This window comes from Equus caballus, chromosome 24, assembly GCF_041296265.1.
Source record: "Equus caballus isolate H_3958 breed thoroughbred chromosome 24, TB-T2T, whole genome shotgun sequence".
NCBI lineage: Eukaryota > Metazoa > Chordata > Mammalia > Perissodactyla > Equidae > Equus > Equus caballus.
In genome coordinates, this window is record NC_091707.1 from 20,261,633 (window position 1) to 20,549,990 (window position 288,358).

Here is a 288,358-nt window from a genome sequence, read left to right on the forward strand (position 1 = left end):
ACTCGTGGTAACTGTTAGTTTCACTAAAAGACTGTAACCCTGAATGTAATATAGATCCCTCATTTTCCTATAGGTCTCAGAATTTGTAGTCTGCCTCAGAGCTGGCATTTTGCTCCTCTAACAAAGTCTGTGGTTTTCCTGGACTCTGTCCAGAAACCAGCAGCCAAGCAAAGCCTTCCTGAGATATTCTGGAAGTATCAAGATTACCAGTATCCTTGTAGTACCATGGAAGCTACCATCTTGGGGTACTAGGAGCCCCTATTATGATGGGGTATGTTCACTCTCCCAGAATATAGATCCAGGTGCTCTGAAATTTCTTGCCAACCAGATTGTGACAGTGCCCCAAGTGAGCAATACCATCTTTTGGTACATGTTGGATTGGGGCACAATCAAATTCTGGATGACTGTCTCACAACTCCAGGGACCTGGCCCACTCTCTCATACAACTCGGAATTGCTGCTAGCAATACTGGCTCTTTGCTGAGCTGAACCAATCCAAATATGACACTGTAAAGGTCAATTCTCTGGAATCATCTCCCCTCAAGACATTCAATGATACGCATGATTGGGGCAAGCCACCAAGCTCCAACCGTCTCTAGTAAATTTGGGGTTTGTGGAATATTATGGGATAGATATGGGATATATTTATATTATATGTAGTTCCTGCCATATTTCTCCATCCTAACTTCCAAGCTTATCAAACTGCTTAAGGAAACAAGCCAAGCATCATAAGAGACCCAAAAGCCATTTGAAAATCACAAAATGATCCACCCTGCATCTACTCTAGTACACACACTATCAGGGTCTTTTCTCCCCCAAGCATATGTTCCGAACAGACCTGAGGAATATTTCTCAAAGTATGGTCTAGAAACCAACTACATCAGAGTGACTTGACATTCTTGTTTAACATGCTTAATCTTAGGCTCTTCCCCAGACCTACTGAGTCAGATGCACTGGAAATAGGCTCAGGAATAGGCAATTTAAACAAGTAACTCAAGTTATTCTTATATCCCTAAAACTTGAAAACTGTCACTGTAGCAGCATCTTTCCCAACTCAGCCCTGACTCAGCATTTTCACAAACCTATTCTTCAGATTTACCACTCCGCATCCCCTGCCCCACGCAGCCACCCTGCCAAAGTGATATGACACGGGACAGGAAGTTCATGACCACAAAAGCAGCATAAAACTTGAAAGCGTTATTTGGAAGAGGGCCATGTTTCCAACAATGACAAAAACAGGCTGTTGCAATGGAGAAGAGCATCCAGTTGTCCAAAGATTAAGCCAAAAGCCCAGTCGTGGGTTCACAGGCCCTCCTAGTGCCAAGGCCTGGGCAGGCGAGGCTGAGCAGGAACAGCTGAGAGCAGCTAGCCACAGGCAAGTTGTAGTCAGGCAGGTCAGGGAGCCACGTTTGTAGCTGGGAACCCAGAAAGACTGGCAGAGTGGGAGCATTGAGTACTAGCAGGCAGCTGGAGAAAATGTGGTTGGGTATTTAAAGCAAGGTATGGTGCTAGAAGAGCTCAGACAGAGTGGGGGAGGAGACACTGAGAACAGTCAGGGCAGGAAGAGGGCAACGACAACACCCAGCAGAGGAATTCAGGGAACAGGCGAATCTAGTAAAGGCCATGTTGACATACACATCAAGACAATGTAAGACAGGCAGTCACATGACATAGGGGAAAGCAGAGCAGTTTATGGTTTAGGCAGTACAATATTATAGCTTTTAACCCAGTCAGCTCTAATTTCTCACAAAGTGAGGAAGGCTTCTGGCAGCTAAGTATATGCCATGGTTTATAGATGCTTTCTATTCAAGGTACCCACTATATGAAGCCAGGCCAAAAGCCAAACCCAAATTTAGGCAGAAGAGAGAATTTGGAAGTTCATGTCACAGAAAGGACCCTGGGAAGTCTTGCTTCTGGCTCAGCTGGATGGAGATGATCACCAGGGATCGGGATTTACCTTTCTCTCTCGGACAGAAGTTCTCCCTGTGCTGTGTGAAATGACCACTGGCTGATCGTGATATCCATCCCACCAACTCAGTCCAGCTGGAAGCAATAGGACTGTCTGCAGATAGGTCTGAGAAGAATGTCCTGGGGAGGATTGCCATCAGCCCGACTGGGGGTGATGTGCATTGCTTTAGAGTGGAGGATGTTTATAGTGGGGGGCAGGGTGACTAACCTGTCCCCCAGTTGGGGGGGATTCTTTCAGTTTTAAAACTGAAAGTCTATGTCCTGGGGAATCCTCTTTCTTCCAGGCAAACTGGGAAGATTGGTCACCCTGGGTGGAGTCAGCCTTATGTTTTCTATACGGAATAAGTTCTCCACAGGAAACAGCACTTCTGTTACAAGACGAAAAGAGAAGAGGGGCTGAAGCAGGGGGAATAGTCATCTCACCCAGGCCAGATACATCCAGTGCCTGGTAGAAACACAATAAAAGCCCCCTCCCCGCCCCCTTCTCTCGGGCCACACCAGGGCAACCTGTATCACTGGCCCAGGCCACCACCTCGAAGGGTTTCATCCCTCAGTAAGCTCAACCAGGGCCTGAAGTTTCTTTCTCAAGATTCTTTGCATGCTCTCCAGGTCCTTAACTGTTCCTCCTTCCTGACCTTGAAGTGATTCTCCTCTCTGGTGACCTGGCACCTTGCTCTTTGGCTTTCATTGCTGGGTTCACCCTGGTTTATGGCTTTTGCATCTCTGTACCTCATAGTAACTCTGCCCACATTCCTCTGATGCCATTATTGCATCTTGCTTGGATGCGGCCTGACGTTCTTTCAGCAGAGTCTGCGCAGCCCACTGCCCCTAAGGTTTGCCAAAGCCTCTGCACTGGTGCAGGTCACCACTGCCCCCACCTGGTTCCAGGTGGAATTAACAGGGCTGTCCATCCAAATCGTGTTAACTGTGAGGTGGGGGCTTAATCCTTGTAGTCACAGCTCTTAGCTCTCTGACCTTACACACGCATGCACACACACCCCCACCCCCTAATCCTTACAATTCTACAGTGCAGGCACGTTTGTTCGAATTTCACAATTGAGGACACTGAGGCTTAGAGGAGTGAAGTAACTTCCCAAATTCACAAAGCCAGTCAATTCTGAAGTCAGAATTCACAACCGTGAGCTATTTCTACTGTACCCTGCTGACTCTATCAGGCAACATGATGGTGGCAACTAGTTAAAAAAGTAAGGTCACAAATGACAACCTGTGAAGACTGTTTTTTTTAAGTTCTGCTCAGTGTGTATATATATCCTTATATAATTGACGCTCAATAATGTCAAACACATTATGTGGAATTTTTCAGAATTTTAAAAGTAGAATCTACCTCTCCCACTTAAATAGTGAAGAAATTATTTTAAAATGTATTTTAAAATTATGTCCCAATAACTAATGCAGTAGCTTCTAGATCTAGAATTCTAAATTTATTTACTCTCAATTATGAATACTCCACCTTTTTTCTTCATGAAGCAAATATTGTTCGAAACCAGTGGTTCTCAATGTGGCCAGTACAGTTTGTGAGGTCAAACTGATTTCAAAACTGATTTCAAGTATTGAGGTGTTATTTGCCTTTCGCGCTCAATCTTCCCGTAAGTCAGACACTGAAGAATTCTTAAAACACGTAAAGCAATGCTGTATTTCTCACTAAAGTTTTTCTTTCAGAAAATACAGTTATTTTTCATAAACATATGTTATTCATGTTAAAATGTAATGACGTTTTTATATTTAAAAATAAATTAATAAACATATTTTAAATTTCTTAGTTTTAATTTCTAATACTCAAGTATCAATTTGTACAACTCACATAAACAAATGTTCTTTGGGGTCCTCAACAATTTCTAAGAGTATAAAGGAGACCAAAAGCTTTGAGAACAGCTTTTCTAATCAAGAGATTTTTGCGGTGAAATTCTAAATTAAAAGTTCTCTCTAGTAAGTATGCTTTGATATTCCTGAAAACTGGAAAAGATAGGGACATTCCATGAATTAGGAGAGTGTGCTATTATTACAAAAGAAAAAGAAACCCAATAAACTTGCAATTTGAAATTCCTGTCAGTTACTCATTGTGTCTGTTTGTCAACGTGTAGGGTAGCTCTCATCTGAGTCCCTGTATTTGTGGCTCAAATAACACTCCTAATGCTCAGCAACTCATTTAAATTGACCTTAGAAATAAAGTCAAAGGGCAGAAAATTCGTGACAAAATCTAAGAATATTTTTAAAGCCATTTTTTCCCTTTAAATGGTATATCCAGTTGGAAAACTCTTAATGGAGATCTAAACAATTGAGACATTCAAAACAAGGATTGCAGAGAATTAAATAATCACTTCAACTGAATTAGAAAGAAGAAAAAGTGGTAAGTGCAGAATTAGAGATATAAAGTGCATCCTGGGGAAGGAGAAACAGCCACAACTGAGCAACATGAAGACCTCGTCCGCGCTTATCCCATTTGTTCTCTTTTCTTCATTCTCTGACTTACAACCTTAGAAGGTGCTTAAACCTTTTCTCATTTATTTTCCTCTTTGGATCCAATCGAGGGGCTGCTGAAATAGTTCTAAATGAGGATCACAATGATTAAACTTATTAAGAAGAGTTTGGTGTGGGAAGGGCAACAATGATTTCTTTAAAATAATTTTTATTCAAGTATCTTTTTAACTTAACCAACTTTGGCTAGTAAAAGGATATTGGCAGTATTTCAGGAGTTATCTCCTAGGGTCACTACAATGAGGAGGAGTCTTAATTGTTCCGTCATTTCACAACACACCACACACCTGTTGAGTAACCACCAAGTGGCAAGTGCACTCCTGAGACCTGATGACAGGAGAAGACCGAGAGAGCCCCTGTCTTCTGAGAGTTGCCCAGTCTGGTAGAGAAAGCAACAGTGAGGCTAACCTGACATGGTGAATCTTCTCCGTTTATTTGATTGTATGACATTTTACCTCCCCTTGTTGGTTCCTTTCTCCTTCCCTTTCTCAAACAAACACAACTGCCTAGCAACGCATTCATTTACTAAATTAAATAAAAATGAATTCATTTTGAGAATTTGGCTGTACTTGTTTAGATCACTGAAGTCACGCCAAGATGCCATGAAACATGAGCTGGAAACCCAATCACTTCTCACCAGGCTTCAAGTCTCCACACAATTTAAATAATTTTCTGGAGACAGTGATGCTTTGTGTTGGATCAGAAGTTAAGAATATTGATTGAGGAGGGAGAATGAGAGAATTTTTATTTCAACTGTTAGGATGTATCTGAGAAAGTAGGGAAAGAGTCTTTGAAGAAAAGCAGGAAGAGTACGGCTTTGAATTTTTTGTACTATCTGTAAACTTGGTCCTTGTATATTTGCCCTAGATTTCAGAGCTTTAAAGTAGCAATGCATTTAATTAGAAATATCAAATATCTTGTTTATTCAAAAACTCTACTTGTGTCTTGGAAACATAAAATCAATAGAATATAGGCCCTTGCCTTCTGGGTATTTACAGATATTTAGGAAGAAAAAGAGATGCATAACAAAATGATTAAATGGTAACTAAGCAACCAGCCAAAAGGGGGCAAATGGAGTCTATCCTCTATTGAGCCCATTTTCTCTCTAGAAAATAGCTTCACATTTAGAGAAACGCTTGACTTAGTACATTTCTTGAATACATGACAACCAAAATTGAATAACTACGCACTTAAACATGTACATGTATGAACACAAGACTGAGAAGCCAGAATAAGAAAAGCCATGTCAGATGATCCAGTTACAAGCCAAGATGGAGGGGACCCTTGTCCTGTGGCAGAAACCTCTCTGAACGTTCCACAAGCACAGCCCCAGTTTTCCACACAGCTCTATGCCGTACTTCTAAGTCAGACAACCCGTTGGAATCTCTACCTCCTGGAACGTTAAATGTCAGTACATTGGCCAGTAAACTAACAAATCCATGAGTTAATTTTATTAAAGTAGATATAGCCCTGAAGATGCCTCATTTCACTTCTAAACAGTGATGAATATATTTAAGACAATCTCCTCAAAAACCTATTGAGTTTTCAAAGACCTTCTTCAAATAAACACTACTAGTTGCTCCTCATGCATTTCCTTTTCTTCTATAGCAATAAAATTTTACTGTAGAAGAAATTTAAATTTAAAATTTAAATGTCCAGCTTAAAATTTTACCCAATTTTAAGCTGGACGTAGTACTATCTTAAATTAACATTAAATTTTCCAGCCTCTCATGCAGATTGTGTGGACTCATGACTAAGTTCTGGCTGATAGCATGTGATTATTATGTGAAACTTCCTTCTTCTCTTTCCTCCTCTCTGCTGGCTGGAATGTAGATGTGATGACTGGAGAAGGAGCAAGCACCTTAGATCATGAGGTGACATTGATAACAGAAGCCGTAAATAGAAGAGCAACAAGATAAAAAGGCTAGTTTCCCAACACGTTACCAACCCTGGGCCACGATCTCCCAACTTTGCATAAGAGAGAAATAAACTTTATATTATCTTTATCTTTATATTATCTTTATAAAGCCATGATATTTTGTGTCTTCTTTCACTGAAGCTAAACCTAAGTCTAATATTCATCTAAATTCCAAATAAAAAAATTAAAAACAATCATTTAGAACTGCACAATTGAATATAGCAGCCACTATTCACAGGTGTCTACTAGCACTTGAAATGTGGCTGGTCTGAATTTAGATGGGCTGTAAGGATAAAATATACATTGGATTTAGAAAACTTCAAATGAAAGAAAGAATGTAAAATAGTTCATTAATGACTTTTTATATTGATTACATTTTGAAATAAAAATATTTTAATATATTGGGTTAAACAATATTATTAAAATTAATTTCACCTGACAGCAGAGCAAACCATCAACAAAATGAAAAGGCAGTCTATTGAATGGGAGAAAATATTTGCAAATCACATATCTGATAAGAGGTTAATATCCAAAATATATAAAGAACTCATACAACTTCGTAGTAAAAAAAAAAAAAACAATTAAAAAATGGGGAGAAGATATGAATAGACATTTTTCCAAAGAAGACATACAGATGACCAACAGATATGTGAAAAGATGCTCAACATCACTAATCATCAAAGAAATGCAAATCAAAACCACAATGAGATATTACCTCATACCTGTTACGATGGCAATTATCAAAAAGAAAAGACGTAAGTGTTGGCGAAGATATGGAGAAAAGGGAACCCTTGTGCACCACTGGTAGAAATGCAAATTGGTTCAGCCACTGTGGAAAACAATATGGAGGTTCCTCAAAAAACTAAAAGTAGATATACCACATGATCCAGCAATTCCACTTCTGGGTGTCTATCCAAAGAAAACCAAAATGCTAACTTGAAAAGATACATGCAACCCCCAGGTTCATTGCAGCATTGTTTACGACAGTCAAGATATGGAAACAACCTAAGCGTCCATCGACAGAAGAACAGATAAAGAAAATGTGGTGTGTATATACATGATGGAATATTATTCAGCCATGAAAAAGAATGAAATTTTTGCCATTTGTAACAACATGGATAGACCTTGAGGGCATTATGCCGAGTGAAATAAGTCAGAGAAAAATGAGTACTGTATGATCTCACTTATATATGGAACCTAAAAAAAGAAGAGCCAAGTTGATAGACACAGAGAAGAGATTGGTAGTTGCCACAGGCGGGGTTGGGAGATGGGCAAAATGGGTGAAGGGAGTCAAAAGGTACAAACCTCCAGTTATAAAATAAATAAGGCCTGGGTATGTAATGAACAGCTTGCTGACTACAGTTAATAATACTGTATTGCATATCTGAAAGTTGCTAGGAAAGTACATCTTAAAAGTTCTCAATACAAGAAAAAAATTCTGTAACTAGGTATGGTGATGGATGTCACCTAGAGTTATTGTGATCATTTCACAATACATACAAATGTTGACTCTTTATGTTGTATATCTGAAACCAATATAATGTCATATGCCAATTGTCCTCAGTAAAAAAAAGACTTCTCTGATGATAATGTGATTTTTAAAATATCATAAAAAATAATTTCACTTGTTTCTTTTTACTTTTTTAATACTGCTAACAGAATGTTTAAAACTACATATACCATCCAAGTTTTATTTCTATTGAACAGGCTTGATGTAGAATATGGACTTTTTAGTATGGATCAGTAGCTATCTTCACTGAAGATCAAAAAAGACAAAGAAGGAAGAATATATAGGATTTCAGATTTAGGTCAAGCATGGGGCAAATGTCCTGCCAATAGGGATTTTTCAAAATGAGAATGGAAGATTGCTAATTTATCTTTCAAAGAAAGATTATCTGGGATAATTTTATATAAGATTCTGTTTTAGGACAAAAGGTGAATTAAACGCTCAAGGTCTCTGAAGCACAATAATTTTAAAGCTCTGATACAAAACTCAATATCTTAGGTAAAATTCTTCTGTGTTTGTGGAAATACATATATACAAATGACAATACACATGAGACATATTATTTATATATACTAGCTTTTATTGTATGTTACTAATGTTTTCAAGGACATGAATGGCTTTCTTATTTTTGATGTCCTGTATCTGATTTAAGAGGGTTATTTAAAGTTAATTACAATCTAATGTTCTGCTCTGTAGAGTTTTTCTTGCATTCGCACAATTAAAATTCTGCTTCTATTGAGGCGTTGGATTTGCAGGTCGGCTCACCTAATGAGCATTCTGGTGTAGCTGGCAAAATGGGGCTGGCCACAGCTAGTAACTGTCTCTGAGTTCTCTGTATTTAATAACAGTGCTACATCTCTTTCCCAAGACCTCTTGCCAAGTACATAGATATGCCCATTAGCCACGGTTTGTATAGTAAACAAAGTGCTTCTGTGTAGGCTGGCTCTAATTTCTACAGATATTGTCATCTTCGTGTACATGTGGCTAAGAGGTAGGTCTGTAGTAACAGTATAGCAAACTTTCACTTTCTGAAAATGGAAAGAGTTCCTTATTCTGACTAAGGGAATATTCTGGGCTTTTTTCAGTGTCAACATGGATTTTAAGTTTCAAGCATTTGGATTATACAAAAATACACTTAACCCAAACTACAGAATCAGGTTTTAGAAAGCGAATAAATAATACTCCTTTCTTTCCCTCCCAAGCTTGGAACCAACTGGGAAATAGACATAAGGCAGATAAACGGAGATCAAAATATCAGCTTTAATACTGGGAAAGCCATTGGGAAAATGGCAGTACGTCTGTATAGAAAAGGGCTCACTAACGTTCCCTATTCCCACTGGATCTTGCAACAGCCCATCTGGGGGAAAGTTTGGGTCTAGTGGTCAAGCGGTCAAGTGCTCTGACTCACTTCCTGTATGTAGAATTTTGGATGAGATACCTTCCCTTCCAAGCAGTTTGTTGTTAGCGCCGTGGAGTCAATTTGGACTCCTAGTGACCCTGTGTACAGCAGAGTGGAGCCCACCTGGTCTTTTTGTACCATCTCCTCGCCTTCCAGTGCTACATCAGACTATGCTCTGCTACTATTCATAGGGTTTTCATGGCCAGTTCTTTTGGAAGTGGGTGGCCAGATCCTTCTTCTTAGTCTGTCTTAGTCTGGAAGCTCCACTGAAACCTGTCCACCTTGGGTGACTCTGCTGGTATTTGAAATATCAGTGGCATAGCTTTCTGCATCACAACAACACGCAGCCACCACAGTATGACAATCCACAGACAGACCAATAGGTGCTATGGTTGCCTGACTGGGAAACAAACCTGGGCCATGGGTAGTGAGAGTGCCAAATCTTAACCACTAGACCACCTGAGCTGGTTCTTCTAGCAAGACTTGTAATAATTTCCTAAGGCTGCTATGACAAATTACCAAAACTTGGTAGCTTAAAACAGAAATTTATTCTCTCACCATTCTGGAGGCTCAAAGTCTGAAATCAAGTGTCGGCAAGGACACACTCCCTCTTGAGTACTTGTTGTGTGACAGCCACTAAGCTAGATGCTAGGAAGACAACGGAGAATGAGAGAGATGTGATTCCTGCCCTCATACAGCTCAAAGTCTAGTGGTGGAGGCAGACATTAAGCAAACATTTTGCAAAGATATGGATGTACGGATAAATGCAATTTGAAAAAGAAAAAAAATTAATTTTCCCTGGTACAAAAAGGAAAAGAGACTCTCCCTCCCTCCTTTCTTTTCAGAACATTTTCTTTAGAAAACTTGAATTGTAAATTTTTTCTTTGTCCCTTTTTAAAACCTAAACCTCTTGCCAGCTTTATAACCCGGAAATGTCTTTCTCAAGGACCTAGGAACTGTCAACAAAAATATCTGGAGTACAAGAATTTAGTTAGGAAAGCTGTATTGCTCATACAGTTTGCAAACCAGGGAGACGTGGCCTTCAGCAGCAAAGTGAAAGCATGCTCTGGGAGAACAAAGAAAAGGGGACTGCCTTTATAGAAAAAAGTTCTTGGCCAGGTTCCCACTCAGATCAGCTTATGCAAATGAGGGATACAAACCAGCTTAGTCTTGATTGGTTGGCACAGGTCACAGTTTTATTGATTAGGTCTCCGTGGCTGTTAAGGGCTTTTGAAAAATCAAGAACTTTGGCAGAATCAAAGCTTAAAAGAGCATTCTGTGGCTTTTCTGAGAACAGAAAATGTGACTGCATTCTGGTCTGTCAGGACCACCTGGTTCCATTTTGTTTTGAGGTCTTGGTTAGCCACACAGAGTCCATTGTATCCTGAAGGGATCTTTTTGATCTCATTTTATTCCACAGAGCCATCTTTTTGAAATGTAATCATCAAGGAAGATAGTGTCAAAGAAAATCAGAGTTGGACAGAAGTAAAAGTGGTGAAGGCAAATTTTATTTAGGAACTATTGCAATAGGGGAAGAAAGACCTCAATATAGAGCTGAGTTCCATTCTGAATACAAGGACAAGTGGGGACCTACAGCCAAGGAGCAGGGTTGGGGGGCAGTGGATGGAAAATTACAAAGAGGAAACATCTAGGATAACGGCTAAATGGACTTGAAAAGTTATTGAGGAAGGCAGGCCAGAGTGGTGAGCTACAGAGGGCAGGGAGGAGGAATCTGATCAGATATCAAGGGTGGGAGGCTTCTTGCTAGGCTGACCCAGCAGCATTCTTGCTAAAACTGGTCTAACAGGGCCAAGAACGGAGTTCAAGGGTGAGGCCTAGTCAAAAATGACTCAGGGAATCCTGAATAAAGTTTGATTAGAGAGAGAGTCTTTGTCATAGCACCCCTATCTCCCAGTTTCTGTGGGAGGGTAGAAGCTAACTTCAGTGGGTGCCTTGCTCCAAAACTACCTTCTGTCATAAAGACATGAGTTTATTTTTCCTTTAAATAAAGCCAATTAGCTAACACAGATGGTCACCCCAATTACCACGTGAATTTAGGATGAACTCAATGTTCACTCTAAAAGTAAGACAAATGGTACTGTCAAGTCCTCTTATTTGAGGACTAGTTATCATTTGAGAACATGCATGGGATAGGCTGTGTCTGCTTGGCTATATAAAAGAGTGAGGTTCTTTCTGTCTGCACTCTCTTTAGAGGGTTGCCTGTGATACACATCATATTCTGGTTTAATGCTTATTCAGTAATAAAACTGTTTTCCTTTCCTTCTACTTTTGCGGAGGTTTTCTCGGCTGTCAGGAGATTTGGGTTTTAATCATATTTCCCCAACAAAGAGAATGAGAATTCTCAAGCACTATTGGTGGGAGGAAAATCTGGGAGAGCCATTCTGGAAAGTCATCAGGTGATATTTAGTTAACTATGTAAGTATGTTTGCCTTTTGCCCAATAGTTCTATTCCTGGCCTATAACCCAGAGAAATTGTCCTTAAGACAACAATTACATGGCTGTTCAATACAGTATTGTTTATTGGAGTCAACCCAGGAGCCCATCACTAGCAGAACAAACAGAAGAGAAAACATGGCAGATATATGTAGTAGAATACTGTGCAGAATATAGAAACAATGAACTACATGAACACACACAAACAAGGGTAGATTTTTTTGTGAAGATTGGCACCTGAGCTAACATCTGTTGCCAATCTTTTTTTTTCTTCTTCTTCTCCCCAAAGCCCCCTCAGTATACAGTTGTATATTCTAACTGTAGGTCCTTCTGGTTGTGCTATATGGGATGCTGCCTCAGTATGGCCTGAGGAGCGGTGTCTCGTCCGTGCCCAAGATCTGAACCGGTGGAACTCTGGGCTGCCGAAGTGGAGTGCGCAAACTTAGACACTCAGCCATGGGACTGGCCCCAAGGATAGATTTTAAAATAGCACCAAATAAAAAAGAATCAGAATAAATTTTATAGCACAGCAGCATTTATATAAATCAAAAATCCAGCCACACAAAACAATGTTGCCTGTTTATCAAAGAAACATGCACAACTCAAGGTTTATAAGAAACATTAGATTTGTACCTGCAATTGGGATGAGAGTGGGACTGGAGAAAAAATTGGAGATAAAATAAAACAAGGGCCTTATGGACAAATGACGAAAATGTGCTGTGACCTGAGGAATACAGTCAACTTTCTGAGCGTAGGACATAAATAAAAGACAAAAGAAAAGAGGTAAAGAGGAAAGAATTCTCCCACACAAAGAACTGGTCAGCTCTCTAGTGAATTAAGACTACCATCCCTGCTTAAATTCACTGTCCCTCAACTTGCTACCTTAGAGCTAAACACAAATATAAGCGGGATGGTAAAACGAGGAGGTTATGCTGTCTGAAACAGCGTAAGTGCCTCTTTACAATTCCAATCTGGCTGCCTTCTAAGAAAAGCTTGTCCATTAATTATACATCACGAAATCATGGACAAAAATTATTTAAATTTTTAAGAAAGATTCACAAGAAACAGTATTCTGTTGCCCTAATTAAAACGTTATTTCAGAGCAACTCCTAACTTTTTTTTTTAAAGATTTTATTTTTTCCTTTTTCTCCCCAAAGCCCCCCAGTACATAGTTATATATTCTTCGCTGTGGGTCCTTCTAGATGTGGCATGTGGGATGCTGCCCCAGCGTGGTCCGACGAGCAGTGGCATGTCTGTGCCCAGGATTCAAACCAACGAAACACTGGGTCACCTGCAGTGGAGCAAGCAAACTTAACCACTCGGCCATGGGGCCAGCCCCCCTAACTTTTAATAATACATATTCATTGCCAGACATTAATAACAAGAGGGCCTCTGCTGATGACTTTATAAGTGCCACAAAATTATCTCTTCCACTGTCAAAGTAAACCCTAAGTTGTGCTGCATTCATTTTTCAGGATATATCAAATTCAAATGTGGGATGGTGAATTTTCACAGATATCTAATAAAATCATTAACTGGAAAGTACTCATTTGCATAAGGATCAAATGTCAACAAGAAGATAAAAATTAAATTACCACTTGAAATCTCCAGACTTTTGGTTCTCTGGAATTAAACTTAAAAGACATTACAAAGCCAACTTGTAATTAGCTGTCTCCACAGTCCTCTACCAATAAGAATAGGGCTTTTTGGGAAATAAATTTCACAACCAATTCAGAAGGTTTTAATTCACAAATTATTACGCAACTCAGGATTGTCTTATTTATGTCTGTCAAGTCACCTCTATTTTGTTTAAATGATTCTTCCTTAAGTCAGGCAGTGACACAGTACATTTGCTATAAGCAGTAGTAATACTATCTTCCCGGTTGTTTTCAGATTCAAGATACATTTACCCGTAAATAAATAGATTTAAATTTATATGTTTTGGCCTTTGTCTAGCAGTATGAACAGAGAGATGAATGAAATGAAGTCTTATTTCACTTAGAATGTTTAATTTACTTGACTTTTAGTAGTTTCAATTTCTTATGTGTCTTGTATAGACACATAAAGCCATATCATAAAGAAACTTTAAAGGGAGAAAAAGAGAGGAACAAGAATGGTCACTTTATTGTATTCTCCCTACGGCTTTTAACTGTAATCACCTTTGGCTCCAAACATCATCTGGACTATATTAACAGGCAATTCCTAACTTTTAAGAATTATTCAGGACAAAGGCTTTAGTTTGGCAAGTCACCAGTGGTTATTAGTCTACAGCTTTACGGGAACCTTGACTCAATTCTTGACTGGCCAAATCCTTGAGCTTCTCCTAGAAATAACATTCTTAAAATTACTTGCTTATATAATATAAAGAAAACCGTGTGTTAGCTCTCTCCCGGTCTTTCCTGCTTAGGAAAGTCACAACAGATTTCTAACAACATACTTTGATAATCTCTATGCCTTTATCCAAAAAAGTTGCATCCCCCCAAATGAGAAGTTTGATGCAGATAATTCACCTAATTGTTTTCTGATCCAATTTCTTAATATAAAGATTTAGTTTTATAAATTATTGTTCTCTCAGTCTTTAGACTCTAAGATGAAAATTTGCCGAGACAGGTCTTGTTCAACTAGATTTTCAGAGAATACTAAAAGTACAAATATGATTCAGATTTGTTTGATATTTGTTTTAAGTTCCTAACCTACAGATATGTTAATTTATTTTTAATTACTCAATTAATGACAGATGGAAACTGAATTTCCTGTGAAATAAAAAATGTAGAGGGAAAATTAGTTTTAGCTTTTTCTATATGGTTATGTATATTTACAAACAGTCAATATTACAGATAAAATTGAATCATGATAAATATGTTGAATTGTTGACAGTTCTTAGATAAATATTTTAAAAGTCTGCACCCTACTTTTCTTGAGAAAGCAGTTTAAAACACAGTCTATTGAATGAGGCGGCCATCTGGTGAGGGAAAAGAGCACTACAGACACTATGTGGCAAGAACTGAATGTCATAAATATTCTACACAAACCAACTGAACCACAAAGAATATAGTAGCGCTGTCCAACAGAAACGAAATAGAAGTCACATATGTAAGTTAAATTTTTTTAATCTCCTCTTTTAAAGAGTAGAAAGAAACGATTTTAATAATGCATTTTTATTTAACCCAATATATCAAAAAATTTTCTAACATTCAATCAATACAAAAATAGTTTTTTTTTTCATATTAAGTCTTCAAAGTACCATGTACATTTTACATCACAGCTCAGTTAGAACTAGCTACATGTCCAGTATTCAACATCCACACGCGGCGGCGGCTAAGGGCTACCACATTGCACAGCGCAGACCTCGAGAACGAATCGAGAGCTGCAGTTACTGCGATTTGCCTTCTACGAAGTTCATACATTTCTCAGCCTCTCTGGCCACTCTTAAATTTTACTTTACTTTACTCCCTTTCCCTCTTTAAATTTTACTTTATTTTGTAAATATCCTTTGCCTCCTGAACATTTTGGAATACTTAAACGGCCCTCATAAGCCTGTCCGAGAACAAGAAGACCCTCGGAGGGTCCCTCTCTCCTCCGGGGTGCCCAGGGCGTTCGCTTGCCTGCGCTCGCTCGGCGCTCCGCGGCTTCGGGCGGCAGCCAGCCCGTTTCTAGCAGGCGGCGGTCGCGGGCCGCGGGCGGGAGGCCACGCTGGGGACCGGGGCCTGTCGCCGGCATCTGGCCGCCTTGTGACATCACAGCGCCGTGCCTTTGGAGTTCCAGTCCTGGGAAGCTCCGGGCTGCCAGGCCCCGAAGGTCAAAGATTTTCATGGGAGAGAGCGGAGGCAAGGGCGAGGCCCCCGCCACCATGCCCACAACTCGTTGCTTCCAGTCGCGTCCTCCGATCCACCGAGAGCAGATGAAAAGATGCGCTCAGGTACCAAGCGACCCGAGAGCGGGGAGGTCCCCAGAATTTCCCAGGAGCACCAGCGGGGTCTTCCGGGTGGACCCCTACCTCTGCTGATTGGTTGGAGGCTGCCACCACGTGATCCAGAAACGGGTCGGCCGCTGCTTTCCCCGCCCCTTTCACTCCGCTGCCCACCCAGAGGTCTCCGGAGGCGGAGTGCGGGTTTCCTAGGCAACCGCAGAGGGCTGTGCGTACACACCAGGCCCGGGGCTAGAGAGGGTGTCGTACCTGCTGCTGCAAGACGAGCATTGAGAGGTCCGAGTGGACTCCGCTCTGTCTCGGATTGCCCCGGAATCCATCCTCTCTCTGGGATAAGGTGAGTGTCTGTCACCTCGTGGCATTCGGGCGTACATCACCGGTAGCAGGCTCCGGGAGCCTTTGCTCCCCTCTCCTCCCTCTCCGCCCGGAGGAAGACAGGAGAGAAGCAGCGTTGAGGTCAGAGGAGCCCTGTAAGGGTGCAATGGAGATGATAATAATAATGAGAGACGTGACGCGGCTTTATCTGAGGCATCAGGGTGATGGGAGCAAAGCTTAAGAGGAGGAGGAAACGGAGGGTGGCCCATAGCCACCTGTGCAGCCTTTACCGCACAGGTTAAGATAGTGGGCTGAGAGAAGCAAGTGCTCCTTGGCCAGACTTGATACTGCCTGCTTCGAGCCGGAAGAGCATTTGTTTGGCCCATCAGTGATAATGGCTGGATCCCTTTATACCCAAGCGAGGGAACAATTTGACCATAGAAGTCTTCTAGTTTTAGAAAAATTTAATTTTCTCAGAATGACACCCTACCCAGCTGTCATGGCAGACAGAAACGTGGTCCTTTCTACTCTATTATTACACTCTGATTGGTCATATACAGTAAATATTTCTTTGAGTTACATCATATAGGACCCTGTGGCATGGACAGTTGATTCAAACTGTTCTACAAACTTTTATTGGACACCAAGTACGTGCCAGGCACTGTGATAGGTGCATCGTCCCTGCTTTCAGTGAACGTGGGAGCTAGTAGGGAGGAACGACCTGTAAGGGTGACAATACAGTGCAACAGGTGCTATATATAAGGACATGTGTGGGCCTTAATCATTCTCTCAAGGAAGAGAATGATTATAATACTACCAGAGAGAATTAAAGTCTTCACTCAGAAGATCCTTGATTTAAATCTTTGAGGATGTATGGACTATGTCATAAAGTCAAGGGAAAAAGGTATTTTAGGGAAGGTAGACAGCATATGCCAAAGTACAGAAATAGCCCAGCCTGTGCAGAGAATTATAGTTGTGGCCGGAGCCTGGGGTACTCTGGGGAGTTTGTGGTCGAGGACAGGAGTCAGCATGGAGACCATGAAGACCTTCGAAGGCGAGCAGCGTGAGCAGATTTACCTTCCCCGAGGCTGGCTGTCACAGTAGCGTAGAGTGCGGATTGGAGGGAAGTGGGACTCTACGGAGGGCATCCAGTTAAGGTGAAGTGATGAGAACCTCGGCCAAGGCAGAGGACATTGGAATGGAGAGGAGGAAAGAAATTTGATAGACATTTAAGAGGTATATGCAGAAGGATTTAATGAGTGAGTGAATGTGGAGGAAAGAGTGGTTGAGGATAAGTCTCGTTTCTATGATTAGAAGGATGTGTCATTTACCAAGAGAAGGCATGCGTTAGGAGAAGCAAGCTGGCTGGAAAATGTAATGAGTTCAGTTTTGAACATACTGATTTTGAGATGCCTGTGACGCATTCAGATGGACCTTTTCATGTGGGTAGTTGTATTTGTTGCACAGGAAAGAGGAAAATAAAGATTAGTAATTTTTCACCAGGAAGGAGACAATCAGAAAAGTAGGTTTGAAATAACCAGCAGAGAGAAGCCAAGGAGAAAAATCAAACCAAAGAAGGAAACTTCAAGAAGAGAGTCATCAGCATTGTCAAATGCCATGCCAAGGTCAAGTTGACAGCTGAAACATGTCCAGTGTCTTTGGCAGTTAGAGGATTATTGTTGACCTTGGTAAAAGAAGCTGTAGTGGTCTGAGCTGTCCCCAGTCAGATTGCAGTGAGTTAAGAACTGAATGGAGATTTTTCCTAAATGAGGGCATTGATGAAGGGAAAATAAGGTGAAGTGAGAGGTCAGGTTCATCTCCCAAATATGCATATTTCTGTATCAAGAAAAAGTAGTTTCCTTGAATAAATGGAGAGCTATCCCTTGTTCTCGAGGGAGACTCAGTACTATAAAGATGGAAGTTCTCCCTAAATCACTCTTTACAACGGAATCTCAGAACCCCAAGTGAATTTTTAAAAACTAAATGCAAAATAATCATAAATCTTATTTGGAAAAATAAATATGAAAGAGTAGCCAGGAAATTTGCAAAAAAGGATACGAGGTGAGAATTTACAAATAAATCACAGTAATTAGAACAGGACAGTACTACAGGAATAGACAGAGCTAAGGGAGAGCAAGATTAGAAGGTCAAAATTAGGCTCAAGTATATGTGATAGTTTAGTGACTAACAAAGGGAGCTGTTAATTTCTTCTGGAAGAGACCTCTTGGACATAGACTGGATAACTGGGATCACCATTTGGTGACTTAGAGGGTACTGAGGGCAGGCTTTGTCCCTTGTGTGGTGGTGGGCAGGCAGGCTTTCCTTTGGAGAAGGGGCATCTCTTCTGAGGAGAAGAGCCCTCCTTTACTTGGTGTGCCATCTGAGGAAGTCTAGGGAGGGTAAGTAAGCCTACTGGCCTGCACCTGTGAGTAGGCCTCTGATGGAGTCTCTAAATGCTTTCAAGTTGTTCCTTGCTAAGTGCTCCCTTACCTGGCCACTCCTGCAGCCTATGCTGTAATATCTGGGGGTCATCCAAGAATGGGGTAAAGAGACAGTTGCCAGTGGGAAGCAGGGACGGAATGATCAATATTGCCTTCACCGTAGATCCAGCATCTAACAGCTTCTTGCCCTCCCCACTGCCACCACCCTACTCCAGCCACCATCCTCTCTCAGGTGCATTATTACAACTGTTGCTTAACTGGTCTCCTTGCCTCTGCCCTTGACCCCTACAGTCTGTTCTCAACAGAGCAGCTAGAGTGATCCTTTTCAAAACAAGACAGTTCTTGTTACTCTTCCACTCAAAATCCTCATATAGCTTTCCATCTTACTCATAATAAAATCCAGAATCCTCACAAGGGCCTCCAGGTCACAAGATAGCGCGTGATCTGGCCCTGCAGTGCCTCTCCCACCTCACATCCTACCAGTCTCCATTTCTGTCGCTGTGCTCCAGCCACTGCATTCTCCTTGCTGTTCTGCAGACATGCCCAGTATACTCTCACCCCACTTTTTTGCATTTCCTCTTCCCTCTGCCTGGATGCATTTCCCCCAGATTTCCTCATGGCTCACATGCCCTCATTTCCTTCAGCCCTTTGCCCAGTTGCTGCCTTTTCAGAGAAGTCTTCTCTTTCCTCCCACCCCTATCATTATCTGGTAGATATTAGGCCCTCAAAACATACATTAATGAATGAGTGAATGAATGAACAGAGAATCCAGCGTATTAGGATAATTTTCTGGCTGTATTTTTCTTTGTGATGCTAGCTGGAGTCCCTCCCCTCCTCGACTCAGCGTGGTGGGACAATGTCCCCAGTTTACAAAGCCTGAGTACAGACTGTATACACTACTCTGATACAGATCTCAAAGTCCTTTGATTTGGTCCCTTTGGATGGCCCACAGCCACCCTCTTCCCCATCACTGCTGCTCTGAGTTTGGGGAATTGTTTGGGATAGTTTTGTAAAACCTCTTTCTCTGGTACCTTTAATTTAGGGCTGGGTTGTACTGATGGGCTTCTCTCTCATTCTGATGCCATCTGCTTCACTTTCACTCAAAAGACCTTTCTAAAGCTCTCTGGCAATCAGAGCTCTTTTCCTCGCACTGCTACACGTCCCTTTCTTACTTTCCTATTCCCCTAGTTATTCCAGCGGGATTTGGGGAGAGACGGTAGGTAAATCCATGGACTCAATGGTTTTTTCTTAAAATTTTGGTTTCTGTATACATCTGCACATGTACATTATTTTGCATAAATGAGTAAAAGGGAGCATATAAATGTTTTTTAAATAAACATTTAAGTAAAATTTCATTTAAGTATAACGTATGTATAGAAATCACACAAATCTTAGGAGTCTAGCTTTATTTTCTCAAAGTGAACATATCCCTTTAACAAGTTCCCGGATCAAGGAATATATCTTCATCAGCACTCCAGAAGCCCCTCTTGTACCTCCTCCTAGTCACTCACCCCTGAAAGCTGACTACCATCCTGACTTCTAATACCATAGGTTAGTTTGTTTTCAAATTTCATATGAATGGAGGCACACAATATGTACTCATTGTGTGTCTTCCTTTGCTCAATGTTATGTTTGTGAGAATGATCTATGTTGGAAGAAACAGCAGTTTCTCATTCCACTCCTAGGTATAAACCCATAAGAAATGTGTATCTATGTCCTGTATGACAAAATGTTCAGAGAAGCACTATTTAGCTCTAAACTAGAAACAGTCCATATGTCTACCAACAGTAGAATGAATAAGTAATGGTTATATATTCATACTACAATAGTAAACGTGCTTTTAAAAAAGTGTAGGTTTTTTTCATTTCTATTTCTGCCTAGATCCATCCTCATCCAACTTCTCATGCCTATTATAACCACATCAGCTTTCACCTGCATCTAAGGTAACTCACGTTAACAACTTAGTATATATCTTTCCATATTTTTCTTTACATAATCACATACACATGTGGTTATACATATATATTCATGTACACACGCATATATCTGTGTGGGACTTATTATTATAAAAAATGGGATCATAATATACACTGTTTCTACATCTTGCTTTGTCATGTCATCATATTAAAACCAGGATTCCTTTATTTTAAAATAGCTTAAGTCTGAAATATTATAATGAAAATATTAAAAATTGTGAAAAACTAGGTTAAATTTTATTGAAACTATTTAGGTATTAATCAGTTCATATCATCTAAAATGAGGAAGTTGGTTAATTTGTTTTAATGAGCACTTATTACCATGCCAGATATGTCACTAAGCCCTGAGGATTCTTTTCTTGGCTCTCTGAGTACACTTAGAGAACTAAAAGACATGAACTGGGGGTGAGGTAAGGATGCAGATGAAAGATGACTGTTTTCTTCAAGTATTAATGGCTCATGGTGTGGAAGAAAATTATACTTGTTTTATTTGAACCCAGGAGGTAGAATAACAACAAATGGGAAGGAGTTATGGAAAGACAGAATTAAATTCAGAATAAAAAATAATTTTCTAACAGAAAACTTCAGAGATGGAATGGACTGTCTTGGGGTCCAGAGAGATACTTGGTAATATACTACGTGAAGATTTTAAGCCACAGATGGGAGTTCCACCTTAGCAGCTTTAAGGTTCCTTTCAACTTGGAATAACATGACTCTAGTATTTATTTCAATTTTTCATTTTCCTTAACAGATAATGTTATTATGACCTTTATTTTTAATAGAAGATGATTGAATGTGAAAACCTAAACCAAGAAGAAATAATTAAAGAACTGGTGAGTGAAAGCCCAATTTCTTTTCAACTACATTTGCAAGAATATTAAAAGGAACATTTGTACACTCTCTTCTGAATCTTATGTAGAGATTTCTTCTACCTCATGACTTTTGGAAGCAGAAAAAAATCATATCTATGGAAGAACTTTCCCTCTTGTGAGAGTCAAAAATGGCATCAGTGCAATTGACAGTTTATAATTTCTAATGGCAAGAAAAATTTTTGATTATTATAAATAGGTAATAACCCAGTTTCTTTTTTTAAAACAGTGTTTATGCAATGGTTTATCTTATGAGATGGTTGGAGAAGGAGGATCAGATACTTCCAAACTGGAGATGTTTTTCTCAGGGTATCCCTGTATTGTTGGATTATCATTATTTCCTAATTTAACAAGTCTCACAATTGTTGCTCAAGATATAAAAGAAATTTCAGGGTTAGAGACTTGTTTACAACTCAAAGAACTTTGGATTGCCGAATGCTGCCTAGAGGTAAGTCTAAACATACAGGCTTACATGAAATATTTTATGCTGAATTCTTTGGCTTTGGAAAAATAATTCATTAAAATATATGTATGAGGCATGGATCAAAACAGATAAATGGGGGAAAAAAGAGACCATACATAATGAATTACAATAAAACCCTTTGCCCAGTAAAACAAAACAGAAAACAGATAAATGGGCTAAAGATAGAAATAGATTTATACAAAGGGAAAAATAGAAATAAAGAATCCAAACATAGACATATTCTACTTTTTAGTGATCGAATCAGGTCAAATACCCAGTATTGCTTAGTAGTGAAATTGGTTCACTTAGACACTATTGGTTGTGTGAAAATTATAACATTTATATTGTAAAGCAATATTACAAAATGTATCCAGTGCCAAAGAAAAGTACATACCTTTTGACTCAGAAATCTCTGTTCTCAGATTTTATCCTAGAGAAGTAATTCAACAGCAGAAGACAGCTGTGTGCATGAAGTTATTTGCTGCAGTATCATTTATAATAGCTAAAAATTTGAAACATAAATATGCCACACATAGGGTTATTTTTAAGAAAATGATTATAAACTTCATGAAATATTTTGTAATTATTAAATACTATTTGAAAGATTATTAAGACATTTTAATGGTCTTAAGTAAAAAAATCTACAAAATTGTGTAGGTATTATGATTATAGGTATAGAGTTTATTAAAATTTAAAAAGAATATTAAAATTGAAAATAGTTTTATTTAATTAGAGGGATTTTTTCTTTAAAAAATTTAGTTAATTTTGCTGGATATTGATTTTTCAATAAAATGTGATTTTTAAAAGAAAATATTCTTAAAATCCACTTTATTAAAAGCATTAATGGCAAAACATAAGCTAATACTATTCAGTCTGCTCTTTTTTTTTTTTTACAGAAAATTGGAGGTCTTCAAGAATGTAGAAATTTAGAAAAACTGTATTTATATTATAATAAAATTTCCAAAATAGAAAATTTAGAGAAATTATTTAGATTGGAAGTTCTTTGGCTGAACCACAATACAATTAAAAATATTGAGGTAAGATAATTTCAAAGATTAATATGTAAAGTCACTTATTACTGTGGAGTTTAAACCAAAATGTCCAAGATCATATTATGCTCAAGGACCAAAATATTCATGACTACTTTAATTATTGTTGTTGGAAAGCATTAATATATATAGAGAACTTCATATACATAATTTTCTTTACTCCTCACACCAAGCCTGAGAGGTAAGATGTTATTTCTTCTTTGGAGATTAAAAAAAAAAAAAGAGGTTTAGAAAAGTTTTATATATAACTTGCCCAAGATTATAAACACAGTCCATGTGATGTGTTCTTTCTCCTACTCCTCCTCCCGTTTTCCTCTCCACTCCCCTCCCTGTCCCCTCTGCCTCCAGTAATTCTCTCCAGCTTCCAGAGAAAGAAAGATGGCTTCACTGAGGCAGCCACTTAGTTCTGTGCTTGTGAAGTTAGCACTCGGTGCTCAGACCACCTGGAAAACCAACCATATTGATCAAATGATTTGTAAATATAGATTTTAATGATTTCTCCTAAATTATGTTGTCTAAATTTTTAGGGCTTGCAAACTTTGAAGAATTTAAATGATCTCAACCTTGCTGGGAATCTAATAAGCAGCATTGGTATGTACTGTTTCATTTGGAATATGAGATAATGCTGCAATAATTTTTTCAGTATGAAAAGTACGCTCTTACATTTCTTTCTTTTAGAATTTTTTGTATGATATCTTTGCAAAGCATTTCTGAATCTATGATTACAGATATGAAAATATTATCCATTAATCAGTGGTTACTAATTATACAATGGTACTGTTAGCCTTATTTATATGCAAGAAATGATGGCCATATGCAACTCAGAAATATGACTGGATATGAATAGAAGGTACAACAAGAAATTTAATTTTTCTTTCATCTTATTTCTTAAAGGTCGTTCTCTTGATCCCAATGAACAACTGGAAAGATTAAACCTTTCTGGTAACCAAATATGTTCTTTCAAGGTATGTTTAAGTGGAATAATTCATTTTTACTAATCAGCCTGGATCATGAACTATCTTAATGCAGAAAATGGACTAAATATCCCCCTTTTAAGGGATAATTTAATTGTTTTGGACTACTCACTACTCCCAGAAATTTTAGAGTTAGCCGACCAAATTGGCCCTAGTGATCTGACTCTATTAAAACCAAACAAATCACTGTCTGCTTGGCTGTTAGGATACTACTTTCTCTGTTTTCCTCCGAGCTTTCTGGCTACACCTCTTCAGTTTCCTGGTTTTTCATCCTCTCCTAGCATCTGAAAAACAGACTGCCCCAGGTCAGTCCCAGGATCTTTCTCATTTCCGTCTGCGTTCATTCTCTAAATAATCTCATCATACCTTATGACTTTAAATGCTTTTTATCAGCTATTACTCCTAAACTGCTACCTGTACTTTCCCTAACAACTCCCAGAACTATAGACATCGCCTATCCTAATTCAGACTGGTCTACCCTTCCTCCAAACCTGTTTCTCCTGCAGCCTTCTCCACCTCTCCAAATGGCATCTCCATTCTTCTGGTAACTTAAGCAAAATCCTTAGAGTCATTTCTGACTCCACTTATTCTTTTATACTCCGTACCTAATCCATCAGCAAATTCTATTGGCTCTACCTTCAGAATTTGTCCAGATTCTGACCATTTCTTACCACCTGCATCACTACCAACCTGGTTCAACACTGAGATAAATTTAGAATACTGTGAGAGGTAATGTTTAAGCTAACATGAGACGTGAGTAAGAGTTGCCTAGGGGAAGAGCATTCCAGGCGAAGGTGTGAGGGACTTATAAGGTAGAAAGGGTATGGCAAATTCCAGAAACTAGCAATTCTGCGTGGCTGGAACAGATCCAGTGAGAGAATCGGTAGTTGAGGCTGAAGGAGATAAATGCAGAAGGCTGGGAGGATAAGGGCTTGCCCTTCCAGGAAGGCATCTGGATGTTTATCTCACCCAGGCTAGACATGGCAGCCTTATGGTGGTGAAGAGCATAAGCAGAAAGATCTGTAGTTCTGACCTGTTACAAACCAGAGGCGGCATAATACAGTGGGAACATGAAATTTAAGTGAAATAATAATGTCAAGCTTTTAGAATAATGACTAGCACACAGTAAGCACTCAAAAGATGTGCTATTTTGTTATTATTACTATCGCTTTAATTACATTAACCTATTCTATTTCAATCTCATTAAAAAAATGGGGATGAAATAGGATTACTATGAAAATTCACTATATGGCATAATTTTAAAAAGGCTCTCTATAATAATGATGACTATGTGTCATCTCATTGAACATGATTCACAATGGCTTCTACAATTCTCATATTAAGAATGTTCATGAAACACTATTATCCTGAATTTTTATCTCTAACCTTTCCACCCACCCTAAAAAGATTTTATCTTGGTGGTCAGAGGGAGTAACTTCCGTGCCACTATCCATCCAAACCAGGTACCACACGCTAATTTTCAGTGAGATTTTGTACCCTTTTAGACTCCAGTGTCATCTCACTTTTGAGTGTAGGTGGGGCTTCCTATGTAAGACTTCAAAGTTCACACCCACCATCTCCTAGCCCAGACTGATGGTCAAGTGCAAATAGCCACCCAGAATCAAAGAATGTCTTTACTCCTCAGAACAGTCCAATGGTTCACCTTCCTTGCCCTTGCAGAATTTGACCAAATAATTCTCTGCACAGCTCTGCCCAGATATCCCTTTCAGAACAACTCTGCTTAGTCCTACTCCTGCCATGGCCCCAGCCCACAGCCTCAGGTCCAGCCAGTGAATCAAGTTCAGCTTGTCCAGAGAGAGTTTGGACACACATTGGCCACCTGACCCTGTCTTACTCTTGACTCTAGCAGCCTGGCTTCACTACTTGCTTCCCTGTTCCATTTGTACTTTATCTTCAGAACTACTGCCTCTTGGTTCTTGCTCTGGATTTCCCTTAACTCTGATTCTGACTCTCTTGGCCAGCATTGCATCCTTTCAAGTCCAACCCACCATAGCCTCCTACCCCAGGCACTGCCCTAGTAATGCTGTTATTGGGGAAGATGTGAGGGTGTCTTAGAGGTTCATAGAAAGTAATAATCATTCAATTCAATTCACATTGTTTATTTATTGCCTGCTATGTTCTAAGTGCTGAATGCTGATAATGCAGTGTTTAACAGGACACAAACCCTGCTCTCAAAAACTTTATCTCAGGAATTGGAAATCTTTTTCTATAAGAGGCCAGTTAGAAAATTTTTTAGGCTTTATGGGCCACCCATGGCCTCTGTTGTGTATTCTTCTTTATTTTTTTTCCAACACTTTAAAAAAGCCATAAAAAAGGACAAAATCGTACCATTCGCATCAACATGGATGGACCTTGAGGGTATTATGTTAAGCGAAATAAGCCAGACAGAGAAAGACGAACTCTATATGACTCCACTCATAGGTGGAAGTTAACATATAGACAAGGAGAACTGATCGGTGGTTACCAGGGAAAAGGGGGGGGTGGGGGGAGCGCACAAAGGGTGAAGTGGTGTACCCACAACATTACTAACAATAATGTACAACTGAAATCTCACAAGGTTGTAATCTATCATAATCTTAATAAAAAAAATGTAATCACTATTCTTAGCTTTAGATCAAGGGCCAATGCCCATATAGACCCTTGGCTCAAAGGCTTGTGGATGCACAAGCAATAGGCAGTAGAGTGTGATGGATTCTATAACAAAGATAATCCCAGGGGCTAAGAGAGTTCATAAGAGGAGCATTTACCCCAAGCTTGGGGGATGAAATAAAGCTCCAAGAGAAGATGATTCTTAGGTTGAATCTTGACAAATTAAGAGGTAAAATTGGGGTGAAGTTCAGTTCACTCAAATACAGCAGCAAGGTCTAAAGATAAGATAGGGTCTGGCACATTCTGAAACATCAAGTTGTGCAGTATGGCCAAAACTTAAAATGTTAGGGTTTAAATATGGAGAGACAAGACTGAAGAGCTAAGCAAGGGCCATATGCCAAATAAAGAAGATGTAAACTGACTTAAACTTCAAGATAAAAGATATTAAGGAGAAATGGTCTGGGAGTGGATTATCAACCCCTCCCCCTCCATAGGTTGTGAGAAAAAGGAGACCCTCAGGAAAAAGCTAGGTTTCAGTTGCTCTCAATAGGTAGAAAAGGCATTTACAGGAAAAAAACAAAAATATTTTAAGAACAACTAAAAATCAGGGATTCAATGGTGATTGTACTAAAGCAGGGGTCCCATGAGTAGAGTGGATCCGGAGGCCAAGGAAAATGGCCAGCAGTATTCCTACGTGTAAGTGTGGGGAGTGGTGGTGAAGGAAGCCGGAGACCAACAGGTGCCCCGGGGGCGATTGTTAGCAAATGGGCTGTGCAGAGGGGCAACAGTGTCTTAATGAATGACATGTGCAAGTGACCGGCTCCAAGGTTCCAGGTGGAATGCATGATTCAGCAGACATCCTTTGGCCTTTTATATTTAAAATGCATAGTTATATAGAATCTGCTGTTTAAGTATTGTTGATCTATTTGTGTATTTAGCGTGTTTTTCACTAGAGAAAAACATTTTATCCATCTAAATCACTTTAACATATTTAAGCACATAATTAGAATGCATTACATTAAATTATGGTGATATTAAGTGTTCAAATGCCTTCTTTAGAAATGGATAGTCACAATTAATTAATCGAACATTATTATTGCTGCTGTTTTAGGACCTCACTAACTTAACCAGACTTCATCACTTAAAGGATTTATGTCTGAATGATCCTCAATATAAAACCAATCCAGTTTGTATGCTGTGTAATTATTCCACACACGTGTTGTATCACTTACCTTGCCTTCAAAGACTTGACACGCTTGATGTGTCAGCAAAGCAAATCAAGGAACTGGCAGATGTAAGTGCATCCCCAATTAGGTATCTGGGACTTATTTAATTAACTGCTTCTTTCTGGCTGTGTCCACATAAGGTAGGTAGTATTATCTTGTCAATTCTTGTCACTGGTTCTACTTTTGCCCCAATGAGCTGGATATTTCACATAAACATCTACTAATAATAACATTAGTACCAGGATCTCAATTTTGATGACAGTACTGGAAGCTGAAATAGAAAAATATTGTAATTTATATAAAACTAAAAGAAGGAAATCTGAAAAATTATCAATGTTAAACATAATTGAATTAGTGCTATATATATATATATAAATTAATAAAGCCTAAATAAAGTAGATATGAAACAAGTAACCTCTCATTTGTAATATCATATGTCATTGTTAGAAAATATCCATGGTTGATGGTAGTATGCCAGGATTAGGTAGATTTTAATCTAATTAAAGATGATTTAGGGTTCCATAGAAGTATCAGTACATCTACCCACACTGCTGAACTCTTGAAGAGAGCTACTCCTGGGCTGCCACTGATGGTGAACCTCCCAGTAAAGTGGCTGCTTTGACCTGCCACCAATAATAATAATAATTTCAGAGTGGAGTGCATAGGAAGTCACCATGTTTATTAATAGTCTTTCCACATTATATTTCTGTCTCTTCTTCCAGTCCAGTGAACCACTCCCCCTGCCTCATTTGTTCACTTAACTAACCATCCAAAAAATAGTTTTTGAGTATTTAGGATGTGCCGAGGATGTGATGTCCCCACATGAGACCCTCCCATTCTTTCTTTGTGGCTCATCCGTCATCTCAGCGTAGATAAAGAATGTCTTTATCCACTAATCTTAACTTTTTTCTCTTCTTTTGCTAGCCTGAGGATTTATTCTCAAATTCTGTTCTCTCCCTCTTTTTTTCCAAGTCTGAAATTGTCCTCTCTCCCACCCCAATCTCAGAAGTGAACTGTCTTGCAATATTGAGCAAAGGGCTAGAGGTCTTTTCTACTAGCAGGTGTTCGGAGTCATTGGAGGGCCGGGGGTGGGGTGTCTTCTCTAACAATGTTGTCAAAAATAACAGCAAAACTTTGTGGTGACAACCGTATTTTTGAAATTTCCATTATCATCTCTAGTTTTACATCAAGAAGTTCCTGCAAAGGTGAGCAGAGTGACTATGATTCACATAATTAGTGGCTGACTAATTTATCTAACAAGTATTTAATGCCTATTACCTTCCAGGTACAGTTCAAGGCACTAGAGATACAGAGTGACCAAAACAGACAAAACCCGTGCTTTCTTGGAGCTTATGTTCTAGTGAAGACAGATAATGAACAACTAAATGAGCAAACAACTAGCATGTCAGATGGTAGTAATTGCTATGGAGAAAAATAAAACAAGGGTGAAGGGAACAGGATTGTTGGTAGGGGCAGAGGAAGGGGTGTTGGCTATTGTATAGAATTGCTGGGAAAGGCTTTGCTAAGGCAACTTTTGAGCAGAGACCTGAAGGAAGTAAGGGAGGAAGCTTTTCAGGGATCAGCAAGTGCAAACACCTTGAGGTAGGAGCATGCCTCTCATATTTGAAGAACAACAAGGAGGCCACTGTGGCTGGAGCTGAGTAAGTGAGGGCAAGAGAATAAGAGATGAAGACAGGAGTCGGGGCAGTGGGGGGAACAGATCATATCAGGCTCTGTAGAATGTTGTAAGAATTTTGGCCTTTGCGTGAGATGGGAGCTGCTGGAAAATTCTGAGCAGAGGAGGGACAAGATGACTTATGTTTTAAAGGGATCCTTTCGGACAATGGATTAAAAATAGAGGATTAGAGGGAAAAAGTAAAAGCAGAGAGACTAGATAGATTCCAGTAAGTTGGATGAGAGATGTTGATGGTTTGATACAGGGTCTTAGTAAAGGAAGTGGTGAAAAGTAATCAGATTCTGGTAGTAGGTAAAAGGTGGAACCCATTTGGATTTTTTTTTAATTGAGGTCATATTCGTTTATAACATTATATAAATTTCAGGTGTACATCATTATATTTCAACTTCTGTGTACACTACGTCATGTTCACCACCCAAAGTCTAGTTTCCATCTGTCACTATAGAGATGTCCCCCTTTCCCCCTTTTGCCCTCCCCCATCCTCTTCCCCTCTGGTAACCACCAGTCTGTTCTCAGTATCTATGTGTTTACTGTTGTTGTTTTATCTTCCACACGTGAGTGAAATCATACACTATTTGTGTTTCTCCATCTGGATTATTTCACTTAGCATAATACCCTCAAGGTTCATCCATGTTGTTGCACGTGGCAAGATTTCATCTTTTTTATGGTTGAGTAGTGTTCTATTGTATATATATACCACATCTTCTTTATCTATTCGTCCATCGATGGGCACTTAGGTTGTTTCCATAACTTGTCTATTGTACGTAATGCTGCAGTGAACATAGGGATGCATATATCTTTTCAAATTAGTGTTTGCATATTGTTTGGATAAATGCCCAGAAGTAGAGTAGCTGGGTCATATGGTAGTTAATATGGTAGATCGCACTACAAAGCTACTACTGTTTTTAATTTTTTGAGGAATCTCCATACTGTGTTCCGTATCACCTTCCATATCAATTTAAATTCCCACCAGCAGTGTATAAGGTTCCCTTTTCTCCACATCCTCTCTGAAACTTGTTATTTCTTCTTTTTTTAAAAATAGCCATTCTGACAGGTGTGAGGTGATATCTTATTGAGGTTTTGATTTGCATTTCCCTGATAATTAGTGATGTTGAACATCTTTTCATGTGCTTATTGGCCATCTGTATATCTTCTTTGGAAAAATATCTGTTCAGATCCGCTGCTCTTTTTTTTTTTAGGAAGATCAGCCCTGAGCTAACATCCGCCACCAATCCTCCTCTTTTTGCTGAAGAAGATTGGCCCTGAGCTAACATCCGTGCCGATCTTCCTCTATTTTATATGTGGGATGCCTGCCACAGCATGGCTTGATGAGCAGTGTGTAAGTCTGTGCCAGGGATCTGAACCGATGAACCCTGGGCCACCAAAGCGGAACACGTGAACTTAACCGCTATGCCACTGGGCTGGCCCCCTCTACCCATTTTTTAATGGAGTTGTTAGATTTTTTTGTTGTTGAGATGTGTGAGTTCTTTATATATTTTGGAATATTAGTCCCTTGTTGAATGTATGATTTGCAAATATCATCTCCCAATTGGTATGCTGTCTTTTCATTTGTTATGTGCAGAAGCTTTTTAGTTTGAGGTAGTCCTATTTGTTTATTTTTGCTTTTGTTTCCCTTGCCTGAGGAGACATGGTATTTGAAAAGATGCTGCTAAGACCGATGTCAAAGAGTGTACTGCCTGTGTTTTATTCTAGGAGTTTTATGTTTTCGAGTCTTACATTCAAGTCTTTAATCCATTTTGAATTAATTTTTGTGTATGGTGTAAGATAGTGGTCTACTTTCATTCTTTTGCGTGTGGCTGTCCAGTTTTCCCAGCACCATTTATTGAAGAGACTGCCTTTTCTCCATTGTATGTTCTTGGCTCCTTTGTGAAAAATTAGTTGTCCACATATGCCTGGGTTTATTTCTGGGCTCTCAATTCTGTTCCGTGATCTGTCTCTTTCTTTTTCTGCCAGTAACATGTTGTTTTGATTACTATAGCTTTGCAGTATACTTTGAAATCAGGGAGTATGATGCCTCCAGCTTTGTTCTTTTTTCTCAGGGGCGCTTTGGCTATTTGGAATCTTTTGTTGTTCCATATGAATTTTAGGATTCTTTGTTCTATTTCCATGAAAAATGTCATTGGGATTCTGATAGGGACTGCATTCAATGTGTAGATTGCTTTAGGTAATATGAACATTTTAACTAGTTACTTCTTCCCATCCATGAGCACGAAATATCTTTTCATTTCTTTGTGTCTTCTTCAATTTCTTTCAACAATGTCTTATAGTTTTCAGTGTATAAGTCTTGTACCTCCTTGGTTAAATTTATTCCTAGGTATTTTATTCTTTTTCTTGGGATTGTAAATGGATTGTTTTCTTGATTTCTCTTTCTGCTGGGTCACTGTTAGTATATATAAATGTAACTAATTTTTGAACATTGATTTTGTACCCTTACTGTATTCATTGATTATTTCTAATAGTTTTTTGATGGGTTCTTTAGGCTCCTCTATATGTAAACTCATGTCATCCTAAAATAGTGACACTTTTACTTCTTCCTTTCCAGTTTGTGTCCCTTTTAGTTATTTTTCTTGCCTAATTGCTCTGGCTAGTACTTCCAAAACTATGTTGAATAAGAGTGGTGAGAGTGGGCATCCTTGTCTTGTTCCTGTTCTTAGAGAGATAACTTTCAGTTTTCCACCATTGAGTATAATGTTAGCTGTGGGTTTGTCCTATATGGCCTTTATTATGTTGAGGTACCTTCCTTTTATACCCATCTTATTGAGAGTTTTTGTCATAAAAGGATGTTGAATCTTGTCAAATGCTTTCTCTGCATCTATTGAGGTGATCTTGTGATTTTTATTCCTCATTTTCTCGATGTGGTATATCACATTGATTTATTTGAGGATGTTAATTTCAATCTTCTTATTAGTGATCAGTCTATTCAGATTTTCTGTTTCTTCTTGATTCAGTTTTGGGAGGTTGTTTGATTCTAAGAATTTATCCATTTCTTCTAGGTTAGCCAATTTGTTGGTGTATAGCTTTTCATAGTATTCTCTTAAACTCCTTTGTATTTCTGTGGTATCCATTGTCATTTCTCCTCATTAGTTTCTGATTTTATTTGAAACTTCTTTCTTTTTCTTTAGTGAGTCAAGCTAAAGGTTTGTCAATTTTCTTTATCTTTTCAAAGAACCAGATCTTAGTTTCATTAACTTTTGCTATTGTCTTTTTAGTCTCTATTTCTTTTATTTCTGCTCTGGTTTTTAATATTTCCTTCCTTCTACTGACTTTAGGCTTCATTTGTTCTTCTATTTTCTAGTTCCTTTAGGAGTAATGGTAGATTGTTTATTTGAGATTTTTCTTGTTCTTGAGGTAGGCCTGTATTGCTACAAACTTCCTTCTTAGTACCACTTTTGCTGCATTCCATAGATTTTGGTATGTCATGTTTTCATTTTCATTTGTCTCCAGGTATTTTTTTTTATTTCTCCTTTTATTTCTTAGTTGATCCAATAGTTTTTCAGTAGCATGTTAGTCTCCACATATCTGTGACTTTTCCAGCTTTCTTCTTGTAGCCAATTTCTGGTTTCATATCATTGTGGTCAGAAAAGATGCTTGATATGATTTCAAATCTTATTAAACTTATTGAGACTTGTTTTGTTTCCCAACATATGGTCTATCCTTGAAATTTTTCTATACACACTTGAGAAGAATGTGTATTCTGCTGATTTTTGATGGAATGTTCTCTATATGATTGTTAAGTCCGTCTGGTCTAATGTTTCATTTAAGGCCAGTGTTTCCTTGTTGACTTTCTGTCTGGATGATCCATTCATTGATTTAAATAGGATATAAAGTCCCCTACTGTTATTGTGTTGCTGTCAATTTCTCCCTTTAGGTTTGTTAATAGTTGCTTTATGTACTTCAGTGTTCCTATGTTAGGTGCATACATATTAATAAATGTTATGTCTTCTTGATGGATTGTCCCCTTTAAAATTACATAATGTCTTGGGGCTGGCCCGATGGCACAGCAGTTAAGTGTGCACCATCCACTTCGGCGGCCCAGGGTTTGCCACTTTGGATCCTGGGTGCGGATACGACCCCACTTGGCAAGCCATGCTGTGGTAGGTGTCCCACATATAAAGTGGAGGAAGATGGGCATGGATGTTAGCTCAGATCCAGTCTTCCTCAGCAAAAAGAGGAGGATTGGCAGCAGATGTTAGCTCAGGGCTAATCTTCCTCCAAAACAAAGAAAAAGGAAAATTTTAAAAATTATATAATGTCCATCTTTGTCTCTTGTTATCTTTTCCAGCTTGAAGTCTGTTTTGTCTCATATAAGTATGGCTATACCTACTTTCTTTTTGTTGCCATTTGCTTGGACTATCATCTTCCATCCTTTCACTCTGAACTCATGTTTGTATTTAGAGCTGAAATGGGTCTCCTGGAGGCCGCATATTGTGGGGTCTTGTTTTTCAATCCATCCAACCACTCTGTGTCTTTTGATTGGTAAATTCAATTCATTTACATTCAGACTGATTATTGATATGTGAGGACTTAATATTGCCATTTTATCTTGTTTTCTGTTAGCTGTATAATTTTATTGTTTCTTTTTCCTTGTGTTTCTGTCTGTTATTTCAGTTTGGTGGTCTTCTGTGATGTGTTTCTCAGTTTCCTCTTTTTTTATGTTTTGTGACTCTGCTGAGTTTCTGTTTTGTGGTTACTGTGAGGTTTGTATAAAAGGTCTCATAGAAAAGATAGTCCTTTTTCTGCTGATAGCATCTTATCTTCATTTACCTATGCAAGTTCTATCTTTTTCCTCTTCCCTTTCTATGTTTTTGTTCTCACAAATTGTTCCTTTTTGTATTGTGAATTCATTACCAAATTGAAGTGGTTATAGTTATTTTTAATGTTTCCTTTCCCTTTAACTCTTATGTTATAATTAAGTGTTTACTAACTTATTCTGATATAGAGTTGCAGCTTTCTGCTCAAGGTTTTGTATACCTTTGCCTTTTTGTCTCAGGTAGGAGAGCTTCTTTTAACATTTCTTGTAAGGCAGGTCTAGTGGCGTTGAACTCTCTCAGCTTTTGTTTGTTTGGGAAAACCTTTATTTCTTGTTCATATCTGAAAGATAACTTTGCTGGATAGAGTATTCTTGGCTGACAGTTTTTATCTTTCAATATTTTGAATGTATCATTCCACTCTCTCTTGGCCTGTAGAGCTTTTGCTGAGCAGTCTGCTAATGGCCTAATGGGGGTTCCCTTGTAGGTTATTGTTTTTTCCCCTGACTGCCTTTAATAGTCTATCTTTGTCATTGACTTTTGACAGTTTTATTATCATGTGTCTTAGAGAAGGTCTTTTTGCATTGAGATAATTGAGTGTTCTATTAGCTTCGTGGATTTGTATATCCAGTTCCTTCCCCGGGTTTGGGGAGCTCTCAGCTATAATTTCTTTAACTAAGCTCTCTGCTCCCTTCTGTCTCTCTTCTCCTTTTGGGATTCCCATTATCCTTATGTATCCTCCCTTTCTAATGGAATCACGTAATTCTCATAGAATTTCAACATTTTTAAAAAATATTAATTTTCTCTCCTCTTCTGCCTGCATCATTTCTAGGTTTCTATCTTTGAGCTCACTAATTATCTCTTCCATATGTTCTGCTCTATTTCCAGTGCTTTTTATTCATTCTTCATCTCATTTCTTGTGCTCTTCAGCTCCAGAATTTCTGTTTGATTCTTTTTTAGAGTCTCTTTGATAAAGTGTTCCTTCTGTTCCTTGGTTTTATCCCTGAGCTCATTGATCTGCCTTTGAGTTTTGCTGTAGCTCATTCAGTTTCTTCATGACAGCTATTTGAATTTTACCAGTTAGACCACATTCTTCCATGACTTTATGTTTGGTGTCTGGAGAATTGTTTTCTTGTGTGTGTGTGATGCCATGTTAGTGTGGCTTTTCATGGTACTTGCTGAGTTATTCCTCTGCCAATGCATTTGTTGTAGCAAACACTTTTCTTATTTAGGTATAGCTTTGTTTGTTTTTATTCTAACTAAGCAATTGGAGACTAGAGGCCTTTCTTTTGTTTTCAGTAAGTGGCACTATAGCACTAGTTTTTGCTTTCTCTTACCTGAGCTTCCTCTGGCTATATTTGAGAATTGCACATTCTGTTCTCCACTGCCTCTGTTAGGGGTGTTGTTGATACTCTCATTGTTGCTGCCTGCACTTCTGGGGGTCACTGATGCCTTGCTGTTGCCGGTGTCACCATGGTTGCCATGAGAGTACAGGAATGGCTGATGCCTCTGTCATGTCCAAGATCACCTGAGTCAGAAGCTCCACCACAATGGCAGAAGGTGGGGGAGATTATGGAAGGAGCCAGGTTCATGGGCACTGCTTCTGCTGATGCCTGTTTCCTTGTGGCCATAGGCACCACTGTAGTTGGGAGGTCAGAATTGTGTACATGTCTCTGCTGCTGCTACCAGGCTCTGAGCTGCAGCTGGGGGCCTGGGATCACGGGGCTCCACCTCCCCTACCACTCCACTCCCCATGGCTGCAGGTGTTGCCATGGCTGAGAAGCTGGAGTTGCACACACACCTCTGCTGCTGCCCACCAGGTTCTCTGGAGCTGGGGGCAGCTGACTCAGCCACCATGGCCAGGGGGGCCAAGATCCTGGGCACTGCTTCAGCTCTTCCCCTGGTTCACCTCCTCTGTGTGCTCCAATCCACTCACCATTGTATGTACCAGTGTGTGGATCTCTCCAGCATCCTGGTATGTTGGGCAATATAGCGTTTGTTGAGTTGTGGATGTTTTACTCTCTGTAGAGTTATCATTCTCTTTCTGTGCTGCCATGTTACTGTAGTTCCTCATGGTACTTGATGAATTGATCCTCTTCTGGTGCATTTGTGATAGTAACCACCTTTCTTATTTGGGTAGGACTTTGGTTACTTTAGTTCTGAGCTATTTCTGGTTGTATTTGAGAGCCTGCACTTTCCACTCTCTACTGCCTTTGCTAGAGGCATCGTCAGTGCCCTCCTCGTGCTGCTTGTGCCTCTGAGATTGCTGGTGCCTTGTTGCTTAGAATGTCACTGTAGTCTCAGGTGTTGCCACTAGGGTCACCAGGCTGTGAGCACTTCTGCTGCTTCTGGTGTTATCTGGGTCTTGTGTTCCCCCACTGGCTCTCCATGGGCTCTCCACAGCCTTGTTGTATTGCTGCCCCATTCACCACCTGTGCTGCTGCTCCTGGGTTATCAGGGGGTGCTGGCAGCACCACTGCCAGGGCTTCTGGGTTCACAGGTGTCACTGTTGCTGCCAGGGGTTGGGTTCTTGTATGCAGCCCCCACTGCTGGTAGAGCCAGTGCCAGGGGTGCAGTCACTGGGGGATGGGTAATGAGTTCTGCCATGGTTCCTGAAGACTCAGGTCACAGTTCACACCTGCCACTACTGGGGAAGGGGCAGGGGCTAAACCACAAGTATTGTTGCTGGTCTTACAGCCTCTGGTCATTGGCGCACACCAGTGTTCTTTGAAACCTCCAGTCAGGGCACTCTGCCCCCACCAGGGAAATTCACACCTCAGATGTTATCCCCATTGCTGGAAAGACCAGCACCACTGTAGAGGGAGCGGGCAGGGACTGGCTCTGCTCTGTGTCCTGAATCTTCAGGACATGTGCACCACCTGTCATTGCTGGGGGGTAGGGGGACAGGTAGAGGCCAAGCTGTGAGTGCCTTGTTTGCCCCTACAGCTTGTGGTCACTGGCATGTACTGGTGTTTCCACCAGCATTCCGCGTTTTAGATTGCCACCAGCAGGGGAGGAGGAGGGAGCTGCTCCCCTAGTTCCCCTGCCCCTAGGAGGTCCAGTCCACCCACCTTCAGATGTATAGATGCGTGGATCACTCAGGCATTCTGGTGTGCTGCGCAGGGACTCCTTTGTTGGTCAATGGATGTCTGATGGGTTGTAACTTAGAGGGGGAAAACAAAGGGAACAACTCTGCCCTGGTGCTGGCGTCACTCCCTTATTCACTGTAGATTGAAGGGGAGAGATAAAGGGGTCCTCTCAAGCTGCCATGATGATGACGTCTTGGAGCCCATCTGGACTTGCTGATAGATTGCATGCAAGGTGCAGAGGAAGAAGTGGAGAATAATTCCAAGCTATTGGCCCAAGCAGCTGAAGGAGGGATGGGGTTGCTATTTGATGAGATGAGAAAGAGTTATAGAGGAGTAGATTTAGAAGAATCACAGTTTAATTTTAAGCATATAGAGTTTCAACAACCTTTTCAACATCCAAAGGGAGATGTTCAATAAGTAATTGGATATATCAGCCTGCTATTTAAAAGAGTAGCCTAATTTGGAGATATAATTATGAAAATTGAAAGTAGAAAGATGGTACCAAGCTGAGGACTGGATGAATCACCAAGGGGATAGTGTGGATGGGGAAGTGTGTTACTTGGGCATTAGAGACTGGAGAGAGGGAAGGAGCCTGCAGAGGAGAATGAGAAGAACTGAGAAAGGCAGGTTCTTGTGACATTCTGACTGAGTTTCTCATACATTATATGTCAGAGGTATTTTAGTTTAAAAAACGAAATAAGGAATTGTTATGCAGTTCCTAAAATCTTGTCTTAAATTATGTCATTATATTTCAGTTTTCCCACTGTAAGATATTTCTCCTTTCTTTACCTTTTAAGGCACAAACAGGATATATAATATAGCTCAACTTTTGATTCAGACCAAAATGATTTTTCAAATTCAAAGTATTTTTAATTTAATGATTGCATATAGATTTCCAAGATGCTTTCTTCATTACCATTCATTAAGAAGACAGGTTATACTAGGTTGTGGCAATTCTCTAAGGTGATAAACTCCTGAATAGTACTATTGATTCTTTAAATTTCCACCCATGCCTGTGGAGTAGTTTGTGTAAACTACAAGTGGCAAGTGAAGTCAGGACCTACTAGCAGGACCAGCACAGGGTCATCATGGGACAGAGCAAAGAATATGGGAGTTCAAATCAGAAGACTTGGGTTTAAGCCCTGGTTGCATCCGTTACTATCTGTCACTTAGGCAAGGCCTTTCCCCTCTCAAAGCTTCAGTTTTCTGAACTATTAAAATAGTGATGATGAAAATAGTACCTGCCCTTCACAGGGTTGTTGTGGGGATCCCATGAGTTAATGGGCATAAAAGTCTATTTTAATTACTAAGTACTATAAACATAATTACTATGAAACTGTCATTGAGCATATTTCTGCTTACAACTTTTAAATTTTTTTTGGCCATCAAAGAAGCAAATGGATCAAATTTTGTCTTAACTGAATAGACACATGCAACTTAATTTAGCATTGTATTCTAATTTTCAAAAAACTTTTTTACTGTAACAAGTAATTCCACCAAAGGTATTGACAATGACTGTGACATTAATTCTTAAAAGTCCAAACACAAAAAGCAAACTGAATATAGTCAGCCTACAAAGTTGTAGGCTGGGAGGCCTGGGGGCAGCTCAGACAGCAAGGATGAAAAACTCTGATTGATAACGAGGGTAAACAACAACAAGGGGAAAAGAAGCCTGATTGATAACTCATATTTATTGTTATGACACACTAAGTGGTTTTAGAAGAGTTTGGGAATAGTCAAATGTCACAATTTTTGTTCCTATCTCTAGATATAGGTATATTCTTAATAGAGTAGAAGAAACTGGAGGGATCCGCTAGAAACAAGTCGGTGGTTATCTGCGGAAGATGGGGCAGCTGGGCAGATGGGAACAAGTATGGAAGGCAGACTTTTCGTTGTACATCCTACAATTTTTTGGTTTTTGAAAAATAAAATTTACAAACAAAGTAAAAGCGGAATTTTTAAATCTTTTTTTGGTCCCCCACCTAGGGGACTCCAGGTTAAATATGAATTTCAGATAAACAATAAAAAAAGTTTTAGTATAAGTAAATAAGTATAAGTAAGTTTATTAAGTATTATATTAAAACATTTGTTGTTTATCTGAAATTCAACTTGACTTGGCATCTTCTATTTTATCTAGCAGCCCTGCCTCCACCCTATATTCTCTTGTTGTCTTAGATTTAAGAATTCATTAGAAATTTTTTTAGCTGCCACTGATCCAAAGCACTTTTTATTGGATTTTCTATTTTCTCCAAATAGGCAAAAAATTAAGAAATACCATTTGCCATTTCCTTAGTACAGTTTTTCCTTCTAACTCAGTTGCACCTCAGAAATAAGCTCTTCTTTATCAGGAATTTTTATTTGTTAATCATCATCCTAAAACGGATTTTTTTTTCTTCATTGTTCTATGCTATGAATCCCTTATTTTTTGCAGAGAACTTTAGTGATTTCAACTTCAGGACTTCATAATATGCATAGGAAAGGAAATTCCTTTGGCCTGTTCAGCATGCCATATATTTGTTTCTGTTCCATTTTTTATGCCAAATAATTCCGGTGGGGTCTTGACTATCCACTCTCTACTAAATAAATCACGTAACAAGAGACTGCATCCATAGAAAATATATGTCAAGAACAGTATGCAAGCCTTCCAACTTACTTGAGGTACAGATTTCTTGATAAAAAAAATACCTTCATTATTTCAAGTAAGCAGTTTAAACTAGGTCGCATTGTAATAGTACACCTGATTTCTTTATTTTCTCCTCAGCTATTTATTTTTGACTAATATAACTCATAAACACCATTTACCTGGTGTATTCTAATCAGTGTATCATGGTAAACTTTTTAATAATTGCATGATCCATTGGTATTAAGGAATTCAAGATAATTGAATTAGATTGACAATTTAGTAATTTGCTCAATATAGAAACAAGTTCATTTAGAGCATCCTTTTATATATTTGGGGGAAAAAACATGAAATCTTGTTTATTAGCCATGCTTTTGAAAAATGAATTGAATAATGTTACATTTCTTTTAATTCTTTTTAATTTCTTTATTTTTTTCCCTAAATTAATCAAATGGGAATAATGTGTATATTTTCTTTAGCAGTACTGACTCATTGGCTAAACAATACTATTTTGTACCCTGCATTCTGTCTGTAGTCTGTTTATGTTGTCATCCTGGAAATAAAGGTGAATATGCCTCATTTAAAATCTTATCCACAAAGAAAATCTTTGGAATTTTACATTTTGCTTATAAATATAAATATAGAACTCTGTATAGCTATTATCATTTCAACTATCATCATTAGCAGTACTCGAGCACGCAAAACTTTCAGAGTGTTACATAGAACATATTGCACTCGTGTAATACCACTAATCATTACCTATAATGTTTTGTGTTTCAGCTAATCTTTTGTTTTTTTCTCACTCTTAGACAACAGCAATGAAAAAAATAACGTATTACAATATGCGTGTAAAAACTGTTCAGAGGCGTCTTAATGAAGACCTTGAAAAACTGAAAGATCGAAAATGTAAATTACAGAAGCTGCCAGAAGAACGAATAAAATTATTCAGCTTTGTGAGGAAAAATGTAAGATTAATACTGTAAAATTTCAATGGCCACATCTTAAGAAAGCTGGCAGATAAAATAGCATTATCTTTTAAATTTTATATATAGGTATACATATATGGATAATTTTTTTATTAATACTGAGTTTCAAGTCAAGTTTACCCCAAAAAAGTTTTGATCTCAGGTGCTTAACTAAGCTTCATTCTGTGCTTAGAAATCTACAATTCAAAAAAGGTATAGGCTTATTAATTTATAAGATTTTCCAAAAGCTGTATAATTCACTGTGATTCAGAGAATTATAAAGATCTGTTAGACTTATTTCAGCTGCATTTTTATTGGATACCAGCAGGCTGTGCTCCAAATTCATTTTCTTGTCTAAAGTGCTAAAATATCCCTTCGCTAATACTATTAAGGTATACTACAAGGTGGGAACTTTATATCAAGCTCCACTTTTTCAAAGATTGGCACCTGAGCTAACAATGGTTGCCAATCTTCTTTTTTATTTTTTTACTTTTTCTCCCCAAATACCCCCAGTACATAGTTATATATTTTAATTGTGGGTCCTTCTAGTTGTGGTATGTGGGACGCCACTTCAACATGGCCTGATGAGCAGCGCCATGTCCACACCCAGGATCCGAACCAGTGAAACCCTGGGCTGCTGAAGCGGAGCACGCGAACTTAACCACTAGGCCGTGGGGCCAGACTCAAGCTGCACTTTAGTAGTTACATTATGTGTGCTTTTTAAATTTAGAAGAAATTGGATTTCCTTTACTAAAAGTAGACCCTGAAAAATTAAGGATTATTTACCTCAGAACACAACTTTGTATATTTTAGAACAACTTGTATTTTTTTAAAAGTATGAAAAAATAATGAGTTATTTAACAAACGGTGTTAATAAAGATAGTCCAACTACTTGGGAGTAAGGGAACTGGATCCTTAGATTACACTTTACTTAAAAGTAAATACCAATGGGGAAAAAAGAGTTAAATGTTGAAAGGAAAACCTGGCAAAACTGAAGAATATATAGATTAATATATTTAACTGACCTCAGCCTGCCAAATAAAAGAATACTAGAAATCACAAAGGAACAGATGTAGATCTGATTAAAAGAAAGTAAAGTCCTTTTTTACTAAAAAGCATCATTAATGAAAATAAACAAATGACAATCTGAAAAAATTGTTTTCAACAAACATGAGGGACAAACATAATATCTTTAGCATAAACATACTCATAAATAAAACAAGACAAAAAGTAAATATCCAAATAGAAAAACTGAGCAAAATACATCTACCATTTTACAAAAGAAGAAATAAAAAATGACTAATAAACATTTGAAAGAAGAGCTGAACTTGATTATTAATTTTCAAGTGTGAATTAAGATAATCATTTTCACCTATAAAGTTGTCAAAGCATAACACATGCTTTGATAGCACTCAGGCTGGTGAAGATGGGTGTGACACTATTACACCACTGATGGGGTTGTAATTTGGGTCATATACACCATTATGCGGCGCATAATGACATTTCGGTCAACGACGGACTGCATTTATGATGGTGGTCCCATAAGCTAGTACCAAATAGCCTAGGTGTGTAGTGGGCTATACCATCTAGGTTTGTGTAAGTACACTCTGTGATGTTCCCACAATGACAAAATCGCCTAATGATGCATTTCTCAGAACTATCCCCATTGTTAGCAACAAATAACTGTATTAACAGCCTAAAAATGCTCATAGCCTTTGACCCCGTGGAATCTACTTCTAGCACTCTCTTCTAAAGATATTTGGATAAATATTTATATATAAGGGTATTCATCACTGCACTGTTAATAACAAAAAATTGGAAACTACTAAATGTTTAACAAGAGAAGAAGAATCATTCATTCTTAAGATAGAATATTATGGGGGTCAGCCCAGTGGCGCAGCAGTTAAGTTCCTCTTTCCACTTCAGCGGCCCTGGGTTCACCGGTTCGGATCCCAGGTGCTGACCTATGCACCACTTGTCAAGCCATGCTGTGGCAGGCATCCCACATAAAACAGAGGAAGATAGGCACGGATGTTAGCGCAGGGCCAGTCTTCCTGAGCAAAAAGAGGAGGATTCATGGCAGATGTTAGCTCAGGGCTCATCTTCCTCAAAAAAAAAAAAGAAAAGATAAGATAGAATATTATGTAGGCATTAAAAGCTAAGTCTTAAATATATTTAATATGGTTTCTAAAATGAACAGGTTTAAATTCATATTATAATCAGAAAGATATTCTTAACATAAAACATTAACAAAATTTAAATGATTTATTTGAATAAAAATCACAGAAGAGCCAGTATATGGAAATCATTTTACATTTGCCATTTTCATGTGTAAATGAATGTATTAAGTAATATCTGAAAACATGAAAAATAATAGCTATAGATTATATAAGCTACAGACATGTTTATAAATAAGCTTAATTTGTTTTTTAATAGCTGGATATAGCCATTCTCGAGGGACCACAGATAATTAGTACATTTCTGTTTGTATACACTTCTCTGTGGACAGTACAGTTTATCTTGAAATCCTACAAGTCTGGGATTTGGGCAAGTGAGGCACTAGCCCTGGGCCCAAAATTTGAGGGAGGGCCCAAAACCTCAGTAATCAAGATAAATCCTATTTAATGTATATTTTAAAAAATACAAATGAATGCAAAAGTCTGCTATGAACCAAAAAAACCCAAGTGTCAAAATTTTAAATAAAGATATTGCTGTGCTGAGCCATATAGGAGACGGAGGCATAAGGAAAAATGTGCACCCCTTTATACATGCTTTTGTGTATTTTTTATGGTTTTTCCCCCAAATACCAAGGTTATTGAAAAATTGAAAAGTATGTGTGATAAAAGTCACATTAGTTTATTTGTAACGAAACAAGCATTTATTATAATTTTATTTTGGCTTTGATAGAGCAAACTCATCAGTAATATGTAAAAATCTATTTCTTTTCGTTTCTCATTTTCAATTGAGAGAACTGCTATGTTTGAAGTATTTAAGATTGTCTTTCACTTGGTCAAGAGAAATTGGCTGACTGAACTTGTACCAAGGTTATAATCACAAGGTTGCCATGTTTTTATGGAGTTTGGCCTATTTATTATCTAGATTTTACTTTGTTAATTTAAATTAACTATATATTTAATAGATTCCACTAAAAGCTTTTGCTCTCTGGTACATTGATTTCAACAGTTGGAACGGGAACTGGCTGAACTCAAGGGATCTGGCAAAGGGCACAATGATAGATCCAATAGCAGTAAAGTAACTGAGCTTGAAAAATCAAAGAACTGTGAAAGTGTCACAGAAGAACCAAGTCTTCAACAGAAGCTATTGACCAAACTAAATGCCTTGAATGAAAGGGTAACATTCTGGAACAAAAAATTAGATGAGTATGTTTAATGAATTATCTAGTTGTTCAAATTTGAAACATGAGAGAATAGAATGTTCTGGGCCATCAGTTGAGCTCAGTTCCCTTCTTCAGGAGTGAAAAGAATTATAGCATGGAGTAAAATATGAAATGTGTTTCTAGTCCAGTTCCTAGTAGAGATAGGCATCATGGATTCAAAGCTGGCATATAGTTTAACAGAGACAATACTTGAAAAGAAATAGTAACTTCCCCTGAATGGCTTCCTGTCACACCACTAGTTTCTGCAAACTGAAAACAGTAGTTTTTTTTTTTAACATTAACTACTAATGGTGCAGAAACTCATGACATTAGATGAGACCAGGCAAAGCACATACACAGTTGTCTGGAATCATGTAGAAACAAACTTAGGTTGAGTATAACTAGAAATATCAAGCAAGAAGACTTAGTAAGTACTGTGAATTTTTTTATTTACTAGGGTACTAAGTGGATGAGTTAGTTTGCCCTGTAATAATACTAACAAAATAATAACCAACATTTACTGAGTTCTTGCTCTGTGCCAAACTCTTTGCTAAGAGCTTTTGCCTGTATTTTGCATATAACCCTCAAAAAATCCTATTCGGGTGTGGATATTATTAGTATTGCCATTTTACTGAGAAACGGCAGCATACAAATGTTGTGACTTGTCTAAGATCTGAGAGCCATGAGTGGTGAAGCCAGGAGAGTCTTCTAACCTTCACTTAATTCTGAGTTTGACAAAATTTAGGCTGATTTTAATTGCCAAGAATAGAATGTCTTTCTTGGTTTAACTGTTAACACCAAGGTTTCTTTATCTATTGACAAAAGCCTTGTATTTTAACATCAGTTTTTAAAAACTCTATCATGAATTTTAATGCTGTGTTTTTAATAGCTTTATATATATTTTTCTTGAACAGAATTGAAGCAATTTATCGTGTTGAAGTAAAGCAAAAGAAGAAAAGTCATGGTTTACTGATACCATTTTTGTTAATTGAGTTGGAGACTGTAGGAAATATCCACTTTGAAGAAGGCACTCGATCTGATGACTGGTAAATCTGTTTGAAATTTAGTTATAGCTTTAAAAATAATTTTAAGTGCTTAGGATCATCAACCAAAATATCAACTTATAAAAATCTTAAAATGTCCCATTTTCAAAACATTTTTCATATAAAATATTCATCCACTGAAAATTGGCAGACACCTACTTTACCACCTATACATTTCTCTTTTTACACTACTGCCATGAGATACATGGCAGTATCTTGAGACATCCTAATGGTATTTCATTGCTCTTTACCCAATTTCCCTTAGCCCAAGAGCAGAATATAATTTAGAAGTTACGGTCAAGTATTAATTTTATGTATGTTTATACTGTTTATTTCCGGACTGGCTATAGCCCTGGATTCTGAATATTGGGTGAGAAGCTAGAACAGAGAAGGAATGGCAAAGCAGGATTGGCAACAGCAGGTTGTAAACACCGGAGGAGGCTGCTAGTAAATGTCCTGGGGGTCCGTGGTCAGTCAAACCAGTTGTCTAGCGCTAGCTAGAGTCAGGGTGCACACAGACTCTACAAGCTAGAATAAGGCATACACTTAATAAACCAGGAATTCAGGTAAAAAGTCCATTTAGACAAAAATGGAAATAGCCACCAGAAACAGAAGCAGGAAGTAGCACCCACACTTCAGAATCAAGGCCTGCTGGTAGAAACAAGGAAGTGGTTGTGTTGCCTCAACTAGATGGTACAACCAAAAAAAAAGATCCTGGCCGGGTGGTGTAGTGGTTAAGTTTGCACACTCCGCTTCAGCGGCCTGGGCTTTGCAGGTTCGGATCCCGGGTGCACACCTACATACTGCTTATCAAGCCATGCTGTGGCAGCATCCCACATACAAAATAGAGGAAGATGGACACAAATGTTAGCTCAGGGACAATCTTCCCCACACACACAAAATCCATAAAAAGAAAAAAAAGGGGGGCCTGGCCCTGTGGCACAGTGGTTAAGTTTTGCAAGTTATGCTTCGGCAGCCAGGGTTTCACCGGGTCAGATCCCAGGTGCAGACCCACACACTGCTTGGCACGTCATGCTGTGGCAGGTGTGCCACATATAAAGTAGAGGAAGATGGGCATGGATGTTAGCTCAGGGCCAGTCTTCCTCAGCAAAAAGAGGAGGATTGGCAGCAGATATTAGCTCAGGGCTAACCTTCCTCAAAAAAAAAAAGAAAGAAAACCTTTGCAGAAAAATATCACTAATTATAACTTTCACATTTCTACAATCATTTCCTTAAAATTGAGAAGCCCATGAACAAGCCAAAGATCACCCTGGAACCTTAGAAGCAACTGCAAACATGGACGTGTGGCGAGAGCAGGAAACACGTAAAGCTATGCAATGGACCTGATGTGTCACCCGAGGATGATTTTACTCAGTCCGTGTTGAAACAAACACAGATTTTTATGGAATACAATGCAAAATTTGCATTAACTTTTTAGAAAGAAAAATGTGTGGCTGTTATGGGTGACGTTAAACCAAGCCCCCGTTCCTGTTATATGTGGCTTTTACTCACCTCTGTGAGTAAAAGCTTCTCAAGGACCTTGGGGTTACTTGGAGGAAAAGTGTGAGAAGCTTTGCCCAAGGCAGAAAGAGACCTTTTAAAATACTTTCTTTTGTATCAATACATCCATTTGCCCAGCGGTCACCTACTGTTTGCTTAACCACAATAGTTGATGTTTATGCACAAAGATAGAAAAGATGTTCATCCCAGTTCCCATGTAAACAAGCAGAGACCTTGATCTTTCAAGTGCAGAAATTGAAAGGTATCTCTCTGTAGGATGCGTGGATAAATTTTTTAGTCTTTCATTTATATTCACTCAACCTAAACAGAATTGTTTTTTATTATTTCTGTTTCTTTTTTACTTATTGCAAAGTAAGCTCTGTATAAAGCAGGTAGATTAATGAAAAAATCGTAAAAGCAAAATGACTAAAAAGCCATTTAGGTAACTATGCCAGCCTAATAGTAAATTAGATAGCTTTGATGGATTTTGATAAGCATTAACAATTGTTTACTTAGTTTTCATAAGAATAACCTTGATCCATTTTAAGGAGAAAATCATATATATGTTAGCAGAATTTCAAGGACTGTTTTTTACTTTTAACGAACTACAAGTTTGGCCACCTTAGCTCTAATCTTATGCAAATGTTAAGAAAAAAACTGCCAAATTGCTTTAAACTGGTCCGTGTGCTACATATATGGTTATGTAAACACTGACTTCTCTTTTATTAATATTTTTAAAGCCAATGGTTTAGTATTTAAAAAGTACTGGAGTAGAGCTAGAACTCAACTATAAAGGTTTTCTATCAAAATAACCTTTGTTCATTTCTTTTTTTTTTCAGTTATTTTATTGAGGTCATAATGGTTTATAACATTATGTAATTTCAGCTGTACATTATTATATATCAGTTTCTGTATAGACTACATTGTGCTCACACCAATAGTCTAATTTTTATCCATCACCATATATATGTGCCCCTTTACGCCTTTCACCCATCCCCTGACCCCTTACCTTTCTGGTAACAACTAATCTGTTGTCTTTATCCATGTGTTTATCTTCCACATGTGAGTGAAATCATGCCATGTTTATCTTTCTCTGTCTAGCTTATTTCGCTTAACATCATACCCTTAAGGTCCGTCCATGTTGTTGCAAATGGGATGATTTTGTCCTTTTTTAATGGCTGAGTAGTATTCCATTGTATATATACACCACATCTTTATCCATTCATCAGTTGAGGGCACTTGGGTTGCTTCCTCGTCTTGGCTATTGTGAATAATGCTGCAGTGAACGTTGTGGTGCATGAATCTCTTTGAATTGTTCATTTCAAGTTCTTTGCATAAATACCCAGTACTGGGATAGCTGGATTGTATAGTATTTCTATTTTTAATTTTTTGAGAAATCTTCATGCTGTTTTCCATAGTGGCTGCACCAGTTTGCCTTCCCACAAGCACCGCCCTTTTTCTCCACATCCTCTCCAACATTTATTATTTTTTGTCTTGTTAGTTATAGCCATTCTGACTGGTGTAAGGCGATATCTCATTGTAGTTTTGATTTGCATTTCCCTAATAATTAATGATGTTGAACATATTTTCATGTGCCTGTTGGCCATCTGTGTATCTTCTTTGGAAAAATGTCTGTTCATAGCCCATAGCCCATTTTTTGGCTAGGTGTTTGGTTTTTTGTTGTTGAGTTGTATCGTTCTTTATATATTTTGGAAATTAACCCCTTGTCAGATATATGATTTGCAAGTGTCTTCTCTCAGTTGGAGAGTTGTCTTTTCGTTTTGTTTATGGTTTCCTTTGCCTTGCAGAAACTTTTTAGTTTGATGTAGTCCCATTTGTTTATTTTTTTGTTTCCCTTGCCTGAGTAGACATGGTATTTGAAAAGATGCTGCTAAGACTGATGTCAAAGAGTGTACTGCCTGTGTTTTATTCTAGGAGTTTTATGTTTTCGAGTCTTACATTCAAGTCTTTCATCCATTTTGAATTAATTTTTGTGTATGGTGTAAGATAATGGTCTACTTTCATTCTTTTGCATGTGGCTGTCCAGTTTTCCCAGCACCATTTATTGAAGAGACTTTCCTTTCTCCGTTGTTATGTTCTTGGCTCATTTGTCAAAGATTCATTGTCCATAGATATGTGGTTTTATTTCTGGGCTTTCAGTTCTGTTCCATTGATCTGTGTGTCTGTTTTTGTGCCAGTAGCATGCTGTTTTGATTACTGTCACTTTGTAGTATATCTTGAAATCAGGGAGTGTGATAACTCCAGCTTTGTTCTTTTTTCTCAGGATTGCTTTGGCTATTCAGGGTCTTTTGTTGTTCTGTATAAATTCTAGGATTCTTTGTACTATTTCCGTGAAGAATGCCATTGAGATTCTGATTGGTATTGCATTGAATTTGTAGATTTTAACTATGTTTATTCTTCCAATCCATGAGCATGGAATATCTTTCCACTTCTTCATGTCTTCTTCAATTTCTTTCAATAATGTCTTACAGTTTTCGGTGCATAGGTCTTTCACCTCTTTGGTTATTCTTTTTGTTGCGATTATAAATAGGATTGTATTCTTGACTTCTCACTCTGCTAGTTCATTATTAGTGTATAGAAATGCAACTGATTTTTGTAAGTTGATTTTGTGCCCTGCAACTTTGCTGTAGTTGTTGATTATTTCTAATAGTTTTCTGATAGATTCTTTAGGGTTTTCTATATATAGAGTCATGTCATGCACAAACAGTCAGAGTTTCACTTCTTCCTTTCCAATTTGGATACCTTTTATTTCTTTTTCTTGCCTGATTGCTTTGGCCAAAACCTCCAGTACTATGTTGAATAGGAGTGGTGAAGTGGGCACCCTTGTCTTGTTCCTGTTCTCAGAGGGATGGCTTTCAGTTTGTCACCCTTAAGTATGACGTTTGCTGCGGGTTTGTCATATATGGTCTTTATTATGTTGAGTTACTTTCCTTCTAGACCCATTTTATTGAGAGTTTTTATCAGAAATGAATGTTGGATCTTGTCAAATTCTTTCTCTGCATCTATTGAGATGATCCTGTGATTTTTATTTCTCATTTTGTTAGTGTGGTATATCACATTGATTGATTTGCAGATGTTGAACCTTCCTTGAATCCCTGGTATAAATCCCATTTGATCATGGTGTATGATCCTTTTAACATATTGCTGTGTTCAGTTTGCCAATATTTTGTTGAGGATTTTTGCATCTGTGTTCATCAGCGATATTGGCCTGTAATTTTCCTTCTTTGTGATGTCCTTGCCTGGTTTTGGTATCAGGGTAATGGTGGCCTCATAGAGTGAATAAGGAACCATTCCACCTTCTTCATTTTTTTGGAGTAGTTTTAGAAGGATAGGTATTAAATCTTCTTTGAATGTTTGGTAGAATTCTCCAGAGAAGCCATTTGGTCCTGGGCTTTTGTCTTGGGGGAGGTTTTTGATTACTGTTTGAATCGCTTTACTTGTGATTGGTCTATTCAGATCCTCTATTTCTTCTTCATTCATTTTTGGAGGTTTTATGAGTCTAAGAATTTATCCTTTTCTTTTAGCTTATCCCATTTTTTGGCATATAGTTTTTCATAGTATTCTCTTATAATCCTTTGTATTTCTGTGGTAGCTATTGTAATTTCTCCTCTTTCATTTAAAATTTTATTTATTTGAGCCTTCTCTTTTTTTCTTGGTGAATCTGGCTAAGGGTTTGTTTGTCAATTTTGTTTATCTTCTCAGAGAACCAGCTCTTAGTTTCATTGATCCCTTCTATTGTTTTTTCAGTCTCTATTTCATTTAATTCTGCTCTAATTTTTATTATTTCCCTCCTTCTGCTGACTTTGGGCTTTGTTCCTTTTCTAGTTCTGTTAGGTGTAGTTTAAGATTGCTTATTTGAGATTTTTCTTGTTTGTTGAGGTGGGCCTGTAATGCCATAAATTTCCCTCTTAGAAGCACTTTTCCTGCATCCCATAAGAGTTGGTATGTTGTATTTTCATTTTCATTTGTCTCCAGGTACTTTTTAATTTCTCCTTTGATTTCTTCATCGATCCAATGGTTGTTCAGTAGCATGTTGGTAGTCTCCACATATTTGTGACTTTTTCAGCTTTCATCTTGTAGCCAATTTCTGGTTTCATACCATTGTGGTCAGAAAAGATGCTTGATATGATTTCAATCTTCTTAAATTTATTGAGGCTTGCCTTGTTTCCCAACGTATGGTCTATCTTTGAGAATGTTCCATGTGCACTTGAGAAGAATGTGTGTTCTGCTGTTTTGGATGGAATGTTCTACATACATCTACTAAGTCCATCTGGTCAAGTGTTTCATTTAAATCCACTATTTCCCTGTTGACTTTTTGTCTGGATCCATTGATTTAAGTGGGGTGTTGAGGTCGCCTACTATTATTGTGTTACTGTTAGTTTCTCCCTTTAGGTCTGTTAATACTTGCTTTGTATACTTTGGTGCCCCTGTGTTAGGTACATATATTCATAAATGTTATGTCCTCTTAGTGGAAAGTAATTTTTATCATTACATACTGCCCTTCTTCGTCTCACACTGTCTTTTTTATCTTGAAGTCTGCTTAGTCTGATATAAGTATGGCAACACCTGCTTTCTTTTGTTTACCAATTACTTGGAGTATCATGTTGCATCCTTTCACTCTGAGCCTGTTTGTCTTTAGAGCTGAGAAGTGTTTCCTGGAGGCAGCATATTGTTGGGTCTTGTTTTCTAATCCATCCAGCTACTCTGTGTATTTTATTGGAGAATTCAATCCATTTACATTTAGAGTGATTATTGATATATGAGGGCTTAATACTGCCGTTTTGTCTCTTGTTTTCTGGTTGTTCTATATTTCCATTGTTTTTCTTGCCTTGTATTTCTGACTGCCATTTCAGTTTGGTGGTTTTCTGAGGTGGTTTCCTCAGTTTTCTCTTTATTTATGAATTGTGGCTCTGTTCTGATTTTTCATTTAGTGGTTACCATGAGGTTTGTATAAAAGTTCTTGTAGATGAGGTAGTCGATTTTCTCATAGCCTGTTATCTCCATTAGCCTAAGTAGATTCCATCCCTTTCCTTGTCCCCTTCTGAGTTATTGTGCTCACAAATTATTCTGTTTTGTGTTGTGAATCTGTGCCAAATTGAAGTGTTTATAGTTATTTTTGATGCTTTCCTTCCCTTTATCTTTTTATGTTATAATTCAGAGTTTTCTAACCTGTTCTGATAGAGAACTGCAGTTTTCTGATTTTGTCTGTTTATCTCCTTGCTCAAAGCTTTGTACACCTTTGCCTTTTCATTTCAGGTATGAGGGCTTCCTTTATCTTTTCTTGTAAAGGAGGTCTAATGGCAACGAACTCCCTCAGCTTTTGTTTATCTAGGAAAGTTTTTATTTCTCCATCATATCTGAAGGATAGTTTCACTGGATAGAGTGTTCTTGGCTGAAAGTTTTTGTCTTTCACGATTTTGAATATATCTTTCCACTCTCTCCTAGACTGTAAGGTTTCTACTGAGAAATCTGCAGAAAGCCTGATAAGGGTTCCTTTGTAGATTATTTTCTCCTGCCTTACTGCCCTTAAGAGTTTTGCTTTGTCACTGACTTTTGCCAGTTTTACTATTATATGCTTTGGAGAAGATTTTTTTGCATTGATGTAATTAGGAGTTCTATCAGTCTCATGTATTTGTAAGTCCAGTTCCTACCCTAGGTTTAAGAAGTTCTCAGCTAAAATTTCTTTGAACAAGCTCTCTGCTCCTTTCTTCCCCTCTTCTCCCTCTGGAATACCTATAATTCTTATATTGCTTTTCCTAATTGATTTGGATATTTCTCAAAGAATTCCTTCATTTTTAAAAAATTTTAGTTCTCTCTCCTCCTCCACCTGAAGCATTTCTATATTTCTATCCTTTAAATCACTAATTCTGTCCTTCATAATGTCAGCTCTATTTTTCGAGGAGTCTAGATTAATTTTTATCGCATTAATTGTGTTCTTCATATCCAGAATTTCTGTTTGGGTTTTTTTTTTTTAATATAGTTTCAATCTCTTTGGTGAAGTATTCCTTCTGCTCGTTAATTTTATTCCTGAGCTCACTGAACTCTTTTTGAGTTTTCTTGTAACTCACTGAGTTTCTTTATGACAGCTATTTTGAATTCTATGTTATTTAGACTGTAAATTTCTGTAACTTCAGGGTTGGTTTCTGGAGACTTGTCATTTTCCTTCTGCTCTAAATTGTTACTGTAGTTTTTCATGGTGTTTGATGAACTAATCCTTTGCTGGCACGTTTGTGGTAGTATCAGGTTGCAGATACCACCTGCTGCCACTGGGGGGAAGCAGGAGCTGTGTTTCTTATCCCTCCCCATCTGCTAGAAGTGTGTGGATACAATGGGTGCTCCCACAGGCCAGGATGGTGTTCGCATGTGTGCTGGGCTGCCACCACCTTGACTGACAGTCACATGGGCCGCTGTGTTCGGTGGATGGGGCTTCTTCTCCGCGTCTGAGCTGGGGCCATCCTTTGGGGCTGCAGGAGCACAGTGGGTGCTCCCGCAGGTTGGGGTAGCTTTTATGCGCACATACACGGCTGCTGCTGCCTCCGCTTACAGTTGCGCTCAGGCTTGTTCCTACTGGTGCTGCTGCAGCAGCATAGTGTGCACTCCCGTGGGCCAGGATAGCATTCGCCCACAGTCTGGGCTGTCCCCGCCTCCTCTTAGAGTAGCACCGGCCACCGTAAAAGGACCTGTGACCCGGCTTGCTGCTGCTGGGGGAGGAGGACAGGAGCACTCACCTACCTCCACTGCTTCCCAGAAACCCAGTCCATCCATCTTCAGATGTATAGCTGCATGGGTCTCTCAGGTATCCTGTTGTGCTGTGTGGGTCAGTGGATGTCTGTTTAGTTGTAATTCAGAGGGGGAGAGACAAAGGGAACAGCTCATCTGCCACGTTGCTGACATCACTCCTGTTTATTTCTTTAGCAATAGAGCATTGCAGATTTCTAATTGTATATCGTTCAATATTCCTTAGCTTCATTTCTTTCGTTAAATAAAAGGGCTGTATTTTTCAGTCTTAAAAAAGTCCCTCTTTTACAGAGATTTGCTTGTTGAGTAGATTGTTGCCACTATAGCATTGTCATTATAGATTCCTATTATTTACCTACGTATTCCCAATTGTGTTATCCATTGATATCAGACAACATTTATCAAGTGGGGGCTCCACAGCCTCAAAGATGCTGCCCTTGTGCTTGAGAAGCTTTCAACCTGGTTATAGATACAGGGCATTTACAATTTAAAGAAATAACTTTAAAGCACCACAAAATAATGTATAAATGCCTCTGTAAGCTCCTTGGAGACAAATATAATGTTTCATTTGCCTTATAAATCGTAACATCTAGCACAGGGCTGGCTGGATTGATAGCTCAATAGATTACTAATTGACATTTCCACATCACTTTACTGATACTCATTTAACAGTTTCACTTTTGTATATATAATGATTTTCAGTAATTAACTATATATAACGATTTCATGCTGTACTATTTCATGGAGCTACAGCAGATAAACTTTTTATTTTATACTGATATTGGTGTAAGTTAGCAAGTCAGTTAGCAGTATTTATTAAACCCTTGTTTAGGATTTTGAAGTACATTTGAATAGACTTTATTAAGCTCCAGCCATTTAAAAATATATCCATTCTACATTTGCTAAATGAGTGCATCATTTCTATATTAGAAACATTTGTAGGCAGCTCTCTGTGTCACTGAATATCTTAGTGAATGATGTATATCACCGCTGTGGATGCTCACAAATTCAGGTCCCACTGAATAGAGTGAGGTACCCAGTGCAATGAGGGGTCCTCACTCTCCTAACCTCTACAGTACTTAATGCTGTTAACCATTCCTTCCTTGTAACTTCACCTCTCTTGTTTCTGTACTCAGACAATTTCTATTTTCTTTTTACACTCTCCCTTGCCAGTTTCTTCTATTCCTGCACTTTCAAAAATTACTTATAGTTATAATCTCTCTCCTTTACTCCAGCCCTGAATTTCTACTTGTTAGACATTTCTAGCTGGATGTTTAACTGGCAAAGCAAACTCAACATATTCAAAAAGGAACATGAAGTAATGAAATATACAGTAGGGTTAGAGTCAGAAAAACTAGGTTCAAACTCTATCTGAATCTATCATTTAACCCATCTGAACTTCATCTGTAAAAATGAGAAAAATTTAAATCTACCACTAAAGATTACTGCTAGCATTAGACAAGGTAATGTGAAAATACTTAGTTCTTAAGTTTTATGTTTTTGTTTTCCTCTTCCTGCCCACAAGCAACCTCTTCCTTCTGACTCCCCCATCCTGTTCGTGGCACTACCATCCTCTCAGTCATGGAGGCTCAGCAAACATCAAAGCCATCCTTGACTCCATTTTTCCTTCAATCTCCACATCCAATGAGGCCAAGACCACAGGTTCTCCTCCATGTCTCTTGCATTTATTCTCTCCTCCATTGTGACCAAAATCACCTGCACACAGGGCATGATAACCCTTCTTTTAGGCTACTGCTGCATCTAGCACAGTGTTTGTATGCAGTAGGCACTATTCCTAATTAATCAGTAAAGATACCTAAATGGTTTTGCATATGGTCCCTGCTGACATGCTTCCTACACAGACAGCTCTCTGTTAAAAACGAAACAAAAGCCTCTTATAGCTACCTGTTACCTTTCAAATTACATTCAGACTCTTCACCATGACTGTCAGTGTCCTTCACTGTGTGGTCTCCAAACTGTCCTAACTCCTTGTCAGACCCCTTCGGAGTCAGACAAACTGTGTGTGCCTCATTGCTCTTAGAACATACCGAGTCCGTAAGTGGTTTTGTTTGTTCTGCTTCCTTCACCCAGGATGTCTTGCTTCCCTTACCCTCACTCCATCACTGCCTGTCAAAACTTACTTTATCTGCAAGCCAACATCTAGAACCATTCTTTTGTGAGAGATCTTCTTGTATCTCCATCACATATAATCATTATTATTATTATTATTTTTGAATCTTCATGGCACTGAGTTGTATCTCTCCTATCTTATTCTCTATTGCAGTTTTGCTTGTACTGGTCCCTTTCTTGAAGAGACAGACTGCGTCATATTAATCTTTGAATCTTTTCTACTTTGTTCACTTACTCAGCATCCATCCACTGAGCTTCTGCCATGGGCTGGACTCTATGCTAGGTGCTAGGGGTAAAAGTCAAATAAGACATAGTGCCTGCTCTCATCAAGCCTGCAGTCTGGTATGGAAGACGATGGTAATGAAACAGTAATAAGTTCTGGGATAATTGCAAGTGTGGACAAGGTAGGAGGGGCCAGCTCTGTGAATATCAAAGCAGAGTGGGGGTTTAGAGAAAGTTTTCTGGAAATGGGGACACTTGAGGGAGATGCTTTGATCTGAATTTTGAAGGACAGATAAAAGTTAAGTATGCAAAGAATTAGAGGAAGGACTTTCCAGGCAGAGGAAACAGCGTGTGAAAGGGTGTGGAAACAGTACAGACATTTGGAGAACTACCTGTAGTTGCACATGACAAGGCCTGATCATTAAGGGTCTCGCAGGCTGGGCTAGTAGTTTGAACTTTGCCTTTATATCTATGGGACTCGTTGAAGGAGAGGTGTAGCAGATTGAGATGTTATTTTATATGAAGTGCTAGAGAGTCATTATTTTAGGTTCAGACTAAAACGCATATACCTCAGTAGTCACGCTCCCCAGTGCATGCGGCACATTTTCAGCAGTGCTGTGAGTTGTCATCCCCTCTGAGGTATTGCTAATACTGACAGTCGCGGTACTTCTCCATTCTCCCTCCTGCAGCAGTACTCCAGCACTCTGTGGTGTTTTCTCATCCCCACATGGTCAGGTGAGTGGATTGCTTTACTTCTAGGGCCCCAGGTGGCAGAGAGCCCATGTCTTCTTAGCACCAGGGTTCCCTATCTCCAGGGCCCTAAGAATTCCATATAAGGAAGGGCTCAGCTGCTGAGTTCTCAAAGAAAAGCTCTTTGAAAGGATGACACATCATGAGTTTCCTTTGCCATTCCTGGGTCTTGCGTTCCGGGGGATCAGACGAGAAGCTAGGTATCGTCCATTTATCACTTCCATTTATTCTTGATTACCCTCAAGGGTACTTTTTGATTACCTTTTTGTTACTATATAACAACAACTTTATTTACATAAAATGCCAGTTTCTGTCAGAGTGCAAGAATAATAACAACAATAATGAGAGTGCAAGTAATAATGAGCTTCTGTGGTTCTAGCACATGTTATTTAGGGGTGACTTGGACTGATTTAGGCCCAGAAAGTGATCCCTCTGTATGAGACTGTAGGTTTCCCGCTGCACATGACGATGTGGGTGTGTAGGCAGACCTCTGAACCGATTGTAGCATCGTGCTGGCTTGTAACTCTGCTTGTATCTGTCTCCTCTACCAGACTGTGAGCTCCTCTGGGATGAGTTTGGTTTGGGCAGCTCACTTTTCAGCTCTGAGGGAGCTCTGAGCTCCTAGCTGCACTGGCTCAATCTTTGCTAGTGAGAAAGGCAAATGCTCTAAATTAGGAGCTCAGATGTTAGTTTTAGGGAGAGACCACCCATCAGGAAGCTCACCTCTGTGAGCTTAGTCCGCCCATGCTCAGGCCCTGGTTGATTATGCCAGTGGGGACCACACATCTCATCAAAGGCCAATGTATCCCATATAGGGTCACTTAACTTCCTTTTCAGATTGATCCATTTTTCAATCTCGTCTTAATCTATATTGTGCTAAGACAGGGCCAGAGTTATTGTGCACATGGCCAGGTGAGGGCAGCAGAGAGTAAATGAGCACTTCAGTCATCTTGAGATCTTCACATAGCTGGCCCCTCCGAGTCTTTCAGTTCTTAGCTCAAACGTCCTTTCTGAAAGTTCTTACTGAAGATCTATGTTAAGTAACCCCCACTGCACTCCATACTACAGCCTCTCTCTCTTCAAATCAGTCATCAGTTTAGGAATGACTTCATTTATGTTTCGGTTTTTTGTCCAACTTCCTTGGAATATAGGCTCCATGAGAGAGGGACCCTGCCTCTTTCACTTCCATATCCCTAGTTATGAAGTTATTGCGATAGTCCAGCTGAGAGATGGTGATGTTTTGAACTAAGGTAATAACGTTGGTGATGATGAAATAGGGTCATATTCAGAATGTATTTTTTATTTGATAAATTTGACATGTTACAATTTCTAAACTTTATATATTGTGTTACTTTGACATATTTATATATTGTATTATGATTGCCATTGAAGCAATATTTATCACATTACATCATTATAGTACAGTATTATTGACTATATTCATTATACTGTGCATTAGATCTTTGTGGCTTTTTTACTACTCGGTACAGGTTTGTACCCTTAAACACCATCAATCTTATCTCCCCACCCACCATGTATTTTAGATGTAGAGCCAAACAGACTTAGCAAAGAATTGGATATTGGTGAGGAAGAGAGGAGGCCAAGTTTATTCCTGGGTTTTTAACCTAAGCTGCCTGTTAGATGTGGTGCTGTATGCTGAGGTGGAAAACCCTCAGAGGAGCAGGTTTAGGGGTAGGTATTGGATGAGTTAAGTTTGAGAGGCCTATTACATGTGCGAGTGAACATATCAAGTAGGCAGTTGGATGTCCACATCTGGGTATATCCGGCTAAGTTGGGTAGAGATAAAGTCTGGAAACAAAATGTTGGAATTTATTGTGTGTATATGTGTGTGTGTATGTGTATGTGTGTGTGTGTATACATATAAATATATTTTTATATGTTGCCAAAGGACCAGATGAAATCACCTAGGGATAGTGTTCATGGAAACAAGAGGAGAACAAAAGACCGATTTCTGGGGCAATCCAACATTTAGAAGTCTGTCAGGGGAAAAAGAAGCAACAAAGAAAACCATGAAGGACCAGCCAATAAAAAGAAAGCCAGAAACATATCGTTTCACTGAAGCCAAAAAAGAAAGTGTTTCAGTAATGGAGGATTGTCAACCAGCGTATCTTTTAGTCAGAACAAATATATAATAATTAACAAAAGAACCATTATTTTTAAGTTTCAAAGTTTAGTGTCTCTTTTATTGATTTAATGTGTGCCCAGTTTGAACCAAAACAGAGCTACTATATGATGTATCTTTAGCAAAAAGCATAAGGCATGAGCTATAATTTTTATCATGTGTAACTTTGTGTTCTTCAATATTTTAAGAAAAATCTGTTATTTTCTTTGTATGTATTCTGTATTCCCATATAGGTTTAATTCCTGCTATGAGTTAATTATATCACGTTTTTGTACCTGGGACTTCAGAACATATGGTATTACAGGTGTGACAGTAAAACGTGTCATCAAAGTTAACAACCGTATTCTGAGACTAAAATTTGAAGAGAAATTCCAGAAGTTTTTGGACAATGAAGATATGCATGATTCAGAGTAAGAAGTCAAATTCCATAAGGAATATTTTTACAAAAGTCTGATTTTATTTTGTGAAAAAGTCTTTCTGTTTTCCAATATTGAAAATACGCATTGTTAGTAAATATTCCCTTTTATGCATCTCCCTTGACTAGAATGACGTCGTAGTGTATCCACATTGGGGGTCTTTTAGAGCCTGAGGGTGTTGGAGGTTTAACAATGACACTGGAGCATGCAGTGTAAATGGGAAATATCCTAGCAGGACATACGGTCATCTTATCTATGGCTAAGGTTTTTTGAAATCAATTCTCAAACTTTTTTTGTCTCAATTACTCTTAAGGAGCTATCGAAAGATGCTGGAATGCCTTTTTTATGTTTTTGATCCTGAAGTTACAGTGAAGAAAAAACATCTGCTACAAATACTTGAAAAAGGATTCAAAGACAGTGCAACAAACAAGGTAGCAGAAAATGTCATTCAGAATGATGCTTTCTTCCTAGTGAATAAAGCCCCACCACTGGTTAGGCGTGGTTGGCTTCTCACTCCTTTTGTCCATGTTTATAGCAGACGTGCTGTGTCACAAAAAGCTTAGTGCTGTCACAGGAAGTACAGCATCTTCCTTCTTTGGATTATACCAGAGTGAGTCCATTAATTACTTTATCTGCCTGACCATCTCTTTAATCTTTCAAGGCATCTGACTTTAGTGTTGTGATTCTTTTGTTGATGATCTTAAAATCTACTTCTTTAATCTGTCAGGGTTTTCTCCATCATGAAAAAAATCCACTCACTGAACACTGCTGTGCTTTCTAGCTATGATCTTGTTTCCCTTTTTCTCTTTTATTGCAGCCGTCCCCACCTAATTCACTGTCCCCACCTTGCTGCTGATATTGCTTTATTCTTGGTCACTCCTGAGCTCCAAAATATCCAGTCAACCTCTCTCAGCTCTCTGCCCTGTTGATGAGGCAGCTGTAACACACTGGTACACAGCAGTGCTTTCACATCATGGCACACATAAAATGATAATATTGCTGCATTTAAATCCTGGCTATCCTACTCACCAGCTATATGACTTCACCTCTCTGGGCCTGTTTCTTCCCATCTGTAAAATGAAGATAGTATCTACTTCACAGAATTGTTGTTAGGATTTAGTGAGGTATGCATTAGAAAGTTCTTGGATACTTGTATATCAATGTTCATAGCACCATTATTCACAGCAGCCAAAAAGTAGAAACACCTCAAATGTCCAACGGATAAATGGATAAAAAAAATGTGGTATATACACCAAAATATTATTCAGCCATAAAAAGGAATGAAATTCTAATGCATGCTACAAAATGGAGGAAGCTTGAAAACATTATGCTAAATGAAAGAAGCCAGACACATAAGGACAAATATTGTACAATATCCCTTATATGAGGCACCTAGAATAGGCAAATTGGAAGAGAGAGAAAGGAGAATAGAGGTTACCAGGGGATGGGGAGGATGGAGGGATGGGGAGTTATTGTTTAATGAGTACAGAGCTTCTTTTGGGGATTAAGAAAAGTTCTGGAAATGGATAGTGGTGACGGTTGCACACCACTGTGAATGTACTAAACGCTAATGAATTTTACACATTAAAATGGGAGCTTTTACCTTATGTATTTTTAATCACAATAAAAATATCACCAAAAAAGCATTTCAGCTGCTCAGTCGAGAATGGATTGGAGGGAGTAGGAGCAGATGATAGGGGCACTTCTGGGGGAGGTACCACAACAGCTGAGGCCCGTGGTGACGGCGGCATCAGCAGGTGGTGTGATGAGAGTGCCCCCATTGTACTTGCTCGAGGAGAAGTCAGAAGGAGGTGAGGAAGTGAAGGCTTTAGAAGGCGGAGTGAAGGGCTCAGGGTCATTCCAGAGAACTGTGAACCGTCATGGGCACAGAGGGTGGGCGAAGGATGGAGCTAACATTTCTGCGTGTTTTCTGCCTGCCAGACGCTGTGCCTTATCCCCTGCAGCTCCTAGAGGAGGTGCCCTACCTCCAGCCCTCCCAAGGGCCTTCTGCACGGGTCTGTCCAGGACAGCAGCCACCACCCACATGGGCTGCTGAGCATTTGAAATGTGACTAGCCAGGATTGAGACGTGCTGAAAGTTTAAAATAAACACCAGTTGTTAAAGGCATAATACAGAAAAAAGACTATAATTTCTTTGATTAGATGTTGAAATGATAATATTTTGGATATGTTAGATAAATAAAATGTAGTGTTAAAATTTACCAAAACACTTCTTGGACCAGTTTCTGGCACATGGAAAGTGTTTGGTCAAATTTACCATTATTGTCTGAAACATTTGATACTATCGACTGCCTTTCTTTTTTGAAACGCTCCTTTAGCATCCATGATATTATACTATTGTTATCCTCCTATTTTTCTGATTGTCCTGTCTGTCCTTTTTGTCCCTCCTCTTGCCTCTAAATACACCACAAGACTAAAATTTACTAGTCTGCCCTTCTCTCTCCACATACCATCAATTACTCTCATTGTTGAGATCTTAAAAATGGGAGAATAGAATTGACTAGAAAAATCACTGGATAGCATGTAGATCAGATCAACTAGATTTCTATACTATGATGTGCACATAATGGGTAAAGATAAATATTTATGTTCTGCATTATTTAGTAGATGGGATTTGATTAAAAAGATGAGCCATGTAAGCAGTTTAGAAGAATTTAGCAGTGTCTTTGTAAGGCAGAGGGCTGGCTGGTGTGGGAAAGATCAGATATTCTCTTTGATACGCAAAGACGTGGTCAAGAGCCATAGGGAGTATCATTTATTCCATTTTGGCTTTCTCCAAAATGTGCATCCTCAGCCAGCCCATCTCCCTGTCTCTGCTTTGACACCCAGCCTGCCATTCCTGTGTGGTTTGTCTGCTTTATCTTCTTATACAGTATGTCTAAAACCAAACTTTAATCTTTTCCCATAGGCAACTCTCTCCCCATTTCTTTCCTTATTTCTACTAACAACGCTGTCACTCCCTCCACTGACCAGGTTCAAAGCCTTGGAATCATGTTTGACCACTCCCTTTTCCATTGTCCCTTCACCTAGTCGTTTACCATTTCCAGTGATGCTTCCTTTACTCTATCACTTCATTCTTCCTTTCCCTCCCTATTCCCATTGCCTGTCACGGCTTCAAACATTCCTTCTAATCTTTGCCAGTAGTTTCCCCTATAGGCAGCCTTGCCCTTGGTCTTGCTCTCTATTCCTTCCACCTTTAATAGTACAGATAAAGTAATCTTTCCTAAAACATTGTTTTCATAGAGCACATCACACTGTGCTCATGATGAGAAACCTTCAGTAGTTTCCCATTACTTATGATAATGAAGTCCAAATTCCTCTGCCTGGCATTCAAGGCCCCTCACATCTAGCTTCAGTCTACCTGCCTTTTACCAAATATACCACATGTCCCAAAATGAAGTAGGCACTTTACTTAGGATTCTCCTGAACACACCTCAATGCCTTGCCTCCCTTCGATGAATTGCTTTTTCCTACTTTTTCCCTGTGGCAAATTTATCTTTGAGGTCTCAGCTCAAGGACTTCCTCCTCTGTGCAGCCTTTCCTGAATTCTCAAACAGTAGAAGCCCTCTTATCTAGTTTACAGGTTTATCAAAAGTCGAGTAAAACAGAGAACTCTAAACAAAGGATTTACTTAAAGCCCTTTAGTATAACTTAAAACATATAAACTTGCATTCATTTGTCTATCTTTTTATGTGCAAGAACCCGTGTAGTTTTAGTTTGTATGATCCTCGCTGCCACAGACTTTTGCATTGGCCTTCCCTACACCTGTTTGATGGACATTTGTAATGATTAGCCTCTATGGAACGTTACCGAAGCTTTCCACTTAGTTTTCATAGAAACGACTCTCTTTCCTTCTCATATTTCCTTGCTTTATGTAATGTACATAATTTCGATAACAAATACAATTAGTATAAACAAGTTTAGGAACAAAATTAACTGACTTTTAGTGAGCATACAACACGACTGAGTGGAATAGAAGTACCATCAGTATTTTTAAAAGTGCCATGAGTTATATTATGAGTTGTAGAGAGAATGGAAAATATTGCCTAATCCTGTGAATTGGTTAAGTGGAAGTTGATTAAGCAGCGATCAATTGAGAATTTTTATTGTAGCACATTAACAAATGTAATATGACATATTAAACACATTTAATATAACATTAAAATGTAATCATTTGTGTGCATTTTTCTACAAGTCTTCATGGGCAGGGACTTCGTTTATAGATTCTCGGTAAAGATTTGATGAATGAATGATCGGATAGTTGGATACATGGATGGATGGCAATCACCCCTGTTTCTATACCTTAATATATCTCCTCTTAAAAACACTTTCCGTTAAAATTTCTGATTATTCGAAGACTAGCCACAGTCTTGTTACCGCTACAAGCTCATTCTTAATCACTTCAGTTAAAGAAGGATATCTTATCTGACACATCTTGTGATGCCTTTTATTTTTAATTATTGGACAGTTTCCATCTTCCTCTCTCTTATTTGGGACAAGACCATGCTATAGCCTCACAATGCCATGCACATAGCTTGTATCTAATGGATTATTTAGTGATGTTCATTGGAAATCTGAGAAAATTTTACTTATTCGGATGTGGAATTTGTGGTCATATAGCCACATTTAGTATTTATTTTTTAAAAACCTCTTTGGATAACAGGTTTCAATAGGAAAAAATATATAGGCAATTTAGCATTTATAGAAAAGATATATTTCTGGATAATTTGGCTACTAACATTAAACTAGTCATAATTCTAAAACTCTGAGATAGTGACAAGGAGGAATAGACCTGAGTTTAAATCATGACTTTGCCAATTTCTACTTCTCTCCTTGGATGGATCATATAATTTCTTAGCTCTAGTTGTTTTTACTGCTAAAGATAGAGACTTTTGTTTGCTTTTTAGAACTGCTTTCACAACAAGTAATATGAATATTTCCGATAAAATACATTCACGAAATAAATCTAGTCACAATGAAAACTAAGATTTCCATGCTTTAGCACAATGCAATGTATCATATACATGAGAAATGTCACTGATGTAATATCTCATTCCCACATGATTTTCTTTTTGGAATTTGCACAATTACTAGTGGAGTATCGTTGAAAACGTGTAAAACTGTAGCTCCTGCCCCACACGGTGTTGTCAGTCTTGACTCTGGCTGCTTTTACAGGAACAAATATTGTTTTATATCACTTTTCATAAATCTGTTTGCATATAAATTAAAAATATATGAATGGCTTTACAGAATGGAGTTGCACCTGAAGGTTTTCTACTTCTTTTCAGCGAGCCTGGCCTGCATTTTCTTTGCCCAGACACGTAAACATAAAATAATAAACCATCTGTATTGAAGTAGTGTCAATTTTGTAAAATTACTCAGATTTTGTTTTTTCTTTACAGCTGCCTCTCAGAAAAGAAGCTGTTATTCTTGCTAACAGCCTAAGTATGTGTGAGTGTCCCAGAATTGAATTTCTACAGCAAAAGTACAAGGATGAGAAGAAAAACTCTCTTGAACACGAGCTCTTCAGACATGGTAATACAAATATATAGTATTTCTGAACTTTTAAGTTCTCAGCCTTCAAACTTATTATTTTCGTAACATTTTTAATATTTGCCTTTATCAACCCAGAAGATTTTCTAAAACCTATTTTGTTAGTATTTACCAGTGTAGTGATACATGACTTTCTGATCAACTACTTTAGTCAGGTTGTCAACAAATATTTACTGAGTGATTATTATGTGTCTGCATTAATAGGATGAGACTTGTTTCTTACTCATACTTAACCCAACTTATATGAAACAAACACTTTTCACAGTCTGCTTTTGTTCATTACGCTGTGTCCCAAAAATAAACTTAACATATATGTATGTTATGCACACACACACGACCAACACCACCACACACCCCGGATTCATAGGAAAGAGAAAAGAGAACTTGGCTCTTTTACGCAATAATCATCATATAAAGCACTCAGGAAGGCAGGCCTTATTTGTCCTTAATGATCATGATAGAAGATGATAAGAAAATCTGATTATAAATCTAAAATTGGCTAAAGACAATTTGTGAAGTGTATAGATTGCTTTGTAAGTTGCCTTAAAGAAGATAAACTTTGGGGATTTTAGTTTGTTCACAATCATCAGTACTTTGTTTGCATCTTGAATATATATGTAAATAAAAGCACACGAGCCAATTTGTAGGACACTTCTGGGAGAGGTTCCCTGGTACCCAAAGATGGGGGAAAAAGACCAGCTCATCGTGTCCTCTCCTGCCCACCCTCGTCCACTGCTCATTCTTCACTTCCACTGGTGTTTATTGAATGCTTTCTCTGTGTTAGGCACCTGGTGGGTGATAGGGGCACAGTCTATGCAAACTAGACACAGTTTCTCCTTTATGGTGCTTACAAACATTAATAATCACGCAAATAAGTGTAAAACTACAATTATCGTACAAGCTACAAAGATGAAGTATTAGTGCGTGTTACGAGGAACATATAATACGGAGAATTGATCAGGTCGGGGAATAAGTGACACTTGTTCTTTAGTCTTCACTATCCGACCTAGTGAAGATTGGGTAGTCAGAAATGTGCTTAACGTAATTCTATAAGAGTGATATTCTAGCTTCCAGACTATGGCTCTGCTACAGTGATTCATACTGAACTAAACTATGTGTGTTTTGCTGTCTTTCATTCAATTAATAATAATCAGAAAATTAAGCAGATTATTAAATCTAGAAAGAACTCTTATTTGAAAAAACCATTTGCTTCTTTTTCTCATTCTTCTCCATTCCCATCTTATGGAATACTTCATAATGTTTTTCTAGATCCTCCTGGAATATGCTTTCCAAAGTAATTAGGTTCTCTCAAATTGCATTTTATAACTTTACATAGTAAAAAAAAAAAAAGTCATCTGAATGTTTTATGCTTAGTGATTAGAAGTTACCCTGTAGGATACAGTGACTCCCAGAGATCCTTAGGATTGAGTGAATCCCAAGGTTCCTTAAGAATCTAAAGGGAAAAGAAATATTCATTCATTCAGTAGACATGTACTGAGTGCCTCCTATATCTAAGCTCTATACTAAGTGCAGATGACACAGAAATGAATTTTTACCCAGTTAATAACCACAAAAAGTTTCTTATTTTAAATTACTTAATAAAAAACATTGCAAACTTATTCTGTTCATTCCTTCTTACTTTTCTGTAAAGCTTTGCTTGATATAATCACAGGAATCCTCTTTTATAACTATTTCATTTATTCAACAAGTATTTACTGAGTTCTTATTTTAGATCAAGCATTGTGCTGTGCACTCTACAGTGGCAACAAGATGGCCAGGAGCTCTCCCTCTAAAGAACACACAGTCAAGCCTGGGGACAATAAGGAAGGTGATATTGGAAAATTACTAAAATGAGTTATTGTTAAAAAGGATTTCTGTTTTTTCATACTTAGGCATCCTCCTCATTACAAAGGTTTTCCTTGGCCAGAGTGTTGAGGCTCACGAAGAGGACTCCATCAGTCGAGCTAACTATCCAATGGTTAATTCAGTGTTCATTCCTCAAAAATATTTACTAAGTATGTCTGCCATAAAGAGAAATGTGCTTTCTTTTGTCTGAATACAAAATGTTTGTGTAATACAGATGCTTACAGTTTAACCTCTACCTAACAAAGTTTGTAAACTTTCCTACAAAATCTGTCCCTAGCTGCTACTGAGCTTCAATCTTTCTATTCCCAACTTCAGTGACATTTATACGTGTGTGTGTGTAGGTATTTTATTTTGTAAAACTTTATTTTATATTTTACACACACATATATCTTATAAGTTACATATAATATGTGTTTCAAAAGATAAAAACTCACCCAATTTTTAACAACAAAGGTTTTAGAGTAGTACATTTGGCAAAACTATGTGGACATACATTGAACAGAGAAATGAAAAAAGTGTGAAAAGGAAAAGGATATGAATAAAATTAGACCCTACTAGTCTATGTAGTGAAAGCGTGACTCCCAGTAAGTATTTACAGAATTTGGAAACTGACTACGGGGGTGGGAAGATAGAAGGAAATACCCCTCAATAGCATAATAATTGGAACTTACTGAGTTGGTTGTTTATTAATCTACGTAAGAATGAGCAAAATATATGATGTTTCATTTTGAAGAGTGTTTGTTGTGCTTGTTTTTGTTTCTGATTTTACTCTAGATTCCATCATGGGACAAAGAAACTGTGACTGTAGCATTCGGCAGTGCAAGTGGTTTGTCTTTGATCATGACCTTGTTTTGCCAGAATACATCGTGGAATTTGAGTATATTACAGTGGTATGAATGTATCTTTTTAAACTGGAATTTCTCAAGTGAGAACAGAACAGTAATTTGAATCCAATAATGTGATGTCAAGTTTATACTATATGTATAGTATATAGCATATATATACTATGTATATGTAACGGTTGTTCTGTGAAGGACTTAGTTTTCAAAACAAATCATTATGACACCTACATATTTTCATTATGCAAATATATTACATGAGTAATATATGGCTGTAGTCTCACTGGAAAAGATTCAAACTATACTGAAGAACATAGAATAATCATGTCAATCTGCTTTCACTTCAGCCCTACCACCACTCCCTTTTGTGAACACGTCCACTGCTAACAGTTTTATGGGTTTGCTTTCGATCTTTTCTCTATGCATTTGCATATATAACAACATATACCATTTTACATAATAGAATCAAGTTCTAAGTATTCTGTGACTTTTTTTGCATTTAGTAATATGTTCTGGACATATTTCCACTTCAGTACATATGGGTCTATACTTCTTTCTTTTGGTGGCTGCATACTATTCAGTAATACCCTGATTTATTTGACCCTTCCCCTGTTGATGAAACATATAGGTTGTTTCTAGCTTTCTGACTATTTAAAACAGTATTTCAGTGAACATCATTGTAGATGCATCTTTGTACAAATATGGAAGCTTCTCTGGAGGATAGATTTGTAGAAGAATTGGGTAATCAGAGGATATATACATGTTAAATTTTGATAGATTTTGCCAGTACTCTCCACAAAGCTTTGACCATTTTACAAATTTCCAACAGTATGTGACAGTGCTTGTGTCTTTGCATCCTTACCGACACAAGATATTATGAATCTTTTTTTTCCACTCTAATGGGCAAATAAAGCATATGTTCTTTCATATGCTTATAGATTATTTATAGTTTTGTGAATCACCTGCTTGACCATCCCTTGACCATTTTCTCCTGGGCTCTATCTTTTTCGTATTGATTGGAGAAATCCTCATATGCATTCTGGATACTAATCCTTTGTAAAGTGTGTATATATATGTATTGCAAATATTATCTGTCACTTGTCTTTTAATTTTTATTTGTAGCAAAGCATTTATTTGTCATTTTAATTTGTAATTTACAAGTCAATTTTTAAGAGGTCAGGTCTCTCCATCTTTTCTGGTATGGATTTTGGATTTTATATCTCATTTCAGAAGGCCTGTATAAATATTCTCTTTTATTTTCTTCCAATACTTATATAGGTTGTCCTGAAACTTTTAGGTTTTTAATTCCATCTAGATATTGTTTTATATTGTGTGAGGTAGAGAGATCAAATAATTTTTTCTTGAAAATACTTGACCAAGCATCATCTTTTTTTTTTTTTTTTTTTTTTTTTTTGCTTTTTTTTTTTTTTTTATTAATGTTATGATAGATTACAACCTTGTGAGATTTCAGTTGTACATTTTTGTTAGTCATGTTGTGGGTACACCACTTCCCCCTCCGTACCCTCCCCCCACCCCCCCTTTTCCCTGGTAACCACCGATCAGATCTCCTTATCAATATGCTAATTTCCACCTATGAGTGGAGTCATATAGAGTTCGTCTTTCTCTGACTGACTTATTTCGCTTAACATAATGCCCTCGAGGTCCATCCACATTGTTGTGAATGGGCCAATTTCGTCTTTTTTTATGGCTGAGTAGTATTCCATTGTGTATATGTACCACATCTTCTTTATCCAATCATCAGTTTCTGGGCATGTAGGCTGGTTCCACGTCTTGGCTATTGTAAATAATGCTGCGATGAACATAGGGGTGCAACGGACTCTTGAGATATCTGATATCAGGTTCTTAGGATAGATACCCAGTAATGGGATGGCTGGGTCATAGGGTATTTCTATTTTTAACTTTTTGAGAAATCTCCATACTGTTTTCCATAGTGGCTGTACCAGTTTGCATTCCCACCAACAGTGTATGAGGGTTCCTCTTTCTCCACACCCTCTCCAACATTTGTCGTTCTTGGTTTTGGATGTTTTTGCCAATCTAACGGGGGTAAGGTGATATCTTAGTGTAGTTTTGATTTGCATTTCCCTGATGATTAGCGATGATGAACATCTTTTCATGTGTCTATTGGCCATATTCATATCTTCTTTTGAGAAATGTCTGTTCATGTCCTCTGCCCATTTTTTGATCGGGTTGTTTGTTTTTTTGTTGTTAAGCAGTGTGAGTTCTTTGTATATTATGGAGATTAACCCTTTGTCGGATAAGTGGCTTGTAAATATTTTTTCCCAATTAGTGAGCTGTTTTTTTGTTTCAATCCTGTTTTCCCTTGCCTTGAAGAAGCTCTTTAGTCTGATGAAGTCCCATTTGTTTATTCTTTCTATTGTTTCCCTCAAATGAGGAGTTACAGTGTCCGAAAAGATTCTTTTGAAACTGATGTCAAAGAGTGTACTGCCTATATTCTCTTCCAAAAGACTTATTGTCTCAGGCCTAATCTTTAGGTCTTTGATCCATTTTGAGTTTATTTTGGTGTGTGGTGAAAAAGAATGGTCAATTTTCAATCTTTTGCATGTGGCTGTCCAGTTTTCCCAGCACCATTTGTTGAAGAGACTTTCTTTTCTCCATTGTAGGCCCTCTGCTCCTTTGTCGAAGATTAGCTGTCCATAGATGTGTGGTTTTATCTCTGGGCTTTCAATTCTGTTCCATTGATCTGTGGACCTGTTTTTGTACCAGTACCATGCTGTTTTGATCACTGTAGCTTTGTAGTATGTTTTGAAATCGGGGATTGTGATTCCGCCGGCTTTGTTTTTCTTGCTCAGGATTGCTTTAGCAATTCGCGGTCTTTTGTTGCCCCATATGAATTTTAGGATTGTTTGTTCAATTTCTGTGAAGAATGTTCTTGGGATTCTGATTGGGATAGCATTGAACCTGTATATTGCTTTAGGTAGTATGGACATTTTAACTATGTTTATTCTTCCAATCCATGTGCAAGGAATGTTTTTCCATCTCTTTATGTCATCGCCTATTTCTTTCAAGAAAGTCTTGTAGTTTTCATTGTATAGATCCTTCACTTCCTTGGTTAAGTTTATCCCAAGGTATTTTATTCTTTTCGTTGCGATTGTGAATGGGATAGAGTTCTTGAGTTCTTTTTCTGTTAGTTTATTGTTAGTGTATAGAAATGCTACTGATTTATGCACGTTAATTTTATACCTGCTACTTTGCTGTAGTTGTTGATTATTTCTAATAGTTTTTCTGTGGATTCTTTGGGGTTTTCTATGTATAAGATCATGTCGTCTGCAAACAACGAGAGTTTTACTTCTTCGTTACCTATTTGGATTCCTTTTATTTCTTTTTCCTGCCGAATTGCTCTGGCCAGCACCTCCAGAACTATGTTGAATAGGAGTGGTGAAAGTGGGCACCCTTGTCTTGTTCCTGTCCTCAGAGGGATGGCTTTCAGCTTTTGTCCATTGAGTATGATGTTGGCTGTGGGTCTATCATATATGGCCTTTATTATGTTGAGGTACTTTCCTTCTATACCCATTTTACTGAGGGTTTTTATCATAAATGGGTGTTGGATCTTGTCGAATGCTTTCTCTGCATCTATTGAGATGATCATGTGGTTTTTGGTTTTCATTTTGTTGATGTAGTGTATCACGTTGATTGACTTGCGGATGTTGAACCATCCCTGTGTCCCTGGTATAAATCCCACTTGATCATGGTGTATAATCTTTTTGATGTATTGCTGTAATCGGTTAGCCAAAATTTTGTTGAGGATTTTTGCATCTATGTTCATCAGTGATATCGGCCTGTAGTTCTCCTTCTTTGTGTTGTCCTTGTCAGGTTTGGGGATCAGAGTGATGTTGGCTTCATAGAATGTGTTAGGGAGTTCTCCATCTTTCTCAATTTTCTGGAACAGTTTGAGGAGAATAGGTATTAAGTCTTCTTTGAATGTTTGGTAGAATTCTCCAGAGAAGCCGTCTGGTCCTGGACTCTTATTTTTGGGGAGGTTTTTGATTACCGTTTCTATTTCCTTACTTGTGATTGGTCTATTCAGATTCTCCATTTCTTCCTGATTCAGTTTGGGGAGATTGTAGGAGTCTAGGAATTTGTCCATTTCTTCCAGGTTGTTCAATTTGTTGGCATATAGTTTTTCATAGTATTCTCTTATGATCTCTTGTATTTCATTGGTATCTGTTGTGATTTCTCCTCTGTCATTCCTGATTTTATTAATTTGCGATTTCTCTCTTCTTTTCTTGGTGAGTCTGGCTAGGGGTTTGTCAATTTTGTTAATTCTTTCGAAGAACCAACTCTTTGTTTCATTGATCCTTTCTATTGTCTTTTTTGTTTCAATATCGTTTATTTCTGCTCTTATTTTTATTATTTCCCTCCTTCTACTGACTCTGGGCCTTGTTTGTTCTTCTTTTTCTAGTTCTGTTAGGTGTCGTTTGAGGTTGCTTACGTGAGCTTTTTCTTGTTTAGTGAGGTGAGCCTGTATTGCGATGAATTTCCCTCTTAGGACTGCTTTTGCTGCATCCCAAATGATTTGGTATGTCGTGTTCTCATTTTCATTTGTCTCCAGATAATATTTGATTTCTTCTTTAATTTCTTCAATGATCCATTGTTTGTTGAGAAGCGTGTTGTTTAGTCTCCACATTTTTGCACCTTTCTCTGCTTTTTTCTTGTAGTTGATTTCTAGTTTAATAGCGTTATGATCAGAAAAGATGCTTGATATTATTTCAACTCTCTTGTATTTATTGATGTTTGCTTTGGTTCCCAAAATATGGTCAATCCTTGAGAATGTTCCATGTGCACTTGAGAAGAATGTGTAACCTGCTGTTTTTGGATGAAGTGTTCTATATATATCTATTAAGTCCATCTGGTCTAATTTTTCATTTAATTCTATTATTTCCTTGTTGATTTTCTGTCTGGATGTTCTGTCCATTGGTGTTAATGGTGTGTTGAGGTCCCCTACTATTATTGTATTGTTGTTGATGTCTTCTTTTAGTTCTATTAAGAGTTGCTTTACAAATTTTGGTGCTCCTGTGTTGGGTGCGTATATATTTATAAGTGTTATGTCTTCTTGGTGGAGAGTCCCTTTTATCATTATATACTGTCCCTCTTTGTCTTTCTTTATCTGTTTTGCTTTGAAATCTACTTTGTCTGATATTAGTATAGCGACACCTGCTTTCTTTTGTTCATTATTAGCTTGGAGTATTGTTCTCCATCCCTTCACTCTGAGTCTGTGTTTGTCTTTGGGGCTGAGGTGTGTTTCCTGGAGGCAGCATATTGTTGGATCTTGTTCTTTGATCCATCCTGCCACTCTGTGTCTTTTGATTGGGGAGTTCAATCCATTTACATTTAGAGTGATTATTGAGACGTGGGGGCCTACCACTACCATTTTGTGTCTTGTTTTCCGGTTTTCTTCAGTTTCCTTTGTTTCTCGTCCCATGGTTTAATCTGTTCTGATGTAGAGCTGCTACTCTCTGTTGTTGTCCTTCTACTTATCTCCTCTGCTCTTGGTTTTGTAGCCCCTTTCCTTTTTTGGATTTTTCAGGAATGAGGGTTTTCCTGAGGATTTCCTGAAGAGGAGGTTTTGTGGCAATGAACTCCCTTAATTTTTGTTTATCTGGGAAAGTTTTTATTTCTCCATCGTATTTGAAGGATATTTTCGCTGGGTAGAGAATTCTCGGCTGTAGGTTTTTGTCCTTCAGATTTTTGAATGTATCATTCCACTCTCTTCTAGCCTGTAAAGTTTCTGCTGAGAAATCTGCTGATAGCCTGATGGGGGTTCCTTTGTAGGTTAGTTTCTTTTGCCTGGCTGTCCTTAATATTTTCTCCTTGTCGTTGACTTTTGCTAGCTTCACTACTATATGCCGTGGAGTTGGTCTTCTTGCATTGATAAAGTTTGGAGATCTATTGGCTTCTGTCACCTGAAGATCCATCTCCCTCACCAGATTTGGGAAGTTCTCAGCCATTATTTCTTTGAATAGGTTTTCTGCCCCTTTCTCCTTCTCTTCTCCCTCTGGTATACCTATAATCCTTACGTTGCATCTCCTAATTGTGTCTGATAATTCTCGGAGAGTTTCTTCATTTCTTTTAAGTCTTGCTTCTCTCTCCTCCTCTGCCTGCAACAATTCTATATTGCCATCTTCCAAATTGCTAATTCTTTCCTCCATATTATCGGCCCTACTGTTCAGAGCATCTAGATTTTTCTTAATCTCCTCTATTGTGTTCTTCATTTCCAATATTTCTGTTTGGTTCTTCTTTATCGTATCAAACTCTTTTGTGACATAGCTCCTGAACTCGTTGAGTTGTCGGTCAGAATTCTCTCTTAACTCAGTGAGTATTTTAATGATGGCTGTTTTGAAGTCATCATCATTTAGGTTATATATCTCATTTTCTTTGGGATTGTTTTCTGTGTATTTGTTACTTTCTTTCTGTTCTGGAGATTTAATGTATTTTTTCATATTGCTTGATGATGTTGATTTGTGCCTCCGCATGGAGATAGAGTTTAGTTGCTCCTTTCACTTGTTTCAGCTGCTGCGGTGGGGGGAGCAGCTGTTTATACTTCACCAACCAGGAACCCTGTCTGTAGTTGCTAACTGGGCCTGGGCCCCTCTTCGTAGCCACAGTGGCCCTTTGGATTCCCTCCTCTGCCGTGGGGGCCGTCACGGGGGGCTTCAGGCTGCAGGGGCCTACTGTTGTTGCCCACCTAGATGCGCTCTCTCCTTGGGGTCTGCAACGGTGTTATGGGCTTTTCCAGCGGCCAGGGGTGGGATCACTTATATTTGTCGCTCTGTTGCTGTCGGCACCCACCAAATCTCACTTGTCCTCTATGGGTCGCAGGAGAGCTATTGGCATCTTCTACAGTCTGTGGTTAGTACACCTAGCTATGCTGCTTTTGCCCTGGGGTCTTCCAGCCTTGTGGCTGGCGGCTGGGTGCCTTCTACTGGTGCTGTGCAGAGGCTTTCCCTAAGGCTTCTGTGAGCCTGTAGGGTTTCCCCCTAGGCTACTAAGCTGGGTCTCTGGAACTCTCTCCAGCCCCAGTCCTCTCCGAGATCTCCGGCAATCCCTAGCCTCACCGGGTGGGCAACGGCAGCTGGGGGTCGCCCCGTCCTCTGGGCTTCTCTCCGGGCCTCTGCCGGGAGCTCTGAATGCTCAGCGTGGCCCCTCTGCTACCGGCAGACAGAGAGTTTTGTCTGCTGCCTGGCGGAGCTCCGGCGCTTCCCCTCCGGGTCGCCGGACCCGCCTTTGAAAGTTCCCCCGCCCCGGTCCTCTCCGAGATCTCCGGCAATCCCTAGTCCCACGGGGCGGGCAACAGCAGCTGGGGGACGCCCCGCCCTCTGGGCTTCTGTCCGAGCCTCTGCCGGGAGCCCTGAATGCTGGGCGTGGCCCCTCTGCTAATGGCAGACAGAGAGTTTTGTCTGCTGCCTGGCGGAGCTCCGGCGCTTCCCCTCCGGGTCGCCGGACCCGCCTTTGAAAGTTCCCCCGCCCCGGTCCTCTCCGAGATCTCCGGCAATCCCTAGTCCCCCGGGGCGGGCAACGGCAGCTGGGGGTCGCCCCGCCCTCTGGGCTTCTCTCCGGGCCTCTGCCGGGAGCCCTGAGTGCTCAGCGTGGCCCCTCTGCTACCGGCAGACAGAGAGTTTTGTCTGCTGCCTGGCGGAGCTCCGGCGCTTCCCCACCGGGTCGCCGGACCCGCCTTTGAAAGTTCCCCCGCCCCGGTCCTCTCCGAGATCTCCGGCAATCCCTAGTCCCCCGGGGCGGGCGTCTCTCTGGGACCCTCCGGGCGCCCCGAGCACCAGGCTGGGTCTCCCCGCCAATGGCGGGGAGAGACTCTCCCCGCGGGCTCAGGTGTGCAACTCCAAAGTTTCCCTCTGCGTTTAGGAGTAATTGCAGGGGGTTTAAGTAGGGTTCTGGTCACCTGTTTCCACCGTCGCTCCTCTGTTGTGTTCTCGCTCCTGCCCTAGATGTGTGTGGATCCTCTGGGGGCGTCCGTTGGAAGAAAGCCGCTTGCGGGTACTAGGCTGCCCGTCGGGGTCGGAGAGTTTTCACCTATTTCCACATCCTCCCGGAGGAAAGTCCGTCCGCCTTCCGATGTATAGTCGCGTGGGTGTCTCAGACGTCCTGAGATGCTGTCTGGATATCCTTTGTCAAGCGATAAGTGTCCAAATAATTGTAGACTCGAAGGGCGAGAGACAAAGAGGACTACTCACGGCGCCATCTTGGAATCAAGTCCAGCATCATCTTTTTTGCTCTATTTTGAAATACCATCTTTATCATTAAAATTATTTTCATATATAAGAGGTTCTTTTTTAGGTTCTTCTGTCCTGTTCCGTTGATCTCTTTGTCCAAGCTTGGACCTCTACCACATTATTTTGGTTCTTACAACCTTGATGATATGTTTTGATATGTGATAGGCAGATTCCCTTTCTCTGTCCCCACTTATTTTTTAAAAAATTTTCTCAGCTATTCTTGAACATTTTCTTTTCCAAATAAAATTTAGAATCAGCTTAAGTTCTATTTGTAAATCCTATTAGGATTTGATTGAGATTGTATTGAATTTAAAACTTAACTTGGGTGCATGTGTCTTTTTGAATTAGTGAGGGTTTTTTCTTTGGGTAAATACCCATAAGTAGAATTGCTGGATCATATGATAGTTCTATTCTTAATTTTTGAGAGACCTCCATACTCCTTTCCATAGTGGCTGCACCAGTTTACATTCCTACCAACAGTGCATGAGGATCCCCTCTTCTCCACATCCTTGCCATCACTTCTTATTTGTTGTAATAACTTTGTGTGGTGACAGATGGTTGCTAGACTTATTGTGGTGATCATTTCGTAATGTATACAAATGTTAAATCACTATGCCTGAAATTAACATAATATTATATGTCAACTATACTTCAATTAAAAAACCTTAATTTGGGGCAAACTGACCACTTTGCAGTATTGGGCCTCTCATCCAAGAACATGATAAGTTATTCCATTTATTCAAGTCCCCTTTTGCAGGTCGTAAACATTTGTTGTTAAGCTTAGTTCTGGGCATTTATATTTTATATTGTTTTTATGAATGAGACTGTCTCAGTCAAGTGTGCTCTCAGCAAAAGAAACAGAAACCCAGACAAACAGTCAGCAGAATAACTCAAATAGCAAGAAGTCGAGAGGTGGGCAGTTCTGGCTGTTGTGACTGTTCAATGTCAGCAAAGACCTCAGCTGCATCATTCTTCTGCTTGCCACTTCAGGAGCTCTTTTGATCTAAAGATTCAGTTCTTTCTTCACTTCTTGGAAGTTTTCTTCTCTTAACTCCTTGATTATTTCTTCTCTTTCATTCTTGTTAAGTGCTCTGGAACCTCTGTTAGTTAAAGATTGGACATTCTGAATTGATCCTCCATGTCTTCTAATTTTTTTTCTCTCATATTTTACATCTCCACTTTTAAATTCTATGTTCTGAAAGATTTCTTCAATATTAGCTTCCACATTGATAATTTGATCTGCTGCCATATCCATTTGGTTTCTCAGAGCATTTACTGAATATTTTTTATTTCACTAATTGTTTTTATTTTGACTTTGAAGTGTTTACTCTGTTCCTTTCTATAGCAGCCTATTCTATCATAGATGCTTTTTTCTCCCAAATTTTAAAAAATTCTCTTATGGACGTTTTTTGTTTTTCTCTAGAGCCATTTCTCTTTGTTCATGTTGTTCTTGCTCATTCAACAATAATTACTTCCCATAATTACTTCCCATAATTGCTTAATTACCTGATAATTATCTAGGGCATCCTCCTGATGTTTTACCTGTTCACTCTGAACATCAAGTTTCTCTGAATCTGCTCTTGAAAGTAGTTATCTCCGGCATATGTTTTAGCTGTAGGTTACGTTACTGATCCTATCTGTCTGTCAATTCAGTCCATTCTGATTTATGTCTCACAACTTCTAGTCTTTGACTGGTGCCTTCTCCACTGTTATAAAATATTTTAAAATTATCTTTTGCCAGTTTTAAGGAATTTTCAGTGGGAGGGGATGAACACACCCTTTCTTAGCCCACAATTTTAATCTACTCTCAGAGATTTCCTAATGTGATTCTGATCATCATAGATATTACCATGTATCTGAAAAAAGTTAATTCATCTTTTCTACATAGCCAATTTCTTTTTCAAATGATAAATACAGCAACAAAATTTTCAATATTTTTAATAAATTTTTTAGGTCAAGGCTCACTCTTTATTTTCTTCATTCAACAATGTTATTCTAGAAGAAAGCAAAAAAAATTCAGAAGGATCAGTATTTTCCCAGGATTTGAAATTTGATGATCAAGTTATAAAAATGGATCCCAGGATCAAGCCCAGACAAAAACTGACTACTTTGGATGATAAAACGATACTTTCCCTTACAAAGACTAACATTTATAGTCATATTGTGGTGAGTATTATGAGGAATAAAGTTTTTGGATAACAACATTGAATTTGGAATCAGAATCTCTCACATGTCTAAAGTCTAAAGATCCTAAACCACCTACGTGACGATGTCAGGCATCATGCTATGAAAGTTAAAAATGCCCAGCCCTTTCCTTCCATGTGGACTGGATCAGTGATGTCCATAGTAATCTAATATGAACCACATACATAGTTTAAATTTTTCTATTAGCCAGGTTAAAAAAGTTTTTAAAAAATTAAATAAGATGAGTTTTAATAATATATTTAGTTAATATAATATATCCAAAGTATTATTTAAATATGCAATCAATATGAAGATTCATTATTCAGATAGTTTCATATTAAGTCTTGAAATATGGAATGTAGTTAACGCTTACAGCACATCTCAGTTGAGACTAACCGCATTTTAAGTGTAGACACTGTAGGTCTGCCAGTAGCCTTCTGGTTTGCAAGGGATTTTATTCCTGAATAACATGGTCTCTTTAAATTATTAAGAGGAAGACAGATAAGTTTCAAATCAGTTTCCAGGATTAATGAACATAGAATATAGGAGCTTTATCTTTACAAAATTAGTCAACAGAATTTGAGTTACTTTTTGAAGCAACTTAGTTTACAGTGAGGCAATTCTTTTGAGATATTAAGCCTACCTCTGTATGTTGACTTTTAGATCTGTCCATTTCAAACCTGCTACCATTCTATTCAAACTACCTATATCTCTGACCTAGACCACTGCTGTAGCCTTCTGACTGGGCTCCCTGTACACTACCATCGCAACATTGCACAACTCCAAGAGGCACAATTCACATTATGTTCTGTTAATGTGCTCATTGGACGCCATTCCCTATATAACTGAATATAGCTCAATACAAGGTAGGGAGTGCCTCCCAGAGCTATGCAACAGAGGTCCTGTCCTGCTTCACTTTGAGCCCCAACTCCTTCTCCGTGCTGAAGCTAGAGTAATCTTTTAAAAATACAAATATGGGGGCCGGCTCCATGGCTGAGTGGTTAAGTTCACACACTGCACTGCGGCAGCCCAGGGTTCGGATCCTGGGCCGGACATGGCACTGCTTGTCAGGCCACGTTGAGGTGGCGTCCCACATCCCACAACTAGAAGGACATGCAACTAAGATATACAACTGTGTACAGGGGGGTTTGGGGAGACAAAGCAGAAAAAAGAAAAAAAAAACCGGTTGGCAACAGTTGTTAGCCCAGGTGCCAATCTTTGGGGGGGAAAAAAAAAAGAAGATTGGCAACAGTTGTTAGCCCAGGTGCCAATCTTTAAAAAAAAAACTTAAAAAAATAAAAAAAATACAAATATGATCGTGTCACCTTTGTCACCCTCACCACTCCTACTTGAAAACCTCAAATGATTTTCTGTTGTTTTAAAAATAAAACCAAAGTCCTTAATATGGCTATAAGGTTTTGCATGGCCTGATAGCTGGCCCACCTTTCCAGACTCTTCTCATATTAGCCTCCCTTTAGCTCTCTGTTCTCAGCCTCCTTTCTGTTTCTTAAATGCGTCCTGTTTGCAGCCGACACAGAGCCTCTGCACTGGCTAGTCCTTCTGCATGGAATGTTCTCCCTGGCCCCCTTCTCCTAGTTAACTCCCGCACATCTTTTAGGCATATACTTAACCATTAAAGCCTTTTCTTACCTCTAAGCCTAGGTCCGATTCCTTTGTTTTATGCTCTGTGTCCTTACTGTAAACCCCACAGGGGCAGAGGCTGTGGCTATTCTTAGTCATGTGGATCCCCAGCACCGGGACAGCAGCGTCAGACTCTGCAGTGTGCATTGCACAAGAGGGCCACGTCTACGGGGCACCTTTTAAATCACAGAGTAATATATTTACTGCAACAGTTTTCTCACAACTATTGGTAAAATTTCTTGTACTAATCCAATCAGTATATTGTGACAGTTTTCTAAAAGCTGGAAATGAAAGTGGCTTGAGGAAAGGCTACCTTTTTCTGATTTGCTCACAAGCATCGTATGGACTAGCAGCAGTTCTGCCATTACCTAGCACAGTACCTGGCACACGTTAGATACTCATTAGCTACTTGTTTAAAAAAAGAATGCTTTTATTAACAGCAAGTGGTTCTTGCAGAGAAAGTGGGTTGTTTGCTTGAACCTGCAGTAGTAGTCAGCAAATTGGTATTTGATTGACTGATAAATTAATAAGAACACTTGAGAAGACAAGTTATTCTTACATGACACTATCTTTCTAGGGGCTCACTAAAAGCTGACATACAGACGAAAATCCATTGTTTAAGATGACAGTTTTTTCTCCAGTGATGGTGTAAAACAGAAAGAGAATGCAAAAATATTTTTAAAAATAATAAGTGAGGTCAATAGTTTTAAGTCTGCTTATGAAAATATTCAGAAAACATCCTTTTCAAGAAGTTTGTGGGATTGCTTTGGTGAAACTGCATCGTCACCATTCAGTACATCTTCAACCCAGGACATTATTATTAGAGAGGAAGGAAAACTTCATAATATCGTGGCAGTATCACCATCTTTATCATAAATGTGCAGGAAAGTGATAACAGGAGCAATCTTCCAGCTGCCAGGACTGAGAAATTATTGTTTCTGCACTATAATGTCAAGAGAGAATATTTGAGTAATAAACTTTTGGTAATAAAGCTTTAGTTATAAAGGTTTAAAAAATGAATGTGTTCTGATTGGATCGAGCTTCTGCAACATGTATTCCTGTAGGCTTAAAGAGATTAAATCAAAGTGAAAACACCAGCACCAAAGGTAGGTCTTTTGATTATCTTTGGTTTGTAAAATGAAAAAGGGAGGCAAGTAAGACTTCACGGAGCTGTGGCCTCCGTGTGACCCTCACCTGACTGCATTAATTTGATCAACACCCACAGCACAAGAACGGAGGGACTTTTCCCCTTCCATTTGTAAGCATTGGGGTTCAAAATGAATAAATTATTTTCCCTGCCTCAAGGACATCAGGTTGGTGGAGGAGACAGACATGTAAACAAATATAGGAAGCTTGGAGTTGCTGGGAGAGCTCCACAGAAAGAGGTGAGTGGAGCAGGTTTTTTGAAGGATATGAGAAATGTAATTGTTTGTGTCTTCCAGGCAGAGGAAATACCCTATCTATAGGCACATGGTGTTGAAAGATCGTGCTGCCTTCAGGGAACACAGAAATTCAGCGTGGCTAGAACACAGGGTGTGTGATGGTGGAAGGTAGAGGTTGGAATACGAGGATACATGAGGCTGAGACCAGAAAAGTAGGAGGTTGTAGCCACATTAGGATAGATTTTAGAAAACAAATTTAAAAATTTAGATTCTTTTCTTTAAGGAACAGACTGTCTGTTTTTAAAGACCTAGTTTGGTAGTTTGTGGATGGATTTAACTGCCTGGCGCTATGGAAATCTGGTAGAAACTATTGTAGTCGTCCAGAGGACAAATAACAGTCTGAACTAAAGCACTGGTCGCGCTGGTGGAAGGCAGTGGCTGGTTGGAGAAACATTTCTAGAATCAAATTTATATGGAAAAGAGGGATGGGAGGTGATCAACAATATCTGTTAGATAGTAAAATTCTTAGTTAGGATTGGAAATGTAGGCTGCCAAGCAGGTAATTAGGGAAGATGGTGAGTTCAGTTGTGGACGTGTTAAGTGTAAGTTATCTACAGAGTCTATCTGGATGATACCTATACGTGACCTGTAGAATAAACTAGTCTGCATAAATTGGCCATTCTTAAAAATTTCAACTAAGTTTTGACAGGTATTAGAAATTTACTTGTTTCTCCTGGTCAGTTGTTTAGTTATATCCACAGTATAATAGGCTATAAGATGGTGGTGGTGAGTGAAGAGGGTTGGGAGGTAGACACCTGATTTTATCATAATACCCATTTGTTTTGAATACTGTGGTCAATTGTATTAATATATTTTCTTGTGCAGCTTTATTTTGTAGACTATGCATAAATACAGCGTTCACTTGATTCACAATGGTGTGGTTTAAAGGCAGAAAAATATGTAAACATCAGGGTCTCCCCTAAATATAAAAATGTAATAACATTTACTTCTATATAGCCCAGGATCAAGCAGACAGGGAAAGTCTGGGCCAAATTCTGATATGGAAATTGTCTAAGACACTCCCCTACCTCCTTCTTTGATGTTCTGTCCTCCCACTTCAACACCCTCGGTCTTTCCTCCTTAGTCCAGTGCCCTCCAATGGTTTCTGGCAATCCAAGTGTGCCTTTGCTATCCTCTCTCTTATGAGGTATCCTAGCCGATACCCAAAATATTTAGGGCCTACATTGTTCACTGCCTGGCCTGTGAAATAGATCTGCCCTAATAAATATCTTAAGAATATACTTAACTACTTTCTAAAAAGTATTTCATGCCAATTTGTGCTAAATTTAGACCAAGTGGAAGATCAAATTAATGAAGAACCGAATCCAATGATGCTATCCAATAATGTGTTTATGATCATACATTAGATTTTTTTTCTTCTAAGTTCTCAATGTTATTTAATTATGGTGTAGAATATAATCTGCTTTATTCTTTCATGTGTATTTTATTTTACTACAGAGTCTGAATCTACATGGAAACAGCTTAAGTAAATTGAGAGATCTCTCTAAGTTAACTGGACTTCGGAAACTTAATATCAGCTTTAACGAATTTACTTGTTTAGATGATGTATACCACTTGGTAAGAACTGCCCTTTTGAAGTTATTTAAGTAAAGTAAAATTATTAATTTATTAGATAAATTATTTTTGTAATTATGACGTCATATATACCATATTTAAGATTATACAGCCCAAATAGGGAACAAAGCACACATACCCATTGGGTTACTTTCTCTAAAGTAGATCTTCAATTTAGATTCCATTTGCAGACCAAATATGTGCCTGTGGTCATATCTGATTTCTAGCTACTTTAAAATAAATATATTAAAACTACTCCAGACTTGTTTTCAAAGTATCCTTTGGAAAGTGTCCTCTTCATTTTCTTCTGCTCTTTTTTCCCCCTCTTATTTTTCTTCTCCTTGTGAGTCCTTATTTGTTCTTCTTCATTTTCCAGTTTGCCATTTCACATCTAATGTTGTCAATTCTTCTCATCCGTTGATTATCTATGTTATTCCTCTTTCTCTCTGCCTTGTCCTTCCTACCTGAATGTCACATGCATAGATCTTGTTTGACTTGTGACAAATAAGCAGTGCCCGTGTACACACTGGCATGAATTTTGTCTGGCTTTTGTTTTCTTTGTTATGTATCATATAACAAAAATAATTACGTATGTGGTTCCAGAACTCCCACTCAGCATCCCTGTTGCCATGTGTCGCAGGCGATTGACCTACCTTTTCAGAATATGTCTTCATTCTCAGCTGTTCAGTCTCTGCACCACCTCCCTGCAACCAAAGCCCTTGCGTTGCCTCTTCCGCCGTTGTGGTGGGAGCTGATGCTTTGCTTGCTGGCTTTAGGTTTTAGTATTAACCCCCTTCCCTGTTTCTTTTGGTTGCAAAGTCCTTTTAGAATCTGATAGTCTAGGTGCGGTATGCAGCTGAGGAGAGAAGGTAGTTTAATGGAGGTCCCAGGACTGTATGTAGATTGTTGGCATTTTTTTTAATTTAATTTTTTTCTGATAATTTGCTAGCAGTTCCAAACTGCTATTAACAGTCCTTATCATTTTGCTTAGGCACAAGTTTGGAGAGTGAGCTCTTAAGTCATGCAAGGCCCTTAGGTCGTGAGTGAACTTAGCCCGCTGCCCAGCATGTCTTTTGCAATGTGGCTGTGCTGTTCTACTTTAATAGAAAGATTTTTTTCATCATCGTATCCTCACAGCCTTATTGGATGAATATTCCCATTTTACAGATAAGGGAACTGGGTAAATTATATGCCTAAGTGTATTTTCAAAGTTTAGGATTAGCAAAGGTGACTAGATATAGACCTCTCAAGCATCGAGTATCTGATGTAGAAATGTGTCTCTAAAGATGATTACAAGGTTGTGAGGGGAGTCAGAGAGAGGGGGTACTCTTCATATGTATTTTTTCATTTTTTTTCTAATTTTTTTTTCTTTTTGCTTTTTCTCCCCAAATCCCCCCAGTAGATAGTTGTATATTTTTAGTTGTGGGTCCTTCTAGTTGTGGCATGTGGGATGCCGCCTCAACATGGCCTGATGAGCAATGCCATGTCTGCGCCCAGGATGTGAACCAGCAAAACCCTGGGCCGCCGAAGCAGAGCACGTGATCTTAACCACTCGGCCACAGTGCCGGCCCCTTTTTTCATCTTTTTATTGTAAAATAAAACACAGATGCAGAAAACTGCATACTCCAAACATGTGACAGTAAGTTATTAGAAGGTGAATGTGCTTGTAACCAGCGCCTGCATCAAGAAATAGAACTTTGCCACCTACAGCATAAGCTCCTTCTATATGCCCCATCCTTTAAGAAATCGTTATCCTGACCTCTACAGTAAGCCTCTCCCTGCAATTTTTCCCATAGATCCATCACCCAAATGTGCATTCCTTGCATAAAGTTTAGTTTTTCCATTTAAAAGAATGTACTGTAACTTTGGGACTGGCGAGGTGGTGTAGAGGTTAAGTTTTGCACACTCTGCTTCAGGAGCCTGGGGTTCATGGGTTCAGATCCCAGGTGCAGACCTACACACGGCTCATCAAGCCATGCTGTGGCAGCATCCTACATGCAAAATAGAAGAAGATTGACACAGATGTTAGCTCAGCGACAATCTTCCTCAAGCAAAAAGAGGAAAATTGGCAATAGATGTTAGTTCAGGGCCAATCTGCCTAACCAAAAAAAAAAAATTAGGAATGTAATCTAGTTAAGATTACAAATAGCCATACATATTTGTCTTTTTCTGGTCAAGTTTGACTATGGTAGAGCTATTTTCAGAGAAAAAAACTTTTCTTATTCCTTTCTCTAAGGTACTCTCTTTTCCTGATAGTTTAGGTGAATGACATGCAGCTTAGGACATTTTAATTTACCTTATGTGGTTGTCTTGTTTAGCTTTTTTAAACTCTATGAAAACCATACAGTGTTATTTATTCTCCACTATTTATGAAACCCAGGCCTTCCATTATACAAACAGTCTTAGATTGGGTATTTTGATACACAAGGCGAGGCCAGGATGATGAACACGTAACAACAATACATTTACTTTCTTCCACCTCGTAGAACCAACTTCAGGCATGCAAGAAGGGTATGGAAACTCTCCATGGTAGAGACATCCTTGAGAGAAATGACACTGAAAGTGAGATCTCCCAAGACAAACTTAAAAACTAGGAGAAGGTCGAAATTACCAATGAATGATTAAACTAGATCATAACCTTTTATAATGCTGGGATAGACATAATTAATACTGAACACACATACAAAGCCAATTCCTGGAGAATGTGGAGGCCAAGGCAGCAGGTTTTCAGTGTCTCTGAATCCCCACATAAAACCAGTAAACAGATAAAACCAAAGTCGCATGGACAACATTTAAAACAAAGCTACATGACAAAGTAGCCCCGTTAGAAGTTGGTAGGAATAAACCACCAACAATCACAAGACCTACATGGTCTCGACGTCTATGTGAGAGAAAGAGGCAGTCATGAGGGCAGCATCTGATGGACCTGAGAACAGGAGGGCTCCAGAATAGCCACCTCATACTCACTGGGAAGTCCTGGGGCCACCCGGAGAACAGCAGCTGACGCTGGGAGGAGTCTGCCCCTTCACCACCGGGTGAGCGCACGGAACCCCCCGTGAGAAGGCCTCAAGGAGCTGGAGCAGTCCAGCCTCTGTGAACCTCAAAACTGCCCCACCATGGCTTCCTTCCAGAACAGAATCCTTCTTGGAGAACAAAGTGCTGGGGCTAAGTCAAAATTAAACAGGATAAGGACAAAAAAAAAAAAAACAAAAACAAATAAAAGAGGAAGTTCAGGCTGAAGTGGAGGAAGAGAATAGATTCAGGAAGTCTTAGAAAATCAGCACTACCATTTTTAAACAGTACGTATAAACTATGAAAGAGGGACATCTGTGAAGTTAGAAAAGCTTTCCCTAACCCCAATTCATTTTAAAAGTTAAGAAAAACTAATTTCACTTAAAAGTGAGCAGCAAGGAAAGTACTGAGGTCAAATCCCAGACAAAGCTCTGAGAGAGAGAGAGAGACACTGCTGCAGGCAATAAAAGAACACCAGGAAGATACGCTCAGGAATCGGGTCATGACTATTAACTGCTATTTCAAAACAAGCAAAAAAATGTGAAGAATGATATAAAACAAAATAACATCTGGATTAGAAAAACGCAGAAGTGAGGTGAAAGAACCCAGAAAAGAAATTGAAATAAAACAATAAAATCATTTCAGAAATTAAGGCTAAAACAAACACGAAAGCAAGTAAACACAACAGATAATACTTTAAGAGAAATAGAAAGTGAAAAGGAGGAAAAATTTAAAAATCAAATGTAAATTAAGAGATGAAAAGGACTCGAGATGGGCCAGCCCGATGGAGTGGTGGTGAAGTTTGCACACTCTGCTTTGGCAGCCCAGGGTTCATGGGTTCAGATCCCGGGTATGGACCTACACACCGTTCATCAAGCCATGCTGTGGCAGCATCCCACATGCAAAATAGAGGAAGATGGGCACAGGTGTTAGCTTAGTGACAATCTTCCTCAAGCAAAAAGAGGAAGATTGGCAATAGATGTTAGCCTAGGGCCAGTCTTCCGCACCAAAAAAAGGACTCAAGAGAAAGGATACATAGTGAAGATAGATAAAGATTCAACATATGAATAATGGAAACCCCTGAAGAAGAAAACCAAAGCAAGAAAACAGAAAAATTCATGAAAACTTCCAATTCAAAAGAAAGAAAAAGTGATTTTAATCTACATATTGGAAGAGCTTACTGTGAATCTGAAATATAGACCCAGAACAACAAATGCCAAGACATATTCTAGTAAAACTACTAAAATTTAAAGAAACTAAAAAAGTTCTTGGCCATCTCGAAGAAAAAATCATGTGACTAAAAAGGAAAAAATTTTATGACAATCTAATTGGACTTTACTACAGTGACACTTTATGCCAGAAGAAAATGGCTGTCCAAGAAGAGAAACTGTGAGCCAAGAATTTTCTATCTAGTAAAGCTTCCTTGCAAGTATAAAGGATAGAGATAGACTGTTATCAACATGCAGTAACTGATAGAATATTGTTCCCATAAGCCCTTTCTGAAGAATCTACAATGGAATATTTTTTAAAGATTTTATTTTTTCCTTTTTCTCCCAAAGACCCCCTGTACATAGTTGTATATTTTCGTTGTGGGTCCTTCTAGTTGTGGCATGTGGGACGCCACCTCAACATGGCCTGATGAGTGGTGCCATGTCCATGCCCAGGATTCGAACCGGCGAATTCCTGGGCCGCCAAAGCGGAGCACGCGAACTTAACCACTCAGCCACGGGGTTGGCCCCTGGAATATTTTTTAGACAATCAAAATGTTTAGAGAGATACCAACCTAAGGACTAGTGATCAGAATTAAACATACAGTTTCAAATGAATTGACATGGAGCATGTACAGAGTGTAAGGCTCCATGCTTTGACAATGTAGACATAGTATGATAATTTTAATTATTTTTTTAAATAAGAAATAATGGAAAAAACATATACCAAAATTTTTTTTTAATCCTTCCAGTAATATATTTATGAGAGTATTAGTGCTGTTTTTCTGAGACTATTGTATATAGTAAGGGATAAAACAAATGAGTTAACTATTAAATATTCTATTTCTATCACCTTGTATCTTTGAGAATCAGAATTCTTTGTGTGGGAGGAAAAAAAGATATAGATGTAAGTAACAGAGAAGAGGTTAAACTAAACGATTTTCAGCCTTGAACCAAGTTGGAAGTATCAATATTAATTCATGAGGTTAGTTTTAATTATACATACATATATAGTCACACACACACACACAAACACACACACACACTTCCCCTGCAACAATTTCTGTCCAATGAAAAGACTTAGGAATAATGACCAACCCAGATTGTGGTCCTGAAATACCACTTCTCTCTAAAACAAACCAGGGCTTCTTGAGGAAATGGCTGATCCCATGTCTGCAACAGGAAATATGTAAAATGTGTTTTGAACCTCTTTCATACCAGGTGGCAAAGAAGCTATCAAAGACCACTATGGTCATGGCAAAGGAGCTAACTTTAAGATGCTCCCACTGGCTAAAGATGAGACAGTTTGAAGTTCCATTGTGATGATAATTGTAATAGGTTGAATCTCATCAAATATGCTTACATCCCAGCATTCCTAATGATATTAAAACAAAAAAGAATTTCTCATCTTTGGTAAATCATAGGGAAGCAATTCATTATCTTGAAAATTGGTAACTAAAGGCAAATAATCAAGCATCTGTTCTGCATTTCCTGTATGAATGGTACCACTGGGTAACCAAATAACAGATAAGAGAAAATGTCTCTATGTAAAAGTATTCCAACTAATAAACGAAAAGGAAATGATGGAATAAGAATATTGCCATTTTAGATCCCCAATGAGTTAATGGATATAGACATTAATAATGGCTGGTGACATCAGAAAAGTGAGACAACCAGACATTATGAGTCTCCTATAGTCTTGCCAGAGGAATAGAACCTGAGTCTGATCCAATCTCTGCATCCAGTTGCCAAATTGCAGAAAATATGGAGGATGGAAGGCACGTAGAGTTATAGCATAAGTAAGCAAATCGGGAGGGTCTAGACTGTGGGAAACTCTTTGGGTAGGAAGCTCCAAGTAATTCTGTAGATAAACTATGGAGAGTGGAAGGGCATAGAAGGGAAACCTATAAATTAACAGTGACTTAAAAGGTATAGTACTTTTGTTTTTTTGGTAAGGAAGATTGTCCCTGAGCTAACATCTGTGCCAATCTTCCTCTATTTTATATGTGGGATACCACCACAGCGTGATTTGATAAGCAGTGTGTAGGTCCACACTTGGGATCCGAACCCATGAAATCCCGGGCCTCTGAAGTGGAGCATACGAACCTAACCACTACACCACGGGGCCGGTCCCTGCATCCCTAATTTTTTATTGAAACAATACTTCTGTCTTATCTTTTTGAATGAGAAATTTCTTTTTAACGCGTTCCAGATGTCTAGAGACAGCTAGTCTACATTTAGAGAATGAACCGTTATCCCTAAGGATATTTAAAAGAGAGATTGAGGATTTTGATCTTTGCAAGTTGGGCTGTACAGTAACTTTTTCTTAAACTGAAGTACAAGAAATATTAAAACAGAAAACTCTGCTGCAAAACTGAAAATACCATCCCATGGATGTTTCCTGAGTTCATGGAGTCTGTTTTATACCCTGAGAATGCAAAAATGAAGATCCCAGCCCTGTTTTCAAGGAAAGAAGACAGTTATCTTTTTGTGATGTTTGGTTCCCAAATGTTAGCCTGCAGGCAAGTGCCAGAATTTGGGGCGAGTTTTCACCAATCTATGATGAAAATTTGGAAGAGATGGGCCATGTAGTAAATTTTTATAAAGTTAAATTAATTTCATTTAAAAGATTGTTCTAAGATTATATCCTTCATACTTTTTTTCTGCCAAATACCCTTTTGTTCAAGAAATTATGATAGTAAATGACAGCTTTTGTTCTGTTTTACTATGCTTACTTAGGAGAATAAAAAGTCAGTAACACTATTTGGTTTTCAGAAATTTGTTTAGATTTAAATACTCTGTACATTCAACATGTGAAACCTGAACCTCTATAACGGGTGCTCTTCCAACAATAGGAACTATGCATTTTCAAGCAGTCACTAACTCTTTGCTGAACTCGAACAGTTGTTTGAATTAAGTTGTAAAGAAATAAAGTTCATTTTTAACCTATAGTAATATTAATTTTTATTGTAAAAAATATGTTGCAAAATATCTGCTTAACGTTCTCTTTATCTCCTCCTTGTTCTGGGTCTGAGTAGTATACACCTTAAAAGAAAATTTTATTTGCAACAAATAGAAGTAACAAATTAAAGTCTTAACGACTTCTTACAAATAAGTAGATGACAATCTGACTAGATAAATCTCCAAAGACAAGAAATACAATAAACAAAAAAAGAAATTTATAGATAGCTACTGTAAACACATGGAAAGATACTCAACATCACTGGTAACAAACAATGTAAATTAAAATAAGGTATGGGTATTGGTGGGCATTTAAGGAAATGAACATTCTCAAATTCTACTGTTGGAAGAAAAAATTGGTACAAACTTCTTGAAAACTGTTTGGCAGTATTTATCAAGAGTCTTAACAATACAGAATTCTTTAAAACCAGTAATCCCATTTCTAAAAAACTGTTCTGAAAAAATTCAGTCTCAATTAAAATATTGCATTCATGGATGTTTGTTGAAACGTTACCAATAATTAGAAGCAAGGTAAATGTCTCTAATAAAATGTTTAAGACAATCTCAATAATTCACTTATTAGAATATTATGCAATCATGCAAAATCATTTTGAAGAATATTTAAGGGTGTGTGAATATGTTAAAAGGATACAAAATTCTATATAACATGCTCTGTTTTACATAAGAAGAAATATATGTGCATATAATAAAAAACGTCTTCAGTGTTTTTTTCTGAGCAGTAACATTATATAAGCTTTCTATTTTTAAAATTTTTATTTATTTACTATATTTTTCAAATTTCCAATAAAAGTGTTATTTTAATGATTTTTAAAAATTATTATTAAAAATAATACACTTTTATAAAAGAAAAGTATAGAATAAGTTTAGTTTCTACCTCTGAAGATGGACTTTTTTTAACCAGGCTATGGGTTCAAGGGTATAAACCAGAAGCCTAGATATTAATAAGTGTAATTCCTTGTTTGTTGGGGACAAATTATCTTGCCAGTTTCTCTTTGCCTTCTCTTCTATGAAAACAAACACTGCCACTCTATGTTACAAGAGTGAAGTGAGAATTAAGAGAGAATGACTAAAATAAAATACCTGTAACTCTTTAGGAGAATACACACATTGATACCGTTATTGCAGTATACTTACTGTTTAGGTTTTCTTTGAGGATTGCCAAAAAGTGTGTAAAGTACCTAGAGAATCACAGAGAAAAGAACTATGTAAATACCAACCATGATCCATTCAGCACCACTTCTGTTTGTCTGTGTTGCAGTATAACCTTGAATATTTGGATGCAAGCCATAACCATGTGATAACCCTGGAGGGGTTTAGAGGTCTGATGAAACTGAAGCACTTAGACTTGAGCTGGAATCAACTGAAAAAATCTGGTGATGAAATAAATATGTTATGCAAACACACCACGAGCCTTCTCACTCTTGATATTCGACATAATCCATGGCAAAAGGTATGCAACAGACATGTTTATTAAAAAAGTAGGCATTCAATTTTATTTCAAAGCCATTTTCACTACTATTGAATAGTAGCCAGAAATAGGCAAACTATCTTTGTTTTACTAGAATTCCTTTAAGTATTTCATAAGTTGAATTTAGTGTAGTGATCATATGAGTCAAACATTACTATAAAAAAGGCTGTTATTTCCTATCAGATTTTTTTTGTAACCTCGAACAGTTTGAGAGTGTTATGGCTTTAACACTGTTAGATGTCACTGCCATGCAAACCTTTGGAGAGTTTATGTAGCTCAGTGTGCTGGAACCCTAACGGAGTGAAGCGTAGGAACAGGAATAATAGAACACAGTGAGAGAAACACGCCAGTAAAGGGGGAACAAATTTGTCACCTCCCCTGATAAACCTGAACTATAAAGTCTTATGTTCTGTTATTAAAGGAAATTTGATTGAACACTTTTTCTCTCATCACAAAAGTATGTAAATTCATGCTAAGAAATGTCAGTATTTGATGATTCTATTTAAGGGTATCTCCAAGTATTTAAAATAAGCCCCAAGTTTATAATTTCAAGAATCCTCCTTTCCTTGCCTTTCAAAAATATACATAAGACTACATTCAACTTTTTTTTTGAGGAAGATAACCCCTGAGCTGACATCTGCTGCCAATCATCCTCTTTTTGCTGAGGAGGATTGGCCCTGAGCTAACATCTCTGCCCATCTTCCTCTACTTTATATGTGAGATGCCTGCCACAGCATGGCTTGATGAGCAGTGCATAGGTCCACACCCAAGATCCAAACCAGCAAACCCCAGGCTGACAAAACAGAGTGCATGAACTTAACCACTATACCACCGGGCCAGCCCCAGACTGTGTTCAACATTTTAAAAAGGGACTTAAGCATGATTGGTTCTATAAAGCTGGCCATATTACTATGTTTATATTGTTGTATTTCTTCTTTTTTGCACGGTAAAATTGAAGGATATTTTTCTTTTGCCAAAGCAGACTTCCTGAATGATCACGGTACAGCTATCTTCCTGTTGCCAAATTAGATGTCAGGGCCAAAGCCCCATCCTGAATCACATGGGCTGACTAGAACAGCTGATCTAGACAAACAGAAGGCTCTGCCGTTGTCCTCTGAACACTTTTCACCAGTCATTTCTCAACAGCTTACGAGATTTCCCCCTTCATGCGAGCAGAAACATCCACCTTCAAACAAAACAGATTAGTTCTTAAATATAATTTAATTTCAACTATTATTTAAAGAATTAAGTTAAGCTTTTATTTTTGGATATATATAATAAAGTAGGAGATGCATAATTTGAATTATATGGGACAGAATGAAAAAGCACTCCTTTCCATGCCATAATGTGTGTAGTATTTTATAAAAATTAACTTTTTGTTATTTTTCCCAAGCCAGCCACATTAAGGCTGAGTGTTATTGGCAGATTAAGGACTCTCACTCATTTAGATGGACTCCTCATTTCTGAAGAAGAAGCAACAGCAGCCATGAAATTTATTACTGGAACAAAGATTACTCAGGTTGGATTTTACTGTTTAATACTTTTTGTGCTGCTTTGAATATACAAATAATATTGTCCATACTCTTGTTTTGTTATTAAGATTTTGTATTCTCTCTTAGCATGCTAATAAAAAAGCAATTAATATATAACAATCATATCACTTGAATGTTTTTTCCTGTTTAAATGTGTCCCCTTTAAATGCCAACTGGATGTGTGCATTCCCACCCCTGCACACTACCCCAAAAACACCTCTAGGGTAACTGGTTTTTCCTGATCTGCCTGAACTCTTCAGAGTCCTTTCTAGAGCCTACATGAAAATAAGCAACTTTCTGTGGATAGGGTAAGCCTAGAGGCGTTGAGAAAGCATTTAGTGAATTATCTACCTAGTATTGCTATTACACGTGTCTGGCTGAAAAAAACAAAACCTACTGACTTGGGGGAGGAGAAATACCTGCATTATCCAGATTTAAAATACTATACTTTGGCCAAAGTACCTTCAACATCCTAAATATCTCCACTTTAGTTACCTAGCTATTTCCTTTTTGTGGGGTATTTGAATATTAAATCCTTAAACAATGTAATGTTTAATTTTGGATCTATTCAGGCTGAAGGAAAGAAATTTTTTTGTTGATAAAAATACAATTAACACCTGAAGGAGAGTTGGGGATCTACCCTCCCAGGAATCAAGACTTACGAAAATCCTTTAAGACAATGTGGAATTGGCACAGAGTTAAATAGACCAATATAACAAAACATAAATACTCAATATAGACCCACACGTACATGGAAACTTGATAACTATCAGCTGCCTTTACAGATCAGGGAGGCTGGGCAAAGGCACTGGGACAAGTGCATTAAGGACTTCACTGTAAAAGTCAAAACAAAAACTATTTTAGAAGAAAAGATCAGAGATTATCATTATGACCTTGAATTAGGGAAGAATTTATTATGCAAGAAACAAAGAGCATAAACTATAACAGATTGGTTTGTCTACTTTAAAATTAATAAATCTGTTCCTCAAAGGGCTCACCATAAAGAAAGTGAAAAGACAAGCTGCGTTCCAGGAAAGGAAATTTGCAGCACATCTAACTGACAACAGATATTCTGTATATATCCAGAACTTATCAGGAAAAAGACAACCAATCAAACAGAAAAATGGGCAAAAGATTTCAATAGACACTTCACTGTAGAGGAAATCAGAACAGCCAAATAACAGGAAAAGATGCTCCCCTTTATGAGTATTCAAGAAAATGAACATTAAAATGCAATGATCTACCAGTTTACAGCCACCAATTAGCAAACATTTTAAAGCCTGACGGTATCAAGTTTTAGCAAACATTTGAAGTAAAGCTTACAATTGGTACAACCACTTTGGAAAACAATTTGGCATCATCTAGTAAAGCTGAATATATACATACCCTACAACCCAACAGGTTGTATACACTCTAAACAAACTCTTGCATGTGTGCACCAGGAGTCACACACAAGAATATTCATGACAGCAATTGTTTATAATAGCAAAAAACTGAAATAAGCCCCAGTGTTCATCGACAGGAGAATTGATAAGGAAATACTACATAGCAATGGCGTGTGAATGAGATACAGCTACATGCAGCAGCACAGATGAATCTCATGAACATAATGCTAAGCAAAACAGCAAGTCCTAGAAGAATACATACATATTATTTCAGTTTACATAAAGTTCAGATGTGTGCAAGACTAAATGATATATTGTCTGTGGACACAAACACAGGTCTATAAAGAAAGTGAGTGAATGGTAGGCATGAAATTTGAGATCAGCGATTGCTTCTCAGGGGATCGATTGAGTCACTTGAGATGAGAGCTGACTTCTGAGGGGAAGGAGAGGAAGAGGATTAGGACCAGGCACACAGGGAGCTTGTAGGGTAGTGGCAATATTCTAGCTCTTAAACTGGCTTCGTGGGTGGATTAAATGAGTGTTTGTATTACAGTAATCCTTTCACAATTTTAAAATACTATTTTGTAATGATTAATTATCTGTTAAAACAGAAAAAAAGTGAAATATACAACAAAATATATCTAGATATTGAAAACATTTTAAGGCAAAGAAAATGTCATATTTTAACATTATTCATTGGGCCACTCACATAGGAAACAATACTTTTAACTATATATAAGTGAACCCACTATATGCTATTTCCTTTATTCATCGTGTCTGTTTTGTTTTATTAGTTGTCTCTCTTACAGCATTCGAGTGCTAAAGAGGAGAGACCACGCACGCTCAGTATATGGCCTTCTGCCAAAATTCTGACACAGAGTTCAAAGTTAGGACCACATTCACGTCTGAGTGGAAACTGGTACTTGAAGGTAAAGGCTAATTCTATTAAATCTAATACAAACGTTTCATTTCAATTGATTTTTAGTCAGCTTTGGTCTGTGTATCATAAAGAGGGCCTTACCTTACAGAGAGGTAAGGGGCAGAAAATCGGAAGAGCCGAATTAAAATTAAATAAGGTCAAGTGGTGAATTGTTCTGTCATGGCCATGGCGGTGGGGACTGGACAGCGGTCACCATAGAGTTGGAGATTTAGGATAAAGGTACACTATAAAACCAAAGGGTAGATTCTGATAATATGGCAAAAGAAGCAAGCAAGGGGCTGGCTCCGTGGCCCAGTGGTTAAGTTCCTGCGCTCTGCTGCAGGCAGCCCAGTGTTTCGTTGGTTCGAATCCTGGGCGCAGACATGGCACTGCTCATCAGACCACGCTGAGGCACCATCCCACACGCCACAACTAGAAGGACCTGCAACAAAGAATCTACAACTATGTACTGGGGGCCTTGGGGAGAGAAAGGAAAAAATAAAAATCTTAAAAAAAAACAAAAGAAGCAAGCAAACTTTAAAGTTCAGAGGCAGAGATCAAGCCAAAAATTTGGGTGACAGGTAAAAGGGATCAAGAATCCTAGCAAAGCACTGGGGGAACTGGTCTGAATTCAGCCAAGGGAAGGGAAAGGGCAGGAGCACCAGCAGCTTCCTGCTGCATAAAGCACCCTTATACCTCTTGCCAAAAATAGAAACTGGATTAAGAGAAGCTGACCCTTGAAAATGGAAGGTATTAGTGGCATTGTTTTTATTATGGGATATATACAGATATTTAGCTGTGATGCAGGCCCGGTGACAGCCTTGGCTGACCCCACGGGGAGTTATGGAATTAGAATGGCCCTTTAAATTTGTCCCAAGTTTGGCTGAGATGGCCAGGCCTTTGTATCCCTCCATCATTGGATGCGGGCCAGCCTGGGAAAGAGTGTGACCTCGGGCAGGGCCGCTCCCTGCAGCTGAGGCCGTCCCTGAAGGGGCTGACAGGAAAGGCCTTCTGCCGACAGCGCTCCCAGCAGCTGGGCCAATCCTCCCACTACAGTGGGAATCTGACTGGCACAGCTCAGTGTCCATAATACCATATAAGTCCCTCTTGGAGTTCTAATCTTGTCAAGTTTTGCTTTTTTGTAAACTAAGAGCTTCAGAAGATCTTTAGTTCCTGAAGGAATTCCTTTGATGTTACTTACCACATTTGAATTGTTTCATTAGCGTTTTTATCTTATAACATCAAATTTATTGATGAGATTCAGAAGTAACATATAATGTGAATTATTCTACAGATAACTGCCTTAAATTTAGATGGGCAACATCTCTTTGAAATCACAAACTTAGAAAAATTAGAAAATTTGAAGTGGGCATCATTCAGCAACAATAATCTCACTAAAATAGAAGGCCTGGAATCCTGTGTTAACTTGGAAGAGCTCACATTAGATGGAAACTGCATCTCAAAGCTAGAAGGTAAAGTATTTGAGGATTCGAAAGTCTTTAAAATATGAATGTCTAATTAACAAGAGCAAAAAATGAGTGACACAGGATAGAATTTCTGAAGTGCAAGATCCCTAGAGAAGTTCCAAGAAGATTTGGGGCAGAGTATTCTAAACACCTGTTAGTGGGATCTGTGACGAGCTGCTGTACATAATGAGCCCAGCTAGCTGACTTTCACCTCCTCCACCTTTCCTCTCCTCTCCTCTGTGCCAGAGTTTACCATCTATTACCAAACCTAGCATATTACAAACCGAACAGTAATTAATGTCTGTGGAGTTGAATAAATGAATGAATGAGGTGTGCTTTTGAAAAAGATAAAGTATCCCAGTTCATTTTTCAAAATATAGAATGAACGTTATATTTGGAAATTTGAAGACTTTAACAAAAACGAAATTTTATTTCCTAAAGGTTCAAACTCAAATGTACTACATAACATTTTCCATGGATCCACATACAAGTACATTTAAGTAGCTTTACCAATGTCTGAGTATGCGCGCACACACGAACATACATACCTATCTGGGTATAGAATATTTCAGGCTGTGCATTTTGGTAACAGGGTTGTCTTGTCAAGGAGAGAAAGTAAGAACTGAAAATTGTGGCTGGGAAAAAGACTTAATTTATACTGTATTCACTTTTGTTGACCTTAAAGAAATAGACAGCCAGTTATTTCTCCAGCAAAAATGGGTTTACTCAGGCAGCAAAGAATCGCGGTTCTGGGTCTGCAACCACGGTGAGCCACATGCAAATCCCCTGCAACAAGGGAAGAGAAACTCTTTTACAGAAGGAAGTGGAAGTTGGGAAGGCTATTGCAAGCAAAGAGTCCATTGGAAGGGACTGGGAGTTCCAAGTCTAGTGGCTTTTAGTTGGCTGAGCTGTGACAGTCTCTCATTGGCTGAGCTGCTGCTGAGCCAGAAGAGGAAGTCTTTCTTCTTCCCGTTGGGCTCTGCAATTGTAGTAAGGGCATAAGAGCTCCCTCTTCTGGCTTCCTGGCTCCATTTTAAGTGAGGTTTCTGTTTACTAATTTTCACTTTTGAATTGTTGGATTATTTTTAGCATCTGTATGTACTACCTTTTTCATAAAATAGAAAATTTTATTTCAAAAAATACATATGCAAAAGCGAGTATTAAATATTTTTAAAAACAGCATGTGCAATGTAAAAACATTTGTATACTTTATCATAATGGCTGTTAACAATATGTTTGTAACTTGCCCTAGATCAATTACCCTTCAGCATTCCATAGTCCCCTGTTAAAGACGGTATGGAAGGGGAGCATGGCTAAAATTTATTGAGGACCAATTATTTGCCAAAAGCTATAACTGACATTCCCTTTAATTCCATAACCCCTTAGAAGTAGATTTCAGTATGTCCATGTCTAAGGATGAGGCTCAGAGGTTACATAATTTACATAATTCCCCTATGGTCCCAAATCTAGTGGTGATACATTTGAAACCAACTCTGACTCCAAAGTTCTTATCTTTCAGCTGAACCAGCCTACCACAGCTATAAAGTGCCTACAGTACGTAGCATACGTAGGGGTTGGATTGTGCTGAGAAGTGGCATTTTCTAAAGTTCTGTCTTAGAGTACTTTTAAGCACACAAAGGTAGAATTAGGCTAAATGGTCCTTTGTAATACAAATGATGCCACAATGAGGAATACTTTCCAGAGTGTTGCACTCTAGTTCCACACCCTGCATGTTTTCAAATGGGGGCTGGTGATTATTCTGAGCTTTGTGTAGAGCTTTATGTTATTGTGATGGTGAAAATCTTAATTATATCATTTGAATGTTTGAAAGCAAAATTCAGTATTTCCTACATAGTACCTTCCCTTAACGCCTGAGAGGAGAGAGTCTGCTTAGAAATCCAAAATTGGAATTTAGTAACTGAGACGTTATACACGTTATAGCCTTCTTAAACAAAAGGAAAAACACTGGTGATTAATCCTATAGAATCTGTAAAGCTACTTGAACTTAGAAAAAGAGAAACAGTAAAACGACCAGCCACTTATTTTTTAAATTAACCTTTCAGTGCCATCTGAATCTTGAATTTCCTTATTTTTCTAGGTATTTCCAAGCTAACTAAATTAACCCGCCTCAGCATAAATAATAATCTTCTCACTGGTTTGGAAAAGCATACGTTTGATAACATGCTTCATCTTCACTCCCTTTCTCTTGAGAACAACAGAATCACTTCACTGAGTGGTTTACAGAAAGCTTTCACTCTGATTGAATTGTACATAAGCAACAACTATATTGCCCTCAATCAGGAGATCTACAATTTAAAGGTGACTATCTGGGGTAATAATGTTTCTGTTTTTTTAAATATTCATTGTTTCTTTATACTGTGCAGTTAATGCACATTCACTGTATAGAGTTTGGAAAACAAAAATATAAAGAACAAAATAAAAATCAAGAATAACAAGGTTTATTAAAATGTATTTGCATTCAATTTATATACACATGCAAACATATATATGTGTAAGCAAATGTCCCCAAGTTGATAACCTCCTGGGTAAATTTTTTTAGTACTCAAGTAAAATAACCCAAGCTCCTTCCTTCCTAACTAGCGCCTTCCTCAGTGTTTCCAGAGATTCTGCAACTTGGTTGGGGAGTAAAATTCCTTCACTTTTCCTGTTCTCAGAGCAGTTCTTGATTACCTCTCCATTACTTACTGGTGGCTCCAACTCTTTCTGGTCGACTATGCCCAGCTTCGCTCTCTTCAATTCTCCCCAAGAAACCTGTAATTCAAGGATACTGTATAACACGCTTTACTGAATGTTTGAATAAAATGGAAGTTTTCTACAGCACAGAATAGCAATTCACTTCAAATGTAATGTGCGACTTCCTTGTTTCTAGGGTTCAATGGCCATTTTCTACCACTGAGACTCTCACAATGGCCTCTTTCCTTTTGCTGATACCACATTGCCAGGACTTTGTCTCCTACCGAAAACTCACGTCCAACTCCTGTCTCCCCTTGTGTTCAGCCTTCTCCCCATGCTACTCCCAATAGAACTACTTCCGGAGCTGCAGGGGCAACCTAATCAATGACAGCAGAAACAAAGTAAACCATTTTACCCTAAGATGCAGCGGAGCTTTGCTCTTTCTTGTCTTGACCTCTCTTATCTGTATCTGTTCAGCACCCTTCCTTCACAACTAAGGCACATGAAAATGTCTTGTCTAGAAGAAAGCACGTTTCCCCTTAAGATGAAGTCTGCTAATCTCTCAGAAGGCAGAGGCACTTCAGCTTTATCCCTCATCAGAAGGCAGTGTTTTTCATTCCTGTTATATCTGTATAAACACATGCATACTATTTAATAGGCCATTATTCCATAAATAAAGTATATTGTTTTAAACTTAGCAAGGTTCCCTCCAAGTTTTTACCACTGATGTATAACACATTTAGCATCAGCATCCTAAAACAGGTTCTGATCATATAACATAGACCACTGCAAGATTGTATGAAATGGACCTTAATGGTCTGAAAGGGTAACCCTAGCACTAAAAAGAACACTTAAAAGCACTCAAATCACTAGGAAATGATAGAGTAATTCAAATATTAAAATTCAAGGATGGTTAAACTCTTAAGGGGAAAAAAACCTTGCTAGAGTGCTGTAGCACTTTAAATGTATGTGTTTTCATTACCCAGGGTTTATGCAACCTGGTCATTTTAGACATGTATGGAAACATTATTGTATGGAATCAAGAAAATTACCGGTTCTTTGTAATATTTCACCTTCCAGAACTTAAAGCTTTGGATGGAATCTCAATCGTAAGTTGTTTTTGACTCATAGCATTTGGTCTAAGCTACACATTCAGATATGTGTAGGCCATAATCATTTGAACATTGCTTTACCACTAGTATGATACCCAAATTTACTATGCTTGTTAAATCTGGTCTCCTAAGCACATTTTACTTCTAGGTTTTAAAATTTTCTCCTCTGGCCAATTCTTAATTGTCTAAATTGAGGTGGCAGGGGAGGGAAGATGCTGCCTACATTTGCACCCACTGAATTCAATGACTGAAAAAACAGCACGATCTCATGGGACAGGATAGAAAAAACTGCTCTGGAGCCCTTCTATCCTCTTGGGCCTAAAAACAGATTCCTATTTCCTGGAAAAATACAGCTGTTAATATTTAAGAAAATTATATTTGAACTAACAAATGGTATGTCAACATTACTAGTAAACTGCAAAGAAAGATAACACAGAACATAGGACTGAATATGCAAGCAGTGCTTGGGAACCTGGATTCTGTAACAAGCAAGTTCGTGCAGGGCTCCTGTTTCTACCTCACAGGGTAAGTTCGTGACGAATGTTGAAGGATAAAAAGGTTCCCTGTGTAACATTGTCTAGCTCCTGTCAGACAATAAAACTGATCAAATTTTCTAGAAAATTGAGAGTTCACGATTATTTAGGGCTTTGAGGTGCTCTGAGAAGGTTACTAATTCTAGCGCCACTTTTTTGAGGACCCTCCTCAGAATGGCGAATCAAGAGCGTTCTCCCCCCAACACAGACGAATTCCCTAGAATCTTGTACTCTAGGTTTTATTTCGATATTGGCTTTCACTGAGGGATGTTTTTTAAATAGTCTTATGAAACTAGTACTGCATTTGCTCTAATGATGTTGTTGAGGATCTTATCCTTCCTGGGTCTCTGTGCCCGCATTTGAAGGACCAGATGACAAAGTGCCTTTAGAAATAAGTGTGGGAAAACTTTTTCCTCTAAGGAAAAGTTATGTTCTGCTCACTGACAATGAGTACATATTTAGCTATTTTCACTTTGACTGCCTAAAATCTCAGGGCCAAATTTATAGTTCAATAACAGAAACCCTGTGGGACTTTTGGTCTGTCTGTCCTTATCCCCAGTTTTGATCCATTCTAATATATCTTTCTTGGTCTTGATCTTCACTGTTTATTATTTGCATTTTACTATTTGATTATATGTGCTTCCTGTAAGCTGCCACCAATTCTTTGTGGAATGAGGCAGAATATAAATATATAAATTAATAATGGGGCATGAAGACTAGACTGTAATTTAGACTTTAATTGAGAGGTAATGGGAAGGCATTAAAAATTTTTGAGTAGAGGGATGACATATTGAAAACTATGTGCTAGGAAGTTTAATCGAACAGTGGTGTTTACAGTGATAGATGGAAGACCTATAGGAGGCTATAAGAACAGTCTACATGTGAGCAGGACCAGCCCCATGGCGGAGTGGTTAAGTTTGCGTGCTCCACTTTGGCGGCCCAGGGTTTCACCGGTTCGAATCCTGGGTACAGACATGGCATCACTTGTCAGGCCACGCTGAGGCAGCCCCCCACATGCCACAACTAGAAGGACCCACAACTGAAATATCCAACTATGTACTGGGGGCATTTGGGAGAGAAAAAGCAAAAAAAAAAAAAAAAGGATTGGCAGCAGTTGTTAGCTCAGGTGCCAATCTTTAAAAAAAAAAAAAAAAAAAGAATAAACCAAGGGGAAGTGACTTTAAAAATGAAGAGCCAAAAGATATGAGAAATACTGGGGAGAATTGACAGATCTTGGCAACCAATTGGATTTGAAGGACAAGGAAAGGGAAGAGTAGAAGATGTCTACAGGGTTTGAGTCTATGCCAATAGGAGATATCATAACAGATATGAATATAGGAAGACAAGTTGTTTTCAGGAATAAGATTAGTGTTGGACACACTGAGTTTTATGTAACAGTGGATCTTCTGACTGGAGATTTCAAGCAAGCAGTTGAAAACACAAGAATAAATTTAGATATGGGAATTTAATTTACATTTGTTTAGATTTGGAAGTAATTTGAAGAAAGTTGATAGTTAAAACCAAAAGCATATGTAAGACTGTTTAAGGAAAGAGAATAGAGAAGTAAAGAAATCTAAGTGAGGCTTTAATACTTCCATTTAGGAAATGTAAAGAGGAAGATAAGCTGCAAAAAGTAGGTGCAGAGGGACAAAGAAGAGCAGTATAATCCTAGAGTGTTTGAGATGCAAACAGACATGGACCTTAGAAATTACGTGGTCCAAATCTTTTATTTTATGGATGAGCACAGAGAACTCCAGAGAATTTGTATGACTTATTCCAAGTGGCATGACTCTTTAATGGTAAAGCATGGACAGCTGAGCCTCACTCTCTGTCCAAGGCTCTATGGACATAAAATCACACTCCCTTCTTTGGAGTGGTTGTGGGAACCAAGGGGCGACATGACTATGAAGAGCCAAAGAGCAGTCTGGGTAGTTGTGTTTTCATTTAAACCCTCCTTCTACATACTTCTATTTTTAAAACATTATTTTTACAGAAAAAGTACAGAAAAAGATTGCCAACCCCTGATTTAGAAGGACACTAATCAAATGCTATTTTTATGATTATGAAAAATAGAAAAGCAGTGGTATTCCTAAGGCTGAATTAGTATGTTTTTTAAACTTAGTTTGAGATTGTCTCATTCAGGGTCAACTAGAAAGACATAACTAGTAGGAGATAGATGTGTGTATGTGTGTGAGTGTATGTATATGTATATGTATATGTATATAGATATGTACATTAAGATATGTACATTATGAGGGCCGGCCCCATGGCCAAGTGGCTAAGTTCACATGCTCTGCTTCAGTGACCCAGGGTTTTGCTGGTTGAGATCCTGGGCGTGGACATGGTGCCGCTCATCAAGCCATGCTGAGGTGATGTCCCACATAGCAGAGCCAGAAGGACCTACAACTAGAATATACAACTATGTGCTGGGGGGCTTTGAGGAGGAGAAGAAGAAGAAGGAAAAAAAAAAAAAAAAGATTGGCAACAGATGTTAGCTCAGGCGCCAATCTTAAAAAAGAGAGAGAGAGAGATTACAAGGAATACTGAACAATTGTGGGGGCTGCCTGAGCAAGTCTGAAATCTACTGGGCAGGCCATTAGGAAGGAAAGATTACGGGCAGGCTGGAGCTCACAGTCATGAACCAAAGCCATTGTCCGTAGGTGAATTTCTTCTGTCTTTCAGGAAAGTCTCAGCTCTGCTTTTAAGGTCTTTCAGTTGCTTCAATCAGGCCTACCCAGTTTATCTAAGATGATCTTTATATTGAAAATCAGTGAATTAGGAGCTTTAGTTTTACCTGCAAAATTCCTTCACAGCAACACCTCGATTAATGTTTGATAGAATAACTGGCCACCGTAGCTTCATTTCCTTTGCAGCTCTGTTGTTTGGTGCATAAACATTTAGGCTTTTTATGTCTCTTAGTAGATCGAACCTTTCATTTGTATGTAATGTCCCTCTCTGACCCTGGTAATTTCCCTTGCATTGATGTCCATTTTTTCCAGATATTAATATAGCCACTTCTCCTTTTTTTTGATTAATGTTTGTGTGATATATCTTTTGCCATGCTTTCATTTTCAGCCAGCATATATTATTACATTTGAAATGAGTTTCTTGTTGACAGCATATAATTGGGTCATGTTCTTTTCTCCACTGTCAGTTTCTGTCTTTTAAACAGTGAGTGTAGACCATTTCCATTTAAGCAATTACTGACATGTTAGTGACTGTCTGCTATTTTATTTTTTGTTTTCTGTTTGTTTCCTCCGTTTATCTTTCTTTTTTTTTTCAGAAAGAGGAAGCTTCCTGTGAGCTACTTGAACATTTTATAGAGTTCTATTTTGATTTATATGTAGTGTTTTTTAGTATATCTCTTTATATAGATTTTTTCTAGTGGTTGCTCTAGGTGTTACATTACATATACATAACTTACTATACTCTACTAGTGTTGACATTTTTACCAGTTTGAGTGAAGTATTAGAAATCTTACTTTCTTTTAAGTCTATTTCTCCTCTCCTATTTATAATTGTCTTAAATATTTCCTCTCTATATATTGAGAACCACATCAGACAATATTATAATTTTTTACTTCAACTGATCAAATATAATTTAGAAAACTTAAGAGGAAAAGGAAAGTCTGTTGTATTCATATCTTTCCAATGTTCTTTCTTCTTTCCTGGTATTCCAAGATTCTTCCTTTTTGTTTCCATTTCAAGAACTTTCTTTACCCATTCTTTTAGGATAGGTCTGCTGTTGACAAATTTGCTTAGTTTTCCTTCATCTGAGAATGTCTTAATTTCCTCTCCATTTCTGAATGATATTTTCTCTGGATATAGGGTTCTGGGTTGACAATTCTTTTCCATGGTTTCTCATCAGAAACATTCTCTAAATGAGAACCGCAAGATCTCTGGTTTCCATGGTTTCTGGTGAGAAATCTGCTGTAATTCAAATTGTTTTTCTCTTATATGTAAGATTTCATTTCTCTCTCACTGCTTTCAAGATTTTTTGTGTCTTTAGTTTTCAGAAACTTGATTATGATTATGATTATGTGTATTTGACATGGATTTTGGGGGAGTTTTCTTCTTTGGGGGTTTGCTAAGCTTTTTGATTCTATAGATTTATGTCTTTTGCCAAGAATGGAAATTTTCAGCCATTGTTTCTTCCAATACTTTTTCAGGCCCACTCTATTTCTCCCCTCATTCTAAGAATCTAATGATACTAATGCTAAATCTTTTGTTATGGTCCCACATGTCTAGGATATGGTCTATCTTGGTAAGGTGAGGCTCATTTTTTTAAAAGTCTGTTTTCTGTCTTTTGTTCAGATTGGATCATTTCTGTTGTTCAGTATTCAAGTTCATTGATTCTTTTGTCTGTTCTCTCTGTTTTGCTGTTGAGCCCTCCATTTTATTTGTTTGGTTACATTATTTTTCACTTCTCAGATTTCCATTTGGTTCTTCTTTATTTCTTCTATTTTTTGGCTGACACTTTTATTTCTTTGCTGAGAGTTTCTGCTTTTCATTTTTTTCAAGCGTGTTCATAATTGCTCATTGAAGCATTTTTGTGATGGGTATTTTAAAATCCTTGTCAGATAATTATAACATCGGTGTCATTTCAGTGTTGTGTTTGTTGATTGTTTTTTCACATTCAAGTTGAGTTTTCCTGATTCTTGGTATGCTAGATATTTTTATTCTGGACATTTTGGGTATTATGTCCTAGACTGTGGATCTTATTTAAGTCTTCTGTTTTAGCAAGCCTCCCTTGACACTGCCCCAGTAAGGAGATGGGACTGTCAAATGGGAGGTAGTTGTCCAAGTTCCCCGACTTGGCCTCTGTTGACAACCTGGAGGTGTGTGCTTCATTAACTGCTAGGCTAGGATAGGAGCTCATGCTCCCCATACGTCTCCACTGACTCATCCTGACTGAGAAGGGCAGAAGTGCCTCATTAATGCTCCACAGACACATTGTGGCTCCCCCTGTGGTATCTAGTAACACTTCTGTGTAGGAGTGCATTAGTGCTGGGAGAGGATGAAGGTCCGGGCTCCCCACTCAGCATGCGGACAGTGGAGGGGTGCTTTATTAAAGCTGGGCAAGGGTGGAAGTCTGTACTTCCATTCCTCTTTTACTGGTGGAGATGGGGCCACAATTTATTCCGTGGTGTTTGACTGAAGTAGAGCCATTATTGTCTAAAGGTTTTCTCTCTTGCTAGACTTCCCCTTTTCTAGTCTTTTGACTAAAAAGAGCAGGCTTTTCTGTGGACTTTTTTTTCTCTTGTTGGCATTTCTGTTTCTGGCTTCTCTGCCCCAGTCCAGCATATCTGTGACAAAAAGAAAACCCAGGCCTAGAGGAAAAACCCCCCTGCTGTACGTTTCCTTTACTCTCACACTACTACCACACTCACACTTCTATCCCCAACATCAAGCAATTCTCCGACACCAGTTGGGTGTCCTAGAAGTCAACTGGATTTTAACACTATCTACCTGGAGCTAGCATCAGATCCCCAGACTAAAGGCTCAGTCCCACAATACTGTCCCTGCCCCCACTTCAGACTCCCATCAGTAAGACCAGATTATCACCTGTTCTTCTGACTAAACAGCTATGAAGAGGAGGTTCCCTTGACTTCCTGCTTGAGTTTGATTAATTTGCTAGAGCAGCTCACAGAATTCAGGAATACATTTACTTTCTAGATTGCTGGTTTATTTTAAAAGGATATAACTCAGGAATAGCCAGATGGAAGAGATGCATAGGGCAAGGCATGGGAAGGAGCACAGAGCTTCCATGCTCTCTCTGAGCACACCACTCTCCCATCACCTCCACGTGTTCATCAACCCAGAAGCTCTGAACCCACTTCTTTTGGGTTTATGGAGGCTTCACTACATAGGCATGATTGATTAAATCATTGGCCATTGGTGACCACTTCAACCTCCAGCCCTTCTCCACTCCCTGGAGGTCAGGGGATGGGACCAAAAGTTTCCATCCTCTAATCTTGGTTGGTTCCCCTGGCAACCAGCCCCATCCTCTGGGACTTTCCAAAAGTCACCTCATTAACATAAACTCAGGTGTGGGTGAAAGGTGCTTTTTATGGCTCTGGAGCTATTTCAGGAACCAATGACAAAAGACTAAATATTATTACAAAAGATGTCCCTATGGCTCTTATATAGGAAATTACCAGGGTTTTAGGAGCTATGTGCCAGGAACAGTGAACGAAGACCAAATATCTATTTCTTATTAGAAATCACAATATCATAGTCTGTTCTAGTTCTTTTATAGCACTCTGAGCATTTGCATTTACCACTGGGTAAGCAAAACCCAGTCCAGAGTCAGTATCTATCCCTGTCAAGATCCATTTGTAGCTCCCCAGGGCTACCAGCATCACTCTGACTTGCCAGCTATGTTCAGGGCATTCCCACCAGGGAAATCTGCCACATAGCCATCTGCAATCTCTGGCTCTTTTGCTGGCAGACAGAACAGTTTTTATTGTCATTTTGTGTCTCAGAGGGTACAAGAGGAATGTGTCTAGATTCAGTCTATCTCTGCATTGCTGTAGACCCCAATGCCCACCTATTTCATAGACCTCAGGTGGCCACCGTGAGTGAGCATATAAGGATATGTGCTTGTCGATTTCAATCACCTTCCAAACCCAGAAGGGAGTTCTGATGGGCATCGACGTGTCCTACTTTAATATACCCCTCAGATTTCCAGAGGACCATGCCCCATATGGGCATCCCTTTAATAGGCCACATTTCCATTGCCCTCCTGCCTGATCATATGGCCAGGCCAGCAACAGTGGATGAAGCCTAAATATATTTTTCTTACTATAAATCACAATAACACAGCAGGGAACTCACACAATGTCATTCCTCAGGTCTCAAGGTCCTTAGCTGGTCTGTCTTCCTCTCTGCACCTTTCAGTCACCTTATGTTTATTATATATATATACTGTGCACTGGATTTAGCTGTACTTAGTAGGAGGAATAGGGAGAAATTAGTTCACCCATTTTGACCTGAAACCAAAGAATTAATGTCATTTAGTCATCTGTAAGAGAGGACATCACTTTATAAATGTCGTCATATATAGGAATCACCAGAGACTGAGTGTGCAAAAGATTTGTTTGGTGGCAGACTTACTTCTGACATGATTGCAGAACGACAAGGACATTCAAACTTCACCCAAATGCAAGAACTAAATTGGACTTCATCATCCATCAGGTACAATCATTTTATTATATGCTATTTGACATTGTATTAAATACATAATTATCGTTTTTCTAAGGTTTATAATTTATACGTCTTATCAAAATATAACCAATAATTTAAAAAATCATCGACCCTACTTCAAAATCTCATGATAACTTTACCACCCTTTGAAATGCATTAATAATTGTTATTGTCACCACTATGATTAAAAATGTCATCAATCTCTTTCTAAGACCTTATAGTTCTCTTTTCCTTTATAATCAAGCTTTTAAAATTAGAGCATATGACGTTTGCTCCTCACATCATATCACTCTAATTCATTGCAGTCTGGCCTCTGACACGACCATTGCTCTGGTGCTGTTCTCATGGATGTCATCACGGTCCTCCTGGCTAAGACGTCCTTTTGTCCCCTCTCTTTTTCTTATTCTTCACTCTTCACAGGCAGACATCTTCAGTCATAGTTTTGATTTATGAGGACAACCCCCAAATTTAGCCCAAACGTAGGCCCCTCACTTGAATATTCAGTTGCTCTCTAGATGGCATCTAGGAGACAACATCCACCTGTTGTTGCTCAAGCCAAAAATCTAGGAGTCATTCCTCTCCTTCCTTTGTCCTCCCGTTTTAATTAATCATCACATTCTACAAAGTCTATGTCTTAAATATGTCTCACAATTCCCTTCTTCTTTCCATAGTCACCGCCATTGGCCTCGATCAGGAAATGAGCTATTTTAGAAACTCTCTTGATCTTTTTGATTTTTGTCTTCCCTACAAATCTATCTATTATCCATACTGCCTTCTAAGATGCAAGTTTTATCAGATCACTTCCCTTCTGAACATTGTTCAGTGGCTTTCCATTGTCTACAGAATAAAATTTTAAATCCCTTTGTATGGCATAGAAGACCCTTTAATTAACTGTCTGTTTTTATCTCTTGTAATCCTTGCCTTTACTGCCCTATAACTCTTTATGCTCCAGAAATTTTAAAATATTCTAGTTCCTTAATCTCAATCACAAAGTGCTGTGTCATCTTTCTGCCTTTGCTTTTGCCTCTTCCGCTGTCTGGAACTCTTTCTTTCTAATTTTCCTGACAAATGCCTATAAATTCTCCAAGTCTCATTTTAAGATCTTTATCACCTGTAAAGTCATTCCTGACTCCCCCAAATAGGTTTTTCTTTCTCTAAAATGCCATTACACCTAACTCTATTATAGCACTTTTCCTCTTTTATTTTAGTTTCTCTGGATCCCATTTCTTGAAAGCAGAGACACTATCATTTCATATTTGTTGTAGCCCTTCCAAAGATATTGTCACACTTAAGAATTATTCATGAAAATACGTTGAATGAATGAATGGCTTATTAATTGATAAAAGTATGTTATAATTGTAACTTCAAGGTTTAGGATTTGTTTTAAGAAATGGTTAGGGTAATGTGACTTAGCTTTATGCTCTTCTCTATCATGGCTCAAAGGAAGATGGAACAGTTGTAAAACTATGGACTAGGAATCAAGCATTCTGTTCATTTACCAAAAACATCCTTACAAGGTGGAACACCATAAAAGTTTCTGGGAGATCCCACAGAAAACTTTTTTCAAAGACTTTACCTGCTTTCTCATTTTCTTTCCCATCCCTAACTCCTTCCTGGCATTTCCGAAATAACCTATTTCACATATATTCTCTGCAGCTTACAACCTGAAAATCTTGAGTTACCATATCAACTTCACTATTATTTCATGAATTTATAAAGAAATTGGAGATGTTTATTTTAAAATTTTCTTTTATGATAGTCCTATGTTTATGTAGAAATGGAGGTTTTTTAAAAAGCAATCAAACTCTATGTTATTTTCTTACATATTTTCCCAACAAAAATGTGTATTTATTGGATCTTTTGACCCATACATTTTACATCGGCAATTCTTTTTCATAGCATTTGTCAGATGAGGTTTTTTTTTTAATGTCTTCGGGGTTGTACATGATTGATTCACTTATATAATTTCCTATTAAAATTATAACTGTATTTACTTTGTCTAAATTCAGAACTGTGGATTTGATTCCAGTTGACCAATTTAGAAATGTGTCTAGTGTGAATCTACAGAACAATAATCTTACTTCATTCAGTGGATTAATCTATCTGCCTAATGTGAAGGTGAGTAACTCACAAATTTTCTTTTTTTCTTTCAAGATTTTTGGTGCAAGTTATAATTTGCTTTACTTTGGATCAAAATGTATTTTCATGTTGTTAAGAAGAGAAATTATTCCCAAAGTTTTTTCTTCACCAAACACGAAAAAGGATTACCTCCCAAAGTTGGTTGATCTCAGTTTTATGCAATTGTCTTCTAAGCAGTAAATCTTACTCTGCAGTGGGAGACACGATGGAATGCTGCCTCCACCAGGAGGGGTGTGGAACGAAGTTGGAGGACACTGGTTTTCAAAGCAGCCTCACCGCCTCCTGTGCCATGGTTTTGGCTGAGCCATCTACTAAGGCCTTTTAAGCATAGTAAAATAGTGATCTCCCAACTAGAGAGTTATTTCATTTACATCAGGCTTCGAGACTCAGGAGTGCAGACTGAGAAAGCTGAGCAGCTTTCTAGGATCTCCATTATTTTGTCTGAAATGTTGTCATTTCCCAGCATGTCAGATAATAAAAAACACATTCAAAGCCAAATCCAGACAGTTTGGGATATAAAAATTTATGTCATTTAACACTGATATATTATTAAATTATGTCATATAGTCCAAACTTTATCCATACCATTTTAATAGTCTTTAGGATGTTGATAATCTCAGATCAAAGATAGATATACAGCAGCGTTCATCTTTTAATGTCTGATTAATAAGCTCTTCTTTCTGTAGGTCTTATGCCTCAACTATAATCATATTGAATCCATCATGCCCAGACTGAAGCCGCAGACGCACCTGACCAGCAGACAGCTGCTCCACCAGAAGGTGTCTTCAAGCGGCTACGGACAGCAAGGAGCTGCAAAAATAAACAGGTGCTAGTCTTTCTTCTACAGTTATCAATAATTTTGTTTAGGACTTTAAAAAGCAGTTAATCACATTAGTGATAGCAGTAACATACATTTAGTTTATTTTAATACTTATTTAATAACTACATGCCAAAAATAAACTTCACAAGTAAGAAGATACTCAAAATTCTCCTTTGTCAATGCTTTTTCTCTGCTTCCTTCATTTCATACTCATATTGTAAAAAACAGAAAAAAGAAAAAACCTTGTACATTTAATGACCTTGGTTGTTTTTTTTTTTATTTTCTTAAAGATTGGCACCTGAGCTAACATCCGTTGCCAAACTTCTTCTTTTTTTTTTTTTTCTTCTCCCCAAAGCCCCCTAGTACATAGTTGTATATTCTAGTTGTAGGTCCTTCTGGTTGTGCTATGTGGGATGCCACCTCAGCATGGCCTGATGAGCGGTGCCATGTCCGCGCCCAGGATCGGAACCGGTGAAACACTGGACCGCCGAAGTGGAGCAGGCGAACTTAACCACTCGGCCATGGGGCGGCCCGCTTGGTTTTGTTTTTTTTTTTTAATTGAGATACAATTCACACACAATAACACTCACCTTCTGTGTTCAGTTCAGTGATTACTTTAGTATATTCACAAAGTTGTGCAACCATTACCACCATCTAATTCCAGAGCCTTTTCATCACTCCACAAAAGAATCTCTCACCTGGTAGCAAGGACTTGGGTTTGTTTTGACCTTCATTTTGTTTTTGTTTCTAAGTCCTTATCTGGTCACTTCATGCCCCAGCATCAACTGAAAAGATACTTTGTGAAGAAGATGAGGACATACCTCCCACTTTCCTACACATTTTTGGCAGAGCCTAAAGATATTTATTTTTGGATATTTGGGATATATATAACTCTCTCCAAGTCAGAATACTTTCCTTCCAGTTTTCCCAATGAAGAGCATTCCTTGTGTTTTTATCACCTTCATTGAAGTATAATTTAATAAAATAAAACTCACCAATTTAAGTGTACAATTTAATGAATTTTGACAAATGTGTTCAGTCATATAACCATTACCACAGTCAAGGTACAAACTGTTCCCATCCCCCAAACTTTCCATATATCTCTTTGCAGTCCCCTACCCCAACACTGTGGCCCTTTGCAACAACCACTGATCTGCTTTCTATCACCATAATTTTGCTTTTTTTTAGAATTTCATAGGACTAGAATCATTGTAGTAGGTAGTCTTTTGTGTCTGGCTTCTTTCATTTAGCATAATTCTTTTGAGATTCATCTACATTATTGCAAGTGTCAGTAATTCATTTCATTTTATTGCTGAGTAGTATTCCATTATATAGATTATATGACAAGTTATTTATCCATTTATCATTGATGAACATTGGGGTTGTTTCCACTTTGATTATTTTGATGAAAGCTGCTATGAACATTTCATTTATACACATCCTTTACATTGAGGACCATTCGTATCTTTTTAACAGCCTTATTGAAGTACGGTTTACCTAGCATATCGACTAATTTTAAGTGTATAATTTTTGCTAAATGTATAGAGTTGTGCTTCTATTACCACAACATAGTTTTAGAACATTTGCATCATACATTGAAAAGATCCCTCATATCAATTCGCAGTCAATTCCCTTTCCCACCTCTAGCTCCAGGAAACCACTAATCCACATTCTACGGAGCTGTGTTTTTCAGACATTTCATATAATATGTGGTCTTTTGCATCTGATTTCTTAAGCTCAGCATAATGTTTTTGAGGTTCACCCACAGTACAGCATGTGTTAGTAGTTCATTCTTTTTTATTGCTGAATATGTTGGGTATTCCATTGTATGGATGTGCCACATTATGTTTATCCATTCACCAGTTGATGGACATTTGGGTTCTTTCCGCTTTGGGGCTAGTGTGAGTAATGCTGCTGTAAACATTTGTGCAGAAGTATTTGTGTGCAGTTATGTTTTCATTTCTCTTGGGTCGATATCTAAGAGTGAAACTGATGGGTCATATGGTAATTTGATGTTTAACTTGTTAAACAACTGCCAAACTGTTTTCAAAGTGATTGCACCATTTTACATTACCAAGAACAGTTTATGAGGGTTCTCATTTCTCCCCATCCTCACCAACACTTGCTATTGTCTGTCTTTTTGATTACAGCCATTCTAGTGGATTTGAAGTAGTATCTCGTTATGGTTTTAATTTGCGTTTCCTTCATAACTAATGTTACTGAGCAACTTTTCATATACTTATTAGCCATTATTATATCTCCTTTGGTGAACTGTCTGTTTATATGTTTGCTTATTTTTTAATTAAGTTGTTTGGCTTTTTATTATTGAGTTCTTTAAATATTCTGGATATAAGCCCTTTATCAAGTAAATGATTTACAAATATTTTTTCTCAATCTGTGGCTTGTCTTTTTATTTTCTTAAATTGTACCTTTAAAGGAATTTTAATTTTGGTAAAGTCCAATTTATCAATTTTTCTCTTACAGATTGTGATTTTGGTGTTGTACCTAAGAATTATTTGCCTAACCTGAGGTCACAAAGATTTTTCTCATATGTTTTCTTCAAAAAGTTTTGTGTTTTTTCTCTTACATTTAGATCTGTGATCCATTTTGAGATAATTTCTGTGTATGTTGCGAGGTAAAATATGAAATCTAATTCGTCCTTTTGCGTGATGATTGATCTGTCCATTCCATTGATCCTATTCCTATTCCATTGATCTATGTGTCTGTCCTTTTGACAGTACCAGAGCTGTCTGATTACTGCAGTTTTATAATAAATTTTGAAATCAGGGATGGTAAGCCCTCCAGCTTTGTTCTTTTTAAAGATTGTTTTGGATATTCTGGGTTCTTTGCATTTCCTTATTAACTTTAGGATAGATGGTTATTTTCTGGGGGAAAAGGAAAAAGCCTGCTGGGCATTTGATAGAGATTGCATTGAATCTATTGATCAGTTTGGGGAGGAATGCCATTTTAGTAATAGTGAGTCTTCTAATCCATGAACATGGAATATCTCTCCACTTATTTAGTTCTTTAATTTATCTCAGCAATGTTTTGTAGTTTTCTCTGTATACATTTTGACCTTCTTTTGTATTTATTCTGAAGTATTTTATTCTTTGTTATACTGTTATGAGTTTATGGGCTCAAACTTGCATGTGTGTTTCAGAGATACAATGAGCAGTGAAAATTTGCCTCCAATAATGCACAGTTTAGAAGTTCTTCATTTGGGCTACAATGGAATTTGTAATTTAATTCAGCTACAACTTAACAGACTAAGAAATTTAAAATTCCTCTTTCTACAGGGTGAGTAGCAACACTGCTAACATGTAAGTCTTTATTATTAAAACCTGATGTGATTATTATCCTGTTTTGATAAGCGAATACAAGCTTCATTTGCTTAAAACAGATTCATTGACAAAAATATTTTAGTTATGGGTTTTTCTTGGGTTATTTACATATATAATGTAAATGCAGTATTTTAGGGCTATAGAATATTGCATTCTAGGGCAATATTCAACAACCCTAGAAAATGCAATATTCTAGGGCTATGTACAGTATTACATCATAATTTACTTTTATATCATATCAATTTTAAAAGCAATAGAAAGTAACCAGTGAATCATTCACAAGTACTTATTAAGCCCAGAATTGTGCTAAGTACTAAGAAAGATACAGAAATACAATATTGTTGTAATTATATATAATTGAGATCCTTGCTCTAACGTAGTTTAAGATCTATCTGTGGAGATATACTGAAACAAAGATGAACTAAGTTCTGACCATATATACCAGCTTAAGGACAATAGAAGTTTAGAGAAAAGAGAAATTGGAACATTAACCCCTCTACAAACCTAGGACTCTTTGAAAGACTGATAGAATTTAGACTGAAGGTGAACACGACTGAGAGCTTTGCAAGTAGAGAGGAGGAGGAAAAGAGTCACAAGGGCACGTCTGTGGTGTCTATGGGCTAATGCTTGCAAAGGGACCAACCGATGAAACCAGAGTACCCAGGTCTCTGAGAGAATTATAAAGCCTCTAAACATGATCAATTTGATAGAGAAGGCTCATTTTGCAGTTGAAAATAGGTAGGAATTATAAATTTTTAGAAAAGTGGTAATGAGAAAACAGAGTTTAGAATATTAGTTTAACGATAATTATTTAATGACATGAAAGAAAGATTGGGAGATTCATCAGTGAGACATGGGGCAATATCGGTATAATTGACCTGAGTATAGTAACTTTCTTCTGAAAGACAGGCTTTTCTAGACCATATTTAAAAATTTTTAATTCGTCTTTTTGCTATCAAAGGTGCTTGTGAGTTAGGTTAAGAACATGGAGACTTAGCCTTAAAAGAACAAGAAACTGAGCACAACAATGACAGATCTTTTAAAAGATACATTGACATTCAAAAAGGCAGACAATCTAATCCTTGAAGGTCTATTTTAATCTAATAATATAAAAGGAGAGTGTGTTCTGTTGCCATCGCTAGTGTGGCAAATCAGAGTGGGGCAGACTTATGCAGGAAGTGAGGCAGTTTACTCTGGCAATAGTGGCTGCCTTTTATTGAATCATTGGGCAAGGTGTTTGTCTCTACAGATTATCTCATTCAACCTTCACAGCGACCCAACGTGCTAAGGAATTTTCTATACATTTTACAAAAAAAGAAATTGAATTTCAGTGGAGTTAAATAATTTACCTAAATTTGCCCCAGTGAGTGGTATGGTACGGAGTCAAACACAGCTCTTTATGACTCCAGAGCACGTGCATTTTCTGTCCAGCACAAATGACATAAGAAGGACCTGGGCTAGAGTGGTGTCAGTGGGAAGGGCGAGTAAGAGGTGATTCCAAAATGTAGTTTAAAGGAAGGAAATATTAGGACTTGATGACTAACTAGATATATAAGGAGAGGAAAATAGTTCAGGATATTTTCATGATCTCATTAGAAGATTGGGAAAAAGGAGATACTAAAGCTAGATAAACTCATTGAGAAATGTTGCTCATTTACAATAGGAAAAAATCAGTTTGTGTTGTGAAAATTTTGAGAGATAAAAATGGAAACTCTTTCAAGCAGTAGCACTGGAGCACAGGGCAGGACTGGAAATGGATATTCTAGAATTATCCCAGTGGAGAGGACAGCTGAAGTCAAAAGTGTATTTGCTTACCTAGGATATAAGTATAGAGAAAGAATAAAAGTGTTGTGGAGGCATCCAAAAAGAGATGTGAAGACACTTCACCCCACCTTCCCACCCCGTCCCAGCATTAAGAAGGCTGGAGAAAAAAGAACCAGCAAAGGAGTCATACAAGAAATTTTAAAAGACAAACAAGAAATGCAGACTCTAGGGGCTGGCCCCGTGGCCGAGTGGTTAAGTTCGCGCGCTCCGCTGCAGGCGGCCCAGTGTTTCGTTAGTTCGAATCCTGGGCGCGGACATGGCACTGCTCATCAGACCACGCTGAGGCAGCGTCCCACATGCCACAACTAGAAGAACCCACAACGAAGAATACACAACTATGTACCGGGGGGCTTTGGGGAGAAAATGGAAAAAATAAAATCTTTAAAAAAAAAAAAAAAAAAAAAAAAGAAATGCACACTCTAAATGTCAGGAGAAGAGAGGATGAATGACCTCAAAGTCAAAGGATAAGAAGAATGAAGCCTCCAAAAAATATATCAGATGTAGACAATTGGATTCAACAAAAGGAGACCATTGGTAACCTTCAGAGGATCAGATTTGGAAACATGGGACGAGCAAAAGCCAAAGTGAAAACAGTTTAGCAGGAAGTGGTTGGATAGGCAGTAAAGGCAATGAATGGAGGCTGTGTTCTCAAGGAGCTTGTCCCTGAAAAGAAATAAGAGAGCAAATGGCGACTAGTGAGGTTCTGAGCATATTTGGAGGTTTATAAAGAGGTGAAGTAGGTTAAAGATATTGAAGAGAAGGAGATCTTTCTGAGATCCCAGTCTAAAGGGGGATAAGGGTGAAAGCTGTAGAGGCAGACACAAATGCAGGCAGTGATAAAATTAGGCTCTGCCAGGGGCCACAAGAGAGCTGACAAACCTACCTTCAGCTGTTGTGCTAAATTTGCAAAGGGAAGGTGAGTCTTTGGGGAAGGGCAGGGTGAGGCTGTAGGGAAGCAAATTAGATTAAGGCTCCAGTTTATCTAAAATTTAACTGTTTAGTTAAATAAATGGGAATTTTTCAAACAATGGTAAAAGCTGCCAGTTATAGAAATGTAAGATCCCTGAAAGCACATTCAGCATAGTTGTTTGGGAGTTTTCTTTCTTAAATATGTTTAATGAGCCTTCTAGAATGAATAATGGCCAAAAATGTGCTACCATAGGTATTATTCAGTACTTAAAGCTATACAGTTGTGATTTACTGGATTAAAATATTGAAAGTGACAGTCTAAATACATAATTTCATGAAAATAATACGTTAACACAATTGAATCGTTTTTCTTAATCTGACTTGAATAAACTTTTATAAGTAAGGCTCTGATAATATTTCAAAGTCTGTGATTTAGTTCTGTGAGAAATTTTATTGAAGGTTGTGATGTTATCAAGAATAGAACAAAATAAGGTAAATTTACCATATTTCATCAATTCTGAGACACTCACTTTTTATATTTAACATGACTGAAATCTGGTCATGTCTTAATTGATGGCGTGTCATTGTTTACCTAGCCAAGTTTTTTTATTTCTTACTGTATGTAAAATATTGACATATGTTAACAATTGTTGATGTCTTAAATTCGGTGAAATATGTTAAATTTCATGGAGAAGGATTCCAAGATCATGGGATGACATCTTCAATAATATATTAGTTTGCTAGGGCGACTATAACAAAGTACCACAAACTGAGTGGCTTAAACAACGAAAATTTATTTTCTAACAGTTCTGAAAGCTAGAAGTGCAGGATCAAGACATTAGCAGGGTTGGTCACTTCTAAGGGCTTGTAGATGGCTTCTGCATCTTCACGTGGTCTTCCCTTTGTGTGTCGGTGTCCTAATCTCCTCCTCGTATAAGGACACCAGTCATGTTGGATTAGGGCCCACGCAATGACCTCATTTAACCTTAGTTACCTCTTTATGGATCCTATTCCCAGATACAGTCACATTCTGAGGTACTAAGGGTTGGGACTTCAACATATAAATGTGTAGGGGACACGGTTCAGCCCATAACAAACAGGGAGGATGAACAGTGAATAAAACATAGTATGGTACAGTAGAAGCAGCATTGAGCTGAAAATGTAAAAGATCTAGATTAGGCCTAGCGTTGCCACTTTTATGTTTTTGAGCAAGTTACTTAATTTCTCTGACCCTCAATTTTCTGATCATTAAAAAGTGATAATCGGGGCCAGCCCGGTGGTATAGTGGTTAAGTTCACACGCTCCGCTTTGGTGGCCTGGGGTTCAAATCCAGTTCAAACCCAGTTCAAATCCTGGGTGTGGACCTGCACACCGCTCATCAAGCCGTGCTGTGGTGGCGTCCCACATAGAAGAACTAGAATGACTGAGGACTAGGGTATTCAACTATGTACCGGGACTTTGGGGAGGAAAAAAAAAAAAGAACAATAAAGAATTTTTTTTTTAAAGTGATAATAATATTTTCCATGTCCTATTTTGAGACTCTAATAGAAAACACATATAAAAGCATTTTGTCAGCTCAAGGGTCCTCTTCTCATTTAAGTTATCATTGATACTTATAAAGCTATTGATCGCTCCAGTAGGGAGGAATCACAGATCATAAAGAAAGGAATGAGGTTTTAAAGAGTGTAATGAATTCTTATTTGTTTACTGTGGCTGCATTGCAAAACTATGTTGAGAGAGAAATAACAGCATAATTAAGCTGTATTCTTCAACTTAAAAATACAACAAATCAGTTTATTTTAAGAAACAATTAGATATGCCTATTAGAATAGTCAGATATACTCAATAAGCATATCTTCTGCAGCATCTTTATACATCTACTTCTGTCAATACCAACTATTTTAGCGCTCAACTATTGAACAGAGAGATTGGGTCAATTCAGTACATTGTGTACATCACATTTCATCTTTCAAACGAAGGAGAAATTTTACGAAATATTATTTGAGGATGATGCTACCTTCTTGTAAACTACATTTCCATTTCTCCTTGGGAATATGTTCCTTTTAATACGTCAAAAAAACACATTTGATAAAAAATATTTCAATGAAGATAGATAACCTTTTATTCAGAAAGTTTGGGCTCACTTGCCGTATCCTGGCTTGTCTTCTCTCAGGGAATGAAATCAGTCAGGTGGAAGGGCTTGACAGCTTAGCCGTCCTTCAGGAATTGGTAATGGACCATAACCGCATCAGAGCGTTTAACGACAGTGCCTTTGCCAAACCAAGCTCCCTGTTGGCACTTCACCTGGAGGAAAACAGACTACGAGAGCTGAGCAAATTACAGCCTTTGGTAAAACTGGAGAAGCTCTTCCTCGGATATAATAAAATCCAGGTAACATTATTTTTGATTTGTGTTATGAGATTTACAAGCCTTAATTCCTCTGAACATAAAGCTTCCAAACACACCAAGATAAATTTTGCTATTGTGTTAGTTGTCATTTACACGCCATGTGAATATTCTGTGATACAGAGGCATATAAATACTCGATGATGTACAGATCCGCACCCTGCTTCTAGACTTATCAACCTGACCAACCTGCATGCATCCACCCACTGATAAAGGTGAGATCTAAATGTTCTGAGGCTCATCTCAGCAGTCCTCTCTGAGAGAGCTCATTTCTTCCTGACTGCTCTTGGTCCAAGCTGTTTCTGCATCTCAATCCCAGACTTCCAGAGGCCCTTTAATCTTGGCGTATGTACCTAGTCTACTTGACATTTGAATCACTCCCAATAGCGGACTTTGACTTGGCTTTAATTCCATCTCTCCCACTGAAGGCGTCTTTAGATAAGATACTGTCTTAGTTTTTTTTTTAAAGGTATACTTTTTTTCCCTTTTCTTTTCCTTTTTCTTTCTTTTCTTTTTTTTTTTTTTTTTTTTTTTTTTTTTTTTTTTTTTTTTTTGGTGAGGAGGATTAGCCCCTGAGCTAACATCTGTTGTCAATCTTCCTCTTTTTATATTTTCCCTCCCCAAAGCCCCAGTACATAGTTGTATATCCTGGTTGTAAGTCCTTCTAGTTCTTCTATGTGTGATGCCACCACAGCATGGCTCAATGAGCAGTGTATAGGTCTGCGCCCAGGATCCAAACCAGTGAACCCTGGGCTGCCAAAACAGTGGCATGTGAACTCAACTGCTACACCACTGGGCCATCCCCCCGTCTTAGTTTTACCTTCTCAGAATTCAACCTGTTTCCATTAAGCCACTGCACCTGAGCCTGCCCAGGCTCTCTCCTGAGATAGTATGCAGATGAGAGGGTGGAAGGTGTACATAACCTTATACAGCCCTAACATTTCTCTTAGTGTTTTGACGATGATCTGTTAGCCCTCCTTTTACCAATTTTACTACTTCTGTCCATACCTCTAAGACAATCTCAAAGACAAACTGAACTGTGGACTCGCCCTCAAGAGCAGGGACCGAGTCTGTTTTCCCCACGTTTGTGTCGGTATATAGCGTAGTGCCTGGTAGATAGTAGATATGTGATCAATATTTGTTTATGGCTCTACTTGCTAGAGTTCAGGGAACCTTTTCTGGGGTGATGTAATAGCCTGTTCAAGGCTAGAAGGAAATCATGAACAGTGCCCTTTTCTACATAGCAACTAGGAATTAGACTTACAGAGAAAAATGGTGTACAACTAATTTATCCAGGTTGAAACAACATTCATCTGAAAAAAGCCTGTTAAAACTGGCAGATTCTTCCAAATCTTTATCCAGAAGAAGTCTAAATTAGGAAAATTGCCATCCTATGTGAAATCTTTCCAGTGATAGCAACTGAGCTAACAGAAAAGATTGTCAGATCAGACTTACATGAGTTAGAGATCTCACCCAGTCTCAAGCTTAACTAATAATTTCAGGGATACACAGGGGCTGCGACATTCCAGTGTCTTCTCAGGTACTTTCTTTCCACGTCTCACACACACTCTCTAGCTTAGAATAAAATATGGATCCCCAAGTGAGATTTTCTGGGAGTGGTCTCACACATCCAGGGAGTGTTTCATTTATGAAGTCTCTCCATGTTGTATGTGAGCTTACCTGATAATTCTGTAGATTCCAGGCTTATGTACTACAAGCAGTCCTTAACCAGGGAGGTCCTGCTAGAAGAATTTCATAAATAAGGACCTTCTTAGCAAATATCATTGGTCTATGTGACAGGACATCTAGTTACCCGCATACTTACAAGGAGATTGGACCAGGTAAACTGCTTTTCCCCGGGAGTGTCCTTGCCCTACTTCCCACCCTCCTCACTCCCCGCCGAGGAACTGAACGGATGGCAGATCAGCTGATATAGCAACTTCCTCCCCAGTAACTTAAACAGGATAATGCCCAGGCAAGCTTACTTATTATCAAAATTTAACATAGCTAAAGGACAATCTGTATGATAAATCACGGGAGATTATGCATATATCATTTAATGAAGGAGTATTGATTATTTCACGATCAGCCCTTCTTTATTTTTATCCTTGAAACGATATTTTTCAGAATTTAGATAGATCATTTTACCATTAAACTTATTCTAACCATTAATATTGTAGGACCTTAATATGACCACACATTGAGCTAGGAAAAATGCACTGAAAGGAATAAAAAGATTAAGTTGGGGATTCTGTTTGACTCTACTGAAAATATTATGTTCTTCAAAATTCTTAACTCTCAGTGCACATTTTCTTTTTGGGAGAGATTTTCTCTCGATTCATATCAACATGGGTGGTCTGACACCAGCATTAATTTCCACAACTGGGCAATCCGACTATAACCCTTGGGATGATAAAGATTTATAGGATAGGAAGACGTAAGTATAGAAAAATTAGCAAAACAGCAATGCTTCAAATGAAGATATATGCAGTCCCTTATTAACCTACTTTAAAGTCTTTCATAAACTGCATATCCTTGCTAACAGATTCCACCGTGAAGCTTTTGGCTTAGCCATCATGACCAATTATGTAGATTTGGAAAATTCTTGCCTATAGTCTTGCTTCTGCAGGAGGAGTCAGAGAAACACAATGAAAAATGAGTTATTTAATTCAGCTTTGCAGTCCTGTTTGATCCCTGTGTCTGAATGACTCCCCTCTATGTCATCCAACAACTCTGTCTACTTTTAAACATCTCAGTAATCCCCTGAGGCTGGAAATGGCCCCAGGAAATAGTCTATTGCTATTTCTTGCCTAAACGAAAGCCCCCAATCCAGACTTAACTATTACGATTATTGCCGTAAGTGCTTATCCTGACAATATACTCAAAGGGTGACAACCACTGTTTAACAGCTGGCTATCTGGGGAAAACAGTCCTAATCAATAGCATTTGCCAATTTCTATGGTATAATTTCTTCCACCATAGCCAATTTCAAGCTAAAACACCATCTCACAAAATTCCTGAAAATTTACCGGTCCACTTTTGTGAGTCAGTGTGAAGTAACTCCAACACACAGCTATAAAAAGTAACCAATATTAAAAATGGGAAGCCATCAGCTCTCTCCCCCCAATTATGAATATATTAGTTTGCTTGATCTCTTTAAGACTTTATACCAGCATTATCCTCTAAAAATTTAACCCTCTGTTTCTTTCATTAACATTTTCTATGAGAAATAAACATTTTTATTAGAAATATTTCTCTAGTGAACACTGCTATCCTCCATTTAATTTGAGAAAATAGTGTAAGACTTTTCACATTTCTCTGCTTTCCAATCGGGCTTTGGTTCCACAGATAGGAACTGCCTGTGAGTCAAAATACACAATATCTCTATAGATACCTGTCAGAGCTTTTTCAAAGTCCTCCTCTATGATTTTCCATTTCCAAATGTCTAAAATAGGTCTAAATTTTATTTATAGTGACTAGATGAATTGGCTGTATGTCCACTAGTCCTTCCAGATAAGAAGAGGAGCATATCAGTAACTTTGTTTTATTGCTATCAACTAGCAACAACCTTAAGCTGAACTTATTGCCTAAATTTTGTCAGAAATAGCAATTTAGAAATAATTTTGCAAAAGCTAAATTGTATTTGCAAACATTCACCCATGTTAAATAAATAATAATAAATAATCCCATCTAGTACGGAAGTCATTCAGCTAGAGAGATAGTTTTTCAATTTTATATATTTCCAGCAAATATATCAGGATGCAGTCCATTCAATGTCACATGCTGCTAATTTATGGTTAAGGTTGTGTTTAATGTGTACCTTTGAAATTGTTTAAACTGGATCCACCTTCTTTTCCACACTTCTGGGTCAAGCCTCTGGGGAATTAACCAAATATAATCTGAGTCCTAGAATAGATCGTCACTTTTCTGAGAAAAAATTCGGTCTTTTCTTGCAAGTGCTGCTGTATGGCCTGTTCCCCGTGCTCGAATGGCATCTTTACCAACCGTGGATTTGGAATCAATAGTACACAGATCTGTCTTTAATCAACAGTACAGAATATTGTCACACAAGCTCGCTTCAGAGGTTTCAATCATGAGCTAGCTGCAATCCAAAACTTACATATAATTACTGCAAATTAGTCTACATTTGAAGATGTTAGATCTAACCAAATAACTTATTGCTTAACTTTTGAGCAGGATATGGCAGAACTGGAAAAACTTGATGGTATCTCTTCTCTCAGAGAGCTTACAGTTTATGGCAATCCGGTGAGTATGTTCCTTTTCTAATGTATTAGTTAATTTAGTTATAGTTGTATATAATTTATTTTTTATAATGTGCGAAAGGATTTGATTTGATTCGTTCCCATGTGTATACACAGTCGTCCAAGCACGGTTTATTGACTAGTGTCTTCTTCCGACTGATCACAATATGAACTGCCATTGTCGTATATACGAGGGTCCTTTTCAGGCTCCTACAGTGTCCTCATTGACCTGTTTGTGTAGCCCTGTACCAGTATTACACTGTGTTAATTGCTAAAGTTTTATATTAAGTCTTGATGTCTGCTAGAGTAAGCACCTCTAATTTTCCTTCTTTTCCACTTTCTCCTCTTTATCTTTCTCCACTATCTTGGCTATTCTGGGCCCTTGACACTTCCTATGAGTTCTGGAAACAGCTTCTCAAGCTATGTGAGACTCTTGTTGATATTTTAACTGGAATTGCATTGAATTTACAAATTAATTTTGGGAGAAATTTGCCTCCTTTTCTGTTGGAGCCTTTGAAGGGATCAAATGAGTAGCTCCCTTATTCACGTAACATCTGAACAAATTGAGAAATATGACCATTGCAGATGGAAAGATGACAATATTTTGCTTAGCTTAGTGAGAAAGCCAAGTGGGCCTCCTGACAGATCCCAGAAATAGGCAGTCATGATCACCTAGAAACAGGAAATGCTTGACTGAGGCCTTTCCACCTGGGAGGAGAGCTTCTCCTGGAGGAGCAGGGTGCCTTCTCCCAGCGATAAGCCCCTTCCCAGGAGGAAAGACAGGAGCTAAACATGCCCAGATCTGCCAGTTCCGTCAGTCTGCTTCCCTGCCGGAGAAGGAGGGACGGGGCTGAAAGAGCCCAGTAGTACCACAGCATGGGACGTCCCGCCAAGGAGGAAATAACAAGCAGCAGTCTCCCCTAATATTTACAGTATTCAGCCTTCTCATTCTTAAACACAAATATCCCTACATTTATTTTCAGTCCTTCAATAAAGATTTAAAATTTTCTCCCAATGCTTTTAATCATCTTTGGTTATATTTATTCGGTTGCTTTAATACCTATTATTTATTTATTTATTTATTTATTTTGAGGAAGATTAGCCCTGAGCTAACTACTGCCAGTCCTCCTCTTTTTGCTGAGGAAGACTGGCCCTGAGCTAACATCCGTGTCATCTTCCTCTACTTTATATGTGGGACGGCTACCACAGCATGGCTTGACAAGCAGTGCCATGTCCGCACCCAGGATCCAAACCAGTGAACCCCGGGCCACTGAGAAGCAGAACATGCGAACGTAACCACTGCGCCACTGGGCTGGCCCCTTTAATACCTATTTTAAACAGCATCTTTTTACATTCTTCTAATTGTTTGCTGCTGGAATACAGAAATTCTGATTTTTGCATATTACTCTTCATCTAGGAAGCTTGCTGAAGTAAAAAACAAAAAACAAAAAACATTGCTTTAGCAGCATTCTAAAAGTTTTGATATGTGGTGTTTTTCCTGTTTTTTTTTTGTTTTTTTTTTTTTTTTGAGGGAGATTAGCCCTGAGCTAACTGCTGCCAATCCTTCTCTTTTTGCTGAGGAAATCTGGCCCTGAGCTAACATCCGTGCTCATCTTCCTCTACTTTATATGTAGGATGCCTACCACGGTATGGTGTGCCAAGTAGTGCCATGTCTGCACCCGGGATCTGAACCGGGAAACCCCAGGCTGCCGAAGTGGAACGTGCAAACTTAACCGCTGCGCCACCAGGCTGGCCCCTGTTCTTTATTTCTTAAAGTCTACTTTCCAAAAGATGTCTTCTTTAACCCATGAATTATTGAGGTGTCTGTGTGTGTTCATTTCAAACCTATGAGGCATTTCTAGTTATCTCTTTGTCATTTATTTCTAATGTTATTCTTATAGTCAGAGGAGACAGCCTATTTATATATTCTTCGGTATTTATGAAACTTGCTTTGTGGCCTAGAATGTTCTGATTTTTTTTACTCAATTAAATGTCTTGGGGATGTCTCTCCATTAATGTATATGTATCTACTACATTTTTTAAAAATAGATTGTTGGGGCCAGCCTGGTGGCGCAGTGGTTGAGTGCAGGCGTCCTACATATAAAAAAGTAGAGGAAGATAGGCATGGATGTTAGCTCTGGGCCAGTCTTCCTCAGCAAAAAGAGGAGGATTGGCAGCCAATGTTAGCTCAGGGCTAATCTTCCTCAAAAAAAAAATAATAGATTGTTTATTCATCCCCTTTTCATGATAGTTTATTTCTTTCTTTTCTTCTTTTTATCATTATTATTATTTTTTTTTTTTGCTATTACAAACAGTGTTGCATACTTTCTCTGTGTTGTCAGTCCCTAAGATCACCCCACATTCAGAGATTTGCTAGAGGGACTTATGAGACTTAGCATATAGTTTATAAGTGTACTAATAAGATTTATTACAGTGACATAATGAGGACACACAGCCAGGTGATGGGGGCCGCCTGGCAGAGTCTGGCAGGAGTCCAGGTACAGGCTTCTTTATACTCTTTTTCTCCCTTGAGGGCTCACACAGTGCACACTCCTCACCCAGCAACAAAAATGCAACAACATGTGTGTTATGTTTCTGTCCAGGGAATCCCATTAGACTTAGCATTCAAGAATTTTGTTGGGGACTGGTCACGTAGATACCCTATGCCTATCATGTACCAAAATTCCAGACTCCCAGAAAGAAAGCAGGTTGAGCATAAATCATATTGTTTGTGTGAGTAGTCTAGGCACAGTGAACTACCCTTATCAGTTAAAGAATGGTGGGAACCCTCCCAAAATCCAAGTACCAAACGCTAGTTAAGATCCATCCTTGCCAGCAGACACTTCTAAAGATGACAGCCTCAGACCTACTATGTTAACTGTCTACACACCTTCTTACACACGTGCAAAAAAATTTTTTAACAGGCTTAATTCACTTTATTTTTCTTGTATAAAACTATGTGGTAGCCACAGCTGGAGCCTGGGTCCTCTGCATGGAGACTCTGGTGTGGTTCTTTACAAGATGGTCAGTGAACTCCTGATAGGGAGACTTGGTGAACACGGTCTCTTTCCAGAGGTCTGGGGTGAGATAGCTGTAGGTCTTAGAGATGGCATCAAAGGTGGCCTTGGCAAAGTTGCCAAGGGTGGCAGTGCAGCCCCTGGCCGAGATGTAGCAGTCGTCAATACCAGCCATCATCAAGAGCTTCTTGGGCACAGGGGCTGACACAATGCCAGCGCCCCTGGGGGCAGGGATGAGGCGCACCAGCACAGAGCCACAGCGACCTGTCACCTTGCAAGGAACAGTATGGGGCTTGCTGATCTTGTTCCACCAGTAGCCTCGTCGCACCGGGACAATGGAGAGCTTGGCAAGGACGATGGCCTCACAGATGGCAGTGGCTACCTCCTTGGAGCACTTAACACCCAGATCGACATGTCCATTGTAATCCCCAATGGCAACAAATGCCTTGAACCTGGTCCGCTGGCCAGCACGGGTCTGCTTTTGCACCGGCATAATCTTCAAAACCTCATCCTTAAGAGATGCCCCCAGGAAAAAGTCAATGATCTCAGACTCTTTGATGGGCAGGGAGAAAAGGTAGATTTCCTCCAGGGACTTGCTCTTCATGTCTTGGACCAGGCGACCCAGCTTGGTGACGGGGATCCACTCCTTGTCCTCGGCCTTGCCTCCGCGAGCTCCGCGGCCTCGGCCCCGGCTCCGACCACGGCCGCGACCCCCAGCCCCAGACGCCACTGCCGAAGCGTCCGCGGAAGCCTCCACGGCTTCCCAGGCCGGGGCCCCCTGGTCCCTCCAGACCCTGCCGCAGGACCGGCGTCATCCGCCATTTGATGTTTTCTCGAAGAAGAAGCACGTGCAAAATTTTTTAGAGTAGGTTGACACTATGAAGTGATGGATAATACACTTCAGTAGATGTGTATTGAATTAAATTGGATAGTGCCTATGGGAAAATATCGCATAAGTTTCAAGCTAATTACTTAGAAGTGAAATTTATGTTATAATCCTACTCATCAGTTGGGATTGCCTGTAGTAATGAACGATATTATATATTCTAAAAAGAGACTAAACCTTCAAATGGTAGCCTTGGTTAAAAAAAAGTTGTCTTCATTTAGGGAATTGAGAAATCTTTCAGAAAGGGAGCTCATATTTGTATCATCTAATACTATAAATTAGATATTATCTATCTTTGCTGCCTATGCTAAATTTTCTTCTCTATAAAGGTTAATCTTTGAAATAGGTTTTTAAATGGAATAAATTATTTTTAACTTTATTTAGATTTGTAGAAAAATGCTACATCGCCACGTGCTCATATTTCGACTGCCTAACTTACAGATGTTAGATGGAATTCCTGTGAATTCAGATGACAGGGCAAAAGCTGAATTTCACTTCTCTGAACTACAAGCAAAGAAAAATTCGGTAATAATTGTATTATTTACACTTTTCCTGTGAAAATATATAAATTATTAGTAAATAAACATGTTGTATTGTGGCATTTTTACTTAAATGTTTAAACCTGAGCTATGATGTTTTTATAGATTATTTTAGTATCTATTTAGTGATTACTGTCAAAGGCAGCTTGTTCTGGTGAATAGAGTGCACACACACAAAAGCAAGGGAAGCCTCTTTTTCTAATAACGTACTTTGACATAAAGCAAATTATTTAAAGTCTGTGTGCTTCTTGCTCAATATGTCAGACAGTGCTAGAAGGTAAGAAACTATAACGTATCACTTTTATAAACAGAAACTAACAACAAAACTCTTTCCATTTAGCAATGGGAAGGGAAGGGAGGAATTCTCACCTCAACTCTGTGGACTGTGTAATTCATCTAGCAAGAAAGAGATATGCTTCTTTTCTTGTATACTGGCAGAATAATGGGGCCTTTTGCCCATGAGCCCTAAAAAGGTACCTCACCATGGTGGGAAAGAGAGAGAGCAAAGCCACAAAAGTATATCATTAGGAAATTCTGTCATTGACCACCCAGATTCTTTATGACCATTCTACAAAAACTAAATTTAACCTAGAAAAGCTATGTTTTTTGTCCAAAGACGTAACATGATTAGAGCTGTGCCCTTGCAAGGTTTGAGGAGAAAGAGGCTGGCAGCAGGGAAACCAGTTAAGAGGCTTTAGAATAATCCGGGAGAGAGATGAAGTCTAATGGGATTCATGGACTAGAGTGGGGCGTACTAGGGTGAGCCTCTGACGTAAGTGAAAGCCAGGGAGCAAAGACATTCGTCAATGACAAAGATTTCTTTTAAAAGTTATATCGAAGGGGAAAGAGATAAGTCTACCGAAGATGCTTCAAAGAACTCACCAGTTCCCCGACCCTCCACTCTCTCTGTAAAACGAACTCCCTGATTCCCAGGGCACAATGAGCGTTCGCTATGAGGCGGCTCCCCTCTCATCCCCTCCACCCTCAACAGTAGATTCACATATTTGTCAAGAGTTGGCTGTTTTTTTCCAAAACTTATGTCAGTTCTTGTACTTTAAATAAACAGATATACTGTAAGTGCAAATTTTTAAATTAGTATTTCTATGTTTCTGTGAAAACCAATGGGATACTTTGGAAAGTCTGGATAAAGACCAGTCTCACACACAAACACACACACACATACTCACACATAATGTCAAATTAATTGAGAGAAAGAAACTTGTAAAATATGGGAGAAAACTATGAAAATTCAGACAAAATATATAGGAAAATTATTTTTAAAAATCAAGACATATTGTGTGTTCAATTTTTCTCCACATGTCTGTAAATTCTTGCTATGTTAAAAAAATCAAAACTGGAAATTGTAGGCAAAACCTTAGGGGTAGATTTATCTAAGAACAATCAGATAAAATACCAATCAAGGGACTCTTACAGAAAAGGCCTTGGCCCTTCATCAAAAGATTGGTGTGTGCGTGTACTATGTTTTGAATTTTTTTAAAAGATAAATATGGGGGCTGGCCCCGTGGCCGAGTGGTTAGGTTTGCGCGCTCCGCTGCAGGCGGCCCAGTGTTTCGTTAGTTCGAATCCTGGGCGCGGACATGGCACTGCTCATCAAACCACGCTGGGGAAGCGTCCCACATGCCACAACTAGAAGGACCCACAATGAAGAATACACAACTATGTACCGGGGGGCTTTGGGGAGAAAAAGGAAAAAAATAAAAATAAAAAAAAAATAACATCTTTAAAAGATAAATATGAATTATACATATAATTCTTAATTATTCCCTGACTTTTTATTAACTTTGACTTTTTCCGATTAACCAAGGGGCTTCTATTACAGTAGCTGCAGAGACCTGCAAGACTGAAAGTTGTACAGTGTTAAAGATTATCTAGATTAGGCAAAGGAAATGGGTTCATTTGTGGGTTTTATCTGCAAAAATTTTTCTAAAAACTTTTTTTTCTTTAAGATTGGCACCTGAGCTAACAACTGTGGCCAATCTTTTTTTTTTTTTTTTTTGTCTGCTTTATCTCCCCAAATATCCCTGGTACACAGTTGTATATCTTAGTTGCAGGTCCTTCTAGTTGTGGCATGTGGGATGCCGCCTCGGCATGGCCTGATGAGCGGTACCATGTCCACTCCCAGGATCCGAACCAGCGAAACCCTGGGCCGCCGCAGTGGAGCTGGAGAACTTAACCACTCAGCCACTGGGCCGGCCCTAAAAACTTCTGAAAGAGAACAAATAATCCAGTAAAATGTAGTTCAGTCATTTAACCCTCCTTTCCCTTTCTCTATTTTATATTCCTGGAGCAAGTCACTTCTTGCTTTCAGAAGTGGAAAACTCAAGGAAACTTTAGTTTCCTAGCACTGCTGTAACAAATGTCCTCAAATTTAGCGGCTTGAAACAATATGAATTTATTCTCTCGCAATTCTGGAAGTCAGAAGTCAGAAAATCAGTCTTAGAGGACTAAAATCAAAAGCATTGGCAGGGCTGCGTTCCTTCCGCAAGCTCTAAGAGACAATTCATTCTCTGCCTTTTCAAACTTCTGGAAGCTGTCCGCATTCCTTGGCTCATGGCCCTTTTCCAGCAATGGCAGCACTCTGACCTCTGCTTCCATCAGCACATCTTTTCTGACCCTGACCTCCTGCCTCCCTCCTATAAGGACCCTTGTGATTGTACTGGGCCCATGTAGATAATCCAGGATAATCCCCCATCCCAAAAGCCTTAGTTTAATTATGCCTGCACTCCCTTTTGCAGTGTAGGCTAATGTAGTCACAGGTTTTGGAGGTTAGGATATAGACATCTTTTTGAGGGGGGCATTATTCTACCTACCACACCACATATATGAGGGCACCAGTGAGAGACCTATAAAATTGTCACATTAAAATTTATAAATTCTATTTTAAGGTATCATTGGCTAAATTTGGAAAATTACATATAAATTACACATAAATTCACTAAATTACATGTAAAGAAATCACTTAGAAAAACTTTAAAGATCCCAATTTCCATATATATTTTTAATTGGTCTAATATAGCAGAAAAAGTGCATAAACTCAATTTTAGTCAGTGATGAGTATTTCACTAAAGGGTTTGCTTGTTGGCTATTGCTTTCTTTTTCTCAGAGTGAACTCAGACTTTTCCCATTACTATACTGTGATGTTGTCTTGAGTGATTCTAGGTACCTATTCTTACCATTCAAATCAGTGCCATATATAATCATTTAATTATCTTCCACTTATTCTATATGTAAACATTTTATTTAAAAACTGTTTCTGTGGGCCAGCCTGGTAGCCTGGTAGCTAAGTTCAGTGCGCTCCACTTCAGCAGCCTGGGTTCAGCTCCCAGGTGCGGACGTTTACTGCTCTCTTAGCAGCCATGCTGTGCTGGCAGCCCACGTACGAAAAAATAGAGGAAGATTGGTACAGATGTTAGGTCCGGGTGAATCTTCCTCAGGAAAAAAAAAAAAACAGTTTTTGATTAATCTATACATGGTTAGTTAAAGGGGGTATTTGAAGTCTTTATTTTAGAGAGATCTATTTTAAGATGCAATAGTAATTTTTATTTTCATGGCTAGAACAAAATTGAGTCATTATTTCTTTTAGCTGTTCAGGAGACACAAGAACAGAATACTTTTCAAGTTTATCAGTTCAGTCTAATATATTTTACTTTGTTTTATTTGCTGCTGTTCTTTCTTTTTTAAAAGCAGATAAAGAAGGAATAAATGAAATCTAAAGTTCACCTTTAAACCAGAGTTTAAGTATTTTGGCACTTTGGTTTCAGAACAAAAATTGACAACATTCTAGATTAGAGACAGGAAGAAACTCCCACAAAGGAATTAGTTAGGGAATTTGACACTGGCTGGCCTTAGTAAAAGGCCCTTAGTGCTCATTACGAAGCTGCACTCTTGGTAACACTTACTAAAGAATGAAGGAAATTGGTAATTTTAAACAAATGGCAAAAGCCTATATCTCTGCATGAGTTGAATGACATCTTCAGAATTCACATTTTTAAAAGTACAAACAAGGTCAGTCTTAGTGAAGACAGAGCAGGCATAAATTTCTAGGGAAACCAAGTCTCCAGGCTGAAATACTTCTCTCCTCCATTTGCTGATTCCTGAAATTCTTTCGAAAGTCTCTTAATCCTCACCTAACTTAAAATGTCAACACTATTTAGAGAGTTAGCACGTTCATTAAAAATGATTTTCTAAGATGCTTTTCTTAGTCCCCGTTTTATTTACTTGTTCATTTTCGAAAAACTAGTTAACTGCAAGGTATCTATGGAGAAGTATGAGGGCCACAAAGATATAGAAGATATAACTCTTACTGTCCAGAAATTCCTGTCCAGAAAAAGAGAAGAAACAGTACAAGGAAGAAAAGGCTTAATTCTCCTTTTCTTAATTCTCCACTTGCCTTGTTGAGACTCTTCGGAAAGGGGGAGGCGCCGCCGCACTGTATCCTGGTGATGCGCCCCGATACCACCGCGCAGTCTGAAAACACAGACCGCGAGCTTCTGAGGGAGGTGAAGGGCTCAAAAGTCTGTCGTTTCACAGTTTTTGCCTCATACCAACTCTGAGTTTAGGCAAGCATATAACTCCTGACATAAAGAATTGTAACTTATCAATTGGGGCTTGTGGTAAGGACTAAACCTATTGATCTGAGTTTTGGAAGTGAGGTGTTCTTAACTGTTTTATTTTATTACGTAGTTTATTCCTGTTACCAACTCTCCTGTGGATGGTGGATCATTTGGCCAAGTGAAAGCTCCTCCAATAAAGATAACAAATGTAATTCTTCCTGGTGGATTTAGCCATTACTTGCGATCTGACTTCACTTTTACTCCTGAAATTGAAGGTATTTTGACAAAGAGTTTCAAAGTGAATGTAAAAACATTAAATTTAAAACAAAAATCTTGGGGCCAGCCCGGTGGCTCAACAGTTAAGTGTGCACATGCCACTTCGGTGGCCCTGGGTTCACTGGTTTGGATCCCAGGTGCGGACATGGCACCGCATGAGCCATGCTGTGGCAGGTGTCCCACATATAAAGTAGAGGAAGATGGGCACGGATGTTAGCTCAGGGCCGGTCTTCCTCAGCAAAAAGAGGAGGATTGGCAGTAGTTAGGTCAGGGCTAATCTTCCTCAAAAAAAAAATTAATAAATAAATTTTAAAAATAAAACAAAAATCTTACTTTGATTTCTAATACTACTTAAAATTGCATGTCTTTTTTTTCTGGGTTTTTTTGTGTGAGGAAGGTTGGCCCTGAGCTAACATCTGTGCCAGTCTTCCTCTATTTTATGTGGGATGCTGCCACAGCATGGCTTGACAAGAGGTGCTAGGTCTGCATCTGGGATCCAAATCCCAAACCCCAGGCTGCCAAAGTGGAGTACACGAACTCAACCACTACACCACCAGGCCAGCCTCTAAAATTGCGTTTTAAATTTACATTTCCTAAAATTGCTTGTTTGTTCAAGTTTCATGTGGCTGTTCTGATTTCAAAGAGTCCGCAGTATTTTTTGGTTCTGCTCAATTACTGGTATGTTGTAACGAAGCATTTGCTCGCCATTTGAACTTTGTGATACTTGCGCAATGATTTCCTGACTTATTCTCAAAGCTTTTATTTCATTTTGTGTATTTCATAGCAAATGACTACTAAGACCAGTTCGTTAGTCCATCCTGCTAAAAGTAGAAATCAGAGGTTTAAAGATAATTGATAACAGACTCTTGAGATACGAGTGGTATCTTATAAAGAGAAGATCAGACCTTATCCTTGAAACTACAAGTAAAATGTTCATGAAACTGACAGTAGGAAAGAGTTTCAAGAGGTAGAGCTCTCGAGGAGTGAGTATATGAAAAGGACAGTGCATAAAAATGGTTCATTCTGTTATATGCATTCTGATTCAGGCTTAGATCAAGTCTTTTCCCTAATTCCAGATCTTCCCTGGCTCTCAACTTGGTGAAACTGGGGGTAGCTACTCCTTCTCTGAGGGCTTACCTCTTCCATTCGTTTTAATATCCCACTTTGCCTCAGACCGTTGTCAGACAATAAAACTGAACGTCATCATAATTGTAAAATGATCTAAGAGCCCACTAAGAATAGTAGATTGCTCTATGTGATTATTCTTAAAGGAAACTCTGTTAAAAGAAACCCAACATAATTTACTCTGTTGTTATTTTTTAACTGATTTTTCATACTTCTACATACTTATGACTTCAGGATTTTAATGATAGTAGAATGTGCATTTTTTGTCCAGTAGATACAGCTATCAGTAAAATAGGACAGGCCACGTTGTTATTAGTCTCCTTAATAGTACTATGTCATCTTCAGGAATGTCAGCCATAGTTTTTTGGGGGTTTTTTTGACGTTGGTTCAACCCTGGATTCATCTCTATAACTTCCTTCTCAGATATCTTTCTTCAAGATTCATAGTGTGACTATTTTTGAGGATTTTCTGGAAAAGTCCTGTAATTTCTTCCCTATATTCTGGCTATGTTGCTCCAATTTTTATTTTGAAAAGTATGGTCGCTTTATGTGTACATTTATTATAGCACACAGCTCTGGATATCTGTATTTTTTTAAATTACCTAGAAAGGATCAAATTGATTCACTAGCTCAGAGAAATTTAAGTGGTATTAAGTGCTAGAAATATATTCCAATTCTATATTTTTATTTAAAATTTTTGATTTATATTATGAAATATGTATAATATAAATTCAGCTGAGGAACAACCAAACTTTATTACTTGCCTTATTTTTTTACTTAATGCTTCTCATTGTTTCATAATTCCTAATTTCAGACAAAAAAAACAAGAATGCAGGGATTCTTACAAATAATCCTGGGAGCATCCATGCAGAAATAGCTTTTCGGCAACTCAGAGGGATAAATCTCTCTCCATCTCTTTTATCACGTCAGAATGTGGCATCTGCAGCTTCACAAATGTACCAGAGCAACCAAGACGAGGGAAGGTAAAGCTGTTCTGTGTTTTAATATCATTTCTCATCAATAAAGAAAAACCTCCCCAAATTTGCTAGTCATGTATAAAAGTAGGAAATATTGTTATATACTATTATATATTTACTCTGAAAGCTGGACAAACTATCAGCATAAGGCTTCTTCTCCCATATTCACCAAACCTTTCCCAAAGTCCAGTACATTTACGCCATAATTTAAAAAGGCTTAGAAATAAGGCTCTCAAGGTAGAACAGTGCTCACCTAGTACTTATGTGAGGGAACACTGAAATAGTTACCTGAGAACTACTTTTAAATGTATTCTCTCCCAAGTCACCTCTACTCACTGAATATACAAAGCACTTCACTTACATTTTGAACAGCAGGTAAATTCAACTCTCTGAAATCACAAAGGCCGAGAATTTGGTAAATTCTTCAAACCTCTCCTTCTAGTTCCCACTTGCCCTTCCTCCAGTCTGGTGCTAGTGACCAGCTCAATGCCTAAGAAGCTGCTACTTCTCATTGAGAATCCACTCTGCTGCTCAACACCTGTGCACCTAGACTGCCCATTATTACTTGTGCCAGCTCTCCGTAGCCAAGCTCCAGCTCGTCTATTAGAATGACCTGCTCAGCAGCAGATCCAGCTCAGGCCTGGCTCTTGCCCTGCTGATTTCCCTGCTATCATCAGTTGTGTCCCACTGAGTCCTCAGGATGACCCAATCAGATAGTCAAAAATAGGATCATTTTCTCTTTTGTATTGTGTTTTTGAAATTGTACACATGTAAAATACAGAAAATATTTACTGCAGAATTACCTTAAGTTAGATGATCCATTAAGAAATTTAATCACCATTATTTGACTCATAAATATTTTATTTCTGACAGAATTCCTGGCAGCCACTTTCCAAGATCAAATCGAATGTAACTGCCTAAAGAGAAATGAACACACACCAAGAAATCTATTTCTGTTTAGTAGTTGTGCAAAAGTTAGCAGACAGTGTTGGTGAAAAAAAAATAAGATAATCAAGTTACTTATGTTACTAAAGCACTTCAGTTCCATGTGACTATAATCTCCATCACCCTGGTGAATTTTATTTAAAATCACCTCTCTTAAACTTTCTTTATGGTTATCATAATTATTTGTTTGGATTTCTGTATTAGAAAAATCATAAACTGTTATATCATAACAATTTGAAAAGATACAAGTGACATAAATTTCAAAGAATTAAATATTTAGTTCTGGTATTGGAAGCATTTAGTTGCAAAATCTCCTTATGGCCTGTCACATGAAGATACTTAGAAAAGGTAATTTTTGGAAATAATATACTTTCGTTTGTAGAATATCTGTTCATTTGGCGTTACCTAAAGCTAAAGCATACATCTCTTACCAAATACAGCTATTACTAGAGCAAGCTGAGTTTTGCTAGTTGAACTACAGAATAGTGTTCTAGGACAGTACTTTGAAAAAAATACCCTTAAACTAGGTCTCCCCTAAGAATTGTTCAGAGATGCAGGTCATTGGCATCAATAGTGCTTCCTGAAGGGGCTCGCCGCGCCTGCAAGCAGTCACTCACGCTCTGAGAACAGAAGAGCACTGTCATACAGAAAACTCGCTAATTGTGCCCATAGTGAGATCATTTTACAGACAGTTTTAGGCTAAAAAGAACACATGTTCAAACTGAAAAGAAAAGATGTTCAAATGGGTGGACGTATTTAACATTTGGACCCTTAATAATTATATTTCACTGCAAATAATTTTCCTAAAATATTACATTGTCTGGTACTAGGACATATCACAAATCAGTCAAATATGGTTTTCAATCTGCTTGTTCATTTATTAAATACAATTCTTTAAATTAATGACTAAATTGCCAATCATATTTTGACAAAAATGGGCTCTATGATTCATGAAGTATTGTATTTAAATTTTTCAAGTATTGGTTCAACACTGCATGTAGTTTTCACACTATTTTATATATTCCTTACATGAAAATAAATTATTTTTACTAAAATATTTGTATTTTATAATCTATCTGGAAATAGTTTTAAATACATTTTGGAAACTATCTAATTCCAATGTGTATGCAACAATTTGTATCTTTTCTTCTTTAAATGCTGTATATTTGTAATTTAATCATGTAATATTTAAAATTTCAAACCTAATGCACATTGATTTTACACTTCTTAATGTGTGGTTTTTAAACAACTATTACTTTTAGATAGAAATAGGATCCTTTGTATAAAAAACAACTATGCAGTTCTTAAGATGTCCAGAAGATGTCTTTGTTGCCCTTTAGTTTTGACAACTGCTTTCATTACAGTGTTGTAAGGATCTGCTCTTCACTATCTATTACTAACTTGGCATCATCTAATTTTTTCTTTTATGATTATGTATCAATCAAATACTGAATATATGTTACTTTGATAATAAAAAGTATCTTTTTAAATTACAAACTGACTGGGGAAAAATAAATGTAACAGATTTTCACTGGAGAAAAATTTACAAGAATAGAAAATTATAAAGCAGGAAAAACATAACTCATTGTCCAGCATCCACTTAACATTTGGCATATTTTCTTTTAGCCATTTTTCCTATGCCTTTGTAATATATTTGAGATCTATCATTTGATTTTTATGTACACATTGTTAAATTTTGATATCATTTCTATTATAAATTTTTAATTACATCCGAATTGCTTCAGAGTAAATTAATTTGTAATACACAATTTGATAATAAACATGTATTTAGGCCTTACTAGGAAAATAGATACAGACCCAATCTTAATAACATTTTTACATGAATATCTGATAAATAATTTCGTATAAAAGCAATGGGGGGTCCCGGTAGCCTAGTGGGTTATGTTCACACACTCCACTTCAGCAGCCCAGGGTTTACAATTTCAGGTCCCAGGCACAGACCTATGTGCTACTCATCAAGCCATGCTGTGGCGACATCCCACGTACAAAATAGAGGAAGACTGGCACAGATGTTAGCTCATGATGTAAACACACTCCCCTGGGAATGCCTAGATAGGTTAAGCTGCTGGTTATGTGCAGTTCATAAAGCAATAGTTCTAAGTTCATTCCTTTCCTGTTCAACAAAACAAATGAAAATGTAACTGAATGTGAGGGATGTTTTTACAGGAGTGACTTTAGATCTGCTCTAAATTATTTTTTAAATAAATCATTTGCAAACTGAAATTTTAAGTTATAGTTGCATGTTATTTGTAACACACATTACAACTGATTGCAACAAAACAGGCAGGTAGTGTTTTCAATTTACAAACCACTAGCCCATGTTTTACATGGTATATCCTAATAACACCACTAGGAAGTAGATATGACCTGTACTGCCTCCATTTATAGATAAAGAAACTGGCTTAAAAGGAAAAGAGTAGATATTACACCAAATCCTAGATCTTTTCAACTCCAAATGCATTGCTTTTTCAATCACTACAAGTGAATTGAGATTTAATTATTACTAATGTGCTATTTAATCAACTGTTGTAGAGCCCTAATGTATGCAAAAACTATAAACTATTTGTTCAGTCTCTTCCAGTGTATTTAGCTTAGGGAAAATGTATAATTTCTAGAGTAAAATTAGTTCTTTGTTCCCCGACAATGTCTTGATAGGTTTATTTCACATGCATGCATATGCATGATTATATGACTTCTTTTAAATTAAAGGACAATTCCACAAGCAATCTGGAAAGCTAAAATTTAGGGCATTTTAACTACAGATTTGGAGCCCACAGTGCTGAACTGAGTATAGATGATGTCAAAGTGACCTTCTGACTTCTATATGTGAAGATTGACTATAATTACCGAATTATTCAATAAGAACTGTATTATTGACTTCTGTTTTTACATTTCTGGATTTCTCTGACTTGACACAAAATCAACTATGGTTGTGAACCTATTTTTGCCTAGAATATTCAGTGTGCACTGTGCGTGTGTATTTTCATTCATGACTAGTTTTAAAATAAGCCTTATTTTTAAGTAACGTGTCGCTTCACTATTTATTCATAAGCTAGCATACATTATGAGAAGTGTTTAATGTTTTAAAATATTAGATCTTACTGTCAATCATGCTGTAGGCTCTTAGCTTCAGTTAAATGTTACTTACATAAAAAGAAGTAAATGATTTATGGTTGTATAAGAGTAGAGGCAAGCACTTATGGCCAAATTCTGTTGGTTATTCAGTGACTCTAATCAAATCAGTTTTTTTATGGGCTAGAAACTGGTTGGTTTTTTTGATTCTTCTGCTATAAAACTTAGAGCTTCTGGATAACCTACAAGTGCTTAACTACTTTTCTTGTTCATCTCTCTGCACTTTCCCCCATTAATGAAATATTTTTAAAGAAAAACCTATACCAAATTGCAATTTTAGTTTGTAGTTACCTTTTAGAACTAGGTCAGCAAGAAGTAGACAGTTATTTTATTAGTAGTATTTTATTTCTACAAGTGTTTATCTTATAAAAATATGAATTATAATATTTTATTATTACTCTTTTTCTCTCATTTGTGAATAAAATTGTTTGGTAAACTACTGAAAAGACATTTCTCAGACCCAATTTGTGCTTTTGTGATCTTGAAATTTTGTTTCAGTGATGATTTTTTTCTTTCTTTTTTTTTTTTTTTTTGGAGGAAGATTAGCCCTGAGCTAACTGCTGCCAATCCTCCTCTTTTTCCTGAGGAAGACTTGCCCTGAGCTAACATCCGTGCCCATCTTCCTCCACTTTATATGTGGGACGACTACCACAGCATGGCGTGCCAAGCGGTGCCATGTCCACACCTGGGATCCGAGCCAGAGAACCCCGGGCTGCCACAGCAGAACGTGCGCACTTAAGCACTGCGTCCCCTGGCCAGCCCCTGATGATTTTTTTCTTAGATTTAAAATAAAATTAATGATTTTATAGCAAAAACATGAAATGCTGTAACCTGAAAATAGAATAGTGTATTCAAAGGAACTTAGTAGTAGCTTTGAAAGTGTTAATTACCTGAAATCAAATTATTTATCTTTTATGTTTTATTTATTAGGCCTTCCTTACCTTACCTATATGCTATTTTAGGTAAATCAAAAAGCCAGTTCATTAACATCATCATTTTCCATGTAAAATACCTGTGATTCTAAAATGCTAATTTTAAAATTAGAATAGATTTTTCCTTATATTGTATCATTAAAAATAAAGAGTATTTTGGGGCCAGCCCCGTGGCACAGCAGTTAAGTTCGCAAGCTCTGCTTCCGCGGCCAGGGGTTGGCCAGTTCACATCCTAGTCGTGGACCTAGGCCCGCTTATGAAGCCATGCTGTGGGAGATGTCCCACATATAAAGTAGAGGAAGATGGGCATAGATGTTAGCTCAGGGCCTATATTCCTCAGCAAGAAAGAGAAGGATTGGCAGTGGATGTTAGCTCAGGGCTAATCTTCCTCAAAAAAAAAATAAAATAAAAAAATAAAGAGTATTTTCAAATGCTCTAAATAAAAATCCATCAGGATAACATATTATGGTAACTTTTTAAAATTAATTACATTTTGATCAAATATCAAATTAAACTAGATGAGAAGTATTTTTCACAAATAGTATTCTACGTTTTCATCAGGTTTTTAGCGTTTTTGATTCTAATTAGCTTCCAAATGTTTAAAAATATTTCACACCAGCAGAATTCCACTTTTAAACATTAAAAATAGGAAAAAATGTTAGTGATGTTCTTACTATTTTTGTAAAACATTTATGGTTTATGATTTTGTAAACCATTTATGGTTACATTAATTTTTATATAACAATATCTATATTTTAAACAGAAAAAAATTAAGATCATGTGCTTTAAAAGCTGTAGATTTTAATCATGGACCTGCATGTTTTACATCTTGCTTATTGTAAAACATTATTTTTTCTAGTAAATGTTTTAGATAATTTTAGTAGTTTGGCTCTGCTGTTAGTCCCATCTTTAATTAGAACATAATGCCCCCGCTATGTTCTCCTCCTCCAAATGTTTTACAAGTATGTTCCTCAAAGAACAACCAAGAAAGACTAATCTGTAAATATATATCAATAACATTTTTAAGTTTCCAATTATTTCTTATTCCTTCCTATAAATTTCACTGAAAACAGGTATTTACAAACACTGGTAGCCTGCTTTCTTGTGGCCTTTCATTTTTTTATGAAGTACTTTAAAAGAGTTCAATCAACCTTAATTGTGCATTTTTAGTTAAGGAAATAGAATGGAGAGAAGTCAATTTGAGCTCCCAGACGAACAAGTGTCTCAGAAAAAATAGGCATAAATGGATTTAGAAAACACAGAGTACGAGTAAAATGCAGTAGGCAGAGCACTCAGGGAAGCCAGACAGAATAGAAAGAGTAAAATACTGCAGAGCTTTTTAAGCTACATACAGTTGAACAATGGACTTGATCCAGCCATCTATGTTAAACTGTTAAAAGACAGGTGAAAAGCAAGCTGGAATTCTATAGTGTTGAGGAAGAGTAGAATGAAGAGCTTTGAATCTAAAGAGAATAAATGCAGTCATTCAAGAGGATGGAAATGAAGTCAAAATTGGCATATTTCACTGTTTAAGTTACCTTATGAAAGACTGTGTTCAGTTTTAGGTATTAAGCCATTATTAGCTACAAAATAGTCTTTAAATTACAACCATGGGAGTTTGTAGGCAACAACATAGTGTACATCTGTGAATTTTATATATACGTACACATACACATGTACATACAAATAAAAATACAACATATAATTCTCATGCAATTGTAGCAATTTAATGTTATAGTATAGCAATCAGTACATTATATATGTCAGGCTTCTTGTCCTCCAAAAACAAAAAAGGCTAATTTAGAGTTAGCAGGGAAGATGCAAGTGTACAATTACAAAAACGTGAAAAAGAAAACGAATCTAGATAACATATGTAACTCACAGAAGAGGGTACTTTGGAATGATTGAATGGCTTAATTTTTTTTAATTGGCTGGAAGTCAATCAGAAGACTTGTTTTCTACATTTTGGGAAAACTTTTATTAAATGTATTGATATACTTTCCTTCTTTAGTAAGTAGAATAAATTAAATAAAATTTTATTTTCCATGATTTATAGTGCCCCAGGGTGATTGTTGCACATGATTTAGAATTTTAGAGAATAGTAGCTGAAGAAAAGTGTGTAGAATGTGTCCTGAATTGAGGATATAGCCTTAGAATTTGCATATGGCCAAGATCCCTAACTTGTGCTTTTGTCTTCTGACTTGCTTTTGTATGTGTTCCTTCAATTACTGAAATAATTTTTCAAGTTAGGTGAAGCTTCTAATATTTTCATCTATAGTGAACTGAAGCATTACTATATTGTTATGCTTTGAATGAAGGTCGGAGTATATTTACAGGAATGGATCTAAAACCTCTATAAATAGAAACTAAATAAAACTAAAGCCCAAACGACTGTTAATGTTAACAGGTTGGGCCATTATTAACTCTCAAAAAGAATAGCTATGAGAATGTCAGCCAAGTAATTGTCGTTCTTTAATAGTTCTGTTATTAAATGTTTTAAAGACCTATTTATTCATTTTAAGACTTAGCATTAACTGAATAATACTGACATTATCACGAATTTAAACAATAGCTACAACAGATTTCAGAAACAGTGAAGAATTCCTAGTATCATGGAACTGTTTTAACATAATGCTATGTCCAGATTTTTTTTCAATGCATTGTAAGAAAATAAGAGTAGAAATAGCTACTTACAGCATGAGTAATTCAGTCATTTCAATGTTTAGAAGAGAAATCATCCAAAAAAAAGCTATTAAAGGGGCCAGCCCAGTAGTGTAGTGGTTGAGTTCACACGCTCCTCTTCAGCAGCCTGGGGTTTGGATCCCAGACACGAACCTACACGCTGTTCATCAAGCCATGCTGTGGTAGCATCCCACATACAACACAGAGGAAGATTGGGCACAGACGTTAGCTCAGAGCGAATCTTCCTCACTAAAAAAAGATCAGTAAAGAATATAATTATGAGCCTAGATGAGGAAAATCAAATGAAAACAAAGTAGAACTTTGGTATCTAGAGCAATTTTATTCATATGGGTTATAAATAAGCTTAAACTCCCTTACTGAATCGTAAATGTTTATTTTACCTTGAGATCAATTAATATTTACATACTGTATTGTAATTTTATTCATTACGTTTATGAGTCTTTTCATGATGTTTGGGGAGGGAAGGAGCAAAAATGATTTTTAAATCAAGTCTACTCACTAATTTAGTTGAAGGTATAATATTGTGTAAAAATATTAAAAACTTGACCAGATATTTTCCAAAGAAGATATACAGATGGCCAATGGGCACATGAACACATGTTCAACATCACTAATTATTAGGGAAATACCAATCAAAACTACAATGAAATATCACCTCAAGCCTGTCAGAATGGCAATTATTAAAAAGACAGGAAATAAGTGTTGGAGAAGATGTGGAGAAAAGGGAACCCTTATACACTGCAGATAGGATATAAACTGGTGCAGCCACTATGGAAAACAGTATGGAGATTCCTCAAAAAATTAAAAATAGAACTACCACATGATTCAGCTGTTCCACTGCTGGGTATTTATCCAAAGAACACAAAACCGCTAATTCGAAAAGATATATGCACCCCTATGTTCATTGCAGCGTTATTCCCAATAGGCAAGACTTAGAAACAACCTAAATGCCCAGCAATGGATGAGTGGATAAAGAAGATGTGGTACATATATGCAATAGAATACTACTCAGTCATAAAAAAAGAAAGATGAAATTCTGCTATTTGCAACACCATGGATGGACCTTGAGGGTATTATGCTAAGCAAAGTAAGTCAGATGAAGAAAGTCAAATACCATATGATTTCACTCATTGTTGAAGATAAATAAAACAACAAATAAACATATAGATACAGAGATTAGATTGGTGGTTACCACAGGGGACGAGGGGAGGGAATAGGGCAAAAGGGGTGTCAGGGCACATGAACAGTGACACATGGCAACTAGACTTTTGGTGGTGAACATGATGTAGTCTATACAGAAGTCAAAATATAGTGATGGACACCTGAAACTTATATGATGTTATAAACCAATGTGACCTCAACAAAAATAAATTTTAAAACATATTAAAAACTTATGGGTTTTTAAAGTTTTAAAAAATTGATAGCATTCCTTTGCTATAAATCCACTTACTCATTTATATGTGTGACCAAGCTTAGCACAGTTAAATGGCCTATGTATTAAAGAGGTAAGCACATGAATAATATTATAGCAAGAACAGATACACAACTAACAAAAAGAATGGTGTAAATCAAAGAGCTGTCCTCCTACATACCAGATCACTTCTATTCCATGACATTGTGCTTTTACTGCTCTTTTATCTTTATAAAAATGTACACCTCCCAGTCTGGGAGACTGAAAAATCACCTGCAGCCTCTTATCAAATCTTTCATTGAGCACATCAGTATAACAGAGAAAACAATTATCAGAACCAACCCCCAAGATCTATGAAGTTATTTTCCCCAGGAGTTGCAAACTTAGAAGATTTCAGGGACCTGCCACATAACCTAAATGAAGGAGGCCAGATATAAGAAAAATTAACAGCCAGAAATATAATTAACTGCACTTTTACTGAAATAAAATGTGCTAGTTTCCATTTGCCCTTCCAGATCTACTCACCACCTCTCTCCTTCTGCATATGACTCTAGAGAATGGCTCATAGATGACATCAACCAGGGCTCTTTGTCTCTCTAGCTGGCAGTTCGCTTTAGCCAATGGGAGCCATTTGGCAGTACATCAAAGAGTGGGAGAAGGGTGAGATCTAGGCTTTAGTAGGAACTGTATTCCTTTACAAGGGCCATGGCTCATCTTGGACTCTCCTAAGGCTCTCTGGATTCTAGCACACTCTCCCTCCTCCTACACCTTTCAGACGTAAAGCTATTCCAAGTTCATAATGTTTCACCAACCCTGGTTGGTTTCCTTTCATCCTATCTACGCTTTTGGAATAGTCCCTTCATCCTCAATGGCCCTATTCGACTCTGCCACCTGTTTCCTGCTGAGACCCTAGTACATATAGTACCTAACATGACATAAACATGTATGATATTGGGGATTGTATTAAAAATTCAAAATGGAAAAAAATCAATGAAAAAACTGAAATATCTCATTGTTTTCTTTTATAATTCATTACTCATCTGGTTTGGAATTAGATACCCAACACCTTTGTGTTCTACAGCAAGATGTTAGCGTCAGGTTGGAGTTGTAATGTGGAGCATAGAATATAGACGAATTCTGGGAGCCATATTTTTTAATTAGTTTCATAACTAAAGAAAATCTGTTCACAAATGTAAGAAGTTTAATTATGGATAAAATCTTTGTACAATAGTTTTTGCACGTTACTCCTGCGATGTTTGTAGAATTCTGGTATTCCGATGTCACTTTATCTAATTTTAAATTCACTAAATTACATTTAGAACTATTTATTCTCACTGGCAGTACTGAGAAAGACTAACGGGACAATGTCAGTTCATCTTCATAAAGTTCAAAATCATGTAAATGTTGGAATCTAGTCTTTAACTGCGTATTGTTAGGCGTATCATACAGGCCATCACTTGCTTTTCTGGAAATTAATTTCGGCATAAGTAAGAGGGTCAGATTACTCCATGTCAACCTTGTAAAGATAAAATTTCTCTAGGATTGAGTAAAGTGAACCACATGTCTATGTAACTAGAGTGAATGTCTTTCCAGAGAAATTTTCAGAGCATTTAGATGTAATATCAGCCCAAAAGGCTGTCCTTAAATCAATCTTCATTAGTGATCTGAGCCAAGAATTTCATGGATGATATGCACAAATCAATTTTTCTAGTTGAGAAAACTTTTCAAAACCGTGCTTGGCTAAGCACCAAACCTATTGTGCAGCAGAGCGATCTATAGAATTGTGCCTCCAGTTCATTCAGCTCCCAGCCCCACTCCACCTCCAACTGTAACTGTGGATGTTTTCCCCCCAGTTGTAGGTAATTTGCTGTTTTTGGCTGAGAGCCTAAAAAATTCTTTTCTTTTTTCCTTAAAGCTTATTAACTGTAGCTCTTAGTCATGCTGCACAATTTTTCTGTTCTTTTATTTGCAGCCAGAATTTGAAGTTTGTGGTTAGGTCCTTCTCTTTGGTTGTTGATAGTGAATTTTTTTGTTGTTTCTGTTGTTGTAGTTATTGGTTATTTTGTTAGAAATTGAAGGACGATGATTCATTTCCTTATCTTAATCCAGAAGTTTCTACATGAAGATTTCATGTCTTTTCCAAACTCGCAAAAATAATTTGTGTTCTATCCCAGTGTCTAAAATGCTGAGTAAAGCTATATTCATCTAAACGGAACCTAGCATGTTAAAGATTAGTTTTTATCAAGGTTAGTAGAAATAAAATGAGTTTGATTGTAAATTTAAGAAAGTATATACATAGAAACTTTGAGGAAAGTTAGATAAATGGGAAAACTAACAGAAGTCTAGAATGTTTTGCATTTTTTCAATGTACAGAGTGATAGAGCTAAGGATACTACCAAGGATTAAGGTTTTGGTAAAGGCTAACCTCCTCATGACCACTCTTGGTTGTCCTGGTAATGGAAGCCCCAACATATGAAAGCAATATTATGCTGAAGAAAAAAAAGCAACTCGTGCAGTCGAAGCACGTAAGACTTTAAGGTAAAGTAATTCATGGTCTGGCTAGCTCTACCTTGAGCGAAGGTCTGGGGATGTGAGTCTGAGAGCGGTTTGCGCTGTATATAAAGAATCAAATAATGTAATCAAGTGCCTTGTAACCATCGTACCTTATCTGCTGTACATATGGCAATCACAACCTAGAACTGGTTTTGAGTTGATAAAATGAAGGAGCTTATTATGTTCTTATCCAGCATAAGTTAACTGGAGATTTAGAGAATTCTAGCTTCTTGTTGTTTACATAGCTTTCCCCATCATTTGCTATGGGCCAGGATTTATTCCACGCAAAGAGAAAAGTGGGATCAGAACCAAGAGTCAACAAAGAAGTTCCTTGCTCCCATCAAGAATCATACTGACCCCACAAATAAATAGAGATAACTGGATCTTATACCTTTTCTCTTCCCTGCTGAAGTAAAAAATACCACAAGTAATTTAACATTTGCACACAATTTTTCTTTTAATTTTCACAAAACATCTCAGCTGTATCTTTAACCTACTGATGAAAAGAATTTCCAATCGGGTTTACGTTTACAGATCTTTGTTTCTAATCAGAATACATAATTTTCTCCTGCATTCAATAGACTGTCCAGTATAACCAGAAAGGTATTGAGCCAGCCCTGATGGCCTAGTGGTTAAAGTTCTACGCCCTCCCTGCTTCAGCAGCCTGTGTTCAGTTTCCAGTCACAGAACCACATCACTCATCTGCCAATTGCTGTGTTGTGCCAGCGGCTCACATAGAAGAACTAGAAGGATTTCCAACTAGAATATACAACCATGCGCTAGAGCTTTGGGGAGGAGAATAAAACAAAAAGAGGAAGATTGGCAACAGATGTTAGCTCAGGGCAAATCTTTCCCAGCAAAAAGTAAAAAAGGAAATGTATTTGGTCTTTGTCTCTGGTTCCTGGCACGAAGCTTCTAAAACTCTTGGAATTTCCTGAGTGATAGGAGTGTTTTTTTGTCATTCATAAGGAGCCCATTTAGAGCATACCTGAGTTTATGCTGATGAGGTGATTTAGAGTGGGACTCCCAGATAGCATCAAGATAGAACCAGTCCTCAGAAAGACCAAGTGATTAGAGGGTTGGGATTTTCAGACTCACCCCTGACCTCTGGGAAGGGGTAGGGGGTGGGGCTGGAGATTAAAGATCTGTAAGTACTCTTGGACAAGGGGAGTTTGATGAGCTTCCCAGTTGGTAAACACATCCATGTGGTGGGAGGGTGTAGAACTATGGGGACAGAAGCTCCTTCCTGTGCTTGCAACCCTTCGGGACCCTGCTCTATGTACCTCTTCATTTGGCTGTTCATCTGTTCGCCCTTTATGATATCTTTCATGATAAACTGTTAAACATAGTAAAGGTTTCTGTATTCTGTGAGCCACTCTAGCAAATAAATTGAACCTGAGGAGGGGGTTGTGGGAACCTCCAATTTATAGCCAGTTGGTCAGAAGCAAAGGTAACAACCTAAACTTGAAGTTGTTTTCTGAAGTGGGGCCAGTCTTGTGAGACTGAGCCCTTAACCTGTGGGATCTGATGCTATCTTCAGATAGTGTCAGAAGTGAGTTTGTAGTACACCCAGTCAGCGTCCACTGAGAATTGGAGAATTGCTTGGTGGTGTGGAAAAAACACATTGGAACATGAAAAGAATACTGATGACTATGGCAAATACCACAGTAATAATTGTTGCAGGTAAGAATCACCCACGGATACAAAAATTAGTAGATGACAGTATAAACAGGATATTTAAATGGTCTCTAAGAATTTCCCCACAAGATACTTTTTAATTACAAATAGAAAAATAGTAACCTCGCAGTGGAAAAACCTGGTAAACACCACTTTAACTTAGTGATCGAAGTTAACTTCACCAATAATATATATCAATATCCTGATATGATGTACTGATAAGTGCACAACATCTGTTCTGTGGTATTCTTGCCAAAAATACATAATATGATCATGAGAAAATAATCAGACAAACCCAAACTAAGGGACATTCTACATATAACTGGGCAATAACTCTTCAAAAGGGTCAAGGGCATTGAATGAGAAAAACTGAGAAACTGTCACAGATTGGAGGAAACTAAAGGAGACATGACAACTAAGTGTAATATGTAGGATTCTGAATTGGATCCCGGACCAGAAAAAGGACATTAGTGGGAAAATAGGTGAAATCTGATAAGGCCTGTAGATTAGTTAACAGTATTTATCACTGTTAATTGCTTGGTTTCAGTCATTGTTCTGTTATATAAAATGTATGTAAAATGTTAACATTAGGGGAAGCTGGATGAAGGAAAATGCATTATTTTCACAAATTTCTGTATGTTCAAAATTATTTCTTTACAAAAAGAATTAAGAATTTGAAATTTAAATTTTTGACAATGTTCCTGATTCAGATTGTCGTTTTACTGATACTTATGTGTAGGAGCAAAACTGTCAGGGAATAAGCCCAAATACCACTGTATTTCACACATTTTTCATGAATTTGGGGATTCAGGAAGAGCTTAGGCATCTTCTGGATTTTATTTTCATATCACAATCTATAAGTAATACAACTTAAAATATGCATTCCTCTTATAGGAACAACTCATTAGGAAGCCATAATATTTTGAAAATAATTGAATTAATAGCAGTTTTTGGTAAGAAAATTTAACCACTTTATTCAAGCAATTGGAGTGAGTATAATTATACAATAAAAACTGTATGATTCCAAAAAAAACCCAAGATTTTTATTCCAAAAATAACTATTCTAAGTTTTTACTGTACTAATTAATTGACCTAAAAATGTACAAAGTAGTCCTAGAACATAAACTATGTCTTAGCTACAAAGATGAGAGATTAGAGAGGCAAAAGAAATGGAAATTGTGGAGAAGACAGTTACCTCTCAGCGTCTGTTCTGTCATCCTCCTTTAGTGAAAGAACTCTGATTATTAGCTAGGCACAGTGCTTCCCTTGCAGCTAAGTGTGACCATTTGTTTTCGCCAATGACGTATGTAGTAGTGTTGTATGGAAACTTCCTAGAAGTCTCCTTAAAAATGACAGGAAAACAATTTCCCTTCCCTTCACCTTGTGGCTTGGAACAAAGATATGATGGAGGAGCTCCAGCTGGATCAGGAGGAAAAAGACTCTAGGGATGATGGCATAGTAAACTGGGCTACCCCACTAGCCCACGGAACTGCCATACTGACCCTGGAATACCTAAATCCAGATTTATTTTATATGGCAGAGAAATAAATTTATATCTTGTTAAACCATTGTTGCTCTGATTCCTATTACCCAAAGCTCAATCTTACCCTAACTGATATAGGAACATTCCCAGAAAAGAAATGTGAAGAACTTTTGTATTAAAATTTTAGCAGACAGAAACAACTCAGTGATAAATGAGAAGGAGAGCAAAGAATAAATGTAGAAGATCCTAGGGAAGAATATAAAATGAAGGCAGCAACTTGTTCTGAATGAGTCATATTAGAAGGTCACTGCAAGTAGTCTAATGTCAATAAAAAAGAGGGGACATAGAGGAATAAACTCTAGAATTTGGAGCTGTTAAACACATTAAGAAGATGAGAAAAGGAATCTTAAATTCACCAATGATTAGCACCTTACAGAAAATAATTATACTTTAAAATAATGTGGCTAAAAATTTGCAGAGGGTACCCGTGGTTTTGGTTGCAAGGAAAAGAAAATTATTCCGGTTAAACAGAGAATGAATTTATAGGATATTGAATAGCTCACATAATCAACAGGAAGGCTGGAAAACCAGGCTCACAGAATGAGTAATCATCAAGGGGAGCTAGGTGGTCAGAGTCATAGGTAGTGTCATGACACAGGAACAGCTTACTTAGGGTGCCAACACCTTGCTGCTCCATGAGTGCTACTGGGCCTTGGATGTTCCTGCTGCCATCAGAAAGATCTACCTATTCCTGCTTCATTGCTTCCCATGCTTCCATTGAAGCCCCAGGGAGAAGATGGGCAAACTCCAGCGGCCTTCCAAAACCTTAGTTAGAAGAGTTCTATGAAAGCATCTGTGTTGTTCAAATTCCACAGTGGGAGCTGTGACCTGCCTTCCCATTAAGGCTCCCACAGTGGCAAATTCCACAAAGGAAAGGGATTCAAATGCTGGGCAGCCAAGAAGAGACGAATGTGCAGTACATTAAATGATTTAAAATACTTTAATGGAGTTGAACAGGAACATTGATGCTCTTATCTAGAATTTTTTTAAAAGTTGCTTCACTATAAAGTGGACACTCCCATAGGACGCTATGGAAATTGTTCTTTCTGTCTGCCCAGCTAATTTTCCCACCCTCTTTCTTCAGATTATTTTGGGAAACTCCTCGTCAACTTTTCGTGTTAGTGTTGGAGCTGCTGCTGCTAAGGGTAGGCACACAGGACCTAAAATTGAGATATGGACATTGGGAGAGAGTTCTTCAATTTATTTCCTCCACTATAATTGCTTACCTGAGAAGATGCAAATCTGGAGCCTCTGAAGACATTTGCTTGCCACTAGGAGAGAATCTATTTGAAAATTAAAGCAATGCAAACCAAGAGATGGAGAAAGTCCTGACAGCAGCATTTGAGCCTCGATGCTCTGGATGCAGTCTTTAAGCTCTGTCTTTGGACTTCTCAATTACATGAGCCAAAAAATACTTTTTTGGGGTTCAATTTCTGTCATTTGCAACCCAAAGTGTTCTGACTTAGTGCAATGCATAAGGTCGAGGAGATAATATCATTTCTATTTTGAGTCCTACAATTAAAGAGTAATTTGAATAAATACAGTCCCGCCACTTCCTACAATGGGGCTAGGAAGGATATTTGGCCATCAGTTCATAAAATAGGTTAGTTTTTGTTTTGGGGGCGGTTTTGGTGAGGATTGCTTGATGAGCAGTGTGTATGTCCGTGCCCAGGGTCCAAACTTCCGAACCTGGGACGCCGAAGCAGAGCACACAAACTTAACCATAAGTACACCATTAAGTACACCACAGGGCTTGTGCCTGGATTAGTTTTTAAAGTAGAGAAAATGTAACTTCTCTTAGGATGAAAGGAACTATGGCTTGGGAAAAGAAAAGCTGTAAAGTTAACAACTGCTTGAGAAAGTCAAAAGCAGGAGTAAAAGACATAGATTTAAGCTATACCACAGAAAATTCATACATGATATAAGAATCTCCTAATAGAAAAGAAATAATTAAATGTTTCATAAAAAAAGATTAGAATCTGGCCTACCTGAGGTGGTATAAAGCTTAAATAACACTGTAGTAAAAGTCAAGGGATCCGTTCTACTCAGAGCTGCCATTAGCTATCTATACAATCGTCTTTCGACCTCTGGTTTCTCACCTCTATCTAACATAAGTTATCTCTTTCACCTCTAAAAGTGTGACCTAGCATTAAAAGTTCATTTTAGTCTGACAATTACATTTTTTGCTACTACCAAAATACATGAGCTTAGAAAAGAAAAATGAAAAATAAAAAGTCATAAATTTGAGCATAACACTGAATAGAATTTGGTGATATTCATCTTTAAAATTCTTTTTCCAACTGCTTTAGGCATTTCATTTTTTCATTGTACTGTACTCTTAAATCTGTTAACTAGCCCTGTTTTCAATATCTGATACATATCTAGAAATCCATCCGTAGCTTCAGGACCACTTAAAAAATTTTAAGAACATATTACAGAACATTGCTTACAGAACATAAAATTTACCATTTTAACCTTTTTTATTTTTTAAATTGTGGTGAAATACACATGAAGTTTACCATCTGAACCATTTTTAATTGTACAGTTCAGGGACATTAAGTACATCCACATTGTTGCTCACTCCTCACCACCATCTATCTCTAGACCTCTTTTCACCTTGCAAAACTGATACTCTGTACCCATTAAACCGTAACTCTCCATTCCCCCTCCTTTAAGCCCCTGGAAACCACCATTTTACTGTCTGTATGAATTTGTTGACTCTAGGTACCTCATATAAATGGACTCATACAGTATTTGTGTTTTTGTGATTGGTTTATTTCACTTAGCATTATGTCTTCAAGGTTCATCCACGTTGTAGCATGTATCTGAATTTCCTTCCAAGGCTGAATAAGATTCTACTCTATGTATATACATTTTGCTTATCCGTTCATCCAACGATGGACACTTGGTTTGCTTCTACCCTTTGGCTATTGTAAATAATGCTGCTTCAAACACTGGTGTACAAATAGCTGTTCAAGTTCCTGCTTTCAATTCTTTTGTGTATATACCCAGAAGCAGAATTTCTGGATCATATGGTAAGTCTACGTTTAAATTTTTGAGGAGCCACAGCAACTGCAGCATTTATATTCCCACCAGTAATGCACAAGGGTTCCAATTTGGGACTATTTTTATACATTAAAATATTTTACTAATTATTTTTAAATAATATACAATGTTTCAAACATGAGCATTGAAGTGATCATCTAAAACACCACCATGAAACTATATACATGAAAACTAGCATTTTCTATAATTCAAAAGTTTTCACATTTGTATATTTTTACAAAGTGGTAATACTTTATATAGTTTTTTTCCACATTGTATATCTAAGCATTTTCCATGGTATTACAAAGCCAACGTAATTAGCATTTTAACGTTTGCATTATATTCAACCAAAGGGAAATATTATTTTCTTAATCATTGAAGCTTTGAACATTCAAGTTGCTTCCAATTTTACACCATTAGAAATATGAAGTAAACACATACGTGCACAAATCTTTTTTCTTCTGGTGAATACTTTCCATAGGAAGGTATTAATCAGTTAAAAGGTTGCACATTTTTTTTGGGGGGCTGGCCCCGTGGCCGAGTGGTTAAGTTCGTGCGCTCCGCTGCAGGCAGCCCAGTGTTTCGTTGGTTCGAATCCTGGGCGCGGACATGACACTGCTCGTCAAACCACGCTGAGGCGGCGTCCCGCATGCCACAACTAGAAGGACCCACAACGAAGAATATACAACTATGTACTGGGGGGGCTTTGGGGAGAAAAAGGAAAAAATAAAATCTTTAAAAAAAAAAAAAAAGGTTGCACATTTTTATAGAGTTGTTAATCAATATCACTAAATTTCTTTCCAAAGGGATCACATAGATTTATATTACCCCAGCATTCTCACCGGAGGGACCCACAATGGGAGGTACTGTTATCTTTCTATGCATCACTAAGTCTCTAACAAATTGCCTGTCACCTAGCAAACACACAATACATGTTTACTAATTGAATTCAGGAATGAATAAATAGGAATGCCATTAACTGAATCCTCACCATCAGTGAATCTTATTTTCTTTGCTAATTTAAGAGAGCCGGTGTATTTTAGACTGGTTTCAACTATTTTAAAGCAATTAAAAATTTGGCCTTCGAATCAGAAGGTCCACAAAAAAATGAATCTTCTTGCCAGCATGGTCTTTCTTGGTATTTAAACATTTTCCTATACACTGCCAAAGTGTAATGTAATTTCACTCAATTATACCTTTCTTTCTAAACATAAAATATTATTGTGGGATCACTTTCCTAACGTGCCATGTTTTGTGGTATCAGGTTAGATATGATCTCTCTTTAGCATTTATGTATAAGCAGATGAAACAGTATTAGCCATATTCAACTCATCATAACCAAAGTGTAATTGGCTCTAAGTTTTCTTTGTCTTATTTTGTTCTTTTTTCTTATGAATTTTCTATCCAATAAACTGTGAGTTCTTTGACGTTAAATGATGTTTCATTTTAATCTTTGTAATTGCCAAACTGTAAATGCCAAAAAATTTTGCATATAGTAGGCATCAAAAAATATTTTGTACATTTATTGTGATACATATTTTCTGTTTTATCTAATTGAGAATAATTTTAAAGAATCGTGATAAAAATAAATTATATATGCTTTTAACAAAACACATTACAAGGGTCTCCTCTTTTTGTTAAAGTAGAATAAAATTATCAGATAAAAAGGAAGCTTTAAACTATCCTGATATTCAATGTAGTATTCAATTCTTCTTTACAGGTTGTAAATTACAATGGGAATGTTACTGGAACTGTCAAATTCTTCCCAAAGCAATCTTCAACCTAATCAACATAGACAATCACTCTTTTCATTTCTATAGCAATAAGAAAATTTTAAGCACTATCATTTGATTGGAGTTCTCTTGAAAATTGCTTAGTTGGAGGTCTTATTTTAAAATGCACCAAGCCTGAAATACTAAACGTAATTTGTCATGCAGCCTAGAGAAAGAAATGAAGCATTTGGTACATTTTTCCTAATTGTTTCTGATTGCTGCCTGAGTAACTCCAGCACTTCTCCATCTTCAAAATCACCTTCGAGGGCTTCAACATCTTTGACCACTACTATTAATCAAAGAGGCCTAACATAAAATTTGTCTACTATTATGTAGCAGACTATTATGTAGCAGAAATCTTGACATACCGGCTTTAACACTTTTATTTAATTGACCTTAAAGAGAGAGCCCTCAGAAAGTAAACTATTGATACTTAATGAATTCTGATTAAGGTGACACATTACCTGATGCTAACACTGACAGAAATCACTGTCCCAGGACAAGTGGTCAAACTGAAGTTAGCAGAGTTTAGTTTTCCAATGATAATCATGTTTTGTTTAGATCTGCCTAACAATAAATAAATCTTACTCTTAAGTTTAAAGTATGGTTACTTAGAAAACTTACACTCATAAGAAATTTACATTAAAAAATATTATAGCCTGCCTTTATTTCCACCCATACCACGATAAACTTAACACAAAAATATTACAACAGTAGAAATACAGGATTAAATGGAAATTTAGAGATGTAGTCCAATCTCTTAACACTACTGAGGAGGAAACTGAAGTCTGGAGAGCTGACGTGATTTGCCCAATGTTAAATTATCAAGTTTCTTTCTTGCAGAGTGAACAATAACTTAGATCTTATTATTTCTGATTAAATATGCTTTCTATAGCTCTATGAAAATCATTGGCTTTTTTCCTTCACAGTAAGGGCACATTTCTTAAATTTCCACGATTTTAATCTGAAGTTCCCATGTCCATTTATCCAAGAAGGAAGAAATCAGTTATTGAGTTCATGCTTTGAGAGGAATGAGAAAAATACTGGTCTAGTAAGTGGAGATGATGAAAAGAGGACAAAGCATTGCAGAGGGCTCTCAGGTAAGGCTGCTTTTGTTTCTGAACGAACAAGTCAGTCTCCCTGGGAGGAGGCAGTAACGGATGCGATATTGGTGCTATAATCAAAAGAAGGGGAAAACCGGCTCAGGGCCCTCCTTCTTATTAAAGATTGTTCTCTGTCTCATAAGAGACAGACTGCAGACAGAATGCAAACACTATTCACTGTGTGCATCAGGAGAAAAAGGAAAGAAAATTCTTTCTGGAAGAATACACATCACATTCAGGTTAGTATTGTTAAGATGTAGTATATTTTTAAAGAAAATGTATATTGGGGAAAGGAGACACAGATAAAGAAAGGAAGTCTTTTTATAGAGTAAATGTAACTTTTAGGTTTCCATAGCCCAATGTTCTAGCCCAGTACCTTTGGGCATACCAATGATACAAGAACAAGTTGCCAGCGATACTGAATTGTGGAATTCAAAGCGTACGCCTCTACACTAATTGGGCCATATGGAATAAAAATATTTTCTTTGATTTTTTTCAGAAGAGAGTATGAGTATTTCCTTTTATTACATGTGTTAGGCAGGACATATATGCCCTTAAAAGAAAGCTTGTCTCTAAAATTTTATTCGTTATTGTTGCCAGGAGAAAATGTTACAAGGGAAAAAATTCACAAGGAAAAAAATCCATAGGATAGTTTTATATAAAAACCACAAATAAAAATGTTCCATTGTTTGTTTCTGAATATATGATTACCTTTACAAGTAAATGCATCTCTTTCTTGCATGCTGCTCTTTACTGGTACATACATTTTCTAATAATTACAAAGTCTTTTAAGAGGAAAATTCCTATGTAAAAACATGAATCTGATATTTGGCTTGAAATTCATAAATAACAGATTTTTTAAAATGCAGTGGGATTAGTAATCATTCTAACATTCATTTCTATATATTGGTTTCATTTAAACTAAGAGCCTAAAAGGCAGCTCTGGTAAAATTTTTAAAAAGTTACTGGTGGGGCCAGCCCGGTGGCATAGTGGTTAAGTTCGTGTGCTCCGCTTCGACAGTCTGGGGTTCATAGGTTCAGATCTCAGGTGCAGACCTACACACTGCTCGTCAAGCCATGCTGTGGCAGCATCCCACATACAAAAAATAGAGGAAGATAGGCACAGATGTTAGCTCAGCACCAATCTTCCACACACCCCCAAAAACAAAAGTGGCATAAATTTTATTAAAAATTGTTGTACCTTAAATTATATTGCTACACACAAGCCACATATGCAAATTTCTTCCATTAACACTTAGTCATTGCTGGTTCAATAAAATAGGATTCCCATGTATTTTATTTTCCATATTATACATAACATATACTTTTTATATGTACAAGTATTTTACATATATGTATCTGTATAAATACACTAATAATACATGTAGTCTATATATATACTAAAAATTAGGATTTTATATGCACCATTAGAAAGAAATCCTAATAATTTTGAGAATGTATACATAAATTCAGTAAATGCTCTCATTTAGTATAAAATGAACTAATTTTAAGGATTCCTATTAATGAAACACTGAAATGGTCCAGAAGCTAAGCAGTCTCTCATTACCAGAGCTCAAAATTTACCGGTATACCAAATACCTTATTGTAATTTTCAACTGTAATATAACTAAAAAATAATATAACATTTCTCTCCCTATGCAAGCATCAATACTGTAATCATTTATTGATAGAAACTAGCAACTATAGTTTCAAAATTATTTTCTGGATAAAGGTACTATTATAAAAACCAAAAGCTACTATACCATTTTTCTGGTTATACAGTGGCTTGGTGGGGAGTTTTTGATTGTCAATTTAATTGTTTGTTATGTTATGATTTAAAGATTATAAAGCAATACATATTGATCATTAAGAATATATTAACACTCAAATAAGTAGGGATAAAAAGGAAGCGTTCTTCTTCCTATCAAACCCCAGTTGTCTTCAGAGTCAACCTCTTCAGAAGTTAACTTCTATCATAGCTTCTTACGTATCCTTCAAAAATAAGATATACAAAGCATGCTCATGCATGTCTAGTTTTTACACAAGATTATACTACACAAACTGTAATTTTTAAATTTTTTACTTAATATAATTTGGACATGTTTGCATAGCACCTCCTTTTTTACCTAATTTGTTTAACCTGTTCCCTATTGAAAGATGTCTTGTGTTTTGCTATTATAAATGTTCTAAGTACATCTTCATACAAACAGGGCTGCATACATAGGTATGATATCTGTAAAGTATATTTCTAGAGATAAAATTTCTCTGTCAAATGGAACTTAATTTTAAATTTTTGTTAGAGTCAAGCTAAGTTTCACAATGTACCTCCAATCTATCACCTCACCAACACTGGTTATTGTTAATATTGTTGCTGTTATTTGTATTTTACATATAAATTTTATCTGCCAATAAAATAGGTTATTTGCCAATAACTCTTCTGTCAATGTTCCAAACCAAGGTTAAAGACTATAAAAGACTATAAAGACTATAAAATCTGCACAGTCAACTCTTAATTATGGTGCCAAAATAAAAGGGAATTATTGTAATTAATTCAGATCTGTGTGTAACTTAATTTTTGAAAGGGTCAAATTGTAAATACACCAAACACAGAGTTTGGTTACTCTTAAAATTTGATCTTTCAAGTGAAGTTATATTTACAAACTCTTACAAAATGTAACATAATTTAAAAAATGAAAAAATGAAACTCTAGCCTCTTAAGTATTTCAATTTATTGATTTTCAGTCTACCATGTTCCCTTTTTAAACAACTACCTAAAATAGGTTTCCAGTGGTGATAGCTTTCTAAAATAATATTAAGGGAAATACTCCTAAAATTAAAAACTAATCTGTGAAGGTATTGATGTGAAATAATAACAAAATTTAAGAGATACACAAGAAAATTCAAAATTATTCATAAAAACCCAAATCTGAGAAGCTCTAATGTTTCACCCTACACTCCCCATCAGTAATTACTGAAAATTTTCAGAATTGCAATTCAAAATATATTAAATTTTACAACAAAGCATAAAACCAATTAATGGCAAAGCTACGATTACATTATACATTGTTTATTTGATGCTTCTGTTTATGAATGGTTATAAGAAATTTTTGCTATATTAAAGGAAGTTTCAGTATGAAACTTTGTCATTAACAATTGGTCACTCCCTGTCTTTAATATCCTCATAACTCAGTGTCACCCACCCACATGCCTGTGAACATTGTGGGGTACACTAACACTTCTACCCACCACGAGCCCATTCACATGGTCTTTGTATGCATTTATAAGCACATCCTGATCTGTGCCATAAAGCAATGAAATGAATTTCAACAAGCCAGGTAAGAAATCCATCATCTTATTTTATAGTCCCTTTCTTCTTCTCTCCTGATGGTTTTCTTTGTACCCACTAACATCCAAACCTTGGCATTCTCTTCCAATCTCATGATCCCAACTACTTTTTTTTTTTTAATGTAGAACACTCCCAAATCCTTATGTCTTGATCTCTCTCCCAAGGTCCAATCCTATATATCTAACTGGACATATCCCACAAGTCCTTTAAACACACGTCTCAAAGTGAATTATCTTTCTTTCCAAAGCTATTCTTCCTCCTGTGCTTATTTATTTTAGGGTACCTCAAACTTTGTGGTCACTCAGCTCGAAGGTTGGGCTCATCTTTTTTCTCCTTACCACAGCACCCTACTCCCACCCCGATACAATCCTTTACCAAATTTTAGCGATTATACTGCCTTCCCCTGGAAGTCCATCCTCCTAATTCCCTGAGGCTATTTCACCTCCTCTTTAACCCATCCTACCCTGTGCTGCAATTCTGCTTGGTTATTTTCAGAGCCTTCTGGTCAATGGTCTCTGGGTAATGGGGCAGAGTGAGGGGTCTATGTTTTCTTGGTTTTTTTACCTTTCAGCAAGAGGAGTAACTTGGGTATGAACTGCAAATGGGCATTACCATTACACAAAATCAGGAATGCCACAATAATGCCTGGACAAACATTTTCTCTGACTGAAGAAGCAGCTCTAGATTTCTTTTTTTTTTTTTTTTTTGAGGAAGATAAGCCCTGAGCTAACATCCGTGCCCATCTTCCTCTATTTTATATGTGGGATGCTGCCACAGCATGGCTTGATAAGTGGTGCTAGGTCCACACCCAGGAGCTGAACTGATCAACCCTAGGCTGCCGAAGCGGAGCACACAAACTTAACTGCTGTGCCACCAGGCTGGTCCCAGCTCTAGATTTTTGATAAGGTTTCATTTTGGTGAATGAGCAGGGTAACAGAAAAAACACGGATCTTAAAGATATACAGATACGTGCTCAACTCCAGATCTTATTTATTTTACTTTTCCGAAGCTCAGATTCCTTACATTTTAAATGAGAATAACAATAAGCTACCTCATAAGGTCAAGACTAAACAAGGTTTATAAGTACCTGACTCTACGTACACTCTAAATATTTGTTAAATGAAGGAATGAACAAATGTACCCCTACCTGGAACACCTCCTCTCCCACATCTTCATCCAGCTAACTTCTACTTGTCTTTCAAAACTCAGTGCAGCCATCTGAATTTCCCTAGAATGATTCCTATGTCCCACCTCTGTGTTTCTATAGTTCTGGTGCATACCTGTTTATCACACACTCTGGAATTACTGATGTCTTTGTTGGTCTCCAAAGTTATATTTTGGTAAATTTCTTGAGGATAGGAATCATGTTCTCTTTGACTTTGTATCTGCAATTAGTGTGGTTCCTGGTAAACAGCATCTACTATCTCAACAAATGTTGAATGAATACTTTATTCACAAGTAACCAAAGGCCTTGTAACATAAGCTTTACTAATTTTACTCTAAGAAAGTGCAAAATACAAACATATTGGAAAAAAAGAAAAATTTAACCACCAATATCTACAGCCAGTATTTCGACAACGAAAATGTTCATTCTGGTTTGGTCATATGTAACTCAGGGTCACAAAATGGGCATTATAAATACAGCCTCTCTACAGAAAGATAATAGCTCATCCTCACTAAGTACTTAAGCTGTGTCAGTTACCTTACGAAGCCATTTACAGTTATTTGACTTAATCCAATCTATACAACTCTGTGGGGTAAGTTCTGTCTCTATCACTAGCCCTATTTTAGAACATACGAAAACTGGGGCCAGAGAGATTAGGTAACCCAAGAACACACAGGTAGTGAGCGTTGGGGTCAGGGTTCCAACTCAGGCTTCCTTCCTGACTCCAGAGTGTCTACTCTCAACCACACTACACTGACTTCCCAGCACTAGCTGGTGCTTCAAAGATGGTTAATGTGGTACCCTGACCCATGATGACTGAGACTGTCTTCCCCCAAAGAGTGGAAAACATTACTGATGGACTCAGAGCACATTTCCCTGTTGCACCAAACTATGAAAGGTTATTTCTGAAAGTTGCGTCCTTGAAGACAAGTATATGTACGTCATTGACAGTGCACAGCACGCAGTTTTTCTCACATGCTTTTGTTGACGAAAATAATCCATAACCAATCTATAAATGAAAATTTGGGTGAGTTTATTCTGAGCTTAAATCTTAGGATTATAACCCGGGAGAGTCTTTCCACAAAGGAACAGAGCACTCCAAAGAAGTGGGGGTATAAGGGTGGTTATATACCCTCAAAGAGGGTGTTTCACATATGATTGAAATGTCCCTCCCACAATAGTCACAAGATTGCCCTGTAGGCACAGCACTTGATGGACACAGCAGGTAGTGGGTCTACCATCTTGGTGGGCGTAGCAAGAGGCAAGTCTATTGTCTCAAGCTGGGCAGTCACAGGTGAGGGCAGCAATCAGTTTCTAGCCTAAGGAAAGATACTTAATCCTTAAGGAGATGCCAACGTTGGGAGGGGGAGGGTAGTTGCACCTTTATCTCAAGGGCCTTTTGCTCTTGCCATAGGGAATCTCTAAAGCAGATATACAATGCATGCTCAATGGCCTCAGTCAGGCCCTCTTGGAAAGACAAGGTCAGGCCGAATTAGGTTTACACCAAATGGCTTCCTCATATATTCCAATATATCCTATTACTTACCATTTTTATTTGTCACTTTCAATAAGCTACACTTTTCCTCTAGATAGAGCTATATCTTCTTTATAAGCCTTGGCTTTCTTTCAACAGAACACATACAAGTTTTTCCTATTGTCGGCAAAAATAATTCATAACCAATCTATAAATGAAAATTTGGCTGAGTTTACTCTGAGCTGAAATCTGAGGACCATGGCCCAGGGCCTTTCTTCCCAAAGGAAGAAAGGGCACCGAAGAAGTGAGGTATACAGAGTGGTTATATACCCCCATACAGGACGTTTCCCATATGATTGTAATGTCCCTCCCACAACAGTCACAAGATTGCCCTGTCGGCACAGCACTTGATGGACACAGCAGGTAGGGGTCTGCTATCTTGGAGGGCATAGCAGGAAGCAAGTCTATTGTCTCGAGCTGGGCGGTCACAGGTGAGCAGAGCAATCAGTTTCTAGCCTAAGGAAAGATGCTTAATCCTTAAAGAAATGCCAATGTTGGGAGGGGGAGGGAAGTTGCACCTTTATCTCAAGGGCCTTTGCTCTTGCCATAGGGAAAATCTAAAGCAGATATACAATGCATGCTGAAGGGACCCAGCCAGGCCCTTTTGGAAAGACAAGGTCAGGCCGAATTAGCTTTACACCAAATGGCTTCCTCATATACTCCAATATATCCTATTACTTGCCATTTTTATTTGTCACTATATAGCCTGAAAACTTGAATGCTTAAGGATTAGGCCATCATTTCCAGTAAAACCAGAAAAGAAAAAAATGAAACAGGCCCCATCTATAGTTCTGAGACAACGAGATCCAAACGAGACCAAAAACGAGGCAGCCCTCAAACCACTCAGCAGTCCCAAATACGCAAACTGCTAGGGTACCAATCAGGTGGAAAAACGCCGGTAACCGGATGCCTACAAACGGGCTTCCGGGTTCCTTTACACGACCCTCTAGGTCATGAGACTAATTTAAAGCTCTCAGGGGCCGCGTTGTGGACCTGACGGCACCTGGAAGGCGTCCAGGACGGGCAGAAAGCAGACTTTGTGGGAAACGGAGGCGGCGGCGCGGGGCGCACAGAGAACTTTTAAACCAGCGAAACTGGGTCCTCTGCGGCCGCCCTGCAAAGATTCCCGGACTGGAAGTGATGAGGATTTTAGGCTGGTTACTTTTAAAACTACAGATGAGAAGCAGGCTCTGAGGACTGGAATTTTGCTTGCCCTTCTGAGAGACATTTGCGTTTGTGAAGGAAGGGGGGGTGACCTTGTAGGGACCCGAAATTGGCCACCCCAGGATATGTCTCTTTGGCATCAGGATTGTTTTGGGCTGATTGCTTTCGATAAACTGGGACAGGGAAGGAGGCTCTGGGGAAATGGAACTTGCCCTTGTTGGGACACATTTACATTTGTAAGGTAAATCTCTATCTGTAAAAGGTGCCTCCCTCTCTGTACCAGGAAGAAGAGGAGAGATGACCTTGTCCCTAGAAGCTCTTAATGGGGAAGGCAAGAACTTAAGTTGGTTGCTGTCTGGCAATCTCATGTAACTGGTTTAGGGTGGTGGCGTCTAACCTAACCTTTACTTAATCTGATTTGATTCTTGTCTAAAAGTCATGGGATCACCCAACGACCAGACCCCACCTGCACTGATACCATTTTAACTTTTTTTCATGTTCTTTCCTTTGTCTTGTAAAGAGATGATTCACATACCCATGCCTTATAAAATTAGCCCTAAGCCTCAATTCAGGGCAGCAGTAGGAGCTCTGCCTGCCCATGGGCCCTGTCCCCATGCCAGCGGGGGCAGCAGAAGTGGCGGCAGCAGAAGGTCTGACTGCCCAGGGGTCCTGTCCCCATGGTATTCCACACTATTCTCTAAATAAAAGAGCACTACTGCCAGATCTTGAGAGTCTAAGAAATCTTTCTTTCGACTCCTTGGCTCACCGACCCCGCATCAGAAGGACCGCTCATGCGAACAGGCCGCCATGGCTATTTTTTTTTCCCAATTGTAACACGGGTCTTTTGCCTTTATTAATAAACAGATACGGGCATTTTGGTTTCTTGTATTTAAAAATGCAGTCACATATTCATTCATGGAAAAAACCAATCAACGGGCGAGAGCGAGCACGTAAATGCAGTTCCAAATCTTCCAAGCCGAGCAGGACGTATGAAGTATCCCTTAAAAGCCTTTATTACCGTCAGCCTGTTGGGTGGTGACGGCCAAAGGGCAGACGTTGTGGCTAATGGAGGTCGCGGGACCCCGAACGGGCGAAGCCGCACCAGCCTCCAGACTGGGCAGCTCGACCACGGCGGCAGAACGCTCGCAAAGTGGCGGGCGCAAAGCCCTCCGCCCGACAGCACTACCCCGCGGAGGAACGTCACGTCACCGGGGCAACGACGCTCCTGCGTAGGGGCGCGGCTCGGGTCAAAGGTCAGGGCTGGCGTCGCGACCCCCTCGTCGCTAGCCGCATCCGGACCCCAAGCGAGGCCAGAGGCGGAGGGGTTGGTACGGCCGCCGCCAGGCGAGCTTCGTGCAAGGCCTGGAGGGAACGAAGCGCACCTCCGCCCGCGCTCGGCGTCGGCTGGCCGGAAGGGAAGCGTCCCCTGCGACCACGGTCCCCGGGCGGGGCGGGCCGGTTCTGGGCCCGCCCCCGAGCGCGCGCTCTGTCCGGCGCCGGCGGCGCCCTCGGGAGTTGACGTTAGCCATGGAAACGCCGGGCGGGCCCGGGCTCCACCGTGCTGCGCTGGGCCCTTGGGCGCCGCAGCTCCTCTGCCTCCGCGTTCGGGCTGCAGGCAGCCCCCCTGGCGGGAGCGCACAACCCGGGTTTACCTGCAAAAATGCAGTCCCCGGGATGCCTTCGCGTCGCCTCTGCCCTCGGGTGACTCGAGGTACGTTCGATCCCCAACACCGACCTGGCGACTTCGTGGTCGCCTTAGTTTCCAAGCCTGTGCAGAGCCACGTTGTTCTTGCAATTTTAACTGCCGCAGGTTTTTCATTCTTGGTTAAAAAACCTTTAAATGCGATTATTGCACTTTTTAAGATTTAAGATTAATTCAGTTGCTAGAGGTACCATTCCAGTGTGATTTTCGAAAGACTACTGTAGCTTGTTGAGTTGTAGCGTTTTGTTTCCAAGAAACACTTGCGAAATGGAAAGTGGCCCTTTGAGTCTGGATTTAGGGATGGCCTCGTTATCCCCAAAAAAGTTTACGAACTGCCCTTAGGTGGTACTGTCCTCTTTCTCCCCGTATCTCCAGTTAAACCACTTGTGCCCCAAATTGGTCTTCTCAGGGCCCCCTGAACAGAAATAACTTTCCCCACTGATCTGCCCTCTCTCTCCACAACCCTCAAGAGAAGCTATCAGGCCTCTGAATTGATTTTTCTCCCCTACACCAATCTGTCATTCAGCTCTATAATATTAGGTGTTTTTTTTTTTTTTTGCTTCAGTAACTCATTCCTGCAATTAGGGCAAAGGCCATCCTTTATTTTATTGGGTATCCACCGCCACCCATGCTAAATCCCTACACCTTTATCATAGCATCCAGAGCCAGCCATTTAGTAATTTAACTGTTAGGGCACCTGTCAACTACTCTTAAATTTAATATTTAAAGTGCTGCCTACTAGTTATTAACTGTTACAGAAAATACCAGGTCGGGAACCTTTTCTGTTTCTTTTTCTTATGTAAGAACTTTATTGAGATATAATTCACATTCCATACAATTCCCCTGTTAAAAGTGTACAATTCAGTGATTTTTAGTATAGTCACAGAATTGTGCAACCATTTCTATAGTGATGTTTAGAATATTGTCATCACCCAGAAAAGAAGCCCTGCACCCTTTAGCGATCATTCCCCCCAGACTCCCCCATTCCCACTCTCCCCACCAGCCCTAGGCAAGCGCTATTTTCTGTCTTTATGGATTTGCTTCTTCTGAACATTTCATATAAATAGAATCGTACAATATGTGGCCTTTTGTGACTGGCTCCTTTCACTTAGCATCTCTTTTCAAAGTTCATGTTGTAGCATGTATCAGTACTTACTTCTTATTTATAGCCTAATAATATTCCATTGGAGGGATATACCACGTCTTATTCGATCTGTTGATGGACATTTGGGTTGTTTTCAGCTTTTGGCTGTTAATAATATTCTGTTATGAATGTTCATGGACAAATTTTTGTGTAGAGTTATGTTTTCGTTTGTCTTGGGTAAATACCCAGGAATGGAATTGCTAGGTTGTGTGGTAACTCTGTTTAGCCTTCTAGGGAATTGCCAGACTGTTTTCCAAAGCAAATGCACCATTTTACATTATCACTTCAGGGTTCTGATTCCTCCACCACCTCGCCAGTATTTGTTCTTGTGTCTTTTTGATAGCCAGTCAAGTGGATTTGAAGTGGTATCTCATTGTGGTTTTAGTTTGCATTTCTCTAATGAGTAATGATATTGAGCATCATCTCGTGTGCTTACTGGCCATTTATATGTTCTCTTTGGAGAAATATCTATTCAGATCCTTTGCCCATTTTCAAATTGAGTTGCTTTTTCATTATTGAGTTGTAAGAGTTTTTTAATATATTTTAGAGGTAAGTCCCTTATCATGTGTGATATGCAAAAATTTTCTCTTATTCTGTGGGTTGTTTTCACTTTCTTGATAGTGAGACCCTTTCCCACTTGTGTTTCTTTATCTCTTATCAAGGAGGAGTCCTTTGCCATTGCGCTCATGCTGGCTTAGCTCCTATTTTGACCTTTTGTAGATTCCTCTCAGGCCCACCTTTCCCTGAAAACTGTTTCTCCCAAATTATCCTTCTACTTCTCTATCCTCAAAATAAAATTCTCTTTCTTTTGGCAGTAGCTCGTTGTGATTGAAAAACTCAGTCTGCCACCAACAGACGTTGTGTGTTGGTTAAGTCACAATATTTGATTCTCAGTTTTCTGTAAAATAAATTGATTTATTTCTGTTATTTCATGTGAGTAGTAGACTTCATTCACTTGATGCTCGATTTTGAAAGAGAAGCTTGTTAACCCATTTGAATTCATAATGGTTAAGATGGGTGAGGTGTGGGAAGGGTAGACTGGGAGAGAACAAACTATCAGCTGGCCCAGCTGCCCTTCTATGATGCTGTGATGTGGCCTTTGGCGATTTCCTACCATCTTAGCTTCCGTAAGTAATGGAATGCGATCAGTTCATATTCAAGTGTTACACACTTGGGAAGGGGGAATCGTAGAACGGACAGCTCATCATTCCACCTGTGAAAGATTGCCGATACTGCAATAAATAGATCCTTTGAGCTATCCAGTCACCATTCCCACCCAGTCAGTTTCCTCTACAAACCAATTCCTGTGAATGTACAGAAAAGTATTAGATTCAAAGACACCCCCCCCCAAAAATCTTGAATTTGAAGAAATACTATTTTGTGCATGCAAAGAGATGTTAATATGCTTGTTCTTTCCTTTTAAGACTCCTTTTAGGTGTTTGGGTAGATTTTCCTTTCATTGGTGGGGGGAGGAGCGTGCTTACTGCATAATTGATGAACTGTAACATGAAATATATTTTTCATGTTTAAGCACCGTATGTCTTTCAAAAGTCTCGTCACGAATTTAGCTGTTTGTCCATGGCATGGCATTTAGTTAAGATCCCATAGAGCATCTTCAGAATTATAGGGGTAGCTATCTTTGCGTTTCTAGATTCCCTCAACAGTTAGCAGTTGTCTATCAAAAAAGTCCACACGTGCATACTTTTTAGAACTGCTCTGGTAATAACAGATGTTTTTTATCCAGAGCAACTGAGAATTAAGTTGTTTCGTATTTTGCTTTTTGAGTACTTAGGTATAGGCCCTTTTGTTTCTTTTCCAGAGATGAAGTTTTTTGTTGTCCAAATTAGTGCTGATGCTTGGAAAAGTAGCATTTTAGTATATTTCCTTTCAAATTTTTAAAAATACTTCTTAGGAACACGGATGAGTGCATTCTATTCATTACTCTACTAGCAAAGTTTGTATAGACTTTTTTTGTGTATGTGAGGAAGATTGCCCCTGAGCTAACATCTGTGCCAGTCTTCCTTTGTTTTGCATGTGGGGTGCTGCCATAGTGTGGCTTGGTGAGCAGTGTGTGGGTCTGCATCTGGGATCCGAACCCGTGAACCCTGGGCTACTGAAGCAGAGTGCACGAACTTAACCTCTATGCCACCAGGCTGGCCCATCTATAGACATTTTTAAACATAAGCAGGAATTACTTTTTCTTAGCAAGTTTAATTTTATTTAATAATTTTAGGTTATTTATAAACTAACTTTATGTTTCTTGCTTATTCTCTTGATTATGAAAATTAAAATAATTCCAGAGTTGCTTTTACCAGTAACAGTTATTTGAGAGGAAAATGATCTCTAGCCCACTGGATTGTAAACTCCTTTGGGTCAGAGAGCAGCCTTATTACCATCACCTTACGCATTGGAGGTACTCAAAAGTTATTCAAAAGTTTAAATATGTGGAAAATACTAATTTATCATTTAGCTGTTTCTCTACAAAAGGAACGATAACACATTTAGTCTATATGAACAACTATCAGAATGTAATCTTTAATCCATAACAGCATCTTCTAACAGTGCTTCAAGAGCAAGGTAACATAGGGGGATAAAAAAGGATTGTAATATATGTCAGAGTTAATATCCTTCATATAAATAAAGTTCTTTCAAATTAATAAGAAAAGTGAACACTTCAATAGAAAAGAAAGCAAAGGACATGAGGAGGCAATTTACAAAAAAGATAAATGGTATTTATCTACATACAAACACGGACACATATATGTGTAATGACTTTTCTCAGAGACATAGACCATATTCATGAAATAATAATAGGATTCTGTAAAAAGGAACATCCAAGGATTAAAGACATGCTCTTAGAAGTTAAAAATAGGAGAGCAAAGATTTAATAAAATTTGACAACTATATTAGAAGATAGTAAGTTTCCTTAAAGTACAACAGAAATACAGTTGAGGCACAATGCAGAAGTGCTGAGTAATTAGAACCCTTGTACACTGTTGGTGGGAATACAAAATGGTCCATCCCCTATGGAAAGCACTGTGGAGGGTCCCTAAAAAATTAAAAATAGAACTACCGTATGATCTAGCAATTCCACCTCTGGGTATTTATCCAAAAGAATTGAAATCAAGATCTCTAAGAGGTATCTGCACTCCTGTGTTCATTGCAACATTATTCACAATAGCCAAAAAGTGAAAGCAAAACAAATGTCCATCATCAGACGAATGGGTAAAGAAAATGTGCTTTGTCCATACAATGAAATGTTATTCCGCCCTAAAAAAGAAGGAAATCCTGCCATATGTGACAACACAGGTTAGCCTGGGAGACGTTATGGTAAGTGAAATAAGCCAGTCACGGAAGGACTCATACTGCATGATTCCACTCATATGAGGTACCTAAAATCATCAAACTCCTAGAAACAGAGAGTAGAATGAGGGTTGCCAAGGGCTTGGAGGAGAGAGAAATGGAGAGTTGCTGTTCAACAAGTATAAAGATTTAGTTAGACAAGATGAGTAAGTTCTAGAGATCTGCTGTGTAACATTGTGTCACTAGTTAACAGTGCTCTGTTATACACTTAAAATTTTGTTGAGGGTAGATCTCATGTTAAGTATTCTTACCATAAAAATATCTGAATCTAATAGAGCAAAAAAAAAGTATAGATCCAATGAATGAAATCAACCAATCAATACAAATAATGATAGATTAAAAAAAAAGTAACGTTTGCTAAACAAAAATCAAACAGTTGCTAAAACTTCTATTTCTAGGAATTCTATTTGCTGAACTTAGAGAACTATAAATTTAGTATAATCCCAAAAACTGACACTTTTTAAGATCTTTTTGTTTTAAGAGATTTTCAGGCTGGCGTCTTGCATGATTGCTGAGTTAAAGTTTTGGTAACTAAGAATTCACTCCTACTACGTTGCCCAAATTGATCTCTGTTTCCTGCCCTGCTGGATAATTTGTAAGAAACATGGCTCAAGTTCCAAATAAAGCCAGATTTCTATGGCTATTTTGTTGGCCCACTTTCAGACTAGCATATGAAGAAAGCATATGGCCTAAATCAGTTGTGATGTCATCTATCCCTTAACCTCTCTTTTCATAGCTTTTTTTTCCCCTAAGCCTTGAGCCATGTTTCATTTTAACATGTTAGAGGTAGCAGTCATATGAATGCACCAGCAGTCTTTCAGAGTGTATGCCAAGTTCTCATTCAGGGCATGTTTTAATTATTTGGATTCTACTTTCCATGCTAGTAACCCAGAGTAGGCTTTAGAAGATCTCTCTATATAAGTGTAACTGTTGCTTCCTACAAAGAAAATATTTTTTAAATATTCCAGGATCTGTAATTAAATTAAAAGTCAAACAGTTCCAATTTATCATAATTTTTACCTTAATGAATTTCCACTATCTGTCATGTAATCCTCTTTTGCCCTTAAGATATTAGAAAAAATACCTATACTTTAAGTCAGTGTTTCAGCAAACTGATATTCTTGCTACCTGTCAAATTTCCCTCAATTGTTTTCCTTATGTACCTTTGTTCATAACATTCCTCATTGGTATATTTTTTTAATTCTCCTTGGCTTGCCTAAATGTTTAATGTCCTGATTGAAGCCCAGGCCAGTGTTTCTCAAAGTAGTTTGCGTAAAGCACTACACAGGTGATCTGTTATTAGATCTCGTGGGAAAAATGGGTTCCAGGGTCAAATAAGTTTGGAAAACTCAAATGATACATGGTAAGGAGGTTTGCAGTGGTGTTTTTTTTTTAACTTGAGAGATGTCTCAGAGTCTTTAGTTTGCTGATATCCATTCTGACCCTTCAAGATGACAGTCTAGTATGTAGTTTCTCAAACTTCATTGACCATAGACCCCTTTTCAAGAAACATTCTGTAAGGTAAATAATCCTGTATCATTCAGCCTTTCTTTTAATATCCCATTAAAAATCACCATTGCAGAGTCCTCGTCCAAGCTTCTAAGGCTTCTTGAGGGAGCTGACGTTCTCTTCGTGCTTCTAGTCTGCTCTCCGTTTGTTATTGATTGCTCCTGCTTTCTTTTGCCTCTTCTGCCTGCTCTTCCACCTCTACTTTTCTCCCCCAGAATGAACTAGCTCCTCCTGTCTGATAATGAAGGAAATTAAGTGTAGCATAGGATGGGTAAATTGAAATTGGACTTCTGACATGTTAGAATTCTTCAGCCATTTCCTTCTCCATGGGAGAAACTCAGAAAGAGGTGAACAATACGAGAAATACCCTATGTTGATAGATGTTACAAAATGAGTAATATGAGCAAGAAATGTTTTTGATACACAGAAGAAAGGCACAGTTTGGCCTAAGTGCTGTGCAAAATTTTCAGGAAGGGTTATACTGAATCTTCAAAGTCGACTAACATTACTAATTAGGGGAAGGGAGGAGGGGACATCCCAGGCAAAGGAGAGGGAATGAGCAGAGGCTCTCAGAAGGCAAAGTGCAGGATGTGTTTGCAGAGCATGGGGTCGAGAGTTCTAGAGGGTATTTGGTAATTTGAAGAGGTGTCAAAATGTTATATGTAAAATATACACACACACAAACACAGCCTTCTGTGTGTATGCCTTCTGAAACTTTTTACACCTAGACAAACTATATACAACCGTGCATACAGAGTGTGTACTATTTCTTTAAATACAAATGAGATCATCAGTGTGTTTATTTTACTTTTCAGTACATCATGGGCATCTTTCCATGTTCCCGTATCACCAGTACATCTGCTTCAGATTATTCCACTGTTTAGCATAATCACAGAGTATTCCATCAAATGGATAAGAACATTTAAACTAAGCTTTAGAGAAGACTCAGAAGTACTAAAAGGTAAATGAATATGGGTAGTAACATGCAGCTGGGTAATGTAGTTTATAAGGTATCCTCAGTTTCTGGCTTCCTTTCCCAGCGAGCCATCTCATCTTGTTCCTGACTTGCCTCAGTGGAACAGGAGGGGCCAGCTGTCCCCTAACCCCATGGGGAAATTTCAGGCACATCCAGACTCTTCAGAAAGCCCAGGCCAGGCATCCAAGCTCATTTTCCTGTCTGATAGCATCTTTCATAGATAATTGAAATCAGAATGTTTACCCCAACTCATGGGAGTGTGCCCTTACTTACCCTATGCCTTCTATAAAACAGTCGTAGCAGAATAGAGTACACTGGGCTGACATCAGTACAGGAGATAAGCTCATTCAGAGGGGAGGGAGGCAATCTTTTCATTCCCTGAGATTGAACCATCAACCACTAAAATTTCGTTTGGCTTGTGGTTCTGTTATTTTGTTGGTACTTGCAGGGCTGTCACGTAAGTAAAGCTATGACTTTACTTTCACGTAAGTAAAGCTATGTGCAAAACTAAGACCAGTGGCTGGAAGATATATGACAGTAAGTGTTTACAGTTTAAAGAACTTCCTAACAGTATAACAAGAGGTGCTCTAAGGTAGTAATTCTTAATGGCGACCCAAAAACCATTCCTCATGCCCCAAAGCCTTCTCCAGGGCTGATACCGGTTGGGTAGAACTGACTTGCAGAAAGACATTTTTTATTTGTTTGTTTTGCTGAGGAAGATTAGCCCATGGCCACAGATGACAAGTGGTGTAGGTTCATGCCTGGGAACTCAACCCAGGCGACTGAAGTGGAGCACACTGAACTTAACCACTAGCCACTGGGGCTGGCCCCAGAAAAACTATTTTTAACTGACTTGGAAGAAAGGCTATTTTAAGATGCCTTTAAATTTTTTGTGTGTGATAAGATATAACAAAGTTTACCATCTTAACCATTTTTAAGTGTACAGTTCCGTGGTATTAAATACATCCACATTGTTGTGCAACATTACCACCATCTATCCCCATGATTCTTTTCATCTTGTAAAACTCTATACCCACTGAACAATAACTCCTCATTCTCCTCTCCCCTCAGGCCATGGCAGCCATCATTCTACTTTCTATGATTTTCACTTCTCTAAGTGCCTTATATAAAAGGAACAATACAGTATTTGTCTTATTGTGACTGGCTTATTTCACTTAGCATAATGTTCTCAATGTTTATCCATGTTGTAGCATATTGCAGAATTTCCTTACTTTTTTAAGGCTGAATAATATTCCATCATGTATGTATGTGTGTGTGTGTATATATATATATATATGTATAATATCACACACCACATTTTGCATCTTTTGATGGACATTTGGGTTGCTTCCATGTTTTAGTTATTGTGAATAATGCCACTATGAACATAGTGTACAAATATCTCTTTGAGACTCTGCTTTCACTTCTTTGGGGTTTATATCCAGAGGTAGAATTCCTAGATCATATGGTAATTTGATTTTTAATTTTTTGAGGAACCACCATACTGTTTTCCACAGCAGTTGTACCATTTTACATTCCTACCAACAGTGCACAAGGTTTCCAGTTTTTCCACATCCTTGCTACCACTTGTTGTTTTCTGAGTTTTTTTGACAGTAGCCATCCTAATGAGTGATTTGCATTTCCCTAGTGATTAGCAGTACTGAGCATTTTTTTCATGTGCTTATTGCCATTTGTATATCTTGTTTGGAGAAATGTCTATTCAAATCTTTCACCAGTTTTCGAATTGGGTTGTTTGGTTTTTTGGTTGAGTTTTAGGGGTTCCCTATATATTCTGCATATTAAATTCCTTATCAGATATATGATTTACAAATGTTTTCTCCCATTCTGTGGTTGCTTTTTCACTCTGTTGATAGTGTCTTTTGATGCACACACTTTTTTAATTTTCATGAAGTCCAATTTGTCTATTTTTTCTGTTTTTACCTGTACCTTTGGTGTCATATCCAAGGAGTCATTGCCAAATGTAGTGTTAGAAGCTTTTGTTCCATCTTTTCTTCTGAGTTTTATTGTTTTAGGTCTTACACTTAGATCCTTGATCCATTTTGAATTAATTTTTGTATATGGTATTAGGTAAGGGTCTAATTGCATTCTTTTGCATGTGGATATCCAGTTTTCCCAGCACATTTGTCGCAAAGACTATCCTTTCCCCATTGAATGATCTTGGTGCCCTTGTCAAACATTTGACCATATATGTGAGAATTCATTTCTGGGCGCTCTGTTCTAATCCGTTGGTCTCTATGTCTGTCTTTATGAATATGGCTTTAAACTTAATTTTTGTTTTCTAGCCCAACATATAATCCCTGAGGTAATACTTTGCTAGCTCATCTTGTGTCAGAAAACTGTTTTTCAGAATAAGCTGTTGAATATATCCCAAGAAAAGGAAAAGAAGAGAATCCATGTTGTTTGATAATTAGATTTTTGTGGCCTTTAAATGAAAATAATCTAGACTAAAGCGTGTACAAGTCCTATTATTGTTTCATGCTTTCCTGGTTCTGGTAGTTTCAGAAACTGACAACAGAAAAACTAAAAATTGACTGATGAAGTGGTTTGCCTGTGGTAAGCATGCTAATAAACATTTACTCTGACACCTGGAGTCTTTGATTTCCAATTTATTGTTCTTCCCACTATATGTTGAGCTGCCAATGGCTTCTTATTGAAATGCTACTATTTTAGCAGGATTTGACTTTTTAAATTGTCGAAAAATCCTAAATTTATTGTAATTGTAAAGTGATGTGACTAACACTTAGTATTTCTATTTCTCTTTTCCACTTCTGTTTCCATGTCAATTGAAGGGAATTATAAAGAATATCCTTATTTTATAGAGCACGGGTTGGCATACTGTGGCCCATAGGCTAAATCTGGCTCCCAGCCTGTTTGGATAAATACCATAAGGTTTTATTGGAACACAACCACTTAGATCCATTCATGTTTGTATTATCTATGGCTGCTTTTCCGGACAACAGCAGAGTTGAGTCATTGTAACAGCGACCATATGGTCCACAAAGCCTAGAATATTTACAGGCAGGCCCTTTACAGAAAAACTTTGCAGACCCGTGTAATAGAGGAGAAAGTTAAAAAACAAACAACGAAAGCTCTCAGGGAAACCATCAGTTAAACCACTGGCAGATTTGAATTGAGAGTACTGGCTTCTTGAACTTTCCTCTGACCTCAGAATCTAAAAATGTGAGTGAACTTAAGCTCTCATTCCAAATACTAAGTTCTAGATAAATTAATAATGACTTTGATTTTTTTTTTAAATAAAAAATAACTTAGCAACTATTTGTTTAGTGCCAAGTATGTGTGATGCAATGGGGAAGAGCTGGAGAAGTGAAATTATAAATCCTGCCCTTAAAGGAACTAAGGAGTAAAATAGAAATCTGGGGATTCGTCGCCATGTTTTAAGTGTGACTTTTTTCTTTTTTTAGAGTCTGCTGTTACAGAAGAGGATGTGACTTTCTGAATAATCCCGAGGGAGAAGGATGAGTCCAGATGTGCCTCTGCTGAATGATTACAAACAGGACTTCTTTCTGAAGCGCTTTCCACAGACTGTTCTTGGAGGCCCTCGACTCAAATTAGGCTATTGTGCCCCTCCTTACATATATATTAATCAGATTATCCTTTTTCTAATGCCATGGGTTTTGGGTGGAATAGGAACACTCTTGTACCAATTAGGCACCCTGGAAGACTATTACACAGCGGCACTTTCAGGTGGACTAATGCTTTTCACCGCATTTGTCATCCAGTTCACAAGTTTACACGCCAGAAACAAATCGGTGACGGTAGAAAGAATGCTGCCCACAGATATCTTAGCGCAGGAAGATGAGCATGAATTTACAAGTTGTGCTGGTGCTGAGACTATCAAATTTCTAATTCCTGGCAAGAAATCTATAGCCAATACAGTTTTTCATTCTGTTTTTGCTGGATTAATCTGTGGTCTTGGAACATGGTATCTGCTCCCGAATAGAATAACCTTGCTGTACGGCAGTGCAGGAGGCACTGTGCTACTGTTTGTCTTTGGATGGATGACATTATGTATAGGAGAATATTCATTAATTGTAAACACAGCTACAGAGACTGCAACTTTCCAAACCCAGGATACTTATGAAATCACTCCTCTTATGAGACCTCTTTATATTTTTTTCTTTGTTTCTGTAGACCTTGCACACAGGTAATAAGCTGTGAAATACTTTATAGCTTTATTTTTAAGCATACATAGTAAGAGCACTCTCCTGGGTATTAAAAAAATGAATCTATGAATTGAAAGTCATACGGACCAAATCTTTGGATGATAAAGTTGTTTTGATGATTAATCTCTTAGGACTAAGCTATGTTAAACATTCATACTAAAGCAGTAATTAGGTCATGTTGAAGAACAAAGAGAAAACCCGTTATTAGATAAATAAGTAAAATTTCAATACTGTGTTTCACTTTAAATAAGGAGCTATGAATGTATACAATAGTCTGACTGAAACCTATGAAAAAAGATGGAACTTTCCTGTGAGGAGAAAATGAAGGATTTAAAATTTATACACATAAATATTATGTATAGATTGAGTGAATTTATGATGAATAGAATAACTTATTTCTAATTTTGTTGTAGTAACTATATAGAAGGAATATAGATTTTCTAACCAATTTACTACAGAAGAAAAATAGAAAATAGTGTTTTTAACAAAGTTGCTTACAAAATTGTTTGATAACCCCTTTGCTTGCTTTTTCTAAATCTGACTTTTCTTTCTTTGTTTCTGTAGATTGCAGCTTTCTCTTTCACAGGTTAGTGTCCAGGTAGAAATGTACAGGCGTGTTATGGAGTGAATATTTGTGTCCCTCCCAAATTCATATGTTAAAGCCCTAACCCCCAATGTGGTGGTATTTGGATATGGGGTCTGTGAGAGGTAGGATAATGAAGGTGGGCCCTGGTCTGATGAGAGTAGCGCCCTTATAGGAAGAGACACCAGAGAGCTAGTGAGGTACAGTGAGAAGCTGACTATTTGCAAGCCAGAAAGAGAGTTCTCACCAGAACCCAACCATAATGGCACTCTAGTCTCAGGCTTCCAGCCTCCAGAACTGTGAGAAATAGATTTCTGTTGTTAAGCCACCCAGTCTGTGGTATTTCATTATGCCTGCCCAAGCTGACTAAGATTTCTATACCAAGAGGTGGGGTGCTCTTGTACAAAATACCTAAAAGTGTAGAAGTGGCTTTGGAACTGGATAATGTGTTGAGGCTGGGAGAGTTTTGAGGTGTGTTCTAGAAATATGGACAATTCTCGTGAGATCTCAGACAGAAATGAAAGTGTTATTGGAAACTGGAGGAAAGGCAGTCCTTGTTATAAAGTACCAAAGAACTTGGCTGAAACATTTTCCATCGTTTTATGGAAGGTAGAACTTAGGTGGTGAAATTGGATACATAGCTGAGGAGATTTATAAGCAAAGTGTTGAAGGAACAGCTTGATTCCTCCTGATTGCTTATATAAAATATGAAAGGAGAGAGAAGAAGGAATTGCTAAGCAAAAAGGAACTAGAACTTGAAGATTTGGAAAATGTTCAGCCTATCTATATTGCAAAAAAATGAGAAAGTATGTTCTGAAGAGAATGCCAAGGTCCGGATTACCACTCAACAAATAGCTTATGGGATTATATGAACATAAACACTGCCAATTTGGACTAAAGGGTACTGAGACAAGCTGAAATGAATGAAGGCTGTTAGACTTCTTAGATTTGACAGGACAAGGATGTTAGAGCTCTTTGGCTGTAAACATGCACTATTCTTTAAGAAGAGAGAAAAACAACCCCAAAAGTGATTCAGAAATTATCAGGGCTACTGCCTCAGTTTCAACAAGTTAGAAGGCCTCTGCTGGAAGCCTTGGGGGTGGTACCGCCCTGTAGAGCCGTGAGGGTGGGACCCCCATATAGAGCTGTTTGGGCAATGTTGCCGCCCTGGGGGCCTGGAGGGCAGAGTATGGAACTTCTTCAGCATTAAGATCTAATGGAAGTTGCCTTGCTGGGTTTTGAGATTCTTTGGGACCTGTCACCTTTTCCTTTCCTGTTTCTCCCTTTTGGAATGGGAATGTTCATTCCGTGCCTGTCCCACCATTGTGTTTTGGAAGCACGTAACTTGTCTGGTTTCACAGCTTCACAGCTGGAGAGGAATTTTGCCTCAGGGTGGAGCATACTTTGAGTCTCTCCTGTATCTGATTTAGATGATATTTAGATGAAACTAAAGAATTTAGAGTTTATGTGAGAATGAGTTAAGACTTTCAGGGCTGTTGGGATGGAATGAATGTGCTTTGCATATAAGAAGAACATGAATTTGGGAGAGTGGGGTGGAACAGTATGGACTGAATGTTTGTGTTCCCTCAAAATTCGTATATTGAAGACCTAATCCCCAGGGTGATGGTATTTGGAGATGGAGTCTTTGGGAGGTAACTAAGTCATCAGAGTGGCCCTGGTCTAATAGGATTAGTGCCCTTATAAGAAGAGGCACCAAAGAGCTTGATCTCTCTCTCTCTGTCTACTATTCTGAGAAGTTGTCTGTCTGCACGCCAGGAAGAGAGTTCTCACCAGAACCCGACCGTGATGGCACTTAGATCTCAAACTCCCTCCCTCCAGAACCGTGAGAAATAAATTTCTGTTGTTTGAGCCCCCTAGTCCATGGTATTTTGTTATGGCAGCCTGAAATAAGACAAAGCATTTAAAAATATTTAGCCAGTTTGTGTACTGAAACTGACCTGTTCTTAGGTGTCTGCTGTTCCTTAACTCTTAGTCTCTTCTAATTGTGCTGCATTTATGGACCAGAGGAGACATGAGAGGATACCCTTATATTTCTTCACCTAATTAAATATGTAAGAGGAGAATTGATTTATGGGAGATTAATTTGTAATTAGTTTCTTAGTACCATTACCATTTACTAACCATAAAATATATTACAGTTAAATGTTTGATTTTGAAAAGTTAGCAATAAAATTGAGTTTAAATGTGTATGTATACATTTCACCCCTTTTTAAAGATTTAAGTTTATAAGATGATTATTTTCAGAATACATATTCTTGAGTTACCATCTTGCTCTGCCATTTCTGAAATCAGATGTTATATGCCTGCTATAATACATCTTTGCAAATGATGCCCTAGATTCTTTCATTTTAAAAAAAATCTCACTTAATTTATAATTTGGTTACCTTGACTTTTTGTGTTACTCGTTGCTAAATGAAAAGCCGTGAAATGTTTTATACTCCATTCTAGTGGAGTGTAGTAACACTAGTTTGATTTAATATACAATTTTAATATTTAATTATAAAGAGATTTTTTCAACTATAACTAAAAGAAAAGGCAAAGGCAGTCCACAAATCTGTTTTTAAAGAAAAAAATGACATGTTTGTGCAGAAAAGTTACCCCCTACTTCACTTTTAGAAAATTTTTAGCTTCTAATTAACAAAGTAATAAAGAATCAATATCTTTATACAGTAGGTGTGATATAGCAGATAAATAATGTATAGAATGTGTGCACTATTCAAATTTGGACAGGTGTCAGATATATAAAATTATGTCTTGATTTTATTTCAGAGAATGTGAAAGTCGAAGAGTTGAGCCCCACAGTGTAGTAATCTTTTCTCTTTCCCCATTCTTTATTCTACCCAGTACAGTTGTATATTAAAATTTTTAAATGACTTCTGTGCATTTATATTAAAGACAAGTGTTAAATTTACAATGCTTAGTTCATGGACTCTTAGGAATTGTTTGAATGAATGGTAGATATTTATTTCATCTTAGCCACTATGAAACAGAATATCTTTTTCTGGGCATGTGGATCTTAGTACAGAATTTGGAATATTTTTATGGTTGTTAGATTCAAAACAAAGTTGTTTTCTTGAGGGCTTAGACTTTTTTTGCCCTAGAAAATTCCTCTTGCATTATCAGAAACATTAGAATTTAAACATTTTTTCTTATAAAAGAATTAACCGCAATAATCATCTATTTGGGGCTGAGTCATACACACAGGAAGGTAATCACAATGTTTGGTTAGTTCAGTTACATGTGCTTATATTTATTTAAGATGTCCATGTATATAAATACTTTTCTGTGCGATTGCTTGCTGCTTACTTTAAGAACAAAAAGGGTAAATTGAATTTGGGTAAAATATTTCCTGAGTACACATTATTTTTACACAAATTATCTTATCTTTGAATATGTTAACAAGAGAAGTATTTTCTTTAAAAAACCCCACAAAACTATACAAATCTGCATGTTTTCCTTGACCTCCCTGTGGCTTATTGTGTGTGGTTTGGTTTTCTTTTCTGTTACTTGAGTGTTTTTTTCTCAGAATGAAATGAATTTTATTTTAAAACCGCACTATAGAAAGTATTGTCGTCTAATATAGCATCACACTGTTAACCTTGTGTTCATTAATCCTCTGCTTGTAAAAATTTGAAGGACAAGCATTATGAGGCACAGGTGCATTAGCTGGCCTAGTCCTGGTATCTGTGTGAGCAAATACATTATCCCATTATTATATCCATAGTTGCTATACATTTGCTTCTGGACTGTTAACATTCACCTAAGTGGATAATTATTACAGAAGTTGCCTTTCTCCTTGACTTTGATTCCCAGCAGCTCAGTTATTCAAGTACAGTTATGTTACAGGCATACCCGATTTTACTATGCTTTGCTTTACTGTGCTTTGCAGATAATGCGTTTTTTACAAATTGAAGGTTTGGGGCAACCCTGCACCGAGCAAGTCTGTTGGCACCATCTTTGCAACAGCATTTGCTCACTTCCTGTCTCTGTGTCACATTTTGGTAATTCTCACGATATTTTAAACTTGTTCATTATTCTATTTGTTAGGATGATCTGTGATTAGTGATCTTTGATGTTACTATTATAATTGTTTTGGGGCTCCACGAACTGTGCCCATATAAGATGGCGAACTTAATCGATAAATGTTGTATGGGCTTTGACTGCTCCACCGATGGGCCGTTCCCTCATCTCTCTCCGTCTCCTCAGGCCTCCCTTTTCCCTGTGACACAATGATATTGAAATTACGCCAATTAATAACCCTACAGCCTCTAAGTGTTCAAGTGAAAGGAAGAGTCGCACATCTCTCACTTTAAATCAAAAGCTAGAAATAATTAAGCTTAGTGAGGAAGGCATGTTGAAAGCCAAGACAGGCCAAAAGCTAAGCCTCTTACACTAAACAGCTAAGTTGTGAATGCAAAGGAAAAGTTCTTGAAGGAAATGAAAAGTGCTGTCCCAATGAATATATGAATGATAAGGAAGTGAAACAGCCTTATTGCTGATATGGAGAAAGTTTTAGGGATCTGGATGGAAGACTAAATCAGCCACAACATTCTCTTAAGCCAAAACCTAGTCCAGAGAAAGGCCCTCACTCTTGTCAGTTCTTTGAAGGCTGAGAGAGGTGAGGAAGCTGCAGAAGAAAAGTCTGAAGCTAGCAGAGGTTGGTTCCCAAGGTTTAAGGAAAGAAGCTGCCTCCATAACATAACAGTGCAGGATGGAGCAGCAAGTGCTGATGCAGAAGCTGCAGCAAGTTCTCCTGGAGATCTAGCCAAGATCATTCATTAAGGTGGCCACATAATCAACAGATTTTCACTGTAGATGAAACAGCCTTATATTAGAAGAAGATGCCATCTAGAACTTTCATAGCTAGAGAGAAGTCAATGCCTGGCTTCACAGGGCTGTCTGGCTCTCTTGTTAGGGGCTAATGCAGCTGATGACTTTAAGTTTAATCCAGTGCTCATTTACCATTCCAGAAATCCTAGAGCTCTTAAGAATTATGCTAAATCTACCCTGCCTGTGCTCTATGAATGGCACAACAAAGCCTGAGTGACAGCAAATCTGTTTACCACATGGTTTGCTAGTTTTAAAAAGCATGGCTAGTTTGATCTTCTAGCCAGACCACTAAAACTTTCTCCATGTCAACAATTAGGCTGTTTTGCTTTCTTATCATTCGTGTGTTCACTGGAGTAGCACCTCTAATTTCCTTCAGGAACTTTTCCTTTGCATGGTTTCCTTTACATGGTTTTACATGGTTTATTGAATATTTTAAACCCACTGTTGAGACCTACTGCTCAGAAAAAAGAGATTCCTTTGAAAATATAACTGTTCATTGACAGTGTACCTGGTCACCCAAGAGCTCTGCTGGAGACGTACAAGATTGTTGTTTTCATGCCTGCTAACACAGTATCCATTCAGGAGCCCATGGATTAAGGAGTAATTTCGACTTTCAAGTTATTAAGAAATTTTATTTTGCAAGGCTATAGCTGCCATAGATAGTGATTCCTCTGATGAGTCTGGGCAAAGTAAGTTGAAAACCAGGGAAGGATTCACCATTCTTTGCCATTAAGAACATTTGTGATGTGTGGGGAGAGGTCAAAATAACAATATTAACAGGTGTTGAGAAGAAGTTGATTCTAACCCTCATGAATGACTTTGAGGGGTTCCAGACTTCAGTGGAAGAAGTAAACTGCAGATGTGGTGGAAACAGCAAGAGAACTAGAAGTAGAAGTGGAGCCTGAAGATGTGACTGAATTGCTGCAGATGAGTAGTTGCTTCTTATGAATAAGCAAAAAAATGATGTCTTGAGGTGGAATCTACTCCTGGTGAAGATGCTGTGAAGATTGTTGAAATGACAACAAAGGATTTAGAATATTACGTAACCAGTTGATAAAGCAGTGGCAGGAGTGAGAGGATTAGTTCCAGTTTTGAAAGAATTTCTATCTGGGTGAAATGCTATCAAATAGCATCACATGCTATGGAAAAATCATTCATCAAAGAAAAAGTCAATCGATGCGGCAAACTTCATTGTTGTCTTTTTTTTTTTTTTAAAGATTTTTTTTTTCCCTTTTTCTCCCTAAAGCCCCCTGGTAGATAGTTGTATATTCTTTGTTGTGGGTCCTTCTAGTTGTGGCATGTGGGACGCTGCCTCAGCGTGGCCTGATGAGCACTGCCATGTCCGCGCCCAGGATTCGAACCAACGAAACACTGGGCCGCCTGCAGTGGAAGTGCAAACTCAACCACTCGGCCACAGGGCCAGCCCCTCATTGTTGTCTTACTTTAAGAAATTGCCATAGCCACCCAACCTTCAGCAACCACCACCCTGAGCAGTCAGTAGCCTTCAACAGAGAGGCAAGACTCTCCACCAGCAAAAGGATTATGACTGGCTAAAGGCTCAGATAATGGTTAGCATTTTTTAGCAATAAAGTATTTTTTAATTAAGGTGTGTACGTTGGTTTTTTAGACATAATGCTATTACACAGACTACAGTATAGTGTAAACCTAACTTTTATATGTACTGGGAAACCAGAAAACTCGTGTGACTTGCTTTATTGCAATAATCGCTTTATTGCAGTGGTCTGGAACCATACCTACAAATCTCGGAGGTACACTTGTGCAAATTTTGAGATTTAGTTTTCTCTTTTGACAGTTATCTTTGGAACTCCGTAAGTACTAGGACGTTGTTAGTTTCCAGACAAAGTGTTTGGTTAGCCTCAGTCCAAAAAAGTAGTAACATACTGATAATGTTTATTCTTCTATACTTTAAAGTTTTTATTAATTTGAAATGGTTTAATGATGTTATATTTAACTGATAAGTGTTATACCAAGAACCAGTTTCTCCACTTAAGATAGAAACCTTCTCTAATTTATGAGATTATATTGTGCAAGTTGGTGTTCTCAAATCCATGCCACTTTTATACAAAATAGAAAGAGCATTATAAATCTTAGTTAAGTTCCCAGGCTAATCCACAGAGACACATCCATAACCTCATGTTGCTGACTTCTGATAGTAATTATACTGACTAGGACTTGGGAGTGAGACAGGACAGGAGAGAGTAGGAGAAAGAGGAGCCCTCTCTCTTTGCTGCTACTAATGTATGAATAGCAGTAAGGGTTGGCTTTTCCAGAGTCACTTGTAATTTTAAATTTTGAACTCTAAAGAACCATTGGTAGAATTTTAGCCAGTGTAGTTTAGAGATTTAAGGGAGAAATATTTTTGCCGTGGGCTCAGTTACATTTTACAAATCCCTGAATTCAATTTTATTCAGTAAATTGCTTTTAATTACTTCTTCCTTCTTTCCAGGTTTGAATTCACATATTCTCTAAGTGCTAAACGTATACACAATTGTGTAGGAGTAGTTACTGGTATGGGGGAAGGACAGTGGTCACAGTTTATATGGGATGGTCTTTCGAAAGTTGGGACTAGGACCTTTTGTTTTGGAGAAGGTGTATGTGGAGCAAGTGGATATATGAGTTGTTTTGTTTTTCCTGGAAAGATCCTCTTCTTTATGTTACTTTGTATAATTTAAGTGTTTTCTTTTTCTTATAGGTTTATGGTAAATATACCAGCTCTAGAACAAATGAGTCAGATTTTACACATCTTATTTATATTTTTACCCTTTCTGTGGGCACTTGGGACCCTGCCCCCGCCTGATGCACTTTTCTTATGGGCAATGGAGCAGGTTTTAGAGTTTGGCCTTGGAGGTTCATCTATGTCAACCCACCTCCGGTAATTATTTTAAATGTTACAGTTATATTTGACTTATTCTTAAAGAACTTTCCTTTTCAAGCAAATCTTTTCTTCTCTTTTTTTGCCCTGCAGGTTATTAATGATGTTCATCGTTTCTGCTGGAACAGCTGTAACATCATATTTCATTCCCAACACTCTTGGTGTGGTTCTTTTCATGACTGGACTTGGATTCTTACTTAGTCTTAACCTAAGTGAAATGGGTTTTGTCTTCAAACACAGTGTAACGAGACACAGAGTTGGAACCAAATCTAAGGCTTTACCTAGTGGCTCCAAAAAACAGTTTACTTGGAAGGAATGCCTTTTCTACATTGTTGTATTAGTCTTGGCTCTCTTAGAAACTAGTTTGCTGCATCACTTTGCTGGTTTCTCACAGATTTCCAAAAACAGTCCCCAGGCTATTGTTGGCTATGTTTTGATGATATTACTTACATTACTGTGGTTACTTAGAGAAATTCAGAGTGTCTATATCTTTGGAATTTTCCGAAACCCTTTCTATCCAAAGGATGTGCAAGCTGTGACTTTATTCTTAGAGAAGCAAACAAGGCTCCTGAAGATTGGTGTTGTCAGGCGGATTTTGCTAAATCTAGGTAGGAAGATAAAATCTATAACCTTGTGTTATATCTAGGAAGTGTACAAAAGTTTAATGGAATTCTCATATTTGTGTAATATACTGCATAAAAGTGTTTATTCTTTTATTTTTTAATTTGTTCATTAGTTTTTTTACTTAATTGCTTAGAAGTACTCATTAAAAAACTCATATTGGCCTGAGTAAAATGTGGTAGAAGGGGTTACTTTGCCTTAATTAAATCCATCTTTTTTTTGTTTGTCTTAGTGTCACCTTTTGCTATGATAGCATTTCTTTCATTGGACAATTCCTTACAAGGGCTCCACTCTGTGTCTGTCTCCATTGGATTCACAAGAGCTTTTAGAATGGTAATCCTAATATGCACTTAATAGTATTTTCCTATTCCTACATTTGTGATTTTTACTCTTAACAGTTTACTTAGATTATCAAATTCTACCTAATAAAGTGGATACTTTGTGTACTGCAGGTATGGCAAAATACAGAAAATGCTTTATTGGAGACAGTCATTGTATCAGCAGGGCACTTGCTGATCCCCAGTACAGACATATGGTGGAACAGAAGCCTGGATACAGGAATCAGACTCTTACTGGTAAGTATAATTTTTAACAGCTTTATGAAGATGTATTTCATATACCATAAAATCATCCACTTAAAGTATATACTTCAGTGGTATATATTCAGAATTTTGCAGTCATCACCACAATCTAATTTTAGAACATTTTCAACATTCCAGAAAGAAACCTCATGCACATAATAGTCATTCCCCATTCCCACTCTCCATCCCACCCACCCTCCACTCCAGCCCCAGCAACCATTAATCTACTTTCTGTCTCTGTGGATTTGCCTATTCTGGACATTTCATGTGAATGGAATTATGCAATCTGTATTCTTTGCATCTGGCTTCTTTCACTTAGATGTTTTCAAGGTTCATCCATGTTGTAGCATGTATCAGTATTTTATTCCTTTTTATTGCCAAATAATATTCTGTTGTATGGATATACCACTATGGTTGAATCATTCATCAGATGTTGGATATTTAGGTTGTTTCCACTTTTTGACTATTATAAATAATGCTGTGAACATTCGTGTATGAGTTTTGTACGGACGTAGTGTTCATTTCTCTTGGGTATGTGTACCTAGGACTGAATTTCATTCGTGTAGGCACAATATGTTTAACACTGCAAGATATTGCCAAACATTTTTCCAAAGTGGTTGCGCCATTTTACATTCCCACCAGCACTGTATGAGGATTGTAATTTCTCTATATCTTCGCCAATACTTGTTATTATATGACTTTTTCATTATAGTCATTCTAGTAGGTATGAACTACTATCTCATTGTGATTTTGGTTTGCGTTTCTCTGAATGTTAATAATGAATCTTTTCATATGTTTATTTGCCATTTGTATATGTTTTTTGAGAAATGTCTGTTCAAATCTTTTGCCCATTTTTACTTGGGTTGTCTTTTTATTGTTGAGTTGTAAGAGTTCTTTGTATATTCTGGATACACGTTCTTTGACAGATATAAGCAAAAATTTTCTCCTGTAGGTTTTCACTTTCTTGATAATGACCTTCGAATCAAAAAAGTTTTTAATTCTTTTTTTTTTTTAAGATTGGCCCTGAGCTAACATCTGTTACCAATCTTCTTTTTTTCTTTCTTTCTTTTTCTTCTTCTCCCCAAAGCCTCCCAGTACATAGTTATGTATTCTAATTGTAGGTCCTTCTGGTTCTGGTATGTGGGATGCTGCCTCAGCTTGGCTCAATAAGTGGTGCTAGGTCCACACCCAGGATCCAAAATGGCAAAAACCCTGGGCCACTGAAGCAGGTCATGCAAATTTAATCACTAAGCCACAGGGCCAGCCCCAAAAGTTTTTAACTTTGATGATGTTCAATTTAATTATTTTTCTTTTGTCATTTGTATTTTTGGTGTCATATCTAATAAACACTGCCTATTCCAAGATCAGAAAGATTTACTATGTTTTCTTCTAAGAGTTTCACAGTTTTAGCTCTTACGTTTGAGGGCTATGATCTACTTTGAGTTGCTTTTTGTATATCATGTGAAGTAGAGTTCCAAATCCATTCTTTTGTGTATAGATGTACAATTGTCCCAGCATCATTTATTGAAAAAACTATTCTTCTCTCAATGAGTTTTCTTGGTACCTTTCTCAAAAATCAAATGACAAATGTGAGGGTTTATTTCTGGACTCTCAGTTCTTTTCCATTCATCTATATGTCTGTCCTTATGCCAGTGCTACGCTGTCTTGATTATTACAGCTTTGTAGTAGGTATTGAAATTTGGAAATGTGAGTCTTCTGGCTTTGTTTTTCTTTTTAAGTATTGTTTTGACTGTTCTGGTACCCTTGTTTTACCAATTGAAAGTTTCAGCTTTTCAGTTTTTGCAAAACCACATCTGAGACTTTGATAGGGATTGCCTAAAATCTCTATATCAATTTGGGGAGTATTGCCATCTTAAAAATACTAATTCTTCTTTTCCATGAACTTGAGATGTCTTTACATTTATTTATATCTTCTTTATTTTAAGTGTTTGTAGTTTTTGGTGTACAAGTTTCATGCTTTAATTAAATTTTATCCTAAGTATTTTATTCTTTTTGATGATATCATAAACGGAATTGTTTTCTTAATTCATTTTGGGTCTTGTTTATTGCTAGAGTATAGAATACAATTGATTTTTTAATATTAATCTTGTATCCTGAAACATCACTAAACTCCTTCATTAGTTCTAATAGATTTTTAGTGGATTTCTTAGGATGTTCTGTATATAAGATCATGTTTTCTGCAAATTAGGTATAGTAAAGATAGTTTTACTTCTTCCTTTCCAGTCTGAATGTTTTTCATTTTTTTTATTACCTAATTACCCTGGCTAGAACCTCCAGTAGAATGTTGAATACAAGGAGTAAGAATGGACAACTTATGAGGAAAGCATTCAGTCTTTCTCCATTAAGTTGATGTCAGTGTTTTACCATTAAGTATGATATCAACTGCCCATTTTTTGTAGATGCTGTTTGTCAGGTTGAGGAAGTTTGCTTCTATTCCTGGTTAAGTCTTTTTATCATTAAGGTGTCAGATTTTGCCAAATGCTTTTTCTGAGTCTTTTGAAATGGTCATGTGGTTTTGGTCTTTTAATCTATTAACATGGTATAATACATTGATTTTCAGTTTTTAAACCAACCTTTCATTCCTGGAATAAATTCTACTTGGTCATGGTGTGTAATCCTGTTTATATGTTGCAGGATTTAGTTGGCTAGCATTTTGTTGAGGATTTTTGTGTGATTAGTATATACATATAGCTTTCTTTTCTTATGTCTTTGATTTAGATATCAGAATAGCACTAACCACATAGAATGAGTTGGGAATTTCATGTTGATTATTCATAAATGTTTTGTAGTATTCAGTATGTATCTTAAATATACTGTAGTATGTAGTATTTTGTAGTATGGAAGCCATCTGGTCCTCGACTTTTGTGTGGGTAGCTTTTAAATTACTAATTCAATTTCTTTACTTTTTGTAGGTCTATTCAGATTTTCTGTTTCTTGAGTCAGTTTCAGTAATTTTTGTCTTTCTACACTTATCAGTTTCATCTAAGTGATATAATTTATTGGCATCCAGTTGTTCATAATATTATTTTATAATCCTTTTTATTTTTTTCTGTAAGATTGCTGGTAATGTTATTTCTCTCATTCCTGATTTCGGTAATTTGAGACTTCTCTGTTTTCTTTCTTGGTCAGTCTAGGTAAAGATTTGTCAGTTTTGTTGATCTCCCCAAAAAACCAGCTTTCAGTTTCATAGATTTTCTCCATTGTTTTTCTCTTCTCTATTTTATTAATTTCCTCTTTAATCTTTATTAGTTACTTACTTCTGCTTACTTGAGGTTTAGTTTTCTCTGTTTTTCTAGTTTCCTAAGGTGGACAATTAAGGTACTGATTTGAGCTCTTTCTTCTTTTTTAGTGTAGGCATGTACAACTATAAATTTCCCTCTGAACACTGTTTAGGCTGTATCACAAGTTTTGGTATGTTGCATTTTTGTTTCATTCATCTCAAGATGTTTTCTTATTTATCTTGTGATTTCTTCTTTGACTCACTGGCTGTTTAGGAATGTGTCTTTTAATTTCCAGATTTCTTTCTATTGTTGATGTAATTCTGTTTTGGTTGAAGAACATACTTTGCATGATTTGTATGAACATACTTAGTATGATTTCAGTCTATTGAGTTTTGTCTTGCAGCATGACTTCTGTTTCTTAATCTGTAAAATACTCTCTAAAATAAGGGTAAATTAAGGATAGTTGCTTAACTACCACTTCTGGGTCTCATGACTTAACAAGCATGTAATACAAAAGATAGTCAACCTTAAGATATAGATAGCACTCTGTCAATTCTCTTTAATACTTTTTTGTTGTTAAGAGAGCCCAAACTTTTAAAAATATAGTCTCATTTATTAATTGTGAGATTGGAGAAAATTATAACGAAGAATCTTATATAAAGGGCTATTTCCTCAAAAATATTGGTGCAGTATTAATATAGAGTTTTCTTTATATTATCTTGAAAATGCATGAAAAGTCTTTAAGAATAAAAAGTATTATTTTTACATCTCTGCAGGTTGGTATCATGCGTGATCGTCTGATTCAGTTCATCTCTAAATTGCAGTTTGCTGTGACTGTACTTTTGGCATCATGGACGGAGAAAAAACGTAGAAAATCAACCACCACTTTATGTATACTCAACATTGTCTTCTCTCCATTTGTGTTGGTCTTCATAGTTTTTTCTACACTACTCTCTTCCCCCTTACTCCCCCTCTTTACCCTTCCTTTGTTCTTGGTGGGGTTTCCACGACCTAGTCAGAGTTGGCCGGGAGTGGTGGGCACTGCAGCCTGCGTGTGTGCAGATACAGTGTACTACTACCAGATGGTCCCAAATTTGACCGCTGCACTGCAGTCTGCGATGGCAGCTGGAAGTTTAGGTAAGTAAACCGGTTATGCTTGAGAAATCCTCACTAATGTATTTCAAGTACAAAAAAATGAACACAGAAAAACAGTCTTTTGATACAACCATTATACTCATTCTGATACTTTGATGTGCAGGCAGAAAGACTAAATACAAAATAGAAGTGTATCTCCTACTCCTTATTTTGAGATAAATAAAGTTATAAATAAAAATACTAAATAAAATAGTATTTTATTAAAATTAAAAATACTATAAATAAAAAATACTAAAAAGAAAATTTCATTAAGTTGATTTGACAATTTTTTAAAAATATTTTCTTTGATTAAAGTCAGGTTATAGTCCCACCATTGAAACATGAAAACACCTTATCTCCAAAATTTCCATGAATTTATAATGAGTTCATGTCAAGTAGATGCAATTGCTTAGACCCATAAAGAGTGAAAACTAGCCTCATGTGATGTCAGATTGAAGAGCTTAAGGAATGTGGCTTCTATCTTCTTAGTTATTGTATAGCTAGTTAAGCAATCTGACAAGGTTACAGGACAAGATAATGTAAGGCTTTGATCGTGATTGGTAGCCTCCCAATAGAAGTTCTGTGCAAATATTAGCAAGATTTTTGATGAGAAGGAACTGATTTTATGATAATTATAATTTTATGATTAATTTCATTGGACGCTAACTGCAAATTCAATTATGTTACACTTAATGTTGCTTTTCGATAAGGTATAAGCTGATGACAGTAGTTTGTTGTCTCCTACCATGTACCTTAGGTTTTGAAATTTGTTTTAGAACTGTTGCCACTTCCTGGCAAATTGATTCCAGGCAGAGTAGCAGTTTAAAATTAGGATTTTAATGAAATGTTTACTTGGGTTGAACTTTTCTAATTATCTGTTATGTGAGATAGTTTAGGAAAAATTTTATCTTTGTAGTACAAATATTTTATGAATAATCATTTTCCCTTCTTCTAGGAAATATTCTACACTTTTAGTACTTTTATCCAGTTCCAATTAATTTATATAATAATGCTGTGCCACTTTTTAAAATACCTGTAAGGTTAAACTCATATCTGAAATAATAAATTCCTTAGTAATAAGGTAGAAATTTTACTTTAATATCAAACCAATTACACTAAACCAAGAAGTATGTTATAAAGTATTTCCTGGGGAAAAAACAACAACAATGAGGTAACATTTCCCGCACATCTGATTGGCAAAAATGTAAAAAGTCTGACGTTACCAAGTATGGGTAATAGGAACTCTTGAACCTGTTGTAAGGGAATGTGTACATTCATACAACCACCTTGAAGGGTAAATTTATAGTCTGTAGTAAAGATGTACATATCCCATGGCCTAGGGATGCCAATTTTAGATTCCATGATCCAGTGATTCCAATTCTAGAGAAACTCTTGCACATATGTTTTGAGGGTCCCCGAGACCATTCCCAGGTGTGATAATTTGCTAGGAGGACTCACAGGACTCAGAGTATAGCCATACTCACAGCTAAGATTTATTACAGCAGAAGGATGTAGAGCAAAATCACCAGAGGGAAAAGTCACATGGGATAAAAGAGACCAGGTGCAAAGCTTCTAGGCGTCCTCTCCCAGTGGAATCACCCAGAACGTGCTTAATTCCCCAGCAACGCGTTGTGACAACGTGTGTTATGTTGACTACCAGGGAAGTTGATTCGATACTCAATATGCCTAGGACTTTCATTGGGAGCTGGTCATGTAGGCACCCTCTGCCTAGCACGTACCAAATTCCCAAAGGAAAGCACATGTTCGGTATAAACTGTATTCCTTGCACAAACAGTTTTGTTCAGTGTAAACTGTATTGTTTGCACAAACAGTTGAGGCACGAGAGACTCTTTATCAGTTAGGGTGGTGAGAACTCTCCTGAAATACAAGTTCCCAGATGCCAGCCAAGGGCCAATTTTGTAAGCAGACCTTTCAGAGGATGGCAGTCAGTTCTGTTATGTTAACTCTTTTCTGCACAACACATTGTACAAGGAGACTTGCACAAAGGTAATTTCTGCAGCATTATTTAGAATAGTGAAAAATTGGAAACATCTGAAATGTTTATTAACAGGGAAATGAATATTCAAGTTCAGCTTTATTTATACAATGAATTCTCAATGTAGTTACAGTGAATAACTTTGAGCTGCTTATAATCAACATGGGCAAATCTCAGAGACATACTATTGAGAGAAAAACTAAGTTTTTAAAATATTTGTATAGTATGTAGAACTTTATGTAAATTTTCAACACCACAAAACATTTTTATATACATGTATATATAAATGTACAAAATCTTTTAAATCATTAATGTGAAGTTGGATTTTATATATTTAATACTCTTCCTAATATATCTAACATGTATTTAGGATTTCATATAGCAAGTTCTAATTTCTTGTTTTTCTGGAAAAGATATCCTTGAATTCTTGTTTATTATCACCTGTAGATTTTCTCTTGCAACTGTTCCTGTAAAGAGCTTAATTTAATGCCTTCTGTTATGCAATAAATATTTGTTTCTATTCTTGACATAAAAAGAGGGTAGATGGAGTTATGAATTAGTTCCAATTATGTTATCAATTTTGAAGATTCACATGGAAAAATAAAACAAGCTTGAACAATTACTTTCTTTTTTCTTTTCTGATTTCTTTTAGGTCTCCTCTTACCTGGGTCTCATTACTTGGGCCGTTTTCAGGATCGTTTAATATGGATAATGATTCTAGAACATGGCTATACTTACTGCTGTATTAACATTAAGGTCAATGTTCATTTGAAACCTCTTTAGTATTTTTATAGTATGTGTGTAAAATTTTACCTGTTATGTGCACATAAAACACTATTAATATCTCAGTTTGAAAGACTATCTTTTAATTATCTGTAAAAACACTTAGGGATTTTTAAAGTATATTTCAATATGCACATATTGATAGGCAGACTAGTGTCGATTGTATATCAGAGCATGGTAACAAAATATACCTGCCCCCTTTTCTTCCAGTCCTTTTCTTTTTATCCCTATCTAGTTGAGCATCTCAAAAGTGTGACTTGGTAATATTTTTTTCACTCTTCTATCATATAAGCGTTCTCAACTTAATAAAAACCTTCTTTTGACCCCACTGCCCCTACCTGCTACACCCTGTTTTTCTCTTTCCTTTTAGAGGAAAATTCCATATTAGAGTTGCTTATAGTCATATCTCTAATTTCATTTCTCTTATTCTGTCTTCAATGTAGTCTAGGTTTTTGACTCTGTTACCTATTACTCCACCAAAAACTGCTCTTGCCTAGGTCTCCAATGTGGCTGTCACATTGCTAAATCCAATGGTCAATTCTCAGGCCCTTACCAGACCTATCAGCAGCATTTGGCACGTTGATCTTTTCTTTTGATTTGTTTCATGGGTTAATCCTCGTCAGTCTCCTTTGATGGTTCCTTCTCTTTTCCTTGACCTTTTAACATCAGAGTGCCCCAGGGCCCAGGAGTCCTTGGTGAGAACTCCATTCTTCTAGCTGCTCAGCCCAAAAACATTTGGGCTTTAGTCCAGTGATATTTGACTCCTTGTTTACTTCCATACCCCGCATCCAATCCAACAAGAACTCCTGTTGGCTCCGCCTTTAAGCCATATTCTGTATCCTGCCACTTCTCGTCACCATGCTCTCTGTCACCTTCATCCTTTTCCTGGATAATTGCAATAGCCTCCTGATTGGTCTCCCTGCTTCTCCCTCTGCCCCACTACAGTCTATTCTCGACCAGCGTGATCTTCAAAATCCAGTCAGATCATGTTACTTCTCTACTCAAAACCCTGCAGTGGATCTCTTCTTTCGTTCAGAGTAGAAGCCAAGGCCCTAAATGGTCAAGCTCCCCCTATTTCCTCTTTGGCCTCATTTACTACTTTAACCTTCTCACTCTGCTCGAGCCTACTGGCTGTTCCCTCTGCCTGGAACATGTTCTTCAGATAACCACACAGCTAACTCCTTTACCACCTTTAAATCTTTGCTCAAATGTCACCTTCTCAATGAGGTATCCTATGGCCATTCTGTTTAAAATTGCACTCTCATTCCCATCCCCTCATTCCCAATCCTTCTTCCTTTGCTTTACTTTTTCTTTATTTTCATAGCACTTATACATTCTAACAGACCATGTAATTTACTTAGTTTTACTGTTGATGCTTGTGTCCCTCCACACTCTAATGTAAATGTCACAAGGACAGGGATCTCTGTTTTTATTTGGAAGATATGTCCTAAGCCCCTGGAACAAGGCCTGGCACATAATAGGCCCTCAAGAAATATTTGTTGAATGAATGAATTTTTTGTCTTAGCACAGATTGGACAACATTGCTAGTGACTAGAAAGCTGTTCCTTTAGTCCAGTGGTTCTGAAAATGCAGTTCCCCAGATTAGTAATTACTAACATTTTGTGGGAACCTGTTAGAAATGGAAATTCTTGGGCCCTACACCAGAGTTACTGAATCAGAAACTCTGGGGCCCAGGAATCTTGCCTTTTAACCAGCCTTCCTGTGACGCTGACTCATCTAAAGTTTGGGAACCTCTTCTCTAGTCTAACCTCTACAAGTAGGAGAAGGCAAAAAATTATGCAGAATATTGAGGATGTTTTCATTGCTTAATATAGTTCTATTTTTAAAATGGTATGGTTTTATAGTACCTCATAATGTGGGTCCTTTTATTGATCTTTTGTGCTCTGTGACATATGTGGTGTAAAGATACACATTTTGGTGGCAGTCTTTTTTCTTTCTATTTCATTTTTTTGGACACAAGCTTGCTTAGCTATACCATCTACCAACATTTACATAAGGCATTACAGTTTACAAGCACTTTCATTGCTTACTTTAATCTTTACAACCTTATGTACTGGGATTATTTTTCTTTGAAAGAGAAGGAAAAGGAATCTCAGAGAGGATAGGTGACCTACTCAGGATTCTGTACGAGCATCTGACAGAGCTATGATTTAAAACAGCTTCTGATGTCATTCCATGTTCTTTCCCTAGATTATAATATAGCCTGACACCATTGCCTTTTATTAAAGGCACTGATAGTTTTGTAAAAATGTATAATTTAGATAAACAATAATTATAATAATAGTAAACAGTGACCTGGTACATCTTCTTCAAGTGATTCATTCTAGGGAAGTAATCAAAATGTGTTTAAAATTCATATAAAAACATATCCATAATATTCATTCTTTCAACATACATTTTTTGCATACCTGCTGTGTGCCAGCTACTGGTTTAGGTACTATGGATATAGCAGTAGCAAAGCTTTATGAAGTTTACTTTGTAGTTGGAGGAGACACACAATAATTACTCAAATCTCTGATATTATTATTATGTTATTATTTTAAAAGCTAGAACAGGAGACTAGTTAAACAAATTATGGCATATCCATACAGTATAATAATGCTATCATATAAAGTAGGATGGAAAGGATATGCACAAAAATACTGTGCATATTGTGTAATCCCAATTTTGCTTTCTTTCCCTCCCAAAAAATTTTTATGATTTAAGGACGTTTTTAAGGGCCAGCCCCGTGGCCAAGCGGTTAAGTTCACATGCTCCACTTCGGCGGCCCAGGGTTTCACTGGTTTGGATACTGGGCGCAGACATTGCACAGCTCATCAAGCCATGCTGAGGCGGCATCTCACATAGCACAACCAGAAGGACCTCTAACTAGGATATAAAACTATGTACTGGGTGGGCTTTAGGGAGAAGAAGAAGGAAAAAAGAGATTGACAACAGATGTTAGCTCAGGTGCCAATCTTTGGAAAAGATAAAAACTCTCATACTTGCCTAGGTATTATCTTGTCATAAAAAAAAGAAAGATTTTAATAAGTGTGATTCAAACTTAACTACAGATATAGTCTTTTAAACTTAAAATGATACTCAATAAAATTGTTTTGCCAATTTCTAGTGGAATTTCTATAATTTCTTTTAAAATAGTAGCATTATTTTTCATCTCTGTATCCAACATCGTCTGTTAAGTGCCATTAACTGAGTTAAGGTGTAACTCTTCAGTAAAAGAAATTTTTTTGAATTTTCCGTATTTTTATTATGAGAATCCAATCCATGGGCATTTACAGAACTAGCTGCTTTTCTCTGTGTAATAAGTCATCATAAACTCAAGTACTTTTTTCCCCTCTTTAGGGATTAGAATTGCAAGAGACATCCTGTCATACTGCTGAAGCTCGAAAAGTTGACGAAGTTTTTGAAGGTGCCTTTGAACAAGAAGAATACACAAGAGTATGTTCCATTAGTGAACACTTTGGAAATGTCTTGACACCCTGTACCGTTTTGCCTGTGAAACTCTATTCTGATGCCAGGAGTGTCCTATCTGGCATAATTGATTCTCATGATAACTTGAAAGAATTTAAAGGTGACCTTGTTAAAGTGCTTGTGTGGATACTTGTTCGGTACTGCTCCAGAAGATCTAGCATGCAGGAGAATGTTCACAAAATTGAAAATAAAGGGAAAGCATCTCTAATAATCCTGCCTGACTTGAATACTTCACCACAAACCCAATCCCCAGAAGATACAGGTAGTTTAAATTCAGAAACTTTGGATGACTGGTCTGATGACAATGTTTTTGATGATGAGACAACTATCAAAACAGGAAAAGAAGAGAAAGATCAGTTGAAAGTTTTGCAAGATATAAATGTGCCTATTCCAGGATCAGTAGTATCACAGAGGGTTGATGATCATTCTACTGGCACAGTTCCTGAAAACAGTCTTTACAAAGCAGTTATATTGGGATACCCTGCTATTGACAAAGGAAAACATGAAGACATGGTGTTTATCCCTCTCAAGGAGTTCAGTTGTCCTCATTCTCACTTGTTAAGCTTACCGGAAGAGTGGACATCTAACTGTTTGCCTAATTCCAAAATGAGGGAGATGAGCTCATTATTTCCAGAAGACTGGTACCAATTTGTTTTAAGGCAGTTGGAATGCTTTCATTCAGAAGAAAACGTCCCAAATGTACTGGAAGAAATTGCAAAGGATAGAGTTTTAAAAGACTTCTATGTTCATGCAGTACTGACTTGTTATTTTAGTTTGTTTGGAGTAGACAATATGGTTCCTAGTCCTGGTCATATACTGAGAGTTTACAGTGGTGTTTTGCCTTGGTCTCTTTCCTTGGATTGGCTCACAGAAAAGCCAGAACTATTCCAACTAGCACTGAAAGCTTTCAGGTAATTCATTTTGATTATATACAAGTTGTAACATTGGCAGAAAAATGTTGATTTTTTTTATAACCTAGAAGGAGATACTCCTTCATTTCTAATTTTAAAAAATAATTGCTGTCCTAAAAATGAGAAAAATGCTATGTATTGTGATTATATCAGGTGTATAATTTGTACTTCTTTCTGTTTTCTTCATGTGGAGAAACTATTTTTCATTTGGCTTACTGGATTTCTTCACTTTAATTTCATCATTTTTCCGTAATCTTTTTATCTGAAATATGTATCATTTCAGTTCAATGTCTTAAAAATATTGATTGAACAAATCTATTTCATCTATAAACTTGATTTTAAAAACTCTAAAATTCTTTGTTTTCCATTTTTCAGATATACTCTGAAACTAATGATTGATAAGGCAAGTTTAGGCCCAATAGAAGACTTTAAAGAGCTGGCTGGCTGCCTGGAGGAATATGAAAGGGACTGGCACATTGGTTTGGTATCTGATGAAAAGTGGAAGGAAGCAGTTTTACAAGAAAAACCATACTTGTTTTCTCTGGGGTATGATCCTAATATGGTAAGTTAAAAGTGTGTTTTTAAACATTTTCATGTATTAACCTTCAAGAACAGAAATCAGTTATAAAGTATTTGAACCAAGTGATAGAGATAGAACATTCTAGGTATGGATATATTAATTACAGTTTTAAGACATTTGTAATCATGCCTTTATGGCCAACATAGTCCAATCCTAAAATGACTGATTATTTACTTTGGAAATAATCTAATTTGGCATCTAATAGGAGCCAATTAAAAATGTTGAGTAGGGGCTGGTCCAGTGGCACAGCAGTTAAGTTCACACACTTTGCTTCGGCAGCTCAGGGTTCACTGGTTCGGATCCCGAGTACGGACCTATGCACCACTTAGCAAGTTACGGTGTGGTAGGCATCCCATATATAAAGTAGAGGAAGATGGGCACGGATGTTAGCTCAGGGCCAATCTTCCTCAGGAAAAAAAGAGGAGGATTGGTGGTGAATGTTGTTAGCTCAGGGCTAATCTTCCAAAAAAAAAAAAGTTGTGTAGCCATTGTTCAATAACTGACCTATGAAATAGCCAAGTAAATGTAATTGCTATAGCATATTTGACTAAATGGATTGTATTCTTATGCCAAATTCAAGTGTATTAATTATCGCTTTAGATTTGACTCCAAAGAAAAATTAATTTGTAAGTGGCATAGTATTTCTTTTGCTGACATCCATACGTAAATTTGCAGCAAATCTGACCTATGACAATTAAGAAAGACTCCAAATCGGGATTGACTTTTTAAGATTTAGTACTTGTTGTCATTGCATTTAAAATGTCATCGAGTGTGCACGGTATGAAAGATTCAATGTTATGAGCTTATTGTGGGTTCCACATCTGGCATTATAGCCTGAGGAGCTCCACAGATACACTCCCCAATGAAAATGACTAAAGTTTTTTTTTTAAAATAGCCATTTAAAGTCTTGGAAATGGTCCTAATGGCTACAGCAAATGAAGAAACATTTATTCAAGAAAATCAACTAAAACCCAATAAGAACAGTGTGAGACAGTAATATTTGAACTGAGACCCATTCCCTCCCAGCTCAGTAAGATGGAAACTCCATTCAGACTGGTATAGTCAAGAACACAGGGCTCCCTCTCCCCTCAGCTCCCCGGTGAAGGGCTATTTTCCTGGGAGAGGCAGGACTTCAGCGTTTCTCATCTTACTCCCAGATACCTATTGTGAAGCTGAGTTCTGGGCGTGTGTAATTAGGAGATGGGAAGTCTCTTCTGGCCAACCTGACTCACTGGGTGGAGGCTTTACCCTGGGCATGGTGCTGCTGAGAATACTGGGGACCTAATAACCCTTGCTTACTCATAAGGTGGAGGTTCCACACTGGGAGAGGCAAGCCAAGAAGACCTGAGATTACTGATCACCCTCTACCAAGTGCTCATGTCCTAAGGCAGGGATGTCACTGAGAGAGAAGCATGCCATTGTCTCACCTCCAGATTCAGAGCTCTGGCTTAGAGATTTTGCTCAGTGGAAGAAGCAAACCGTAAAAAAAGAACCCAAATCTCTTCCCAAAGGAACCAACTTTATTTTCAAAATAGTGTAAAAACATTGAAGCCTAAGATTCTCTTAAAAACTGTGGAATAATTAAAAGGCAATTGGTAAATTCCTTAAAGATATAAGCTAAACTGTAGGCTGAGTAGATTAACGGAGAGAACCAGGGAAAGAAACAGCAGAGAAGAGCTTTCCTGGAGTCAAAGTAAATCTCAAACATTGACCTCCAAAGCTGTTCTTTCAAAGGAGCCCAAATGTAATTGGATTAGTCTTTGGAGCCAATTTATGCCCCAGGTCATTGTTGAAAATGTAGAGAACCAGCTGGTAATTAGTGGAACTTAACAACTGGGTGTGAGCACTCAATAGACTAGAGCTCTGCCCAAACCACTGCCATCCCATGGTTTCACAAGGTGCACTCCCTGAGGTTGCAACATGAAAGACTTCACATTTTGGGGTGAAGGTAGGGATGGACTTCACTGAAGTTATTCAACCACTCACTAAACTAATAAGCAAATAGCAATAACAAGCCCTGGGGCAGAGGGTAGGGAGGATCAGTACCCAGAATTACTGCAGTGTTATCTAAAATGTCCAGTTTTCAACAAAAATTATGACATAAAAAGAAACAAAGTCTGACCCATACAGCAGGAAAAAAAGCAGACAACAGAAATTGCCTGTGAGAACGACGAGATGTCAGATTTACAAAGATTTCAAAGTAGCCATCATAAATATGTTCAAAAGACTGAAGGAAACCATAATTAAAGAAGTAAACAAAGTGGGTATAGAGGGAATGTACCTCAACATAATAAAGGCCATATAAGACACATAGCTAACATCATACTCAACAGTGAAAAGCTGAAAGCTTTTGCTCAAAGATCAACAAGAGAAAGATGCCCACTTTTGCCACTGTTTTTTCACTATCGTATTGGAATCCTAGCCAGAGCAATTAGGCAAGAAAAAGAAATAAAAGGTGTCCAACTGGAAAGGAAGAAGTAAAACTATCACTATTCGCAGATGACATATCCAGAAAACTCTAAAGATTCCACCAGAAAACTTCTAGAACTAATAAACGAATTCAGTAAAGTCGAAGGATACAAAATCAATATATAATAATCTGTTGCATTTTTATACACTAATAACTGTCAGAAAGAAAAATTAACACAATTCAATGTGCCGATGAAAATAATCCATAACCAATCTGTAAATGAAAATTTGGGTGAGTTTATTCTGAGCTGAAATCTGAGGACCATGGCCCGGGGCCTTTCTTCCTAAAGGAAGAAAGGGCACCAAAGAAGTGGGTGCACAGAGTGGTTATATACCCCCAAACAGGGAGTTTCACATATGATTAAAATGTCCCTCCCACAATAGTCACAAGATTGCCCTATCGGCACAGCACTTGATGGACACAGCAGGTAGTGGGTCTACCATCTTGGTGGGTGTAGCAGGAGGCAAGTCTATTGTCCCGAGCTGGGCAGCCACAGGTGAGCGCAGCAATCAGTTTCTAGCCTAAGGAAAGATGATTAATCCTTAAGGAGACGCCAATGTTGGGAGGGGCAGGGAAGTTGCACCTTTACCTCAAGGGCCTTTGCTCTTGCCATAGGGAAAATCTAAAGCAGATATACAATGCATGCTCAACAGCCACGGTCAGGCCCTTTTGGAAAGACAAGGTCAGGCTGAATTAGGTTTATACCAAATGGCTTCCTCATATTCTCCAATATATCCTATTGCTTGCCATTTTTATTTGTCACATGTACAATTGCTTCAAAAGGAATAAAATACCTAGGAATAAATTTAACCAAAGAGGTAAAAGACCTATACACTGAAAACTGTTGGTCATTGATGCAAGAAATTGAAGAAGACACAAATAAATAGATATTCTGTCCTCATGGGTTGGAAGTTTTAATATTGTTAAAATGCCCATACTACTTAAAACAATGTACAGATTCAGTGTAATTCCTATCAAAATTCCAGTGACATTTTTCACAGAAATAGAACAAACAATCCTAAAATTTGTATAGAACCACAAAAGCTGCTGAGTAGCCAAAGCCATCTTGAGAAACAACAAAGCTGGAGGCATCACGCTTCCTGATTTCAAACTGTATTACAAAGCCATAGTAATCAAAATAGTATGGTATTAGTATAAAAACAAGCACACAGATCAATAGAACAGAATAGAGAGCTCAGAAATAAACCTGTGCATATATGACTAATTAATTTACAACAAAGGACCCAAGAATATACAATGAGGAAAAGACAGTCTCTTCAATAAATGGTGCTGAGAAAACTGGATAGCAACAAGCAAAAGAAGGAACTTGACCACTGTCTAACAGCATACAGAAAATTTACTCAAAATGGATTAAAGACTTGAATGTAATACCTGAAGACATAAAACTCCCAGAAGAAAACATAGGCAGTAAGCTCCTTGACTTTGGCTTTCCAATCATTTTTTGGACTTGACACCAAAGGCAAAGGCAGCAAAAGCAAAAATAAACAAGTGGAACTGCATCAAACTAAAAAGCATCTGCACAGGAAGGAAAACAATCAGTAAAATGAAAAGCAGCCTACCAAATGGGAGAAAATTTTTGCAAATCATATATCTGATAAGAGATTAATATCCAAAATGTATAGATTGCTGGGAAGATGGCATAGGAGGACTCTGAAAGCACCTCCTCCCACTGACACAGCAAACCTACAACTACTCTTGGAACAATTACCTCTGAGAGAGAACTGGAAACAGGATAAAAAGAATCCCCACAACAAGGGACAACATTGACAGGGATAGAAGAGGAAGAAATATACCTCTACTGAGGGAAAAAACCACTTCCTGGCCTGGGCACTTAACAGCTGGGAACAGTCTTAAGGTATAAAGCTTTTCCCAGAGCAGTAGGGCATCTGAGCAGGAGATCCATGCCACAGTAAGCATCCCAGCCTTTGAATTCAGCACAACCAAGATAAATTATCATAATACTTGGCTTTGCTGGCTTTTAAAAACAACTGGGAATACCCCCAGAAAAACTGTTGAACTTCAGAGAAAGAAATGCCTACTCTTAAAGGACCCACACACAGATTCACCCATTCAGGAAACTGTAACATCACCAGAAAGAAAGGTGCATAGTCCTTGGGTAAAAGAGACTCACTTGCTAAGCTCTGAGTGCATCTCAAAGAGGCAAGAGGCAGCTGGGCCCACCTCCTCTGGGACTGAGACACTGGCAGCAGCTGTTATTGTGACCTAGTATAGTAGTGCTGACACAGAAACTGGTAGATGCCATTGGATTTCTTCTTCTGACCTGTTAGCACAGGGAGAGGGTCTGCCCCACCCACTAGAGTACCAATTTAATCCAGCTGAGCCAAGGCAGGCAGCCTGCCCTATGGACTGGCCCCACCTACCAGCAAGCCCATGGAAAATTGGCAGGCCCATGTAGGTAGGGTGTGTGGGACCTCTGCAGCAGGGCAAGTGAGCGTGTGACAGGGTGGCCCTACATTGGCAGGGTGTGTGGCCTGTGGGTGGTGGGGCCTGTCTGCCACAGCAGACTTGTGTAGCTGGCCATCTCAAACAGCCACACAGGGGATCTGCCCTGCCTACCAGTGCCTAAAATGATTGTGTGCTGCCACCTGGGGCCGGCCCCACCCATCTGCGCTCCCAAGAGAACTGACAACAGCCTCACAGGCTGGAGGCCTGCCCCAATTGTGAGCCCCAGAGCCTGGCAACCAGCCATGCTGGGGGCCTGACTCACTTAACAGCAAAACAGCAGCAGATCTGCACTGCCACCCATGCTGGGGCTTGACGCACCCAATAAAGTGACTGTAGCAGCTGCACATGGCTGAGCCTTACAACCAGCCAGCCCAAGGGCCAGCCTAGCCTACCTGTGTGCCTGCAGCAAGAGCAACCCCACCACAACAGAAGGGCACACATAGCCCATACAGGGGACATTCCTGGAACATTTGGAAATGGTGACGAGAGGGGAGCACATTGCTGGGCCCCAAAGTCATCACTTACATAAGGCCACATCTGCAAGATTGAGAGACATGGCTTATCTACTCAATACATAGAGATAAGCACAGAGAAGTAGGCAAAATGTGGAGACAAAGGAAGATGTTCCAAATAAGGGAACAGGACAAATTCTCAGAAAAGGAACTAAATGAAACAGAGATAAACAATCTACCTGATAAAGAGTACAGACTAATAGTCAAAGATGCTCACTAATCTTGGGAGAACAGATGAACACAGAACTTCAACAAAGAATTGGAAAATATAAAAAAAGAACCAATCAGAACTGAAGAATACAATAATAGAAATTAAAAATTCACTAGGGAGAATTAGCAGCAGAGTAGATTACATACAATAAGAGATCAGTTATCTGGATAAAAGAGTAGAGGACATCACCCAAGCCCTGAACAGAAAAAAAGAGTTAATAAGAATGAGGACAGTCTAAGGGACCTCTGGGACAGCGTCCAGCCTACTAACATCCATATTATAGGTGTCCAGGAGAAGAAGAGAGAGACAAAGGGGCAGAGAACCTATTTGAAGAAATAATAGCTGAAAAATTCCCTAACCTAAGAAAGGAAGCAGACATCCAGGCACAGGAACCACAGATAAAGTGGAGAAAAATTGGCACAGATATTAGCTCAGGGCTAATCTTCCTCAAGCAAAAACAAAAAGAGGGAGATTGGCAACAGATGTTAGCTCAGGGCTAATCTTCCTCAAGCAAAAACAAAAAGAGGGAGATTGGCAACAGATGTTAGCTCAGGCTAATCTTCCTCAGCAAAATAACAACAGGGGCAGAGAATCTAAATAGACATTTTTCCAAAGAAGCCATACAGATGGTCAAGAGGTATGTGAAAAGGTGCTCAGCATTACTAATCATCAGAGAAATGCAAATCAAAATCACAATGAGATATCATGTCACATCTGTTAGAATGACTATTATCAAAAAGACAAGAAATAAGTATTGGCAAGGATGTGGAGAAAAAGGGAACCCTTGTGCACTGTTGGTGGGAATGTAAACTGGTGCAGCCACTATGGGTTTCTCAAAAAATTACCAATAGAACTACCATATGATCCAGCAATTCCACTTGTAGGTATTTATTCAAAGGAAATGAAGATACTAACTCAAAAATATATGTGCACCTCCATGTTCATTGCAGCATTATTTACAATAGGAAAGACATGGAAGCAACCTAAGTGTCCATTGATGAATGGATAAAGAAAATGCACTGTGTGTATTTTCATGCATACATACATTCATACATCACTTAATGATGGGGATACGTTCTGAGAAATGTATCAGGCAATTTCATCATTGTGCGAATATTGTAGAGTGTATTTACACAAACCCAGATGGCCTACTACACACCTAGGCTATATGGTATAGCCTATTGCTCCTAGGCTACAAACCTGTACAGCATGTTACTGGACTGAATACTGTAGGTAATTGTAACACAATGGTAAGTATTTATTTATCTAAACATAGAAAAGGCATAGTAAAAATATGCTATAAAAGATAAAAATGGTATACCTGTATAGTGCCCTTACCATGAATGGAGCTTGCAGGACTGGAAGTTGCTCCAGGTTGAGTCAGTAAGTGAGTGGTGAGTGAATGTAAAGGCCTAGGACATTACTGTATGCTACTGTAGATTTTATAAACACTGTACACTTAGGCTACACTAAATTTATTTTTTTAAACTTTTTTTTCAATAATAACCTTTGCTTACTGTAAGTTTTTTACTTTATACACTTTAAAATGTTTTTCAACGTTTTGACTCTTTTGTAATAACACTTAGCTAAAGACACAAACACATTGTACAGCTGTACAAAAGTGTTTTCTTTATTTATATCCTTATTCTGTAAACTTTTTTCTATTTTAAAAGTTTTTTTCTTTTTACTTTTTAGACTTTTATTGAAAATTAAGACACCAATGCATAGATTAGCCTAGGCCTACACAGGGACAGGATCATCAATATCACTGTCTTCCATCTCCACATCTTGTCCCACTGGAGGGTGTTAATATCTTAATATTGCCCACAGGGGCAGTAATACCACAAACAAGCGAGTAATGCATTGTGCTATGACATTACAACAGCTATGACGATGACCAGGCAATAGGAAGTTTTCAACTCCATTACAATCTTATGGGACCACTGTCATATATGCAGTCTGTCATTGACCAAAAGAAACATTGTTTGCAGCACATGACTGTATATACATACATACATACACACACATAATGGAATATTATTCAGCCATAACAAAGAAGGAAATCTTGCTATCTTACTGTTTGCGACAACATGGATGGACCTTTACGGCATTATGCTAAGTGAAATAAGTCAGAGAAAGAGAAATACTGTATGATCTCACATATATGTGGAATCTAAAACAAAGAAAAAACAAAAACAAAACTCATAGATAAAGGGACAGATTGGTGGTTGCTAGAGGCAAGGTTTGGGGAGTGGGTGAAATAAGTAAAGGTAGTCAAAGTTACAAACATCCAGTTACAAAATAAATAAGCCGCAGGGATGTAATGTACAGCATGGTGACTATAGTTAAGAATACTGCATTGTATATTTGAAAGGAGCTGAAAAAGTAGATCTTAAAAGTTCTCATTTGTAACTGTGTGGTGATGGGTATTAACTAGACTTATCATGGTGATCATCTCATAATATATACAAATACCAAGTCATTATGTTGTACAACTGAAACTAATATAATGTTATATGTCAATTATATCTTAATAAAAAAGTAAAGGAAGGTATGATGACAATCTTGGATCAAATAGAGACAGAGTATCAGTAGAGATAGAAATTATAAAACAAAGAACCAAATGAAAAATTCACTAAAGGAACTCGACAATAGATTTGAACTGGTGAAAGAAAGAATTAGTAAACTTGAAGATTCTAGGTCAATAGAGATTATGCAGTCCAAAGAAGAGAGAGAAAAAAGAATGAATAAAAAGGAAGAGAGCCTTACAGAAATGTGGGACACCATTAACAGCACCAGCATACACATAGTGAGGGTGCCAGAAGGGGAAAAGAGAGAAAGGAGCAGAAAAATTATTCAAAGAGATAATGGCTGAAAACTTCCCAAATCTAGTGAAAAACATTAATCTACACATCCAGGAAGCACAGCAAACTTCAAGTAGAATTAATACAAATAGACCTATCATACTATAAATGCTGAAAGTCAAAGACCAGGAGATAATCTTGAAAGTAGCAAGACAAAAATGATTCCTAAGTTGTTAATGGAACTCTGATAAGATTAACAGCCAACCTGTCATCAGAAACAATGGCAGCCAGAAGGCATGGGATAACATATTCAAAATGCCTTTTAAAAACCCCAAAATACTGTCAACCAAGAATCCTATATCCGACAAAGCTATCTTTCCAAAAATGAAGGTAAATATTCCCAGATAAACAAAAACAGAATTTTGTTGCTAGCAGACCCACCTTACAAGAAATACCAAGAGTTCTTCAGGCTGAAAGCAAGTGATCCCAGATGATGATAATTTTAAATCATATAAGGAACAACAAAGATCATTAGTAAGGTACTGTAATTATAAAAAACAATATAAATGCATATTTCTTCTCCTCTTAACTGACTTGAAAAGCAATTGTATAAAGCAATATGTATATAATGTAATGTTGGACCTATAACATATAGAAATGTAATGTATTTGCCAATAATTGCACAAAGCAGGCCAGTGGGAACAAAGCTGTATTGGGCAAAAGAAATTATTCCAGGTAATAACTTGAATCCATAGGAATAAAGGAAGAGAACTAGAAATGATAAATAGAAATATAGCAAAATATTGCTATAATATGATAAGAATATAGCAAAAGCAATAAATATATACTTGTTCCCTTTCAGTTTCTTTAAAAGTATATAATGTAATAATTAGAACAATACATTATAGGGCTTGTAACATTTATAGATGTAACATGTATAACAATACCACAAATAGGAAAGAAAAGAGAATAGAACTATATAGGATTTTTATTTCTATATCTCACCAGAATTAAGTTAGTATAAACTGAACCTGACTCTGATAAGACATATATGTTAAGCCCTAGAGCAACCGCTGAGGAAATAATTTTTTTAAAAAACGTTAAAAAAAAAATCATTAAAGAAATTAAAAGTATACATTAAAAATAGTCATTTAATGCAAAAGAAAGCAGTAGCAGGGGAACAGAGGGACAAAAAAAGACAAGATATGGAAGACAGAAAGGAAAATGACAGACATAAATCTGACTATATCGATAATAACATTGAATGGGAGTATATTAAACTATCAAAATGAAAGGGAGAGATTGTCAGACTGAATTTGGAAACAAGATCAAACTATATGCTTTCTATGGAAGATACACTATATACAAAGACACAAATAAATTGAAAGTGAAAAGATGAAAAAGGTATGTCATGCAAACAACAGCAGGAAAGCTGGAGTACCTCCACTAATGTCAGAAAATAATAGGCTTTAAAACAAAAAATGTTACTAGAGATTGAGGGACATTTTATAATGATAAAAGGGTCAGTCCATCAGGAAGATAGAATAATCATATTTGCAGCTAACAATGGAGCACCAAAATATGTGAAGCAAAAAACTGACAGAAATAAAGAGAGAAATAGACAATTCAACATTAATAGTTGGAGACTTCAATACCCTACTTTCAGTCATGGATAGAACAACTAGGCAGAAGATCAAAGAAAAAAAGTAGAAGATTTGAACAAAACTGTAAACCAACTATACCAAACAGACACCTATAGACAACAGAATATGCATTCTTTTAAAGTGCACATGGAACATTCTCCAGGATAAACCGTATGCTAGGATATAAAACAAACTTAATAAATTTAAAAGGATTGAAAACCTACAGAGTATGCCTTCTGACCCCAAGGAAATACAATTAGAAATCAATAAAGAAATTTGGGAAACTCAAAGATACGTGGAAATTAAACAACACATGTCTAAGTCACCAGTGGGTCAAAGGAGAAATTAGAAAATACATTGAGATAAATGAGAATGAAGACACAGTATACTAAAACTTGTGAGATGCAACTATAACAGTCCTTAAAGGGAAATGTATAACTTTAAAATGTCTATATTAAAAATGAAGAAAGATTTCAAATCAATAGCTTAACCTTCCATCTTATGACAATGGAAAAAAGAAGAGCAAACTAAACTTAAAGCAGACAGAAGGAATTAATAAAGACTAGAGAGGTAATTATGAAATAGAAACTGTAAAAACAATAGAAAAAATTAATGAAACCAACAGCAGGTTCTTTGAAGAGATCGGCCAAACTGAAACTTTTTGTCTTGGTTTGACCAAGAAAAAAGAGAGAAGATTCAAAATACTAGAACCAAATGAAAAGGGGGACAGTACTACTGACCTTATAGAAATGAAAGTGGTTATAAAGGAATACTATGAACACTTGTATGCCAATGATTTATATAACTTAGAAGAAATGGATAAATTCCTACAAAGTACTGAAACTGACTCAAGAAGAAATAGACAATCTGAACAGGTGTATAACAAGAGACTAAATTAGTAATAACTGACCATAAAGAAAAGCCAAGACCCAGATGGCTTTACTGCCTAATTCTACCAAATATTTAAGGAATAATTAAGACCAGTTCTTCACAAAGTCTTTCAAAAAATGGAAGAGCATTTTCCAACTCATTCTGTAAAGCCAGTATTACCCTGTACCAAAAGCGTACAAAGACAATACAAGAGAAAACTACAGACCAATATCTGTTCTCAATATGGATGCAGAAATCCTTAAGAAAATACTAGCAAACTGAATCCAGCAATACATAAAAAGAATTATACACTGTGACCAAGTGGCATTTATCCCAGGAATGCAAGGTTGGTTTAACATCCAAAAATGAATTAATGTAATACCCCATATCAATAGAATAAAAAACAAAAACCATATAATCATCTCAATAGACACAGAAAAAGCATTTGACAAAATCCAACACCCTTTCATTTTAAAAACACTTAAACTTAGGAATAGAAAGGAACTTCCTCAGTTTGATAAAGGCAACTATGAAAACCCCACAGCTAACATCATACTTATTAGTGAAAGACAGAGTGCTTCCCCTTAGATCAGGAATAAGACAAGGATGTCCACTCTCACCATTTATTATTAAACATTATACTAGAGATTCTCATCAGGGTAATTAGGCAAGAAAAGTAAAAGGCATTCAGATTGGAAAGGAAGAAGTGAAATTATCTCTATTCACAGATGACATGATCTTGTATATGGAAAATCTAAGGAATCCACTAAAAAACTTTGAACTAATAAACAAGTTCAGCATGGTGGCAGGATACAAGATCAACATACAAAAATCTATTGCGTTTCCATACACTAGGAGTGAACAATCCCAAAATGAAATTAAAAAAACAATTCTACTTACAGTAGCATCAAAAAGAATAAAATACTTGGGAATAAATTTAACAAGAAAAGTATAAACCTTGTTCTCTAAAAGCTACAAAACATTGTTGAAAGAAGAAATTAAAGATCTAAATAAATGGAAAAACATCCCATGTTCATGGATCAAAATGATATTAAGATGGCAGTACTCCCCAAATTTATCTACAGATTCAACACAATCCCTGTCAGAATCCCAGCTAGCTTCTTTATGGAAATTGGCAAGCTGACTCTGAAATTCATATAGAATTGCAAGGGACCCTGAATAGCCAGAATAATCTTAAAAAGAAAATTGGCAGACTAATACTTTCAAATTTCAAAATTTACTACAAACCTATAGTAGTCAAGACAGTATAGCATGGGCATAGAGATAGATATATAAATCAATGAAATTGAATTGAAATGCAAAATAAACCCATGTGTCTATGATTAACTGGTTTTAACAAGGGCGCCAAGGCCATTCTATAGGAAAAGAATAGTCTTTTCAACAAATGGTGCTGAAACAATTGAATAGCATATTCAAAAGAATGACATTAGACCCTGTATTAGTTTCCAGGGCTGCTGCAACAAATTACCACAAACTAGGTGACTTTAAACAACAGAAATTTATTCTCTCACACTTCTAGAGGTGAGAAGTCTGAAATCAAGGTCCCAGCAGAACTACACTTCCTCTGAAGACTCTAAAGGAGAATCCTGTCTTACCTCTTCCAGCTTCTGGTGACTCCTGGCATTCCTTGGCTTGTGACAGCATAACTCCAGTCTCTCCCTTGTCTTCACATGACTTCTTTCCTATGTCCTGTATCAATTCTCTCACTTCTTTCTCTTGTAAGGACACGAGTCATTGGATTTAGAGCCCACCTAAATTCAGGATGATCTCATCCTGAGATCCTTAACTTAATTACAGCAAAGACCCATTCCAAATAAGGTCACATTCACAGCTACCATGGGTTAGGACTGGGATGTCTTTTCTCTGAGGGAAGTTGTTCAACTAACTGCAGACCCTAACTTCATGGTAGATACAAAAATGAACTCAAAATGGCTCAAAGACCTAAATGTAAGAGCTAACACCATAAAAATCTTAGAAGAAAACATAGGAGTAAATCTTCATGATCTTAAACTTGGCAATGGATTCTTAAATATGACACCAAAAAAATGAGAAACAAAAGAAAAAAATGAATAAATAGGACTTCATCAAAAGTAAAAACTTTTATGCTTCAAAGGACACCATCAAGAAAGTAAAAAGACAACTCACAGAATAGAAAAACTATTTGCGTATATCTGATAAGGGACTTGTTACTAGAATATATAAAGAACTGTTACAACTCGATAATAAAAAGACAACCCAATTTAAAAAGAGCAAAGGATCTGTGTAGACATTTCTCCAAAGGAGATCAAATGGGGCAGTAAGCACATGAAAAGATGTTCTTCATCATTCATCAAGGAAATGCAAATCAAAACCACAATGAGATACCACTTCATACAGACTAGGATGGCTAAAATCAAAAAGTCAAATAATAAATGTTGGTGAGGATATAAAGAAATTGGAATTCTAATACAGTTCTGGCAGAAGTGTAAAATGGTGCAACCACTTTGGAAAACATTCTGGCAGTTTCTCAAATGAGTAAACAGAGTTACCATATGACCTGGAAATTCCTCTCCTGAGTATATACCAAAAGAAATGAAAACAGGTCCACATAAAAACTTGTATATGGAGATTTATAGCAGCATTATTCATAATTACCAAAAGATGGAAACAACCCAACTGTACATCAACTGATGAATGAATGCACGAGTTGTGATATAGCCGTATGATGGAATACTATTCACCCATGGAAGGAATGAAGTACTGATACATGCTACAACATGAATGAATCTTAAAACATTATGCTAAATTAAAGAAGCCAGTCACAAAAGGTCACATATTATATGATTCCATTCTCATGAAATTTCCAGTATAAGCAAATCTGTAGAGGTAGAAAGTACATTGGTGGCGTAGGACTGGGAAACAAAGGGATAGGAGGGTCTTAGTGAAAGATTACAGGGGGTTTTTTTGATATCATGAAAATGTTCTAAAATTGGCTGTGGTGCTAGTACATATCTGAATGTACTAAAAAACTATTAAATTGTACACTTTACATAGTAAATTGTATAGTAGGTGAATTGTATCTCAACAAAGCTGTTTTTAAAAAGAGCCTGTAACGTGATTATTCACTGACTAGTATTTATGACTTATGCATTGCTGAGGCCAGATAGGGTGAGGGAATAGAAAAGGAAAGGAAAGAGAAGTATCTGAGACTTTGCTTTTCTGGTCATTGAGTGAAATGACTGTCAGGGAATTTTTCTTCTCATACTTATTCAGAGAGCTACCAAATAGAAGTGATTCTTGATTCTGAAGACAAGCAACTCATGTGTGTACATTTTAATATACCACTTTCTATTTAAGTTCACTTAACTATAATGGAATTTTTCTCTAAGTTTATAAATAAAATATAAAGGCCTGAATATAATTTCTTTTTTTTCTCTGCCTCCCCTCATCCCCCCCACCCCCACTTTTTATACTTTAAAGGGAGTTTACACTGGGAGAGTACTTACCCTTCAAGAATTATTGATCCAAGTTGGGAAGTTAAATGCCGAAGCTGTTAGAGGTCAGTGGGCCAATCTTTCTTGGGAATTGCTTTATGCCACAAATGATGATGAGGAACGTTACAGTATACAAGCTCATCCACTACTTCTAAGAAACCTTACGGTACAAGCGGCTGACCCTCCCCTGGGATATCCAATTTATTCTTCAAAACCTCTCCATATACATTTGTATTAGAGCCCATTTTGACTTGTATTGTCATCAAATGAGATCTTTTTATTTTTTCATTCTAGAAAAGTAAGAATCTGATTCCTCATAACTTCCATGGACTTTCCTCTCTCCTCCCACGTGCCTGAGAAAAGCTAAGCTCTTTAAAGTTGATTCTCTTAGCTATCTTAATGATTAAAAAAAACCAACTTTATGTCTAACCTCAGAGTTAGAACTAGTTGGCCAATATTTGTGCCCTATGAATTGTGGTGGGCTTTGGTAAATATAAAACATTTGTAGAAGATTGATAATGAATTTTTTAATGCTTTCTTAAATGTGTGGTAGGTGATTTGCCTTACAGAAGTCAACAACTGTATAATTTTTGCATACTTAAAAGATATACATATCTGTGTTTTTAAGTAATGATAGTGGATCTCATTGAAGGTTACATAATGTATATATATTTATTTTCAATATAATAAAATTTTATAGTATTTTCACACTTTGTGCTTTTTTTAACACTTAACACAGTCTGAATGTTTTCATATATTCATTTTCTTTTCATATACTTCAATTCAGAAATTTTAAAAGTTTTTAGTAAAATCTCTTCCTTCATTTTCAAGTATCCTTTTGATATATGTGAAAGGAAAAGGATTTATCCCATTCATCATGTGAATACTCATTGGAATTAGCAATGTTAGGGTAGTCTGAGTATGACTGCTAGAGGCCATTCTGTAGATCTGGCTCTTTATGCATTTCTTTTCAACTTTGAATATACTCTGAAGAATGACTTCCAGTAGGACTGCTAGTTACTAGTGTCTTAAGGTATCTGAACCGAAGGCAGAAAGTAATGGGAGGAAAATTTTTCACAATGATCACAATTTTATTTTCACTCTCTTGCTGTTCATGAAGTTTTTACAGGTACTTATAAGCAGAATGAACAATGAGTCTGTATCAGTTGAGAAATGAATTTCTTTTACCCCTTACTTTATTTCCAACTGAGTTTATAGTAGCCTCCTAGGTTGGTAATACAGCAATACATTCTCTTTAGAAATGATTGAAATTATTTGAAATGTGCCAATTAGGTTTTTTTATTATTATTATTCCATTTATTTAGCATGTGGAACAGTTCAATCAAGCTATGTTAAAGGATAACTTTTTGGACTAATTTTCAGTTAATGAATTCATTGAGATTTGTGCATTAGTCTTTTTTTGGAAGCAATATAGTATAGTTATTAAGATAGAGTGTTGTGTTAACATCTGGGTTCATAATATAGTAATCTCAGGCTTACTATTTACATAATTGAGATTTACTAGCCAGACAATTTTATGTATTTTTGTCACCTAGGAAAATTTTCTCATGCCATTAAAAACACTCTATGTAATGATCAGTTTTAATGACTGCATAACATTGATAGATATAACAGTTTATTGGACTATCCTCCAAATAATGGGAATTCTAAATTGTTTAAAGATTTTAATAATGCCCAGCCATGCTTTCCCTTTACCTTGCATCCTCCTCAAACTGCTCCCATGTCTCTCCATTTCATTCATAGCCAGGTTTCCTCTTCTTTCATTCGTCAAATGATTACAGTCTGGATTCCATCTCCACTAATGATTCCATCTTTACCATTCCCCCAAATAAAGTTAGTTTTTATTAAGGTCAGTGTTTACCTTTGTATTGTCAAACCAACCGGCTACTCCTATGTTCTTGTCTTATTTGTTCTTTAAATAGCATTTGACACATTTTGACCACTCCTTGAATCACCTTTTTTGTCTCTTTTGCTTCCCTGACACAAGTATCTTCATTTTCTTCCTCTCTCCCTGGCCACTCCTCAATCACCTTTGCTGCTTTTCCATTTCTACCTGACCACTAAATTTTGGAATTTCTCAACAGTTTGGTTCCAGGGCCCCTCTTCTACATTCACTGTGGACAGTCTCGTCCACACCCAAGATATAAAAGTATCATCAATAAGTTGATGTTCAAATATATACCTACCTCAACCTCTCTTCTTAGCACTGAGCCTGTATATGGAACTTATTTATCTCCATCTGATAGAGTCAAACTGACCTTATTGAATCTTCCCTAAAACCTGCTTTTCTGACTTTCACTTTTAGTAATGCTTAGGTAATTCACACCACCCATCTCACAGAGAACAACTAGCAAAGCTAGGCAAAATAATATTTTAAAATCTGCTTAAAGGTATCAGAGAACCAAGAAAACAGTGAAGAATTACATTACCAAGATCCAAGGCAGAATGAAATTTAGAAACTTGAGCTCATCACTTGGGCTGCTTTTCTTCTAGGAGCATTTGCCAGCTCAGGATGAGGTGGTTGAGAGTCTGAGAAACTAAGTAACGCTTTTGACAGCCTTGCTGCTGAGTTAGAGGAATACAAATGGGAGTCCAGGGCTCTCCAAGGAGGGAGGCAGGAACCCTAGTAACTGACCACACATTGGTTTGGGACATCAAGGATTACGTCCTAATTTTATGGTTGAACAAAAAAAGTAGATGCAGCTTGAATCTTCTTAGTCCCTAAAACTGGATTAAGGTGGCCCTGGATTTCTGCTCTGCCTAGCCACCACCCAGAGCAAAGGTAAATCTTCTCTGGACTGACCTTTTAAGTTATTTTTGTAATTTTTCATACTTAATGTTGGACAACGTAAAATAAAGCACCTGAGGAGATATGACAACATGATCAAAAATCCAAGAGAAACAATAGACAATAGGAATGGACCCACTGGGGATCCAGATAATGGAGTTGTTAAACACAGGCTAGAACATTATGATGTTTGGTACATTCAAAGATATAAAACACAAGCTTAAGAATTTCATCAGAGAATTAGAAACTATACAGAAGAATTGATAAGTCCCAAACTGATAAGTACGTTAATCAAGTTTAAGAACTCAGTGAATGGATTTGATAGAAACTGGACACAGCTAACGTAAAAATTAGTGAAACACAATTTGGGTCAGAAGTAAATATCTGATATGAAAAATGACACAAAAGAATGGAAAATATTGTAAGAAGATAAGAGACATAGGGTTACCATGAGAAGATCTAACATACAAGTAATTGGAATTCCAAAAGGAGAGGCGAGAGGAAATGGCAGAAGCAACATTTAAGGAGATAATGACTGAGAATTTACCAAATTTTTAAGGGACATTAATCCCTGCAAGATAATAAAACCACACCTCAACACAGCATGAGAAAAAACAAAATATAAAAAGGAAGTCATATACCCACAACTAAAATATACGACTATGTACTAGGCGGATTTGGGGAGAAAAAGCAGAAAAAAAAAAAGGAAGTCATAAAAGCAGCCAGAAAGATGTTACTATCAAAGAACCAAGAATTTTATTAAACTCACAACTAACTTCTAAACAGAAAATATGGAAACCAGAAATTTGTGGAATGATATTTAATTTTGCTAAAATAACTATAAACTTAGAATTCTATACTCAGCCTTTCTCCAAAAACAACTCTTTAAGAATGAAGGTAAAGACAGTTTTATACACAGTAAATTCAACAGCAGATTCTCATTAAAAGAAATAGCATAAGGTATTTTCCAGACAGAAGGAAAATGATCCAGTAGAAGCTCAGGGATGTAAGAAGAAATGAACAGTAATAAAAACGATAAATATATGGTTAAATCTAAATTAATAGTGACAATATAAAATAGTTTTGGAGGTTAAATATGTTAAAATACATGGCAATAATAGTATATAAGTTGTTGCAGGAGTTAACCCAGAGTTAAAGAGTTCTAAGATTCTTGTATTATCCAGAAAGAAGTTAAAAGTACCAAGTAATAATAGACTTTGCTGTATCATCTATAGGAGGACCGCTAAAAAATAGCAAAAAGTGAAAACAAGTATATAACTACTAAACTAACAGAGGAGGAAAGTGGAATAATAATTAGGCAAAAAAAGAATATAAAATAGGACAAATAGAAATAAAGTAGTGAGGCCAGCACCATGGCCAAATGGTTAAGTTCGTGCGCTCCGCTTCAGTGGCCCAGGGTTTCACCAGTTCAGATCCTGGGCACAGACATGGCACCACTGGTCAGGCCATGCTGAGGCGGCGTCCCACATAGCACAACCAGAAGGACCTAAAACTAGACTATACAACTATGTAATTGGGGGCTTTGGGGAGAAGAAGAAAAGAAGAAGATTAGGAACAGATGTTAGCTCAGGTGCCAGTCTTTATAAAATAAAGATGAAGGCTCAAAAAAAAAAAGGAAATAAAATAGTATATTAGCAAAATAAACAGCAAATTAAACCTGAAGAAAGTAAAAGAATAAAATAGTAAGGCACGAAAATTAGAATAGAAAACAAACATGAAGCAGATCAACTAAGCCAAAAGTTGATCTTTGAAAGACATATAATTGATAAGCCTCTGGCAGACTAAACAGAAAAAGAAGAAATACCAAATAACCAATGTGAGGAATGAGAGAGAGCATATAGACATTTGAGAAAATCTGTATATTATGTACAACTTTACATCAATAAACTTGACATTTGAAATGAACAGTTGCCTTAAAAAATATAACTTAGCCAAAACTGACAAAAGAAAATAATAGGGAAATTTGAACAGTCCCATGTCTGGTAAAGAAATTTGTACTTAGTTTCTTACTTTCCCACAGTGAAAACTGCAATCTTACATGGATTCATCAGTTTATCCTACCAAAAATTTAAGAAGGAAAGAAAGACCATTATTAAATTTTATCAAAGAACAGTAAAAGCAGGAACCCTCCCCAACTCATTTTATGAAACCAGCGAAATCTTGATACTAAAACCTGGCAAGGACATTATGAGAAAGAAAAATTACAGACATTCCCAAACATCAATGCAAAACTACCAAAGTACTAGCAAACTAAATTCATAAATAAATATATGAATAATAAATTACAACCAAGTTGCATTTCTTCTTGAAAAGTGAAGCTGGTGTGATAGTTGAAAATCAATCTCAATATAATTCACCACATTAACAGAATGAAAGGAGAAAAATCCTATCGTTTCAGTAGATCCAGAAAATGTATTTGAGAAAATCAACATGCATTCATAAAAAGGAAGCATTGGCTTTTTAAAATGCAGCTCTATTTAGCTTATCCTGAATGTACACGTGAGGTTTTCTGGATCAGAGCTAGATTTCTTATTATCTCACAGTAAATAAGTGCACCTGCCTACCCTTTGCACTAGTCCATACCCCCAAAGCAAAATGGTGAGAACTGAGTGAGCAGTTTTCCTCCACAGTGGCCAAACACTCCATAGGCAAGGGACAAACAAAGAAAAATTGTTTTTCCCTGCTAAAAAGGAGAAAGAGGCAGCTGTCCTCCTCTCCAGAAAGGGTCTCCCTTTCTAGCCAGGTGGTATGCAAAAAAAAAAAAGGAAAAAAAATCTCTCCAGGAGCCAGAGAGCCCCATGTGTCTCCTAGAGCTATCTCCTAGGTCCCAGGCAATACTAGGAAGATAGCCACTTGGATATTTCTGATACTTTGGGGCTTAATGTAGGGACCAATCCAGGCTGTAACTCTTTGGTCCTCTTGGGGAGATGAGACATTTTTATTACACTTTAGGATCAGAGAAATTAACTAGACAAATTGTTACAGATCTAATTCTCATGGTATGTGAAGAATCTCAGAAAGCTAGGGCTTTATACAGGACACTGAGAAATCCAGGAAAGTTTTGTTTATCCACAGAAATAAAGAAGGAAACCACCCCCACAACATTTACCAAACAAGGAATGGAAGAGAACTTCTTGAATCTGATAAACCTACAACAGACATCATAGTTAACGGTGAAATGTTGAAAGTTCTCAGCCTGAGACTGAGAATGAGATAAGGAGACTGCTGTCACTGTGTCTATCTAGCTTTGTCCTGGAGTCTTAGCCAGTGAAAATAAGACAGGGAAAAGAAAGAAGAGGTCTAAGGAATAAAAATGAAAGAATAAAACTTCTTCACAGAAAGTGTGATTGTGTGTGTAGAAAATCCAAAATAATCTAAGTAAAATTGTAAAATTAATAACATTTACAATAACTTATTAAAAACAACAACCTTTTCAAGATTGCTAGATATAAGGCCAAGTTACAAAAATCAGTATTTCTATTATACCAGCAACAAACAGAATTTCAGATTTTAAAAAAAGACACCATTTGACTTCCAGTCTAGACAAAATTGTGTAAAGCCATTTTTTTCTCCTGTTCCTCTTTGCTAAGTACAACCATTAACCCTGGAAATGATGCAAAAGATAATCAAAAGGAACATGAAAATGTGGCAAGATGAAGGTGAGCTGCTTTGAGACTGCAGGACTGGAAGAGCATCACAGCAGCAAGGCGTCCTGCATCCTCCCATCCAACAGCTGAAGGCAATTGAGATCCAGCGGTTCCTGACCCCCAACCTAGCAACTGAAGGCAGTCCAGTAGGCTCCTTCCTTCCCCAGATTGACCAGAAGTCCCTCTAGCAACCATAGGCAAGCCTGACATCACCAGCAAGTGGATCAATTGGTAATTCTGCCAAAAATAAGTGGCCGGAGAAAGCACTCTCCCTCCCTGCTTGTGCTTGAGACTCTCTTTTTCCATGAGAGATACCAACATGGGTGAGTGAAACTGGCAAAACATGCTTAGTTATAGCACATGGCCCAGCCTAAGAAGCCTCTTTGTCCCTGCAGACCCAAGACCCTCCTTCTCCTCCCGGAGACACTGGGACAGCCAGAGGGCACCAGAATGGAGAAACCCGTTCCATCTCTTCAGGCAGCACCAGGAGCCCCCGTGGCACCAGATATACAGGCAGACCAAAATAATACCATTAAGGCCACTGAACATAACCCACAAAAGAAGGCCACAAATAGTATGCTAAACTTAGAGCGAATGCTTACAAAAATAAGATTTAAATAGGACCCAGAGTCTCCTAATATAATAGATTAAATGTCTAGGATTCAATAAAAAATCACCCATCGTGCCAAGAATGAATAAAATCACAACTTGAATATGGAAAGACAATCCCAACACTGACATGAGTCGGATTTTGGAATTAACTGACAAAGATTTTAAAGCCGCTGTCATAAAAATTCTTCAGCAATCAGGGCCAGCCCAGTGGTGTAGTGGTTAAGTTCACACGCTCCTCTTCAGTGGCCTGGGGTTTGAAGGATCAGATCCTGGGTGCAGGCCTACATACCACTTGTCAAGCCATGCTGTGGCAGCATCCCACTTACAAAATAGAGGAAGACTGGCAAAGATATTAGCTCAGGGCCAATCTTCCTCACCAAAAAAAAAAAAAAAAAACTTCAACAATCAATTACGAATTATCTTGAAACAAAAGAAAAAATAGAAAATCTCAGTAAAGAAACAAGTTATAAAAAAGAACCAAGTGGAAATTATCAAATCGAAAAATGCTATAACAGATATAAAAAAACTCACTGAATGGGCTCAGTAGTAGGGTAGAGATGACAGAGGATAGAATCAGTGAACTTAAGAACTGGATAACAGAATTCACCCAACATGAAGAACAGAGAGAAAAGAAACTAAATTTAAAAATTAAAAAATGAAAAGAACAGATCTGATCCAGCAATTCCATTTCTGGATATTTATCCCGAGAAAATGAAATCACTATCCTGAAAAGATATCTGCACCCCATGTTTATTGCAGCATTATTTACAACAGCCAAGACATGGAAACAGCCTAAGTGTTCATCAATGGATGGACGGATAAAGAAAATGTGAGATATACACACACACACACACACACACACACACACACACACGGACATACAGACACACGATGGAATACTACTGAGCCATAAAAAAGAAGGAAATCCTGCCATTTGTGACAGCACGGATGGATGTTGAGAGCATTACATTAAGTGAAATAAGTCAGAAGAACAAATACTGTATGATCTCCTTTACATATGAAATCTAAAAAAAAAGAAAACCTCGTAGATGCACAGAACAGATTGGTTGTTGCTGGGGGAGGGGGGAGGGCAAAATGGGTGAAGGGGGCAAAACGGGTGAAGGCAGTGAATAGATACAAACTTCCAGTTATAAGTCCTGGGCTTGCAATGTACAGCATGGTGACTATAGTTAACAATATTGTATATCTGAAAGTTGCTAAGAGAATAAATCTTAAAAGTTCTCATCACAAGAAAAAATATGTAACTGTGTGATGATAGATGTTAACTAAATGTGTAGTGGTAATCATTTCGCAGTGTATACATAGAATCATGTGGCACATCTAAAACTAAGACAATGTTATATGTCAATTATAGCTCAATAAAAGTAAAAGTTAAAAAAAATATCTTCCAAGACCTGTGAGACAATGACGGAACATGCAACATTTGTATGACTGAAGTCCTAGAAAGAGAGGACAAAGAAAATAGGGCTGAGAAATTGACTTCCCAGATGTGGCAAAAGACACAAAACTTACAGGTCTGAGAAGCTTACTGAAACCCAACCAGGATAAACCCAAAGAAATTCATGCAAAGACACATAATTAAACTTGGAAAACTAAAGAAAAGGAAAAAATCTTGAAAGTGGCCAGAGAGCAATAACACATTGCCTGTAAGGGAATACCAACTTGAATACACAGAGAATTTTTCATCTGAAATCCTGGAGCTCAAGAGGGAGTGGTACAATATTTTTCAAGGACTGAAAGAAAAGAATGTCAACCACAAATTCTATATCCAGTGAAAATAACCCATCAGGAATGAGGAAAAAAATAAAGACATTCTCAGATGAAGGAAAACTAAAAGGATATGTCACTATCAGACTTACCATTTAACAGAATTTCTCAAAAAGTAAATTAGTATGCTTCCTGGATCGAGAAGAAGGAACAATGGAAAGAACAGAAATATGGATGCTTACAATAGACTATCCCTTTCCTCATGAGTTTTATAAATCATATTTGATGATTGAAACAAAATTTACACCACCATCTGATCATTCAAGACAAGGATATTTAAAAGTGAAGGAGGTAAAGGATCCTAAGTGGAAGTGGGGCTTCCACACGACACAGTGGTAAAATGTTGATACCAGTAGACTCTTAAAAGTCATATATGGATATTTGAACACCCAGAGCAACAACTAGGATAACTGTAAGAGATACACTCAAAAACAATATAAATAAATCAAGATGGAATCCTAAAAATTGTTCAAGTAACCCACAGGAAAGCAGGAAGAGAGAAAGAGGAATGAGAACAGAGGAAACAAGCAGAAGACAAACTATAAAACGGCAGACTTACCACTAAAAACGACAATTACCTTGAATGCAATTGGTCTAAATACACCAATCAAAAGACTGACAATTGCAGAGTAGATTAAAAACACATAGCCCAACTGTGTGCTGCTTACAAGAAACTGACTTCAAACTCTACATAAGTAGGTTGAAAGTAAAAGGATGGAAAAGATATACCGGCAAACATTAATTTAAAAAAAAGAAAGAAAGCAAAAGTGGCTGTAGTTATATCCAATAAAGTAAACTTCAGAGCAAAGAAAATTTCTAGAGACAAAGAGGGACATCACATAATGATGAAAGGATTGATGCACTAATAAGACAAGTGTACACACCAAACAACAAAGCCTCAAAATACATAAAGCAAAAAACTGATACAGCTGAAAAGGAAATTAAATCCACAACTATAGGGGCCGGCTCCGTGGCTGAGTGGTTAAGTTCGCACACTCTGCTGCAGCAGCCCAGGGTTCGGATCCTGGGCGCGGACATGGCACCGCTCGTCAGGCCACATTGAGGTGGCGTCCCACATCCCACAACTAGAAGGACCTGCAACTAAGATATACAACAGTGTACCGGGGGGTTTGGGGAGATAAAGCAGAAAAAAAAAAAAAAGATTGGCAACAGTTGTTAGCCCAGGTGCCAATCTTTAAAAAAAATAAGTAAATAAATAAATAAATCCACAACTATAGTTGGGGACTTCAACACCTCTCTCCTCAACTGCCAGAACGACCAGACAGAAAATCAGTAAGTCTATAGAAGACCTGAACAACATAATCAACCAGCAGGACCTACTTGACGTATATAGACCACTCCACCCAATGATAATAGAATATGCGTTCTTTTTCAAGTACCATGGAACACTGAAAAAGATAAACCATATCCTGAACCATAAAACTAACTTCAAAAAATTTAAAAGAATTGAAATCACACAGAGTTTGTTTTCTAACCATAATGGAAGCAAACTAGAAGTCAAAATAATAAAAACAATAGGAAAATCTCTATAAATACATGGAAATGAAATAACCCACTTGTAAATAATTCATAGGTCAAAGAAGAAGTCTCAGAGAAAATTTTAGAAAATATGTAGAACTGAATGAAAACAAAAACACAACATTATCAAAATATGTGAGATGCAGCTAAAGCAGTGCCAAGAAATTTATAGTTCTAAATGCTTACATTAGAAATGAAAAGAGATCTCAACACAGTAACCTAAGTTCCTACCTCAAGAAACTAGAAAAAGAAGGGCAAAATAAACACAAAGTGACCAAAAGGAGGGAAATAATAAAGAGCAGAAATCACTGGAATTGAAAATAGGAAAACAGAGAAAATCAATTTTAAAAAATGTTGGTTCTTTGACAACATCAATAAAATTGATAAACCTGTAGAAATACTGACAAAAATAGAGAGACAACACAAATCAATATCAGGAATGAAATAAAGAATATCAATATAAATCAAGCAGCCATTGCAAAGATAATACGGAAACAATTTTACAGTCATAAATTTGACAACTTAGAAGAAATGATCCAATTCTTGACAGCCACAAACTACTAAAACTCAACCAAAACTAAAATTCAACTGAGATGAAATAGACAATCTGGATATCCTATAACCATTAAAGAACTGAAATTCATAATTTAAAATCTCTCAAAAAAATATCCAGACCCAGATGCTCTGGCTTCTTTATTTTTGGATTCATCCATGCTGTTACATGGATGGTGTTCATTCCTTTTTATTGCAAATACTACTCCATTGTATGGAATAGACCACAATTTGCTTATTCCATTCACCTGTTGATGGACATTTGGTTTGTTTCCACTTTGGGGCTATTATGTAAAGCTGCTATGAGCATTCATTTACAAGTCTTGGTATGTTTTCATTTCTCTTGGGCAAATACCTAGGACTGAAATGGCTGAGTCTTATGGTAGGTGTATGTTTGGCTTTTTAAGAAACTGCCAAACTATTTTTCAAATCATTGTACCATTTTTTACCTTCCCACCAGCAAAATACATGTACAAACTATATGATTTCACATATATAAAACTCTAGAAAATGCAAACTAATCTATAGTGACAGAAAGCACATCATTGGTTGCCTGGGGTGGGGTGGGTGGGGGAAGTGATTATAAAGGGGCACAGGGGAACTATTGGAGTTGATGGATATTTTTATTCTCTTGATTGTGCTAATAATTTCACAAATGTAGCCCTATGTCAAAACTTATCAAATTGTATACTTTAAGTACGTGCAGTTTATTGTACATCAGTTATACTTCAGTAAAAGTGTTAAAAATAATAGGATGTTTATTAAATCTGTCTGGATAACTGATTGTGACTGAGGTCTCATGTGACTTACTGGTGCACCCAGTAGTGGAGCAGACTAACCCTAAAGCCATAGCTTCCACCAATAACTCTTCTCCTGATTCACCACCTATCACATTGTGCAAAACCATCTATGCCTCAGTTTCAGCATTGGTAAGATGAACACACCATTTCCTTCCTACTTCAAAGAGCCACTCAAGATAATGATTAGGAAATGAGATGTCAGTGCAAAGTAAACACTTTTTAAAAACTCATTATGTGAACATTTGGTTTCACAGCTCCTATCTTTGAGAAAATGAATTTTGACAAAAAGCCTTTCCATCTCGGGCTGCTGACAAAAGAGCCTAAGGAAGAGAGAGGGTATATACACCGATAAAGCATGTATTAGTTTCATGCCATAGAAAAACACCATACACATGAACTTTTAAAGATCATTTTAGGGGCTGGCCCCGTGGCTGAGTAGTTAAGTTCACGTGCTCCACTTCGGTGGCCCAGGGTTTCACCAGTTCGGATCCTGGGTACAGACATGGTGCCGCTCCTCAGGCCATGCTGTGGAGGCATCCCACATGCCAGAACTGGAAGGACCCACAACTAGAATGTTCAGCTATGTACTGGGGGGGTTGGGGAGGAAAAAGCAGGAAAAAAAAAAATTTTAATCATTTTAATTTATTTATGCCTCTTCTACCCTTCATTGGCTGGAGTAATTGAGCAAACTAAACTCATTTTTCCTTCATCCTCATACCATGCTAATTTCAGTCTCTGTGAGTTTTTATTCACGACATTCTGGAGGCAAAGGATGCCTGGCTTACATACTATCAACAAACCCTAAACATTGGCAAGCACGATGCCAAGCACTGGAGAATCAGTGATGAGTGAAACAAAACTGACCTGGACTCCAATCTCCTGAAGTCTCTCTCAGTCTTAATCCCACCCTTTCAAGCCTCAGTGCAAGTCACTCCTCCACGAAAGGCTTCCACACTATTCTATCTGCAAATCTCTCCCTTTTCTGAACTCCTGTTTGCACTTCGAGTCTGTGTCATGCCACATGACATACATGTTATTTTGTAGCATTCTAGAATGGTTCCAACAATTTGTCTTGTTTTTGCCCTGGGTGCAGTGTTCAGTTAATCATAATTCCCATTTTTATCACTGATCGTGTAAGAGCCCTCTCGTTTATTACATTTTATCCCCATACTACACCCCCATTCCCCTCCCCATCCTAAGCAACCATTCTAAGATGTCCACTGGGTATCTTTTCATTGCACATCTTCTTGCCAAGTGAGCACTACCTTCTCTGCACATAAAGTGTTTGCAAACAGAATTGTGTTCTAGTTCATCACTCACTTTCTTCACTTATCATTGTGCTCCTAGGATATATGTATGCCTTTATCCCACTGCTTTTACTTGCTGTACCCCATGGTGTACCTCCAGCACATATCACCTTTCCCCTTTCCCAAGGAGGGTGGCCTCCACCCTCCCCACCAACCTTTCTACAGTTATTTTATGAATGTTACCTTGGCTATAGCTAAACTTTGAACTGCTTATAAATAAGAACCATGTTCTTCCTCTCCTATTACACCCCATCTTTATAGTAGATAGTCAAGGAATATTTTGTTTTTCTGTTGTGGCCTATGCATGTTTTCTAATGTAAGGTCCTAAAGATTAAAGTAACATTAATTATAATAACTAGAGTAAGGAGTTGTCAATAGAGTCTTCCTGAGCTGAGTTTAATCCTGGCTGTACCCTTTCCTAGCTCTATGACCTTGGGAAAAATAACACCTATTTGCTTTGGGCAACTTTTTCTTCCTCGATAAAGGCAGGTAATACCACCTACTTTAGTGGGTTGTTTTGAGGAAGAAATGAATTAACAAATACAAAGCACCTCAGCACAACAAATGGCATATAATAGGTGTTTAATAAATTATGGCTGCTATGAGTCCTACCTACTGCTTCAAATTACTGTCATTTGTACTTGTCAACTCTTCTAAGAGTGTAAGCAACCTTATAGGCAAGACCATTTCAGATACTTTTTATATCTGTTCCTTACTCAACATTCTGCTTCATGAATTTCCACACGTTTATGTTAAATGGATTACTGTCATTCTTTGATTAGCATTCTGCTAACCTAGATTTTAAGCATATATGCTAGAGTATGTTAAAATGCTCCTTTATCCCAGAATGTAGTATGTATTACTATCTTTATTGCAAGATTCATAGCAATTTTTTATTTATTACACATTGAAAGGAAAGTTGTATCTATTAAGAAGTAAAATCACAAGTTATTCTTCAGTGCATAAGAAGATTGCTGTTTTCATGTTTTCCATTTCTGCCTCCAGTGGCTTGAAAAATGCAAGTACTCCCTCAGTCATGTTTTGCCTTCCAGGTTTTAAAATAGGCATCTGCATCCTATAAGAGAGTAACAGTAGCATGAGTCAGTCTTTCCTTGTATTTACCCTAATTTTTGAAAATTAATTCCTTCTATTTTGAAGAGCTATAATACTATGATTCACTGTTAAGAATCCTTATATGGGCAAATGGTTAAATTAGAAAAACACACAGCCAGAATTCTAGATCTACACAAAAATATCTCTAATGGGCTTAGCATCACTATCTCCTCTATCGTTAGTTAGCATCCACTCATGCCATCTCATAAATGTTGAAATCTCTATTACTACTCTTCTGGATCAGCATATCATACCTACACTGACTTGCTCTAATAAATACAAAGAATAGGTCAGAGTATTTAGAATTGAAATATTTGACAGATAACTCTAAAGTGATTTGTGAACTTTTAGTATATTGCTTAAAGAGTAAAACAAGGCAACTTGATAATCCCTAAAATGTGAGAGTTCATTTGGGAAGATATGCATTTACCACTTCCAAGAATTTGTACTTAGTAAGACAAAAACAAATTATAACACAAAATTCAATGCAGCTATTGTTCTTGATCCGTAAAAATAATAAAGATTCATCAAAACAAAGTTCCAAACATGCTGTTCCTAGCCTAAAGGATAAAAACAAATTCAAGTATCATCAATAAGTACATTTAGTTTGAGATAAACTGTATTGGCATTCTCTTAACTTAGACGCTTATAAACAAATTTCAATAAGGAGCTAGATATATACAATAAAAAATAACGGTGGGGAGGAAAGAAGCAGGGAGGAGAGAATTGAGTAAAAAAAGGAAGGAACAATTTTTTAAAGTTTCTACGGTTTTGTGTAAAGAATGAGGTATTCTATCTCAGAAATGGTATTGGGAAAAGAAAGGATGCCCAGTTTATCATAAAAAAGTAATAAAGCAATAAGGCCACATAATAAACAATATATTAAAGATGGTGGTAGCAAAGAGGAAGGCCATGATTTTTAGAAAAAGCTAGACGTAATCAAATACTAGATTTTACTGAGTATTGTTTGTATTTTACAGTTATATTCTGTAAAGAAAACAAAACCTTCCTATGGACATTCCTGAAAGGACAACTGCTACAGTAGGACTGAAACTCTAGCCCCTGGTCCTTCTTTCCCCTCTGAGACAATTATTTCTATAATGCATTCTCTCTGCCATATTATTTAACTCTTCAATATTTACTATCAGCTGAATATCCTGCTACCATCAAAACAAAAGCATTAACAACTAATGCTTAATAAGCATAACACCCCAATGTGTGTTTTAAGAGCTTTCCATAAATTAACTCATTTAATCCCCAAAACAATCCTATGACCATTTTGTAGATGGGGAGATTGACTTATATAAGTAACTTGTCTGAGGTCATGGGACGAGTATGGGGTAGAGCTGGGATTTCAACCCAGGTAGCCTGGCACCGGGCTCTGTCCTCTTAACCAGGATACTATGTCACCTCTCTAGTAAGGTGGCCTTTCCCTCTCAACTTGTAGCCATCAGTGGGTACAATACCACTATATCAGCTGTCCTTCAAATTTAAAACACAGATGTAATCTTTGATGAAGCTCTACCTTTAGAATTTCCCACATCAACAAATCCCAGCATAACCAAAACACTCGTAAATGACTTGGCCCAAAGCAAACTGGTGCACATTACAAGCTGGTAGAAAATGAATAGCCCCTTTCATGATTTTTCAAGCTCTAGACATGTCAGTGCATCATGGAAGTTTTATAACCTTTAAGTGTCTTTAAGCATTTTGTTTGCTTTTTTCACTAATTCATTTTCATTGACCTGCAAAAAGTGGGAACAAATTAAATGTCTAATAATTTGTGGGCTGCTTAAGTAGTGGTAGGTTATGTAATGAGACATGTGGTATGATCCCATTTTATAATTCTCCCTATATGTCAATCCCTACTAACTTATTTCTAACAGAAGGTAGTAATCATTGAAAGAAATCCTTTAACAATAAAACCATCCACAGAAATAACCTTTCTTTGTATATCATATTTCTAATTTTTGGCTTTACTCATTACATCTCCTGTGCTGTTTATATATTAAATTCTTTCAGTGGCCACAATTTTCTCAGAAATAGTTCATAATATTCCTCACTTTTCTGTAAGAACAAGTGCTGAATGGGGCCAGCTCTGTGGCCGAGTGGTTAAAGTTCCACTCACTCCACTTTTGTGGCCTGGGGTTCACGGGTTCGGATCCCAGCGGGACCTACTCCACTCGTCAGCCATACCGTAGAGGCATCCCACATACAAAACAGAGGAAGGTTGGCATGGATGTTAACTCAGGGTAAATCTTCCTCAAGCACACACAAAAAAATAGGAAGACTAGCAACGGATGTTAGTTCAGGGTGAATCTTCCTCACCAAAAAAATAAATAAATAAGTGCTGAAAGATGAGTGATCAGCATATTTCTTAGACATGGACATAGGCACATCTCAGATGTGCAGAGTGCTTCTGGAACAAGGTCAAAGGAAATGGAACTACACAGTGAAAGTGAACTTGTTTTGACAGCGTGGTAAGTACTGTGACAGAGGTAAGCACGGGCTGAGATGCACCCAGTCCTGGGGAGAAATGGGAGGGAGGCCAGGTGTCAACCCAAGGAGGTGACACGGAGCTGAGACTTGTAGGATGAGTGGGAGTTTGTGGGGAGAAACAGTGGATAAAGAGCATTTTGGCACATACACTGGTCAAACAGTAAGCGCAGAAGAAAAAATGGCAATCTTTGATTTTTATCTTACAGAAAAGTTCTTTCTCTAAGACGAGTAGTAACTTATAGTAAACCAACAGATATGCATGGGGGATAGAATACTTTTAGATCTTTTGTATTTATATCATGAGGTTAGTGGAGAGTTAGTAAAAAAAAGTTTTTAAGCACTAGAAAATGTCATACTTTCCTCCAAGATCGGTATGCGTTAAATGTATAAATTGTTCTTACCACACCACTCTTAAAGTTCTCGATCCTTTTCTTGCCTACTTTGTTGGTTATCCACCAGGCCCACGTTGGCATGTACTGCCACAGATAGGTCATCGACAAAAAAGGCTGATCTGCGATCCAGACTTCCTTCAAATCATTGGCCATGCTGACTAACATCAGCCGCACACAACGACTGGTTGCCATCTTATAGGACTGGTCGCCACCACTGCCCACGGCCTAACGAAATTTTTAAAAATTAAGTGAATGCTGAGCATTTATCCAAGATATTTCACAGAACTGTTAAGCTAGAAAAGACGCAGAAGTCATCTAGTTGAGTGACTCCTTTAATGTGACCTCATGCCCCTTAGGAGTCCCCGTAGATACTAATAGGTATAGTAGTATAGTACACTGGGTGTCTATAAGCTAATTTATAATACTGCAAAAAGCCTAACAAAAATCATACACTTACCAAATAAGACTGTGCAGGCTAACTAAAAGATGAAGGTTCTTTGTTTTTGATCAGCATTGCATCATTTTAATGTACTTAATGATAATTATATATCACTTTAATAATAAAAATTTTTAAACAAATTATTAACACATAGATTTAGCAAATGAAATTCTATAAAACCTGGAGTCTATGGGGACAAAATGGATGAAGAAGATAAAAGTGGTTCCTCAGTAATGAACAAATCTGCTATGACTAATCTATTTAACCCACTACCACTCTATAAATAAATAAACCAAGACCCAGAGAGGCAGTAACTCCTCTGTGCTCACACAGATCATTAGTAGTAACTAGGTCTACATTCCAACTCCCTTGATTCCTATAATAGAGTGCTTATTCTATGTACCTTAGAGCCTCTCCAGAAAATGAGAAAATATAAAAAAATTCAGCCACACAGAACGTTTCAATGTTGTTGTAATTTGTGAATTGCTAGAAACTGGGTTTTTAAAATACTGGTAGCCCACATAATTGCTTATAAGCATATAAGCAAGGTAAAAGTAATCCTCTAAGCATATAGTAGCAATTTCTCTAGCCTCTATTAAAACTGGATGCCAAAGCAGGATCAGCTAACCCTTACAATTTTCCTAATGCCATGAGTTAAGTTTTGTAAACAATTCATAAGCAGTTCTAACGTGAAAACCCTGAGGCACAGTGATACAACACCAATATATGACTACTAAAGCATTCACCTTATTCCCCAACTAGAAAGCTTTACCTTTGTGACTTCTTCAGTTAGGGCATTGTGCACAATATTTGACTGCACAGGTCCTGGGCAAATGTTAGAAATTATTATACCTGGGTATGTGGCAAGTTCAGTTCGGAGGCCATTAAAAAAACCCTAACAGGAAAAAAAAAAAAAAAAAAAAAGACAAAGTAAATACAGACACACATCTCATGTTTACTATTAGCATGAAATTACTTTTCTTCAACTGTTTATGAAGGATAATAGCAGCACATTAATCAAATATGTTCTGAAATGCCTGCGTACAGGACAGGAAATATAATTGTAGAAGCCTATTAGGCATTTTTAACTGTAAGACTGAAAACAATCTAGATCAGGCATTCTCAGCTCTTTCCGGGTATGGATGGTTCACCCCCTTTGGTAGTGGCAGTTCATGTCATCAATGGTTTTTATGGAAGGCAAGCACCGGACAGGTAAAAAACTACCCCTGGAGATCCTGATACACCCTCCTCACACTAGTCCCCACGTCCCCACTCCAAAAGGGGTGTGTGTTTTCCAATGAGAATCACTAAGGTTGGGTTTCATTTTATCCCTCAATGTGGTCTAAAGTGCCGAGGTTGGGGCAAGGTGGAGCAAAAGGGGATTAGTACTTAGCAGAAACTATCAGAGGAATAATTCAACTTTTTCAATTTCTATTATTATTTTAACAATTAGTTTTAGCAAACATTTATCTTTTTTGGGTAGTAAGAGTACATGGCTAGTTAAAAATGTAGTATGATTGCTTACTCAATGACTTTTATAAAAAAAAAAAAGTCTAGACCTCCAGACTTAAAGATACTGGCCATTTCCAAACAAAATAGGGAGTAAACATCTACTTCTCTTCATCTCTTTTCCTAAATTAGGAAATGTTCCAAGACTACATTGTTATAAGGTGAGTTAACTATTGAAAAGCCTAAATAGCTAACACAGGGCATGTTCATTTATGATCCAACAACATTACACAATTACCAGTCCTTAATGCTGACCCCTATCAAACACAGGGCATATGAGGGTTCATGCTGTCACAGCCTAACACAGTGCCTGACTCAGATGGACAGGAAGAAAGGCCTCATAAATGAATGAACTCCCATACCCTAACATTCTGCCCCTCTATAGCAAGAGGAGAGAGGATACCATGAAAGCCAATACATCAGACAGTAAAACCTCTACTTGTTTGAAATCGCCTGTAGTACGGTGTGTGAACTTTTCAATGAGAGACAAAGTTCACTCTATAGCTTGCTGGGAATCAGGAAGGAAATGTGCTCTTCAAAAAGAGCCTCTGGATCTCAGTGTTCAGCTATTGGTACAACTAATTAGTCTCAACCTGCCGCACTGTATCAGAGGATTGAATCAAGTAATAAAACAGTAGGTCCTGGAGGGCAGGCCAGACAACTCATGTTGTGTTTGATCGAAAGCATCCTACATGTCTTATAAGATACTTGGTGCCAAACAGATTGGGTGGCCGCCTTCCCTCACCTGCCTGCCTGAGACTTGCCCAACTGCTCTGTAGGAAGTGACTGATAATGCCATTACCAAATACAAGGCAACTATCAGTGTAGCATGCTGTTTCATCACTCTCTGCAACTGTCTGCTCTTCACAGCAGAAAGAGGATGGATGGGCCTAAGGAATCATTTTCATGAAACTGTGAGGACCATTCAGCTATTACAGTTCATCATTCCAATACTGAAACATTCTACTTAAACTGACCTTCAATTGCATTAATTATAAATTATGTGTCTCCTTTGGCCTTATGATTTAATTTATTCCATGTAATAATTTAGTAACATTTCTTCACATCTACTCTTAAGTCAACATTAAAAATTCATTCATTTTTAATATTCACATCTTATAAGTCATGCAACCCAAATCAAGCTTTTCTCTTAGATTCTGCCTTGACTTGATTTTCTTCTTCCAATGAAACCAAGGTAAACAGAGTCAAGGCTAGAAGCCCAGGGCTAATCAGCCAGGGGGCAGGAAAAAGAAGTCACAGAAATAGGAAAGAAAACTACATCCTGAAGTGTGTGTAAAAGAAACGAGGAGTAGACCTCAAATTCGCCATGATGATGTGGTAGAAATGAGGATAAAGTGAAGGGTGACATGCTAACTAGACTGTACACTTCTTGAGGGCAGGAACCATGTTTTATCATCTTATATCCCCAGGATCAGCTGCAGAGCACAGCACAGTGTGGGTGCTCAATACATGTTTGCCAAATTAGGCAGCAGCACATGAGGCTCAAGTCTTTTTTAGCATCTTCCGGGATGTCCTCCACCAAAGGTCTCCTTGGGTCTCTCTTTCTGTCTCCCAGTTCCAATGACCTCTTGCAATGATGGCCATATATATCCTCCATATACACATTTAGGTCAGTTCTATCAGAGCCGAGTTTGAGCAGCCTTACCCGAAGAGCATGTTTGCTGGCACAATATCCACTAGAAAGAGGTGCAGCTATGATACCCAGGACGCTATTCACAGTAACAATCTTTCCTTGCTTCCTCTCGATCATGTGAGGCAGGACACACTTTGTCAAGGACACCGTCCCTAAGTAGTTAAGCTCTATTAGTTCCTTGTAGACATCCAGGCTGGCGTCCACAACCAGAGAACGCTGGGATCTTCCACCATTGTTGACCAGAATGTCGATCTAGTTAAATAAAACCAGAAGAGGGCACTTTAGAATGACCAGGAGAGGGACTGATGCAATTCCTAGGGACGGTTGGTAAATTATTAATTTGAGGAATCAATGGAACAAAATGGTGTATTTCCAGAAGTCAGCAATAAAAAGATAAAATAAAAACCAGAATTCACATATGGAATTAAATTCCCATCTTAAGTGGCTTTTTATGGAAAGTAACGTGTCATAAAAACAAAAGGCGCAGTGAATTTGTAGCTTCATTTGTTCTACATGGAGGCATTAGTCCTTGCTGGGTATGAAAAGTACTAATTACATAAAGCCAAAGACTCAGAGATTAAGAGGCCCAACTCATCGGCCTTGATCTCAGTGCATAGACCCATTTGCCTAAAGCCCTTTTAACGATAGCACCACAGATGGAAATCTCTTTTGCAGCTATGTTAAAGCAAGACTTAGCAATTCAAAATGCTACTTACTTTACCAAACTCCTGGAGAACTGCTTTGGTAGCCATTTCATGGGAACTCCTGTCAGTTAGGTCAAGGGGCAAAACAAGTATATCTTTTTCTTTTAAGTTGCCATTCTCTAAGGAAAGACACTTAAAAATTAGTGTGGAAGTTGTGCAATAGTTCAATCAAGCTCCTTGCTACTTTCATTAAGTTTAACACCCACCCTAAAACCAGAGTTGGCAACACACTGAGAGGCCACTGTGGAAGTTTCTCTCAGTGACCAAGAGGAAGACTGGCAGTGATGTGGCAACATCTTATTGGACAAAAAGCTGGCTGGTACGCAGGAAGTAGAGTGGCTCTCTTCACTTGTTTATAAACAATCTAACATTGGAACAGACTCTAGAAGAAATCACGATTATATTACAAGCTAAAAAAAAGCAAAAATTTTAGAGCAATGTCTTTAGAAGTAGAGAGGTACATTTGTTTTATGATCGGTTCACAAAGTTTAGGTGCTCTTTTACACACATTGAAAGCCATTTCCGTTTAAAATCAGTAAGAAGCTCAGAGTTCTCCAGTCATATGACACATAGAAGCTTCCTTCCAGAGGCTAAGGATTGCAGGAGGCAAACACGGAAAAGGACACAATCCTGAAATTCCAAACCCAGAAATATACTGGGCTATAATGACCCTTTTTATTTCTGTTCATGAAAAGAACAATTGAAACTAATTTTCTTAGACTCTAACCTTGAAATACAACAAGTAATGCCAATAAGAAAAACAAGCAAGTAGAGAAAATATAAGAGGTATAAAGCCTTCATGGGCAAAGGAGTAAATTTTGAAACATTAACTGTTTTAAAAGAAACGCAAAAGTTTGCACCAATGATCTGGCAGAGAAAAGGAAAACGATCAGCCTCCCTGGGCCTGAGAAGTGCTGACATGGTTCATCATGGCCCAGGCAGGACTTGCAAGTTTCAACAGAGGAGGAGCAGCTACCAGAGGAAGCCTCCCAGCGCAAAAGCACAAGAGGTCTTTGAAAGCACTGTCCTGAAAGAGGCCTCAGGGCTTTGGCAACTAACTCTCATTTCTGGATGGTTAGTTCCATCAGCAAAGTGAAGAAAGACTTTTAAAGAATGATAGGTAGATGACCAAAAAAGTGGTCTGCTGAAAAAGTCAAAATTATCTCAGTTTAGATACTGTGTCCATGAAAAATAATAACTTCATTACATGAAGCTGCTTTCAGTGTGCATGGAACTACACCAAAACCCAAACAAAAAATTAACATTGTTGCTCTTTATATGAATATGAAAGATATTATCTCAAGTTGTATTTTTTAAACTTAATTCCATTTCTGTCCTTTCATCCCTTATAACAAAAATCTTATACCATCCCCATATGACTTTAATATCTGACATTTTAGCAATGAATAAGGATCCTTCCTAATTAAATTTCTATGGTTACATACATGTATGTCATACGTAAGAACCAAACTGTTCTTTCTCTAAGACAAAAATATATGACATTCATTTGGCCACTAAAAATCCATCAGCATTTGAGAGAACTGGTAGTCACTTCCTAATGTGAAGAGTCGGTGCAAAAAAAAAAGTAGAAAGGTGGCAGAAAGAGGGAAGGGCAGCTAATTAAGAGAAGAGAAAAGGCAGAGGAGCGGGTCAAAGCCCTTGGACAAGCGGAGCCAGGGTGCACTGCCCAGTATACGCCCCTCCTCCAGGAAGCATGCCACTACTGCAGGTGTACTCAGTACTCACCCAGGCACCTTCTCTTCACCCGCTCCAGCTCATGCACTCTCCTGGCAGACAGCACAAGAGAAACTCCCAGCTTAGACAGCTGGTAAGCCAGCTCCTCACCAATCCCGCCTGACGCTCCAGTCACCCACACCACCATATCGGTCAGCTCCCATTCTATTGAGAAAGGAGGGGTCATCGATGGAAGAAAATAAGCTATGCATTACATTCATAAATCAAAGATTAGCCAAAACAACATCACTAAACAAAACAATATCACTAAATATGAAGACCTAATGTGTGGAGCTTAAAAATGTAAATATCCTATGTTTACGGCCTTGGTTATGGTGATGGTCTCGCAGGTGTATACTTATCCTCTAAGTCATCAAGTTGTATACGTTAAATTATGATGGCGGAACAGTTTTTCATTGCTTCCTCTGCACTTAAGCACATTACCTCATTAAAACTCTCACAAGAACCTTATGAAATAGGAATTATCTCAATTTTATAAAAGAGGAAACTGAGGTTTACAGAGATTAATTTACCCTATTAGACTGTAATCTCCCTGAAGGCTGGGAGCTTGTCTGCCTGTCCGTTGCTGGCCTCAGGGCCCGGCAGAGAGAGTGGAATATAGCAAAGACCCACAAATAGCTGTGAATAAACACCTAAGAAGCCTTCCTCTACTTTATATGTGGGACGCCTGCCACAGCATGGCTTGACAGTGGTGCTAGGTCCGCACCCAGGATCCAGACCAGGGAACCCTGGGCCCCCAAAGTGGAGTGCACGAACTCGACCACTACGCCGCCAGGCCCGCCACTTGTCTATTTTTCAAAGTGACAAAAATAATAAATCTATAGAAAAGACAAGGAGGATTTTTTTTTTTAACCTTAATAGAGCCTGCCCATCTTTCCACTCTAAGCTGTTTGGGGAACCTGAGTCGATCTCCATGTTCCGTTAACTTTTTTTCATTATTGCCCCCATCTCCACACCCAGGAGTCTTTTTAGTCATTTTTTCCTGATAACTCCCCCATGAAATTTTAATTCCACAGATATACAGTATATCTGTTTATATATTCTACATCTATCTGTGTTTCATACATAAAAGGAGTTCTATAAAGTTTACTCCTCACTCAATGCAAGTTTAAGAGTGGCTAAGTCCAGGGGCCGGCCCCGTGGCCGAGTGGTTAAGTTCACGTGCTCTGCTTTGGCGGCCCAGGGTTTCACCAGTTCGGATCCCGGGCACGGACATGGCACTGCTCATCAGGCCACACTGAGGTGGCGTCCCACATGCCACAACCAGAAGGACCTACAACTAGAATATACAACTATGTACTGGGGGGCTTTGGGGAGAAGAAGAAAAATGTTAGCTCAGGTGCCAATCTTCAAAGGTAAAAAATGAGTGGCTAAATTTAAAAATTAAGTTAAAATTTAAAACTATTAACATCTAACTGAACTTTATAACTATCTGCTGAATAACTTTTAAGGTAATGTATTTACTTAAATTGTAATGTATCAAATTACATGTGCAAATTAGCAAATTATATGGTACATAATAGCAATGTAATTAAATGTATTAAAAATCCTTCAAAACTCTTATTTTCCAGCAAAACTGAAAAAATTACATGAATTTCTTAAAAATTATTTTTAGTCACTGTAACTTTCAACTTTTGCTTCATAAACTTTAACTAGCTGCTAGATATTGTCAATATTTTTTCTTTTCAGCTCTTGACATAATGGGTTGAATAACTTTTATAGAATAATAAAATATAAACTATTTTTATGTTGATTCTCAAAGTCCAAGTTAACACAAAAGCACTAAGGATCAAACACAAAGCAGCCAACAGGCAGCTGCATTATATCTGCTGAGATGGAAGCAAATGATCAAGAGAAAGTGGGCCAATCACAGCCAGCCACTTACCAGAGTTTTGTAGCACTGACCTCGCATGTGTATCGTTTGTTTTCCGAGAACTCAATTATGTCAGTGCTGCACATTTTACACACAAAGAACCCAACGAGAGAAATGAAACGCTCAGGAGTAAGATTTTGTCGGGTAGGGTTGGGCTTTGGAGGGACACAAAACACTGTACCATCTAAGGGTTTTGGGGTCCCCAAGAACCAATCTTCAGCCCTTGGAAGCGATCTCGCTCCCCTTCCCTCCCCAGCCCGGCTTTGACAGCACACTAGCTACCACTTCCAGGCAAACCTCTTCACATGATCTGGGTATTTTCATACAGGACACTCGGTCCAGGGAAACCCCACTTCCCCGCCGCCCCCGTGGAGCCAAAGGCTAGCTTTTGGTCAAATCACTGAGTTTCTCTGAACATTAGTTTCCCTATCTGGAAAATAAGATTAATAACTTTGTAAGAGTCACTGTAAAAGTTGGAGGTCACGTGTGTGTGCAAAGGGCCGAGCACGCTGCTCAGCACACAGAATGCGTCCAGTAAACGACCATCGCATATTAAGCGGGGCACAGATAAAAGGGGGATGGGCGGGACGCCCCTTAGGATGCCAGTAATGGTCTGGCTCCAGGCCAAACGCCGATGCAGTTCTTTCCAGGGTTATACTTCTACCCCAATGACTAGGCAGGTGGGTAACTCCAGACTACCTCAAATTTTACATCAAAACTCCAAGAGTGAGAAGTGGAGGATAAACAAGTTCAGGAAGTAGAAAAACCGAGCTCCAGTCCCCAATAGGAGCCTCCCTTACAAACGCAGGGGGACACGCCCTGTTTCTCAAAGTAGCTGCCCCCGACGCGGCAGCGGACTCCCCGGTTAAGAACTGGAGCCCCGAGGGCGCCCGGGCGACCGCAGCGCTCTCCGACCGCGGCAAGCAGACGACGGGCAGAAGCGCCTGCCCACCCCGCGGCCCCGAGGAGAGGCGCAGCCTCGCGCCCAGAAGCTCCACGCCACCGGCAGGGACGCGGAGGCGCGAAAGCTCGGCCGCCCGGAGCCCGGCCTCCAGCTGCGGCGGGAGCGGCGGCTGCGTCCTCACCTGGGCGGCGCCCCTGCCACTCGGCCCACAGTAGGGTCAGGTCGCCGTCGGCCCGCAGGAAGCGCACCAGCTGCACCACGACCGCGAGCAGCACACACAACGCCAGCAGCCAGAGAAGCAACTCGCCGCTCATCGTGGCCGCGTTCGACTCCGCGCGATGAAGACGGAGAGTGTCAGCGCCTCGCACCAGCGCCGGGCACAGCCCGGCCGCCGCCCCGCCCCGCCCCGCCCCAGCCCCGCCCCAGCCCCAGCCCCAGCCCCGCCCCAGCCCCAGCCCGGGCAAAGGCCCGCCCAGCCTGGCAAAGACTGCGCGCTTCGCCTGCTTGTGCGCCTGATAAAGCGTCGCAGTGGGAACAAAAGCCGTGGGTGACTTTTTCACTTGGCGCTACTCCTGTTGGTACAGTGGCCACAGGATTCGTAATGCCAGGAACGTTTATATAACAGTTGTTTTGAAGGCAAACAGTTTTCAAGGCTCTGGTGGTGTCAACAGGGAAATCATAAATATTCCCACCTATGAACGCGGCCCCTTCTCCTCATCTGGCTTTTTAAACCAGATGAACTAAACAAAAGATCACGTTGCTTTCCGCCCAACCCCACCCCCACGGAATTAACCCAGTCTCTGAGTTGTATTGGCCCGTGTCAAGCGCGTTGCAGATGACCCTTGCCTCGTGGCTGGAGGAGAAAGCGCATCTTTGGCCAAAACGGTCCATGAGCAATAGCTCTAGGCCCTCGGACTGGGGGCCTGAGCCGACCCAGCTGGAGTCCAGTAGCTGTGCCCTCGGCAACCCCCAAAAATTATTTCCTTATTTGTCCACATAAAGAATACGTAGCGAGGTCTGAATGAGAAGATGTCTGGAGGGCGCAGAGACTCATACACAGTAATTCTATTCAGTCTTTCTTTTGTAATTATTAGTATTAATCATTATTGTTTATTGTTTCCATCATGATTATCATTTCTGAGGCTCCAACCTGAAAGGCGGAGACTTTGTTTATAAACTTCTATATTCTGCACCTATGGAGTTCCCCTTGCAGGTGAAAACGATAAGGCTGTTTAAATTGTGATGAACCAGAAATTGTTGTGATATGGTTCTTGGAGGAGGATGTGTGCGAACTGAACTTTGATCTTTACTGTTTACCCAGTCACGACTTGCAATAATATTGCTCAAGAGTTGCCCTCATTAACTTGTCGCTTTTGCAGTATGGGTTTTACTTCCCTCATAATAAATGACTTTTAGAATAAGGTGCTTACAAATACCACACTGGGTCTGGCTACAGTAAACGAACTGTTCAAGCGCTCCCCCTGAGTGGGATTCCCCTTCTATGAAACGGAAGGGTGAGTTAGACTCAGTGTTCCAAGCCAGGCCATACTGTGCAAGGGGAAACTGGATCCTCCGCCCGAAATTCCAGCTGTGGGGAGGGGGAAAGGGGAGCGGAGCTGCAAATGGCAATTAGGGTACGGGGAGATGGGACAGCAGGCCTGGGGCTGGGAAAAGCTGGCCCAAAGATTTTTATGATGTCTCATCTGTCCAGCCCTGGAGATGAAGAAGTCTATGTGAGCTCTGAATGTCTGTCTCAAAAATGCATCTTCGTCTTTTAATCTGATTTGGTACAGTATGAATGTCTCATTCATTCCAGTTTATGTACTTGGTGGAAACTTAAGTAAATAAGTTTGTATACATCCATTTATTAATTTACAAGCTATGATTTAAACCAGACCCCAGGGGCCGGCCCCAAGGCCGAGTGGTTAAGTTCGTGCACTCCACTTTGGGGGCCCAGGGTTTTGCCGGTTCAGATCCTGGGCGCAGACATGGCACCGCTCATCAGGCCACACTTGAGGCGGCGTCCCACATGCCACAACCAGAGGAACTTATAACTAGAATATATAACTATGTACCTGGGAGGATTTGGGGAGAAGAAGAAAAAAAAAAAGAACATTGGAAACAGATGTTAGCTCAGGTGCCAATCTTTAAAAACAAAAACAAAAACGTACCCCACACCCACAAAGTTAAAGTAAGAAACAAATTCACCAAAGTTTCTGAACGTACCTTGCAGAATAACAAGGGCATTGGCAGATAAGGAAAAAACTTGCTGACGACCTCCTTCGACCAAACATTGCGCAGGCTCAATGAGGGACTGGAGTGACTGCTCAGTAAACTCTGGACATCATAAGCCAAAATTCCACCGCATGTAACACACGGACACACCCTCCCTAGAATTTACATGTGACTTATGAAGAAATATGAAAGACAGTCACATCTGCACAGATGTTCCACCACACACCCAGCTGTGTGAGCAGTGTGGGATAGGTTGCAGACAGACCAAAGAAAAGATCCAGAGTCAATGAACAAGACATAGGGAGGTCCAGTGGCAGCCGGCTGGACAGCAATGTGCACCCGCAACCGTGGGCGGGGAGGGAGTTTCTTATATAGGCAGAGGACACAAAGGCTATATGCTTGCCAAGAAGCTGTCCTTGGTACCACCAGTGCTCCCAGGAACAGTAGCTCAGGTGGAGGGCTCTGTGTCCTTTTAAGACAGGATGTTCTTTGAGTGAGGTAAGGTAAGAACCGGGCTGGCCAGGCCCTGGATTGTTACACATCCCAGAGGCTGGGCGTCCTGCCCAGAAGGGAGCCAGAAGGACACATACTTGCAATGGGCTTGTGTGCTTTTGCTAAGCAAGCAAGGCCCAGGCTCTAGACTCCACCCTGCTGTGTGTCCGAATGGCCCTCACAGTCTTAGCGTGTCATTCTTCCACGGAGTCCCTGAGCCAGACGCACAGAGGAGCATTGTAACTAGATACCACGACAGCAATAGAGCAGAGTAAGAGAACAAAATCAACATAAGAAGGCAGTAATGCCAAGGAACACCTTCCACCAGGTTGAAGAGAGGGATTGAATCCAACAGAGACCCAGTCAGTGCACAGGGCTTCAATAGCTCGTCTATGGGTGTGTAAGGAGCCATTGTAGAGCGTAGTCCAGGATATGGACACAGCATTCTACCTTTATCAGAGCACAGGTCCCTCCCTGGGCAGCACTGAACACATCCAGAGTCATTCTGTTTTGTAACACTACTTGTCTCATTTGGGATGTTCTCTCTTTCAAAAGCCTTATTGCGTGTCTGGTGTTATTTAGCGTTGTTGCAACATATTGGGCTCGGGCAGACACTGCATTCTGCAGCAATGGCCGCAGGTGGTTGGGAAAAGACGGTGAGGGGGTAAGACGACCCTGCAGTGTGTTGCACGCGGTGGCATGCACAGACCGCCTCCCGATTAGAAGGAAGCTGTTGAAGGGGAGACAGGACGTGTGAAGGAATGTAAGGGTGCCCCAGTGTGCATCTGCCGGTCCAGTTATCAGGCAGACAGGGCCAGCCATGAGCACCACAAGCCCATAACCACCTCCGAGGAGAGGTGTAGGCTCCTCTGATGGTGTTGTCTTTACATATCGCTTTAGGTGTCCACCCCACATTTTTGAAATACTTTCATTGGTGGTGCAGAGTTATTGCCATATTCAAAGCACCAGGGAAGGGAATTTCTTAATTCTATTTGTACAGAAGTTAACCATCCTACGCCATCAAATACAGAGCACCCCGCCGTTGGGGTTGTATTAACCTGCTCACACACAAGCTGGGAGATATACTTTTGAGAGGCAGCATAAGAGGGCAAGGACAGGTTACTTGGGGGAGGGGAGTAGAAATGGAATGTGACGGACGTTCATCCACTCTCGCAGGGCTCCCCAGTCAGAGGCATTGGCAGCTTGGAGACACCATGGTAGAACTATGCAAGAGGGAACTAAAACAAGGATGTCACGGCTGTCTAACAAGACACGTGTGGTTGCAGTGGCATGGGATAAGGGCAGAACAATAATCACCAGAGGGAAAGGATGAACGTACCTTGGGGAACTGGAGGCCCTGGATTAGTAAATCTGGAGGTTTTGGGTGGCCTCCCCACCATGAAGGGTGTTAGTGTGATATCCTGTTTTAAGCTTGTTCCCCAAGGGGCTAAGAGACCATACCAGCGGGGCCCCACCTGCCAGTCCCAGGTCCAAGTGACCACATGGGTGCCGGTAGGAAGTTCTTGTGTCAGAGGCAAAAGCAGGTTGTTCTGAGTGCCTATCTGTGGTTGTAGTGTGTCTCCTTGAGTAGCTTCTGTACTGTCATATCAGATCTTTGTGTCAACATCTGATGTGCGCTGGGTTGGGTGTGCCTCTCACGTTCATTCAGTTGATGTATTGCAGTGGTCAGGCATCTTGTCCAGTGGACTAGGGTCCTGTCTTCTGTCCTCAGTTGTTGTTTCAGCAAGCCATTCATTCATTCCACCAGACTTGCAGCTGTGGGGTTGTATGGCAGGTGAAAATGCCGATGTGTGTCCACTTGATCAGCCCACGTCTGTACCTGGTGTCCAGTAAAATGTGTACCTTGGTCACTGTCAATGTCCGTAGGAACACCATATGCAGCACAGAGGTGTTCCTGGCCTCTGGTCTTTTGTGTAGCCCTCTTGCTAAGGTATGCCTGTAGCAGTCCTGTACATGTGTTCATTCAAGTAAAGGCATACCAGCAGCCATCAGACAGAGGCAAGGGCCCGATGTAGTCCACCTGCCAGCAGTGAGCAGGCTGCCTGCCTGTGACGATTTGGCCTGTGTCCCAGGGAATGGCCTAGGATCTCTGCAAAGAACAAGAAGGGCATTCCTGACAAACCTGCACCACGTCAGCATAGCACAGAGGGAGGCCCCAGGTCTTGGCAATGGCCGGTAAGGTCCTTTGTCATTTATGTTCAATTTTCTTACGTAGCCATTCTGCCACTCTTTTGCCTGGTACTTCTTCCAGAAAATGGATCCGAGCCAATTCTTCCACTTGTTGTTTTCCTGGCAGTGTTGTTGCCTGACGTACAGATACATGGTACACTCTTATTGTCATTCCCTGAACCCACTGCCAGAGATCATCCCAGAGTTCTGCCCCCAACAAGGGGTGACCATTAATAGTCCACTTTTGTCATGTTCATAGCGCTATCCACAGGGTGAGCCCTTTAATTGACTTCCCAACTGTCCATGCACAGACACATTGGATCGGGCTCACGAGTCAACACCATCCAGGCAGCTCACCATTCAGCCCATTGACTATACCCAGAGCCAGAGTCCAACCACATAGTGTCAGTCAAAGGCTGGATGGCCACTGCTGTCCACTGGGGGTTGTCTTTGGCAGGGCAACCCACATACCAGGCTTCTGCCGGGATTGGTTCTTTTCCTTCCCATACATTTGGCAGGGTTTCCTCATCTAATGGAGTTGTTTCCTCTGTGGTGTATGTTACTGGCCCAGGATGGCATGCAATTTTGCACATAGGGGACTACTGGTGAGGGCCCCTTGTTGTTGTAAGTATGCATGCCACTTTGCCAGTGTCTGTGTTTGGGCTGTTCCTGAGCGGAGCTTTTGGAAAGCGTCCCACAGCCACCTCCCAATGGGCAGATGAGTACAGACTGTGACTGGCAGGGAACAGGTTATGGGCTCCACCTGCTGGAGGGCCTGGTAAACAGCACACAAGTGTTGCTCCAGCACGCTATATCCATTTTCAGCCCCTTTCCACAATTGGGACCAGAAGCCAAGGGGCACTTATTTATGGCCTTGCCTCTGCCAGAGACCACATCTGAACCCCTCTGAGTAACTGGAAACACCCAATTCACATGGTTGTCCTTGTGTTAAAACACCCAAGGACTGGATTTGTGTTACTGTTACTTTGGATTGGGTGCTGGCCTCCTGCTCGGTGGTCCCCAGGCCCACCCAGATAGCACTCTTTCACTATCTATGAAAAGGGAGGGATTTTGTGTTTATCAAAATAAATTTCCTGTGTTGTTTTTATCGAGTCTTTAACCACAAGAGTTAAGGTTTTTCTCACAACTATTTAAATTTCTGCACTTGTCTGAAAATCTTTTATTGTCATTTTGGTTGAACAGATAATTAAGTATTGTTTCGTATTGATCTATGACCCTATTTGACCAAGTGTTCTAAAACCTTTTGATATTTTTGACAAACTTCCCAAAATTCAAATTCAAAATAGAGTCTTTCTTTTGACTTGAAAGTAACTCTGAGAATTTCTAGTGGATCCCTGGGACTTCTCAAAGAATTTGATCTCTCTTCTTATAAAAAGGGAAATAGTAAACTAATTAGACTTGTTTGGTATGTTAAATTACATGTCAAGCATTATCAAGTGATGCTAAGCTTCCTTTATGAATCTTTGCATACATATGTTATTATGTGTTTTAAAAATCATATAAAATTTTTTTAATTTCTTACATGTCCTGGTATAATGTTATCAGTTGTAATTCTAGTAATTATCTTAAAATGTTAAATGTCACAGAAATAACCAAATCCTTGTCAATTTCATTATAATGTTGTCTTTTGTCATTTATGGATGATTATTGTTTTACTCTGATGCTTTTGCAAATACGTTTCATCTTCAGAAAGATCTGTGACAAGGCCTCTGACACTTACTCTAGACTACAGGGTAAGACAAAAGTGGTTCCTGTTGCTCTTATAGATAAGATACAGGCTGTTTGTCCTCTTTATAAGTTGGTGTGAAAGAGCGCTTACCTGACCAGACAACAGGCAAGTATTTGAATGTTAATTCAAGCCCCAAATATAGCCCTTTGGGCTTCATCCTCCAAAGTTGGGGTACTTTTAGTTATGAGTCTATGAAAAGGAACAAGATGATTTTTTTTTAACAACATTGCCCAGTAAAATAAGCTCTAATATAAATGTAATAGAAACTAGCCCAAATACCTTTCAAGATAGCATGATATAAAACAATCTTTGGTAAATGAAAGCTTATTTAAGTTTGATTAAAATAAACAAGTTTCCAGAGTTATCAGCATTGGATGTGATACAGACATGTTATCTCTATTATAAAATTAGACAGTGAAAATAACAAAATAATAGCTGATTTTGCCTGATGGCTCATGAAGTTTTTGTGGGTGATCCAAATATAGTTGTTCAGAACAAGTAAACTAAATAGATGTGAAAGATAAAAGTTTTAGGGTGAACTTTTTGACAATAATTGTGTGTTATGCTATATGTACTTGAAATAACTTCAAAACTTTTGATAACTTGAAACCTTGGAGTTTTGCTAAATTAAGTTATATGATAGAAATTTATTGAGTATCTGGGTCATTTCCACATAAGATAAAATATTAGAATTAATAGCTGAACATAGATCTATCTACATTTGGTTTCTTATTTCAAAGAAATTGAAAGAAACTTGGACATATTAATAAGCATGTTTTGTGCCACACTGAGAAATTTTCTGTGAGACAGCACATATTTCTAGACAGTTTGTATACAAAGAAAATAAGATGTACGTTTTCAATAAAGAAGGTATAAGGAAGGGAAATATTTTTGTTTGTTTTGTTAAGAAAGATACATTTATCCTAAAGTACTACAAAAGAAAAAAGAGAGGCATGAGACAAATTCTGAATGTAAAAAAGAAGTGATGAAAGGTTTGTGAAAGAAAAGCCCTAAAGAAAGAGCTTTGTGCATGCTCAATTTAGCTAAGACAGAAGTTTAGTAACAGAGGTAAGCAGGTATGAAAGTTGAAATTTGGTTTTCTCTTAAAAGGATGATTTTCATGGACTTTTGTTCTGCTCTTGATAAAGGGATTGTAAAGGTGGGGTTTTTTCTCGCTTTTGTTTCCCGGTTCCACCAGTCATCCCTTGACATTAGCAAAACGACAGGCCAAGATCTCTGTTTTCTCATCGGACTCCCGGAGGCTTGTCAACAGTGCCTTGGCTGAACTTGTGGCACTGACTAGAGCCTGTCCTTTGACTAAAGGACAATTTTTTACTGCAAATATTTTTACTGATAGCAGATAGGCATTTGGAGCAGCACATGATTTGGGGGTGCGCTAGAAACAAAGGTTTTTTTTAACCTCTACTGGGCAACATATTTTTAAAAAAGGAAACAAGTGGCTGCTCTGTTAAAAACCATTTTATTCCCTAAGGAACTGGTAATAATATAGGTACAAGGTCACTCCGAGGCAGACACTTTAGAAACTAAAGGAAACCAGTTAGCAGATCAGGCAGCAGTTAAGGAAGCGGCCTCACAAATGGGGATTTCACAAACTTTGACGTGTCCCTTGTTTCTTTCTGACTTAACTGGGGCTTTGGGTGATTTTCAGAAGACCACCACAGGAGAAGAAAAACAAATACGGATCCAAAGGGGATGGGGAGGAGCTTTTGATTCTCACAGGAATCTGTAGATTGGACCTAATCCATATCCAATACTTCCTTTAGAAGCTCAACTTCCACTTCTGCAGTATATTCGTGATTTGACTCATTGGGCCCCAGAGTACATGATCTCTTGGGGAAAACAATACTTTTGGAAACCGTCTTTTACAATAACACAGAAAATATATTCTAAGTGTTTAGTCTGCCCTAAACATGACACAGGCAAGCCCCTACATCGTTCAAAGGGAAGTTTCCCTTTGCCAGCCAGACCATTTAAAATTTGGGAGATGGATTTTATCCAAATGCCTCCCTCTCAAGGTTATCAATATGTGTTTGTTATGTGTTTCCACATTGGGTTGACGCTTTCCCTTGCAGAAGAGCAACAGCTTTAATAGCAGGTAAATTGTTACTAGGAAAAATGATTCCTGTTTGGAGAATTCCTACAAGTGACCAGGGAACTCATTTCACTGGACAAATAATGACATCTGGCCAATAATGCAGCACCTTGTGCTTAGCATCCCCAGTCCTCAGAATTAATTGCACTGTCAAAACAATTGTTAAAACTTTAGAAATATTTAATCTCTCATGGCCAAAAGCTCTTCCACTAGCGCTCCTCAATCTTAGATCTACACCTTTTGGTAAACATTGACTGTCTCTCTTTGAAATAATAACAAGACGGCCTATGCAGTTAGATAAAGGAACGTGTGAACCAACTTTGCTCAAAGGAAATATCTTACTCTATTGTCAAAGTCTTGTTAAGATACAAAAAGAAATAAAAGGTTAGTAGCTGATTCCCTTCACAGCGAGCTCCTGGAAGATGAAGGCCTTGAGCATCGTGGACCACAGCTTGGAGAGTTTGCTTATTGGAAGAAACACCAAGTTAGAGACTCTTGCAGCCCCACTTGAAAGGACCATACCACGTACACTTAACCAACCCATGTGCTACAAAATTAAAATGCATAAACTCATGGATCCACATTTCTCATTTTAAAAAAGGCCTCTCCTCCTGAGTGGACTTCAACTTCTAATACTGACCCTCAGCTTCAACTGACTAAGACAAGTGCTACCAAATCAGGATGAGAAGAAGCCAACATCTGATGTGGACGGCTCTCACAAGAGTCCAGACCAGGCCAAATTAAGGGACAGTAAGCATTATTTTTGTTCCTTAGTGGACTCACCTACTCTTGGCACAGAATTTGTCTTTCTAAGCCACCCTAATTCTTAAATACTAACTGTTGGTCTTGGGAAAAGTTAACCACTTTTAGTCCAACCAACAGTAAGTCCATAAGTCAAATACTCATGTATAATTCCAAAACCCAGAGTCTAAGACATGAATCTGTTCTAAATCTTCCTATTAATTCTGACTTCACAGGATATATCCATTATATAGGGCACACCATGGGGAAAATATCCAAGGGAATTCTGGCAGGGAACATTTTTGTGAGAGGAATTATAAAAACTGTGTTCACAATTGTAATTTTGATCATATTAATAGTCGTGTTGTTCTGATGTTATGCTAGGTGTTGAGGGAGGCAACAACAGGAGAAAGCCCAGACCATGTTGGCTAGGAAGGTAGAAGTGATCTGGAATGCATTATTAATGAATGACTTGTAAGATAGGTAAGGAAATGAGAGGTACCCCACCATATCAGAGGAAAACCAAAGGAACATCTCATTGGTCATGAATGCAGCCGTGGGTTGATGATGATCAAAGAAGGATTGTGGACAAAACTAGGACCCCTCTCCCTGGTCTAACAGGCGAACCTAGCAAGCAAGCTGCATAGGCTTAAAGTCAGTACAATAAAAATCCACGCTGTTCTGTGAAGCAGCCATGCTGGCCTCATAGCCTGTATTATAATGACCTTGCAACCCTACACCTCATGACTGAAGATACCACCTGGACAGATCCCACTGGGAAAAGACAAAGGTGCCTTGCTGTCACATTCCTCGGCTGCATGTCTTAGAGATGGAGGGGAAAAGTAATGACGCTGGTCCTTGCCTCCCTCCACCCATAGATAACACCAACACTCCCACCCTTGTTTAATGTATAACCAAAAGCTCTTGTTAATGTTCTCTTTGAAGTAGATGACTATTAGATGTGTAAGCCCTTCCCTGCATGGACTCTGCTTTGTTAAAAAAAAAAAAAAAGTATAAAAACTACACTGAGATCTGTAGCCCTCGGAGCAGTTCCTCAGAATACTCTGCTGGACTGTTGCCCGGTATTCAAGTTCCTCACTTTGATTATCAAATAAACTCCTTAGCAAATGCGGTGATGGATAACAGAGTAGCCCTTGATTGTCTCCTGGCAGAGCAAGGAGGCATGTGTGATTGCTAACACCTTCTGCTGCACATGGGTAAACACAACCAGGCACGTAGAACAGAATATTAAGAAAATATACTTGGGGCCGGCCCTGTGACCAAGTGGTTAAGTTTGTGTGCTCTGCTTTGGTGGCCCCGGGTTTCGCCAGTTTAGATCCCAGGTGTGGACATGGCACCACTCATTTAGGCTATGCTGAGGTGGAGTCCCACATAGCACAACCAGAGGCACTCACAACTGGAGCATACAACTATCTACTGGGGGGGGCTTTGGGGAGAAGAAGAAGAAAAAACAAAAAAGAAAATATACTAACAGGTCAGCTAGTTACATGACATCAGTAACCCTTCTGACCAGGAGGTTTGGAATCCTGTAAAGAGTTTCTTCCCCAACAAGTCTTAGCTAAGTTGGCAATATCCACTGGCGGGTCCTTTAATCATTATTTTATTGCTTCTTTTATTTGGGCCAATAATTCTTAAATTTCTCACCAGGTTTGCAACTCAAAGACGACAGGCCACTGGGCTATTCCTATGCCATCTCACCCCAAATTTGGGGGACATCAACCCCTCCACCAATCCAGTCTGAGCACCCAAGAATACGTACATTTCAATGCCAATTTCATTCCTAAAACCCCAATCTGCACCCAAACCAGTAAGAAACAGCTAGAGGGGTTATCATCCCTAATCCCTCAAACTTGAAGAATGATCAAAAGACGAGGGAACTGAAACCAAACCCCACACCCACAAGGTTACAGTAACAAACAAATTAACCAAAGCTTCTGAGCTTGTCTTGCAAATAGCAAGGTCACTGCAGATAAGGAAAAAGCTTGCTAACAACCTCCTTCAACTAAACATTGTGCAGGCTTATTGAGGGACCAGAATGACTGATCAGTAAAGTTTAGACATCATAGGCATGTAACATGTAATCCACTGCATGTAACACACGGAACCTCCCAAAATTTACACATGTGACCTGTGAAGAAATATGAAAGACAGTCACACCTGTGCAGAGAACTCTTAAAACTTCAGTCCCCAATACCCTCCTACTCACTCCCTCCCTCTCCCTACTTCCCCAGCAAATATCCCACAAAAAAGCTGCTCCAGGAGACAGACTTGAGAGTTTTGCCTTCTGTCTCCTTACTTGGCTACCCTGCAATAAAGTCCTTTCTTTCTGCAAAAGACCTCTGCCTCAGCATCTGGTTCTTCTGTAGCTCATCCAGCAAATGCTTGTGGTTGATAACATGATGGTTAATTTTTAAGGTTGACATGGCTAGGCCATGGTGCCCAGTTTTTGGTCAAACACCAGTCTAGATATCACTGTGAGGGTATTTTTTAGAGGTGATTAACATTTAAAAGCAGTAGAATCTGAGTAAAGCAGATTAGCCTCCATAATGTGGGTAGATATCATCCAACCATTTGAAGGCCTTAAGTAAAAAAAAACTGAGGTCCCCCCAAAGAAGAGAGAATTATGACTCTAGCATGCCTTTGAACTTGAGCTGTAACATCAACTCTTCCCTGAGTCTCCAGCCTGCTGGCCTGCCCTGCAAATTTCAGACTTGCCAGCCCCCACAATCGAGCAAGCCAATTCCTTAAAATAAATCTGTGTGTGTGTGTGTATATATATGTCAATGTATGTGTATACGTATATGTATGTGTGTGTGTGTATCTCCTATTGGTTCTGTTTCTATCAAGAGCCCTAAAACACAAACTATAATAAAACCACACAGTCATTTTACCTCACCAGTGGTCTTGCATTGGGAAATGAAGACAAATTAATATACAAATTTCAACATCAGAAATTTCATTTAGGGGCCGGCCCCATGGTCAAGTGGTTAAGTTCATGTGCTCTGCTTCAGTGGCCCAGGGTTTCACTGGTTTGGATCCTGGGTGCAGACATGGTGCCACTTGTCTGGCCACGCTGAGGCGGCATCCCACATGCCACAACTAGAAGGACCCACAACTAAAATATGCAACTATGGACTGGGGGGTTTTGGGGAGAAAAAGGAAATTTCATTTAACCTAAATAGAGGCACAATTCATTTTGGACTTCAATTATATGTTTAAAGAATCAGTTACCATCATCAGGAAAACAGCTATTATAGCTAATACCTTTAAATTGTCCTCATTTGTTCTATTCACCAGTGAGAAAAATCCAGCCTCAGAATCTGCTGCTTCTGGTGAAGAAATTCAGCAAGTTCTTTTCACAAATAGCATGTCAGGATTGCCTCTTCCCATTTTGCACAGAATTTATCTCAAAACTTGGAGCCAAAGTACTCAAAGCAAACGAAGGACAGATAAACAAATGAAGTAACTCTTGCAAGGCCAGTGAGGCATAAAGCAGTAGGCAGAACAGTGGAAATCCAGCCTCTCCTGGACCAGTCCATTAACGAGCTGACAGAATTTCAACCATTTAAATATAAAATTCCAATAATTAAAAAAAACCTGATTCAAACATAAGCTTCATTATTTCCTCTATGAACAAGGAAACTTAAACAGCTGCCAGGAGACAAGGAGAGACTCCGGTCACTTCACCCCGCTTCTCTATTCCCGTTTGGAAAGAGCACTGGCTGATCCGTCTCCTCAAGTCTCGGTACCTCTTCCTGAGGCCAGGACCGTGCTGAAGAGAGTGGCATCACACAAGGCCCCACAAGTCAAGGCCATGGTCCCTCAGGACAAGGTCCCTTCACAATCAGAGGAAAAAAACGGAAACCATATGCTATATTTCACCACCATACAGTGTGCTTCTGACAACACACAAACTTACTGTTAACGAAAGTATCTGTTTTGGCAAACCAAATCCTAGTTTGGTGCTAAATCCTCCCTTATCTGAGCCATGGTTCACATCCTACGATTCAAATCACACCATAAAAACAGAGAATGTAATCAAAACACCATGGTCTAATTCACAAAACATTAAGATGTTATTCTTGATTAATTTCCACCAGAAATGAGCTTCAAAACATTTAATTGCTTTCTGCTAAACACCCACATGTGTTAGACAGGCGTCAATAGCAGCATCTTTCTTATTCTTAAGCATTTAAAAACAAGAGGGATTTCAATCCACAACCCTAATAGGGACCCAATTAGGTGCGCAGAAACTAGCTCATGGCTGAGAACAATGGAGAGTCAAACGGAGAAGCTTCTCGGCATTGATGCAGCAGAACTTGCATCCTCTCTAACTCCTGGAATACCTTGTATGCTCTGATGTCTAAGGTTGCTCCTTGGCAGAAACCAAATGTAACTTTAAAACAGTGACGACCGTGAAAGAGACAGCAGCTTCCCTCTTCAGTGTTTAATTTTCCAGTCTTGCCTACCAAACATTCCTTTTCTTTCACCTTGAAACGTTTTGAAGAATGTTATATACGGTAATTAAATTTCCTTAGACAGCTCTTCCTTCTCTCTTTCCAACCATTGTAAAGCTCCACTCCCCTCCCCACTCCCATCCTTCTCTAGAAAGCTTTTTCTGTTTATCGGGTGACATAATCACTCCAGTCTCATCTCTTTTTATAATTACTTCTGATGGGAACTATGTCTGATACTGTTCTCTAGTTATTTTAAGGGTTAATATATTGTTGCCCCACTGGAACTTTAAGCTCTTTGAGATAAAATAGCAAAGCTGATGCTTCTTTTGAAGAGCCTATAGCCCTTAGCTTAGTGTTAATATAACAAACAATAAGCCCACATTGAACTGAATTTTCCTTTCCTTGAAAGCTGAACCTCCTTGAAGTTCTCAACTCAAGTTGAGAATAGCAGAATGAGAGCTTCTGAAATTTAATAAATCAATCTTCTCTGAGTGTCATTAAAATGCTTTGAATAAAGGCCCCACTAAAGCCTTTTGTATAATCAGTAACCTTAGTTTTTACCTCCAGCTGTGACAGCTTGGTACCCCATCTTCCCTCCTTTTAGTAATGGTCACTTTTTTTTTTTTTTGAGAAGATTGGGTCTGAGCTAACATCCGTGCCCATCTTCCTCCACTTTATATGTGAGATGCCTGCCACAGCATGGCTTGACAAGCAGTGCGTAGGTCTGCACCCGGGATCCAAACTAGTGAACCCCAGGCCACGGAAGCAGAACATGCAAACTTAATGACTGAGCCACCAAACCAGCCCCAGTAATGTTCGCTTTTGATGGTATGGGCTCAGGCCTGATCAGGGTGGATCAGCAGAGATGAAGGCAGTCGTATGTAAGAAAACTGTCACCTTCCATAATAAAAGTGTATATAAAAATAACTTCAGGGGCCGACCTGGTGGCACAGTGGTTAAGTGTGCATGTTTCTCTTCAGAAGCCCGGAGTTCGCTGCTTCAGATCCCAGGTACGGACATGGCACCAACTGGCACGCCATGCTGTGGTAGGCGTCCCACATATAAAGTAGAGGAAGATGGGCACGGATGTTAGCTCAGGGCCAGTCTTCCTCAGCAAAAAGAGGAGGATTGGCAGCAGATGTTAGCTGAGGGCTAATCTTCCTCAAAAAAAAAAAAAAGTTAAAAAAAAATAACTTCAAAAATCCAGATCCTCCGAGACTGGCAGTCTCTGGGAAAAAAAAGAAAGACACTTTGAGTGGAAAGAGGAACTGAGGAAGTCTTGGGAGAAAATATTCTCCCTCAAGAACAAGAAGAGTTTTATGGATTTCGGTTGGGGACGTTATCACGACCCCTAAATACTTTTGGAAATTTGTTGGATGTGCTTTGTTTTCATAGTGCCAGGTGGGCAAGGGCCAGGGGTGCTAAAGATCCGGGCAGCATGTAAAGACATAGCCTACAAAGAATTGTCTGGCCCCAAAAACTGACAGTGCCCCGTCCAGAAATATTGCAGCCAGGCCGTGGTGGAGAGTGCTCCACAATCTAGCTCCTGCAAAAGGAAAGCATTCCTCCACACCCTCTGCATCTGCTTGGCCCTTCTCCATGTACCAGTGTTCGGGTTACTGTTTAGTATTCTGATATTCGGAGGCACACAAGGTCGTTCCTGAAGAGTCTTGTGTCTCTTACATAAGTTGTTTCCTCCTCTTTAGTAATCTCATGGGATTCTTCAATAGAAGCATCTCACAGCGCTGTCAGCCACATGCAGTTCCACATATCATTGCACTGATTTTTTCTCTAGATTAGCCGATCTCCACATTATCTTGAGTCTCTTAAACACGAAGACTTCACTATATGGTTTTCTCTCTCTCTCTTCCTCATTGAATGCGTCGTTCCCAAACTTCCCTTTACATATCTCAGTAAATGATTCAGTCAGTGGTGGTGGTTACTCAAATCTACACAAGTGGCAATAAAATTGCATAAAACTACCCCCACACACGGGTACATGTAAAGCTCGTGAAATCGGAATAAGGTCTATGGATTGTGCCAATACCAATTTCCTGGTTCTGTTATTGCTCTAAAATTATGTAAAATGTTACCCCCAGGGAAAACAGGGTGAAGGGCACATGGGCCCTCTCTCTACCATTTTTGCAATTTCTTATGAATCTCTAATCATTTTAGAGTAAAGCAGGATTATTTTCTTATTATAAGGTGCCTGCACTACCCATGAAGCACTATGCTGCTATTTGAAAGTAGACTTGGATTAACTGTAGATGTATCTTGCAAATTCTAGGGCAACAACTTAAAAAAATAAAATAAGAAGTGTAATTGATGTGCTAAGAAAGGAGAGTGTAGAGGCCAGCCCAGTGGTGTAGCAGTTAAGTTCACACGCTCTGCTTCAGTGGCCTGGGGCTCGCAGGTTCGGATCCCGGGTGTGGACCTAAGCACTGTTCATTGAGCCATGCTGTGGCAGGCATCCCACATATAAAATAGAGGAAGATGGGCACTGATGTTAGCTCAGGGCTAATCTTCCTCAAAAAAAAAAAAGGAAAGAAAAAGAAAGGAGAGTGTATTAGACTTCTCCAGAGAAACAGAACCAATAAGGTGTGGATGTGTGTGTGTGTAAAAGGAGATTTATTATAGGAATGGGCTCTTGTAATTGTGGAGACCAAGAAGTCCCGTGATCTGATGTCTGCAAGCTGGAGAACCAGGAAAGCCGGTGGTATAATACGATCTGTGTCTGAAGGCCTGAGAACCACAGGAGTCACTGGTGTAAGTCCTCATCCAAGTGAAAATGACCAAGAACCAGGAGCACTGATGTCTGAGAGCAGGAGAAGATGGACGTCCCATCTCAAGCCGAGAACAAATCCGTCCTTCTGCTTTTTCATTCTATTCAGACCTTCAACGGATTAGATGAGTCCCACCTGTGTTGGTGAGTATAATCTTAGTCTACTGATTCAAATGCTAACCTCTTCCAGAAGGACCCTCACAGACACCACAGAAATAATGTTTTACCAGCTGTCTGGGCATCCCTTAGCCCAGTCAAGTTGACACATAAAAGTAACCATCACAGAGAGAAAATGGAATCGTATAAAATGCTCAGTTAAACCACAAAAGGCAGAAAAAGTGTGAAAGACAAAAACAGGGCAATGAACAAGGGAAATGAATAGAAAACAGTAACAAATATGGTGGCTATTAATCCAATTATATCAATAATCACCTTGAATGTCGATAGTTTAAATGTGCAAATTAAAAGATGCAGATTGTCAGAGTACATCAAACTGTAATACTCAATTATATGTTGGCTATAAGGAACTCACTTTAAATATAAAGATACATATAGATTAAAAGTACAAGGATGGACTGGGCAATGATTTTTTGGATATGACACCAAAAGCATAGGCAACAAAACCAAAAATAGACAAATGGGATGGCATCAAACTAAAAAGCTTCTGCACAGAAAATAAAACAAAAAACAATCAACAGAGTGAAAGAGCAGCCTTGGAATGGGAGAAAATATTTACAAACCATTTTTCTAATAAGGGGTTAATATCCAAAAGGAACTCACACAACTCAATAGCAAAAATACAAATACGATTAAAACATGGGTAAAGGACCTGAATAGACATTTCTCAAAAGAAAATATACAACAGGTATGTGAAAACTTCCTCTAATTATCAGGGAAATACAAATGAAAACCACAATGAGATGTCATCTCACACCTGTTAGAATGGCTACTACCAAAAAGACGAAAGATAACAAGGGTTGGCAAGGATTTGGAGAAAAGTGAATGCCTGTACACTGTTGGTGGCAATATGTAATTGGTACAGTGTTATGGAAAACAGTATAGAGGTTCCCCCAAAAATTAAAAATAGATTTACCATATGATCCAGCAATCCCACTTCTGGGTATATATCCAAAAGAAATAAAATCAGTATCTCAAAGATATATCTGCACTCTCACATTCCTTGCAGCATTATTCACAGTAGCCAAGATAAAGAAACAAGCTAAATGTCTGTTGATGAATGAATGGATCAAGAAAACGTGATGGGGGCCAACTCGTCACCAAGTGGTTAAGTTCGTGCACTCTGCTTCTGCGGACCAGGGTTTTGCTGGTTCAGATCCTGGGCACAGACCTAACACTGCTCATGAGGCCATGCTGAGGTGGCGTCCCACATAGCACAACTAGAAGAACCTACAACTAGAATATATAACTATGTATTGGGGGGCTTTGGGGAGAAGAATAAATAAAGATTGGCAACAGATAGCTCAGGTGCCAATGTTTCAGAAAAAAAAAAAAAGAAAATGTGAGATATATATATATATCTTGTGTATATATTGTGTGTGTGTGTATATATATATATATATATATATATACACACACACAATGGAATGTTATTCAGCCTTAAAAAAAGATGACAACATGGATGAACCTGGACAACACTATGCTTAGTGAAATAAACCCGACACGGAAAAACAAATACCACATGGTCTCACATATCTGTGGAATCTAAAATAGTCAAACTCATAGAAACAGAGAGTAGAAGGGTGGTTACCAAGGGCTGGAGGGAAGTGGGAGAGGGGAGATGTTGGTCAAAGAGCACAAATTTTCACTTGTGCAAGATAACTTCTGGAGATCTAATGTACAGCATGGTGACTATAGTTAACAATACTGTATTATATACTTGAAATTTGCCAAGACACTAGATCATAATTGCTCTCACCAAAAAAGAAAAAAAATATAACCATGTGAGGTGATAGATACGTTAATTAGCTTGATTGTGGTGATCACTTCATAATGTATACCTATATCAAAACATCAAGTTGTACACCTTATATATATGCAATTTTTGTCAATTATACTTCAATAAAGCTGAAAAAATATCAGATGAATAAGTTCTAAGAATCTACTGTACAGCATGGTCACCACAGTTAATAACACTGTATTGTATACTTGAAATTTGCTAAGAGAGTAAATCTTAAGCATTCTTACCACACACACACACACAGAAGGTAACCATGTGAAGTATATACATATATCAAATCATCACACTGTACACTTTAATTATGTACAATTTTATGTGTCAATTGTACTTCAATAAAGCTAAAAAAATAAAAGTAAAGGATAAAGAAAGATAGACCATGCTAACACTAATCAAAAGAAAGCAGGAGTAGTTATATTAATTTCAGATAGAGCAGACATCAAAGCAAGGAAAGTTATCAGGGATAAAGAGGAGTATTATATAAAGATGAAGAGATCAATACTCCAAGAAGTATACTCCAAAAATCCTTAATGTGTATGCACCTAATAACAGAGCATCAAAATACGTGAGGCGAGAAGCGGGCCCCGTGGCATAGCGGTTAACTTTGCATGCTCTGCTTCGGCAGTGTGGGGTTCACTGGTTTGGATTCCAGGTGCAGACATATGCACACTTATCAAGCCATGCTATGGCAGTCATCCCACATATAAAGCAGAAGAAGATGGGCACAGATGTTAGCTCAGGGCCAATCTTACTCATCAGAAAGAGGAGGATTGGCAGCAGATGTTAGCTCAGGGATAATCTTCCTCAAAAAAAAAATGAGTCAAAAACTAGAACTGCAAGGAGAAACAGATGAATCCACTACTGTAGTTGGAAACTTTAACACTCCTCTATCAGAAACGGACAGTTCCAGCTGGCAGAAAATTAATAAGGATGTAGTCTATCTCAACAACACTATCGATCAACTGGATGTAATTAACATCTACAGATGATTTCACGCAACAATAGCAGATTATGCATTCTTCTCAAGCTCACATGGAACATTAACCAAGATAGACCACATTCTGGGCTATAAAACACACTTTAATAAATTTAAAAGAATAGAAATCATATAATGTCTGCTCTTAGACTGCAATGGAATTAAGCTAGAAATCAATAACAGAAAGACAGATGGAAAAATCCAAAAATATTTGGAGATTAAACACCACACTTCTAAATAACGTGTGAGTCAAAGAAGGGAACTCAAGGGAAATTTTTAAATATTTTTAACGAAATGAAAATGAAAATACAATTGATCAGGATTTGTGGGATGCAGGCAAAGCAGTGCTTAGAGGGAAAGTTATAGTGTTGTCTGCACATATTAGAAAGAAGAAAGATCTAAAATCAATAATCAAAGCCCCCACCTTAGGAAACTAGAAAAAGAAGGGCATATTAAATTCAAACTAAGCAGAAGAAAATAAATAACAAAGGAGTAGAAATCAATGAAATGGAAAACAGGAAATCAATAGAAAAAATCAATAAAACCAAAAGCTGATTCTTTGAAAGGATAAAAAACAAAGTTGATAAGCCTCTAGCTAGACTAAGAAAAAAGGGAGAACACAAATTACTAATATCAGAAATAAAATAAGGACGTCGCTACAGATCCTATGGACATTAAGAGGATAATAAAGGAATACTGTGAACAACTCTGTGCCTACAAATTTGATAACCAAGATGAAAGGGACCAATTCCTTAAAATACACAATTTGCCAAAATTCACATAAGAAGAAGTAGACAATTTGAACATATCTATTTAAAAAATTAAATCAATAATTAATAACTTGCTAAAACAAAAAGCACCCAGCCCAGATGGGTTCCAAACATTTAAGGAAGAAATTACGCTAATCCTCTACAATCTCTTTCAAAAGATAGGAGCAGAGGAAATATTTCCTAATTCATTCTATGAGGCCAGCAATACTCTAATACCAAAAACGGAAGCCATTACAAGAAGACTACATATCACTATCTCTCATGAACATAGATATATAAATTCTCAACAAAATATTAACAAATAAAATCTAATAATGTATAAAAAGAATTATCCAGGTCAACCAAGTGGAATTTATCCCACATGTGCAAGGCTGGTTCAATATTCAAAAATCAGTTGATGTAATCCATCACATCAACGGGCTAAAGAAGAAAAATTACTTGATCTTATCAATGTATGCGGAAAAAGCATTTGACTAAACCAACACCCATTCATGATAAAAAAAATAATCTCAGCAAACTTCCTCAACTGATAAAGAACACTTACAAAAAACCTTTATGTTACTTCTTTCTTAATGATGAGAAGCTTGCAGCTTTCCCACTAAGATCAAGAGCGAGGCAAGGAGGCCCCCTCTCACCATTGCTTTTCACTGTTTTACTGGAAGTCCTAACTAATGCACTAAGACAAGAAAAGGATATACAAAGTATCCAGATTGGGGAGGAAGACATAAAACTCTTTCTATTCCCAAATGACATGATCATCTATGTAGAAAATCTGAAAGAATCAACAACAACAAAAACCTCCTGAAGCTAATGACCAAGTATAAAAAGGTTCCAGGATACAAGATTAATATACAAAAGTTGATCATTTTCCTATACACCAGCGATGAACAAGCGTAATTTGAAATTAAAAACACAATACAATTTACACCAGCACCAAAAAATTAAAATACTTAGATATAAATCTAACAAAATATGCATAAGATCTATATAAGGAAAACTATAAAACACTAATGAAAGAAAATCAAAGAACTAAATAAATATTTCCTATCATGTTGCATAGGGAGACTCAACAAGATGTCAATTTTTGCCAACTTGATCTACATATTCAATGCAATTCCAATAAAAACCCCAGCAAGTTATTTTGTGGATTTTGACAAACTGATGCTAAAGTTTATATGGAGAGACAAAAACCCAGACTGGCCAACACAATATTGAAGGAGAAGAGCAAAGTCAGAGCACTAACACTACTTGGCTTCAATACTTACTATAAAGCCACAGTAATGAAGACAGTGTGGCATTGGTGAAAGAATAGAAAAATAGATCAATGGAACCGAATAGAGAGCCCAGAAATAGACCCACATCAATATAGTTAACTAATCTTTGGCAAAGCAAAGGCAATACAATGGAGCAAAAACGGTTTTTTCAACAATGGTGTAGAACAATTGGACGTCCAGATGCAAAAAATGAATCTAGACACAGACCCTACACCCTTCACAGCTTAACTCAAAATGGATCATAGACCTAGATGTAAATGCAAAGCTGTAAAACTCCTAGCAGATAACATTGGAGAAAACCTAGATGACCTTGAGCACAGCGACAACCATAAAGACAATCCATGAAAGAAATCATTGATAAGCTGAAATTCCTTAAAATTAAAAACTTCTGCTCTGCAAAAGACAATGTCAAGAGAATGAAAAAACAAGCCATAGACAAGGAGAAAGTATTGTAAAAGACACATCTGATAAAGGACCATTATCCAAAATATACAAAGAACACTTAAAACCCAACAATAAGAAAATAAACAACCTGGGGCGAGCCCTGTGGCTAAGTGGTTAAGTTCGCACACTCCACTTTGAAGGCCCAGGATTTAACCAGTTCGGATCCTGGGTGCAGACATGGCTCTGCTCATCAAGCTATGCTGAGGCGGCATCCCACACAGCACAACCAGAAGGACCTACAACTAGAATATACAACTATGTACTGGAGACTTTGGGGAAAAGAAGAAGAAGAAGAAAAAAGAAAGAAAATGAACAACCTGATTAAAAACTGGGCAAAAGACCTAAACTGATGTATATCAAGAAGATATATAGATGAAAAATGAGCACATGAAAAGATTTCCAACATCATATGCCATTAGGGAATTGCGAATTAAAACAGCAACGAGATACAATTACGCTCCTGTTAGAATCACCAAAATCTAAAGCATGGACAACACCAAATGCTGACAAGGATGTGGAGCAAAAGGAACATTGATTCATTGCTAGCAGGAATGCCAAATGGTGTAGCCACTTTGGGAGAGTTTGGCAGTTTCTTACAAAACGAAGCATACTCTTAGCATATGACCCAGCAATCATGCTCCTTGGTATTTACTCAAATGAACTGAAAAATGTGCGTCCATAAAAACTTTCACATGGATGTTTATAGCAGCTTTATTCATAATTGCCAAAACTTAGAAGCAACGAAGATGTCTTTTAGTAGGTGAATGGATAAATAAACTGTAGTACATCCAGACCATGGAATATTATTCAGTGCTAAAAAGAAGTGAGCTATCAAGCCAGGGAATGTGTGGAGGAAACTTAAATTTCTCTAACTGAGTGAAAGAAGCCAGTCTGAAAAGGTTACATACGGTACAGTTCCAACGATATGACATTCTGGAAAAGGCAAAAACTATGAGACAGTAAAAAGTCATTGGTTGTCTGGGATTGGGGGTGTGGGAGGAGGTAAGAATAAGCAGAACACACAGAATTTTTAGGGCAGTGAAAATAATCTGTATGATTCCATAATGAAAGATACACGTCATTTTCATTTGTTAAAACCCAAAGAAGGTACAACAGCAAGAGTACCCTAATGTAAGCTATGGACCTTGAGTGATAATGAAGTGTCAATGTAGATTCATTGATTGCAACAAATGTACCACTCCAGGGCAGAATGTTGATAATGAGGGAGGTTGTGGATGTATAGTAACACAAGTATATGGGAACTCTCTGTACTTTTCACTCAATTTTGTTGTGAACCTAAAACTGTTCTAAAAACTAGTTTATTAATTTTTTTAAAATGGCGAATTTCATCTGATTGGGAAACAAAAAGGCAGAGTTTTGGATTTGGCCCCCAGACTGCTGTTTGTCAAACCCTGACCCAGATTCTTGGGAGTAGGGGCTGCTGTCTCTCCATTGTCCAATACATATTGGCGCATAGCAAGCATCTAAATGATGTTTGTTCAGTGAGTCTCCTCGAGCAACTTGCCTTTTTTTAGCCTTCTGTCCCTAATCTATTGTACACTAAGCAAGAACTTTGTTCTTTTTCAAGGCTGTTTTAGATACTCAGGGCCATTCACAATTATATATAAATTTGAGGATCAGCTTTTCCACTTCTGCAAAACAGGCCATTTGAGTATTCGTAGAGAACGCATTGAATCTGTTAGATCATTTTGTGTAGTATTGCCATCTTAACAATATTGAGGCTTCCAGTCCATAAGCCTGAGACGTTCTTCCGTTTATTTATGTCTTCTTTAATTTCTTTCAGCAATGTTTTGTAGTTGCCTGTGTATAAGTCTTTTAGCTCCTCAGTTAAGTTTATTCTTAGGGGGACTGGCCTGGTGGTATAGTGGTTAAGTTCATGCATGCGGCTTTGGCAGCCCAGCGTTCACAGGTTCAGATCCCAGGCGTGGACCTAGCAACACTCATCAAACCACACTGTGGCAGCATCCCACATAAAATAGAGGAAGATGGGCACAGATGTTAGCTCAGCAACAATGTTGCTCAAGCAAAAAGAGGACGATTGGCAACAGATGTTAACTTGAGGCCAACCTTCCTCACGCACACACAAACACCGAAAAAAAACCATTTGTCATGAATGAATCTCAAGTCTAAAGTTTCAAGAATTACTAAGAAGCTCAAGCATAACAAACAAAAAAATTTCTTCTTAAATGTTTTATTCTCCTTGATGCTATGTAAATTGAATTGTTTTCTTATTTTTCTTTTTGTATTAGTCATTGCTGGTATGTAGAAATACAAGTGATTTTTGCATTTTGATCTTGTATCCTGCAACTTTGCTGAATTTATTAGCACTAGTAGTATTTTTGTATATGTTTGAGATTTTTCCATACATATATGATCATGTCATCTGTGAATAGAGAAAGTTTTACTTCTTCCTTTCCAATTTGGGTGGCTTTTATTTCTTTTTCTTGCTTAACCGCTCCAACTAGCAATTTCAGCACAACATTGCATAGCAGTGGTGAAAGTGGTCTTTCTTGTCTTATTTCTGATGTTAGAGGGAAAGTTTTCACTATTTCAGCTTTAAGTATGATGTTAGCTGTGGATTTTTCATAAATGCCCTTTATTATGTCAAGGAAGTTCCCTTATAATCCTAGTTTTCTGAATGTTTTCATCATGAAATAGTGTTGAATTTGTCCAAGGCTTTTTCTGCATCAATTGGGATGATCATGCGGGTTTTCCCTTCATCCTATTAATGCAGTGTACTATCTTCACTGGTTTTATTATGTTGACTCAGCCTCACATTCTTGGGTAATTCTCACTTGATCATGAGGTGTAATCCTCATAATATGCTTTTGAACTTGGTTTGCTAGTGTCTCATTGAGGATTTTTGCATAGGTATTCATAAAGAATATTGGCCTGTAGTTTATCTTCTCAAGGTGTCTTTCTCTGGCTTTCATCAGGGTAATACTGGCCCTATAAAATCAAAGTGTTCCCTCCTTTTCATTTTTTTGGAAGAGTTTGAGAAGGATTAGTGTTAATTCTTTTTTAAATTTTTAGTAGAATTCCCCCATCAAAATTCCAATGGTATTTTTCACAGAAATAGAAAAACCAATCCTAAAATTTGTGTGGAAGTATAAAAGACCCCAAATGGCCAAAGCAATTCTGAGAAAAACAAAGCTGGAGACATCACACTTCCTGTTTTCAAATTATATTACAAAGTCATAGTAATCAAAACAGTGTGGTATTGGCACAAAAACAGACACGTAGATCAATAGAACAGGGTAGAGAGCCCAGAAATAAATCCACACATACATGGTCGATTAATTTACAGCAAAGGAGCCAAGAATATACAGTAGGGAAAGGACAGTCTCTTCAATAAATGGCGTTAGGAAAATCAGACATCCACATGCAAAAGAATGAAACTGGACCACTATCTTACACTATACCTAAAAATTAATTCAAAATGGATCAAAGACTCAAACGTAGGACCCGAAACCACAAAATTCCTAGAAGAAAACATAGACATTAATCCCCTTGACATTGACCTTGGTGATGATTTTTTGGATTTTACACTGAAAGAAAAGTCAACAAAGCAAAAATAGACAAGTTGGACTACATCAAACTAAAAAACTTCTACACAGCAAAGGAAACCATTAATAAAATGAAAAGCAACCGACAGAATGGCAGAAAATATTTGTAAGTCATATTATCTGATAAGAAATTAATATCCAAAATATATAAAGAGCTCATACAACTCAATAGCAAAAAAAATATGATTAAAAAATGGGCAGAGAATCCAAACAGACATTTTTCCAAAGAGAACATACAGATGACCAACAGGTACATAAAAAGTATTCAACATCACTAATCATTGGAGAAATGCAAATCAAAACCACAATGAGATACCACCTCACACCTATTTGAATGGCTATTATCAAAAAACAAGAGAGATAACAAGTGTTGGTGACAATGTGGAGAAAAGAGAACACTTGTGCACTGTTGGTAGAAATGTAAATTGGTGAAGCCACTATGGAAAACAGTATGGAGGTTCTTCAAAATATTAAAAATAAGACTATCATATGATCTAGCAATACCATTTCTGGGTATTTATCTGAAGGAGACAAAATCACTATCTTGAAAAGATATATGCACTCCATGTTAATTCACTGCAGCATTGTTTACAATAGCCAAGACATTGAAACAATCTAAGTGTCCATGGATAGATGAATGGATAAAGACGATGTGGTATACAGATACAATAGAATATTATTCAGCCATAAAAAAAAATAAGGAAATCCTCCCATTTGTGACAACATAGATGGATCTTGAGGGCATCATCCTAAGTGAAATAAGTCAGATAGAGAAAGACAAATACCATATGATCTCACTTATATACGGAATCCAAAACAAAACAAAAAAACGAACTCATAGATGCAGAGAACAGATTGGTGGTTGCCAGAAGCAGGGGATGGGGATGGGCGAAGATAGTCAAAAGGTACAAACTCTAGTTTTAAAATGAATAAGTCATGGGGATGTAATGCTCAGCATGGTGACTATAGTTACTAATACTGTATTGTGTATTTCAAAGTTGCTAAGAATGTAGATCTTAAAAGTTCTCTTTATAAGAAAACACAAAAATTTGTAACCATGTGTGGTGACGGATGTTAACTAAGCATATTGTGATTATTTCACAATGTGTACAAATATCAAACCATTATATTGTACACCTAAAACTAATATAATGTCGTATGTCAACTATATCTCAATAAAAAAAATATGATGAAGTACTCAGAAAAAAACACAAAAGATGTCTCCCATCTATAGTGGGGAAGAAAGAAGAATCAATCAGAAATACTAGAGATGAAAAATACAATGGATCAGATAAAACAGAATATGGATTCCCTGAATGCCCATGTAGACACCATAGAGGAGAAAATTAGCATAATCGAAGATAGACAGGTTGAATAGCTCCAGACAGAGGAAGAAAGAGAACTAAGAATTAAAAAACTAAAAAAAATCTCCGAGAAATAGCCGACTCAATGAGAAAATTCACCTTAAGAATCATCAGTATTCCCAAGGGCGTGGAAAAGAAAAATGGAGCAGAAAGTGTGCTCAGCGAAATAATAGCAGAGAACTTCCCAAATCTAGGGATTGAGAGAGAAATGTGTGTGGAGAAAGCTTTCAGATCTCCTAGATTTGTCAATGTAAAAAGACCTACTGCAAGGCATATAGTAGTAAAAATGGCAAAAATGAATGACAAAGAAAGAGTAGTCAGGGCAGCAAGGCAGAAGAAAATAGCCTACCAAGGAACCCCTATTAGACTTTCAGTGGATTTCTCTACAGAAACTTTACAAGCTAGGAGAGATTAGAATGACATATTCAAAACTTTAAAGGATAAAAGTCTTCAGCCAAGAATACTCTATCCAGCAAAAGTATCCTTCAGATATGAGGGAGAAATTAAATCTTTTCCAGACAAACAAAAGCTAAGGGACTTCATAGCCACGAGACCCCACCCCCACAAGAAATCCTCAAGAAGGCCCTCATACCTGAAAAAAGAAAAAAGGGAGAAAGGGGTCACAAAACACAAAGTAGAAAGACAGAATCAGAATAGGATAGCAAATATTTAACTATAGCATTAGGATAAAGGGAAGGAAATCACCAAAAACAAAGACAACCTTATCACTCTAACCACAAATTCACAACACAAGTTGGAATAAGAGATGAAAATAATAACTTAGGAGGGGAGGAGGAAAGAGACTGAATCAGTTTAGGCTAAGGAAGTAAGAGGCCACCAGAAAACGGACTATGTTATGCGTGAGATTCTGAATACAAACTTCAGGGTAGCCACTAAACTAAACAACAGAACAGAGACAGAAAACATAAATAAGGAAAAAGCTAAGAAACCCAGTATAGTGGGGAAGATATTCACATGGACCCACAATCAATGTCAGCAACAATCACAACTCATCTACCCTAATCTTTTGCCTCTGCTCCCACTTGTCCATAACTGATTCCTTCAGAATCAGTTGCGGAAACCTCACTGCTTCCACCCACCATTGCAAGAACATAAGTTTGGTGTCAAGGTTTCTGTTTCCAAGGTTTCCAGTTGGCAGGATGCAAGACAGTCACTGGTTTCCTGAAGAAGGAAGGAGAGCATCTCCTCCTTTCCCCATGCCCTTTGTACTCTTCTCTGCACTCAGTCTCACAAAACCTTGTGTAAATCCACCAGATCCTAGCAGCCTCCAACCGTCCTCTGCATAGGAGCAGCAAACCAGCCCGGGGACCAGCTAGGGACAGCAGGCTCCATGGATATCCTGAATCATCTTCCCAGCACAAGCCCCCAACTAAAGTCTATGAAGGGACACTGATGGCGACTGGGGCAGTGGGATGTGGTGTCTCCATGACCTTAGTCTAGGCTTGGCAGTCAGAAAGTAACATTTCGTCAGTACCTGGGCTGAGGCAACACAGAAACTTAGATGTTCAGACAGCAAAGCTGATGACTGTGCTTCCTCTTTGTAACAAAGGCACTTTTGCTGAATTCAAAGCATCCTGGGTAAAACTACCTATTGTCTGTCAGGGGCTTCCTTTAAAAAAAAAAAAAAGGTTTTTATTTCGACATTTTGCATCGTCTATTGAAAGTGTCCATGAATAAGTCAGCACTGCCCTCTACTGGATGATATGTGTTTATTACTCAATAGTTGTGTCCAAGATGGTTTAAACAGAATTTTTGATGTTTTTTCTTAATTTCAATGAGAGGTGAAGGGAAACCAGGACATTCGAGCTGTCTGGATATTCCTCCATGCCTATTAATATGGTCAAATAAAATGTTCCTCAAAAAAAGGCTTCACGTTCTAGTTTTAAGACTTAGAAGTTTAAAAAATGAATTCCAATGCATTAACAACAAAGAGAGTAAGAGAGACAGAAAGATAGAGAGAGGGAGAGATAAGAGAGAGACAGAGATAGAGACAGCCAGATAGAGAGAGAGAGGCAGAGAGAGAGAGACAGAATATGAGAGTCAATTCTCATCAGAGTAAATGGGGACTGGTTTCCCGCTTGGCAACCTCAAAAATAAACTCAAGTAAATGCCTTCTTTCTGACATCACCAGCTGCAGTTCTTACAAGGCGTATGCTAATTCTAGCTCATGGGATAAACTTTTTATCTTCTTGAGACGAAGTTTAAGCTGTGAGCTTGGTCAACTATAAAGGTTGGTTCTCCTGCTGTGAAAATGCTGTGTTTCCATCAAAGCAGATTAAATTGTGGTCCATTGGGAGTCAGCCAGTAAACCATTGTATCTAACGAAGTAACAGCATTAAAACCGACTGAAATCTAGCCCAAATTTTGATTTATAAGATAAGAAAAATAAACAGTAATTAAAAGGTATTACTACAAGTAACTCTTAGAAAAGCAAAAAAAAAAAAAAAAAAAAGAGAGAGAGAAAGAGAAAGGGGATATCTAGTGTAAATTAAACTATATGCCATACATTACCACGACAAGAACACCTGGGTGCAGTCTTAATAAGACAAATGCAGTGCAGACTGAGACATCATTTCTGGGTTGAAGACTTCCAAACCAGACTCTCCAGCCCTTTCCTCCATCCTCTCTCCCAGAAGCAGTCTCAGATCCTGGAAAGAGCACGGCCTTTGGCATAGACAACCTGGATTCAAATTCCAGCTCTGCCATTGTATGGCTTTGAGAAAGACCTTGCTTTCCTTATCTATAAGGTGGAGGCAATGACACATAACTCACGGAGTCTGCGGAAAATGAAATGAAATAAAGTAAATCACTTAACACAGTAGCTGGCATATATTAGGTTTTCAGTAACACTATGTTCTTCTCTTTTTTCCTTCCCTCCAAACTCCTATTCCCACTCGGTTACTAGACTACTCCAGGTGACACACAGGCCGTCATTTCCAAGCAACACATCTAAAACTCTTCTCCCTCTGCATCCTCTTTTCTAATTACTGCCACCGTTATTCATCTAGTTGTCCAAGCCAGACACTAGAACATCATCTTAGATGCCATTCTCCTGCTCACCTCCACGTGTGCTTGAAAAACTCTTTCTCCACCTTCAAGAATCAGTTCAGACATCACCAATCCTGAGAAGAGCCTGGATTTCTCTGCTGCTCTCAGACTGCGTTAAGTTCCTGATCTGGTCCTGTATTCCCAAAGTACCAAATATACACATCTATTAGAGAGCTAGTTTCACTGTGTCATTGTGACTTGTTTCTCTTCCCATTGGGCTGTGGGTACTTTTAGAGCAGAGAGTGTGTCTCATTCAAAGTTTTACCCCTAAAGTTCTAGCATCGTACCTGCCACACAGAGTTACTGAAAAACATTTGTGAAATATATGAATAAAGGGATACATAGATTAATGAATATGTTGTTGGTGTTACTGAAAGGCTAATCTCACCCGCTTTCTCTACAGGCAATAGAGCTAGGAGTCACATGGAGAATGTCTCGGGGACCCACAAGCCAGGATCAGGCATCCTATTCCTTCCTCCAAGTTTAGACTGCTAGGTCCTGGAAGTCAGGCAAGACTTGCTGAGCAGCCACCTTCCCACGGGGGAAATGGCCGCTTGCCTCACACCTATCAAGCACAGAGTAGAGACAAGCCTGCCTCTGCAAGCCCGCCCTCGGGCCTTGACCCAGCTGTGCAAAAGTGATAAGTGATGACGTGAAAGTGATGACGCGTGGATCCAAAGCCCATCATCTGACCGCCGCCCCGTGGTACTCTGTACTCTTCCAACAGAAGGTCTTACTAGCAGTGACTTATTCTTTAGTATTTCCACCACCTAAAGAGCATGAAGTTGAACAACGCAGACACGGCTATTATCCCAATGATCTGAACTGAGAAGCATCATCAAGGCAGAACCCAGTTTTCAAACAGGTGCATTCCAAAAGTTCATTCCAACACTAGAACTTAGCAAACACTTTTTCTAAGTTATAAATGAAGGTTACATTCTTGGGCTAGCTCAAAAAATTGTTTCTAATGTGGTTTGGAACCTTAAGCCCTGACATAGAGCTTCTCTGATCCTCTGTGAGCACTGAGTCTGACTGGATGAAGAGCAGCATAAACGAAGGGTCTGTGTAAAAAGTCCTACAAAAAAGGTTTTGAAAATCTCTATGGCAGGGTTTCTCAGTCACAGCACTATTAACGTTTTGGGCCAAATAATTCTTTGTTGTAGGGAACTCTCTGGTGCATTGTAGGATATTTAGCAGCATCTCTAGCTTCAACCTACTGAATGCCAGTGACAACATCCCTCCACCAGCTTTCTGTTTACAGCCAAATGAATGTCCCCTGGAGGACCAAAATCACTCTCCGTTGAAACTTTGGAATGCAAGGGTCTCTGAACAATGGCTCACAGCCACTTCAGGCTTCTGCAACTCTAAAGGCCAGAAACCCAGGTTTCTGTGGACAAACTACTAAAATGCAAAAACATGTAACATTTTAAAAAGTAAAACACAAGTTTTGAGGGTTGTGAAGGATTATTTGTAGAACCTTTAAAGATTTAAAACCGTTAAAGATCTAGGTATTTTTAACACCTCGAAAGATTTAGCACCATGTTCTTAAAAAAGGAATGATTGAAAATTGTTTTCCAGTCTCAAATAAAATATGCCAATCCCCAGAACAGTCTAAGACATTTTAGGTGAATTGTGATATGCTTGTTTTCAGGTGCTGATTTGGCATCAACAGCGGACCTTGTCTCTGGCTGTAAACAGAAAAATGTGGGTGTGGACATAATGAAGCAATTGTAATCATACGGTTAGAAATAGAGCGAGGGTCATGCTACCTTCACAGCACAGGCCAAGAACATTCCCATGATGTCAAGCCACAGGGAAGAGTTTCAGACGCCACAAAACACTTTGAGCCTCCCAGTGTCTTCTCCCATCCCACTATTCTCTGCTTTCAAATGAGCAAAAAGTGAAGTTTCCTCTGACGGTCATCAAGCTGATGCCCAATCGCCCCCTGAGGAAGTCCAACCTCTCTTTTATAGGAAAATTAAAATTCTGATCTGATCAACTTCAAAATCTCCTTTCAAAAATGAACACAGATGTAGCTGAGTTGCAGCTCTCTAAATGTTACCCAAAGCAGAGGAAGGAATCAAATTTGAGGACTCTTGTCTCCTGAATCTTCTGTAGACATTATTACATTAGGCCCCCCTTATCCACGGGGGACACGTTCCAAGACCCCCAGTGGATGCCTGAAACTGCGGATAATACCGAACTCACTCTCTCTATATATAGTATGCTTTTTCCTATGCATACATACCTATGATAAAATTTAATTTATAAATTAGACACAGTAAGAGATTAATAACAATAGCTAATAATAAAGCAGAACAATTATGACAATATATATACTGTAATAAAAGTTACTATAGATCTTAGCATACGTTGTTTTTGTCTTTCCTTATTAAGTGGAGAACTTTCACATTTTCACTTAAAGGAAACATTTTACGGCTTCTCTTTGGCATATCCAAATTGCCAGCATCACTGCTGTTGCACTTTGGGGCCATTAGTAAGTAGAATAAGGGTGACTTGAACACAAGCACTGCCATACTGTGACAGTTGATCTGATAACCAACAGCTACTAAGTGACTATGGAGCAGGTAGTGCATTCACTATGAATCCAACGAGATGATTCATGTCTGGGGGGCTGCATGAGACTTCATCATGCTACTTAGAATGGTGTGCAACTTAAAACTAATGAATTGTATATTTCTGGAATTTTCCATTTAATATTTTCAGACTGCAGTTGACCGCAGGTAACTGGAACAGCAGAAAGTGAAACCATGGATAAGCATGGGGACTACTGCATACGTGAATTCTGGGAGCTAGCTGTTACTGTAAAACTGACCTCTCTCCTCAGCCACATCGCCTAATATTCAAGCTTTCAAAGAGAGTTGAAAACATGCAGTTTGCATATGAGCCAAGTGGAGTGGTTAAGAGTGGGAATTCTGGAGTGAGATCTGGACCTGGTTCCAGAATCTCAGCTCTGCCACTTACTGGTTCATGAGGAACTCTGGGACCCTCACCTTAACTCTGTGTGCCTGTTTCCTCATCTAGCCAATGGAGGCAATAAAAGTGCCTATATCTTATGATGGTTATGAGGAATAAATGAGTTAATATTTGTGAAGTGCATAGAACGGTGTCTATAACACTAACAAGTGCCATGAAAGTATGTGTTAAAGAAAATTATAAAATAAATAAGGCAGTATGAGGTTTTTGTCCCATTATTGCAATCCAGCAATGACCTGGGTGGGGAGGAAGAGGGATTGGAACTATTTTCTTTTCTTCTTTCTTATCTGCACTTCCTTCTTTCAGCTCCTTCTTTTTTCAGTTCATCTTGAGTCCCCTTTCCAGGTTCCTACCAGTGTGTTAGCAGATGACAACTGGTGATGTTTAAGGTGCCAACCTAAGCTTCCTTCTCCAAGGGGCCTTTGAATTCCCCCCGAGACTCTGAAAGCCTGAAAAGTCACCAGAGTTTAAATAAATGAATCTGCAATGCTGACGTGTCAGTCGGGAGTCGTATTTTCAGGTTGAGGTCCTTCTATGCCTGGCCTGCTCATCCAGCCGGACGCTGACCCTGGGAAGGATGGTAATGAGAATTCATACCTTTGAGCTTGAAAATTAAATTTAAAAAAATAAGCAGCCTCAAACTTCTGTATGCCAGCATATGGTAATTGTGGCGCTGTCTTGAAATGAGTCATCTTAAGCCCAAGTTAGAAGCAGACATAATTTCCAGATGCCAAAAAATTTTATTTTTCACTAAATAAAAAAGTGAGCAAGATGGAGTGTGGTTTTTAATATTGCTTATTTTACTAGCTGCTACTGTTAACTCATTTCTGATTTTCCTATTATTCCCTTGTAAGCTGTGGCCTAAATGCATTTAAATTGCCTTTGAATATCCCAAGCAACCTTTACTACCATGGAAACAGAACCTAGGATATACAAGATGACTCCTCTGGGGCACAATTTGGTGCTTTAGATACTTTTGATTGGTTGCTCCCTGCTCTACCACCCCTTCTCTGAAATGCAATCATGTTGGTTGGGTTTATTTTTCTTATCCATGGGAGCACTCAATTCACCAAGTACTGGAACGTGCCATTCGTCCATCAGAGTCCTTTCACAGACATTCGCAATCGCCGGCAGTGCTAGCCAGGGCAAGTCTGTGTGTGTCAGAAAGCACGGGCAGATTGATCAGGAAGGATTTAGGCATCTGCCCAATGGTCTATGAGGTAACCTGCACCTCTGGTACTTTTATTGGTGGAGGAGAAAAGAGCATGGCCTGTTGCCCCAAGGAACGCTGCCTGATGCTCTGGCTCTTCAGAATGTGGCTTGGCGGTTTCACAAATCTCTACAAAGTGCATTTGAGACGGTGACGAAAAAGGACCAAAACTGACAAATATCCAATTCCTGATTCTGTTAGTAAAGTATTTATAACCTTAATAAAATGACTCAGCTGTTTTTTCCCCATATGTAAAATGGCCATTGATAGAGTGTAGAATTAGGGCTTGGGTTCAGTTTAAGGTCAGTGTTTGTAAACTAATCATCTTTTGGATGAAAGATTAAACATAAAGAACAAATATTATTTCCCTTGCCTGTTTCATCAATCCCAAAGATGGGAGAAAAATGTCAAGGTCAAGACTGTCTTTCATATTCTGAATATACCATCTGAGACATGAGCATCTATCTCAGTCACTTAAAGGTATAATGTTCTTATGCTTCCTAAAATAACTAGATTCATGAAATGTGTAAAGGTATAAAACAAATATTTGTGATTCATTTTTTTCTTCTCTTTTTAGAGTTACTTAGAATTTTCCAGGCATATGTCAAGAGACCAGTTGCTTTTTAGAATAAATGATGTCTTGGCAAGGAAAGAGCACAAAGGCCAGACAAGCTGGGCCTACCTGACCTGCATAGAAATAAATGTGACATTTAGATGTTGAAAGATGAAAACATTGACAATTAAGGTTAATCTCTATGGTGTATGAAAGTTCCTATACATGCATAAGAAATATATTCACAGATACTTCTAATAGAAATATTTCTAATGTTTATAATAGATGAAGAAGGTAGACTGATAATTTATGTGAGTGGAGATAAAATTAGTACCTAGAAACTTGAAAGGAAATTTAATTAGTAATCAGATAAGTGAGAAAAAAGAACTATTTTATAATCCATTAGCAAAAGTAATATAATTTTCTAATGCTGGCAGTTATGGAAGGTGAGAGAGACATATATCATGTCTGTGGCCAACAGCATCCTTTAAATAACCTTCTTATATTTGGGGAAGTTGTCAAATTATGAGTCCTGCCTCTTAAAGAAAAATACAGAACTCATTTTCCCTACCTTCTCTGCAACAGGCGTGTAGTTGCAACCTACGAATGTAACTGATGAGAGTTTGCTACAGAAGTGGGAAATAGGAGGGAGCAGATGCTGGGCAGAATTCGTTTTCTGAGGAGACGACAGAAGAGGTGTCCAGCTTTGGGGGCAACAGAGTTTCTGGCATCAGCCAGCACCCAGACTCAGCATGAGCTGCGGTGGTGTCTCCCGATGACAATATAATCTTCTCTGAAACAATCCTATAGTATGATGTGTGCATCCTTCATGGCTAGGGAGCCTCCAAGACTTACTGTCTAGACCTCAGGAAGGGCCAATAGATTCCTTAGTTTGCAACTAAGGCCCCTGATTAATATAGTATGTACATTCATACCTGCTTGGTGCAACTGACATGAACTGGAACACCACTTTTGTAAAGTATTTTAGTGAAATATGTCAAGATCCAGAAAAACATTCACCTCTCACTCACTCAACCCTCTAAGAATTTATGCTAAGGAAATAGTCCAAAGAAAGAAAAATGGCCATATGAATGGGCATGATTTAAGATTTCAAAGGATTAGAAATAACCTGAAGGCTCACCAACAGAGGAACCATGAAGTCAGTTATGGTATACCCCTGGTAGTCAGTAGAATGTGAGCATTTCTACATGAGAGGGCTGTGAGATAAACCGTTTTGCTGGCGGGAGGCCGGAGGGCTCAAAGCTCCATTGAGGTAAAGGGCATGCTCTTTGTCCTTAGACTGAGTATTTATTTGGGCTTCCCTGTGGGGACAGCAGGACACGAAAGCCTGCCCCAGCTATCTCCTCTGAAGCTGCCACCATGTGCAGAATGTTACACAGTGAATAAAATCATTATTAGGAAGCTTATGTAGCAGGGTAGGGAAAAAATACTCATGCTATTAAGAGAATAGAGCAAAACAGAAAATTCTATCTGTGCCATGACTATAGCTATGTGAAAACCTGAAATAGTGAATTGAGCCAGATCCGGAAGGAAACAGAAAAACAGTATGATTTGTTGAGAGGCAGAATTGTCAATAAATATTTTGTTCTTCTTTTCTGCTAATGTCAATTAAGGAAACAAATATTTTTTATGCTTTACAAAATTATCTTAAGTATTCAAAATTATCTTTTCTTTGGCGGTGTCTCAGTGATATATGGCAATACAGCCATCTGCTCAGTGAGGCTAACTTTGACACCTATTGTCTTTTGGCAGAGTTATACTCAATCTAGGCTCTAGGTCATTTGGCTGCTTTGGGTGGGCGTGGATCCACAAGACCAAAGGAAAAAGGCCTCACTCTGAAATCACCAGCAACATAAGCCTTTCCACCAAATCTCTAGAAATACACCTACTCATATGGCGCAATGGGGACTGCCGGTGAGAGAGTAAATTGGCAATCGTTTTTGGCATTATCTGCTAAAGTTGAAGATATCCATACACTATGACCTAGAAATTCTACTCCTAGGTGCTTACTCTGGAGAAACTGTTGGCACATTTGCACCAGGAAACATACGCAAGAATTTTTATGGTAGCATTATACCCACTCACCAAAAACTGAAAACAACTTAAGGATTCAACAGTAGAATGGATAAAAAATGGGTAAAAATGGGTAAACATATGGTATAATCATATAATACTATATAACAATGAATATATACAAACTGCATTACACTCAAAGGATGAATGAGGCTCATAAGTGTAATGATGAATGAAAGAAGCAAGATAGCTGGTATGATTCCATTCATGAAAAGTTTAAAAGCATGCAAAATTAAACTATGCTATTAAAGACGCATACAAAATTGGTAAAACTATAGAATAAAGTAAGCAAATGATTAACTCAAATGTCAGTATAGTGGTTACCTCTGCGGAGGGAAGGGAAGAAAGATCCGTGTTTGGAAAGGGGCACATTGGGGTTTCTGGGCTGGCAATGTTCTTTCTTGATTTGCTGCTTGTTTGCAGATGTTCACTTCATGATTTCACATTAAAAGGTGGTTCACTTGCGTTTCACCCTCCTTTCTTTGTGTGTGTTATAGATTATATTTAGAGAAAAGTAAGAGGAAAATCTAACAAAAATGTCTGTATGTCAGGGGTGAAGAGGTGGAGAAATCACCTTTTCTAGAAACAGAAGCCACTTTCAGGACATTGAAGTAGGAGTTGAAGGGTAGAGAAGTTAGTTGAGACCTTAATTAATGAAATAGAGCCACCTCTAGGATTTGGTTACCCAGTAGCACTACTTAATGAATAAATGTCATCTTCTGAATTCCTCAGATCAAGATATTAGACTACCAGGAATTGTGCCTTTGAAAGGCTCTGGAGCAGTGGAAACGAGAGCTCTCTGCAGGTCCTGGTGGCTCATGCACCAGGAGAAGGAGCCCTCTTTTAGTTCGTGCCAGCACCTTCTTCTGCCAAGAGAGAAGTCGAGGTGGCAGTTTCTGGATCTGAATTCAGGTTGTCCATCACTATCATGAAGAGTCGTGAACAGGGGCATGTTTATTAACAGGCCAATCCCCATAGTGCTTGGAGGCCCAGGAAAGTGCTCTGAGATGAAGGGCTCAAGTATTTCGTGGACTGTTAGTCTGGAGGCAGGACTCTAACGATTTTAAATGGAACCTGGAATGACAGAGTAGTGAGTAGAGAGTTCTCACTGCATTTTGCCATGACCAGTGAGGCCACCTAACTCATGCCCCTGGTTCTAAATTGCTGCCCAGGAAGATTTAAGTTAAGCCTTACTAAGCGTCCTCAAACTTACTTGGAAAGCCAAATACCTGTGCTCGTTCCGTTGATCGGTTAGCATGGGCACCTGCCCCACACTAAACAGGCTGCCGAGAGCCTGAAGTCTGTGGCAATTACCTGTGCGTTTGAAATCTATCACTTAAAGCTCAAACTTGAGGATTCTCACTGACTTTAGTTTTATGTTTCTCACTGGCTTTAGTTTAGTTTGTGCTCCTGGCAAACTATTAAACTTGGGAAGAAGCAAGAGACATTACCAGTGCAGTGTGGGGCTGAGCTTGACTTTCTATTGTCTGGGCTGTTTACAACTCTATAGGAGTGGAAGTGAATTTATAGATCTTCGTCTGGTAGAGATACAAATAATTTCTGTCTGGTGGAACAGATAACCCCAAAGGTTATAGCATGGCCCTTTAGACATTAACTAGCTTTTTATATAATTCAGCAATGTTATGCTAGCACTGTCAAAAATACCTACTTTCTTTTCTTTTTTTTTTTTCTTTGAGGAAGATTAGCCCTGAGCTAACTGCTGCCAATCCTCCTCTTTTTGCTGAGGAAGACTGGCCCTGAGCTAACATCCGTGCCCATCTTCCTCTACTTTATATGTGGGACGCCTACCACAGCCTGGCTTGACAAGCCGTGCCATGTCCACACCCGGGATCCAAACCAGAGAACCCCAGGCCACCAAAGCAGAACGTGCGAACTTAATTGCTGCGCCACTGGGCCAGCCCCCACTAGTTTCTCAACTGCTCTTCGGATAGGTTTTAAAATCAACTGGATATTCACAAGCAAAAAAAAAAAAAAAAACCTTTGCTCTGTGAAAGATCAAGTGACTAGGATGAACAGACAAGCTGTAGACTAAGAGAAAATGTTTGCAAACCACATATCCAACAAAGGGTTGGTATCTGGAATATATAAAAAATAACAACCCAACACTAAAAGAACTCCCAAATAATCCAATTAGAATGTGGGCCAAAGTCATGAACAGATATTTTGCTGGAGATGGTAAATGAGAACATGAAAAGATGGTCACCACCATGAGCTATCAAAGAAATTCAAATTAAAACCACAATGAGATGTACACCTCTCAGAATGGTGAAAATAAAAATTATTGACAACACTGAAGGCTGGCAAGGAATGCGGAGGAGCTGAATTACTCTTGCATTGCTGGTGGCAATGTGAAATGGTACAGCCTCTCTGGCACACAGTTTGGTAATTTCTCAGAAAACTAAACACACAAATACCATATGATGCAGCAATTGCACTCTTGGGCATGTATCCCAGAGAAATGAAACCTTATTCCCAAACCAAAACCTGTGCACAAATGTTTACAGCAGCTCTATTCTTAACAGCCGCAAACCGGAAACAGCCCAGAGGTCCTTCAACAGACGAATGGTTAAACCAACTGTGGCACATCCACACCATGAAATACCACTCAGCAAAAAAAAAGAGGAAAACTATTGAGACACGCGACAACTTGGATAATCTCTAGGGAACTGTGCTCACTGGGAAGAAAAAAAGGCAATCCTAAAAGGTTACAGACTGTGTGATTCTGTCTGTTTAACATTTAAATGTTAACATTTAACATTCCAGTACTTATATATTTTAACATTTTGAACTTTTAACATTCCATTTATTTAACATTCCATATTTTAAATTAACAAATTTAAACATTTGTTTAACCTATTTAATTTAAAATTTAAAAAATGGAAAATAGATTAGTGATTTCCAGGGTTAGCGATCAGGAGGGAGGGTGGGGGAAGCAAAGCTAGGTGTGGGTGTAAGAGAGAACAGACGGGATGCTTCGAATGGTGAAGGAACTCTTCTGTACCTTGTCTGTGATGGTGGATACACAAACCTACAGATGTGATAAAATTGTATAGAACTAAACACACACACACACATAAATTAGTACAATAAAATAAGCAATCTGTACAAGATCAGTGGGTTGTATCAGTGTCGGTATGCTGGTTGTGATATTGCACTACAGTTTTGCAAGACATTATCATAGTGGAAACTGGGTAAAGGGTACCTGGGATCTCTCTGTAGATTTCTTACAATTGCATGTGAGTAGACAATGATCTCAAATAATATTTCAACTAAAATAATAATCCATGCTCTCTGTAGAAAGCGCAGAAAATTTAAAAAAAAGAAAAAGAATCCTCAATTTCGTCATTTAGAAATAAACTGTTATTTCACTCATACGTGGAAGATAAAACAACAACAACAAACAAGCACATAGAGAATAGATCGGTGGTTACCAGAGGGGAAGGGGGTGGGAGGGGACAGAAGTAAAAGGGCACACGTGTACAGTGAGGGATGGCAACAAGACTTTTGTTGGTGAACATAATGTAGTTTACACAGAAGTCGGAATATACTGATGTATACCTGAAATTTATATAATGTTATAAACCAATGTTACCTCAATAAAAAAAAAATTTTTAAAAGAACAAATGAGCAACTGTTAAAACTTTAAGATATATCCTTCCAGTCTTTTAAAAGTTCATATTAAAAATATTGTATTGCACTGTTTTATAAGCTAGCATTTTCACTTAATATACTGTGAGCAGTTTCCCATATCATTATGTAGTCTCCTAAAATGTTGTTTTTAATGACTGCATATTAACACTTTGTATGTAAAAACTACAATCAATTTACCCAATCTCTTGTTTTGTTCTATTTTTCTCTATTTTGAGAAATGTTCAATGAGTATCTTTGCAGATGAACCTTTGGCCATATCCAGGCCATTTCCTTCAGATTAATTTTAAGAAGTAGAATTACTGTTCAAATGGTATAAGAGGTTTTTGTTTGTTTGTTTTTTTGAGGAAGATTAGCCCTGAGCTAACATCTGTTGCCAATCCTCCTCTTTTTGCTGAGGAAGACTGGCCCTGAGCTAACATCCTTGCCCATCTTCCTCTACTTTATATGTGGGATGCCTACCACAGCATGGTGTGCCAAGCGGTGCCATGTCCACAGCAGGGATCCAAATCGGCGAACCCCAGGCCACTGAAGCAGAACGTGCTCACTTAACCGCTGCGCCACCAGGACGGCCCGATATAAATGGTTTTAAGACATTTGACACATCACTAAAATGCTCTGAAGAAAGGTTGAACCAAAATACACTACTATTAACAATAACTGAAAATATTTATTCCCCAAACCCTCACAAATAATGAGGACAATATTTTGTTAAAAGTTGATAATTTTTCATAAAATTTGATGAAAGGAATATAGTATCTCATTTTTAAACTTTGTATTCCTTTAAATATTAGTCCAACTAAAATTTTTTGATGCATTAGTCATTAAAATCCTTCTTTTGGGAATTGACCTCTTATGTCTTTTATCTGTTTTTCTGTTTCAGTGGGCACTGTATTTTCTTATCAATTTGTAAATGAGCTGTATATATGAAGGTTCTTAACCCCATAAGCAACTTTTCCCCCCAAATCTTTATTTTAATTTTTTTAATGTGTAGAAGTTTCACATCTTCATATATTCAGATCAAGCTGATTTTTTGTAGTTTCTTCCTTTAATTTCAAGCTTATTAAATCCTTTCTCACTCTGATGGTTGGTTAATAGTTAGCTTTATCACATATATTATTTTTAATCTTTTTATGTTTTCATTTTGTTCTTACGTTTAACTCTTTAATCCACCTAGATTTTGGTGTAAATTATAAAAAATAGATCTGACAGCTTTTCTTAACGGTCCACCATTTGCCTGACCATTATTTATTGGGTGGCTCAACTTTTCTTTCCAAATTTTTAATGTCAAATTTTGTCAAATGCTAAATTCGTATGTGTTTGGGATTGCTTCAAAGACGTCTATTCTGGTGCATTGTTCTGTTTACTGTTGTAACAGTCTCACTTTGTGTTATTGACTGGATTGATTGATTGTGTTTATCTGTTGTAATGCCTGGAAATGCAAGCCTTCATTTTATTATTGTCTTTGTGTGTGTGTGTGTGTGTGTGTGTGTGTGTGTGTGAGAAAGAGTCACCCTGAGCTAACATCCATGCCAATTACCCTCTATTTTTTAGTATGTGGGTCACCAGCACAGCGTGGCTGCTAACAGAGCAGTGTAGGGCCATGACTAGGAACCGAACCTGTGCCGTCAAAGTGGAGCGTACTGAACTTAACCATGGGGCCAGCAGGGCTGGCCCCTTTATTATTGTTCTTTTAAAAGTTTTCTCAACTATTCTCAACAATATGTTTGACAGATTTTTTGCTGACTTGAGCCTCCGACTAAATGTATATATAAATATAACCTATGCTGATTATAATAGGGAACATCTATTGAGTGCTTTGTGCCAGGCACGGTTCTAACTGTTTTTATATGCATCAACTCATTTAATGCTAGTAGTGGCCCTATAAAATGGGTACTTTACTGTCTGTGTTTTACAAAAGAGGAAATAGAAGCACAGAGAAATTACGTAAACTTGCCCAAGGTCACATGGCTAGCATGCGGCTGAGCTAGCTGTTGCATGGAATACACTCACTAAATCCAGGCTGTCTGATTCCAGAGCTCACTATCTGTCAAACAGTACAGCAGGGGTTAACATTATCCTGATTTTTTGGTTTAAACTGGAAATACTATAATGTAATAAGTCTTTCAGACACCACCATGTCTGAAAACACTGTTCAACTCAGCTTCATATGCGTATTCTATAGCAGAATATTTTTTCCCTTTGAAGTGATGAAAGATGGAATTTTCTCTAAATTGTAAAATAGTGCTAAGAGTCTAAATCTCAAGAAAGGAGAAAAGCAGAGGTAGCAAATTACTGCAGGAAAGGCCCTGGAGTGGAGACAGGGAAGCAAGGCTTCTAGTCGTTGTTGTGACGCTAACCAGCTTCCCTCCACCCAAAATATCTTCCTTATTAGTGTGTAACTCTGCCTAAAATCCCGCTATTAGAGATTCACTACTCCGGGTTAACGCTCTGAGATGTTACTAGCCATTGTGACATAATATTTGTCAGGGTATTTATCATCTATATTCCAGTGTGATTTCACTTCCTCCCGGCTAAGAAACTAGCCCTGACACGACAGGAGTCACTGTGTCCAACAGGGACAGGGACTAGAAGGCAATGTTACTCTGGAACCTGGAGAGAAGGGGGGCTGTGAGAGGAAGCATGGTGGGGGACCACAACTGACAAAAACAGGTGGCTGGAGAGTAGCTTCAGGTGACAGAGGGTGGTGAGAGGGGAGTTTGGGGAGAGGAAGAGGGTTCTGGGAGAGGATGTGGGGAGAGCCTTCTCGACTTGAAGTTTTCCCAGGACTGGTGCCGGGTGCAGCTGAGCATTCTAAAAGGAGGACTTCCTCTGGGGATCAGGGAGGGAGGGAATGTGAAAAGAGCCCGCACCCTTGACATTCACCCAGAGGCTCTGAGGTTCATTGGAAAAGATGCATGAGAAGCTATGTCTAAGGGCACGCAGACTTACACACACAACACCATAAAAGGAGACAGCTTCTTAGACTTTCCTCAAATCCTCAGGCCTGTGGATTTCTTCAAAAAAGTTCTTGGAACATCATGTCTCTACCAAACCTTCCTCGATTTGTCACTGCCACAGTGTTGCTGACCTTGAATTCCAATACCAGGGAAAAAGGTGTGTGTGGGGTGCTCAGCAGCATTGCCTTTTATGTAAATTTTTACTAGCTCACACAAATACTTTTTGTTTCTTTTTGTTTTTTGAGGGTTGTGACTGGAACAGTTTTAGTGGTTCGGCTGATTATAAAAGCAATGAACACATCGTAAAAAATCAATGACATAGAAAAAGAAGCGTGATTCTCCTCTCACCCTACCAGATTTTAATGTGTCTCTTTCAGATTTTTCCAAACAGTATCACACTGTTCTGCCATCCACATTTTTACTTAACATAATACATGGACACCTCTTTGTGTCAATAAACCTGGCACTCCATCGTCTTTATTTATGGCTCCATAGTATTCCACTATATTTGCTGAACCATAGTTTATTCAAAAAACCCAAGTGATGGACATTTAGGTCATTACGTTATCCTTTTACTAATTGCTCCCAGAGTGTTTATCTCCTAAGAAAGGAATTGCTGAGCCAAAAGACACATACATTAAATTTTACCATATATTTTCATTTTTCCACTGCTTGTTTGTATCCTTTGCCAATTCTCTTGGTGGTGTTCAGCTTTTTTCGGGGATCATTTTGAACTTGTCCTATTGTTCCTTATTCCATTTCACAATTGGTAGAACATTTGTTAAGTTAATAGAGAATGTCCACATTCTCAGAATTGGGGTATCTTTTCTTCTTTATATCTTAAAGAAATCTTTCCAGGGGCATCAGATATCAAGCTGCTGGCAAATGAAAAGTTCACATGAAAAGCCTACCACAACAAAGGAGTAAGCTTCTATGTTCTTCGTGTTCATTGTCATATCATTAAATTGTCCTTATCATTGTTTTGGTGAAAACGAGTTAAGGAGACAAGTGAAATTTTTAGGCTTGATTAGCTTGGACCACATCCAATCTGAGAAGGAGCTGCTGAGACCAGTGACTAACCTTTGTGCTGCACACGTGTATAAAGAGATCAAAGTCTGGGGTATAATTTCTTCCTTGGCCACTTACCTGTATTTTCTTCCTCACTGCATATTGTACCTTTACATCTTGCCAGGCTACAGCGGTGGCCCCATGGCTGAGCGGTTAAGCTCCCCTGCTTTGCTTTGGCAGGCCAGGGTTTGCAGGTTCACATCCTGGGCGTGGACCTCCACACCGCTCATCAAGCCATGCTGTGGTGGCATCCCACGTAGAAGAACTAGGATGACTTATAACTAGATTGTACAACTATGTACTGGGACATTGGGGAGGAAAAAAAAACAAAAAGGAAGATTGGCAACAGATGTTAGCTCAGGAGCAATCTTCCTCACCAAAAATAGCATACCTTAAAAAAAAAATAAAACATGTTTAAAAAAAATAATCTTGCCAGGCTTAATAAATGAGAGCTGGAGATTACAAGAAGCCCAAACAAGACCAAGTGCATGGCACCAGGGCAGGTCTATTCGCCCCACTCAAAGAGTGGCAGTACAGCTTCAGAGCAAACTAGAATGCATTACTCTTAGTTCATACGCTACCCTCAGTCCAGTCTGAGCTGGACTGGCAGCCCATGGTGCCTACTATAAAGTCAATGCGAGAAGGGAAAAAGAAGAAATAGAAAATGTGCTGATTCAGGGGAGGAAGGTCTTCAAAATCTCCTAGATTTGGGCCATGACAATCCATGACAGTGTTGGGGTATGGTGCTGAAGAAAAGTCACAAATTTAATGGATGGGAACCCAAGCAATATGTGCCTAACATCAACTGGATCTTCTCTCCTCCCCAGCAGACTTTGTAAATCTATGCATCTTTGTTCTCTTGCGTCCCTTTCTTTCTCTCTCTCCTTGCTCCCTCCCCTTCCTTCATTCTTCCTAGCCTAGGTGCTGAAAATCCAGTGGCAAATGAGACCTATATCACTTTTTTCTATGAATGCCTTCCCCCTTGCCTACAAATTGTTTCAGGCTTTCCCCATTCTAAAGGATTTCTTCCTTCAACGATGTGCTCCCTTTTGGGCGAATAGTTCATACCAGCTAAAACTTCCTTGGTATCCATTCACTCTTTATCCAGCCTATGCCACTAAAGCCTTTTCTGAAACCATGGTCTCAAATGTCCCAAGCAATGTGATGGCCATTGGAGATATCAGCACAGAAACGCCTCCATACGTGAGAACTCTCCCATTCATGAGGTTTGGTGGATGCAGACTTCATGGATCTTTTGTGCAAATTGAAGAGGATCAGACTCCTTCTCCTTATAAGAGTGTGTGTCCATGATCTAGGTTTGGCCAATGGCCTTGGCCAAAACTACAGAAGAACCTTGAGTTTAGAGAGAATGAAGGAAGAACACACGATCAGTTAGAGATTATTCTTAGCAGTAGGGTGTATGGCTGTCATCAAATCCTATCTCCTGTTATAATGTCCCTGGTTTTGTTGTTGTTTTCGTTTTGTTTTGTTTTTGTGTTTTTTTGGTGAGGAAGGTTGGCCCTGAGCTAACATCTATGCCAATCTTCCTCTGTTTTATGTGGGATGCTGCCAGAGCGTGGCTTGACGAGTGGTGCTAGGTCCACGCCTGGGATCCGAACTTGTGAACCCTGGGCTGCCGAAGCAGAGCATGCGAACTTAACCACCACTGGGCTGGCCTCGTGAAGTCCTTATTTCTTACACTGCTACACACACAACCTGTAACAGCAACTGGACTGTATACTCCTCAGAAGCAACTTCATATTTTCAATTTGTTAAACATAATTGACAATCGATTTACTTAAGGTCCTCCAATATCAGTGGATCCTGGACCACCTGCATGAAAACCACCTATGGCACCCGTTATTATGCAGATTCCTTGACCAGAGCTAATGAATCAGAATGGGAAGAGGGGGTGAGGCCCAGAAATTTGCATTCTACCAAGTCTCGCAAGAGATTTCTGCATATAACAATCATCTGAACTCTCTACTCCATCAATTGTTTACCCCAATGAGGATCCGCAGCTTCCCACTGCAAACTATAGAGAGAATTGTGACTGGCTCTAAGCAAGGCAAGACGGCTCCCATTCATGGCCAAAGCAAACACACACCTCCTCTCTCCAGCCCTTACCACTAATCTGGACCCCACAGTCCATATTCCCTGTCTTCACCATAGCCTGTGGAGAGACACTGATGGCTTTTCACATGCAGAGAGAAGCTGCTGTTGCTCGTGGCATTTTCATAATCATAGGCCAAGAGCAACGCCTAAGAGTGATAACGCCTCCAGCTCTGCTCCTGGGTGCTAAGCAATGAGATGGAAAAGCTGAGCCTTGCACTCCACCTGCCCTGCCCGCTGACCAACAGGAACTTTGTGTGGTTTCTCAGTGAGGTTACAAGGGTAGCAGGTGTCTGGAGTGTGTGTGCGTGTGTGTCCATGTGTGTGTACAGACAGCATCTGCTTCACACAACGTAGACAGGGACTCCCCCGTGACTTCGTTGGAGCATAGGCTCAAGGGCAGGGGTTCTCTACCCTAGTGGCTCATTAGAGTCACTTCAGCAGTTGAAACAAGTCTTCGTGGGGCAGGCCCAGGCTGAGTGGTTAAAGTTCTCCACGCTCTGCTTTGGCGGCCCAGGTTCGCAGGTTCGGATCCCGGGTGTAGACCTACTCCACTCCTCGGCCACGCTGTGGAGGCATCCGATGTACACAGTAGAGGAAGATTGGCACAGATGTCAGCTCAAGGCTGATCTTCCTCAAGCTAAAAAAAGGAGGAGGATTGGCAACGGATGTTAGCTCAGGGCGAATCTTCCTTACACACAAACACACAAACACACAAAATCCTCATGCCCAAGCTGCACCCCAGACCAATTAAATCAGAATTTCTGGGGCTGGGACCTGGCATCAGAACTTTTTAACAGTTCCACAGCCATTCCAATGTGTAGGCACTTGAAAAGCCTCTGCTCAGGGGAGAGTTAATGTATTAGTCAACATACAGAAATTAACAGCCTCCACTCATTGTTATCATTTTCATGTGGAAGCCATGATAGCTTATGCTGAAGCACCTACCAACTGAAACACGGCAAATTTCCGACACTGGCCTATCTGAGCCAGTGGATTTCTCAGGCCCAGGTAAGGCATCTTGCTAATGTAGTCATCATTCTATCAGTCAACCAGATTTCACTATTGGTGCTCTGAACAGCTCATTCCTTGGTAAAATGGAAAAAGCCTTTTGTGACAGAGGTACAGGAACACCCTGGGCTGTCAGGCCTCTCCACTCTGCCTGTGGATTCACAAATTTGTGTGTGTGCATGTGTGTTTGCATACCCTCCCTTTTCAAAGTCATCATTGAATTTGACAAGAAGGAAGAAGAGGAAAAAGTGATGGAGTGCTGCCATGTGGTCTTGTCTGTTTCTATTTTCCTTGATAATAATTTTTCAATGGCATTGTGTCATTTAATAAGCACTTATTTGCTAAGCACTATATGAATATTATCTTGCTCAGTTTCAACAACTCCGTGAGATAAGTGTAATTCCCAATCTGCAGGTGAGGAAATTGAAGAGCACAGAGACTAAACTTTCCTGAAGTCCGTTTGAATCCAAGTCTATCTGACTTCAAAGTCCAGGCTCTTAGTTACCTTATACTGCCTCTTAGAACATTTTTGTCATCAGCCACATGCCCTTTATCCAATGTCAAGTATTAATAAAATGTGCTTTTTACCTTAAGGAACACCGGAAATTATCTTTACTGATTAGACCCACATTACAGATTACAGATCTCTACAGATGCACAATGGTCAAAGTTGCTAAGGCAGTGCTATGCCCAAATTGGGTGCTTAATAAATGTGTGCTGATGAATGGATGGATGGATGCACGAATGACGGATAAATCAATATGTAGATGAATAAATAAATTAATGAGGCATCCAACGGTAATCCTATTCTATCTTTCTTATTAGATTAAGCTTCTTAGGGGGAAGGACTATGCTTTGTTAACTGTTGACTCTGTGCCTAGCATAGTGCCTGGCATTCACCAAGTGCTCACACAAGCGCAGGAAGAAGTAGGTACAGGCCACTGAATCCAGAATTATTTTGTTGGTAGGATTTGAAGAAAATGAATTGTATTTCAGTATCTTTCCACAGAGGGAGAAGGCCTAAATCCAGGAAAAAAGGGTGCCAAGGAGGGAGCTGAAAATTGAAAAAGGTAGGGAACTTCGTGTTTTCTCTATGAAATAAGCATTTGTACATTTCCATATTTTCTCTACATTTGGAAAATACAAATTTTTAAATATCTTTTCCACTTTGATTTTCTTTCTCAGTGTTGGGTAGACAAAGTTCCAGGGTTAGCCCCCTGAGAGCTACAAGCAATCACGGTGTGCTTGTCTGTAAGGAGGCAGTGGGACTCTGTTTAGCATACAAAGAGCGCGTGAAATCGGATAAGCACCACACGCCTCAGGTCAGAGTTGGGAAGTGGAAGTGTTCTCTTTCTTGCTCTCTAGAGCTGCTTTCCCACTATTCCTCCTCATCCTACACCCTTATAAAATCCTCTCCCCTCTTAGGTTCACACTGTACACACTACACCATGCCCCACCGACCTGGGAATAACAATCTGCTGATCACCCCTTTGCTTCCGGCTCACGCGGACTGAACGGCCTGCGTTACAGCCCGCCTCTCCACGTGGTTCTTGCTATTACCCTTGAAGATATCATTATGCAAGGGCATGACTCATCTAAAATACTTGCATCTCAGTTCCTTAACCTCCTAATTCCTCATCATCTTCTCCATTCCTCCATAGCCCCCCATGGCCACGGTCACACTCTGCTACTGGTTCCCAGAAATTCATCACCTCACAAATCACAACTTTAAACATCCCATTTCTCATCCATAACCTCCTCCTTCCAGCTTTCCTGCTTGACCTCATTGAGCTTTTTGATCCGTGGATCCTTTCACCTCTTTTTTTTTCATCAAGCCTCCCTTCCCCCATACCAGCTTAGATTCCTGGGCCCATCATTACATCTGTCCTATTGCGAATATGCTGGGCTCACTTGGCCTCTTCTTCTACAGCATCTTCCTACAGGACCCCAGTCCTGGATGAACTCTCCCATCCACCACCCCTGTGTCAGTGCCTGAGCAACTGGGTGTTGTCATAAAAATCACAAAGCTTGCTATTGCAATAAAATCTCAATTACACATTTCAGTGGGTGGTCTGCACGGCCCAGCAATCTTACTTTTGTTCTCTAGAAAGCTTGAGTTCCTATTCTCTGCAACTACTATTTCTCTGACTCCTCTCCCCCTCACTCTCAGAAGACCTCCTATTGCAGACAATGTAGGCTTGTCCTTGTTTACAGAGTCCTAATTTTATTTCAGTGACATGGAATCACATTTGGGCTAAGCCAACAGTTTTTTTTTTGTTTTTTTTTTAAAGATTTTATTTTTTCCTTTTTCTCCCCAAAGCCCCCCAGTACATAGTTGTATATTCTCCGTTGTGGGTCCT

At 38.3% G+C, this 288,358-nt stretch overlaps 3 protein-coding genes and 1 pseudogene across 17 annotated transcripts; 2 read left to right on the top strand and 2 right to left on the bottom strand.

The window, feature by feature from the left end:
• Positions 1-15,385: 15,385 nt before the first annotated feature.
• Positions 15,386-137,742, top strand: LRRC9 (leucine rich repeat containing 9). 10 transcript variants are annotated; one of them, XM_023627826.2, is made up of 33 exons: positions 15,497-16,006; positions 21,153-21,234; positions 21,500-21,718; positions 22,630-22,770; positions 23,310-23,373; positions 23,677-23,747; positions 27,478-27,660; positions 40,576-40,731; positions 43,915-44,111; positions 45,022-45,153; positions 58,888-59,064; positions 59,384-59,501; positions 64,493-64,625; positions 66,536-66,658; positions 67,284-67,399; positions 77,566-77,778; positions 82,338-82,457; positions 90,915-91,106; positions 92,518-92,643; positions 94,836-94,970; positions 96,255-96,432; positions 98,525-98,745; positions 100,107-100,229; positions 107,831-107,961; positions 109,980-110,088; positions 110,796-110,935; positions 114,090-114,226; positions 119,177-119,394; positions 123,607-123,675; positions 127,959-128,099; positions 132,818-132,962; positions 134,902-135,070; positions 135,938-137,742. In XM_023627826.2, exons 2-33 carry the CDS (start codon positions 21,187-21,189, stop codon positions 135,975-135,977), a joined length of 4,485 nt encoding a protein of 1,494 aa, XP_023483594.2. In that variant the 5' UTR covers positions 15,497-16,006; positions 21,153-21,186; the 3' UTR covers positions 135,978-137,742. The 10 variants fall into 10 exon arrangements, with proteins under 10 accessions (XP_023483598.2, XP_023483594.2, XP_023483595.2 ...); XM_023627827.2 differs by having other exon boundaries at positions 94,851-94,970; XM_023627828.2 differs by having other exon boundaries at positions 128,016-128,099; positions 135,938-137,506.
• On the bottom strand, positions 126,585-127,510 carry LOC100051276 (small ribosomal subunit protein uS5 pseudogene; annotated as a pseudogene).
• Positions 137,743-164,344: 26,602 nt separating the features above from the next.
• PCNX4 (pecanex 4) lies at positions 164,345-219,716 on the top strand. 6 transcript variants are annotated; one of them, XM_014735624.3, is made up of 12 exons: positions 164,350-164,821; positions 175,248-175,990; positions 184,157-184,336; positions 184,430-184,944; positions 185,190-185,290; positions 185,410-185,532; positions 189,557-189,917; positions 192,563-192,666; positions 196,057-197,096; positions 197,472-197,658; positions 212,154-212,232; positions 212,462-212,875. In XM_014735624.3, the coding sequence occupies exons 2-12, from the start codon at positions 175,302-175,304 to the stop codon at positions 212,467-212,469; spliced, it is 3,387 nt and encodes a 1,128-aa protein (XP_014591110.1). In that variant the 5' UTR covers positions 164,350-164,821; positions 175,248-175,301; the 3' UTR covers positions 212,470-212,875. The 6 variants fall into 6 exon arrangements, with proteins under 6 accessions (XP_023483603.1, XP_014591110.1, XP_070105931.1 ...); XM_023627835.2 differs by lacking the exons at positions 212,154-212,232; positions 212,462-212,875 and adding an exon at positions 210,214-210,791 and having other exon boundaries at positions 164,345-164,821; XM_070249830.1 differs by lacking the exons at positions 212,154-212,232; positions 212,462-212,875 and adding an exon at positions 218,588-219,716.
• Positions 219,717-226,092: 6,376 nt separating this feature from the next.
• DHRS7 (dehydrogenase/reductase 7) lies at positions 226,093-238,588 on the bottom strand. Its single transcript, XM_014735625.3, has 7 exons — positions 238,266-238,588; positions 235,299-235,451; positions 233,565-233,671; positions 232,861-233,100; positions 230,458-230,580; positions 229,256-229,471; positions 226,093-226,317 (listed from the first exon to the last, which is right to left on the bottom strand). The coding sequence occupies exons 1-7, from the start codon at positions 238,396-238,398 to the stop codon at positions 226,273-226,275; spliced, it is 1,017 nt and encodes a 338-aa protein (XP_014591111.2). The 5' UTR covers positions 238,399-238,588; the 3' UTR covers positions 226,093-226,272.
• Between the last annotated feature and the right edge of the window lie 49,770 nt (positions 238,589-288,358).

Excerpts from the sequence above, each read along its gene's own strand:
- LRRC9 (XM_023627826.2), top strand. The coding sequence starts at position 21,187 with ATGATTGAATGTGAAAACCTAAACCAAGAAGAAATAATTAAAGAACTG. Across the intron at positions 22,771-23,309 it reads ATACAATTAAAAATATTGAG|GGCTTGCAAACTTTGAAGAA; the intron begins GTAAGATAATTT and ends CTAAATTTTTAG. Across the intron at positions 128,100-132,817 it reads TACAAGCAAAGAAAAATTCG|TTTATTCCTGTTACCAACTC; the intron begins GTAATAATTGTA and ends TTTATTACGTAG.
- DHRS7 (XM_014735625.3), bottom strand. The coding sequence starts at position 238,398 with ATGAGCGGCGAGTTGCTTCTCTGGCTGCTGGCGTTGTGTGTGCTGCTC. Across the intron at positions 233,672-235,298 it reads GGTGAAGAGAAGGTGCCTGG|AGAATGGCAACTTAAAAGAA; the intron begins GTGAGTACTGAG and ends GTCTTTCCTTAG. Across the intron at positions 229,472-230,457 it reads TAACTGAAGAAGTCACAAAG|GCCGTGGGCAGTGGTGGCGA; the intron begins GTAAAGCTTTCT and ends AAATTTCGTTAG.
- PCNX4 (XM_001497619.5), top strand. The coding sequence starts at position 175,302 with ATGAGTCCAGATGTGCCTCTGCTGAATGATTACAAACAGGACTTCTTT. Across the intron at positions 175,991-184,156 it reads TCTGTAGACCTTGCACACAG|GTTTATGGTAAATATACCAG; the intron begins GTAATAAGCTGT and ends TTTTTCTTATAG. Across the intron at positions 184,337-184,429 it reads TCTATGTCAACCCACCTCCG|GTTATTAATGATGTTCATCG; the intron begins GTAATTATTTTA and ends TTTGCCCTGCAG.